Below are 234,306 nucleotides of genomic sequence, written 5' to 3'. Positions count from 1 at the left end.
GGCATGACTGTTTCTTGGTCTTATACTGCCTTGCCTATAAAATAGAAGTGTATCTGCCACACAGATAATATTGGTGAACATGTTTGAACAATGCCTCTTACTAAACAATAAGGTATATTTAAGGCTTTTTTTTTTAAAGATAGTTTCAATTTGTAGCCCAGGTTTGCCTTGAACTTGAAGTCCTTTTGGTAGGCCACCATGCCCAACTCTTACATTTTGAATAGGTTTGGAGCACTTTGCCTTAAATTCTCCATAAGCCACTGGCAGCCACTTGGCACTAGAATAGAGCTATTTTAGGTGGGAACAACAAGCTGAGAGGAACCTAAGGTAGCGTTTGTGTGCAGGTTTTCCATTTCCTTAAAAACAAAGTAAATGGAGCTGGAGAGATGGCTCAGTGGTTAAGAGCACTGCTCTTCTTCCAGGGAAACCGGGTTCAATTCCTAGCACCCACATGGCAGTTCATGACTGTCAGTAACTCCAGTTCTACAGGATCTGACACCTTCACACAGATGTGTAGGCAAAACACCAATGCACGTAAAATAATTTTTAAAAAGTAAGCAATTCTTTAGCAGGGGTCAGAACAGTACTTGCCAGGTGATGATAATAGCATTAGTCTGGCCAGAACCTACTGGAGTAAGCATGTCAAACCATGGGGTCAGTGGAAATCATAAGGCTCATAACTCTTTGATTCAGAATTTTCAGTCAGGCAGCATTTTGGAGAGTATTCAGGAACCTCTGGAGTCTGCTTTGCTGTGCCTGTCCCAGGTTGGCCTTAGCCTCCAACATAGTACTGCAAATATGTCCTCTACATGCAGGCTAGATTAAAGCAAAGACAGGCATCCTTGGAACACATCCTGGCAGGGAGCAGGGGCATCAAGGTCATCCTCAGCTACACAGTGAGACTGGGGCCAGCCTGTACTATGGGAGACTCTGTCTCACAATATAAAACATGATTTGGATATCTTTTCTTTTCAGCACAGACTTTCCCTACAGTTCCCTATCCTCCTACCTCATTCTCTGTATTTACTGTGATCAGCTTCCTGACCAAAGCAGTAAACACTTTTTAGCTTATTGGATACCGCTCCCCTTTTTTTAAAGATAGGGTCTCACTGTGTAGCAGGTGGCTTAGAACTCATTTTGTAGACCAGACCGGACTTAAACTCAGAGATACAGCTGCTTCTGCTTCCTGAGAGCTAGGACTAAAGGTGTGAGCCACCGTGCCCTACAAGCCCATGCTTTTGTACAAAAAGCCCTCCAATGTATTTAAAGGAAAAAAAAAATGTCCAAAATCACCAACATGAAACCTATTCCCACTCCTAGAGTGCTGAATACCATAAAAACCTTGAGAATTGCTTCTCCTAGTAGTATCTCCCATGGACCCAGATCATAACCACTTCAGGGTGGCTAAAAGGAAGTAAGCCCAAGTGTGGTCATTCCCCACAGGTATGTCCTAGGATTTGGTAAAGGGATGGGAGAACGTCTTTAGAACAGGGGAATACCAGATGATCCTGAGCACATTCTTCAAAACTGTAAATTTTCCCCCTTCTGGTGCTGAAAATTTAACCCAGTGGTTTGCATATGTTAGGTGTCCTAGTTAACTTTGTCAACTTGACTTAGCCTAGAGTCACCTGAGAGGAAAGCCTCAGCTGAGAAATTGTTTAGATCAGTCTGTGGGCATTTGTGTGGGTAGTTATTAGTGGAGGATGGCCTAGCCCACTGTAGGCAGCACATACCTAAGTAGCCGGTCCAGGGCTGCATAAGAAAACTAGCATAATTTCTGCTCTGATCTTCTGAAGTGATGGACTGTGCCGGGCGGTGGTGGCGCACGCCTTTAATCCCAGCACTCGGGAGGCAGAGGCAGGCGGATCTCTGAGTTCGAGGCCAGCCTGGTCTACAAGAGCTAGCTCCAGGACAGGCTCTAGAAACTACAGGGAAACCCAGTCTCGAAAAACCAAAAAAAAAAAAAAAAATGAAGTGATGGACTGTGTCCCGGAAGTGTAAGCCATTTCCTCCCCTAAGCTGCTTTTGGTCCAGGTGTTTTATCACAGCAACAGAATGAAACAGAACACTAAGCAAGTGGCCCCTGCTGCTGAACCATATCCACAACCAATATAAAGACTTTGAACTAATATATTGACTAATATACAAACGAATATAGATTGACTGATACAACACATAAGCAATTGAATGTGTTCTAAGATAGTACTGGGTGTTACCTTTTTTCCCAAATGGCATTTTTTTTCTACACATCCAGGCCAGAGTTTTGACTCAAATGGAACCTGACTAAGGCTTGGAAAAACAAAAGGTCATTCCCCCGTGGAGTCCACAGTTGAACTGGAATTGAGTGGGAGGCTGCTTACTTACCCACCCACTTAACTCCTTTCCTACCTCTTTACCTAATCCTTTATCCCAAGTAAGGATTGTCTCTCGTCAACAGGAAGGCCACTGCTGAGAGTGTGTTGGGTGACCCCCCAGTGCAGAGATTATGCAGCCATGTTTCTTATGCATATATAGGGGATTCCGACTTGGGTCCTCATGCCTGCAGAGAAGCACTTTTACTCACTTAGCCATGCCCTCTGTCCCAGCTCATACCTGCCACATATAAAGTAATCTGAGGGCCTGAAGATCTCTGAAGTGCGGTCTGGAATATTTTCTCACTGATTCCCTTGATAGGGCTTCCACATAATTCCACTGTAGGCCTCTATCATCTTGGGCATTCAAGGGTATCAGACAGAGGATTGCTGTCATACCATGTTCAGGGTCAAAGCCTTGGCCCACAAGTCAGGAAGAAAGACTGCATGGAAGTTCCTAACAGGTCACTCAGCAGAGGCTGCATTTCTCAGCCCCAAGGTACACTGGTCAGCTGGGAAGCTCCCAGAGGCCTGTGTTTGTCTTGAGTGAAGCAGTGAGCTCTTTCCCTTGGTGCCATCACCAAGGACACAAGCTCCAGACCCTGAGGACTTGACCGGGGAGTAATGTTTCCTCTTCCCTGCTCAGGCCTGCTGCTGTGATCCCTGTTCCTGTCCAGGGTAACCTGGGCGCCTTCACCTGTGTGTGTCTGTAGTCACACACTGACAAAGGGAGGAGGCAAGTCAGAGAAGCCGCAGCACTTACCATGTGTGTACTTGGCTGGAAAAGGTCAGATGCTCCTGGGCACAGGGGCCCAGTTCTGCCTCTCCCTCTCATAGGTCACTAACTACACCTGATCCTCTTCTGGTTGCCAAGCTAGAAGGACGGGTTGAGAGAATTTAGACTTCTTGGGAGCTGTAAGAAGTATTCTCAGACCAAGCTCATCTCAGGATGCCCACTGAAGAGGAAAGAGGCTGACAGGCAGAGCCTGAATTACTATTTTGATTTCCTACTCAAGGCTCAAGTGGCTTTTAGTTTTTATGTTTTGTTTGAGATAGGTTTCTTTTAGTCCAGACTGACTTTGAACTAGATATGTAGCTGAGAGTGGCACTGAACTGATCTTCCTGTCATCACCACTCAGCTGCTGGGATTACAGGCCTGTCCTGCCACACCTAGCTCCAATAGTAGCTATTCTTTTTCCTTTTGGTGCTGTTGGAGTTGGAAGAGTTTCCTGAATGCTAGGCAAGTATAGTACCACTGAACTACACTCCCAGTCCTCCTCATCCTGTGTGTGTGTGTGTGTGTGTGTGTGTGTGTGTGTGTGAGAGAGAGAGAGAGAGAGAGAGAGAGAGAGAGAGTCACTAGGGACCAAATCCCAGGTGTCATGCTTGCTAGGGAAACACTAGGACAAGGATTTAGCCACAAACTATACATAATGAAGATGTCCCTTTCAGACAGAAAATTAAGTACTATTCCAAACACAGTTTCAAATCCAAACTAGAAAGTAATTTTATCGCTGGAGAGATGGCTCAGTAGTTAAGAAAGTAATTTTATCTTGATTTTTACATGTGGTAGCAAATTAAAATCTAAAGTATTCTGTGGAAACAAGCAAGGGTGTCCTTTGGAGGATGTTCATCCTAGCAGGCAGGCAACTGTGTGTTCTCTGGGTTTGGTCCCAGCTTGCAGCAGAGCGAGTGGCTGGAGCTCTGAGCGCACGTGGTTTAGCAGCTTCCTTAGAACAGACTAGAGTCGCTGGTCTTCAAGCTATTGATGAGACTATTTTCTGTGTGACTGTTGGAGGCCCACCATGGTTTTCATATAATTGTGCTGGAAGAAAAGGGAACTTGATCAGGAGATCTGGTCTTAGCAAGGACTCACAAGCTATGTCACTCACATTTACTTCATCATTCTTCCTACAGACACTCTCTGCATAGCACAAATTCTATAAGAAGTAACATTCCATTAGAACACTGTCATTCTTTGAATCTTAGGAAAATGTGTAAAACTGTTTTTGAAATAGCCTGGCAGTTATGTTTAAAAGGAGATATACTCTGGGCATAGTAATGCACGCCTTTAATCCCAGCACTCAGGAGGCAGAGGTAGGTGTATCTCTGAGCTCTGGTCTACATAGTGAGTTCCAGGACAGCAGAGCTACATAGTAAGACCCTGTTGAAAGAAAGGAAGAAAGAGAGAGGGGAGGGAGGGAGGGAGGGAAGGAAGGAAGGAAGAAAGGAAAGAAAGGAGGGAGGGGGGGGGGGGGGGGGGGGGGGGGGGGGGGGGGGGGAGGGAGACAGGAGGCATGCATGTTTTGGATATTAAAGTATCCCTCAACAGGCTCTTGTATTTGAAAGCTTAGTCTGCAGTGGTAGATCTGAGCATTGAGAGGTAATTGGAAAGTGAGGGCTCTGAACTAATAAATGGATTTATCCACCAATGAATCATAACCTGATGATATTATTGGAAGGTGGTAGAGCACAAGAGGTAGGACCTGGTAGGAGGATGTAGGCCAATGGGGGTGTGACCTGAACGGTATATCATGTCCCAGGTCCAGCCCTATTTTCCTCTGCTTAAGCACCTTGAGGCAGGCAGCTCTCCCTGTGCTCTTCCATTGCTACCCTGTTCTGATCTGCAAGCTTGTAAAAATGGAACTGAGCACGATCTGAAATTGAGGCAAAATAAACCTTTCTTCTTCACTTTTCCTTTGTTTCTGTTGTTTCTAGACAGGGACTCATAAAACCCAGGCTTGCCTTGACCCTCCTGTGCAAATAAGGATGACTTGGAACTCCTGATCCTCGTGCCTCCACCACTCAGGAGGCACACGTTGCAGCTTTGCTTAATCCTTTTCAGCTCTTTCTCTCAAGTATTTGTCACAGCAACAGGATTCTACCTCCAAGGTTGGGCTACACTGTTGCAAGCCCTCCCTCTATAGCTGCAGTACTCACAAATTCTTACCTTTCTTTTTAAATTTAAATTCTGTCCTTTTAATATGCTGCTAGGCTCCTTGAGGCAGGTAGAAAAGGCTGTCATTAAAGCAGCGGGCAGGAAAGGAGCAAATGTTAAAGCTAGTTTGGACTATGGAAAGGAATTTAGCATCCCCCAGGTAAGAGGCTGAACCTGCGGTGCCAACACTAAGCTGGAATTCTCTTTTCTTTCTTGACATAGGGTCTGAATATAGTCCAATATGGCCTTGAACTCACAGGATTTGACATAATACCTGACTCAAGATGGATTTTTTCCTCTCTGTGATTCTTGGTATTGAACCCAGGGTCTACACAGGCTAGGCAAATGCTCTGTTTCTAAGCTGCATCTCTAGCATTCAAGCTGGAATTCTTGAAGGATATAAATGGGCCTGGGTTGATGATATGCTATGGTAACTACAAAAAGCAAATGCAGACAGTGTAGTGGTGAAAGCCTAAAATCCCAGCACTTAGGAGACAGGAGCAGGTGTTCAAGGCCACCCTCTGCTACCTAGAAAGTTCAAGGCAGGCCTGAAACTTTGTTGCAAAGAACAAAAAAAAAAAAAAAAAAAAAAAAAAAAAAAAAAAAAAAAAAAACCTCCAAGATGGCTCAGGCCTTTAATCCCAGCACTGAGGAGGCAGAGGCAAGTGGACCTCTAAATTCAAGGCCAGCCTGATTCTAAAGATTGAGTATCCCAGGACAGCCAGGGATACAAAGAAACCCTGTCTCAAAAACAAAAAGAGTTCAAGGTCAAGGTCATCCTGAGCTTGTGAATTTGAAGCCAGCTGAAGCTAAATGATATGGTGTCTCTTAAAGATTCACTATGTAGCTCTTGCCAGGAACTCATTGTGTAGACCAGACGGCTGGCCTCAAAGATATTCTCCTGACTCTGTCTCCTAAGGAGAGGAGACCCTGTTTTAAGAAATCAAAACAAAGCCTGGCGGTGGTAGCACACGCCTTTAATCCCAGCACTCGGGAGGCAGAGGTAGGTGGATATCTGTGAGTTCAAGGCCAGCCTAGTCTACAAGAGCTAGTTGCAGAACAGGATCCAAAGCTACAGAGAAACCCTGTCTCGAAAAACAAAAAAACAACAAAAAAAAAGAAGAAAGGAAAAAAGAAAAAAAAATCAAAACAAAAATACAACCCCTACCAGGCCACCCTCACAAACCAAAATAAGTGTGCACTCTTCCAGGAAGAAAATAAGTTCAATTTTTCTGTTTCGCAGTCCTGAAGTCAAATTAAATATGAGCTTGTAACTTTTTTTTAAGATTTATTTATTTATTATATATACAACATTCTGCCTCCATTTATGCCCGCACCACCAGAAGAAGGCACCAGATCTCATTACAGATGGTTGTGAGCCACCATGTGGTTGCTGGGAATTGAACTCAGGACCTCAGGAAGAGCAGCCTGTGCTCTTAACCACTGAGCCATCTCTCCAGGCCCCATGATGAGCTTGTAACTTAAATATCTATCTATCTATCTATCTATCTATCTATCTATCTATCTATCTATCTATCTATCTGTGTTGGACTAGAGAGATAGCTTAGTGGTTAAGAGCACTGGCTCTTCTTCTAAAGGACCCAGGTTTAATTCTTTTTTTTTTTTTTTTTTTGGTTTTTCGAGACAGGGTTTCCCTGTAGTTTCTAGAGCCTGTCCTGGAACTAGCTCTTGTAGACCAGGCTGGCCTTGAACTCAGAGATCCGCCTGCCTCTGCCTCCCGAGTGCTGGGATTAAAGGCGTGCGCCACCACCGCCCGGCCCCAGGTTTAATTCTTATCACCCATATGGTAACTCATAATCATTTCTGGGGAATCCTACACCCTCTTTTGGCCTCCACGTGTACCAGACATGCAAATGGTGCACAGACATACATGCCAACAATACACCCATATGCAAATTAATCTTTTTTAAAAAAATCCAGGTATGCAAACACACATATATACATACTAGATACACATATACACACAATGAAAGAGACTAAGAAAAATAGCAAACAGTGCTGAGTATGGTGGTACACACCTGTAGTCTCATCTCTTGGAAAGTAGACGCAAGAGGATCAGGAGTTCAAGGTTATCCTTGGCTACCTAGCAAGTTTGAGACCAGCCTGGGAAACATGATTCCCTGTCTCAAACAAACCAAATAACAAGAATACCCACCAGAGCACAGAGGGTTGCACAGTATTCAGGACCTTGGTAGACTGGAGACTCAGGAGAACCACAGGCTCCACTTGTGGCTCACCAAGTCTAGTTCCACCTTGGCTACATGTGGTCCTCTGTCCTCTGCCATTTGTGCAGGATGGCTCCCTTGGACAGGCCCTTCCCCATAGGCAGTGATCTCAGATGATTTCTTTCCTAGACTGTCAATGGTCTGTGAACCACCATACATGGCTGAATTAGCATTTATTTACCAGCCATGTCCAGACCTGACCATGATCTATGTGATCCCCCTTTCCCAGATTCCACAGTCAAGCCTTGTTTCAGTCTAGAGCCAGCAGATAGGCACCTATCGACTAAGGGTGGCACTCAATCTCCCTGGGCTGGTACCATCACCTCCAAAGTCTTTGGGGCCCCCACCCTCACAGACATGAGTGTCCCAAGTTACCTTCTGTTCTGTCTTGACTTTGGCATTGTAGAAGGAGATGGAATCAGGACCCTCAGGCAGTACAGTCCGTTGCAGCTGGCTGAACCTATCCTGGTCATCTTCTCCCTGGGAAAGACCCAACCCAGCATAGTATCTCAACCTGGCATCATCAAAATGAACCCTGGCAGGGCCTGTACTGAGCACTGGCACAGTCCCTCGCTGGGTTTGCAAATCCACACAGAGCATCTCCTTCTCTAGCACCATGTCTGCCTACATGCCACCATGTCCTGCCATGATGATAATGGACTAAACCTCTGAAACTCTAAGCAAGCCGCAATTAAACATTTTCCTTTATAAGAGTTGCCATGGTGATGTGGAAAGCCATTCTGTATGCTGCAAATATGTGTTGCTTTTATTGGTTGATAAATAAAGCTGTGTTGGCCTATGGGAGGGCAGAATATAGCTAGGTGGGAAAGCCAAACTAAATACAGGAAAAAAGAATATGGAGTCTGGGAGATGCAGCAGCTGCCAGAGAAGCAAGATATGAGGTAACAAGCCACAAGCCTTGTGGCAAAATACAGAATAGAAATGGGTTAATTTAAGATACAAGAGCTAGTTAATAATAGCCTGAGTTAATAGGCCAAAAAAGTTTATAATTAATATTAAGTCTCAAAATAGTTATTGGGGAACTGACAGGTGGGAGAGAAACCTCCAGTTACACTGGCCTTGGTGTCTTTTCACAGCGGCAGACATGCTAAGACTCTCTCCCTCTCAAAATTTATGTATGTATATACGTAATATACATACACAAAAGCAGGCGCTTTTGTCTGCGTGTACATCTGCACAACAGAAGAAAGAATTGGAATTCATGGGACTATAATTGTAGATTTTTGACAGTCACCATGTCGATGTGGGAATTGAATTGAAAGCCCCTGGAAGAACAGCCAGTGCCCTGAACCTCTGAGCCATCTCTCCAGCCCCTATATATCTCTCGTTAAGGTTTGTTCTGGCTGTTTTTTGTCTTCTTGACACAAGCCTAGATATGTCTGGGAAGAAAGACTCCAACTTAAGGAATTCCCTGCACACGCTGGCCTTTAGGCCAGTCTCTGAACATTTTCTTCACTAATAAAGGGAAAGTGATCCTGGGTTATAAAGAAAGCAGACTAGGGGCTGGAGAGATGGCTCAGAGGTTAAGAGCACTGGCTGCTCTTCTAGAGATCCTGAGTTCAATTCCCAGCAACCACATGGTGGCTCACAACCATCTGTAATTTGATCTGGTTCCCTCTTCTGGCATGCAGACAGAACACTGTATACGTAATAAATTAATTTTTTAAAAAGCAGACTGAGGAGCTAGGGAGATGTCTCAGTGGTTAGGAGCACTGGCTGCTCTTCCAGAGACGTGGGTTCCACTCTCATCACTCACATAGCAGCTTACAACTGCAGGAACTCCAGTTCCATGGGAACCAGCACTTTCTTCTGAACTCTGAGCACCAGCCTCACAGGTAGTGCATACACTCATAGACATACAGTGTTTTTAAAAAAGACAAAGGGGTGGGGAGAAAAGCTGAGCAAGCCATGGGGAGCAAGCAATTATGCAAGCTATTATCATTCTTCCATGGTCTCTGCTTTAGTTCCTATCTCTGGATTCCTGCCCTAACTTCCTTTCATGATCTAGCTTACAGCTACAACCATAAGCTGAAATAAACCCTCTCTTTCCCCACAGTTGCTTTGAAAACCTAACTAAGATAGAATTTTTTTAAATATATATGTTTATGTCTGTGCTGTTATATGCCACATGTGTGCTGTTGCCTGCAAAGGCCAGAAGAGGGTATTGGAACTGGAGCTGGAGTTACAGATAGTTGTGAGCTGCCTGACATGGGTGCAGAGAACCAAAGTCAGGTCCTCTGGAAGATTAGCAAGTACTCGTAACTGCTGGGCCATCTCTCTAGCTCTGTTTTTTGCCTTTCAATAACTGAGGAACATACACTTGCCTCCCAACCTGGGCACTGGCAGCATTAGACATCAATTCATGGAAGAGGTAGAATTACCCATATTACTGCTACTTCCCTGTATTTAACTCTTCACCACCTTCATACCCTTGTGCTGCTCACCAGAGATACAATCCTGTTGACAGGTACCATGCCTGGCCGGATACTGCTGCCCTGCTTCAGTGCTACCTGAACATCCTCTGGGATGACAAAGGACTCATTGTACCAGATGTCAAATTCTGCAAGAGTCAGAGAGAGAGCACTGTGGGTATGAGGGAGCCTGTGAGGAAGGAGGCAAAAGCTATCGTAGGCTCACCTTTATTTACTTCCTGCTCCAGCAGCTCCCACTTCTCATCCCCATCCCAGCCTTCATAGCCCTGGAAACCACACTCCTGAAGCCCCTGACTAAGCCCTGGCTCTTCAGTGAGCAGGTCAGAGAGCTCTTCCAGAACTGATACTTGGCCTTGCCCTGAGGCCTCTCTTAACCTCAAGGAGCCCGCAAACCTTCCCAGTTGGAATACCCAGGAGCAGGCGGTGGCGACACTGATCCACCAGGCGCTGGCAGTACTGGATCTCAGCTCTGAGGTCTCGCAGTTCTTGGTACTCATTTCGATACTGCTTCTTCAGGTCTTTGAGCTTCAGGATCAGCAGAAATTCCTCCTCGTCGATGATCATCAGGCCTTTGTTCTCGTACTCACCTGCGGGTGATGGGAGAGGTCAGGAATGAGGCAGTCGCCATTCAGGGTAGGAGGAGGAAGTTGTTCCAAAAAGAAGACAATGTTGGAGAGATGGCTCAGTCGATGGCTCAGTCATTAAGAGCACTGACTGCTCTTCCAGAGGTCCTGAGTTCAATTCCCAGAAACCACGTGATGGCTCACAACCATCTGTAATGAGATCTGGTGCCCTCTTCTGGCATGTGGGCAGAGAAAAGGACAGAGAGGGGTCATTTATCAAGCTTATTTTGATCTTATCCCATCAACCAAAGATATTCATTCTTTAAAGACGTTTTTTCTTTAGAGTCAAATAAATAAATAGGGGCTGGAGAGATGGCTCAGTGGTTAAGAACACTGGATACTCCTCCAGAGGACCTGGGTTCTATTACCAGCACCCACATTGCAGCTTACAACTGTATCTAACTCCAGGCCCTGGGGATCTGGCACCCTCACACAGATATACACAAAACACAAAATAAAAATAAATAAAGATAGATAAGATAGACAGATAGGAAGATAGGTATGTAGATCAATTAATCCTCAGGGATGAATTAGTAGAAGGCCAATATAGAAAGTAGACATTAATTTCCTAGGGTTCAAGGACAGCCTGAAGCTGGCAGCAGCTGCCAAATCTTGGTGTATGTGTGTGTGTGTGTGTGTGTGTGTGTGTATGTAACATGCTCAACCCAAGTCTTAAATCATGAACACTTGCATTCCTAAAAGGCCCAAACATCTAATATAACCCATTCGCCTTGTCCTGACCTTTCTTTCCTGGCAGGGCTCATGATGCTGAAGGTCACCTAGTAGGTGAGCCTGATGGACAAAGCTTTGGACTTGGGGTTGCTCCTTTTTCTATCAAACCTGGGAAGATTAGAACTCTGGAGCATGTTGGCTGGCTTTCCTCCACTCTGGCTTCAGGGAGTCTGGCTTTCCTCCACTCTGGCTTCAGTGAGTAATTGTGCTATTAGCCATGGCTTCGTCAGTTTGGTGAGAGTTGCTAGGTTAAGATAAAATAATATTGTCTGAAAAATTACTCCCTTGGCTGGCCACTGCCCATAGCACCTGGAATCTTAACAAAGGAGTCATATCAAACTGTACCGTCCCAGATGTGTGGTTTGCATATGGCCTGGGATGTGTGTCTCGGGTGCAAGAGCAGTCCCCAGATCCTACAGAGCAGTCTTCTGACTTCTACACACGTGTATAAGGAGGTAGGGGAAAGACTCAGACATGAAAATGACCCTGCATCATTAATGGAGATGCAAGGCTCCCAACTGGAGGATCTGGGATCTGGGGTAGGAGTCAGGTCCCTCATCTTCACTGCAGAGATCTGCTGTGAGCTCTGTGCTATGGGACATCTCTGACATGATATGCACAGTACTCCTTTGAAATGGAGGAATGACTGGACATATTTTTTTAAGATTTATTTATTTATTATGTATACAGTATCCTAGCATATGTACCTACAAGCCAAAAGAGGGCACCAAACCTCATTATAGATGAATGTGAGCCACCATGTGGTTGCTGGGAATTGAACTCAGGACCTCTGGAAGAGCAGCTAGTGCTCTTATCCTCTGAGCCATCTTTCCATCCCAAGAACTTTAGGCTGCTATTTTATTTTATTTTGTATTTATTATTATTATTTATTATTTATTTATTTTGGTTTTTCAAGACAGGGTTTCTCAGTAGCTTTGGAGCCTGTCCTGGAACTAGCTCTTGTAGACCAGGCTGGCCTCGAATTCAGAGATCCGCCTGCCTCTGCTTCCCCAGTGCTGGGATTAAAGGTGTACACCACCACTGCCCTGACTGGACATCTTTAGTACTACCCAGGGGTTCTCTGGTTGCCTCCTCAGGGGGAAGACAAACTGATAGATGATTTCCTTTTTTTCTTTTAAAAAATATTTATTTTTATTCTATGTGCATTGGTGTTTCACCTGTGTGTATGTCTGTGTGGGGGTGTCAGGGCCTCTGGAACTGGAGTTATAGACAGTTGTGAGTTGCCATGTGGGTGGTGGGAATTGAGCCTGGGTCCTCTGGAAGAGCAGCCAGTGAGTGCTCTTAACCACTGAACCTTCTCTCTAGGCCCCTTTTCTCTAAAAAAACAAACAACTAATATTCAGCAGAAAAATGTTTTGACAGTGATAAAATCAAATATATATGCATGTATGTGCTGTGGAATATTTGTACACTATAGCAAGAGGTATTGCTGTGATTGGTTTACTAAAGCACTGACTGGCAAATCGCTAGGCAAGATAGGATTTCCAGGAAGAGAGAAAGGAAGAGGAGGAGAAATCTGTATGTGTGGATTACGTGAGACATGCCAGGAGACAGGGAACAAATTGGTTATACAGAAGTGGAAAAGAAGTTAAAAAAAATTGATTAACAGAAGCAGATTGATTTAAGTTATAAGAACTAGTTGGGGAGCAAGCCTAAGCTAAAAGGCCAAGTTTTCATAATTAATATAAAGTCTACATGTAGCTGGCTAGCAGAACAGAGAAAGACATGACATGTATGTGTGTTTCCTCCCCCCCCCCCCCCCCCCCCCCCTCTCTCTCGACTCTGCAGCCCATGCTGACTTGGAAATCACTAAGTAACGCAGGCTGGACTCAAACATTCAGTCATTCAGTGATTCTTCTTCTTCTGCCTACCAAGTGCTGGGATTATAGGCATAAGCCACCATCCTGGCAAATTTTAAAGTATTTTAGAAATACTCTTTATTCCACAGATGAGCACGTGCCTATAATTTTAGCTGAGGCAGACAAGCATTCGTCATCCGAGGCTACATATCGAGTCAGCCTGGCTCACTTGGGAGCCTGTCTCAGCAAATCCTTACTTCACTGCCACTTCACTGAGTCAGGTGGAAGGCAGAGGTGGGGACCTGAAGTTCAAGACGGTGTCACAAAGGACCCAGTTACGTTTCCCAGCACCCACACCAGATGGCTCACAACTGCCTATAATTCCAATTCCAGGGAAAGTGACACCTCTTGGCTCTACAGGCACCTGCACTCATGTGTACATACCTATACACAGACATATACATACTTTTAAAAAAATTAAAAGAGAGCCGGGCGGTGGTGGCGCACGCCTTTAATCCCAGCACTCGGGAGGCAGAGGCAGGCGGATCTCTGTGAGTTCGAGACCAGCCTGGTCTACAAGAGCTAGTTCCAGGACAGGCTCCAAAGCCACAGAGAAACCCTGTCTCGAAAAACCGAAAAAAAAAAAAAAAATTAAAAGATAAATTACGTCACAGTGCATGCATCCCTTTAAATAAGTAAATTTATCATCAGGGTCTGTGTTACCACTTTGTTGTTGTTGTTGGGTTTTGTTTTGTTTTTCGAGGCAGGGTTTCTCTGTGTAATAGCTCTAGCTGTCCTGGAACTAGCTCTTGTAGACCAGGCTGGCCTCGAACTCACAGAGATCGCCTGCCTCTGCCTCCTGCGCCAACACCACCCGGCTTTTTTTTTTCTCAAGACAGGGTTTCACTGTGCAGCCCTGGCCATCCTGGAACTCACTCTGTAGACCAGGCTGGCCTGGAATTCACAGAGGTCTGCTTGCCTCTGCTTCCTGAGGGCTGAGATTAAAGGTGTACACCTTCACTGATGGAGGAGTGTCTATGTGTTACTTTCATTATTAATAAAGAAACTGCCTTGGCCCTTTAAGAGACAGAAAATTAGGTAGGCGGAGTAGACAGAACAGAATTCTGGGGAAGAGAGGAGAGATGCTTCAGGCAGTCACCATAAGCAGTCACCATGCTCCCTTCTCTCTGAGATGGACGCAGGTTAAGATCTCTCCTGGTAAGCGATCCACCTCGTGGTGCTATATAAATTACTAAATATGGGTTAAAGCAAAATATGAAAATCAACCAATAAGAAGCTACAGATAATGGGCCAGGGGCCAGGCAGTATTTAAAGGAATACAGTTTCCGTGTAATTATTTTGGGTGTAAAGCTAGCTGGCGGCCGGGTGGCGGGACGCAGCCCCGCCGCTCCTTCTACACTTCACCGCCTGGCAGGTATCTGTATTTTTAAAGTGCTTGTGGGTCCTGTGAGACCTTCTGCTGTGTCCTCACCCTGGGGGTTCTGGGCAGGAGTGTGTCTGGAGCTGCCACCTCTGGCCTTCTCAAGTTTCCCAGGCTCTTTTCCCTGTGGAATAGCAGATCATAGCTGGTCTGAAGGGCATGAGCAGAGACTATGTCTAGGAATCTGGAAAAACTGTTACCTCTGAAAGTGAAATGACCCAGCTGACCCGCAGGGAAAAACCAAGTGACATGTGGAAGTCACCCCATGAAAACTGGCCTGGAACAGGACTGTGGTTTATCAAGGAGCGGCCCTGTAATGTGCCCTGACTGCCAGGAAAATGAATAACAATGTGGTTGCTGAACTCCCTTTATTTTATTTTATTTTATTAAAACTAACTTTTGAGGGGCTGCAGAGATGGTTAAGAGCACTGGCTGCTTTTCCAGAGGACCCAAGTTCAATTCCTAGCAACCACATGGCAGCTTACAACTGTCTGTAACTCCAGTTCCACGGGATCTGACGTCTTCACAACCAATACAAATTTAAATTATTTTTTAAAAAAAACAACCTTGAGTCAGGCGGTGGTGGCGCACGCCTTTAATCCCAGCACTTGGGAGGCAGAGGCAGGAAGATCTCTGTGAGTTCGAGGCCAGCCTGGTCTATAAGAGTTAGTTCCAGGACAGGCTCCAAAGCTACAGAGAAACCCTGTCTTTTAAGTTAAAAAATTCTCTCTCTCTCTCTCTCTCTCTCTCTCTCTCTCTCTCTCTCTCTCTCTCTGTGTATGTGTGTGTGTGTGTGTGTGTGTCTATGTGTGTACAGAGTGCACAGGTTGGGGTCAGAGGACAATTTGTAGGGTCAGTTCTGTCCTTTTGTCCTTTACTATATGAGTTCCAAGGCTCACACGCATATTGTCACCATTGATGGTTACTAACCTTACCCAATGAGCCATTTCTTTCTTTTTTTCTTTTTATTTATGTATATGTCTGTATGTGAATGTCACATGTCTGATCCCCGAGCTGGAATTGCAGGCAATTGTGAGCTTCCTGGTATGTATGCTGGGAGTAAATTTGTGTCCTCTGGGAGGACAGAAAGAACTCCTAACTCTGAGCCATCTTCCCGCCCCCAGTGATCAACAGCTTTTAAAATTTAATTTAATTTAGTTTTTTATCCAGGGTCTCATACAGCTCTGGTTGGCCTCAGCGTGTGTCAATCCTCTGACTTCTTCCTCTTCAATGCTTGGATTATAACAATGCATCCCATGCTTAACTGAATCCCCTTTCCAGATCAGGTTATCACTCAGTAACATGCAGGCTCAAGCTGGAAGTGGGGGTGCACTCTGGAGGTGTAGGCAGGTTGACCTCTCTGAGTTCAAGGCCAGCCTGGTCTACAAAGAGAATTCCAGGACAGGCTCCAAAGCTACACAGAGAAACCCTGTCTCAAAAATCAAACAAAGAAAGAAAAATGCAGGCTTGGACTCTGCCCTTGATTAGCTGTCACAGATCAGTCCTCAGCACATTCAACTTGACTGTTCCTGGCCCACAGTACAGGTGTAGACTATGTGCAACACTGAGGGTCATGTTCAGGCCACCCATGTTAGCGCTGTCTCCATGGAGGATTCTTGCTCACTCTCTCTACCTGGTAAAAATACTTCCTGCTCTAGGGGACAAGCCTGCCAGGCTAGCACAAGTGTCAGGAGTTTCACTGATGTCAGGTCAATTGGCCTTCTGGCACCCTCATTCTCATTTCTTGAGGTCCCCAGCAGTATGCCTACCACAACTGAACTACCGTCAGCAAAAAGAGAGCAGACCAGAACTATGCGACTTGAAGGGGTCACTAACTGCTCATCTCCCAAGGAGACTGCTTCCAGGTCATAAAAATATAAAAACAGGCCGGGCGGTGGTGGCGCACGTCTTTAATCCCAGCACTCGGGAGGCAGAGGCAGGCGGATCTCTGAGTTTTGAGTCCAGCCTGGTCTACAAGAGCTAGTTCCAGGACAGGCTCTAGAAACTACAGGGTAACCCTGTCTCAAAAAACAAAAAACAAACAAAAAAAAAAACCCAAAAATATAAAAGCATAATGGTCCATTTTCAAAGGTGCCTTCAATCAGCTTAGATCCAACTGTAGGTGAAAAGATGACTCTGGGTCCCTGCCCACATTGACTAAAGTGTTAACTGCCAAAATTGCTTCATGACCTGCAGACATGATGGCTTTATGCTCCTGAAAAGCTTTACAATAAACAGAATGTAAAATATAGACATAAACCCATGCATGTCTTTGTGAAGAAATTAAGAAACATAAGTGTCTGATGATTTGTCATACTGTACCCTCCAGGGCAGAGTTCAGACGAGCACTGTGGATTCAAGGTCAGAGAGTTCCAGGACGCCCAGAGCTACACAGAAAGACCCTGTCTCAAAACAAACAAAAACCTACCCTTCTGATTATTCAGCCAGGAAGGAAAGTGAGGAGAGACCTGCATTGAGGGTTATTAAAAACTTTCTTTGTGTGATATAGGCAGAGGCAGGTGGAAACCTGGTCTACCGTGCAAATTCCAGGACAGCCAGGGCCACACAGAGAAATCCTGTCTAAAAACAAAAACAAAAGCCGGGCAGTGGTGGTGCACGCCTTTCTTTAATCCCAGCACTCAGGAGGCAGAAGCAGGTGGATCTCTGTGAGTTCGAGGCCAGCCTGGTCTACAAGAGCTAGTTCCAGGACAGACCTGCAAAGCTACAGAGAAACCCTGTCTCGAAAAACCAAAACCAAAACCAAAAACAAAAAAACCAACAAAAAAACCCCCCAACTTTCTTTGCCATTTTATCTCTGTCAGTGTCCTCTTTGCAGGTTATAAAATGAACTGCCTTGCTTTCTCTATTGAGCCTCCAGCATTCATTAGGAAGGAGTATGTGGAACTTTGTTCCTGCAGGGCCAAGGGCCAGTTTCTCCAAGAATAACAGCACATTTCAGGAGGAAGACTCAGCAGTTAGTTCTGAAATGATGCAGTAAGCAGGAATATTGGCAAAGGCTAGCTGTCAGGAGGGGCTGCTAGAGCCTAGTAGATGACATAGGTCTGTACCCTACAGCCCTCTATTGGCCCCTTCCCATCTTGGTCCTTTAGTGCTTAAGGCTGCCACACACTTACCCTATGATGATTCTGAGTCCCCACATCGCCCTGGCCGTCTTCCCCTCACATCTACCTTGCTTCTCCCGTAGTGACTTCTGGAAATTCAGTGCATCTTTGGTCACATCAATCTCCCGCTTGATGACATTGATGCGCTGGGTGGTCTCGCTGGCCCTTTTCCTCCGTTCATTCAAGATGGATTTGTTTTCTTTGAAGATGCGGTTGATCTCACTACCTCGTTCATTCTTAAAATCTTCAAAGGCCACAGGTTTAGAGGGTGGGGTGCTGGGTCTGGGGACAGAGGGAGAGGTCAAAGAGGAACAAGAAGTGGAACAGCTGCCTTGGAAGCAAAGGTACTTCCTCTTTCTTCCCTATGACTTCTGAGGTCCTAGGCATTATTTGTGTCAGATGGAAGTTAGTCTGTAGAAATCAGTCCCTCATCTCTGTTCTATGGACCATGCCCACTGCAGAAATTGAGGAAAGGAAAGAAACGGAAAACAAAATCACCATCACCTATCTGGATCCAGAATCTGTTGAATCTCTTAAGATTTCTTTAATACAATTTTTAAAAAAATATTTATTTATTATGTATACAATATTCTGTCTGTGTGTATGACCGCAGGCCAGAAGAGGGCACCAGACCCCATTACAGATGGTTGTGAGCCACCATGTGGTTGACTGGGAATTGAACTCAAGACCTTTGAAAGAGCAGGCAATGCTCTTAACCTCTGAGCTATCTCTCCAGCCCCTCTTTAATACATTTTTAAATGGGTGAAGCCACACAGACTATATGATCTTTTCTTTTTCTCACAGAGGCATTATTTAATGGTATTAAAATTTCTTTGAGTCGGGCGGTGGTGGCATACACCTTTAATCTCAGCATTTAGGAGGCAGAGGCAGGCGGATCTCTGAGTTCAAGGCCAGCCTGGTCTACAAAGTTCAGGACAGCCAGGGCTACACAGAAAAACCCTGTCTTAAAAACCTACCTCCAAAAAATATTTGAGAGGCCCTCAGGGCCTGGCTGTGGGAGTAAGAGCATTGCTTTGTAAGTATGAAGACCTGAGCTCCTATCTTCAGGTCACACAGCAACAGGAGGAAGGAAGCAAGCTGTCTGTCACTGTTCTGCTGCTGTGAAGAGACACCATGACCACAGCAACTCAGGGCTTCTCTGTGTGGCTTTGAGCCTGTCCTGGCACTCACTCTGTAGAACAGGATGGTCTTGAACTCACAGAGATCTGCCTGTCTCTGCCTCCCAAGAGCTGGTCTACAAAGCAAGTTCCAGGACAGCCAGAGCTACACAGAAAAACCCTGTCTCAAAAAATAAAAAAATAAAGAAACCTCAAAGTTTCCTAGTGACAAACTTCTTCCGGCAAAGGTCTTCTAATCCTTCTAAGCCTATCAAAGAGTTTCACTCCCTGGTACTAAGCATTCAGATACATGGGAGCCATTCTTAGTCAAACTAGCACAAAAGTCCATGAGACTTAGAAAGTAAATAACTCATAACTCTCAGGAAGTTCCTGAGACTAAAAGATTTACCAGTCCCTCTTCTCCAAGGTTATAGAAACAGTAACTGCTGGACTTGTCCAGCTGCCTATATATCACACAGTTCCAGGGACGTAGCTTTTATGAGTCATCACCAAGGCTGGGGTAGGCGTTTTGGTGATGCAGGTGCCTTTAAGTCAGTCACCCACGCTCCTGTAAGAAACCCCAACAGAGTCATTGGTTTGCTACCTTGAACTTGGTGGCACTGTTAGTTTGTCCTCTCATTTGTTCCCTATTTAGATAGAGTAAGCAATTATCGGTTCATGTCTCCTCAAGAAAAGTCTCATACAACACCCCAGAACCCATATAAGAAGACAAGCATCATGTCTATACCTCCAGCACTAGGCTACAAAAACAGATTTGAAAGGGTACCTGTCAGCTAGGTTAGCTTCCAATTTAGTGAGAGGTTATGTCTCAAGGTTTACAGCAGAGAGTGCAAGGGGAAGACACTAGGTGTGCTGTGCTGCTCAGGCCTTAGCATGCATACACACGGGTGTGCACCCATACACTGCACCATACACAATCCCATGTACAAAACTCTCTGAGAACCACAGTTAATGTGATACAACTCTTGGCACAGAGGGATGTGGACTAATGTTGGCAACTTATTTGAAATGCATTTTTAAAAAGACAACACAAGACTGAACAAATGTAATAGCCTGCCAACAGAAACTAATGGGCTCTCAGTGTATTGACTTTCACTGTGCAACTGTTTAATGTTCTGAAATATACATAGGTTCAGAGAAGTTATTCATGCATGTGCTTGTACAAACCAGGGGCAGGGATAATAATTCATTCAATGTCCTTTATCTAATACTAACTTTTGTTTTGTTTTTCAAGACAGAGTTTCTCTGCAGCTTTGGAGCCTGTCCTGGAACTCATTCTGCAGACCAGGCTGGCTTTGAACTCAGAGAGATCCACCTGTCTCTGCCTCCCCAGTGCTGGGATTAAAGGTGTGTGCCACTACCACCTGGCCCAGTTGCTCATTTTAAAAGCCAAGGTCTTATGTATATCAGGCTGGTCTCTAACTCTCTTAAATTCCTAATCCTCCTGCCTCAACCTCCCAAGTGCTAGGATTACAGGTATATACTCCCAAACCAGGGTTCCAGAATGCATTACTTATGCAAAAGACACATCACTTTAAAACAATTGATGTGTTGAAGTTCTAACATGATTTATTTATTTGTGTGTGCACACACATGCACACCATAGTAGTACATGTATGGAGGTTAGAAGACAACTTGTAGGAGTTGGTTCTCTCCTTCCACCATGTGTGTCCTGGGTATTGAACTCAGATCATCAGAATTGGTAGCAAGTGCCTTTACTGGCTCACCTATTTCCCCAGCCCCTAAAACGATTCTTTGTGCACCTTGGAAGACTGAGGCTGGACCATTTTGCATGCATATATGTTACCACATTTCTTCCTTTTGGCCTCTCTCTGTCCCCCTGTTTATTTCTCTTCTGCTGAAGGCACCTTTTACCTCCCATGTAAGGATCACACTCTGGTTTGGTGTGATCTGAGCTGATGGAAGACCTACCCGTCTTTAGATGGTTACCTGGGTGGGCGCAACTCTTCCTTGGGAGAGTCCGAGGGAAGGGGCTCAATGCTGGACGTCTCCCTGTCTCGTGGAAACATGTCTTTGATATCCCCATCTTTGGAAGATGGGATCAGCTGGGTCTTGGAGATGGAAATCACATCTAAGTCCTTGCCACTCACAGGGCTGCTGGCACCTTCCTTTCTTGCTGAGGAGCTGAAAAACAGTCAGGGAAACACCAGGGCCCAGGCATGGGCAGTGAGAACTAAGACCTAGGATGAGAGCTCGTTCACATCTACTAAACCAAGCAACCTACCACATTCAGTTTGTTTATTTATGTATTGTTTATTATCTATCTATCTATCTATCTATCTATATATCTATCTATCTATATCTAAGATAAAGTCTTATATGTAGCCCTGGCTGGCCTAGAACTCACAGGGATCTGCCTGCTTCTACCTTCTAAGTGCTCAAATTAAAGGAGTACACTATTATACCTTGCATCTGGCCACTCCTATCTTTTAAAAAAATATGTATATGTATGTGGGTATGTACCTGAGGGTGGTACCCTAGGAGGTCAGATGTCAGATGTCCCTAGAGATAGACAGTTGTGAACCACCTGATGGGTACTGGGTACTGAGCTTAGATCCTCTCCATGAGCAATATGCAATTTTTTCCTTCCTTCATTTAGAGTAAGAGGATCACATGTATCTCAGGTTGGCTTAGAACTCCCTAGGTAACAAAGGAGATTTTGTCCTTTTCCTCTTCCTGATGGGAATACAGGGGTATGATCCCATGTCCAGTTTATGTGGTGCTTACAGGAATACACAGGTATGATCCCATGTCCAGTTTATGTGGTGTTGATGGGAAAACACAGGTATGATCCCATGTCAGTTTATGTGGTGCTGACTACCAAAGCCAGGCCTTTGTCAGAGCTGCATCCCCACACCTCCATCTCATTCTTCCGTTAGTCTGTTCCCCCTTCTTCCTGTGTCCCCCTTCCTTTCCTTCTTTTTTTTGGGGGGGGTGGTTGTGCCATGCACCCCAAGTGACCTCAAACTCATAATCTTTTTTTCTTTCTTTTTTTTTTTTTTTTGGTTTTTCGAGACAGGGTTTCTCTGTGGCTTTGGAGCCTGTCCTGGAACTAGCTCTTGTAGAACAGGCTGGCCTCGAACTCACAGAGATCCACCTGCCTCTGCCTCTGCCTCCCGAGTGCTAGGATTAAAGGCGTGCGCCACCACCGCCCGGCCATAATCTTCTTTCTTAAACTTTATTATTACTGTGTGTGAGAGAGTCCATGATTTGGGGAAGATGTCAGAGAATAACTTTGTATAATTTGTTTTCTTCTCCTTCTATGTTAATTCCACAGATGCAACTCGGGTCCTTTAGACTTGTATAGCAAGCACCTTTATACGTGGAGCCATCTCACCAGCCCTGAATGCACAATCTTATGCCTTCTGCCTCCTACGTGCTGAGATTGCAGGCATGGGTAATACTCAGCAACAGGTTGAGAGGACTAACCTATTCTCTGCAGCAGAAGAGAGGGGCTTGGGACACAGCAGACAGGAGGTTACCAGTGTCAGTGCATCCTCTCTCCATGACTTCTGGCCTGCATGTGGCACTGCCCTACAGTCCAGTTAGCTCATGTGCAAGGACTGCATTCCTAGCTTATCCTCCCCACGAGGCCAGTAGCTCTGATGATATCATTATTAATATCAATATTCCCATTTTAGGGCTACAGACACAAGTATATATCAGTTCTCATACCTCACTCAAGGAAGTCTCTTAGGGGTAAGAAGCACAGAGAAGGGAAATGAGCCCAGGTCTCAACTCTGAAACCTATACTCAGTCAGCTACTGCTACCCAGTGTGGCCTGGGCAGCAGACTGGGGAAAATGCTTTCTCCTACTTTACTTAAAAATGAGTCTTAGCTGGGAGTGGGACGGCACCTATCTATAATGTAAGCTCTGAGCCCAGCCATCCTTAGCTACACTGTGAGACCCTTTCTCAACACCCCCCCCCCCCACACACACACCAAAAGCACAACAACAAACTGAGTCTCACCTAAAAGGTAGTTAAGGATTTAGATGGCTTGGGGGAATCTCAATGGGGGTACTTGTGGGGGGTGTATCACAGAAGTACCAGCAAGCAAAATGGTTAGTGTGCCCCTAGTGTGGGCACTGCTTGTCTCTGCAACCCTGCTACTTACTCAACAGCAACAGAACATCAGGAAGTAACTCAGTGAAGCAGAAACATTGGTTCCACTGGGGATGCCATGAGGATGAGTGGTAACATTCAGGGTATCACCCTGAGCTGAACCTCACAGACTTCCTGGTATTGGCAGTAGTGAGCACTGGTAACTGGGGCACAATGGGAGAGCAGGAGGTCATGTTGTGCCCTCCTCCACCAGGGAGCCCAGGTGCGAGGCTAGGCTCTTTGCTAGGAGGCAAAGAGAAGATCTCTCACCTGAGCTGATCTTTCAGTATCTTCTTGGACCTGGGTTTCTTCCCAGGTTTGATAGAAAAAGGAGCAACCCCAAGTCCAAAGCTTTGTCCATCAGGCTCACCTACTAGGTGACCTTCAGCATCCATGAGCCCTGCCTGGAAAGAAAGGTCAGGACAAGGCGCATGGGTTATATTAGAGGTTTGGGCCTTTTAGGAATGCAAGTGTTCATGATCTAAGACTTGGGGTGAGCATGTCACACACACACACACAAACACGCCCCCCCAAGATTTGGCAGCTGCTGCCAGCTTCAGGCTGTCCTTGAACCCTAGGAAATTAATGTCTACTTTCCTTTTTTTTTTTTTTTTTTGAGACATAGTTTTTCCGTGTTGCAGCTCTGGCTGTCTTGGAACTTGCTATGTAGACCAGGCTATAGACCGGATCTGTAGATCAGATCTTGAACTTACAGGAATCTGCCTGCCTTTACCTCCTGAGTAAAGGTGTGTACCACCACCTCCCAATATTCTCTAAGGATCTTAAAGCCTAGTTACAACCTGGTTCCAAGCATTGGTGTTAAATATATATATATATTAGCCATATGTCCAATTTATGATTTATGGACATAATTCTCAATGCAAAAGTAGTATACTATTTTTTCCTGTGTATGTGTATATGTGGGTGTGGAGACCAGAGGTCAGCCTTGAGTGTTATTCCTCGGGAAGTTTACTCTGGGTCTCTCATTGGCCTGGAACTCACAAACTATGCCAGGCTGGCAGGCCAGTGGACCCCAGTGTCTATCTGTCTACACCTTCCCAGAGCTTGCACTACAAGGATGCACCACACCCAGCTTTACATGGGTTCTGGGAATTGAACTGAAGACTTCATGTTTGTGCAACAATCACTCTACTGATTGAGCTTTTTCTCCAGCCCCTAAGGTGTACTTGCATAGGTCATTCATGCTCAGCTTGGTGTTATTTTTGGTCTGGGAATTCTTAGCTCTGGTTTGATGCATAACACTTGAAGTTTCTGCAAAAGTCTGGCCAAAGATGGAAAGTCTGAGGCAGTGCTGTTAGCCAGAGGCAACTGTGCTTACCTTCTGGACAGCAGAAATGGCTGCAAAGTCATTCTTGTCTATGAGGGTATACTTTCTGCGCAAGGCAGACTCCACTTCCTGTTCTTGTTGGCTTGGGAGAGAGAGTAATAACAGTTTGTAATGGGGGCCATGCTGAGGCCACTGGGCTAAGACCCAAGTATTAGATTAAGAGTTCGTTAGGTAAAGCCCTGGTGATGGAGTCACAGCCTCATCATAAGCCAAAAGACAATGCAGACCAAAGGGCCCACCCCTTTCACAGTGTACACGTTCCCCATCATCCAGTCCCGGAACCTATAGAGTCATATCACATGCCTATGATATCAGCTCTAAGATGATAACGCCTGTAAACCCGCATGTTTAAAAGTGTGTGTAAACCTGCATGAGGACTGTGCTGTCAGCCAGGTTCTAACAGGACACTAGGAGTCTGATACCAACTAGCACAGTTGCTCAGGCAATGGACAAATCTGCACCCAGATAAACTGTAAGTGCTCCTTGAGGTAGGGACATGGAAGATGCACAAGGCCCGGCTCTGGGCACAGCCATAGCTGGCACTCCAGAGAGTTCCTGTCCAATTAAAGGGACCTGGGCACACCCTAAACACTCAGATCTGGTTCCTCGCATAGCGCAGAATGCTCTTCACACACACACACACACACACACACACACACACACACACCACACTTTCTACATCCAAGGGTTTTCTTGAAGGCAAGTGCCCAGACCATAGCAAATGAAGATGGAACTGCGAGAAAGAATGACAGGAGTAGTAGAGTGAGACTTACCTCAGCACCACCCTGAACTGGTTGAATACCTCCTGGATCTGCCTTAAATTGATTATCTGGCAGGAAGAGAGCAAAACTGAGTTTAGACAATGGAACCTAGGAACAAGGCTGGGTCTAAGCAGAGAAGTCAGAAGCCCTTGACTGACTCTGGACCATCTCATTCTGAGAATGATTTATGTGCAAAAGCCTCCCAGTAGCACTGGAGAGATGGCTCAGCAGTTCAGAGATATACTTCTCTTATGGAGGACATCAGTCCCAGCATCAGTGACAACTTTGTAGCTCTTGTTCCAGGGGACAGGACGCCCTCTTTCAGCCTCCATAGGTACTGCATGCACGTATACAAACCCACGCTCAGATACCCATCCATACACAGAATAATGAAAAGTAAAATACTATCTTTTTTTTTTTTTTAAAAAAAAAAAAGCCTCTCAGAGCTGGGCAGTGGTGGCGCACGCCTTTAATCCCAGCACTTGGAAGGCAGAGGCAGGCGGATCTCTGTGAGGCCAGCCTGGTCTACAAGAGCTAGTTCCAGGACAGGCTCCAAAGCTACAGAGAAACCCTGTCTCAAAAAAAGCAAAAATAAAATAAAATAAAATAAAATAAAAAGCATCTCAGCAAAGTATTATCACTATGCAGAGACAGATACACTTGGTAAATAGTTTGTTGTTGGGGAGGCCTTACCCTCACTGAGGAGCTGACGGGGTGAGGAGAAGATGGGAGGAAAAGAAGAGGGAACTAGGATTGGTATGTAAAAAATAAGAAAAAAGAAAAAATGTTGTTGTTATCTGTCTGTTTTGAAACAGGGTCGTATATATTCAAGGCTATCCTGGAACTTGCTGTATACCTGAGAATGTCCCTGAAGTTCTGATCCTCCTGCCTCCACCTCCCAAGTGCTGGAAGTACAGGCATGTGCCAATAGGCCCTGTGTATGCTGGGGATGCAAACCCAGGACTTCTTGCACAATAGGCAAGCACTCCACCAACTGAGCTATATCCCTAGTCCCTGATTTATAGCTTTAAGTACTTGTTGAGCCTTTATTAAAAACTATTTTTTAAGTTTTTTCAAGTTTTTTTTTTTTTTTTTATTTTTATGTGTGTGAGTGCTTTGCCTGCCTGGCTTTCAAAGACCAGAAGAGGACACCAGATCTCCCGGAACTGCCATGAGAGGGACAGCAGCCCATGCAGTTCCCTGGTGACAGGTTTATGGCTGCACTGTAAAAAACAAGACTCATTCCCCTCTAGCGCTCTTCCTGTGTGCCCACTGTTCTCTCCTTTTATACTCCAGCAGTGGGCCCCGAGAGGCAGGTTTCCTTCAATGGCAATCAACCTGACCACCACCCTTTATCAGCTTCATGTCACCAGGCACAGCCAACCCTGTGTTCTCTCTACTACACAGAGGAGGCATCGGCTAGCGCACCTGACATTCCATCAGACAGCTTTGCTTCAAGGCCTGCGCCTGTGTCCATGTCCCTGAGGTCGACCACATTTGATATAAGAGTGAGTTTCAGCCCACTGAACATTGTTTGTAGCCTAAACATGGAAGCTAAGCCCATGGTGGGCTGAAGGCCCTTGACTGGGGTCTATACCACTTCCCATCTACTGCACCCATTCCATATATGGCAGTACTCAGGACAGGAAGTCCGAGCTAGTTGAGCATGGTGGTCCCACAGCAGGGCTTCTTACATCAATCTCATCCAGTGTCCCCTCCAGGTACCTCCGCACTTGCGAGTTGATTTCAGCAATCTGGATTTCATCCATGGGGTCGTAATTCACGAGGGTGCGGTTGGACTTGAAGGATGAAGAACATGTGCTACATAAGAACCTGAGCCCAAGCAAGAGCAGCAAGGGCCATTCTGAGAGCCAAAGTATGGACCTGGGGTACAGTATTGATGCCTATGCTGGCCATTTGCTTTACTGTCTGGTCCTGGCAGGGAAGGCCTGAAAACAGGCCAGGTGCATGGGTCAGAGAGCAATGGGGAAGGGAGAGAATAAATGGCACTGTACATGAAGCCTGCTCTTTTTTTTTTTTTTTTTTTTTTTTTTTTTGGTTTTTTCGAGTCAGGGTTTCCCTGTAGTTTCTAGAGCCTGTCCTGGAACTAGCTCTTGTAGACCAGGCTGGCCTCGAACTCAGAGATCCGCCTGCCTCTGCCTCCCGAGTTGCTCTTTCAAACCAGAAGTCTCAGCAAACCACAAGGTAGGAGATGCTGGCTCTGCCTTGAGGACCACCAGAACCAGGACCATAAGCCCAGGTAGGCCACTGGGGGACTCCACCTGCCCTACCATGCCTACCACTGATCTTTCCTACTACCTAACCCATCCTACAGCCCCTGGCCTTAACCCACCATGTTGTTTGCCCCTAGTCTCTGTCCCCAGCAGCTTCCCCTCCTCCCCCATATCCAGTCCCTTACCAGGCTATCATGGATGGCCAGTTCCTGCTTGAGCAATGCCAGCTCCTTCTCCAAGTTCTTGACCATTCTCTGCCAGGGAAATATACATAGTAAGGAAGAGGGTCATCAGAAAAAATACCTGACTTCTTCACACCAAATGTGCTGTGGGACAATGGTCTGTACCATGTCAATTGTATTTTAATAAAATGCTGATTGGCTAGTAGCCAGGCAGGAAGTATAGGCAGGGCAATGAGAACAGGAGAATTCTGGGAGGAGGAAAGATTCAGTCTGCAGAAGGAAGCCAGACACAGAGCAAGCAAGATGTGACTGCCTTGCCGAAAAATGGTACCAAGCCACATGGCTAACACAGACAAGAATAATAGGTTAATGAATTAATTAATAAGAAGCCTGAGCTACTAGGCCAACCAGTTTATGATTAATGTAGACTTCTGTGTGTTTATTTGGGACTAAACGGCTGTGGGTAGTGTGGCTAACAGAGGGGCCGGGTAGGACAGAAATTTCTGTCAACACAAATGTTCAATTTCTTTTCCTTCTTTTTTCTTTTTTACTTGTTTGTTTTTTGAGACAGGGTAGCTCTGGCTGTCCTGGATTCACTGTGTATGACGACCTGGCCTCAAACTAACAGAGATCCACCTGCCTCTGTCTCCAGAGTGCTGGGACTAAAGACATGTACCACCACACCCAGCCAAATGTTCAATTTCTTAATTTGGACCCAGATATCCTGGTTATTCCAGGTAATCCATAGAGTGTTCTCAGTTTCTAGGACATTCCATCCTTGTTGGTGAGCCTTCTCCAGCTTGAATAAGCTTGGTCTAAGATGGCTTCTTTCAGCAAAGAGACTTCTACCATATGGATCCTAGGCAGCAAACCAAGGTGCCACCAGTGGTGATGGCTAGCAGCTTAATTCACCAAACCTTCGTGTATCTCAGGCTGGCCTCAGACTTCACTATGGAACTGGCAATGATGATGATAAAAATCTCTGATCCTCCTACTTCCCAAATGCTGGCGTTACAGTCTGCACCAACACACCTGGTTTACACTCTACCAGCTGAGCCACCTCCCCAGGTCTTTACCTCCTTGTTTTGCAATGATAAACCGTGTCAGGTCGGCCTTGGCTACATAGCAAAGAGGCCAGCCTGGGCTCTATTGTAACTGTCACAATTTTTTTTTAAAATGGAGGAAAAAGAGGGAATGGGGAGGGAGGAAGGAGAAAGTTCTCTGTATGCCTAGCATATAGTGAACACCTCACAGACTTAAGTAAGTATAAAAATTTAGCCGGGCGGTGGTGGCGCACGCCTTTAATCCCAGCACTCGGGAGGCAGAGGCAGGCGGATCTCTGTGAGTTCGAGACCAGCCTGGTCTACAAGAGCTAGTTCCAGGACAGGCTCCAAAGCCACAGAGAAACCCTGTCTCGAAAAACCAAAAAAAAAAAAAAAAAAAAAAAAAAAAAGATAAATTTTGGCCAACATAATTTGCCAAATTACATTTGATATTTGAGTATATTTTGTAAAAGATGCTCAAGGAATTTTTCTCTGAGACTTCTCACCCTGGACAGGCTTGTCTTTGTCACAAAATGGCCACTGGAGGAAGCTACTTCCAAAACTAGTGACCACACAGATCCAAAGGTCTTCTCAGGCCACAGGCCTGCTATAGTCTAGCCTCATCCAGTCACATCGCCTGGGTACTAAGGCTTACCTGTTACTGTGCATGCTTTATGACAGACCCTGGTATCATGGTGGCTCTGTGGCAATTTAGACACAAAGCCTGAGACTTAAGGCATGTTATCAGAATCCAAATCCTGCCTGGCTCAGCCTTTTAGGAAGCCCCACGCAGGTCTCTTTCTAGTATGGACTGTCTCTGATGGCTGTTCTCAGCCATCTCGTCCTCCCCATTCGTGAGAATCCACTACACCCCAGATACGGAAAGTCTGCCTGAGATGATTGACAGGTGTAGCAGCCTCTCTTATTGCCTGGTGAGCAGTTGCCGGGAGACAGGACTGGAGCAGCAGACCCCACAGTTCAGGATCCTGAAAGCACTTCCTGTATCCACCCACATACATACTGCACGTAAGAAAAATCTGTGAGAGACAGTTTTGCCGAGGCTTCGCAGGTAATGAGGGACGGAACAAGTCAGTCAACCAGAAACAACACATGCAGCTCTTGGAAACTCAAAGCACAGATCCTTATTGGTGGTAGTGGCACAAGTCTGTAATGCCAGCACACAGGGAGCTGAGGCAGGAGGATCAGGAACTGGAGGTCAAATTTGGCTATATAATGAGACCATGTCACAAAATGGAGGGGGGGGCGGGGACTAGAAGGGAAAGGGAGGAAGGGAGCAAACACGCAGGCTCCATCACCTGCAGAATCAGGAGCTCAGAATAGATGGGGTTTAGCCAGCCAGGGATTTGTAACCCTCACTGAGCTTAGGAACCAGAACTCATCTCTTTCTTGCTAAAGCATGGTTAGTTCCATGATGGCATCATCCTTCAGGGTTGATCCTAGACAGCCGAGCCCTTCTGCATGCACATGCCCACTCCAGTCACCATGATTTCATGAGCATCTTTGGTTGATTTTTAAAAAATGATTTATTTTTACCTTACGCATATGAGTGTTTTGCCTGCATGTATGTATGTGTGTGCGTGCACGCGCATGTGTGTGCCTACCATGTTTGTGCCTATTTTCCAGGGAGGACAGAAGAGGGCATCAGATTCCTTAGAGCTGGAGTTATAGACAACACCATGTGGGTGTTGGGAATGGAATCCAGATCTTTTTTAAGGGCAGTTAATGCTTTTATCGCTGAATCATTTCTCTAGCCTGTGGGTTGGGTTTGGAGACTGTGTCTCATGTGAACTCATGATCTTCCTGAAATCAGACTCCTGCAAGTTGTCCTTTGACCTCCATTCATGTGCCCGCACATATACAAGCACACATATATACACTCAAAATAAATGAATGTGGAGGAGGTGGGTTCTGTTGTGATAGGCAGGCAAGGCTGAGAAGACAGTGCGTGCTGATTTAGCTCTGAAGAAATCACAAGGAGATCCAATCCCTGGAGCCCTACATGTGATCATCTAGCCCTTTCTCTTTTGTGGCAGTCTAGCAGGGTCTCCAGGGATTCTTAAAGACATTGGCTTATCCCTGAAAGGAAAAGGACTGACCCAGGGCCCATGTGTAACATTAGATTAGTAGAGGCAGGAAGGAAACCAGACAAGCCTGGCTTCCCGTATGACCTCCACCAGATACTCAGATGGCAGCGAACACACAGACATCATTCCCAGAGCTGGGAAGCTTCTCACCAGCCCCTTCGTACCTCAGCATCATACTTTTCATTGATGGCAGGCTCAGTAGTGACCAATTTCATCCTGCTGGCGAACCTCAGGGAAGACAGCTGAAAAACAGATCAGACAGATGTCAGGCAGCTCACCATGCACGAGACCCCAAAGATCAGCCTTCTTAGATAGCATGTCCTCTTCAGACTCTTCAGGGGGCTTTCCTGAAGGGCCTTCAAGGGGAGGCTGATCAAAAGAACATTTCGGTACTCTGTGGGTGTGGATGAGTGATATCAAACCTGACTAGCACGTGGAAGGCCCTAGGGTTCAATCCTTAGCAACAAAATATAAAATTTAAAGGGCAAACCAGGTATCGTGACACGTGCACTTACGAAGTGGAGGCCCAGACCTCGAGAGGCAGAAGCAGGTGGAACTCTGTGAGCTCAAGGCCAGCCTGATCTACAAGAGCTAGTTTCAGGACAGGCTCCAAAACTACAGAGAAACCCTGTCTTGAAAAACCAGAAAAAAAAAAGACAAAAAATGAAGTGGAGGCAAAAGGATCAAGAGTTTATCATCCTCACTATCAAAAAATAGGTCTGGAGAGAAGGCTTGGAGAGAGGGCTCAGCAGTTAAGAGAGCTTGATATGCTTTCAAAGTACCCAAATTCAGTTCCCAGCACCCATGTCAGAAGGCTCACAACTGCCTGTTACTCGACCTTTGGGAGGATCTGATGCCCTCTTCTGTCCTCTGGTTACCTGTACTCACATGCACACACACATATTCACAGGCACACATACTGTCTTACTAAACAAACAAGACCTTGGCAGTGAGGTCTTCAGTAGGGTGGAGAGTGGAGCTGTAGGAGTAGGAAGTTGACAGAGGCATATGCTGTAGCCAGGACCTCATCCCATACGTAGTCCAGGTTGGTCTCAAACTCACAGAGATCTACATGCCTTGCCCTGCCTCCCCAATGCTAGGATTAAAGCCGTGTGTCACCACACAGCTGCACGCCGATCTATTTCTTATTCTTTTCTTCTTTCTGCAGCGCTGGTGACCACATCCAGGGTCTTGTGCCTACGAGCTCAGCTTTCTACACTGATGAGCATCGTCAACCCCTCACTGTTCTAATCCACACCTACCCATCTTCCACCCAGATGCCTATGCTCGAGCCACCGCCTGCCTAAGGAACGCTTTCCTCTCCTACCCTGCTTGTCTTTCTGCTCTCTGCTCTTTTTTTTTTTTTTTTTGATTTTTCGAGACAGGGTTTCTCTGCAGCTTTAGAGCCTGTCCTGGAGCTAGCTCTTGTAGACCAGGCTGGTCTCGAACTCACAGAGATCCGCCTGCCTCTGCCTCCCGAGTGCTGGGATTAAAGGTATGCGCCACCACCGCCCGGTTTGCTCTCTGCTCTTTAAGGTCAGACCAGAAACCAGCTTCCAGCATGAAGCCTTTCTGGTTCTTCTTCACATGGAAGGCACAGGCATGGTGTTCCTCCTTCAGGAGGGTGCCCCCGCCCTTCTTTATCCTCTTCTCTGGCTCTATATGAAGGAGGTCTAAAAGAAATAATACACAAACCCTATTTATAATTATTTTTTTTTTGTTTCCTTTTTTGTATGTTTTCACGAGACAGGGACTTTATCTGTAGCCCTGGCTATCCTGGAACCCTCTATGTAGACTAGGCTGTCCTCAGATTCATAGAGCTGCACCTGTCACTGCTGCAGAGTGCTGGGATTAAAGGTGTGTGCCACCATGTATGGCAAATATAAATGTTTAAACCCATGTGTGGGTCTGGGGAGAAGAGCTCAGTGGGTAGAATAGTTGACTGTACAAACCTGAGTTTGATTCCGAATGCATGTAAAGAAGCCTGTGTGGCAGAAACAACCGACCCGAGCTAGTGGAGATCACCAACTCTGAACTGACAGCTGGGGAAACTGCACAGGACCGAACTGAGCCCTCTGAATGTGGGTGGCAGTTGTGTGGCTTGGGCAGTTGGTGGGGCCACTGGCCATGGAACCAGTATTTATCCCTAGTGCATGAAATGGCTCTTTGGAGCCCATTCCCTATGAAGGGATACCTTGCTCAGTCTAGATACAGGGAGGAGGGTCTTGGTCCTGCCTCAAGTGATGTGACAGACTTTGTTGACTCCTCATGGGAGGCCTCACCCTCTCTGAGAAATGGATGGGTGGTGGGATGGGGGAATGATGGTGAGGGGAAGGGGAGGGAACTGGGATTGCTATGTAAAATAAAAAAATGTTTTTTTAAAAGAAGATAAAGTTAAAAAAAGAAGAAGCCTGTGTGACCTCAGAGCTAGTGAGGAACGGACAGGTAGATTCTCTGATTCACAGGCAGCCATCTTAGACTTAATGGGATACTTCCAGGTTAATGAAGCATCCTGTCCTAAAGGACAAGGTGGGGACTGGAGAGATGGCCCAGTGGCTGAGAGCACTTGTAAATGCAAAGGACCTCAGTTCACATCCCCTGCATCCACATAAAAGCCAGGCATTGGCTCTGTGTGCCTGTAACCCCAGTATTTGGGGCACAGAGACAGGAATCAAGGAGCTCTCTGGCCAGCCAGCCTAGCCAAAACAGTGAGATTTAAGTTCATTGAAAGAATCTGCCTCGAGAAATAAGGTTGATAGCAATAGAGGAAGCCATTTAACATCCTCCTTTGGCCGCCACATGCCCAATCTTTTATCACTGCAATAGAAAGAAACGTAGGGCACCACACAATCCTGTTGACCTGAGTTCAATCCCTGAAACACTCAGTGGAGAAAGAGAACTAGCTCCTGAAAGTTGTCCCCGACCATGTGCACCCTCCCCAACGGTAATAAGGATACATTTTAAAAGTGAAAAACACGCTAGACACATAGCCCAGTGCTAAGGCACCTGCCTAGCACGTGTGACGCCCTGGGATCAACCCCTGCAGTGCCAAAAACAAAAACAGGTCAGGCATGGAGACACATGCCTGTGATTCAAAAATCTGGGAGGTGGAGGCAGGAGGATCATGATTATTTACGGCTATATACAACGCTCAAAAACAGCTATTATACATTAGTATATGAGACTCTCTCAAGAAATACCTCCCAAGAAAAAGAAGGAGAAGAGGAAGAGGAGGAAGAAAGGAGGAAGAAGAAGAGAAGCAGAAATTTCCAAAGCAAACTTGCTGTCTCTTAGTGACATCTGGGGACCCTTCTGGGGCAATTACGGCCAGAGGCCATGAGCAGCCACATGAGTAGGCACCCTGGAAATAGCATCAATGCACAGGTGTTAGATGAGGAATGGAGCACAAGGCAGGCCCTGAGAATGGAGCCTCACATCATGCTGGTTGAGTGTCAATGAAGAGGCCCTGCTATGAGGAACAACAGGCTTGGAAGGGGGATGGGTCACCCTGCAGTGGCCTCAAGGAAGGACTGGTAAGGTTCTTCCTCAGTGGTGGTGTAGTTTGGTGGTTAAGGGCTCTGCCGTGGTCATTTGAGTGACCTCCCATAATTCTCACCACATCCTCGTAATAGGATGGGTGACTCCCCCCCCCCCCCCCCCCCCGTGAGTCCCTGGGAGACGCAGTGGTGTGGTTCCTGATGTGCTCTTAGAGAGAGCTCTCAGAAGGAAGCCTAATTGTTGTCAAAGGCACTAGTTTTGTGGAGATCCAATTCAGACTCCTGCTCCAAGCAATTGTTGCTTTTGCTTCGGGGCACTGGTGCCCCCAACACACTACTGTTAGTACATAAAGTAACACAATTCATGATAGAAACATGTTTTGAGTTTTTAAATTATTGTTGTTGTTGTTGTTGTTTGGTTGGTTTTTCGAGACAGGGTTTCTCTGTAGCTTTTGGAGCCTGTCCTGGAACTAGCTCTTGTAGGCCAGGCTGGCCACAAACTCACAGAGATCCGCCTGCCTCTGCCTCCCAGGTGCTGGGATTAAAGGCGTGCGCCACCACTGCCCAGAGAGTTGTTTTTGTTTTTTAAGATTTAGAGAACTCGGGGAGGGCTGCAGAGATGGCTCAGTGGTTAAGAGCATTGACTGTTCTTCCAGAGGACCTGAGTTCCAGAGGACCTGAGTTCAATTCCCAGCAAGCACATGGTGGCTCACAACCATCTGTAATGAGATCTGGCGCCCTCTTCTGCCCTGCAGCCATACATGGAGACAGAATGTTGTATACATAATAGATAAAATTTCTTAAAAAAAAAAAAAAGAAGATTTAGAGAATTGGAGACTCATTAGCATCCACACCCCTCATATATCTTTGTTCTAAACCCGTAAGATCTTTCTCCCCATCTGTGAGTTCAGGCCTGGGGCAGAGCTGCTGAGCAGTGAGGGAACAAGACCCTGGAGGTCTCAGGGGCCAGGAGAGTTGCTTCCTGTGCTCTGACTACTTCAAGGATGGAGACAAGAGAGGGAGGCCTTGCTGGAAGGTATCTTTCTTCTTTCCTTTTTTTTTCCTTGTTAGGAAGTGGAGTTGGAGTTTACTAAAGATTTTGTTAAATAGATTTTTAAGCACAAAGATTAAGAGAAAGAAAGGTATTCAGAAATGAAGACTTATTCAAAATATAGTCATTGGCTCGCAGTACTAACAACTCAGGAGAAAACAGTGATGGTCGCTGAATCTCCAGAATATTAGAGTAATCAGGGCCTAGTTAGTAGCAAGAACTGCCTTTCACGTTATTAAAGACACTTCTCCCTTTCCTTCGCGTGCCTTTTAGTTTCATTTGAATTATGTCCAGAGGAACAGTCAACTGACTAACCCCAAGGCTCATCTGTTTTGTTTTGTTTGAGACAGGGTCTTACTATGTAGTCTTGGCCAGCCTGGAAATCACTCTGTGTACCAGGTTGCCCTCAAACTCAAGTGATCCTCCTGCCTCTGCCTCCACCCAGCCCTGTGGCTCATTCTTTTTGTTGTTGTTGTTTGTTTTGTTTTTTTCAAGACAGGGTTTCTCTGTGTAGCTCTGGCTGTCCTGGAACTCTCTCTGTAGACAAGGCTGGTCTTGAACTCACTGAGATCTGCCTGCCTCTGCCTCCCTAATCCTAATTCTGGGATTAAAGGCACGCACCTCTACCACTCGACCCCAAGGCACATTCTTTGTTTTTGTTGTTGGAGGGTTTTTTTTTCAAGATGGGGTTTCTTTGTATAGCCTTAGCTATCCTAGAACTAGCTCTGTAGACCAGGCTGGCCTCAAAATCAGAGATCTGACTGCCTTTGCCTCCCAAGTGCTGGGATTAAAAGTGTGTGCCACCACTGCCCAGCTCCCAAGGCACATTCTTAAAGCAACACTACAATAGGAATGGTTACTACAAAGTCACCTGTCTTGACACCTGTATCTGATATCATATCTTCCTATCACAGAAAGGCATAGGGTGACCCCAAAATGGGTCCATGACTAAAAAGTCCTAGCATGTGTGATGACCTCCCTAAAGCTGCATGGGTAGATTTCTCAAGGGTGTCCATCTTAATAGGCATCCAGGAGATCAAAGCTGTTACAGCTCCTCTGGGGCTCCGTTGTGCTTTGGTGCGAGATGAGACCAAGAGGCTCCTAAAGCCTTTCCCTGGGGATGCTACTTCACGTCAGCGAGAGCTCTTTGGCTTGGCTTCCCAAGTCCCAGGGCACTGGATGTGCAGCAAGAACACTCTCCCTGTGCTGGGACAATCCCCAAAGCATACAGACAGCAGGCCCTACAGGCATGTCTTGCCTCACAGCATCCCTGGAAATGACCCATTTCAGCTAAGTGAATCCTCCAGGTAGCTGAAGCTTGCCTCAACATTCACAACAGTAAAATGGCTAGGGACCATTTTCCAAACCTGTCTTGTGACAAGGGTACTTTACAGGAGAGAGGGAAGCCCAGCCTGGAGTGGATTCAGCTATGTTACTATATCGGACACTTACTCTTGTCTGGTATTTTCATGAATGTCCCTCCTCAGATCACCTGTGTCCTGTTCCTGGATCTCTCTCTGAATCACGTGTGTCCACAACTCTCCCCTCTTCAAACTGTCGTGGCTCCAGCCATGTGCAGAAGAGCCAAGGGCTCAGCCTGGCAGACCCATCAGGCCCTGCAGCTTTTCTTTCTTTCCTTCTTTCGCCCTCCTGCTGGGTGGCACGGCGTTCCCAGCATGAGTCTCATCTCAAGTCCTGTCAGCACCTCTACCAGGAACTTGTGCAGCCTGCTGCCAATCTTCTACTGCCACCCACCTCAGTGCCCACCTTAGCCTCAGGGAAAAAAATCCTCTGCCCTCCCTGGCCTTTTCTGAAGGTTTCTCCCACCCAGGATCCCACCATGACCTAGAGCTGGGGCTTCCCTTTGTGCATGCGGCTCTGACAGGTGTCTACTGTTTACCTTGTGAGAGCGGCACCCCTGGAAACATGTTCTTTATCCTACAAAACTCGCTATGCTTTCCTTGTATGAGCTCCGCAGTTAAGGCCTGACTCACACCTTAGCTGCTGCTGCTGCTTCCTCCTCCTCCTCCTCCTCCTCCTCCTCCTTCTCTTCCTCTTCCTCTTCTTTTTTGTTTTTTTTTTTTATTTTATTTATTTGGTTTTTTGAGACAGGGTTTCTCTGTAGCTTTGGAGTCTGTCCTGGAACTAGCTCTATAGACCAGGCTGGCCTCGAACTCACAGAGATCTGCCTGCTTCTGCCTCCCAAGTGCTGGGACTAAAGGCAAGCACCACCACCACCTGGCTAGCTTTTTCCTTAATATGGATTTTTGCTTGGTATTTGGATCCTGGCCTCTGTCACCCTCAGCAACTGTGGCTCGGGATTTATCCCTGGGGTCCCTGACAAAGCCATGGATAGTGCACCCCACACGCCTAGCACCTGTGAGAGGAAACTGCAACCTGGTTGCATTGGCTGTCTCTACATACCGTTTCTTCTAACTGGGCAGCTTCTCCATAGATGTTTGTCACAAGGACCATATTGCAGTTTCCCCCTGCAGAAAGCAAAACACAGGAAAGTCTACAATCATGTATGCCTTCTGACACAAGACCCACTTAGGGTTCTGTTATAGACTCAATGTTTGTATCCCTACAATACTCATAACCTCTGAAATTCCAACTGCAAACACCCAGTCTGATATATCTGGAGGGGCCATTGAGAGGTAATTACATTTAGATGAAGTGAGGGCTTTCGTGTGCAGCTCCTATGATGGGGCTACTGTCTTTGTAAGATTAAAAAAAAAAAAAACAACCAGGGCTGGAGAGATGGCTCAGAGGTTAAGAGCACTGGCTGCTCTTCCAAAGATCATGAGTTCAATTCCCAGCAACCACATGGTGGCTCACAACCACCTAAAATGAGATCTAGTGCCCTCTTCTGGCGTATAGGCACACATGCAGGCAGAACACTATGCATGCTAAATAAATAAATCATTAAAAAAAACAAAACAAAACAAAAAAACCAACCATCATTCTTTCTACAAGAAGTGGCCAGCTGTAAGCCAAGGATGGAATCTATTGGCACCTTGATCTTGGCCTGGCCAGTCTACATAACTATAAGAAAAAGTCTGTCATCTAAGCCTTCCAATCTATGATACTTTGTTTTTTTTTTAAATATTTATTTTAGTATGTATACAATATTCTGTATGTGTGTATGCCTGCAGGCCAGAAGAGGGCACCAGACCCCCATTACAGATGGTTGTGAGCCACCATGTGGTTGCTGGGACTTGAACTCAGGACCTTTGGAAGAGCAGGCAATGCTCTTAACCTCTGAGCCATCTCTCCAGCCCTACAGTACTTTGTTTTAACAGTCCATGCTGACTCAGAGGCAGAGGAGACAACCCTAGTCTGCCTGAGGCTAGGAGGCAAGAGACAGAGGTAGGAATGGAGAGAGACCGTAAGATGTACACAGAAGGAAACAGGAGAGAACAACTCAGGAAACTGGAGAGAGCTCAGGAGGGAAGGTACAGGTTAGGGCCTTTCTCCTGACATCACAGGAGTCATAACCAGAATCCAGGGACTGTTTCATTAGGGCCAAGCAAAGCCCTGGACAAGTGGGGGTGAAAAGATGGCTCCCAATGTTGTGTCTAGGAAGAAATAAAGGAAAAGAGGGAAATGATGGGAGAGGCTCTTTTCCTGAGTCTCCAAGACCACACAAGTCGCTGCCAAACAGTTCAGGGACAAGGGGGAACACAGAGGTGAAGGGGAACCTCAGCCAATAACCTTGTTTGTGGGGTGTGTTCCCCTTAGGCTAAGATTTACTTATAAAACTTGCGGGTGTGCTTCCCGCTTCCTCTTTGTTTTTCCTGCGCCCCTTGCTGGAACCCAGGCTTTGTAAGTCCCCCTTTCTTTCCTTTATTAAAGCTGAATATTTTATTTTAGAGCTAGTCTGGTTAATTCTATCGACCGCTCGCCAACACAGAGGCAAAAGTTTGAGTAGAGATTCTAAGGCGCGAGCAGCAAGAGTGCAAGAAGGCTCGCCTGTGTGTCTGATTGGCATCATTCCTCAAGAGCGGCAACTAACTTCAAATGGGGCAAAGTGATTCTCTGATCCCTAAGGGCAGATAAGGCCAGTCTAGTCTTCCCCAGGACAAGACCCTCCTTTCTGACCATACCCTTACCTAATGAGTCTTTCAGGGCATGGGTGAGCTTGCACTGCCGGAAAGGAATGTGGTCCCGCTTCTGGTCCCCAAGGGCAATGATGGCCTGCTCCAGGAACGACAGCGACTTGTTGATGTAGGTGGCTTCCTTTAGGACTCTACCTTCTGACTGCAAACAAAATGTCTGGGTCACTCTAGACAGAGGAGGGAGGCTACCCTATTAAAATTATCTACCCTTCCTAGTTTACAGTGATACAAAAGTCTACAGTCAGGCTGAAGCCTCCTTCCCAGAGCCAGGACCTTTTCCTCCAAGTTGGGAGTGTTTTCCATCTTGGGCTACTGATAACTGTAATAGTAAAACTCGCCGGGAGCCGTGCAGTAGTGACGCACGCCTTTAATCCCAGCACTCGGGAGGTAGAGACAGGATAATCCCTGTGAGTTTGAGGTCAGCCTGGTCTACAGAGTTAGTTCCAGGACAGCCAGGACTACACAGAGAAACCCTGTCTTAAAAAAATCAATCAAACAACCAAACAAGAAACTCACAGGAACATTCACATGAAGGTTGATGCAAACAAGAAAACGCACACTCAAGTCGGGCAGTGATAGTGCGCGCCTTTAATCCCATCACTGAAGAGGAAGAGGCAGACAGATCTCTGAGTTCGAGGCCAGCCTAGTCTACATAGGGAGTTCTAGGACAGCCAGGGCTACACAGAGAAACCCTGTCTTGAAAAACAAGAAAACAGACCAAAAGAATATATATGTGACTATTCATATGATACTCATTCCAAGGTGCACCCTGATGCAAATTCAAAAGTACACAGAATACCTGAGCAAGTATAATATTTATAGAAATATAGTAATACACACACATGCAATTGCTCCTCAAAATACTCATGAAATTTTGTTATAATACTTTTGTAAAAATATGCTTAAAATTAAACATGCTTGTGAATATTCCTCTCTAAACACAGAGAAACATCATACCAGTGTGGAGCATTTGCTGAGCAATACTGAAAGTAGGGGAAGGATAATTACAAGGAATCCAAATCGTTCCCATCCAAAGAATGTTCACAGGAACGAAACCTTTGTGGTGCTCCTGCATCTCCCTACTGTGTAAAAACTGTTTGTTTATGCAAAACCCCGCTGTATTTCCAAAATCTGATGACCCAGAGAGGTCACACTTTTCCCCAATTCCTTTGCACCACTTTTCAAAACTAGCCAGTCACCGAAGTCTGTGAGGTCAGACCCCAGCCAATGGAGAAATGACACAGCACTCTGTGTTAGGAAAAAGACCTATCATATTTTTTGCTGGGTATACTTGTTACCTGAAGGAAGCAGTGTACTCTTTGGTGAAAGTAAAAGCTTACTTGCCAGATTACTTCCATTTTGTGTGATGATGGTGAGGTCCTGAACCCGGGTTTATTTCCAACACAGGCACTAGATTAAGGGGAGTCGTGTCATAACCGTTTATAAAAGCCCTGTAGAGTACGAACTGTGCCCGGTAGCTGCTACTCTCCCTCCAGTGACCCTTACTGCACTCCACTTCACCTGACTGTTCCCAAGCATTCAGTGTGGGAGATGCATACATGGGCTCTATGCCACAGGCCTGAGAGGTGCATACACAGGCTTTATACCACAAGGTCCATGGCTTGCTGACAGGCTACCCCACAACCCTCACTTACCCCTGTCTTCCCCAGCCTCTCTGAGCCAGCCAGATCTACCAAGTTGATTTTGGAAGTGATATACTTTTCATCTGACAAGGTCCGAGAGTGGGCCTACAGAAACATCCAAACAGAATTCAGAATGCAGTGGGAGGAGTTTCTGACTGGGCAGCATCCAGTCAGCAGTCCCAGGAGTCATCAGTCCCCATGCTGAACAAGGAGCGTGCAACCTACCTCCATGTAGATGGTGAAAATGCAGTGTGACCTGGATGAATTTTTGTTCATTGTGTGGGAAGCGATGATCCTGTTGGTCTCTCCCTGAAGAGGAAATTATATGCAGCGAGTTGAAAACCGAGATGTCTGGGTAAATTTCTAACACTCATATCACTATGATCAGCTGGGCCTTCTGGGAAAATGTCTTGAAAGCTAATAAAAGGGAAACAAACTGGAATTTGGTCCTGTACTTTCACAAACTGGTGTTTTCTAAAAAGTGAGACACAGTGAGAAGCAAGATAGGAGCTGGAGAGATGGCTCAGTAGTTAAGAGCACTGGCTGCTCTTCCAGAGGTCACAGGTTCGATCCCCAGACCCATATAGCAGACTGTCTCTAACTACAGTTCCAGGGATCCAGTGCCCTCTTCTGACTTCAGTGGGTCTTGCAAGAAAGTGGGATGCCCTTCTGTATGCTGTGAATATGTTTTATTACCATTGGTTAATAAAAAAACTGCTTTGGCCTATGGCAGGGCAGAATAAAGCTAGGCAGGAAATCCAAACAGATACAGGGAGAAAGACGGCAGAGTCAGGGAGATGCCAGCAGCTACTGGAGAAGCAAGATGTGAAGTAATAAGCCACGAGCCTCATGGTAAAATATAGACTAATAGAAATGGGTTAATTTAAGTTATGAAAGCTAGTTAATAATAAGCCTGAGCTGCTAAGCCAAATAGTTTGTCTCGGAGTGGTTATTCAGGAACTGGCAGGTGAGAGATGAACCTCCAGTTACAGTACACATGCATTCATGCAGGCAAAATACTCACAGGTATAAAGGAAGTGCCCTGTTCAAGAAGGTGTTGTGCAAGTTGCTGGGGGGTGGGCGTCATCAATGGTCTTAACCAGGCTGAACCCTGAATGCTACAATACTAACCTGCCAGGCCTCCTGGTACAATAGAGGCATGATGGTTATGTGGAACATGAATAATAAAAGCCCAGAGACAGATATTGCGGTTCAAGCTAAAGATAGAAAAGCAAAACAGCCAAGCCCAAGCCACTAGAAAAGTCTTACCCCTACCAAGACTGGGCAATTGCAGACTGAGCCTTGAACCTCTGTCTCCTCCCATTTTATATTCCCCTTTAGTGCTGGGATTTTTTTTTTTTCTGAGACAGGGTTTCTCTGTAGCTTTGGGGCCTGTCATTGAACTAACTCTTGTAGACCAGGCTGGCCTCAAACTCATAGAGATCCGCCTTCCTCTGTCTTAAGTACTGGGATTAAAGGTGTGAGCCACCACCACCTGGATCTGTTTCTATATTGATCTTGTGTAGCCCAGGATAGCTTTGAATTCATGAAGATACATCTGCCTCTGTTTCCCAAATCCATATGACCCTCAGACCATATGTAAAGTTATTACAGAAATCTTTCAATCCTTGCTCCTGAGAAGTCTTCTGAGTTACCCTGGATAGTGGCTTGGGAGCTGGACTTCCAGACCACTAAACTTGCCTAACAAGTTTGGTCCTCAGCACTGCTAAGAGGGCGAGAGAAAAAGAACACAATTAGTTCATCTATGTAAGGCCAGGCATAATGGTGCAGATCTATAACACCAGCTACTCAAGAGGTGAAAGTAGGAGGGTCACAAGTTCAAAGCCTACCTGGGTTGCAAAGTGACATCATAGCCAGCCTTAACATCTTTGGGTTTTTGTTTGTTTTTTGGGGGGTTGTTTTTTTTTTTTTTTCAAGACAGGGTTTATCTGTAGCTTTGGAGCCTGTCCTGGAACTAGCTCTTGTAGGCCAGGCTGGTCTCGAACTCACAGAGATCCACCTGCCTCTGCCTCTGCCTCCCGAGTGCTGGGATTAAAGGCGTGCGCCACCACTGCCTGGCGGCATCTTTGTTTTTCATTGTTTTGTTTGTTTTTGTTTTGTTTTGTTTTAGATGAAGTCTTACTATGTAGCCCAGGCTGGCCTTAAATTCAGCCATCTTCCTGCCTTAGCCTCCCAAGTGCTGGCATTACAGGAATGTAACATTACAATTGGCTCAGCCTGGGCAATTTAAGAATCTGTCTTAAAATAAAGAAGTACACAGGAGAAGCTGGAGAGATGGCTCAGCAGTTAAGAGTGAGCATTATTCTTGTAGGAGGGCCCAAATTCAGTTCTCAGCATTCACATGAGGAAGCTCATAACCACCTGTAAGTCAGCTTCAGAGAACCCGATGCAGTTTCCTGGTCTTTGCGCGCGCACGCGCGCGCACGCGCGCGCACACACACACACACACACACACACACACACACACGCATACATATAATTAAAAATTAAAATGTTTTCAAAAGTAAAAGGGGGTTAGAAATATAGTGCAGTAACAGAGGACTTTTCTAGCATGTATGAAACCTTTAGCTTAGCCTCCAGCACCACAAACAACCTCAAAGAAAGAAAGAACCAGAAGGACATAATCTAAAATATATGTTTTTGTTGCTTTAAATGAAAAACATTTTATGAATTTGGTTCTTACTCAACACTAAGATTTCTTAATAAACACATATGAATTTTCATTCTGATTATCAAAGTAAATAAAAATATGAAGGAAGTAGGGAAGTGTAATATAAGGAAGGGAGAAGGGAGAGGAGGGAGCAAAAGAGAGAAGGGACTCTCTGATTACCTCACCTCAAAGAGAAGGCTGAATGCATCCTCCTCTTGACTTGTGAGATGGACCGACAAGCCCTTAATGAAGACCCCTTGAGGGTTTTCCACAATGGTCATTGGTGTGACTGAGGGTCCAACATAGGGTAACGTCGACAGGAGGTCAAACAGATTCTCGTTATAGATTTCCAGGTAGGAAACACGCACAGTGATGGCATGTGTGGGGCGCTCTTCGATCATCTTAAAAACCTAGATGGAAATTTGACCACAGTCACTAAGAGTAGAACTCCAAAAGCCAGCTAGTTAATGTCAGCCCACATCTTTCCTAGGAGAGAGCATTAGGACTGTAGCACCATTCTTGTCCTGAAGAGGTTCACAGTCTGGCTGATGTCAAGATGACAGTCGCCATCAGCACCCAGTGTTGTCATCCTACCGTATAAGACTATCAACTTCCAGTTTTATTGTTTCGGTTGCTTTTTGAGGCGGGCTTCCACACTATGTCCCAGGCCGACTGGAATTCAAAATGTAGCCCAGTTAATTATCCAACTCACCAGCTCCCTGCTTCAGTCTTCCCAAGTACTGGAATTACAAGTATGAGCCATCGTGCCCAGCTAGAGATGTTCAAGAGTGCTGTTTGTTTTGAGATAGGGTCTCATGGAACCCAAATTGCTCAGGAATTCTCAGTGTAACTAAAGATGACCTCGGACTTCTGATCCTCTTGCCTCCATTTCCTGATTACAAACACATGCCACTGTGCCTTTTTGGTCCTTCAGTGTTGGGGCTCAAATCTAGGGCTTTGTGCATGTTAGGCAAGTGAGCTACATGTACATCAGCCTTTAGATATTGAGACTTCGACAGTGGGATAGTAAGAATATTATTTCAGAAAAATGAGCATGTGGGGTTTATAAGAAAGGCTCCCCCACCCCAGAGACAGGGTTTCTCTGTGTAGCCCTGGATATCCTGGAACTTACTCTGTAGATCTGTCTGGCTTTGAACTCAGAGATCCAACTGCTTCTGCCTCCTCCCGAGTGCTGAGATTAAAGGCATGGACAACCCAGCAGGAGGAAGGGCTTTGCATCCTTACAACACCTGGGCTAGCAGGTCCCATGGGAAGGCCCTTCTGCCCAAGCTTCTGCTTTAATCCCAGAACCATGGCTGCCACAGTCCTAAAGGCTGAGGCATGCCCTGCTTCTTGTCCTTCTTTCAGGAGCTACTGAATGGAAGAAGCCACAGCAAGATAATACATAAGCTCGAAAAGAGCTGCTCCCCTTCATTAAAACCAGCAACAAGCATGATTAGGCCCTCCAAATCCTTAATTACAGGGTCACAGACATGGGAGCAGCGGGAGCCTGATTAGTGTGCCTGCTCTCTCCTTCACAAATAAGGAAGCAGGCTTAATAAGTCAGTGAGAGTCTGTCTGAAATCAAAGCCCTGGTTTTCTCGGGACTCTGCCTGTACCAAAGCGCAGTCATAGCATTCTGTCTCCAGAGACAGTGCTAGTTATAGTTCACTTGAAGGCTGAGCCCACTGTCTCTAGTAGCCAACCTGGAGAGAAGAGGGTAGCTGTGTGGCATCCCAACCAGAGGCCCATTCTCTACCTGCTGCAGGGCACGAGGGAGAATACCCCGGTGCTTGTAATTCTCAGTTGCCCCCGTCATGGTGTATGTCTTGCCGGCTCCTGTCTGCCCATAACACATGATGGTACCTGCAAACATTTCAAGATATGTCTGAGTAACATTCAGAAAAAGTCACTTCAGGGACAACTCTTGTATTCTCAACATGCTTGGTGCCATCCGGGACACTTGAAGCGAAGGTAGCTAGTAGAAACATCCAAAGACATCAGAGGGCAAGTATACAGAGAACAGGGACATAAACAGTCAGAACATGAACATGTGCCCTCAACCTGTGATCTCCATAGAGCTCTACACTCTTCTCTTCCCAGATGACCTGGTCCTAGGGTTAGGGGTCACTGTGGCTGCAGCTTTTCTTGAAGAGAATAGGAGGGAGCCAGAACATTAGACTCTATTCCTTCTCAAGGCCATGAACGAGAGCTAGCAGGAGACACCCCACAGGGACAAGTTTGCAGAAAGAGACAGAGTAAGAGGGGTGAGCTTTTTTGTTGATCTGTTTGAGACATGGTCTCACGTAGCCCACGTTGGCATCAAGCTATGTAGCCAAGAATGACTTGAACTCCTAATCTGCCTGCTTCTACTGCCCAAGTACTGGGATAGCCAGCCTGTGATCCTACTCCTTGCTAAAAAAAATTTTAATAGACTACAAGGCTACTAGTTAGTACCATGTCACTTCCAGAAATGGGTCACCATGACTGGGCCATGACCTGTGTCCAACTGCCTACCCTGGCAAGACTTCCATTTGCACCTTTTACATTATCATTATACTAGGCTGTGGGACGCAAACCATTGTCACCTTGGGTGCTGGGATTGGAGGTTTTAAATGAGGGGCCCCAATTCAGCATCTGAGTTGGAGCCAGAAACAGCAGTGAGCCCACTGCTAATGAACCAGAAGTCATTCAGCTGGCAGTCAGAGCCCATCTGTAGTTCTGTAGCACCAAGTACCTGACTATTAAGCTTCTTAGTTCTTACTCCCCCTATCTTTACCTCCAGGCCTCTCGGGGAATCATGAAAATATCATTGGTCAGAGAGGACCACGCATATTTTTCACATGAATAACATATTGCAATACTGGCACCTCAAGATTCACTGGATTTTCATCACAAAACTGAGTCTGGCTATATAATTCAAACTGTTCTCAAATTCCTAATCACCCTGCCTCTACCTCCCAAGTGCTAGAATTAATAAGCATGCACAACCATTCCTGGCTCTCTTCATGGACATTCCTATAGAAAATATAAAACTTTTGGAGCTGTGTATAGCAATGGAACATGTGCTTACTATTTGGTTTTTATGCTTCCTACCAAGAAACCAATCAGCAATAAACCCTTGCAAAATGGAGAACACTCTATAATCAGTGGCCACCAGATGGCAAAGTCTGTAAACTGCAACTTCATTTTTATTAAGTTTTTTTTTAAATTTTTAGATAGGGCCACATGTAGCTGAGGCTGGCATCTCACTGGTAGTAGCTGAGGATGACTTTGAAGTCCTGATCCTACTGCCTCTACTTCCAAGTGCTGGAATTACATAAATTTGCTATTACATCATGCTCTCAAGGTGCTGGATTTTTTGGTTTGTTCTGATTTATTTTTAAATGTATGGGGTGTTTTGCCTGCATGTCTGTCTGTAGATCATGTGAGTTCCTGGTCCCAAAGAGGCCAGAAGAAGGTGTTGGACCCCCTTGGAACTGGAGTTATAGAAGGTTGTGAGCTGCCTTGTGGGAGCTGGGTCAAGAGCAAACAGTCAGTGCTCCTAACTGAGGAGCCATTTCTCTAGCCCCATTAACTTTTATAAAGATTAAAAAAACAAACAAAACAAGGCATATGTAATGGCAGAGGCTTGTACTGTAATCATAGGACTGGGGAAGCAGAAGCAGGAAAACTGGTACAAGGTCAAGGCCAGACTGGGATAGAGAGCAAAACCCTGTTTAAAAACCTACTTTATTCCAGCACTCAGGAGGCTGAGCATTCAGATATGTGAGTATGAGGTCAGCCTGGTGTAGACAGCGAGTTCTAGGATAGCCTAAGGCTACACAATGAGATCTTGTCTCAAAAAACAAAAACCAAACAACAACAACAAAACCCAAACTAGGTGGTGATGTCACACACCTTTAGTCCCAGCATATGGGAGGCAGAAGCAGGCAGATATCTGAGTTTGAAAATAAAAACTTTAAAATAGTCTTTGACCAAAAAAGTTCATAAAAAACTAGAGATGACTGGAAAGGAAGGGACATTTCAGGGTCAGGTAGAAACCTGGTGCAAGGGAAACTCCCAGGAATCTACAAGGATGGCCCCAGCTAGGACTCCTAGCAGTAGTGGATATGTAGACTGAACTGGCCGTCTCCTGTGACCAGGGGAGACTGCCAGTGGAGGGACTTGGACACCAACCCAGCCACACAACCTATGACCTGTCTATGGGATATACGGGGCAAGGAAGGGTGTGAGGGTTGCAGAGAGATGTGGCAGTGGCCAACCAATGACTGGTTCAGCCTTAGACCCATGCCATGAAAGTGACCCGACCCCTGTCACTGCATGGAGTGCCAGGACCCAGAGGCTGGATGGCCCAGAAACTTGGAACAGAACCAAACGTGACTGGAGGGGGAAAAATGTCAATCTAATGATGCCGAACAATATTCTGCTATACTCATAGATTTATGAGTATACCCCCAATTGTTATCAGTGAGCCTTCACCCAGTAACTGATGGAAGCAGATGCACAGATCCACAAACATTAGGCTAAGCTTGGGGAATCCTGCTGAAAAGACGGAGGATGGACTGTAGGAGCCGGAGGGGTCATGGACACCACAATAAAACCCATAATAACAACTAATCTGGGCTCACAGGAGTTCACAGAGTCTGAACCAACAATCAGGGAGCCTGCACGGGACTGACCTACATATATGTAACAATTGTGTAGATTGGTCTACTCGTGGGACTCCTAACAGTGGGAGTAGGGGTCCCTAACTATTTGACTGGCTCTGGGGAACCTGTTCCTCATACTGGACTGTCTTGCTCAGCCTGAATACAAGGGGAGGCGCTTAGTCCTAACAAAACTTGATATGCCATGTTTGGTTCAGCCCATGGAAAGCCTGCCCCTTTCTGAACAGAAACAGAGGAGTGGATGGGGGGAGGGAGGCAGGGAGGGAGGCACAGAGGAGAGGAGAGGAGGGAGGGGAAACTGGTTGAGATGTAAAATAAATAAATGTAATTTAAAAAATTCCCAATAAAGTTATTTTTAGGCTAGGCATGGTTGCCCATACCTTTAATCCCAGCACTTAGGAGGCAGAGGTAAGTAGTTCTCTGTGAGTTTGAGGCCAGCCTGGTCTACACAGTGAGTTCTAGGCCAGACAGGGCTACATAGTGAGATTGAGACTGAGATTAGGTCCGCCTCCCAAAACCCCAATGTTTGAGAGATTTGAAACAAGACTATATATAGTTGGTAACCTAAGAACCATGAAAAGTCAGGGTCTTCTAACAATCCAACAAAGGTAAGAGATGCCTACAGTAGATGTTATACCACTTGAGCACAGACTGACAAGCTTATAATGTTAGTAGGCAAAGGTCTTAGGTCTTATTTTATTCAGAATAAAGTATCTCTTGTACCTTTTCCTCCAGGAGGGTCTCCGCAGAGTCCTAGATAAAATGACAACTATTGAATTACCATTGTATCCATCAAGGGCTTGAGAAACTGCATCTCTGGCGACTGTCTCATAAACCAAGTCCTGGGAGGCATCATGAAGAACTCCATCCAGCTTGAATGACCAGTCTGTCTGCTGGTTATTGACAACTCCCCTCCGACTATCCTTTTTCAAGTGAATATCAATGCTCTAGGGAAAGAGAGATAGAGAGAGAGAAGTTGGGTGTGGATGACACACACCTGAAACCCCAGCTGCTGGAAGGCTGAGTCAGGAAGGGCTGGAGTTTCAGTTCTACATAGGAAGGAATGTCAAAGAAGAGGGAGTTGGAGTTATTTTTAGGAAATCTTTGTAAAAAGATCTCTGATAGCACTCAGGAAACAGGCAGGCAGATCTCTGCGAGTTCAAAGTTGGCCTGGTCTACAGAGAGTTCCAGGACAGCCAGGGCTACATAGGGAGATTGTATCAAATAAATAAATACATAATCACTGATAACTGAGGAATAACAGAGAAAACAAAGGATATGAAATTTTAAAAAAGTTTTTAAGACTTATTTTACATGTGTGACTATTTCATGTAAATGTATGTGTGTGTACCACGTGTGCCTGGTACCTGCAGAGTTTAGGAAAAGGTGTCAGATCCACTGAACCAGAGTTACATACAGCTGTGAACTCTCATGTGGGTACTGAGAATGAAGTCCAGGTCCTCTGTGAGAGCAGCCAGTGCTCTTAACTACAGAGCCATCTCTCCAGTCCCAGTTTATCAGGTTCTAATTAAATCAATTTAGCTACATCCCATAAGTATAGAAGCTTTGAATTAGGCAAGAGTAGCGGCGAAATTGGAGACAATGGTCCTGGCTCAGGCTCTGTCTGTGTGGCCACAGGTGGTGACGCCCTCTATCCTCTGTCTGTGTGGCCACAGGTGGTGACGCCCCTCTATCCTCCTCTCTATCCTCCATCTGTGTGGCCACAGGTGGTGACGCCCCTCTATCCTCTGTTCTGTGTTCAGGGTTTACTTCACAAACAGTTGTGAGTCACTGGGAGTATGATGGAATGGGCACATAAGAATCTGAACTTTTCCAACATAGTCACTTGTGTTAAAGTAAATCGCATGTTGGGGGATATTTGATCACACTGTGAACCCCAAAGTTTGCATTTGTGTTAATTAAATAAAATTAACCTTGGGTCAGGAGGCTGTATTTGCAACCTATTGACAGAAAGTAATCATAGAGCACCTGAGGGCACCCGGGAGCAAGCAAGAGGCACTGGAAGTAGCAGGGAGGGGTTCAGAGTGGCGAGGCCTTTTCTGGTTTGGAGACACCAGCAAAGAGGGAAGGTTAGCTAATTGTGACCCAGCCTCTCTGCTGCAGCAGGTTTTTACCCCAGTCTTTGAATTTTGAGTCTTATTTATAAATAGAATGACAGAGATTTAGCTACCTTTAGCAGCTGAGACAGAGCAGGTGCAGCCAGGCCGCTACTAGAGAAGCAGACTGGCAACTGAGGGGTTGCAATGTTGGCTGAAATAGCAGCATGTTAAGGTGTAGCCAACATGCAGAAGTTAAAACAACTAATCAGCAGATCTTCAGATGTACCTTCAACCAATTCCCAGTAAGTTCCCAAGCATTTTTAAAGACATTTTTTGCGATACAAAGACTCGCTTTGAATTTAGGCATTTGGACTTTTCCTTTCAGCTCTCTCAGTTGTTCACAGTATAGCACCATGCCAGCTAATTCCAAGCTCTTGATGGGGACTCTCATTGCAATCTTCTACTGGTTGCTAGAACCCAAGCTCCAAGACCTAACCATCTAGAGAAGAAAACCACGGCCAAGGCAGAAGGGGTCACCAGGTGTGGTGATGTGCACCTATCATCCCAGAACCTGGGGAGGAGAAGCAAAAGGATCAAGAGTTCCAAGTCATTCTCTGTTAAACAGCCAGCTGGGTTACATGAGACCCTGTCTCCAGAAAAAAATCAAAACAAACAAACAACACCACATATTAAACGTTGCCTCCCAAGTGCCCTGCTCTGTGCTTCTCTGTGTGTTGAAATCATGCCCATGGAGCATGCTATCCAGGGTCTTTGAGGTCTTTTCTGACTACCAGCACTTTCAAGACCTGAGCAATTCGTTCTTGAACTATTCGTTTAAAAAGGGTCTACTTGTAGGCTGGCAAGATGACTCAGTGAGGAAAGATGCCTGCCACCAAGTCTGACAACCCAAGTTTGGTTCCCCAGGACCCATGTGGTGGAAGGAAAGAATCTACTCTACAAGCCTGCAAGCTGCTCTTTGACATCCACATTTGTGCTGCAGCACACGTGTGTGTGTGTGTGTGAATGTGCATACAACAGCATCCGTATGGAATCTGGAGGACAACTTTGAGTTGATTCTCTTTCCACTTGTGGGTCCAGGGAGGAGAACTCAGGTCCTCATACTTGGTGGCAGGCATGTAGGCATTTCTCCCCACAAAGCCATCTCTCCAGTCACTCTGTTTGATCCTGAAATGGCTGCTGGGAAACAGGTCACACTGAGCTGGGGAAGGAAGGACCAGACAGGTGAAAGCAAACACATCACACTTACTTTGTTGTCATCTCCGTATTTGATCATTTCGTGAGCAAAGTCATCAGTAGGCTTGACACGGACAAACGCTTGAACCTTTTTCCTAGTACCCATTCTAGCTAGAGAGAAGAGAACAACAACGGATTTAGCAGCCATCATCAAATACCAACTAGAAGGGAGAAGTCATTTGTCAAGATTGTAATGAACGCCCGGCATGGTGGTGCACACATGTAACCCTAATACTTGGGAAGTGAAGGCTGGTGGATCTGAGTTCAAGGCCAGCCTCAGCTCCATTGTGAGCTGGTGGACAGCTTGGGCTACAAGAGACCAGCTGCAATCCACCATCGCCATCCACCATGGAAGTACATGCCCCCCCCACTCCCGTCTTATAGGCTGCTTCGCTACTTTCCACCTCGACTCCAAAGAGACTGAAATCCAACAAAAAGAATGCTTCCTTAGTGGCCTGGTTGTAGCCGCTTTTTCTAGAAATGCCCTATATCTAAGATGAACCCACTCATGCTTTGCTTCATTTACTCTATTTTCTCCTGACATACTTGCTTGGAACACATTAAAGTCAGTTGCCTTCTCTTTATTAAGAGGTTTTCTTTCATGTCTCTGTCTCCATCAGACTAACTTTTAAATAAAGTATCTTTATATGTATGTATACACACACACACACACACACACACACACACACAATATTAGGGATGAGACATGCGGCAGTGGTCCAAGGACAATGCAGTCAGTTCTCCCTTCCACCATGTGGGGTTCCAGATCAGACCTGTGTCCTCAGGATTCCAAGGCAAGCACTTTACTTGCTGAGCCATCTTGCTAGCCCTAGAATAAATATTCTTTTTGTTTTTATTCATGTGTGTCTATGTGAGTATATGTCACATGTGTGCAAGGACCCTTGGAGGCCAGAGAGTGTGTCTAATGATCTGGAGCTGGAGTTACAGGCAGAAATGAGCTGCCTGACATGGGTGCTGGGAAGAGCAATAAGCACCTTAACCGCTGAATCATCTCTCAAGCCCCGCATTAAGTGTTCTTGATCTAGTCCATAATCAAATAGTCTTTTTCCTCTCACGTTGATGAAAAAAAGTCTTTTGTCCCCCCTCTTGCTCTCCTAACACCTTAAAGAAGGTTTATTTGTTTTTATTTTATGTCTGTGGGTATTATTTCTGTATAAATGTCTGCATGCAACATATGCGCCGTGCCTGTGGTGGCCAGAAGAGGGTATTAAATTCCTCTGGAACCAGAGTTACAGACAGTTGGGAGCCACCATGTGGTTGCTGGGAACTGAACACAGGTCCTCTGGAAGAGCAGCCAGTGCTTTTAACTGTGGAGCCATTTCTCCAGCCCCCTCAAAACAAGGAGTCACACATATATTTCTCTTTATTCATTATAGCATAACTCTCTCTCTCTCTCTCTCTCTCTCTCTCTCTCTATATATATATATATATATATATATATATATATATATATATATATAAATGTTTGCTGCAGCTTTGTGGATGGACACTGTAAAAGATTGGGATAGCAGTGATAGGAGGCAAGCTTAGTTAAAAGACTTCTCTAACTATGAAGAGTTGTCTCAAAACAGACAAGACCTTCTGGTCACAGAAACTAAAGGTCAAATGAAATCCAAATGCCAGTTAGAAGAGATGTCACCAATGGGACTGCTGCACTGAAGTCCCACAGTGAAGAAGCAAAGAAGTGACTGAATGGAATTGATATTCAACTAATTTTGTTTTGTCTTGAGACCAAGACTCATGTATCCCAGTCTGGCGCTATTGATCTACACCTTATATTCTGAAGCAGGGTGTCGCTGTACCTAGAGCTCACCATTTTGGCTATGCTTGTTGGCCAGGAAGCCCAAAAGATGCACATGTTTCTCAGCTCCAGTGAGCAGCTTTTATGTGTGAGTTATGGATGCAATCTCAGGTCTTCATGCTTGAAGCGGCAAGGACTTTATCCAGTGAGACATCTCAGAGCTCTAAGACAGACCCTTCGTAAGTCAGGGGTGGGGGCAGACCACTAAGGTGGTCTGTGGTGTCTGCCTAAAATCGCAGCACTTGGGAAGTGGGGGCCTGAAGATCAGAAGTTCAAGGTCATTCTCAGTTACATAGAAAGTTCGGGGCTAGTCTGGGGTAAACAACACCCTGTCTCAAACAAACAAAAAACCCCAACACCATTTGTAACTATTATTGTACAATGTACAAAACGAAATTTAAATACAGAAAAGGTCCACACAGCAGGATGTAAGCTGCACTGTACACTTCCCCTCTAATTGCCCCATCAGGGTTGGACCCGGTTCAAGAAGGAATAAAACATTTTCCCCGAAGTAACCTGCACTTTTACTGAGGGAGGAGACAGGGAAGAAGATGATAGGGGAAAAGGTAAAACAAGCATTTATCAGCAAAAGAATTGGCTGAATTTATGAAAAGCTAGGGAAATGTCAGACAAAGGAAGTTGATTCAGTCTCCTAACAAACTGGATGGATGTGTAATGATTTTTAAAAAAAACCTTTACAGAAAAACATTCTCATGTGAAACAGAATCTTTTCTAATACTCATAGAAATCATATAAGGCACCAAATGTTGTGGCTCACGCCTTTAATCCCAGCACTCTGAAGGCAGAGGCAGGAGGTTCTATGAGTTTGAGACCAGCTTCTACATACCGAGTTTCAAGCCAGCCAAAGCTACATAGTAAGACTCTGGGTCAAACAAATAAACACATGAAAAAGAAATAAAAGAGCCAACAAAATGGCATGGGTAAAGGCACCTGCTACCAAGCTTGACGATCTGAGTTTGACCCCCAGGGCTTTCATGGTAGAAGAAGAGACCCAGGGGGCTGGAGAGATGGCTCAGTGGTTAAGAGCACTGCCTGCTCTTCCAAAGGTCCTGAGTTCAATTCCCAGCAACCACATGGTGGCTCACAACCATCTGTAATGGGGTCTGGTGCCCTCTTCTGGCCTGCAGGCATATACACAGACAGAATATTGTATACATAATAAATAAATAAATATTTAAAAAAAAAAAAAAGAGACCCAATTACTCCAAGCTATCCTCTGACTTTCACACATGTTCTTTGGCACAAATGGGCACTCGTGCAGGCACACACATGCATGCACACACACATTTAGTAAACTATAAAAATATTAAAAGCATATTAAATAATTAATAGTAATATTTTACATGTACTTTTCTAATAGATGTGCAAAGGTGCTACCTAACAAAAATTATTCTAGATTTTATATTAGTGGCGTTCACATTTCTAAACACAGCTCGGGATCATTTCCTCTTACAATTACATCATCCCATGGTGTTATGTATCCTATAGAAACAAATTAACTCGAAGGTGCTGCTCTGCCAGCTGCCAGTTTTGACAATGTGGATACAATGAAAGCAGGTAAACCAGGTAAGCGAGCACAGCACTCCCAGATTTGCCTATTCCGATGTGAGCATTTTCTACATCCTTCAATTACTACTTCATGGGAGCCTTTTCCTAGCACTCTTGGAACTTTTAGAATCTTTTGGTTGCTAGAAAATTATTCCAAAAAATATTGGGGTAAGAAAAAAACATGCACCTCGGCCCTGTGGGGTAATCCAGCAAAGACTTCTGAGCATGGCAAACATTCAAAGAAAGACAGGAGGTAAGGGAGGTTCAGATGCTTGCAGAGCTCACCCTCTAGAGGAGAAGAGCAAACATACCTACACACCTACAGTTAAGAGAACAGGAGCAAGCTGGACGGTGGTGGGGCACGCCTTTAACCCCAGCACTCGGGAGGCAGAGGCAGGTGGATCTCTGTGAGTTCAAGGCCAGCCTGGTCTACAGAGCAAGTTCCAGGACAGTTAGAGCTGTTACACAGAGAAACCCTGTCTCAAAATACAAACAAACAAACAATAAAAAAGAAAGAAAAAGAAAAGAACAGGATGTGGCTTGGTTGAACATTTTTGTCTGCAAAACTGAGCTCTACGGAAAAAAGAAAAATTACCACATAGCTCTAATGTGAGGCCCAGACTAAGGAAACAGAAGGGAAGGTTTCATTTCCAGCTCCCCTTTGACTTATATTACCGAGAAACTGAAGAGTAGAGAGAAGTGGTTTGTTGGTCACAGTTTTATAAACTGCTTTCCTTGAGATAGTGTGTCACAGTGTAGCCCAGGCTGGCCTTGAAACACAGTCCTCTTGCTTTAGCTTCCCAAGGGTTGGGACAGCACCTCCAGGTGAGGGGTGCACTTTCTACTCAATTATCTACAGTTCTGGGAAACCCTCCCCAGCACAAACCACAAGAGCCCATCTTCCTGCCCAGGAAGATTCCAGTGCCATGGAGTATAACCTCTGGAAGGGATCGTAAAGAATCCAGGGAGCTCTGGAAGCAAGTTCCAGGTCAGCTCAAGGACTTTCCCCCAGCTTTCCTCCTTTTCTGCCCTGAAATGTCCCGCATGCACATGCAGTAATCAACCATCTGTTGTCCCTAAGGCTCTCTTGATGCTCATGCCACCAAACATTCCTGGAGTCACACGCAACCTGCAACGGGTCTTTCTGATGATCTATGCTCCTCCTGTGAGACTACTACTCAACAGCACATCAAAGCCACATGCCATTTTGCACTTACTGAAATACTGCTTGTTACCGTTCTTATGTCGCTTCATTTATGTGGGCTTCAGCTCCCAAAGCAAATTACAAGCTGCTTGAGGACAAGGACTGTGCCTTGTATCTCTTGTGATTCCCCCCACAGGGTCCAGAACAGTGCTCAGCACACAGCAGCTGCTCAGGAAATGGTGGTTGGTGGTGATACTCATGGCTGGAAACCAGAGGGTGACTGAAGCTCCTTAGGTGGGTCCATCTTCAGTCACTACTGAGAAAGTTCCAAGGCACACAGTGTCACTCGTCTCCCACGCGACCTCTAACCCCTGGATCTGCAGGCTTCTTGAGGGAACACTGATTTCCAGGTACAAGAAGCCATGTTTAGTCTCGACACACCCTCCCCATTAGGTCGTGTACCTTTCCCTCAGGACTTTGCACAGAATAACCCCAGTCATTGGACGCAATCCTTAGATACTTCTGGTATGATAAAGTGAATTTGAGTAGCCACTAGGAGACCTATGCGCTGAGTTCTTCTTTTGTTTTGGGCCTGGGAATGAGCAGAATATCCATAACCCATGAAGGATTGGAGGTGAAAGACCATTTGACGGGATGACTGATAGGCACTAGAGGTCCCCATCTGCCAGGTTCTTACTTAGATCAGGGACAAAGACTGCCCAAGAAACAAGAGCATCTAAACCCACAACACCTATTATCACCCAAAATTGGCATCCAGGCAAAACCGGCCTTTCTCTTATTTCTCACCCAGTGAGCGGAATCCTTTTCTGAAGTGTGTGTAGCAGGGACCATCGGCCCCATTCCCGTGCCCCTCTGGATTGTTTTCCTCCTCTGCGGCCCGAGTGGCTCGAAGTGATGATGCCGAAGGTCTCTCCAGTTCGAAAACTGAGGAGTGAAGTATCTGAACGACCTCTACCACTCAACCTCACGCCCTCTTTGTCTAGGGCGAATCGCGAGACCCCGATGGAGACTCGTGGGACTAGAGAACATTAGTTCTGAAACTCCACGCTCCCCTAAGCCGCGATCAGGCTGAAAGGGGCACAACGATAACACGATCTTTAGAGGTTCCTCGGTTTTTACAAATAAAGGCGCCAAGAGGGGTTCGGAACCCAGCTCCTGCCAGCAGCCAGGATATCCTCACCAGGTTTCCCTTTTACCTAGCCCCACCGGCGCGTGACCACTGCTCACCTCGCGAGGCAGCGGCACTCGAGTAGAGCGACCGCTATAACTGCAGCGACTTGAGGGAATTCTGTTCACAATCTGGACAGCCAGCCGACCGGCTGCGTACACAGTCGCCATGGCAACGGGACGCTTCCAGAGACTCCGGAAGTACTGTAAGGTGGTGGCGAATCGAAGTCCACATTCCTCCGTTGAAGACACAGGCAAAGTCAGGGCTGAACAAAGAATATGGAGATGGATTCAATTAACTTGAAAGGCTCAGAGCAGCTGTATACGCGAAACTGGGATTTAGGTTGTTGGGGGGAAAAGAAGGCTACGAAGGTATGAACCAGGAAGCGGGGTAGCGAGACTTCCGGTGCAGAGGAGTTTGCCATACGGTGGCCGCGCAGGCTCGTGAGCTTTCTCCTTCGCTCTCCGAGCTGCCGTCGGCGTGCTCCCTTGCCCCGCCCTGGTTAATGTGAAGCCTACCGGCCAGGCCTGCGCAGTTGCGGCGGCCGGGGAAGATGGTGGAGGACGGCGCGGAGGAGCTGGAGGACTTGGTGCATTTCTCCGTTTCGGAGTTGCCTAGTCGTGGCTACGGCGTCATGGAGGAGATCAGGCGGCAGGGCAAGCTGTGCGATGTGACTCTCAAGGTACCGTGGTCTAGGCGGTGTCTGGCTGAGGGGAAAGCGACCGAGCTGGAAGAAAAAAGGGGTGGTGGACAGGGGAAGAGAGGTCCAGCGGATTGAGGGTGGAGAGAGGTTAGGGGGGAATAGAGAGGAGAGACAGCGGTGCCAAGCGCAGAGCAGGGGATTGAGGCCAAGTTGGGAGAGGAAAAGGAGCAGCCGTTCAGCCATTGGAAGGAAAGACTGAGAGTTGTGCCGCTGACGCCCTAAGAAAAGGAGACATTGGGGTATCCGCCTCCTTTTCTGTCACACAGACAAGAGAAAATGTTCTTATGGCTGGTCTATGAAGGAAGGGGCGGTGGCTGACTCCACATTCCGATGGACACCACTAAAACGTCTTGTCTTGTCATAAAGTCATTTGTGTGTGTGTGTGTGTGTGTGTGTGTGTGTGTGTGCTCCTTGAAGTTGGCTGTGCTATTGTAGAGGCTAAGCCTTCTCTTCGGGAATCATTGCCTGCCCTTGGCGCTTTTACAATCGGATCTAGAGATCTTTTGATGTGGACTGCTCTGCTCCACACTAGAAAACAACCTACATTCACCACCAAAAGGTCCTGGAGGGCAGGCTAGTGGACTGCTTGGGGAGAGGATCTATCCGCCACCTGTTCCCTACCAGCATTCTGGTCTGGTGTTCTGTGTTTTGAACCATGCTGGGCTGCTCCTTGATTACATTGCTGAGCCAGGTGGATCCCCTCCAGGTGGGGAGCTGCTGCTTGCCTGTGGGTTTTCCTGCCTGACTTGGCCTGCAAGGCTCTGAGTGTCCGTGCCTGGCGCTCCCTCTTCCTATTTCAAAACAGCAGAAAAACACAGACACCTTTTAGCTTTTATTTTCTACTTAGTTAAGGAAACTTTGCTTCTCCACATATTCGAGTCAGACTGCTAAGTAGGATAGGATGGCTAACAGTTTGGCACTTTAAAAAACAAAAGAGTCTAAAAGTCTGGCTTTGGAGACAAGAGAATTTGCATTAAAATACTGGCTGTAAGCTTGGGCAAGTTACTTAATCTCTCTAAGCTTACCTTTTATGTTAAGATAAAGATGATTCTTAAATCTCACTATTAGTGAGTATTAAATGGGATATTTGGTATTCTTTGTATGACACCTGTCATAACCTTTTCATCAATCCTGAAAGAAATGGTTTTCTATTAGAGTACTGAAATGGTCTACAGGATCTTCCCAGGTAAAAGTCGGAAACCTAGAAGGTTAAGAAAATTAAGCTGGACTAAAGGGTGCAGAAGATGGCAAGGCCACTAGGGATTTAGACACTGAAGAATGACTTAATTGTGGCAGTAATATTTGAGATGAGTAGGGACCAGTGAAAAACAGTAATAAGAAAGAAGTTTTGGGGTAAGATTTAGGCTGTGGACTGTCAGTAGGTTGATTGGGTAAAGGTCTTGCTGCCAAGCCTGACGACCTGAGTTCAATCCCTGGGACCCACATAGTGGAAGGAAAGAACTGACTCCTGGAAATGGTCCTCTGCCCGCCACAGGTATGCTGTGACACACACACACACACACACACACACGATGAATAAAAATGTTTAAAAGATGTAGGCTGTGCCTGGTAGTGGTAGTACATGCCTTTAGTCCCAGTACTCAGGAGGCAGAGCCAGGCAGATGGGTTTGAGACCAGCCTGGTCTACAGCATGAGTTCCAGGACAGCCAGGTATACACAGAGAAACCCTATCTCGAAACAAACAAACAAAAAGCCTAGGTTAGAACTAGACATGGCTGTAGACTCTTCTATAAACAAAAAGCCTAGGTTAGAACTAGACATGGCTGTAGATTCTTCTATAAACAAAAAGCCTAGGTTAGAACTAGACATGGCTGTAGACTTCTATACAGCCTCAGAGAGCTCAGTGGTGCTGAGAGCCACAGAAAGGCAAAGCCTACATCTTACTGCTCACAACAAGAGCAGTTCTCATAGTCAAGTCTTTCCTCAAACTTTTGATGAGTCCTGGCTGTTTTTCCAGGTAAGCTGGCACTGAAGAACTGGTGAGAGGCTTTTTGGCATGTGATGATTTAGTAACTAGTTGCCCCCATTAGGTTATGGTTCTCAAATTTAAGCAGGTATTAGAGTCACCTGGTGGCCTTGTTCTTTAGAGCTCACCTGAGACTTTCTGACTCATAGGTATTGCATGGGCCCTGTCAAGTTGACCAGCGATGCTGTCATCTAGAACTACATTCCGAGAACCAAGCTATAGAATAGAAGACCTGTCCTTTCAGAGTATATTCATTGAATCTTCTTTGTATTCAGGGATGCCCCAGTTACCCAAGTCTGGAGTCATGAGTTCATCCTAATCAGAGTGTAATCCATCTGTTTTTTATTAGGGCAATGACAGAGCAGCTGCCTGCCTGGTCGAGGGACCAGTACTGCCAGTTTTGGGCCTCTCCTCATGACATGCCTTCAGAGGAGACTGGTGTTCCTAGTGCTTGGAGTTGGAGGCTTGACCTCCGCATTGCTCAGAATTCTCCATCAAGTCAGGCACTGGCTTGTCTGGTTCTCATCTTATAATCATTTGTTGATGTTTCTAATCTCTTGCTGTGCTGTATTTGGGAACTTTGCTGTTCTGATGACCTGAGAGGCAGTTGTGGCACAGACTCTGCACGGATCTGCATCCTGGCTCTGCCACTCCATAGCTGACAGGACTTAAATTCTTTAAGTGCTAGTGAGTCAGTTTATTTCTCTGTAAATGGATGTCATCACCTACCTGAGTACTACTAGATTCAATTACTTAATGAGCTTCAAACTTCATGTAATAAATGCTTAGTGAATAGTAGGTATTTGTGTTTTATTGTTTGTTTGTTTATTGTATGTGTGTATGTGTGTGCCTGGTGCCCTTAGTGGCCAGAGAGGACATTGGATCCCCACGGAACTACAATAACAGATGGTTGTGAATTGCTATGTGGGTGTTGGGAATCAAACCTGAGTCCTTTAGAAGAGCAGCCAGTGCTCTTACCACAGAGCCGTCTCTCCAGCCATTAACAATGATATTTCAAGAGATTAGATCTTAATGTGTTGAGCAGGCTGGCCCAAAACTCTTGTGCTCAAGTTGTCTTCTTGCCTTGTTTTCCTAGTAACTGGAACTATAGGCACATGCCATTGAAGGGGCGTGGTCGGTCAGCAATTGGAATTAACCAAACTAGCTTTATTATAAAATACTCAGCTTTAATAAAAGGAGGAAAAGGGAAAAAACTTACAAAGCCAGAGTTCCAGCGAAGCACAGGAAACAAAGAGAGAGAAAACAAACACACACGGATGTTTTAAAGGTATTTGCTCCCCCCCAGGGGACACGCCCCTCGGATTGGTTAGCTCCCCCTCATGCCATTGCATCTGACTCATTAATAATAATTTAATGATGTTTCCAGAGAAAGTATAAATAAATGTATGTGTTCCATTTGCAGGGTTTTCTTTTGTTTTCTTTGTATTTTGTTGTTTGTTTTGTTTGTTTGTTTGTTTGTTTTCAAGATAGGGTCTCACTGTGTAGCTCTGGCTGTCTTGGAACTCACTATGTAGACCTGACTGACTTCGAACTCACAGAGATCTGCCTACCTCTGCATCCCAAGTGTTGGGATTAAAGGCATGCACCAGTACCCTGGCTATTTGTGTTTGTTTTTTGAGACACGGTCTCAAGTGTCCTGAGCCAGAATTCGCTAAGTAACTGAGAATGACCTTGAATCTGTGATCCTCTTGTTTCTCTCAGGTATTCAGATTAAAGAATGCCTCACCACACTTGGTCTCAGGGTGCAGTTTCGAATTTATCTGAGTTTATTTATGTTCCTTGCCTGCAAAGAATTTGCAATCAATCCACTGCTCTAGTTGAATAGCTTGCTTTTAACAGTTGAGACCAAGTCCAGAAAGGGCTTGTGCAAGAAGGTCACAGGCTGGATTAGGTGAAAGTAGGGTTAGATGTAATCTCCATGCTCTTGTGTTGTCTTCGGTGACAGACACAGGCTGCACTGATTTCAGTCACACGTTTGTGACTTTGAATTAAGCCACATCAGTTCATGTGCAGCCACTCTTAACCTACAGTCCTCTCCTTCCCTCTCTCCCCAAGGCAGAGTGAGAGTGAGCATCCAAGGCTCTTAACACCCTCAAAGCTCACTGCTGGTGCTCGGACATAGATTCACTTTGCCTTTGGAAATATTTAAATTTAAATTCCTTGGTAACCATTTGGATAGTTAGGTAGGAGTATGGCAGAAAAGAGTAATATATTAAATATGTGGAGGTAACACACCTTTAATCCCAGCACTGTGAGGGCAGAAGCAGGCAGATCTCTGTGAGTTCCAGGCTAGAGCTACACAGTGAGACCCTGTCTCTAAACTAATTAATTAATGATTTAAAAATAGAGTAAAGCCCTCTTTCTATTTGTAATAATTTGAACTTCTTATTAGAAAAAAAATCCATGTTTCTTCTCTTTGGCATGTCCTCTCCCCTTAATGGTTAGAAGTTAGTACGGGGCTTCTTGACATCCTATAGGATGTGACTGAGGTCTGGATAGCCGTTTGTATCCATGGAGGTTCTCCTCGTCCCATTTCCTCTCTGTTCCTCCAGCAGAAACCCAAGGTTCTGGCAGTGTGCATCAGGTTCATCTGGGTCCAGCCAGCTAGGCAGAAGCCCCAACTCCCAGATTCAGGGAGTATTCTCCCTCACGAGATCTCAAGTCAGAAAGTGGTTTGTTTCTGTTTCCCCTCAACTCACATACCCCTTCTTCTGTGTTTGTGAAAACAGAAGGGGAAGAATATCACCAACCCTGCTTATTTAGTATTCAGACCTATAAGCTTAAAGGAGAGAGAGGAAGACTGTGTGTTGTGTGTGTGTGTGTGGTGTGGGTGGGTGTGGGATATGTGTGAGTGTGGTGTGGGTGTGGTGTGGGTGTAGTGTGTGTGGTGTGGGTGGGTGTGGGATATGTGTGAGTGGTGTGTGTGTGGTGTGTGTGTGTATGTGTGAGTGGGTGTGGGGTATGTGGGGAGGTCAGAATACAACTTTGTAGAACTGATTCTCCCATCTTTATATAAATTCTGAGGGTTGGGGCTGGAGAGATAGCTCAGAGGTTAAGAGCATTGACTACTCTTCCAGAGGTCCTGAGTTCAATTCCCAGCAACCACATGGTGGCTCACAACCATCTGTAACGATATCTGGTGCCCTCTTCTGGCTCGTGGGCATGTATGGAGGCAGAACACTGTGTACATAATAAATAAATATTTAAAAAAAAATTCTGAGGGTTGAACTCAAATCAGAGGGTCTTATATGGCAGACATTTGACCTGACAGCCATCTCTCCTGTTCCTGCTAAAGTTTTGAACTAGGGTCTGAGAATGTAGCCTCCAGAAAGAAATGCGAAGGACACAGTATTAGAATATTTTTTTTTTGATCCACTAAATCCAGGTACAGAACCTTGGCTAAAACTGGCTTTAAGTGTCGCACATGCAAGCCTGGAATCGTGCCCTGTTTGTAATAGGAGAGTAGGTGGGGAAGGAAATGAAGTCAGAACTTGTTGGTGCATGCCATTTCTGTTATGTATACTATAGTGTATTACACAGGGATAATTACAGAGCTAGAGTAACCATGTTAGAAAGAATCCATAGATGTCTCTATTAAAGCCATTTGTTTTGTAGATTGAAAAACCCTGAAGCTTAGAGCCATTAAGGGATTTGTCTGAGGCACAAAACTATTAGCTGAGATCCAGCATAGCTATTTTTGTATGGGTGGAAGCAATGCTTTTACGTCCTCTGTTGGCTTACTCACCTGCGCTTCAGATGGCATGAAGCAGAGCAGGATACATCCGACCAACCCATTGTTAGTGTCGCCTGTGAGTGCAGATGGCAGTGATGTGTGTCTGAATTCATACCCCAGAGTGGTGTGAGTGTGTCTGAATTCACACCCCAGAGTGGTGTGTCTGAATTCACACCCCAGAGTGCTGTGAGTGTGTCTGAATTCACACCCTAGAGTGGTGTGTGTCTGAATCCATACCCCAGAGTGGTGTGAGTGTGTCTGAATTCCACACCCCAGAGTGGTGTGAGTGTGTCTGAATTCACACCCCAGAGTGGTGTGAGTGTGTCTGAATTCACACCCCAGAGTGGTGTGAGTGTGTCTGAATTCACACCCCAGAGTGGTGTGTGTGTGTGTCTGAATTCCACACCCCAGAGTGGTGTGAGTGTGTTTGAATTCACACCCCAGAGTGATGTGTGTCTGAATTAACACCCCAGAGTAATGTGTTCTGAACTCCACACCCCAGAGTGGTGTGAATGTGTCTGAATTCTACACCCCACATCTGTTGCAGTACAAAGGAAAATGAAGACCTTTTCTGTTTTATAAATATAAATTCTTTTTTGGGGATAGGGGTGGGGAGGCGTTGAGACAGTCCCACTCTGTATTCGGGCTGCCCTGGAACTCACTGTGTCGCCGGGACAACCTCAGACTTGATCTTCCAGCCTCAGCCTCCAAGTACTGAAATTGTGGATGAGAGCTGTCGTGACCAGTTATAGACATATGTGTTGGATTCCTTATCGTGTACAGAAATTTAAACTTCTGAATACTCACCGAATAGTTGTTTCGCGAGACTCTCTCCGACCTCTCCGTCGTTTTAAAGTAGGTAGAGGAGCAGGGCACTTGTGGTAAGAATTTGATACGCATCACAGGTTTACTTTGCCTGGATGTCATGGCTCTTGCCTGCAACCCCAGCACTAGGGGATGGACACAAATTCAAGGCCAGCCTGGACTACTTAGTAAATTCCAGGCTACTCTGGACTGCAACATGATAACTGTTTCAAAGCAATAGGGAAAGAGAGAGGAAGGGGAGAAGGGTTTTGGTCTCTTTCTCATTTGAATTGCATTGTGGATACTGCTGTTAATTTGGACACTGACTAAGCAGATGAGATAGAGATGGAGACAGATAGACAGAGAGCATACACATAATGCAGCCTGAGATCCAGGATTGTGGAACGTTGGAGGAGCTGCAGTCTGGAAAACCTGTTACCTGCAGAGTGAATTCCATGGTGCTCATCCTGGCGCTTCTGGACCATGTCTGGGTGAATGTCAGAAGCCCATGTTTGGGGATACTTTTAATTGTAGATAGTTCCTTTAATATTTTGTGCATGAGACTTCTTTGTTTGCTCCTTAGCCACACCTGGTTTAGCTTGATGAAGAGAGAATGAAACCATATTGTTTTTTTAACGATGTATTCCCAGACTTTCTTAATTTACAAGCATGGCCCCCACCTTCCCTACTTTGAACCTGCCGACTCTTAGCATTCTCGTTGTCTCTTTGGCATGAAACTATCCAGCTTCTCTGCGGTTAGTTTATGTGCCAGCAGAACCATAGGGCGAATACCCAAACAGCTGGCTGCATCATCACCTATTCCAGTTGGGAACAAAATGAATGAACCAAAATGTGTGTGAGCCGCATGTTAGCAATCTAGTCAGTACTAGGATGTGCAGGTGATAGTTTCATTGTGACTACTCAAGCAGCTATGCACAGTACACGTAAGAACTGGCGTGGCTGTGTTTGGATAAAACTGTTGACAAAGGCAAGTGTGAAACAAACACAATTAGCTCAAGCTTATCGGCCTGGGTATGTCTAATGTAGAGCTGAAGTTTCTGGAGTAGGTTATGGTCACAGTTGCTTTGTGACTCCACGTACAGTGTCTAGGGATGAAAAATTTCTCTTACTAAAGTGTGTGGCTGAGGACTAGGGATGGTGTTCAGCTCTGGAACACTCTCTTAGCTTAAGGGGGGGCTGGTTTCCATCTCTAGTGCCAGAGAAGGAAAAACAGTAAAGATGACTTCATGAACTTCTCCATTTCCAGGCTGCTGCAGGTGAACCCGAATCTGTTGTTCTGGTTGGTGAATGAATAACCCATCTAGGAGAAGTTACTATTAAAACTTGAATTTTGCTAGTAAAGTCTTATATCTCTACTGGAGCATGCGGCTGAGTATTTTTAAATTGTTAATGAAAGGCTCCAAACTCCTTTTCTGTCTTACTTGAAGCTGGGGAGGCCAAGCTACTTGCAGAATAATAGGTCATTATTGGCAAAGTGGTTAAAGTGGGGCTAGGGAGATAGCTTAGTTGGTTAAGTGCTTGGCTTGTAAGTCTGAGGACAAGTTTGGTTTCCAGAACCAAAGGCTTGTTACATGCTGTAACATGATATACATGTTACATGCTGTACATGGTTACATGCTGTAACATGCTATATGTGTTACATGCTGTAACATGTTATATGTGTTACATGCTGTACATGGTTACATGCTGTAACATGTTATATGTGTTACATGCTGTACATGGTTACATGTTGTGCATGGTTACATGCTGTACATGGTGGTGCATGCTGTAATCCAAACACTGAGGAAGCAGAGACAAATGGATATCTGGGGCTCACTGGCTATTATCCTACCCTAATTGGCAAGTTCCAGGCCAGTAAAAGACGGTCTCCAAAAAAGAGGTGGGCAGTACCTGAGGAGTGACCCCAAAGGTTGTCCTCTTATATGCCTGTGCACACACATGCACACCCCATTCATACACATGCACATACCTCCACACCCGTGTACACACATTCATACACATGCACATACACACCAAATGAAGTGCTTTTAGTTTTTGTTTTTGTTTGTTTTAAGATAGGGTCTGATTCTGTAGTTCAGGCTGATCTAGAACTCACTATGTAGCCCAGGTTGGCCTTGACAGTTCTTTTCTTCAGTTTCATGAGTTCTGAGGTTATCAGCATTAGCCACATCCTCAGCTCAAAAAGTTTTTTGAGACATATATATTTTGAGACATACTCTCTCTTTCTTTCTTTCTTTTTTCTTTCTTTCTTTCCTTTTTTCTTTCTGTTCTGAGGTTATCAGCATTAACCACATCCTCAGCTCAAAAAGTTTTTTGAGACATATGTATTTTGAGACATACTCTTTCTTTCTTTCTTTCTTTTTTTCTTTCTTTCTTCCTTTCTTTCCTTTCCTTTCCTTTTTTTTTTTTTTTTTTTTTTTTTTTGAGACAGAATTTCTCTGTGTGGCCCTAGCTGTCTTGGAACTCGCTCTGTAGACCAGGCTGGCCTCGAACTCACTAAGATCCACCTACCTCTGCCTCTCAAGTGCTGGGATTAAACCCTCCTGAGTGCTGGAATTAAAGATACTTTTCATTTAAGAATTTAAAATACATTCATTTATTATTGTAGAAGGGACAAGAACATGTCTCAGAGTACACGGTCAGAGGATGACGTGGCAATCATTTCTCCAGTCTATCTTATTGAGTACCGGAAACAGAATTCAAGATTTCAGATTTGACAGCAGATGCCTTTACTCACTATTTCATGAGTCTTTTTCTTTTCTCTCTCAATATAACCTCACTATGGAGACTGAGCTGAGTTCAAACTCAGGATCAATATTTATAGTGCTTTGTGACACCAAAGCAAAATTTGCCTTGGATCCAAATACAACGATCAAAAACATTTCATACTGAGAAGTAATCTTGCCCGCTCTTTGTGAACTTGTGATGGGCTTGTTATCCTTCATTGTCAACTTGACTAGATTTGGAATCACCCAAGACATACACCTCTTGGGTGTGCTTCTCAGGGAATTTCCAGCGAGGTTTACCTGAGGAAGGAAGCCCCATTCTCACTGTGAGTGGTGCTGTGTCCTAGGCTGGGATTTGGACTGAATGAAAAGGGGGAAAGGAGGAAGCCAGCATTAACTCTTTGCTTTTTGATTGTAGACATAGTATGGTGTTTTGAGAGAGAAACATCCCCATAGTCTCCAGCATTTAAATACTTGCTTCTTAGTGGTAGTGCTTGGGAGATTTAGGAGGTGTGGTCGTGCTGGAGGCAGTGTGTCACTGGGATGGGCTTTGATGCTTCTTAGTGGTAGTGCTTGGGAGATTTAGGAGGTGTGGTCGTGCTGGAGGCAGTGTGTCACTGGGATGGGCTTTGAGAGTCACTCTGAATTCACTCTCTGTGCTTGCTGCTTGTGATTCAAGATGTGAGCTCTCAGCCTCCTGCTGCCATGCCTTCATGCTGTCATCATTGACTGTAAGCCCAAATAAATATCCTTCTATAAGTAGTCTTGGTTATGGTGTTTTATCAGAGCAATAGAAAATCAACTACAGAAAACAAAACCGAAAGGGGTTGTTGAGTAACTAATACACAGTGTGGTCAGCGGCTCTGGGCTTCCGCTGACATGCCCCCACCACGAGGGACTGTATCTCCTCAGACCATGAGCCACAATAACTTTCCCTTACTTGTTTCTGGCAGATATTTTGCCACAGCAATGCAAAAGTAATTAACTTAGGTAGTCTGCTAACTCAGCTGTTAAGAGCTGAGTTATAAACCAGAAATGGTGGCGCACACCTGTAATTCTAGCACTTGGGTGATAGAGGCAGGAGGATAAGAAATTCATACTCCATAGCCAATTTGAGAGGCTACCCTGGACTATGTGAGACCCTTTCTCAAAAAACAAACCAAAAATTGAAACACAAATTATATTAGCTCAGCTCTAAAGGTCACTTTAAAAGAATTGCTTTCTGGGATGTGGAGACGGCTCAGCGGATAAAATACTTGCTGCGCAAGCGTGAGGACCTGAGTCTGGAGCCACAGAACCCACGTAAAACCTGGGCACATTGTACCCTGTGACTCCAGAGATAGAGATGGCGCTAGAGGGACCTGGCCATCTGTTGTCACTGAAGTAACAGCTTCATTTTCACCAAGACCTTGTCTTGGGGGCTGGAGAGACAACTCAGGAGTTAAGAACACTTGTTGCATTTATAGAAGGCTTGGATTCGGTTCCCAGCACCCACATAGTGACTCACAATCATCTGTAATTCTAGTTCCATGGGATCCGACATTCTCTTCTGACATCTTTGGGCACCAAGCATGCACACAATACACAGGCATGCATGCAGACAAAATACTCATAAACACATAAAATAAAAATAAAGAGTTCCAGGCCAGCTACATAGTGAGACTCTGTCTCAATGATGATGATGATGATATAATACTAATAATTTTTTTAAAAGACCCTGTCTTTAAAAAACAGTGCAAAAGCAATCAAGGAAAGACATCCTGGCATTAACCTTTGGCCTCCACTCATACCAGCACGGGCAAATGCACCTGGATACACACCTCTACACACATGCATATACTGTACACACAGATTAATTAATTTAACATGGTCTCACTCTGTAGTCCTAACCTAGCCTTGAACTCACAGTGATCCATCTGCCTCTGCTTCCTACTACTCCTAGTTAAAGATTAAAGGGCCTTCCCCACCTCACCCACCTAGTAAAACATTAACTTCAAAGAGATGGCATATTTAAATGATGCATGCTGTGAGCTTATTCTTTGTGACCGATTTATACAATCTAAGTGTCCTGTTACCATGGTAGAGCTATCTAGTGATCACCAAAGTGTGCCGTGGTAGCAAGTCTTCCATGTAACAGTGCATTGGAATAAGTTATCCATTGAACATTCATCTCCGGATTTGTATCTCTTTCTTTCCGTTTGTCCTGTGCCACCTCCTACTCATTATGTCTGAATGAACCCTGTCGCCCTTCTCCACAAATGCTGTACCACTGAGCTACCTCCCCAGTGCTAGCCTCTCGCCCTTCTCCCCTCCTGTAGTTTCCTTTGTTCAGGGGTGACAAATCATCCATCTAATTGTGCCCAGTTAAAACTCTGGCATTGGCTTTAGCTTATATTCATTCATTATTCCTTGCCGCCTTTGTTTGGTTTGGTTTTTCAAGACAGGGTTTCTCTGTGTAGCTTTGGCCATCCTGGAACTCACTCTGGCCTTGAACTCAAGAGATTCTCCTGCCTCTGTCTCTGTAGTGCTGAGATTTAAGTAAGGTATGCGCCACCACTGCTTGGCATGTTTTAAGATTCATTTTTTATTTGTGCGTCTGTGTATACACATGTGTATGTAGGTACTTGTGGGAGCCAGTAAGATCCCTGGAGCTGGGATTACAGGCATTTGTGAGCCACTGGATGTGGGTTCTAGGAACTGAACTCCTGTCTTCTCTAAGAACAGCAAACACTCTTTAACAACTGAGCGGTTTTTCCCGTCCCCTCTTTTTTGTTTCTTCAGACGGGATTTCACTGTGTCTCAGGTTACCACTATTAGAGGCAGACACCACCAACCACAGCTTTAGCCTCTCTCTTTTATATGTATTTGTGGTACTTTTTTCTTTACAATAGTAGTTATGTGATTATTTATAGTTTTGTGAATATTTATAGTCCATGGAAGCAGGGTTTGAAACTGAATTGTTTTTACCAACATATCTATATAATAGATGTTCATAGTTTGTAGAGCGCTGGTGTATTTTTTACTAACATATCTATATAATAAGTGTTCATAGTTTGTAGAGGTCTGTAGTCTATTTTTTACCAATATATCTATATAATAGGTGTTCAGAGTGTATAGAGGTCTGAAGTCTATTTTCTGGGAGTTGGTTCTCTCCTTCCAACTTGTTTTGAAGCAAGTTTCTCTTGTGTCTGCTATAGCACTGTGTGTTCCATGCTCACTGACCACTAACTTCTAGGGGATTCTCCTGTCCAGGCCACCCATCTCCCTGTGGCAGTGCTAGGATTACAGATGCTCATGTTATACCTCTGGCTTTTTTTAAAAATATTTATTTATTTATTATGTATACAATATTCTGTCTCTATGTATGCCTGCAGGCCAGAAGAGGGCATCAAACCCCATTACAGATGGTTGTGAGCCACCATGTGGTTGCTGGGAATTGAACTCAGGACCTTTGGAAGAGCAGGCAATGCTCTTAACCTCTGAGCCATCTCTCCAGCCCCTATACCTCTGGCTTTTACATGGGTTCTAGGTGTTGAACTTAGGCTGTCAGTCTTATACAGCATGCGCTTGATAAATATTTGCTATGTTGTCTTGCTGGCCTTCCCAGAGAATTCTTGTAGAATTTAAGAAATGATCGTGTATCCAACAGATTGACATGTATGCATACACACTCCCGTGTGAGGGCGCACACACACACATGTTCAGCTCTCTGATCATGTTCTGCTTTCTGGGTGGCTTTCCATTTTACTCAGCAGATTGGTCTCTGTCTTCCTTGTTCACGGAAGGTCTTTGTGAATGTGAGCTTGTGCTCACAGTAGGACAGCGAACACTACAGCAAGAGACTGCTTTGAGTGTCCCATAGTGTTGAGTACCTGAAGAAGTTAAAACAGAGTGCGGAGCCTGAGAATGCTGCTTTTGTCCGAGAGGCCAGAGCAGCCTCTCTGGATAGAGATCTACAAGCTGGAGGTAATTCATCACAGAGCAGAGGGGTGTATGTAGTAGAAGGATGAATAAACACAGGCAGAGGCAGGCACGTGTTCATGATTTTGTGGACCCTACAGGGAACCGGCATGATAAAAATAGAATAACCAAAAAGAAAGAGGAAGTACATGAAGTCAGCCAAGGTTCCTCTCTTTCCCACTTGGCCTAATTCTTTGCTTAAAACTATGACTCTTTAAATACCTTTTGCATGGCTAGAGACGTGGCTTAGGGTAGAGCATGTATCCAGCATGCCTCAGGTCCTAGCTTCAATCCCAGCATGTTTATGAATAAATGAATGAAGCCAAGCAGTAATTATTCACTAATCTGGAAGCCAGGGCAGAGTGTTAGGGGGTAAACCTGTAACATAAAAGATAGAATTTGTCTTCCCCAGTTCCTGAAGAGAAAACAGAATTTTTTTTATTATTTATTTATTTATTCATTTGTTTTTTTGAGATAAAGTTTCTCTGTAGCTTTGGAGCCTGTCCTGGAACTCACTCTGTAGACTAGGCTGGCCTTAAACTCACAGAGATCCGCCTGTCTCTGCCTCCCAAGTGCTGGTGTGTGCCACCACCTTTCCGGCATGAACAAGAATTGTAACAGCACTTTCCTTCCTTTTGTTCAGGGAGATGGCGGTAATAACCAGAGAAAGAACAGCTAATTCTTGAAGGCAATCTTTTATGTTTTTAATTGTGTGTGCGTGTGTGTGTATGGTTGTATTTGTGTGTGTCCCTGCGTGTGTGCATACATACGGAGGTCAGAAATCAACAGTAAGCATCTTTTGCAGTTGTTCTGCGCTCACCCTCACTGAACTGGAGCTGGCAGCTGAGTGGGCTCCAGGGTTCCTCCGGTCCTGCCTCCCCAGGGTTGAGATTCCAGACATGTGCCACTTCACCCTGAGTTTTCTGTGGTTCTGGGGATCTGAACTCAGGTCCTTGTGCTGTGCCACAAGCTCTTCACCCCTGAGTTATCCCCATACCCCCAGGGAAGTCTTCTCTCCTGCATGCTTGTCTGGGGAGCAGGGGTGGAGCAGAACTCTGGGGCACGGCACTTAGCACTTCCAAGGCACCGCTGCCTCATTTGGGTGAATCCTGCCTGGCTGCAGTGTTGTTTTGTTTACTCTCTAGACGAACTTGTAAGTTTCCACACTGGGAAGAGGTAGTGGGAAATGCAGAAGGAGCAGGTGGTGGCTAGTGTTCAGGAGGGTTTAGGAGAGGGCTGCTGGTAGAAATGACTGACTACTCTAAGCAGCTCACAGAAATCCTCCTCTGCCCCTGCTGACTCCAGCAGGCAGAAGGCGCTTATGGACTTGTGGTACTGGCAGGCAGCCCCAGCCAAGGCTTCTAGAGCTGCCAGCTGTGTTTTCAGTCCTCAGAGGCTCTCCACTCGCCCCTCTGCTCCTCTTCCCTAGTGGCCCACAGTCTCCTGCAGTAATTGGCTGTCTGTGGTCTGTGCTTCCTGCTCTGAATTTTCCAGACACATCTGTTGGGCAGGGTCATGTCCACGCCTCAGGGCCCCTTTCGTCTTTTCTCCAGCAGAAAAAAAAAAAAGCACCAAGCCTTCCTCACTCTGCTGAGCAAGGTCTCAAACTGTCTGTGTCACAGACGACCTTGAACTCAGGATCCTGCCACCATCTCTCAGGTGTTGTGTGTGTGCAGCCATGGGGTCCTAGAGCACTCTGCATTTGTGTTTAATGTTCTCTTGTGGTCACAGGTTCACACGCCCCTCTCCCTGCCAACCGTGTGTTTCAGTTTGAAAATGACCCATGTTTTCTTTTTCCTTTTGCCCTGTCCTAACATACTGGGTGGTTAGTAAAGCTGGTGTAGCTAATCACTTCCTCTTCTAGTGTCCCTTCAATAGAAAGCAACTTTCGACTGTTGTCATTAGACCAGTAACATCAGCATTGCTTAGAAGCCTGTTTGAAATGCAGAATTTTCAGGCCAGCTCAAGCCTCCTGAACTGGATCTAGTGATGCTCTCATGCTGTGCACAGGGAGCCCTGGCACTCTGCTCCTGCTGTCCTTTTTGTTGTTGTTGTTGTTGTTATTTGGTTTTTTGTTTTTCAAGACAGGGTTTCTCTGTAGCTTCAGAGCCTGTCCTGGAACTTGCTCTTGTAGACCAGGCTGGCCTTGAACTCACAGAGATCCACCTGCCTCTGCCTCCTGAGTGCTGGGGTTAAAGGCGTGCCCCACCACCGTCTGGCTTGCTCCTGTTCTCTTAACTGTAGGTGTGTAGGTGTGTTTGCTCTTTTCCTCTAGAGGGTGAGCTCTGCAAGCATCTGAACCTCCCTTACCTCCTGTCTTTCTTTGAATGTTTGCTATGCTCAGAAGTCTTTGCTGGATTACCCCACAGGGCCAAGGTGTTCTGTTTGTGATGTGCTTTCAGTCAGCATACTGTCTAAGTATACTCGCTTGTGCGTGATGCTTGGCTAGCTGTGCAAGGGGCAGCGTGCACCGAATGAGGCCACCTTACAGTGATGAATACATGACTGGGGAGGTGTAACCAGCAGCCGAGAGAAAGCACAAGGGTGGCACTTAGAATATGGACATTTGTGCCTGTTTCATGGAAAAGAATGGTATGTGATTGGTACATTGAAGGATCAGTAGACCTTAGGTAAGATGGGAAGAGGTGTTCTGGGCTGAGGGAGAGAGAGGCTGTGCAAAGGCCTAGACATGGTAGTAACATCAGGTTTTAGTGGATCAAGGTACAAGGTGAGAGGGACATAGAATGGGAACTTGAATTCTCATGATGGGACTCTGAGGTGGTAAGAAATTAGCTTCTGATCACATGATCTTGGTCTGGTCAGATGTAGTGATTTCTAAGGATTCTGCCCTCCTCTCCCTCCCTCTCCTCTCATTCTATCCTGTTCAATATGGGTGGTGAGATCTTATGGGAGGCTTCAGAAGGGCTGGAGCTATGCTTAAATGTTTTAACCAATTCTTTATGTGGGAGTATAGTCCCACATGTCATGGTCAACTGGCCAGCCTCTCTCCCTGCCTTCCCGAGTTTCTACACAGTGGGGTCCATAAAGAGAAAGACTAAAGCCGGGCGGTGGTGGCGCACGCCTTTAATCCCAGCACTCGGGAGGCAGAGGCAGGCGGATCTCTGAGTTCGAGGCCAGCCTGGTCTACAAGAGCTAGTTCCAGGACAGGCTCTAGAAACTACAGGGAAACCCTGTCTCGAAAAAAAAAAAAAAAAAAAAAAAAAAAAAAAAAAAAAGAGAGAGAAAGACTAAAGCTTCATCAATAGTCCAGAATGTTCCTGCTTTCTTTTATTTTTTATTTTTCAAAACAGAGTTTCTTTTCTTTGTGTTGCTCTGGCTATCTTGGACCTCAGTCTGTAGTCCAGACTGGCCTCAAACTCAGAGGTCCACCTGCTGGGATTAAAGGTGTGTGCCTCCATGACCCTCCCCACTTTGGTGGAATGTACTTTGAAACACTGCTAAAACCTCAGGCTGAACCTAGTGTATTTGAAAACACTTGCCATTAGTTTCCCAACCCTGTGGGTTTCTGAGGACTGGTCTCATTTTTCTTTATGGTGAGCTGGGCATTGTTCCTCTGTCAGTGTTCTGGGCTGGTGAGCAGGTCACCAGCATTGAAGAGAAAGGACCGTCCCTTCTTCCTTGATAGTTTCTTACATACTAGCCTGTAAGAAGCCCCTCTGAACAAAGTAGCTAGTGTAGCTCATTTATTTCCTCGGGACTGAGTGCATGCATTGTAGCCTTGAAGTCAAGCTGCCCCAGCCTGACCCTTGCCATGCCAGCTGGTTTCAGATGACAATGGAGAGTGGCATTCTCTAAACTGTGCCACCTTTACCTCCCACTTCAGTGAGATCCCACCATTCTGGAGTCAGAGTGGGGCAGTTAAAAAGATGATTTATTGACAGTTCTATTACCTGTCTCAGATGTAGGGCTTTTTGTGAAACAAGCTTTAGGATTTATTAGGTACACTTATATATGAACCGCACATTGTGGGCTAGATACAACCCTTCCTATGTGGGAAGAACATTGAGCCGGGTGGAGGTGGAGGGATATTCATGAGGGATAATACAGCATGTGCCGGAGGCTCGTACCACTGCCATGCAAAGAAGAGCACTGACTGCCTAGAGATCATGGGTGGCCTCAGGGCATTTTAGCTGAGTCTAAAGCTGCAGAGTAATTCACTAGGGAGAAAACTGTGAGGTAAAGATCCAGGCCTAGGAGACAGAGACATTTTGGGGAATTTCCAGCAGCTTAAAGGAGAGTTATGGAAGTGGGTAGAATTGAGTAAAGCAGATAGGGTAGGTTAGGTTTATGCTCCAAATGATGGGAATTGATATGAGCAGACACAATTATACATTGAGTGTACTCATCCAGAAACTTCTAGATTGCCTCGTTGGCTCAGAGGGTGAGAAGCCTGGCCGCCCGAGTCTGATGGCTGGGATCCCCTTAGTGGAGATGATCCCTGGGAGCTAGTTACAGGTGGCTGTGAGCCACCTAACATGGGTGCTGGCAACCAAGCTTGGGTCCTCCAGAGAGCAGCAAGTGCCCTTAGCCACTTGGCTGTCTCTCCAGATGCCCTTCTTTTTGTTTTGTTGTTGCTAAGGTTGGTCTTTACCTGTTGGGCCCAGGTAATTCTCCTGCCTCATCCTCGCGTGTGTCTGGAACTACAGGTGGTGCCCACCATAGCGAGCTCCATTTATGTAGATGGAACAGCGGAGGGCCGCTTCCCGTCACCCGGCTCACTTTACCCAAAATAATTACATGGAAACTGTATTCATTTAAACGCTGCCTGGCCCATTAGTTTCAGCCTCTTATTGGCTAATTCTCATATCTTGCTTTAACCCATATTTAGTAATCTGTGTAGCACCACGAGGTGGTGTCTTACCGGGAAGGATCTTAGCCTTTCCATCTCGGAGAGGAGAGTTATGGCGTCTGCCTGACTCTTGCTTTCTCTCTCCCACAATTCTGTTCTGTCTACTCCGCCTACCTAATTTTCTGTCCTATTAAAGGGGCAAGGCAGTTTCTTTATTAACCAATGAAAGTAACACATGGACAGATGACCCTCCTCCATCACGTTTACTCTTCATCTTTCACTGAACTGCATTGCGAGTGGAGTCACAGCAGGTGTGGCACTTTAAGATCACACGGCACAACGCCTTAGAAGTCCACCCAAGGTGATTGTGCTGACTTTCTTTCTTCATATTTCTGAGTAGCATACGATAATTTGTTTTATCATTTACTTACTTAAGGATGTTTTCATTTTTGACTATTCCAAATAAAGCCGTGGACCTTATATAAAAGAGTATGCATGAGTTTAGTTTGCTCTCTTTCTCTCTTCTCTTTCTGTACATGTCCAAGAGTACAATAGCTGTGTTATATGGTAACTGTGTAGAAGAAATTGCCAACTTCTTTTCCAAAGTGGCTGTACTTAGATGAGCATTGACATGTGTGTTGATGAGTACTTTGATGTATCAGTTTATGTGTCAGTAGACTATAGTGCCCAGTTGTTTGGCCGTACACCACTGCTGTGAAAATCCTTTTAGTGTAATTACCGTTTTAACCAATAGACTACATACAATGGCTGACCTTTCAATAGTGTAGGTGGCCTCATCAGATCAGTTTAAAGTTTTGTTTTTTAGATTTTTTTTTAAGTCATCAGTGCAGGACTCAGAGAGGCTGGAAGAGATCCTCAGATCCCTAGAAACTGGAATACAGATAGTTGTGAATTCACCTGATGTGCATATCGGGAACCAAAATCAGGTCCTTTGTAAGAGCAGTATGTGCTCTTAACCACTAAACCACCTCTCCAACTTCCATTTTGAAGTTTTAAGAGCAAAACTTTAGGCTTCCCCAAGAAACTGTGCTGCTTCAAGATTGCAAGAGGGCCGGAGAGGTAGCTCAGTTATAGAGAGTGTCTTCTTAGTGTGTGCAAGTCCATAGGTTCAATTCCCAGTACAACACAAGAAGAAGAAGAAAAAGAGTAGATTTCATTTTCCTGGGTTCAGTCCTCAGCACTGCAGGGATAGGGGCAGAAATTACAAGATAGAATGGGTCTGAATGTCTTACCTGCTTGCCCGCCCCACATATTCAGACTCAAGAAAAAGAAGCACTGTTGCCGGGCGGTGGTGGCGCACGCCTTTAATCCCAGCACTCGGGAGGCAGAGGCAGGCGGATCTCTGAGTTCGAGGCCAGCCTGGTCTACAAGAGCTAGTTCCAGGACAGGCTCTAGAAACTACAGGGAAACCCTGTCTCGAAAAACCAAAAAAAAAAAAAAAAAAAAAGCACTGTAATAGCACTAGAGAGGTGGCTCAGAGGTTGAATGGGTACTATTCTTGCAGAGTGCCCAGTTCAGTTCCCACATCCTCATGAGGTGGCTTACATACACCCGTAACTCCAGCTCCAAGGAAACACGATACCTCTAGCCTTTGTGGGCATCTGTATTTATGTGCATGCGCGCGCGCGCGCACACACACACACACACACACACACACACACACATATCTAAAAAAACTGTAGGGGCCTGGAGATATGACTTGGCACTTAAGAACACTGGCTGCTCTTCCAGAGGTCCTGAGTTCGATTCCCATCTATAATGAAATCTGGTGCCCTCTTCTGGCATGCAGGTGTACATGCAGAACACTCATACATAAAGTATAATTAGAGTTGTTTTTTTCAAAAAAAGGATGTAATATTGAACTGAGTATGGTGACGTATACCTATAATCCTAGCACTTGGGAGACTGAGTCAGGAGAATTACTGTGAGCTGAAGGCAGCCTGAGCTACTTGGTGAATTGTAGGATCAGCTAGGGCTATAGCAAGACCCTGTCTCAAAAGGCAAAGGCATGGTGGTAAAACATATAATCCTAGCACTTGGGAGACGGAAACAGGAAACTCAGAAGTCTGTGGTTGGCCTTAGTTACACAGCGAGTTCAAGGTCAACTGGGACCACCCGAGACTGTTTAACAAAAGGGCGCAGGCCCCAGTATAAAAGCTTTTATTTCAGGCTCGGCTTATTTGCATCTACAAAGAAGCAGGCATTTTGCATAGAATCGGTGTTGAATTCTACAGGCTACAGATCATTTTTGCTGATTTAGCTAAGAGAGCCCATGAACACCAGCAGGAAATCAGGAGTGATGAGGTTAGGGATATTTGTTTTTAGTGGAGCACCTACAGATTTACTAAGGGAAAGTGAGGAAAACAGCAGCTTGGAGAGGTCCTAGGGGAGGAATTCCCAGGGTGTGTGTGGGATCTTAAATAAGAATCACCACTTCCTCCTTTCTGGAGGATGTGTTCACTTCCTTCTCGGGACTCTAGAGCAAATGCTTTCTGTAGAAGGGCGGATAGTAACTATTTTTGGCTTTGTAGGCCATTGGTCACTCACAGCTACTGAACTTTGCCCGTGCGCAGGGTGCCAGCTTAGTGCATGCGAGACCACAGCGCACAGTACACAGCACACACAGCACACACAGGACACACAGTACACAGGACACACAGCACACAGGCCACAGCACACTCAAGACATACAGGACACAGCACACAGGACACCGCACACATAGGACACAGCACACAGGACACAGGACACAACACACAGGACACAGTACACAGCACACAGCCCCACAGGACACAGCACACACAGCCCCACACGGAAAAGAACAAAGTATGAGCATAGTATGGCAATGTATGATGCTGAAATCTGAGTGACTTTCCACTTCAGCGTCCAGTGTTTGAGGAAACAACTGGCAGAGCAGAGCTGCTCACCTCAGGGTACACAGGAAGCAGAAAATGGAGGAGGAAGGGGCAGCTAAGACATCCCTAGGAACAAACTCCTGCACACACTTCCTCCAGTTAGGCCTCACTCAACTTCCAGAACCTCCTCAGAGAGCACCATCAGCTTGAGACCAAGCCTTCAGCACGTGAGCCGTGGGCGATGCGTCCTGACCAGACCTTAGCATCTGGAAATGTTAGTCTTCTTTTAGCTTTGATACCTTGCCATGTAAAAGTGTAAAATCTGTTCTTTGCTCATAGGCCATACTGGAGCAGGAGGTGGGGCAGATCTGACCCTCAGCACACCGTTTGGCAGCTTCTCCATGAAAGTCATAAAATAGTGCCCATAAAACATCCTTTTAACTTAGCTATCAAGTATTGTTGTGCGTTGCTTTAACTGTTTTGCAGATGTTAATTAATTGAATTGAATCCTCACAACCCCTGAGAAAGGTACTGTTTTCCCTATTTTACAAATGGATAATTAAGGCAGGCAGATGTAGTTAGATGGGACCTTGATTTGAACCTGATACTTTGTCTCCAGAGAGTGTATTTATTTGTTTGTTCTTTTTCCAGATAGGGCCTTACTATGTAGCCCTGGCTGGGCTGGAACTTGGTATATAGACCAAGCCAGCCTTAAACCTGGCAATCCACCTGTCTCTACCTCAAGTGGTAGGATTAAAGGTTGTGTCATCATGCCCACCTATTCTTATCTACCACAATAAGCTGTTTTACTTAAAACATCTTATATTTACCCTCTTTCTAGCTTAGTTTTGAAGTTTAATCTGCCTGTATGGCTTCTCATTTATGTGTTTGTTCATTCATGTATGTGTGTATTTGGTAATGGGATTGAGCCTAGAACCGCCAGCCAGTTCCCAAATAGCCACATGGAGACTTATTAATTATGAAAGCTTGGCCAATAGCTTAGGCTTGCTTCTAACTAGCTCTTATAGCTTAAATTAACCCATTTCTGTTAATTTTCTTTCTACCTCATGACTTTATCACCTTTGCTCTGTACTGCCCATGCTGCTTCCTCTCAATTCTGGCATCTTCCTGTGTCTCTGCCCTTCTTCTCCTTCACAATATTCTTTCTGTTCTAAAAGTTGTGCCTAGCTATTGATCATTTAGCATTTTATTAAACCAAACAGTGAAATATGTATACACAACATTTCTCCCTTTTGTCTAAATAAAAAGGAAAGGTTTTAACTCTAACACAATAAAACTATAAACAATAAGAACAATTATCAGGTAAGAATTACATTTACAATGTCTAGTCCATTTGTATTTGGCATATTTGGAAAAATACTCCATTATTTATTCTATCTTGATGAGTCCAAAGCTCTGTACCTAATTTACCTTCCATCATAACTAAGGAAAACTACAACTGTTACTCCCTGTTCTTCAACCCCATTAAAGATCCAAGAAGGAGGGGCTAGAGAGATGGCTCAGAGGTTAAGAGCATTGCCTGCTCTTCCAAAGGTCCTGAGTTCAATTCCCAGCACCACATGGTGGCTCACAACCATCTGTAATGAGGTCTGGTGCTCTCTTCTGGCCTGCAGGCATACACACAGAATGTTGCATACAAAATAAATAAATAAATAAATAAATGAACGAATGAATAAATAAATAAATAAATAAGATCCAAGAAGGATAAAATAGTACTTGAATAAGCAGAAAATGCAGAGCAAGCAACTTTCAAGACTAAGAAATGACAGAGACATCTAACTGCCTGGATAGTCATCCCAAGGTTCCTCTGCAACATTGGAGCATCCTTTTTCAGCCTACAGGCTAGAATAGCTGACAGACTTTTCTGTGAAGCAGGAATTTTGAAGGACTGTCCTACCCTGTCTGAACAAATTTTGGCAGTCACTTTTCTTTGTGTTCTGCTGGTCCAGTTTGGACAGCATACTGTCAGCAGTCAAGACAAAAGCAGTTTCTTGTCCAAATAGCTAGCTTTGCCACAAAGAAAGTAAACTCCATATGGAGGTGCCCATCATCCTTTTTTGAAGTAAATTAGTGCTACCAGGAGCAGAAATGTCTGTCACGAAAAGCCTTATGTTATTAAACATCTTAAATGCCATATTCTGTAGGTTTCTGAACCATTTGAAGACCACCTATCATTCATATGTTTGACCTTTAAAACATACCTAATATGACTACAAGTTTGATTGCTATAGAAGACTAACTACTAACCTGCATTTTTTAAATTATCTTAAACAGTTTGTAATAATAGCTTTCAAGAACTAGAACTTTATGTTATATTTTTAAATGAGCTGCACAGGTACAATACCTTAAACAAGAATATAAACATATATACAAAATAACAAAATAACATAAATTTGTATCAATATACAAAAAATCCATAACGGTGTAAAATATTTGAGATGAAGAGTTGTCTTTTTATCCTATTTTCTTACATCCCCACTAACAATCATCCTTGATCCATGGAATGACTAAAAACCACCCACCCCACCTCTTGGGAATGTGGGCATTGTGTTCTCTAGACTGCTTCCCATTGTCTGGGGATGATGGAATCCCCAGGGGACCCTGAGAAAATTGAGATAATGGTCAAGTCCGAAGAATACTAGCTATAACATTTGTTGTTCAGTCTCTATGTACTGGGAAATTATCTGAAGTCCTGGCTGGAGTAGTCTGTGAGGCTGGACCACCTCAGCTCGCAGCCTTGAAGCTGTTCTGGATGCAGAACTCTGAGGAAACTGCAACAGAGGCGTCTGAGAGCCTGGATCACTTGATTTTTATTCGTGTCTGGTTCTCTTGCTCTGAAAACACAAGCTTTCAAAGATAATACACATATGTGCGTTAACACAAGTTATTTATACACAAGTGCATTATACACAAGCCTACCAAAGATGACTTTTTGTTTTATATTTGGGCAGGTAAAAGACATCTGTTAACTTTATAAGTTTGTTTGGACTCTATAACCAAACCTCTATCCATGTTATATGAAAGAATGACGTGTGATAATAAGTCATGAGGATTCTGTAACCAACAAGATTTACCATGTGTCATCCATTCTCAGAGCTGTTCCCATGTCAAGGGATCAACATATATTTCACCTGTCTTGTAGTTTTTCTAGGTTTATTTCTTTATGTCTGTAGCCAAGATTTTCAGGGGGTCTCTGCCAATCAAATCTGGTCTCTATTAATTTTGAAGGAATCCAGAGCCTTTCACTTCCTGTGGAGACAAAAGCATAACCTCTCTCCCAAAGCAATACATTTTATGAATTCCATTTTAAAGTTAAGACATCCTTAAAGTGTCTAGGCTGGTTTGATTCAGCAGTCCTTTTACAATCCCGTGCCTGTCCGCAGCTGCCATTCACTCATCAGCATTCAAAAACTCCAGAGTCAGGCCAGGCGGTGGTGGTGCACGCCTTTAATCCCAGCACTCGGGAGGCAGAGGCAGGCGGATCTCTGTGAGTTCGAGGCCAGCCTGGTCTACAAGAGCTAGTTCCAGGACAGGCTCCAAAGCCACAGAGAAACCCTGTCTCGAAAAAACCAAAAAAAAAAAAAACCTCCAGAGTCTACAAAGCACCATAGAGGATCCAGATTCCCTATGTATTTTCCATCCTAATGCGACTTATTCTTTTCATATTAGTTTACTCTTTCTTTAAAGACTTTACTTATTTTTAAACTATTTATTTTTCCCTATGACTGTCTGTACCCATTTTCTTCTCTTTCTTAAACTTGTATACTACAACCTGTTTAAAGGTTTTTTTTTTTCTTAAATTTGGACCTGTTTTATTGTGCATCTCTAGTGTTCTCTGACCATGTAAGCCAAACCTTACACTGCTAAGCAGCAACTACGCCCTCCGCTGTGCAGTTCTGGCATTTGGCTCATCCCCTTCTCAGGTCTATGAGAGCTAAGCATTAAGCCTGTGGGCCTGGCCTAGGGGCTGTGTTTAGCTGGGAGCTGCATTTAACTGCCCCAGCTCTAGGAAGTTGGTGCCTGCACTGTGGCGGGTATTTTTACTTAGCTCTTTGTTTCTCCTTAGTGTGCAGCTGTTCAGGTGCTCTGCTATACAACGCCTCTTAAAGGAGATACATCCATTTTTGTTGTTGTTGTTTGTTTTTAGCTTTTTCAGGCCCCACACTGGACACCATATGTAGTTGGGATTTTCTTTGGGCTGCCAACCAGCTCCCAGATAAAGACATGGAAATGTATTATTATTTAGGGGTGCTCAGCCATAGCTTAGGCTTGTCCTGCTAGGTCTTTTAACTTAGTTTAACCTATTTCTATTCATCCACATTTTCTCTTGGGGTTTTATGCCTTTCTTTCATTCTATAAGTCCTACTTAAACTGCTTCCTTTTTGTCTGGCTAGCTGGCCAGACCCTAGCATCTCCCTGGCATCTTCCTCTCTCCTTCTGTCTCCCTTGGACTCTGTCAAGCCTAGATTCTTCCTCTTACTCATTCTCCCGGACTGGAAATCCTACCAATACCTCCTCCTTTGCTATTGGCCTTCAACTTAGATGTCTTAGGCAGGCAAGGTAAGCAAGTCCAACATATCTTTACATGGCTAAACTAATATTCCACAACATAAACAAATATATCTTTAATTTTTTTATTTTATGTGCATTGGTGTTTTGCCTGTGTGTATGCCTGTGTGAGGGTGCTGGATCCCCTGGAACTGGAGCTATAGACAGTTGTGAGTTGCCAGGTGGGTGCTGAGAATTGAACACAGATCCTCTGGAAGAGCAGCCAGTGCTCTGAACTTCTGAAAATAGCCCCCTTAAAATATTTTTGTGTGTGTGCGTGTGGTATATGTGAGGATGCAGGTGTCCATGGAGGTCATTAGAGGGCACTGAATCCTCCTGACACTGGAGTTACAGATAGTCGTGGAGCCATCTGATGTGGAGATGTCTGAGCAAGAGCAATAGCAAGAGCAGTAAGCATTCTTAACCACTGAGCCATCTCTCCAGCCCCTGTAACACATCTTTACATAGTTAAATAAACTAATATTCCACAACACCTCATTGAAATGTGGTGGTTGCATTCTTCCACCATAACTGAATATATTGCTTTAACTATTCGAAGATCTCTATGATAAGCCTGTCTGTCATGCCTGGGACGCCGACATTGTCACTGCCATAAACAGAGGAGTAAAGTGTGGAAGGGGCAGATTGGGCTCTATTATTTGTGTTCTCAATAATTACCTTTGTATTTTCTTTGACCCACAGATCGGGGACCACAAGTTCAGTGCTCACCGGATTGTCTTAGCAGCCTCCATCCCGTACTTCCATGCTATGTTTACTAATGATATGATGGAGTGCAAGCAGGATGAGATTGTAATGCAAGGAATGGACCCAAGGTACTAAACCCCTGCCATTGTGCTTCCCGGGGCCAGCTTCCGCCTGAGCTCTGGACCACATGAAGGTCTGCAGTAAAGTCCAGTATAGATGGATGGGCGCCTCAGCCAGTGACCTGAGGGAGGGTTAAATGAAAGGAGGTTTGCTTGCTTGCCAGGGCAAAAGGTGAGAGTGTGTTAGAGTGTTGGGACACAGTGAGATAAGGCAGGGTTGAAGGTTAAGAGATCAGAGAGATGGAGAGGCCAGCACTCTCTGACTGGAATTTGGATTTCATTCTCCATGAGAAAGGGTAGTCAAAAATACAAAGTTAGAAATTTCTTTCTAAAATTTACCCACAAACAACAATAATTTTTAAAAATTATAATGGCAGTAGAATAATAGTTGTGGTGCCTGCTAATAAAGGCATAAATTAGAGCGTGTTTTAGTGTTACCATGTAGCAGTCACCCAAAACAGTAAGCATTAAACCTCCGTAGCAGAATGAGAAAGGGCTCAATAAATCACTTTATGATCTGTCCAATCTTATGTGAATTGATAGTTATTTAGTTCTTGGTGTTTGTTTGTTTGTTTGTTTGTTTGTTTGTTTGTTTTGATATGGGGTGTCACTATGTAAAGCAGACTGGCCTGCCTCAGACTCCTAAGTGCTGGGGTTAAAGATGTGTACACCACCCCTGGCTGGATGAATCTCTGAAATAGTTATTCCATTTAAATATATTCTCAGAATAGATTTTGCTTGTTTTCCGATGTAGTCTCACTGTAGACTAGGCTGGACTTTGAACTTGGGATCCTCCTGCCGTAAACTCACAAGTGCTAGAATATAGGCATGTGCTTCACACTCAAATCAGCTACATGGATTTTTTAAAATATTTTTTTATTTGTATCTGTGTGTGACTGTTTAAGTATATGCACTTGTATGTGAGTGCAGGAGAGTGTGCCTGGAACAGGCACCTGTGGAGGCCGGAGGAGGGAAGCAGGTTCCTAGGAGCCAGCATTGCAGGCGTCTGTGGGACACTGACTTGCTCTGTAGGTGCCATGATTGCACAGTGAGCACTCAGCCTCTAAAGGAATCTTTGCACAGGGCGCATCTGTTCTTCAGGTAGTGTCTTAGTCACCATGACCATGGCAACTCTTATAAGGAAAACATTTAACTGGGGCTTATTAGTTTCAGAGGTTTAGTCCATTATCACCATAACCAGAAGCAGGGCAGCACACAGGCAGACATGGTCCTGGAGAAGGAGCTGAGAGTTCTATATCCAGCTCCGCAGACAGCAGGAAGAGAGAGACACTGGTGGTATTGGCTTGGTCTTTTAAAACCTCAAAGCCCACCACCAATGACACAGTTCCTCCAACAAGGACACACCTCCTAAACCCTCTCAAATAGTACTATTCCCTGAAGACCAAGCATCAAATATATGAGCATATGAGGCCATTTTAACCACCACAGGTAGTCATATGAGTCCAGTTAGGACCAAGTGACCCGTGGTCAAGCCTCATCTCTGAAGAACTTCTCGTGCTTTTTGTCTTCCTTCCAGTGCCCTGGAGGCTCTCATCAACTTTGCTTACAATGGCAACCTTGCTATAGACCAGCAAAATGTGCAGTCACTGCTGATGGGGGCAAGCTTCCTGCAGCTGCAGAGCATCAAAGACGCTTGCTGCACGTTCCTCCGAGAAAGGTGAGCAAAGCCGATGATGGGGATCATGCTCAGTCGGGCACCCTCTGCCGCGCTGCTGAGTCAGTGGTGAGCTGGGTGTGTTACTCTGTAGAGGTGGCATTTCTTGGGGTCAGTGTTGTGCAGGGACCATCTCTTTGGGCATGGCATAGACCCTTTTTGACCATCCTTCTCCAAGCTGACTGACCAGCTGTTAATTTAGTTCATTTCTTCCTCTTTTGTTTTCCTTAAATTTATTTTTTTTTAATTTTTTTTTATATGAGGTCTGTATTTACATCTTTTTGTTTGTTTTGTTTTTTGTTTTCCTAGACAGGGTTTCTTTGCGTAGACTTGGCTGTCCTGGATTTGCTCTGTAGGTCAAGCTGGCCTCAAATTTACAGAACTTTGCCTGCTTTTGCTTCCCAAGTGCTGGGTAAAGACATGTGCCACCTCTGCCCAGCTTGTTTACATCGTTCCCATCCCCACTGCAACTCCTCCCATGCCCCCCAACTCCCTCTTTTTTATTATTTGTGTGTGTGTTTAAATACAGTCTTCTGAGTTCACTTAGGGTTGCTCACAATCTAGCTAATCTCTCACCAAACTAATTTATTAATTTATTTGGCACTCCCGAACCGTTTCATAGCCATCTCCAGTTTGTTTAGATCTTAACCCTCTGTGAGTTTCTTGACAGTTTATACTGCAGCTCATTGAGAGCCACCTATATTTTTGTCCCCTTCTGTCCACTGGCAACAGTTGTGCATTCTTTTAGAGTGATGCCCGTGGACTATGCTCCCACTATTTCTGCCCCTTGGCAAAGAATTTCCTGGGTTTTTCTATGACCTTTAACTGATCAGATAAGGCTCTTCCTTCCCCTTAGGGGACAGCACTGTCATAAACTAAAGGTCATTTAATCTCCAGAGATTTGGAGCTGAGAATTAGCGCTGGACCATACACAGGCAGAGAAAAACCAGAAGAATGCCTGTGTATATGTTGTTCTTGCTAGCCAGTGTCCACGTTCATCCCTTCCACCTCAGCTCTGGCGTCAAGGACATCATCCTCTCCAAGCTGACCTCCCCTCCCCTATCTCCACTCTACCATCCTACTGCGAGGCTGTGGCCCCTGCAGGCTGACCTCATCCTACTTTTGTGGTGCCCGTAGACATCACTGAGCACTATCATGGGCATGCCCACACATCATCATGGTAGGACGCCTCAGATGTTGAGGCGCAGTCAGTCAGTGACTGTGTTCGGTGTTGCAGATGGAAACCTTGTAGTTAGTGCAGTGCAGCTCCAGAGCCAGGCTTGTCCCTGCCCTGGCAGAGGTACACACCAGGATGGACAGACGGAGACACACACGCATGCGCGCACACACACACGCACACCAGGATGGACAGACGGAGACACACACATGCACGCACACGCGCACACACACGCACACCAGGACGGACAGACGGAGACACGCATGCACACACACGCACACACACACACACACACACACCAGGACGGACAGAGACACACGCGCACACACGCACGCACACCAGGACGGACAGACAGGGAGACACGCACACCAGGATGGACAGACGGAGACACACACGCACACACACACGCACACCAAGACGGACAGACGGAGACATACACACGCATGCACGCACACCAGGACGGACGGACGGACGGAGACACACACACATGCGTGCATACACACACCGCAGGACGGACAGACGGAGACACACGCATGCACGCGCACACACACACACACACACGCACGCACGCACATGCACGCCAGGATGGATAGACAGAGACACGCACACGCACACACACAAACACACGCACACGCACACCAGGACGGACAGACGGAGATACGCACGCACGCACGCATGCCAGGACGGACAGATGGGGAGACACACACACACACACAAACGCACGCACGCACGCCAGGACGGACAGACAGAGACACACATGCGCGCGCACGCACACACGCACGCCAGGACGGACAGAGACACACACACACACACACACACACATACACACACACGAGGAGGGAGGACAACGCTTGATTGATCTCTTTGTTCTCACAGAATCTGGAAAATGGCTTTCAGGTGGAGTGGGTTCTTCCAGTCACCGTTCTTAGGCTTCATCATGGGAGGACAGCTCCACCTAGGGGCTCTTGAGGTCATCACTCAAATTCACAGTATCATAAGGCACTAACCACCACAGAGCAGCTGGACTTGGTGGCACACACCTTTAATCCCAGCACTCAGGAGGCAAAGGCAGGCACAGCCTACTCTACATATCGAGTTCAGGCCAGGTCAGCACAGTGAGACCCTATCTCAAACAAGCAACAACAAAGATGCCAAACAATTATTTTCTTTTCTTCTTGAGTTAGGTCTCACCATGTGACCCAGGCTGGCCTTAAACTCATGGCAGTCCCCCTTGCCTCCACCTCCCACGTGCTGGGATTATAGGTGTGTTCCACCTCACCTGGGCCAAAGCAGATCAGTGCAGTTTGTATTTGTTGTAGTCACATCTGAGGAACAAGTTCCTAAGCTTAAAACCTGATGGTTGGTTCGAGTCTGTTTTGAGTTTTTCATTCATTCCTGCAGGACCCGTTCTGAGACTCAGGCCCCTTCATCATTACTGCCTTCCTCCCCGGCCATAAGCCCCAGAGGCTTGACCTACTTTCTGTTTTCTCCCCAGTAATTACTGTTTCTGTTTCTTTGGCCTGGCCATAGAATGTGTGAGGTTTTCAGTTCCCTTCTTCCATGTACTTTTGAGAAGAAACATGTGGGCTTCATTGTTTGAAGGTTTGGTTGCCAGGCTGTAGGGAAAACCATTTGGGCATGAGGGCACAGAGAAGCTGCAATGGTAGTGTAGTTTTGAGCTTGCCTGGCCTATTGGCTCTTCTACCTGCTGCCTCCCCCAACCCAGAGGCTGCAGTTGATTTTCTTTTCTGGTCTTATGGCCCTTTTCCCAGCCTGCGAATACATGAGCCTCCTGATTTTGTTTTGTTTTGGTTTTTGTTTGGTTTGATGTTTTGTTTTTTATTGTTTGTTTGTTTGGGTTTTTTTGATTGTTCAAGACATGATTTCTTTTTGTAGCCCTGGTCATCTTTGACCAGGCTGGCCTCGAACTCAGAGATTTGCCTACCTCTGCCTCCAGAGTGCTGGGATTAAAAGCGTGCACCAAGCTGCCTGGCGGGCCTCCTGGTTTTTAGATGAACACAGGAGTGCGTTCTGCTGCCCTTCTCTCAGAACTAGACCAGTTTAGTGTGGGTTTTTCCCCTTGAGGTACTGGGATGTCAAACCCAAGGCCTTTTATGTGGTATGTGCTCTACTACTATGTTGTTTTTATAAGTTGTTTTATATAAAGACTGGGGAGTCAGATGTTGGGGCGAAAACCTGCTAGTTCAGAGAGACCGAGAAGCAGCCAGCTTACCTTCCTTTTTGGTTAGAGGCCTAGCAAGAGAGCATCTCTCCATCTGTCCCAAATCAAAAGACCTGAGACTCTAAAGTCCCTCCCTCCTCCTTCCTGTGTGTCTCTCCATATGTCTTCCATGGTGTCCCATATTCTCCATGGCTAATTCTTCTCAACTATCTCTGGCTCCACCCTCTGGATCCAAGGTTAATTTTATTAACACCATCTTGGGGTTTCACAGTGTGATGAGATCTCCCCCAATACCACTGAGCCTCATTGTCAGTCTTCAGCTAGACTGAAGACATATCAGGGGAAGAGCTCAGTGACTGTCCTTCCTGTCCCTGGCCTCTGTCTTCAGTGGTGTGCTATACCGACGCAGTGTCCTTACTGACAAAATTGAGCGGTCAGTGAAGAAGATGGCTGTGGGTAGAGCATCTCTGTTCTGCTTTGGCTTTCCTTCCCTTCCCGTCTTCACCCTCCCCAATGAGCCTCTTTCCTGTGTGGCCACCGCCTCTTCCATTTCTGCCTGCAGCCTCCCAGGTTACCTTTCCATATTCTGTCATGTCAGGTGTAGTAGCACAGTTCACGTAGGAAGGCATGATTGTGTCCATATTAAATCCAGCTGAGGAGAGAGTGGAAAGGAATGCCAGCAGGTGCGCCGCTCATCCTTGCCTGTCTGTGGCTCTGTTTAGCTCCCAGTGTGTGGTGTTGGGATTTTGAGGCCTGAATAAAGCACTGCTGCAGGAGGCCAGGTTTATGCTCATCACCTTACACTATGAAGCTCTTAAACATCTCACTTAACCACCCACGTGCTCTAGAAAGAGCAGTGAGCAACGACACCTCCCAGGGCCTGACGACACATCCCGGGCCCCGGGGACACCTCCTGGGCCCTAAGGACACACCCTGGGCCCCGACAACACATCCCGGGCCCCGACGACACATCCCGGGCCCCAAGGACACACCCTGGGCCCCGACAACACATCCCGGGCCCCGATGACACCTCCTGGGCCCCAAGGACACCTCCCGGGCCCCGAGGACACACCCTGGGCCCCGAGGACACCTCCCGGGCCCCCGACGACACCTCCCGGGCCCCGAGGACACACCCTGGGCCCCGACAACACATCCCGGGCCCCGAGGACACACCCTGGGCCCCGAGGACACCTCCCGGGCCCCGACGACACCTCCCGGGCCCCGAGGACACCTCCCGGGCCCCCGACGACACCTCCCGGGCCCCGAGGACACCTCCCAGGCCCTGACGACACCTCCTGGCCCCGGGGACACTCCAGCCCTGTCTTCACTGTTCTCATCTTTTCTGTGCTGCTCCACATAGTGATTTTGTTTCCTTGGCCTTGGAAACTCACTGAGGAGCCAGATATGATCACTTCTGCTTGTCATCAGAGTTCCCAAAAGGCTGAAACAAGGGAGTGGCCTCAAGTTGGAGGCCACTTGGACTACATAGTGAATTCCACGGCAGCCAAGACTCTAGAGAGAGATAGGAAAGTAAAGTTTGAAAAATTTGGTCCCCCAGTGTCTACTGCTGACACTGAGACTTCAGGCCCACCTGAGTTTGTTCGAGGGTAAGAAAAACAACTAGGAACTAAAGCAGTGGCAGCTCCAGACCAGGCCCTGGGCAGTACATTTGCCTACATTTGATTTGTTTGGGGTGTGTGTGTGTGTGTGTGTGTGTGTGTGCAAGCGCAGATGTAAGCCATGTATGTGGGTACCCTCAGAGACCAGCATGTAAGCCATGTATGTGGGCACCCTCAGAGGTCAGCATGTGAGCCGTGTACGCGGGTATCCTCGAAGGTCAGAGAAAAGCATTGGATCCCCTGAAACTGGAGTTACATGGTTGTAAGGTGCCTGTTAGGGTACTGCGAACCAAACATGACTCTAAAAGAGCAGCAAATCCTCTTAACTACTCACCCTTCTCTCTAGCCCCCATTCTTTTTCTTCATTTACTTTTTTTCATTGTTTAGGATTTTATTTCTTCTTGATAGGTAACAGCTTGTTATAGAGATGGTCATAATTCTGATTTATATAATTACCTAAAATGATTACAAATTAACTGTAGAACAGTGTAGTAATGATAACAGTGAATTAAGTATCTACTTTTGTTTACCAATAAAACTGTGGAAGGAAAGCCCCAGCATTTGTACTAGGTTGCTCCCATAAACCTTAGTGCTGCCAATATGTGTGTGTGTGTGTGTGCGCGCGCGCGTGCGCATGTGTATGGATACTTTTGGAAAGGACACCAGGAATTTACATGTTATCTTTGCACAAGGACTGTGTAAATCTCTGTGCGCTCCAGTTTCATTTATATAGGCTGCTGAAGCAAACACTGTTTTTACATTTTTATTGTGTGTGTATGTCTATGTGTTTACATAGGTATATACATGCTATGGTGTACATGTGGAGATCAGAATACAGCTTATGGGAGTTGGTGCTCTCCTCCCATCATATGGGTCCTAGGGATTGAATTGAGGTTGTTGTCAGACTTGGAAACAGGCTCCTTTATCTGCTGAGCTATCTCACTGGCCTGAAAACACTGTTTTTTAAAGTTTTATCTTTTTTGTGTGTTTGCTGTTGTTACTTACCTATTTTGAGTGGGACGTACATACCTCAGCAAGTGAACAGAGGTCAGAGAACAGCTTTCAGAATGGGATGAACCTCATGTCACCCTGTTAAGGCAGGGTCCCTCTTGTTTCTGCTACTGTGGTGAGAACTCCAGGCTAGCTGGCCCATGATGGTCAGATTTCTTGTCTCCCCCTCCAATCTCACTGTGATATCCAATGGATACGTACAACTTTTTTGTGGGCCCTGGGGGTCAACCTCAGGTCACCAGGCTTGAACAGCTGGTGCTCTTATCCACTGAGCTAGCGCCCTGGACATGGTTTGTTTCTTTGAGACAGGGTCTCATATAGTCCAGGTTGACCTGAAATTCCTGATCCTCCTGCCTCCGCTTATAGAGTGCTGGGATTATAGGTGTGTACCACTATACCTGGCTTTGTTTATTTGTTCGTTCATTTGTTTTTAGAGATTATGTGGCCTAGGGTGCCCTCAAACTTTTGAGCCCAAGTGATTCTCCTGCCTTACTATCCCAATTACTGGGACAACAAGGCACATGCCACCACATCCGGCTCCTACATCCTTTTGCAATCATAGCTCTAGCCCTAATAGGTACATAGTGGTCATCCTCCCTTCCTCCCTCTCTCACTCTTTGTCTCTTTCTTTCTCTCTCTCTGAGACAAGGTTTCTCTGTGTAACAGAACTGCTCTGGCTGTGCTGGAATCTTATTATCTTCTCCGTGTGAAAACATTAATGACACGTCTGAGATCTTAAGGAACATGCCCGGGTTCCGCAGAAAGGGACAGCAGCAGGACCATCCAGGTTCTAAGAGTACAGGCCTGCCATGGCCTTATAGCCATAGAATCCAGAGGCCTGACTTCAACCTCAGTGCCTCTACTTATTGTCAAAGTACTGGGAACACATTTCTTGGTTTCCCTGGGCCTCTGTCTTCAACTGTAAAAAGAGAGCAATCTGCAGGGTTGATTTTTTTTAAAGATTTATTTATTTTTATGTATATGGTGCTCTATCTTCATAGAGCGTGCCAAAGGAGGACATCAGAACCCATGATAGATGGTTGTGAGCCACCATGTGGTTGCTGGGAATTGAACTCAGGACCTCTGGACCTTAACCACTGTGCTTTTAACCACTGAGTCATCTCTCCAGCCTCAGGGTTGATTTTTTAAAAAGATTCTTTGTATATGACTCTTTCCGTGTGTGTGTGTGTGTGTGTGTGTGTGTGTGTGTGTGTGTGTGTGTGAGACCTCATAAGTGTGTATGTTCATACTTACACTTATACATACACGTGTGTATGCGTGTGTTCACCTGTGCCATGTGTGTGTGCTATGTGTGTGCCCTCCAAGACCAGAAGAGTACCTTAGATCTCTTGGAACCGGAGTTAGAAGAGATTGTGAGACACCGAATGTGGGTGCTGAGGACTGAACTCAAATTCTCTAGAAGAGCAGTGAATGCTCTTAACCTCTGAGCCGTCTTTCCAGCGCTTAAAAAAGATTGTTGAATAACTGAAGATGGAATTCATGGGTAGAGTGTTTGCCTACATGTACAAGGTCTGTATTTAATCCCTGGCACCTCAAAAAAGTATAAACAGGGACTGGAGAGATGGTTCGGCAGTTAGAGCACCTGCTGCTCTTCCAAAGGCCCAGAGTTGAATTTCCAGCACCCACACAGAGCAGCTGTCAATTGCCTGTAACCCAGCTCCAGGGATCCTGCTCCTGTGGCCTCTGCAGGCATCTGCATAAGTGTACACACACTCACACACATATACATAGTTACAGGTGATAAAATTAAATCCTTCCAGGGTATAATGATCTGTCATGGGTATAAAAAGTCTAGCAAAGTGTCTTAGTCACTAAAAGGATAAACTATTAATAGCTGCTGTTGTTGTTTCTAGGGGGTCTGAGCTCGTAGGTTCATTGAGCCTACATAGAAAAGGAAAAATGTATACTGTTCCCTGTGTTGAAGAAGGTGTCTCTTCTATGCCTTTGTGCCTTCCTGGGACCTAGAGGTGGACTAGTGCCCTGGGTGCCCTCCAGACCACAGCAGCTGGATGTGGTGACAGTTCATGCTTTCCTGTCTTCTCATCTGACAGCTGCTTCCCAGGACTCCCGAGAGTCCCTCCACTTCAACATGCAGAGGGCCATGCCCCAAGAAGCAAAGACTTGAGGCTAACCCATCTTAATGTAATACCGTTAGAAGTGAGCTGTGGAGAGGGGTGTCTGATATCATAGGGGTTCCTAGAAAGCTGGGAACAAAGTAGAGCTTTTCTTCTGTGGCTGTACTCAAAACCGTTTTGAGAATGATTGAAGATAGCATTACTTCCTCTTAACTTTCTTTTTTTCATCTTATAACAAAAGACTTCACCCCAAAAATTGCCTGGGTGTGCGCCAGTTTGCCGAGACGATGATGTGCGCTGTGCTGTATGATGCAGCCAACAGCTTCATCCACCAGCACTTTGTGGAGGTGTCTCTGTCTGAAGAGTTCCTGGCCCTGCCCTTGGAAGACGTGCTTGAGCTGGTGTCTCGGGATGAGCTGAACGTGAAGTCAGAGGAGCAGGTGGGTGAGCACAGCAGCCGTCTGTCCGGACTTACTTCCCTCCCTCCCTCCTCCCTCCTTCTCTCCTTCCTTTTTTTTTAAAACAAATGATGAATATACAATTTTTATGTATTGTGGGGTTTGCTTTGTTACATATATTTTTCCTAAAGACTTTATTTTAGTATCTAAATAACAGTATATTTGTCAGCTACATTTCCCTTATTGTTAGAGCTTAGAAATCATATTGCCAGAAACTGGAAATCAAGCACTTAGAGTTGGAGGGAGTGTCATTGTTACTGTTGTTATTGTTAACATGAGAAAAATTCTATGTCCTTGAGTGTTGATGGGACTCTCCACAGGAGGGGGACTTGGTGATGCAAGAGAAATGAGAAAATGGTGGCTGGATGGTGTTTGAAGTGAGAAGAATCAGAATCTAAGCAACAGGGGCTGAGCCTTAGATCGGAGCAAAAGTCATGTGCCCCATAGCAGTCCCCGCGAGAGCTGGTGTGCATGCAGCCTATGGGGGAGGTGTCTCTTTTGACATTCTGCCCTGATTGGTTTCTCAGCTGAGAACGAGCGTGACATCTGAGCGGAATGAAGTGTATGGGACGGACAGTGGTGGGAGATGGGGAGGGCTTGCTAGGGAGCAGCCCTGATGACTGGGCGTAAGCTTCAAGTGCTCAGCCTTGTGGTGTGTCCCTGGGGATGTCATTTGTTGATGCAGGTACAGAATAAGAGGCACGTTGAATTTGAAGAGGTGGGATTTTGTGGGTTGGAGAGATGGTTCAGTGGTTAAGAGCCCGTTTTCTTGTCTCTTTCTCAATAAATCTCTTGTGTGACTTGGCTCCCTACTACCAGGACACTTTCTCCTCTGAGCTATAACACTTATACCCACCTGCCTCTGCCTCCCAAGTGCTGGGGTTAAAGGTGAGCACCACCACACATACCTTCATTTTTATTCTGAAAGACAGGGTCCTACTGTGTAGCTCTGGCTGGCCTGAACCTTACTTTGGAGACCAGTCTGGCCTTGGACTCACAGAGATCTACTTGGCTCGGTCTCCTAAGTACTAGGATTAAAGATGTGTGCCACCACACCCAGCCCATGAACAGTTTTAAAGACAAAGAACTGATGCTGTTCAGAGTTTTACAGCTGATGTGTTTTTAAGATGTGTGTGACACTGTGGGTATCCCCCTGAGTGTGGCCTCCAAATGGTCATCTCTGTGAACCTGGATGAAGAGCTCAGGGTGGAGTCCGTGGGCTCTGGGCAGCTGTTTTGGGGATCAAAACAGAAGAGGCAGGAAAAGAGAGACTTGTGATTGGGCAGGTCTCCCAGAGGACCCAAGTTTGGTTTCCTCATGTTGGGCGACTTACAACTGCTTATAGCTATAACTCCAGGGAATCCATGCCCTCTTCTGTCATGGGCTGAGAATATAAAGAAGATAAAAAGCTGGGACTCAGATGACTTATGCAAAGCAAGTTTATTAACAAGTATAACACCTGCCTGCCGGTGGTGGCACACGCCTGTACTCAACACTCAGGAAGCAGAGGCAGGCAGATTCCTGAGACCTTCCTGGAAAGTGCAGTAAGCAGCGTCCTGAAGACAGTAGAGGGAGGTGGATAGTGGGGAAGAGGAGTGCATAGTGGCAGGTAGAGCCTCCCCTCCCTTCTCCAGCCCTAGAAATTACGAAGGATGTTGTTGATGATGTCAAACTTGGGCGTTTTCGTAAATGTTCCTGATCTCAGAAGGAAGATCTTCCACAGGGTAATCGGGATAATTGTACAATAGGGCAGCCTGCAGGGAGATGCCAGACAGTCAGCTCCATCACAACAGAGATGCTTTCCCAACCTGCCTGTGGTCTCCCCTCAAGGAGAGGGACAGGCGACCAGGGAATGGTGGGACATGGAGGCCTAGCCTCCATCCACCAGAACCCAGAGGGCCTGGGCAGACCTGAACTTGGAGGAGGTGGGCTCCCACTGGCTGTCTCAAGGCCAGAGAATTGGTGCTGCAGAGCACCAGGCCCCTCTAGACCTCTTCCAGGGCCCTCCTTTCCTGCCAGTGGGAAGATCTAAGCCATGCTGACAACACACGCCACACCTTCCCACACACTTGCTGCCAAGGCCTTGTTGGCTCTGTATCCAGATGAAGACCATGTGTGTGCTGCACATACACAGTCAGTCAGTGTCTTCCAGGGCCCAAGAGGAAGCCCAGCGGGAGAGGATGGGGAACCTTGGAATTGGGCCACGCAGTGGGAAGCCTGGAGTGACATGGGAGGGCAGCAGGCTGCTCACCTCTCTACTGCAGTCCCTGTCGCAGATCGAGGTCAAGGAGGTTGACCACCACCTTCTGAGGAATTGACCTGTGCAGTTTCGCTCCTCCTATAGGTGGGGTGGGGGAGACACAGGAGCTAGAGGGGTCATGTCACATTTCTGGAGAGAGGCCAGCTCTGTCCTCAAATCGGAGATGCAAGCCAGAGCCAGGAAAGAGAGAGATAGTGGACAGGAGGGACAGATGCACGCCCATGAATGTAAATATTCGTATAAATTATTAGAAGTTATCATGTCTAGAGAGAACCATGTTTGTTGAAGGTCCTGGGTGAAGAAGACAAGAACAGCTTTTTCCTGCCCCTGGGAAATGAGGTTGTGAGTCAGTAAATGTAGCCAGTGCTTTAAATCTGACTGGTAAAAGAACATTTGAAACACCTTACTCTCTGGTTCTATTTTTAATAAACAACATCTCTAAGTGAGTTGCAGACACACTTTGTCATTTTGCTGTTTTTTTATGTTTAGTAGATTTTAGCATGTAATGCCTCCTCCCACACCGTTTGTGTGGCATTGGGATTTACACCCAGGGTCCTGACATGCTAAGCAAGACTACCACTGAGCCACATATTGCTGTTTCAGTAAGTAATTACATTAATTTGTAGGAAGCAAATGCATTAAAGAAGTCTACTTTTGCTTTGTTTTCTAACTGTTGTGTGGGCGTGTGTGAGAGTGCAGGCCTATAGAGGTCAGAGGGCAAGTGTGGAGTCAGCTGGCATCACCATGTCAGCTCCAGGCTCCTTTATGCACTGAGCACTCAGGAGCTTCCGGTTAAAACTGCTGCTGGTGATGTGGAGGGAGCCAAAGGAGGAGAGAGCTTCTGCTCCCCCCGCAAGGCAGTCTGGGAGCTGGGAGAACACCCCATCCTCCAGGAAGCTGCAGTTTTGATGCTGAGTATCCAGGAAGGAGAGGCACTCTGTCTCTTTAATCCTGAACTCCAATAAGATGATGCTGGTGGAAGTCTAAGGGAGCAACAGAGAACTCGTGACCGTCTGTCTCTCCTACAGGCTCGGGAGCAAAGCACAGAGGGCTTAGGTGACACTGCTGTGTCAGCCTGGTCCAGGTCTGCACACTCACCAGAAGAGGTAGCACGGTGTAATCTACCAGGCGGAAGAGGGGCTTTCCTGGACGCCCATTATTGTATCCCTCTATGGCCTGGTTAACAATATCCTCATATCTTGATCGGCGAATGGCCTCACAGGCTACCGCAGCCAAGGCCACCACCAGCACAAATGCCTTCCACAGCCTGGTCATTGTCTCTGACACATCGCCTTGACTCCTTTTATTTAGGTGATGCTTAGGCTGCCTTACTCAAGGACTGCTGGTGACATAAATGGCTGATGGCTCCAGAAAGGGGCCCCTTCTTCATTTGGCTAGAGTATTGATCAATCAAGTATTGGTCCACATTACAAAACACTGTTGGCCAAGAGAGGCAAGGAGGTTGGGCAATAGACCAGGACCTTGAAGTGAGTCCTGAGCTAGAAGCAAGAGACTTGTTGGCAGACTGGGCATGCTGTTAACTCTGGGCCTCGGTGCCCCTGCTGGGCCCCTCCAGACCTGCCAATCACAGGTCTTCTCTCTCTTCCTGCCTCTTCTGCTTTGATCCCCAGAATAGCTGCCCAGAACCCATGGACTCCACCCTGAGCTCTTCTTCCAGGTTCAGGGGGATACCCACAGTGTCACACACATCTTAAAAACACAACTGTGAGCTCCCATTAGCTCAGACACACTGTCTCAGTGGGTGGACCAACCCCTCGTGATCCTGACTTCCTTGCTCATATTCTCCCTCCTTCCGCTCTTCAGCTGGACCTTGGGAGCTCAGTCCAGTGCTCTGATTTGGGTCTCTGTCTTTATCTCCATCCGTTGCTGGAGGAAGGTTCTATGGTGATATTCAAGATAGTCATCAGTCTGATTATGGGACAAGGCCAGTTCAGCTACCCTCTCTTCCACTGCCCAGGGTCCTAGCTGGGGACATCCTCGTGGACACCTGGGAACCCCTTTAGAGCCAAGCCTCTTGCCAACCCCAAAATGGCTCCCTTAGTTAAGATAGCTCCTTCCCTGCTCCCATATCTGTCTTTCCTCCGTCTCAACCATCCCACTCCGCCAAGCTCTCCCCAGCTTACCAAATCCCAGCTGGACTGGGACTAAACCAGCATGGGATCAAACTGGACGCTCTGAATGTGGCTGACAATTGGGGCAGACTGAGAAGCCAATGATAATGGTACTGGGGTTTGTCTCTACTGCATGTACTGGCTTTTTGGGATCCTATTCTATTTAGATGCTTACCTTCCTAAGCCTGGATGGAGGAGGGAGGGCCTTAGACTTCCTACAGGGAAGGGTACCTTGCCCTCTCTTAGGTCTGTAGGGGGAGGGGGAGGGTCAGTGGGGGAGTGGGAGGGAAGTGGGAGGAGGGAAAGAAGTAGAAATTTTGATTGGTATTATTCATAAAGTAATATAAAATAATCTGCTGAAAAAAATACATCAACTGTAAAACTCTGAATGTTATCACCTCTTGGGTTTTTGTTGGTTTGGTTTGGGTTTTTTTTTTTTTTTTTGTGTGTGTGTGTGTCTCTCCCCCCCCCCCCCCCAGAGAGGGTTTCTCTGTGTGGCTTTGGAGCCAGTCCTGCAACTAGCTCTTGTAGATCAGGCTGGCCTCAAACTCACATGTAGAGGGAATGTCAGGCTGCATCCCGCCACCCGGTTAGCTTTACCCAAAATAATTACACGGAAACTGTATTTATTTAACGTTGTCTGGCCCATTAGTTTTAGCCTCTTATTGGCTAATTCTCACATCTTGACTAACCCATATTTAGTAATCTGTGTAGCACCACGAAGTGGTCACTTACCAGGAGAGATCTTTACCTGCGTCCGACTCAGAGAGGAGAGGCATGGCGACTGCCTGAAGCATCTGCCTGACTCTGCTTCCTTTTTCCCACAATTCTGTTCTGTCTATTCCGCCTACCTAATTTTCTGTCCTATTAAAGGGCCAAGGCAGTTTCTTTATTAACCAATAAAAGTAACCTCCTCCATCACTCACAGAGATTCCCCTGCCTCTGCCTCCCAAGTGCTGGGATTAAAGGCATGTCCTGCCACCACCTGGCCACTTCTTGGTTTTTAAAATTGTTTATGGACTGGGCATTGTAGCACACATCTTTAATCCCAGAATTTGGGAGACAGAGCCAAGTAGATCTCTGTGAGTTCAAGGCCAGACTGGCCTCCAAAATGAGGTTCAGGCCAGCCAGAGCTACACAGTAAGACCCTGTCTTTCAGAATAAAATGAAGGTATGTGTGGTGGTGCTCACCTTTAAGCTCAGCACTTGGGAGGCAGAGACAGGAGGGTATAAGCTCTGAGGAGAAAAGTATTCTGGTAGTAGGAAGCCAAGTCACACAAGAGATTTATTGGGGAAAGAACCAAGAAAATGGCTGCCTCTCCTTGGGAAAGAAGCAGCAAAGATCTGAGGAGGAGGCAAGCTTTATATAGAGGTTGTGGAGGGAGCAGGACTTCCCAGGGCGACTGGGATTTTGTGGCCTGATCTTGGGGCAATCCCAGCAATTAGCTGGAAGTCTGAGGAAATGGCCTGGCCACTGGAGCATCAAAGGACTTACAGATGATCTCTGTGAGTTCAAGGCCAGCCTGGTCTACATAGTGAGTCTAGGATGGCCAAGACTGCACAGTGAGGCCATGTCTCAATAAAAAATAAACTTACTAAATATTATTTTTTAGTGTGTGCACATGCACACACATAGCCATGGCAGGAGTGTGGAAGTCAGGGAACAACTTTGTGGAATTGGTTCTCTTTTTCTACCATGTGGGTCCCAGGATAAAAGTCAGATACAGGCTTGCACAGCAAGGCCCTTTTCCCACTGAGCCATTCTTGGTCTTTTGTTCAGATCAGTATAAAACTTGAAAAATTAAGAGGTGCTAATCCGTGCCCCCCCCCCGTCCCTCCCAGCTTTAACATCAGCATCACTGTGTTTTGCCTCTAGCAGCTCACAGCCCAAAGGTACACAAATCCCTGTTTGGGGGATAGGCCATTCTAGGAAGCAGCTTGAAAGTGGACCAAACCAGGCCTCCTCGCCTTTCTTCTGGAGACTCCCTTGCTAGTGGGAATGGCCTTCAGTCTTCCTACCAGCCCTTGGCTAAGGAGCTATTGTTCTCCTAAAAGGGATCAGAAAGCAGATGAAGCAACCTGCCTCCATCTTAAGCTAAAAGCCATCTTCTAGTAAAGACAAACTAGATTGGTTGTTGTTTATGATTAAACCCCTGCTTCTCAAGGATTAGGACATGCCCCACATGTAACCTTATGTGCAGATGATTCTATACTGCCTGTTTCAGGAAAGAGCAACCATGTCTTGGTTTGGCGTAGCTTATGTCAATGAATTTATTAAGACGTGTAGCATCCTACCAGGCAGTGGTAGTACATGCTTTTAATCCCAGCACTTGGATTTAGATAAGACTAACTTGGTTTACAGAGTGAGTTCTAGTGCAGGCTGGGCCACACAGAGAAACCCTGTCTCAAACCAATAAAGAAAAAAGAAAAGAAGAACAAGAATGGTTTCCTGGGAGTGGGGGCTCTGGTTTGAGGTCCACGGCACTGTTGACAAGATAACACAGGCTACCTCAGACACAGCTACCTCAGGACTGATAGATAACCAGTCTTTTAGGGTGGAAAGTCAGTTTCCTAGGGACAAAAAACTGAATACCTTGGCCTGGCCCCAGCCTCATACTGGACCTTTGCAAGTCTTCCCCGGGCAAGGAATAAAACCAGTGTTTACCTTATCCTTTTGTCTCTGCCTCTGAGAGAGTCTTGGCTTGGCTAGGACTTTCTAGGATGCAACCACTGTGATGTTAGCACAAACTCACCTAAATTTCTTGAATATCTGAAGATTCCCTAACTTGAATATTGGTGACCAGCAGAGAAATGGGTCCTGGCTTTTCAGCATGGACATAGAGTGGAGTGTTTGCCTCCTCTATTCTTCTCCTAATTAGTGTGTCTTGGGTGGCTCACATTCATTTGAATGGCAATCTGTAAGGTCTGAGGGGCTTCAGAAAGTAATATTTTTGTGGTTAGAGGTATTAAGGAAGGCTCCTAGGAGAACATACGTCTTCAGCTAGACTTTAGAGGGTAGAGGCTTAAACAGAGAGAAGGAGGAAAATGGCCACCGGCTTTGATTGTGGGGCAGAGGAACTGGCCTGGCCTGCCTGGTGTAGAGAGTTTAGAGCTGGGGGTGTGAGTGCAGCAGGAAGGAAGAGAAATAGACGTTTGCTGTGATGCAGAAAGGAAATAATAACAAAAGCCAGGAAGCTTTCACAGTAACCTAGGCCCACATTACAAAAGACTCGACCTCAGCTTGCCATGGTCTCCCACATCTGTCATGCCAGCACTTGGGAGGCTCTTGAATTCTTCTAGTCCAGCCTGGGCTGCACAGGCAACCCTGTCTCAAAACAAGGCTGGACCTAAGAGCAGAGCTGGAGAAGTGGAAAGAAAGCTACAGACACAGACATGACTAGGAGGAAAGATGGGTCGCCTGAGGACCTGTTTCGGTACAGGCAGTGGAAAACTGAGACTAAGCCGGAGTGTGATCTCTGTTGCTGCCAGAGCATCTGATCTTTGTCTCATAGGTTTTTGAAGCTGCATTGGCCTGGGTCAGATACGACCGGGAGCAGAGGGGACCATGCCTGCCAGAGCTGCTATCCAATATCCGCCTGCCTCTCTGCCGGCCCCAGTTCCTATCAGACCGAGTGCAGCAAGATGACCTGGTTCGTTGCTGTCACAAGTGCAGGTAAGTGTGGGTGGCCTTGTCCAGGACACTGCCCAGGGTCCTAGGCATAACGAGGAGTTGGCCACCTGTCGTAGCTCAAGGAAGGAAGGATTTGAAGCAGTCAGTCTTAATTCATCATGCATGAATTGCACAGGACTCACATGGTGGTGAGAGAGACGCCACACGGGAGCAGAAGGGACCTTTTCTTCCCTGAGTCATCTATGTGTTCTTCATCTTCTGAGTCCATGAGTGTGCTGTCTGCACTGCCTGGTTGGACCTTTCTCACAGCAGCAGCTGACTTGATAGTACAAATAGGACTTCCTGGAACTCCTCACTTTCTTCAATAAGTAGTAGCCAATGCAGTAACCTCTGATGAGTGGGTGATTGAAAAGGAGGGTCTTGTGTGCCAGTGTGTGCAGTTTCCACCCAGAGCCACCAGCACAGCTCAGAAGATGGGTTGTTACTCAGTTAAGACGGAGAAAAGGCCTGTCTTTCCAGGTGCTTGTTAGATTTACAGTGCAGTGCTCGGTTTGGTTTTTTTCCTCTGCTGACAGGATGTTTCACATATTGAGTTCTGCATGATTTCGCCCATAGTTGGGATCAGCAGGTTCGGGGGAAGTCCGTGGCATGGCGCAGGCTTTGTGTGACAGGAAGTGGGGGTGTGTGGCTGGAGGGAGCTAGGATGGCCCAGTGATGAGCATTGTGAAGGGTGATATCGAGGCATATGAACCATCTTGTCAGTAGTACGTAGCTATCAAAGAAGGCTCTTAGAAAAAGCCATGTGGCCTGTGGTCTGGAGGGGCTGGAGAGACAGACTGGAGGTGGGGAAGTCCGTCTGGAGCACCTGGCAACAGTTGCCACAGTGTAGGTGATGGGTGATTGATTGGAGGATGTAAGCCATGGGATGGTCCTGGGGTTAGGAAGGGAGAGCTCAGTGCTGATAGGAAGTAGGCTGTGGAGCTTCCCCCAGCACCTCCATTTTAGCCCCCATACTGGTTTTCAAATCACACCTGATTGGTGCCTGTTAGAAGGAGTTGCTCTGGTTACGGTAGCTGTGGTCTCTGATTGGTGCCTGTTAGAAGGAGTTGCTCTGGTTACGGTAGCTGTGGTCTCTGATTGGTGCCTGTTAGAAGGAGTTGCTCTGGTTACGGTAGCTGGGGTGGTCTCTGATTGGTGCCTGTTAGAAGGCAGTTGCTCTGGTTACGGTAGCTGGGGTGTTCTCTGATTGGTGCCTGTTAGAAGGCAGTTGTTCTGGTTACAGTAGCTGGGTTGGCCTCTGCTCTTTTGGAGTCTTCACTTTTGCGCATATCTCAATAGCCTTGCATGGCTTCCCCTCTTATCACCTGAATTCTTGGACACTAAACCTCACATAAGGGTTGGGGATATAGCTTAGAGGTAGAGCATTCTGACTTATGTGTGGTCCAAGATTCAATCCCCAGCATAAGAGAGAGAGACAGACAGATACTGTAGGTTTTATTTTCAGGAAGACTTTTCCCAGATATTCCTACATTTAGGTATGGAGGAGCCAGTGTAAATGTGACCAAGGTGGGGGGGATCTCCTCTCTTAGCTTCTTACTCCTTATTTCTTATTTCAGGGACCTGGTAGATGAAGCAAAGGACTATCACCTCATGCCAGAGCGCCGGCCCCACCTGCCAGCTTTCAGGACTCGGCCCCGATGCTGCACATCCATCGCTGGGCTCATCTATGCCGTGGGGGGCCTCAACTCAGCAGGTATCTTGCAACTCCCCTTTGCAGAGTCCTTCCTAAGAGTCTGGATGAGCAAGCAGTCAGGCTAGCCGGGTTTTTCTAATTCTTCTTCTTTATGCTGTTCTGTCTCCTTCTTCTTCTAATATAGTTGCCCTAGAGTAGAGCTTATTATGTATTCATAATATTGAGTTGATGTCAGTGCTAAAGGTGCCTTAAAGAATTAGGGTTGAGCCGGGTGGTGGTGGCACACGCCTTTAATCCCAGCACTCGGGAGGCAGAGGCAGGTGGATCTCTGTGAGTTCGAGACCAGCCTGGTCTACAAGAGCTAGCTCCAGGACAGGCTCTAAAGCTGTAGAGAAACCCTGTCTCGAAAAATCAAAAAAAAAAAAAAAAAAAAAAAAAAAAAAAAAAAAAAAAAAAAAAAAAAAAAAAAAATTAGGGTTGATAGTCCCGGAGTGCTGACAGATGCCTATAATTCCAGCACTTAGGTCTTGGAAATAAGAGGATTGTGATTTTGAGGCCACTCTGAGTTGCACAGTAAGACTGTCTCAAGAAAGAAAGAAAAAAGCTTGGCAATGCTTATAGTCTTAGTACTTGAGAATAAGAGGCAGCAGAATTACTGCAAGTAAGGCCAGTCTACGTAGTGACTTCCAAGCCACCCAGGGCCACATAGCTAGACCCTGTCTCAGCAGCAACAGAAAGGGGGTAGAGCTGGGCACTGTGGCACACACACCTGTAATCCCAGCACTGGGAAGGCTCCCAAGGTCCAGGGCAACCTAGGCTACACGGTGGGATTCTGTCTCAGAGTCATGGGAATAACAACAGCTGAAATCTACAGATGAGGAAGTTGAGACCCAGAGAACTTGGGCAGTGTACACGCTCTGCTGTGGTCAGAGCCAGGACTGGGGTTCATCCTGGTGCTTAAACCAGCTCTTAGCCCTAGTACTTATTATCTGCAGCATGTACTCAGCTCTAGAGAGAGCACAGTAAAGAATCTGCCAGTTCTATAGTCAGACGTTCACATTTGCCCTGTGACTCTCTGGATCAGACTGAGATAATCCAAGACCCCAGATCTGCTAATACCCAGGTCCGTAACGCGTTCTGATTCTTCACACTGCCTCCTGTGGCGCCCCTGCGTGTTTACATCCGCCTGCTATCAGTTGCTTGATTACACGCTGTAATCCCAGTGCTTCAGAGGCTGAGGCGGGAGGGTCTTGAGTTTGAGGTCAGCTCAGGTTATAGGTATTGAGACTCAGCTTCCAGAACAAAACAATACAAGCTGCCATTTTCAGTAGTTCTTGTATTAGATGCAGTCACATTTCTGGGAAAACCTCTTGAGGGTCGGGGTGGGGGAGTTCACAGCTTTGCCTTCAGTTAAGGTTTCTGAAAGGCAGCCGGCAGCCTTCTGCTTGTTAACAGCTTGGCCTAGAAAAGGGAAGTCTTTAGTAATAAATATGAGAGGGGAGTGTGTGCTTAGGCTCCCAGGCCACCAGGAAGGAGGATCCTGTGAGTTGCTAATCATCATCTGAGAAGAACAGGAGGGTGCAAATCACCATTCCTGGTCTCCATGACTACCTTACTGAGTTGTAAGAATGTTCTAGAGCCGCGGTGGGTGCCACATCCACTATGTCACTTAATCCTCATGGCGGCTCTGTTAGCTTTAAAGTTCACATTCAAAACATGACGAGGACACAGAGCAGCTTGTCTGGTCGTTAGAGCAAGTGGCAGTTAGCATTAGGACCCATGCATGCCCTTCGCTCTAGCATGCTTCCTGCATCAGGCAAATATCCCATGCATTTGCATTTGTTGCCAATTTCAAGCAAAAGGCTTACCTGATTATAATGAAAACTACTGAAGAGCAAATGTTTCCCATTTGATTCTAAAATCTTTATCATAGCCAGAGTCTGTAGTGGGCCCAGTTGCTCTGAGTAATTCATGGGAAGATTTAATAGAACCCAGTCAGATACCCATATAATCAATACCCAGTAGCTGTGATCTAAACAAGTGGTCTCATTTGTTTTAATTTGAGTAGCAAATTTTTATGCAGGTGACTCCCTGAATGTGGTGGAAGTGTTCGACCCCATCGCCAATCGCTGGGAAAAGTGCCATCCCATGACCACAGCCCGCAGCCGTGTGGGTGTGGCTGTGGTGAACGGGCTTCTCTATGCTATCGGGGGATATGACGGTCAGCTGCGGCTGAGCACTGTGGAGGCCTACAATCCTGAGACGGACACATGGACCAGAGTGGGGAGCATGAATAGCAAGCGAAGGTATTCTGGAAGCCACGTGCAGGCTGAACACGCACACTGAGCATCTGGGGAGCCCTATGTAGGGGCACATAATAAAGTAAATGCAAGTTTTGGCCTGGGGAAATCCTGCTGCCAGGCCAGCCACTGCCAGCACCTCCTGGGAGCAAGCCCCCACCTGCTTAAACTTAAAATACCTGCCTTGTCCTTTGAGGAACTTGGGGAGCCAAGACACGGACATGTGGAAGTTGTATTGTTATATAAGTGCCAGCTAAGGACTGAAAATGTGTGTTCTGGAAGATTCCAGGAGGGCGAGAAACTGGACTGGACCATCTGGAAGATCTCAGGGAAGAGGTGGGATTACAGTTGAAACCTGAAGGATAAGGAGATTTAACCTCATTAGCAGTAGAAGCCCCAAAGCGTTTTCTCTGTGCTCTCTTTCTGTACTTACGCTCGCGCTGCCCGGGAAGTGTACGAACTAGGCAGTGTCACACACGTTCTCCAGATGTGAGCACATGTGTATCTGCAAGGTAGAGTGAACTTGCACATCATCGAACATGGTCTAGCTCTTTGAATCCTCCACCCCTTGCCCGCTCACATTTCCAGAATGAGAAGTGTGATTGGAGGACATCATGGTAGTGCCTGTGTTTAATCTTCTCAGGGCAGAGATGACAGACAGCGTCATTCCTTACGTCAGGCGTGTGCCGCACTTGTAGGGGCCCGTGCTACAAGGGCGTCCTTAGAAAGCTTCCTCCACACTGTGCCCTGTCAGTTGCAAATGTTACTCTTCCAGCTCTCCTCATAGGGACTGAGAGGGAAAGAAGCTCAAGGCCCTTGCACGTTTCACCAGAACAGATTGGCCTGCATTTTGAGTGTCTATGACATGGCCCAATTTTAGGAAGGAGAATTGTGTGTAGTTTTAAAAGGATAGTTTGAAACCTACTAGCCAGGTTGCTCTTCAGTGGTCTTTCTGTATAATTCTGTGACCTAACTTTTGCCTCACAAACCCATTCTCTTTTCCATACTTCTGTGTCGCTACTTGGAAGATCACGTGACTGGAAAAGGGGGGGAAAGAGGCCCAGTGACGATGGTATGTGTGGCGAGGAAGTAGTTAGTGTGGAGGGCTTTGCTGGATAGAGGGAAGCACATTCCTCATTCAGCAGTGTTAGCATGAGGCCGGGAGCCAGAGGAATGTGCTCTGCAGCAAGCAGACCAGAGTCACGGAGTCTCTGCACATTCCTTCTAGAAGAAACAATGTGTGCACGAGATGTACTTCCTTCAAGGATGCTCTCTGAGTTCTCTCTTCCTTCCCTCCTCACCTTACTGTGTCCCCTCCCCCTCACCTCTTGAACATTTTGCAGCTTGTTGTGATCAAGGGACTCATTTCCTATATCCCCAACCACAAGCGGCTCTTTTACCTTGGCTGAGGCCAGTTGGCTTTCCTTGTGTGTATGCTCTGAGAGACTTTCTTACTTTGATGTCAGAGGGTTTGAGAAGGAAAATCCTTTGGGTATTCCTCTTCTTCGCTGTGGTTAATGCCCTGGTATTAGCAGCATGGGCCCAGTTCCATTTGTCCCTTTGAAATTGCAGGTTACCCTAAAATGGTCTTAGTCAGGCCTCTTCTAACATCCCATGTAGCTCTCCATCCTGCCAGTGAATGGCAGCTTCCTTTCCATCCTCTTTCCATCTTGTTGTCTTGTGGGCCAGGAGCCTTCTTCCGGGTTCTTGTACCGTATTGCCCCAGCCCACTCTGGTCGGCACTTCCCCTTCTCTCAATGTTTGTCTTTACTTCTCACTTGATTGTTGCTTATAGTTTGGGACCTCTTGATTCATCCCCATATCATTCCTCAACTCCTGACTTAACTACCTTGTGTTTGGGACTAAGGCTGTAGCTCAGTGGTCAGATGCTTGTCCTAGCAAGAGCGAGGCCCTAGGTTCAATCCCCAGTACTACCAAGGAAAAGGAAATGTAATTACTTTATGTGTGTTTTGTGTCCATTCTAGAAAGGGATTGATGCCTAGTAAATTTGTCATCTTCTGACCTTGCCTAAAACAAGGCCCTCTCCTCTTCGGGCAGGTTCAGGGGGTCTGTTAGTGTAGTTTGATTTGCTGTGTGTACTTGGAAAGTGGCAGTTGTCTGGTATATTTTTCTTTCCTGTTCAACCCCAGCTTCATTTTTCGTCTTCTATAGTGTCAGATGTGAAACCGTTGAGTCTGGCAGCTTGGCATTTTTGCTTAATTTTGCATAAGGCTTTATTTACGTAGAATGGAAGGTTAAATTATGATCTAGAGCCTTGGATAATCAGGATTTTAGGAAAACTTATGTGTAGAACAGGGAACTCTGGACTTGGATTGTTTAGCTCTCGGGCATGTCTTCTCCAGGCAGTCCAGCCAGCCGGTCATCACAGTGGTGCTCCCTCGAAGGCTATGGTAAGGGTAGTGCATGCAGTAAGTACACACCAAACAGAAGCTAGCGGCTCACTCACCAAGACGAAGGAGGGTCTGTGTGGGCCGTGTGTGGTAGGAACACGTGTAAACACTAAGGAGTGTCTTGCGGGGCCGTGTGTGGTATGAACACGTGTAAACACTAAGGAGGGACTTGCGGGGCCGTGTGTGGTATGAACACGTGTAAACACTAAGGAGGGACTCTGGGCCGTGTGTGGTAGGAACACGTGTAAACACTAAGGAGATCAGAGGGAACAGACAAGCACATGGGGCTCAGACCTGTTGTGTAGAAGACACTGCATATCACTACTGAAGTCACAATGAAGACCTTTTCCTGTGTTCCAAAGGCTCCCTGTGCATTAAGAGTTGACGGAGAGGGTCCTAGCACCTCGTGGTGACACATAAGTGCCTGTGATCAGGATCTTTTCCTGTTCACTTACTCTTTTTTTTTTTGTTCGATTTTTTTAAAAACAGATTCTTGTTTTTGTAGCCCAGGCTGGCCTCCAACTTGAGCTCTCCCTGCCTCAGCCTCCTCAGACTGGGACCGCACGTGTGCACCACCATGCCCATTCCCTATCTCTGCTCATATCTCAAGCAGCAGGCCTTGCACATGGCTGATGAAAATCTGGTGAATGAATGCATGTGACATATGTCCTAATAAAGAAGCCACTCCTGGGGCATGGGGCTGGTTAGGAGATAGTAATTCTGAAGCATGTGGGCCCTTCCTTGAGTATGATTAGGCCAAATTAGATTAGGCTGAGGCCCTGAGTTTGTTCAGTGAGTAAAAGTTCTTACTGTGTAGTCCTGATGGTTTGAGTTCAGTCCTAAGAACCCACAATGAAAGGAGAGAGCCAGTTCTCAAATGTTTTCTTCTGACCTCTACACGCATGCCATGGTATGCATGTGTGCTGGCACACAAACACACATGCACGTGCACACAGACACTAATAATGGCAATACAGTTTTTAATTTTTTATTGTTTATTTTTATGTGCATGGGTGTTTTGCCTGGAACTAGAGTTCTAAATGGTTGTAAGCCATCTTGTGGATGCTGAGAATTGAACCCAGTCCTCTGAAAGAGCAGCCAGTGCTCTTAACTCTGAGCCACCTCTCCAGCCCTAGAAAGGTTTTTGAGTAAGTCAGGCTGGTTGCGATGGTACACCTGTAATCTCAGCAGTTAGGAAGTAGAGGCAAAAGGAATTCAGAGCCATACTCTGCCACATAAACAACAAAAAAAAGTAAATTAAACCATCCTCCAGTGAGATGAGAGTTTCAGGCAGATCAGGGACTGAAGGTCTGAAGGGGAGGTAACCTGCCACTGAGCCGAAGACCGGCTGGGAGCCAGCACAGGCAGGGGAACCACTGAAAGACTTCCTGGTGTTCTGCCCTAGCTGGTTGTGTCCCTGGGGTTGGGTCTATTTTAGAAAGAGGCAGCTGGCTGGTTAACTTCTCGGTGGGTATGACAGACTTCTGGGATGACCCTTCTGTCTGTTTCAGTGCCATGGGGACAGTCGTGCTGGATGGACAGATTTACGTCTGTGGAGGCTACGATGGCAATTCTTCCCTCAACTCTGTGGAGACCTACTCCCCTGAGACGGACAAGTAAGGGCGACTTCACAGCATGAAAATTAGAACTGCGGTGTAATCTTTAAGCTGAGTGTGTGTGTGTGTGTGTGTGTGTGTGTGTGTGTGTGTGTGTGTGTTGGGTTTTCTGAGATGGAGCTTCATAATGTAGCCTAAGCTGGCCTTAAACTCTCAGCAATCCTCCTGAGTACTAGGATTACAGACATAAACCATTATACTCAGCACTCAGCTAAACCGTTTCCCACAACCTGGCTTTATGCTTTATGCTTGCTAGATTTCACCTTTTGTTTAGTTTTGCTTTGTTTTGTGGGATAAGAGGTCTTAGACTCAAAGACTCTAATATCTCACCTCAGTCATAGAGTCATGCTGTGGCACTTAGCTTAAAGCTTCTTTTTTTTTTTTTTTTTTGGTTTTTCGAGACAGGGTTTCTCTGTAGCTTTTTTAGAGCCTGTCCTGGAACTAGCTCTTGTAGACCAGGCTGGCCTCGAACTCACAGAGATCCGCCTGCCTCTGCCTCCCGAGTGCTGGGATTAAAGGCATGCGCCACCACCGCCCGGCAGCTTAAAGCTTCTTCTGAGTAGGAAGTGACTTAACAATACTGGCATATAATAGATTTAAACTCTTTGGTTAAAGGCCAGTCATGGTAGCACATGCCTTTAATCCTTTCACTTGGAAGCAGAGGCAAGGACATCTCTGTGAGTTCAAAATCAACCTGATCTACATAGTGTATTCTAAGCCAGCCAGAGCTACAAAGTGAGACCTCGTCTCAAAAACAAAAAAATAAAATCCTTGGTTAAATGAATCTTTTGGTTAAATTTCAAAAGAACTACATCCAGGCATGGTGGTTCAAGCCTATAATTCCAGCATTCAGGAGCTCAAGGCTATGTGACCCCATTTCAAACAGACAGAAGGCACGGATACTTAGAAACATTTATTTATTGGTCTTTGTCTCTTCACTAAGTCAGTCCGTTGTAGTGTAAGTGCAAGCAGCGTGGGTAAGAAGAGCTGGACAGCGCATCCAAGGCAGGGAGATCTGTTTGAAAGAAATAAAATGCATGGCCAGAAAGCTTGGGGAACGTTGATATCTGTTCCTCATCGTCCTTGTCTTCCCATCATGTGTGTGACATTGTAGAGTTCTAGAAAAGCTGTCAGTGAGGGATCCTGTCTAAACTTAGATTTTCTGTAAGACCCCTGCAATCTTTGTGGGACACTAGGACGCACTGGCACTGCTAGGCCAGGTTCCTCATCCTAAGGTTCGATTCCTCCCATCTTAGGTGACTGAATGTCAACAAATGGGCTGAAAGGACCCATGATGTTCTAAAGATGACGTTCTGTTATCTAACCCTTGACTGCCTGGTTATTAACAGGTAGGAAAGAGGCTGGTCCTCCCTAGTGTTCAGTTGGCAGGCCGTAAGTGTGTTATGCTCAGCTTGCCCTGGAGGCCTGTGTCTGGAGCCTTTGGCCCAGAGTGGTGAGCACTAGGGCAGGGGTGCAGGGTGAGATGGATATATGTGATATGAACGGATAGACTGTGAGGCTGGAGATGACTGAGTTTATAAAGTATTTGCCTAGCAAGCATGAGTTCAATCTCCAGAACCCACATAACAATGCCAGGCATGGTGGCTTACACTTAGAATCCTAGCAGAGAAGGTGGAGACAGGAGGATTCCTCAGGGCTTCTGGCCAGTCAGTCTAGCCTAATAGATGATAGATTTTTTTGCAGAGGTTAAACAGTGGTAAATGCTTATCCCAGACAAGGAGACAGCAGGCAGGGAGGGTTCAAATAAGAAAGTCCTCCTCAGTGTGTGCTGTGGGCAAAGCTAGAAGACAGAGAAACCACATGGGAAAGAAGCGCACCAAGAGCCAGGCCTAGAAGTTCATCCTGAAATCTCAGCACTCAAGAGCTAAGGCAGGAGGATTGCCCCAGAGACTACACTTTTGTTTTCTGGTCACCCAAACGCAAATAATCACACAAAAACTATATTAATTACAACACTGTTTGGCTAGCAGCTCAGACATAATCCTAGCTAGCTCTTATATCTTAAATTAACCGACTTCAATTAATCTGTGTTTCACCACAAGGCTATAGCTTACCGGTAAGGTTCTGGCATCTTTCTCGTTAAGCAGCTACATGGCGTCTCTGACTCCACCTTTTTTCTCCCTTCATTCAGTTTAGTTTTCCCTCCTACCTATATTCTACCCTGCCATAGGCCAAAGCAGGTTCTTCATTAACCTATGGTAATAAGACATATTCACAACTAATACAGAGAGGAATCCCACATCACCAGCCTCAGCTACAGAGTGAGACCTTGTCTCAAAAAACAAACAAACAAACAAACAAACCACACCGAGGTACTTGTACGTTGCCTCAGGAAAGGCAGTGAGGAGTCACTTCAGGGACATGGTACAGCTGCCGGAAGAGCAATCCAGTTCCCCTGACAGTGCGGGATTGGGGTAAAGATGGCCTGAAAGCAAGGCCACATCTAAGGAGGCCCATGCACTGCTCCAGGTGGGAGGCAGAGCTGGGCAAGTGATAGTAGGAGCTGGAACAAGTAAGTACTAGGAAGTAAACCAGTCAGTACTTGTGTACCACAAGAATGCCAAGAGAGGTGTGGCACATGCCTTTAGTTGCAGCGCTCAGGAGGCAAGTGGATCTCTGAGTTCAAGACCAGCCTGGTCCAAATAGAGAGTCCTAGACTAGCAGCGGTGAAGTAGTGGGACTCTGCCAACGAATACATAAATACATAACATACATACATACATGCCGGTGATGGTGGCGCACGCCTTTAATCCCAGCACTTGGGAGGCAGAGGCAGGCGGATCTCTGAGTTCGAGGCAGGCCTGGTCTACAGAGTGAGTTTCAGGACAGCCAGGGCTGCACAGAGAAACCATGTCTTAGAAATTAAATAAATAAATAGATCATCTGTGGGGCTGGAAAGATGGCTCAGCGGTTAAGAGCAATGGCTGCTATTCCGTTCAATTCCCAGCATCCACATGGCAGCTCACAGCTTCTGTAACTCCAGTTCCAGGGCTCTGACACCCTCACACAGACATACATGTAGGTAAAACATGTAAATTAAAAAAAATGCTGAGAGAGGGAGGAGAAACCAAGCGAGCACTTGGGTTTTATAAGCAGAGTAACTAGGTGGCTGGACGTCCTATTAACAAGACCCAGAGATGCAGAGCCATTGCAGATGTGTGTGTGGGTCTTGTTTGAAATGTGCTGGTTTTGCCCGCCTGTGGTGACTGGCTTGGGTGAGAGGCGCAGCAGCAGCAGCGCAGCCTGCATAGATGGTGGGAGATGTGATGAGGCGTTAGATGATCAGGACATGGTCGGCATAGAGACAGCCGCCTGGGCCTGGCTAAGCTGTCTGGGAAGGCCATGAACACTGACTGTCATCCCCCATCCTGTTTCTGCTGTCTTCTGCAGGTGGACGGTGGTGACTCCAATGAGCTCAAACCGTAGCGCGGCTGGGGTTACAATCTTCGAGGGCAGGATATACGTGTCAGGTGGCCACGATGGTTTGCAGATCTTCAGCACTGTGAGTCTGGCTGCTCGTGGGAGACTTCTTCCAGCCTTGGGTTTTGTTTTTTTGTTTTTTTTTTTTTTTTTTCTCAAAATCTGCTCTGGGCTGGGGGCATAGCCCAGTTATATACTGCTTGTCTAGCATGCACAAGACCCTGGGCTCAATTCCCAGCACCACCCAAACAAAAGAGCTTGGATCCTGCCATTGCTCACACAGGTTATCTCCTGAAGGTCCAGGGTGTCGCCTGCATCATCTAGAACTCACTTCTAGAGAGCCCATGCACACAAGGAAGCATTGCATGTAGTCATCCTGGAATTGCCCCATTTGGTTGTCCATGAAATGTTGTAAAGCCTTTTGAAAGGTCTACCAAAGTGAGCTCAGTCATACGCCAGAAGTTAATGCCATCAATCGCGTTCTTCTGGACACTCGGCTGGAAGCTGCATTTATTCTTTTAAAAGGCTTGGCAGCCATGCAGTAGTGGTTCCGACTCAGTCTGTACTGAGGTAGGATGTGCTTGGGGCAGTCCCAGGAGACAGGAGTACCCTCCGTCCAGCTCTGCCATCGCCGAGAAGAGGCCCAATACTTCCTTCATTTCCTTGCATACGCCCAGAAGGCTTCAGCTCAGTATCAGGTGTCAGCAGGCAGGTACAGAGCTCTGAAGAGGTGGCATCAGAGCTAGGGCACATGTCAACTCTTCCTGGTCTCCCGCAGTCTAGCACCATGTGGGTTTCTGAGTCCTGCAGGGCCACCCCATGGACCAGGCCTTTCCTCTGACCATCTCTCTCCCTGCACGTCTCTCCTGCAGGTGGAGCACTACAACCACCACACGGCCACCTGGCATCCAGCAGCCAGCATGCTCAACAAGCGCTGCCGACATGGCGCTGCCTCCCTGGGAAGCAAGATGTTTGTGTGCGGGGGCTATGATGGCTCTGGCTTCCTCAGTATTGCCGAGATGTACAGCTCTGTGGCAGACCAGTGGTGCCTCATAGTACCTATGCACACACGCCGGAGTCGGGTCTCCCTCGTGGCCAGCTGCGGGCGCCTCTATGCAGTGGGCGGTTATGATGGACAGTCAAACCTAAGCTCGGTGGAGATGTATGACCCAGAGACGGACCGCTGGACATTTATGGCCCCCATGGCGTGCCATGAGGGAGGGGTTGGTGTGGGCTGCATCCCTCTTCTCACCATATAGGAGAGGGTGGGATGTGGAGGGTTAGGGATCTGGTACAAGCATAGGCGCTTCCTTCCAGGGGAAAGTCCTCTCAGAAGAGGCAGTGGCGGACCAGAAGATGGGGTAAAATGCGAGCCTGCCAGAGGGACAGTGTCTCTAGGTGCTTACGTCCTCCCTCACTGTGCTGCCTTGTGACCTTAGGTCATCAAGATGCACGGCACAGGACAGAAGCCTCTCTGAGTCCCACAGCCAGTGACACGGAAGTGCTTTGCTGGTCTGTGTGTACACAGGCTCCATCCAAGGCCAGTGTGCACAGCTACAGTGCTGGCCCAGCTCCCACTTGCCACAGTGCTGCGAGTGCCCCCATGCAGGTGGCCTTCCAGCCGACTCCTCCTCACCTGCTTGTCTGCAGCCATGTTGTGGCCAACTTGCCATCGGAAGCAGCAGTGTTCAAGCCCATTGGAAACTGGGGTAAGGCTGGGAGAGAAAGGACGCCCTGGTGTTCTGACTGCCGGTGACGGGGCAGCTACAGCAGCATGCTGTGTGCGCACAAGCTCTTCCTTCCATCGTGGGGCTCAGGGGATGTCATCCCTGTCTCAGCAAGCAGGGAGGCAGAAGTCTTCCCAGTGCCTGATGTTTTGGGAACTCAGTGAGGTCTTTCTTTGCCTGTCCCAGAGAACCAGGAGGGGAATAGAGATGCTTGAAAGAAACCAGAGGAAATGGAAACCAAAAATACTCGAGAGAAGCTGGAAGGAAAAAGACTTTTGTAAGAGAACATTTTTCACAAAAAGAAAACAAAAAGATACTAAAAGCAATTATACATTAAAATGGAAAACCATCAAAGATGACAGCAGTGGGATCCACTCCCACATTCGGGTCCCAGGGTCCCGAGCCCTCCTAAAGCAGTTGGGGTTCCCTCTGAGCCCCCACTGTGTCTAAAGTCAGGACATTCCTGACTGGACCTTGACAAGGTGCTCACCCAGTGTCAGAGGCTTAGGGATCTGGCTGCATTACTGCCACCCATCTCTACAGGAGCTCCAGGGTTCGCTGGAGACTCCAGGCGCCCCTGTGATTATTTCCACTGCCACCCAGCGCTCCTTCAGATCCCTACTCCCACATCCATTCCTTCCCTCTTTGGCCAGCAGGAAATAGCATGTCTGGCCAGATCCGCACTCCCCATCAACTGTCTTTGAATAACTCGTCTGATGTTTCTGAGGCACATTGGCCATTTGTACCTCTCAGACCTAACCAGGGGCTTTCTCCTACCAGCCATGGACTACCTTGGTCAGGTGACTGTGTGCCCTGCCATTGCCCTGCTTTTCCAGCCACTCGCCAGCCCCGGGGTGGGTGGGGGCCACCTTCCCTCCATCCCTTAGCAGACTGACCAGCAAGGTGGGCCTCTACACTCAAGCAATGCTGGCTTCATGATATAAAGACCTAAAGACTAAAAAAGTCTTTTGCTGCTGCAAAGAAGATATTTTATATTTCTTCCTCTGATCTTGGCAGACGACCTCGTGAAGAGACTCCATGCTCCTTCCTCCTCTGGATGGGACCTTACCGTAGCACAGAAGGGCCCAGAGAGGAGGTTTTTCTATTACCAGTGCACTGGGCAGTGGGGCTGGCCTTCAACTGCTGCTGCCAAAATCCGCTTTTCTAAAGTTCTTCCAATAGAGACTAGAAGGGTACAATTACTTTTAGCCCCAAACTGGGCCTAAGGGTCCCACTCTCCACCTTTCTTGCCCATTGCTGCCTGCCTGGGGCAGCCTAGAAGCCAGTCCCGAAGGCACAATGTGAAACCTGGGGCATCCCTTACCCCAGACGGTCCGGTTTACCAGTGTGTGCAATTGCCATGGATTCAGGAGGAAGGACTTTTGTTCCCTGCAACTTAAGAGCTGGGCCTCTGCTATAAGCACTTGAAAATCATGTTTTTATGTTTAAAGACTGAACAATCTGATAACTGATACACGTTTAACTAGGCTCCCAACGGAATGCCAGCATTTCTTCCCGCCCCTTAGTTTGCCTGCTGAAATAGAGTCTGAGGAGGCTACGGGTCTCGGTCTTCTGTTGGTCCTGTCAGCAAGGGTGTATCTGTGCTCATCTTACTAAGTCCGCTCTTCTGTGAATGGACCGCACAGCCTTGGCTGTGAAGGTGCTGAGAACTGGTCAGTGAGCTCACATTGGGGGGGGAGGGGCTCTCCTTGTGATGCTAGCAGACAGCATCCCTGGAGACGACATATCATGTTCCCCCGTCTGCTGCTGTTGGATTAACCTTCCTGAGTCCACCCCCACCTCCTAACACAGCACTTACACTGTGCACGTAGAGGAAAGATCAAGTCAGTGTTTAACGTGGACTCCGAGCACACTTGAGCAAACAGGAGCATTTTCATACATCCCAGTCTAAGGGCAGGTGGCTGGGCCGGCTCTTTAGCACTAGAACAGTAGGATCATGGGAAAACAGACATCACCAAAGGACATTGTGGAAAGGATGTAACAAGGAGATAGGTCAAACACACCTGGTGGACACAGGGTTGGCCACTGTCCTTTCTCATTTCCCACGCATGCTTCTTCTGAGTTTCATTAAAGATCACAGGCAGAAGAGAGCTGAAGACCAGCTTCCTGGTGGAGCATAAAGATGGAAATAAATAGGAATTCTGTCCCTCTTTACCCACAGTTGTTTCACAGGAAACTTTTTATTTATAGAACGCATGTCTTTTGTGTTAAGAAACCAAAGAAAAATAAAAAGAACACTCCTAATACTCTCGCCTTTTCCTGATTGTGTGTGTCCATTCCTGTGTGGGTGTGGTTGTATGTCCATTCCTCTGTGTGTACGTCTATTCCTGTGTATAGAGGCCAGGGGTTGACACTGTGTAGGTGAACCTGTGTTTACTGAGCATTGTTCTCTGAGTGCGCGAGACAAATCTTAAGCTGCTCTCGGCTGCTGGCACTGCTCAGCTTAGTGTACGGCAGTAGTGCATGGCGGTTGGCAGTGGCTCCATCCCACAGGCAACTGCCAGGAGATACCTCTCTGTACTGCAGCTGGCATGAGACACAAGACCAGGAAGCCTTGTTTGGCTCTGTTTTTGTGTGTTTAGAAACTTTTTAAAGCTTTCTCAAGTCTTATGTGGATGTAGGTGCCCCTCGTTGGGTCCCATTTGTAGGTGGCCTTTTCTGTCTAGACCAACTGATCTGTTCTGTCCCGCCAGCCACTCCCCAAATAACCACACAGAGACTTAAAATTAATTATAAATGCTTGGCTGATAGCTTAGGCTCTTTTATTTGCTAGCTCTTACAACTTAAATTAACCCATTTCTGTTCATCTGTGTGCTGCCCCAAGGTTCATTTGCCTCATGTACATACTTCCTATCCTGCTCACTCTGTGTCTCACCCTTCTTCTCCCAACATTCTCTCTGCCCCGAAAAATCCTGCTTAGCCATCAGCCAATCAGCTTTCTATTAACTATGAGAGCAACACATCTTCACAGTAAACAGAAGTATTATTCCACAGCAACACCGGGCATCTTTCTCAATTGCTTCCCCACCTTGGATTTTGAGGCACGGTCTCTTCCTGAGCTTGGAGCTCCCCAGCTCAGCTTGGCTAGCTGGCCAGTAAGCCCTAGGGATCTGCCAACTGTGGCTCCAAGGACTGGGAATGTAACTTGTCCGTTGCCACATCCAGTTTTGTTGTGTTTTTAACCTTGCTGCTAGGGTTCAAATTCAGGTCCTCAGGTTTAAACAGCAAGTACTTAACCAGTTGAATCAGACCTCTCCTGGCTTAATTTTAAATGTTAGAAGTAAATTTTTTTTGTTTTGGTTTAAAAGAAGAGTATATTGGACAATTTACAAATATTTTCATGAATATAAGGGAAAAGTCAAATGAACCTATAGCAAAAACAATCTTTGAGAGATGTGATTTGAATGAGATGTCCCATGTAAATGTCAGGCATTTGAATCCTTGGTCCCCAGTTAGTAGCTGTTTGGAGAGCATTGGGCAATGTAGCATTGCTGGAGGGAGTGTATCACTGCGGGAAGGCTTTGAGGTTTCAGAAGTTTTGCATTAGATCTCTGCCTCTTGTTTCTGAATCAGATCAAGATGTGAGCTCTTTGCCTGGTAGTGATGACACTCGCCTTTAATCCCAGCACTCAGGAGGCAAAAGCCGGCGGATCTCTGTAAATTCGAGGCCAGTCTGGACTACAGAGCAAGTTCCAGCACAAGCTCCAAAGCTACATAGAGAAACTCTGTCTTGGAAAATTTAAGCCCCAAATAAATCCTTTCCTTCTATAAGTTGCCTTGGTCATAGTGTTTTATCATAGCAATATAAAAGTGGCTAATACAAGAGGCCAGTGTATTTTATTTCATGCAAATGAAAACTGATGAGAAATATGCAGAGATTGTATTTACTTGCTGATGCATATTTGATCCTGTCCAGATGGCCACAGCCCTCAAGTTTTTCCCTTTTCTCAACTCTCACAAAAGTACATTTAGTTCCCCATGTCAACTTCCTAAAGTCAACATTGCCACTCTAGCTCCTTGTTAATGTCCAGCCAGAGAGTCTGTAACTTTGGTGCACAAAAAAAAGTCACTGGAAAAAGAGTGTTAAAAGAAAAAAGAGAATAAATAAATAAGTAAGTAAATAAATAAATAAATAAGAGTGTTGAGATTTACATGTGAGGCCGGTTGAGGTGGCACACACCTTTAATCCCAGTACTTGGGAGGCAGAACCAGGTAGGTCTCTGTGAGTTCAATGCCAGCCTGGTCTACATAGTGAGTTTGAGGTTCAGAACAGCCAGAGCTATATAGTGAGTCACTGTTAGAAGGAAGGAAAAAAGGGAGGAAGAAAGGAAGGAAAAGGAGGGAGAAGGGAGGAAGGGAGGGAGGAAGGAAGGGAGGGAGGGAGGGAGGGAGGGAGGGAGGAAGGAAGGAAGGAAGGAAGGAAGGAAGGAAGGAAGCTGGAAAAATGACTCAGCAGTTTGGTTCACAAAAACCACATTAGGTAGCTCAAAACTACCTTTAACTCCAGCTCCAGAGGACCCAGCACCCTCTTCTGGCCTCCCAGGGCATCACACGTGGCATACACTATCACCAACAAACACATACAAAACTTTGGTTTTTAAATTTTCAAACATGTTTTAAGGGTTCATGGGCTGAGGAAATGGCTGAGTAGTTAAAGCACTTGCTTTACAAACATGGCAAGAGTGAGCTGGCAGGGGTCTTAGAGTTTGACTGAAACCAATTTTCTTAAGATTCGTTTGTCATCCAAACCAAAAGTGAACACTTTTTTTTTAAAAAAAAATGAAGAGGATAGAGCACGTGAAATAAAGGTGTGGTGTGGGTTGGAAAACATTGAAATTCAAAGGTTTAAACGGACTGGGGGATGTGTTGAGAGGCAAGGAGGTGGTAAGGATGGATTCACCAATATGAAAAATTTATGAAAAACCTCTCTGGAAACTCACTGCTCTGTTAGCTAATCTAAAGTTACAATTAAAAAAAATTGAAGTAGTATGAACACAGATGCTCTTGAATGGATGGATAATGATCCCCACAAGAGACATGGGTTATTTTTATTTATTTTTTTTTTTTTACAGAACTTGCCTCAAGTTTATTTGTAAAAACAGCACAAGGTCCTGACCATCTGCAGACACTGTGTAGATATCCACACCAGTCCATCTCTTCACACTGGCAGACTGAGACCTTTCTTATGGGGCCTTCACAGGGGCCTGGGCACCTTTGGGAGCCTGAGCTGCAGCTGAGGCCTCTGCCTTGGCTTGAACCTTGGGCTTTGTTTTTTGGAGCCTGCGACCCCTGGCCATGTAGCTTCTAATCCGCTTCCCAAGCTTGGGGTGAGCGATGAAAGCGAGACGGGTGAGTTTGCGGCTGGGGCCCTTTGGCACCTTGGGCTTCACCACCTGGGGCTTCACCAGGGCCTTGATGGCCTCCGCACGTGCACTCGCGGCCTTTGCGTTATTTGCCTGCATCTTCTTCAGGCCTTTCTTGTTGTGCTTCTTGGCAAAACGCATGTTCCTCAGGAACTTGGGGTCGACCCCCTTGAGAGATTCGTATCTTTGTGACCGGGGTTTCTTGATGCCATTTCTGTGCCATTTCCGGGACTGGTTGTGTGTGGTGTGGTTCTTGGACGTGGCCATGGCTGGACAGTAACCGGCGGCTCCCGAAGCGCCTGCGACCGGAAGAGAAAGAGAGAGAGACATGGGTTATTAAATGAAAATCAAAGACCAACTCCCTACAAGTTACTGGTCAGGAAGGCCCCAAACTCCCATTGCTGAAGAGATAGTACACTTTGGTTGCAAGACACAGAGAAATAAAGTTGGAACTGACCTTAAAACTTCCTCCCATAGTGCCAGAAGGTGCTGGGAAGCACGATTAATAAAAACTCAGAGAAATTGGGGTTCAGCCTGAAGATCTGAAAAGCAACACAGCCACTGGCTTTTACCTCAACCTCAGTCTGAAATGGTGATCCTGCCTACCAGAATCTTAGAATGAGACTGTGTCCGAGAGCTGTCTTCCCCATCATATATTCCTCTCTAGGGCTGGGATTAAAGGCAAGCACAACCCAGTTTCTATGGCAACTAGGGTTGCTACTGGAATTAAAGATGTGTGTTACCATAACCTGGTCTGTGAGGCTGACCAGTGGGGCTGTTTTACTCTCAGATCTTCAGACAGCCTTTATTTATTAAAATACAATTGAAATGCCAGTGTAGTACCATGAAGGACACTGAGAAAGAAAAGACATCAATGGCATCTTTGCATCCAACCCTGCATGCTGCAGTACTGGCCCACCAGGCAAGATCTGCCCTCTGGTGCAATAGTGACAGAAAGGATATGGGTAGAACCAGCTAGCTGCTTTTGGATTGGGTCTGAGACCTGATCCAAAGCCTATGTGGCTCAGTACTTCACAGGCCCTATAGAGCCTACTGTTGTTTTTCTAAATGACGTTTTTATCAAACTGCCTTCTAAATATAAATATATTTATGCTTATACTCATAGATCAGTGCTGCTGTTAACCTTGGCCAGAGGGTCTTCTCTCTGCAATGGTCAGCAGATAATACAGATATTCATAATTGGTCAAAGTGCTGAGAATAAGTGTCTATTGAGTGCTTAGCCACAAATAGCTAATCTATATCATTACAACCGCACCCAAGTCTCAGGGAATTCTTGGCCCATAGGGAGTGGCACTGTTAGGAGGTGTGGCCTTGTTGGAGTAGATGTGGCCATGTTGGAGGAAATGTGTCACTGTGGAGGTGGACTTTGAGGTCTCCTGTATGCTAAAGCCATGCCCAGTGAGACCATTCACTTCCTGTTGCCTGTAGATCAAGATGTAGAATTCTCGGCTCCCTCACCAACACTGTCTGCCTGCATGCAGCCTTACTTCCTCCCATGATGATAATGGACTGAACCTCTGAAATGGTAAGCAAGTCAGCCCCAATTAAATGTTTTCCATTATAAGAGTTGCCATGGTCATGGTGTCTCTTCACAGCAATAGAAATCCTAAATGAGACAGAAGTTGGTCCCAGGGACTGGAGTATTGCTGCGATAGGCTAGACCATGATTTTGTTTGGAGGAAATTAGACTTTGTTTTTTGGGGGGTTTAAAAAGCAATGAGATGCTTTAAGCACTGTTTAATGGGCCATATTAGTAGGAGCATGGAAGACAGTAGTTCTGAGGGTGATTTGAACTCTGGGAGCCCAACTTGAGAGGTTTTAAGAGAAGACTATGGCCTAGAGACTGTTCTTGTGATATTTTGGTGAAAAATGTGGCTTCTTTTTGCCCTTGTCTAAAAAGTCTGCCCGAGACTAAAGTGAAGAGTTTTGGATTATTCCCATTGGTAGAGGAAATCTCAAAACGGCCTAGTGTAGACTCTGTTGTGTGGTTATTCTCATGAAGATCTATGATGAAAAGGAACAAACTGAGCAAGGAAAAATACAAAACTTACAATTCTAAGAGAAAAGGGGCACTGGTAAGTGAAATGGAACTAAATCCTGTGTTCAAAGAGATAAACAGACTAAAGAAAGCCTGATGTTGGGGGCTGGAGAGATGGCTCAGAGGTTAAGAGCACTGCCTGCTCTTCCAGAGGTCCTGAGTTCAATTCCCAGCAACCACATGGTGGCTCAGAACCATCTGTAATGGGGTCTGATGCCCTCTTCTGGACTACAGGCATACACACGGACAGAATATTGTATACATGATAAATAAATAAAAAAAAACATTTTAAAAAAAGAAAGCCTGATGTTAAATGGAATGAAGGAGTGGAGACCTCAGAGCAAGATACCACACAGTTAAGCTTCCAACATGTGCAAAGGAATTAAAGAGCTTCGGTCCAGGCCTGGTGGTGCATGCCTTTATTCCCAGCACTCAGGAGACAGAGGCATGCAGATCTGAGTTAAAGGCCAGTCTGGTCTACAGATCCAGTTCCCCAAAGCCAAGCTTAGGCAGTGAAAGAAACCATGGGAAACAGACAACTAGTGAAGCTGTGATTGAACAAGGGGCCACGTTCAAACCCCAGCAAGTTGCAGATCTTGGTACCTTCAGCCCTGTGGTTCTGGCTTTAGAGTCAAGGGTAGAAGAAAAGCATTGTGGAATCTCTTTCTGTTACTGAGAAAAGCTGCTGAGGCCAGATATGTGGCAGGGTTATCCCTGCACAGAAGCCTAGAGAGGCCATTGTGTGAAGCTGTGAAGGTGAAGCCTGGATTGTCTTGGAGACCCCAAAATGTTAGAGATGCCAGAGCTGTGGGATACCTACCGAGGAGAGCTGCTAGCAGGGAGTAGATCCTGCCCAAGAGAGAGAAATAAGTGTGTTGCAGTCAACAAACTTGAAAGGAGCTAGAGACCTGAAGAGGAATTTGACTTCAGCATGGAGATACAGAATTTGGAGTTTCCCCAGCTGGTTTTCAGTCTTGCTTTGGTCCAGTATTTCCTCACTATTCTCCCTTTCCTCCATTTTGGAATAGTAATGTATATCCTGTACCATTATATGTGGGAAGTGTGCAATCTAGGTTTGATTTTTTGTTTTGTTTTGTTTTTTTGAGACAGGGTTTCTGGGTATAGCCCTGGTTGTCTTTTTGTCCTGGAATTTGCTCTGTTGACCAGGCTGACCTCAAACTCACAGAGAGCCCCCCCTGCCTCTGCCTCTTGAGTACTGGGATTAAAGGCATGCACCACCACCACCACCCAACTGTATTCTGTTTTTTTTATTTTGATTTTATAGGAGCTCATAGTTAAGAGATTGCATGAATCTCACAAGAGACTTTGAAGTTTGAACTTTTGTTGAGACTGTGATAGACTATGAGGACTTTCAAAGTTGCATTTTGCTTTCTATTATGGCTACAAGTCTATGGGAGCCAGGGAATGGAATGTGGTGGTTTCAATAGATATGGCCCCTATAGACTCATGTGTTTGAATGCTTGACCCATAGGGAGTGACACTATTAGGAGGTGTGGCCCTATTAGGTGAAGTGTCAGTGTGGAGGCGGGCTTGTAGGTCTCATATATGCCCAAGCCACACCCAGTGAGACAGTTCACTTCCTGTTGCCTGCAGATCCAGATGCAGAATTCTTCGCTACCTCTCTAGCACCGTGTCTGCCTACAGGCTACCTTGACAATAATGGACTGAACCTCTGAAACTGTAAGCCAGCCCCAATTAATTATAATGTTTTTTTTAAATAATAATTGCTGTGGTCATGGTGTCTTGACAGGGAACATCACTGACGAGCAGTGGAATGAATGTCAGAGCTGCGGGATGGGGTGGAGTGATGTGAAATCCTGTCATTGGACATGACAGGGCACGTCACCCACAAACTCACTGCAGCAATGACTACCGGCACAAGGTCAAGTCTACAAGGTCAGTCAGCATTCCAGCAGGGCTAACTGAGCTCAGTGAGTTACTGACACACAGAGAGAGGACATGAAGTGGGGATGGGAGCATGTTTCCCTGGCTAGGGTGGCCAACACTCACCAGAAAAGCTGGCACGGTGTAATCTACCAGGCGGAAGAGGGGCTTTCCTGGACACCCATTGTTGTATCCCTCTATGGCCTGGTTAACAATATCCTCATATCTTGATCGGCGAATGGCCTCACAGGCTACCGCAGCCAAGGCCACCACCAACACAAATGCCTTCCACAGCCTGGTCATTGTCTCTGACACATCACCTTGACTCCTTTTATTTAGGTGATGCTTAGGCTGCCTTGCTCAAGGACTGCTGGTGACATAAATGGCTGATGGCTCCAGAAAGGGGCCCCTTCTTCATTTGGCTAGAGTATTGATCAAACAAGTATTGGTCCACATTACAAAACACTGTTGGCCAGGAGAGGCAAGGAGGTTGGGCAATAGACCAGGACCTTGAAGTGAGTCCTGAGCTAGAAGCAAGAGACTTGTTGGCAGACTGGGCATGCTGTTCACTCTAGGCCTCGGTGCCCCTGCTGGGCCCCTCCAGACCTGCCAATCACAGGTCTTCTCTCTCTTCCTGCCTCTTCTGCTTTGATCCCCAGAATAGCTGCCCAGAACCCATGGACTCCACCCTGAGCTCTTCTTCCAGGTTCAGGGGGATACCCACAGTGTCACACACATCTAAAAAACACATCAACTATAAAACTCTGAATGTCATCACTTCTTGGTCTTTAAATTTGTTTATGGACTGGGCATGGTAGCACACATCTTTAATCCCAGGACTTGGGAGACAGAGCCAGGTAGATCTCTGTGAGTTCAAGGCTCGGCTGGTCTACAAAGTGAGTTTCAGGCCAGCCAGAGCTACACAGTAGGACCCTGTCTTTCAGAATAAAATAAAAGTATGGTGTGGTGGTGCTCACCTTTAAGCCCAGCACTTGGGAGGCAGAGGCAGGCGGGTATAAGTGTTAGCGCTGAGGAGAAAGGTGTCCTGGTAGTAGGGAGCCAAGTCACACAAGAGATTTATTGGGAAAGAGACAAGGAAATGGTTGCCTCTGCTTGGGGGAGAAGTAGCAAAGGTCTGAGGAGGAGGTAAGCTTTATATAATTTCTTGTAGAGAGCAGAACTTTCCAGGTGGCCTGGAGTTAGTGGGATTCTTTGGCCTGATCTTAAGCTTTTTTCCCCCTGTATGTCAGAGCTTGGCTGCCAACATCTGGAGGGGCCAGAAGTAAGGGTCACTTGTGCCTCCAGGGGTTATGCCTGGCTCTTGATATGGTACCTGACCACTTGCAATTAAGGGACTTACAGGGGGTCTTCCTAGTGAGTCCAGGAAGGCCAAAAATACACAGTGAGGCTATGTCTCAATAAAAAATAAACTTACTAAATATTATTATTTAGTGTGTGCACATGCACACACATAGCCATGGCAGGAGTGTGGAAGTCAGGGAACAACTTTGTGGAATTGGTTCTCTTTTTCTACCACGTGGGTCTCAGGATAAAAGTCAGATACAGGCTTGCACAGCAAGGCCCTTTTCCCACTGAGCCATTCTTGGTCTTTTGTTCAGATCAGTATCAAACTTGAAAAATTAAGAGGTGCTAATCCGTGTCCCCCCCGTCCCTCCCAGCTTTAACATCAGCATCACTGTGTTTTGCCTCTAGCAGCTCACAGCCCAAAGGTACACAAATCCCTGTTTGGGGGATAGGCCATTCTAGGAAGCAGCTTGAAAGTGGACCAAACCAGGCCTCCTCGCCTTTCTTCTGGAGACTCCCTTGCTAGTGGGAATGGCCTTCAGTCTTCCTACCAGCCCTTGGCTAAGGAGTTCTTTCTACATCTTGAGCAGACAACAGGAAGTGGTCTGTCTCACTGGGTGTAGCTTGAACATAAGGACCTCAAAGTCCACCCCCACAGTGACACACTTCCTCCAACAAGACCACACCCCCACTAGTGCCACTCCCTTTCAGGGTTATTTTCTTTCAAACAACCACACAGGGTTTCCCTGTGTAGCCCTGGCTGTTCTGGAACTTGCTTTGTAGAGCAGATTGGCCTTGAAATCACTGAGGTCTGCATGTCTCTGCCTCCTGAGTGCTGGTATTAAAGGCGAGTGCCACCACTGCCTGACTATAGATCTTCTGTAGTGAGATGCTTATCCAAATCCTTGTAAAGTTTCTTTCCTAGTTTCTTTTATTAATTAATCAATTAATTTTTCACAGCTGGTGTTTGAGAGAAAAACAGCATGGCACGCAAGTTGTTAATCCTAGCAACTGTCAGGAGAGGGGAGTCTGAGGCAAGAAACTGTCTTTTGAGTTAGGGTCTGCAAGCAGCTGTAGAAAATGTGTGTTGGAAAGAACCTTCAGAAAACCCTGAGAAAGCCTAAGATTTTGCTAGTATCCAAAGAAGAGATGGAAAGGGGAAAATTCTACTTTAATGTTAGAATTTAGAAAAGCGAACAGTTGGAGGCTGGAGAAATGGTTCAGTAGTTTTAAAAGCCTGGCTGCTCTTGTAGGTAGGAGGCTTGGATTCTGTTTCTAATTCCAGGGAAACCAGCACCCTCTTCTGACCTCCTTGGGCACCAGGAATGCATGCAGTACCAACATACATGTAGGCAAAACACTCATACATATAAGACAAAATAATAGTCTAAGAAAAGGGAAGCAAATGGGTGATGATGGCACATATGTTTAATCCCAGCACTCGGGAAGCAGAGGCAGGCAGATCTCTGAGACCAGCCTAGTCTACATGAAAGTTCCAGGACATCAGGGCTATTATGCAGGAAAAACCCTATCTCAAAAATAAATAAATAAAGCCGGGCGGTGGTGGCGCACGCCTTTAATCCCAGCACTCGGGAGGCAGAGGCAGGCGGATCTCTGTGAGTTCGAGACCAGCCTGGTCTACAAGAGCTAGTTCCAGGACAGGCTCCAAAGCCGCAGAGAAACCCTGTCTCGAAAAACCAAAATAAATAAATAAATAAATAAATAAGAAAAGCAAAGAAGGCTTAACATATCTGTAAGCAATTGCCTACACCATCTCTCTTTCTTCCTTTTTTTCCTTTTTCTTTTTTTTAAAAAAAAAGGATTCAAGACATGGAGTCTTGCTGTGTGACCCAAGCAGGCCTTTAATTTTGCGGTTTGGGTAATTTTCCTGTTTCTGCCTCCTGACTAGCTGGGCTAGCAAAGAGCTCCTCCACACTCAGTTTGAGCATTTAAAATCCATTATGTGAATGAACATAATTGTTTTAACACTAACATGTTTCATATTTCCAGCTTGGAGTGGTGGCAGCTACCTGTAACACCAGCTCTGGTGAGGTGGAGGGAGGGTCAGTAGTCTAAGGACATCCACGGCTCTGGGGCTAACAAGGGACCCCAGTGTTTTGTTTTGTTTTGTTTTTTAAAGAAAGAGAAAAAGAACATAAAGTTGAATGGGTAGGGAGGTGTAGTGATGGGAGCGGAGGGCCGCTTCCTGCCACCCGGCTAGCTTTACCCGAAATAATTACATGGAAACTATTTTTTTTAAACACTGCTTGGCCCATTAGTTTCAGCCTCTGATTGGTTAATTCTCATATCTTGCTTTAACCCATATTTAGTAATCTGTGTAGCACCACGAGGTGGTGACTTACCAGGAAGGATCTTAGCCTGCATCCATATCGGAGAGGAGAGCTATGGAATCTGCCTGAGGCGTCTGCCTGACTCTGCTTTCTTTCTCCCACAATTCTGTTCTGTTTACTCCGCCTACCTAATTTTCTGTCCTATTAAAAGGCCAAGGCAGTTTCTTTATTAACCAATGAAAGTAACACATAGACAGATGACCCTCCTCCATCAGAGAGGCATGGAGGATCTGGGAGCAGGGGAAATATGAGCAGAATATATTTTATTAAAACATTTAATAAATTGGCTGGTGAGATGGATCAGTGGTTAACACTGTCTGCTCTTGCAGAGGACCCAAGTTCATGCTCAGCATTCACATGGCAGTCAATAATGCACCTGACACCCTCTTCTGTCTTCCAAGGGCATCAACATACATAGATATTCATAAATACATACATATTCAGGCATACACATAAAATACATCACATCTTTTTAAAAAAATTAATTGAAAAGTGTAATATTGCCATCAGGGGCAAAGAATTCAGTACAATCAAAGCTTTTGGGGGGCAGAGATGCAGCTCAGTGGGAAAGCACTTGCCTACTGTGCAGATGCTGGGTGTCCATCCCCAGCACCCACAGAGAAAGTCAAAGCTTTAGACTTCTTGCTGTCTGCAGATTCCTAAGACATGGCTCTCCACAAGTTTGAGGCACTTATATGGTCCTCAAACCTGAAAAAGAAAATAAGGCCTCTCTGGCTGAAGAGAGCCTCAGTGGTTATGAGCACTTGCAAGAAGTGCATCCCTCACCTCCCAGAAGAAAGTCAGCCACCTATGCACTTTGGAAGATCAAGTTCACGGAGGCGGGTCCACTCCAGAATTCTGTATGCCCATCTATTCCACACAGCACACAATGGCAGGCCTAGCCGAAGATTTCCTAAGGGCTGGTGAACTGTGAAGAAAGGCCCATCTCAGCTCCTGTGGGCCCTTGGGAAAGCCCTTGTCCTTCTTAGGCCTCCCCTTCCTGTTGCTGTAATGGGGGATCAGGAGGTACAGATTCCAGAACCCTTGCCCAAGTGATCTGAGCAAGGCATGTGGGGTGGAGAAAGTGGCATGGCCACAGTGCTCCCATGAAGACATACACCTGATGTTCCTCTTTTTCCTCTTTGAAAAGTTTTTTGCACCCTGATAAGCCTCTCCACCAACACAATAATCCGAATCAGACCAAACCAAACTGAATTAGATAAAGCCCAGGTTTAACAGATGCCAGCGCTCCCGGGTGGTGTTCCAGCTCCCCAGCCAGGAGACGGGAAGGAAGACAGGAAACCATGTGTTTGTTCTCTGAGTTACTGTTTAAATACTCTGTGGGAGTGGTCTTGAGCATCTCTGATGAGGAGTCACCATTTGATTGGCTTTCTCGGAGATGGAGTCTGGAGGCAACTCCCAGGGGAGGGGGGTTTAGGATGGAACTTTCCACCCAAACATTCTGGACTCTTTGGATATCTGGATGCCAGGGGCTGAAGTGAAGCCTTAACCCAAACATCCCAGACTCTTTGGGTGTATGGAAGCCAGGGGCTAGGGTAACACTTCCACCCAAACATCCCAGAAATTTGGGGTATATGGATGCCAGGGGCTGGGATGATGCTTCTACCCCAAACACTCTCCTCATTTTACTCTGTGTGTGTGTGTGTGTGTGTGTGTGTGTGTGTGTGTGTGCTGCATGTACTGTGTGTTGGGTGTACAGTTGCACATCTGTAGAGATCACAGAACTCCGAGTGGGAGTTGGTTCTCTCCTTCCACCATACACACCCGGTGTTCTAAACCAGTGTATGGGCATAAGTTGTGCCACTATTAACAGGCATAGGCCTTGGTTAGATCTTAGAGGTCCCCAGGCTAAACCCAGCCCTGACGCAATAGCTCTGGCACCCCCATGGGGTACTATGCAACTCGAAGGTCCTCTCTGTTAATGGTTTAAATTTGTGAATGTGTTCTAGGCAGGAGAAGGATAAATCCAGTTGTTGTTGTTGTTTTTTTTTTCCATACCGAGATTAGTACAAAAGCACCCCTTATACCCAAATAAAGCTGGGATGGGGTGAATCTTAAGTTGGTGGAATGACTAAGTGGGTAAGGACACTTCATGCCAAACCTGGCAACCCGAGTTTGATCCCCAGGATCCACATGGTAAAAGGAAAGAAAAAACTGAGTCCTACAAGCTGACCTCTGACCTGCACACACAGGCTATGGTGTGTGTGCCCCCCTGAAAGAAAGAAATAGAGAGAGAGAGAGGGAGAGAGAGAGAGAGAGAGAAAACAATGCCTATAATCCCAGCTCTCGGGAGGTGGAGGCAAGGAGGAGGATCAGAGTCTCCAAACGGAAAACAAAAGAGGCACTTGCTTGCCAAGTTGGCTGCTCTGGGTTCTGGGTTCTTTCTGTCTCTGGGATGCACATGGTGAGAATCAACTTCCCCAAGTTGTGCTCCACACCCAGGCTGTGATACATGTAAACACACACAGACACATTTTGGAATCTGTTGGGCTTTTCATACAGTGTTTGAGCCCAGTTATGACAATACAGTGGCCTTCGCGCCATCTGCTGGCCAAGTGGCCAAGGCACCAGGACCATGTTATGATTCCCCTGGATGGGCCTCAAAGGTCCTTGAAAATCTATGTTGGAGTCTTTTCCAGGGGAAAGTGCTCAACATTCTGTAGTTTTTGAAAGGTGCAGGACTGTCTGGAAAGAAGAAGAGCGGGGAGCAGCCCGTCTTTTCCTTCCTGCTAGGGTATAGCTCCCTCTTTTTAAATGTAAGAAAGAAGTCTTTCTCCTAAGTGTGAAGAACCTGGTACCTGGTGTACAGCTCAAGTTCCAGGACAACCAGAGCTACACAGAGAAATCCTGTCTTGAAGAAACAAACAGCTGCCAGGTTGACTATATAAGAGATGTTTTATAAAGCGGTGGCATCCACTCACAGCCCCATCTGCCACACACTCCTGTCCCCAACAGCCCCACCAACTCTTATTTTCTTATCACTTCTCTGTGAGTTCGAGGCCAGCCTGGTCTACAAAGCAAGTTCAGGACAGCCAGAGCTGTTACACAGAGAAACTCTCTCTCAAAAACACAAAGGAACAAAAACAGTTTAGTTCATCTGTACTATGAAAGTAACTCATGCCTGTCAAGGACTGTATGTGTTTGTTATTAACTGGCTCATAGCCACCAATTTTTAATTTGGTTACTGGTGAGATGGGCATCTTTCCACATGGTTTGAATGTCCATGTAAGTTTCTATCCACACTGTATATACACTTTTATTCTTCCTTTCTCTCTCTCATGTGTGTATGTGTGTTACATATGTGTGTGTGTCTTCCTTTCTTTTCCTCCACTTCCTTCTTTTTCTCTTCTACTTTTTTCACCTTTCTTTCTTTCCTTCCTCCATTGCTTCTTTTGAGATAGGGTTCTCCTAAGTAGCCCAGGCTGGCCACAAATTCACAAGCCACCTACCTCAGCCTTCCAATGCTGAGTTACCACCTTCCTTGTACCACTACGTCACCTTCGGCCTAGTCATCTTTCTTTTTTAACTTTCTTTTTTTTTCCAGTTAATTTTGAGACAGAGTTTCTCTGTGTAACTCTGACTGTCCTGAAACTAGCTCTTGTAGATCAGGCTGGTCTTTCACTCACAGAGGTCCTCCTGCCTCTGCCTCCTGAGTGCTGAGATTAAAGGCATACGCCACCACTGCCTGACACAGGCTGTCTTCCTTCCTTCCTTCCTTCCTTCCTTCCTTCCTTCCTTCCTTCCTTCCTTCCTTTCTTTCTTTCTTTCTTTCTTTCTTTCTTTCTTTCTTTCTTTCTTTCTTGTTTTTATTGAGCTATATATTTTCCTCTGCTGCCCTCCTTCCCTCCCCCCACATGCTGTCTTACTCAATGGCAGAGACGTTCACCTGTTTTGTCCAGTAGCACCTAGAACAATTTGTGGGACCCTGAGGGGGTCAAGTAAAATCGGCCGAGTAAGTGAACTGCAAGGCCCAAGACCCACCTCCAGCCCAGGCTCTTGCTGGGGAAATTTGGCTGGTTAGTTCCCCAAGGCAAGACTCAAGTTTGCACATTGATAACACAAGGAAGGGTATCTATGTGTCTTTGAGAGGCCTGGACTTGAGGCTCAGGGAGGGCAGATTGACCTGGCTTATGAGTAGGCATACTACCCCCTTGTGATGGGGCCGACTCTTCCCTTGTACCACTGATATTTACGCTACCTCTAACTTCCTGCTTTCCTGGGGAAATGGGTACATGGGAGGGGAGGATGGGAGGACATTCTCTGCACTGGGGGCATCTCTTCTGCTGCTTCACATTCCCTAGCCCATCCTACCCCCAGTCTCAGAATTTGGTATCTATGAAAGATCTCTTGCTCTCTGATATTTTCATACCAATTACTGTAACCATTGTAAGTGAATTATTTGCAATTCCTCCAAATCCTTGCCAAGGATATGACTATATATTGAGATAAAAGTAATCATTTGGCTGGGCGGTGGTAGCACACACCTTTAATCCCAGCACTCGGGAAGCAGAAGCAGGAGGATCTCTGTGAGTTCGAGGCCAGCCTGGTCTACAAGAACTAGTTCCAGGACAGGCAACAAAGTGAAACAGAGAAACCCTATCTCGAAAAAAACCAAAAAAAGTAATCATTTTGCCAGGCACTGGTGGTGCATGCCTTTAATCCCAGCACTTGGGAGGCAGAAGCAGGAGGATCTCTCTGAGTTTGAGGCCAGCCAGGTCTACAGAGTGAGCTCCAAGACAGCCAGGGCTACACAGAGAAACCCTGTCTGGAATAAACAAAACAAAACAAACAAAAAAACAAACAAAGTGACCATTTGAAGACAGAAAAGATGACCATTGAGAAGTCAGGGAAGGCTAAGAAGAAACCATTCCTACCACACCTTGGCTTTGGGCTTTTACAGAAATGTGACACAAAGTATCAACCTCCAACCTCACCTGGTCTTGAGCCCAGGCTTGAACTCAGGGCTTCACGCTTGCTAGGAAAGTATGCTCCAGTTGCCCCTTATCTCCAGTCCTAATTTCCTACAATTTGACTCATTCAGTCTATGGTACTCTGTTTGTGATAGCAACCATAGAAAGTCAATATACCCTAGAATTACACCTGTGTGTGTAGTAGTTTAACCTGCGAAGTGCGATGTGGGGCCAGAGGTAGCCATTGTACAGAGAGGAGGGGGCAAGAGATGGAGCTCAGTGATAAGACTGCTTGTCTAGCTCGTTACAGGCTATTCCTTTACACTGTGGGAAGATGTGTCACTGTGGTTGGTTTAATAAAGCGCTGAATGGCCAATAGCTAGGCAGGAAGAGGTTAGGTGGGATTTTTGGGGACAGAAAACTCAGGAAGAAAAGCAGAGTCACTAGCCAGACACAGGAAACAGGACATGCAGGAAGAGAGGTAAAAGTCATGAGCCATGTGACAGCACATAGATTAATAGAAATGGGTTAATTTAAGTTATAAGTGCTAGTTAGAAACAAACTTAAGCTAAGGTCAAGCTTTCAAAATTAATAAGAAGTCTCTGTGTCATGATTTGGGGGCTGGTGGTCTAAGAAAGCCTGCTACATATGGTGTTCACTATGGGAGGTCAAATATCCAAAGATAGGGCCTGAGAAAGCTAAGAAAAGTTCTAGAGAAGGAGTTAGGTGTGGCTTTCTAGCCCTGCAGTCTCTTAGGTGTGCTGGTGCTCAGTGGCGCTGCTATTGGTCACTGCCTGAGGCCTGGAGTCAGCTGCCAGAGCCATGCACCAACGACATGTGCTGAGGAGAGCCACACAGTGGCAGAATATCTGAAAAATTTTAAAGGGAGATTTATTTTGCTTCCTGGCTTCGAAGGTTTCAGCACATTATAGTAGGGAGGACCATGACGCAGAGGAGCAGTCTATGTCATAGCATCCAGGAAGCAGAGAAAGAGAATGAATACCTGCACCAGTAGGCTTCCTATTTTCAAAAGATTATTTTTATTATGTGTGTGCATAATGTATGGGGGTGTGCAGTCCATGGTGCATGTCGAAGCCAGAGGACAACTTTGTTTCACCCATTCTCAATCTTAGCTGAAATCCCAGGATTAAACTCAGGTTCTCAATCGTTCTATCTTAGCTGGAATCCCAGGAACAAACTCAGGTTCTCGTGCTTGTGTGGCAAACACCTTACACACTAAATCATCTCCCCAACCTAACAAACTCTTCAAATTTTATTATTATTGTATGTGTATGGGTGTTTTACCTGTATGTGTATGCCTGTGCACCACATGTGTTCAGTGACACAGAGGCCAGAAGACGGCATCAGATCTGGAACTGGAGATACAGACTGTTGTGAGCTGCCACATGGATGCTGAAAATCAAATCCAGGTCCTCTGGAAGAGCAGTCAATGTTCTTAACCATGGAACCATCTGCCTAGTCCCAAATGTACACTTGTTAAATTCTTTTTGTTATTGTTATCTCCACTTAGCATGAAAGTAAGCCATTTACTGAGTATGGAAAGGTTTGGGTATTTCTAGGCTAAGAGGATATAAGCCCTGCCTGGGTTGGGGAAACCTGTCTTATGAATCCAGATTCCATATTCTTGGTTTCTGCATTGTCTCTCTATATATTTATCTCCACTTTCACATGGACTAAAGTGGAATCTTTGCTTTCCTTTTTAAACTGCTCCTCCCAATTTCCCCACATCAGTTAACAGCCTGGCAGCCATCCACCTACACCAGGTAGAAACTTAGAAATCAACTTCGACTCTCACCCCAATTTTGGATACTTTGGTTCTCAAAATATTTCTCAGATGTTACACAAAGTGAGTCACCTGCCCACTTTAAAATTTTTTTTTTGAAATTTCCTTTTACCCAAAGCCACTGTCATCAGTTTCCTAGAAGACTACAAAAGGCTAGTCACTAGTTTCTCCATTTCCCCTTTTTTGGGGGTGTGGGGGAAACAGTGTTATGGTAAAATAAAATGCTGCAGGTCCCTGAGTGACTGCAGCAGACAATGGGCACAAGACCACAGCAAGGCACAAAGGCAGCCAGTCCCAGGCAGGGAGCAGCGTGGCAGGTGAGAGACTGAGATGGATAGGCATGCCATGCAGAGTGAGGTTGGATATTTATTTAGTGGGTTATGGAAGGGAAGGGGAGGGGGGAGAGAAACAGAAAGAGGGGGGGAGGAGGAGAAGCGGGGAGAAGGAAGTGAGGCAGAAGCTGCCTCTTCAGGAGAGAGACAGAAAGGAAGAAACTCAGCCAGAAGCAGAAGGAAGATCTGCCTGCCTCAGCAGTGGACAGGGGAAGGAGTGGATGGGGCTTGTCTCTTAAAGGAACTGGACAGACCATTACATTCCCATCTCTTTTTTTATAATAAAAAGGTGGGAGATTGGGCACAACAGGTTAAAGGAATTGGAGTGGCCGATTTTCAAGACTGCTTCCTGCTTATTTGTGGGCATTGTCTTGGAGGGGAACCTGAGAAAGCTGGGTGCTGGTCACATCCTGGGGTAGCTGGTCTCTTTGTTCCTGTTCAGTGTTTGTGGTATGGAAATGTCTTGTGTCACTTATACTTGCTTAAGGTATTGTGGATGGATTTTTTTCTGTGCTCATTTGTCTTGTTTTCTTTTTTTTTTTTTTTTGAGACAGAGTTTCTCTGTGGCTTTGGAGCCTGTCCTGGAACTAGCTCTTGTAGACCAGGCTGGCCTCGAACTCACAGAGATCCATCTGCCTCTGCCTCCCGAGTGCTGGGATTAAAGGCGTGCGCCACCACCACCCGGCTTCATTTGTCTTGTCTTCTTTAGAGGAAGTAGAATGCTGCTGCTAGGAGCCAACCTGTCTCTTTTTGTTATGAAAAGTTTTTTTTAATAATTAAGCATTTAAATGCCATATGCCCCAGATCTCAGAGCAGTTGAGGGCTGTTTATCAGGTATAGATGAATTATAACTACAGTATAGAATCTGCTGGGTCTGAGCTTGACTGTACTGGCTCTTAACAGATAAGATTTACACTCATAAAAAGTCAGAAAAAAGAAAAAGACTGCTTGCAATAGAAGGTTAATGGCAGAACTGACACTAATAGAGAACAGCTTCATATATTTTAAAGCAGGGTTGGATTAAACATAAAGTATTTTTGTAAGAGACTTAAGAGTACATACTAGTTTAAAACGTGAGACTTATTGTTTTTGAAGTCTGAAATGAGATGCAATGAACAGACAATTATAACATTTAACAGCAAACATAGGTGTATTTAAGTTACATGTTTGCACACACACACACACACAGAGGAATTGGGCAATGTGGATGCTCTTAGTGGGACCTACCACATGCCACTGAGCAAAAAACACACAGGTAACAGAGTCAACACCAGGGAAAAAGGCAGGGAATACCTCAGTAAAGATGGCGGGACTTGGTCACCTGACCTGGCTCTCAGTTAAGATGGCAGTAAGGTCACCTGACCTCAGTCAAAATGGCAACAGTTACATGTTGTATGGAAGAGAGACCTAGAGGTGTGATCCACCCTGTTGCCTAGCTGCCGTGCCACAAGCCGAGGCAGGGAGCAAAAGGCTGGAACTGAAAAGAGCCACTTCATGGATCCGACCAATCTTGTTGGCAGCGGTGGCAAGGACAGTTTGAGGAAAAATGGAGCCAGAGGGACATTGGCAGAGCATAGTTTCAGAATTTATACCATAGTTGAAGACGTGAAAACAGTGAATGAACACTGCGGGGCCTGTAGAAGGACATCTCCTCTCCACAGAAGGGGGTTAAAGCCTGACTGGCTTTGGTCCGGGTGACTCAGAAACCAGAGAGGCTTGAGGCCCCTCTGAGCCTCTCATGGCAGGGACCACTGACGAGTGGTCCAAAAGAAAAAGAAAAGGAAAAGGAAAAAAAGAAAAATCCAAAGGATCCTGGGTCCCCAGTCGAATGCACTGCACAGCTAGTGCAGTGCTAGCATGGGAGGACTGACCCCAGGTCATACGAGTCACAACACCAATGTTATGGTAAAGTAAAATGCCACAGGACCCTAAGTGGCTGCAGTGGGCACGAAACTATGGCGGGCCACGAAGGTAGCTAGTCCCAGGCAGGGAGCTGCATGGCGGGTGAGAGACTGAGATGGATAGGCATGCTATGCAGAATGAGGTTGGATATTTATTTAGTGGGGGTTATGGGAGGGAAGGCGAGAAGGGAATGAGCAGAGAGGCGGGGAGGGGGAGAGAAACAGACGTGAGTAGGGGAAAAGGGGGGAAGGGAGAGAGGGAGAAGATGCCTCTTTGGGGGAGAGATAGAAAAAGGAAAGACTCAGGTTGGAAGCTGAAGATCAGCTTGCCTGAGGGGGAGTGGGCATGGCTTGTCTCTTAAAGGGACAGGACAGACCATTACAGACAGGGTTTCTCTGTGTAGCCCTGGCTGTTCTGGAACTCACTCTGTAGACCAGCCTGGCTTCCAACTTAGAGATTTGCCCCTTTCCTCTGCTTCCTGAGTGCTGTGATTAAAAGCGTGCTCCACCACCGTTCAGCCATTTCCTTATTTTTTTTAAAATTTACTTTGTTTTAGATAACGTATTTCTATGTAGTCCAGTTCAACCTTGAAATGACGTAACTTCCTCCCTGAGCCTCCAGGATGTTGTTGGGATTATAGGAGCCACCACAAACGCTCCACTATTTACATCTAAAATTTGGCAATACACACAAATAACTTTAAAATTTCTGTTTTATAGGTGTCTCCAGAGACAAATGTTTGTCATTGTAATAGTTCTTTCTAGAGTTGCAGCGTTCTTAGGTGCTAACTTGGCTGTTATATGTCCACCACATCATCTAGCCTACTAAAAATCAACGGGAACTCCTCAGGCAGCAGAGGGTTGTGTCACTGTTGACAAAATGAATCCTTACGCTCTTTTACAGCTTCCATCCCGCCGTGCAATTTGCATTCTTCACTCAAGGTTGAATTCATGTCCTCCTCCCCAGCATCCCTGTCCCCATATTTTCTCTACTACAGCACCTGTCACCGTCCTTCATCAGTCTCAAAATGATTTCGGATTACAAATTCACGGGTGAGATCTGAAAGGCCCTGCCAGGAGGGAGAAGAGCATTAACGCAAGTCAAAAAAATCCCAAAGAAGTCTCGAGTTTAACGGAGAAGACCACTATTCCCAGAAGCCCCTTCACTGCGGACTGGCTCTTTCCCAACCCAAGACTCTCCACGAGAAGAAGACTGAGCATGTGCGAAGAGGACTGCGCCTGTGCAAAAGACTGCACGGCCGAGGACTGCATTTCCCAGCAGGCTGTGGGGTCGTGCGTCAGCTCCGCGTGACGAGGAACTTCCGGCGTGGAGGGGCGGGGTTGCGCGCGCGGCTTAGGCAGCAGCTGGAGCTAGGAGGGGAGCGGCCCAGTGGCCGCTAGGCGCTCTCCGCCATGGAGGCCGTGCCCCGGATGCCCATGATCTGGCTGGACCTGAAGGAGGCCGGTGACTTCCATTTCCAGTCAGCGGTGAAGAAGGTGAGCTCATCTCTGCCCCGCATCTCCGTCGTCTGTCCGCGCGTGACGCCCCCTGCGTGCCTCTTCCTCCCGGGGTTCCGTCGCAAGTCGGGCCAGGCGTTTTCCCTTAGGATGGCGCTCCCTTCCCGTGTCCTCACAGCATCCTTCTCTCCGACTGGCCCTGTACCCTTGTGGGAATCTGCTCTCCGACTTCTGTCCTGGACCACTTGCATTCCTCCCGAGATTCGTGCTTCCTTGCTGTGACGTTCTGGACCCAGCTCTGCCCTGTTTCTCCAAGGCCAGGAAGCCCCCGTGGGGGAGCGATGGCGGTCCAGGTTGTGCAGAGTCCACGCTAGGCCCGACATTGGTGGGCTCCCAGTTCGCGACCGGACAGGAAAGAATGTGTGTTTTAAGATAGGAACCCCAGGGGCCTGCCTGTAGGAATGCCGTGTTCCGAGACAGTGAGTGAGTGAGTGAGTGTGTGTGTAGTCTGACCTTCCAATTCTGTATGGTCTCCTTAGAAATGTCTATCCCAAAGTTCCTCTGGACCAGAAGACCCAGTTTCTTGTTGATAAGAGGGCTTGAGTCACTGTGAGCTCTCGGAGTCATCCTATTAGTCATTGCGCTGGGTAAAGGGTAGTCGTTAGTTCACTGAGGCAAGGCTTTCTGTAGCGGGTTCAGGTGTGGTGATGGGGAATTGGGTGCCCTCCAAAATAGCGACTGCGTTAGGAAGGGTCCCCAAATAGCATTGAGGGTCGGAGCCGAAATGGGCAAATGGGAAGCCGTTACAGGTGCGGAGCCTTGGGGTTTTGGCCCCGCAGCTGTTGTCTGAAATCTCTCAGCACTCCGTGTTGCTTGGGGAAAGAAGCGGGAGAAAGAAAATGGGTTGGAAGAGGTTTCCGACGGCCTTGCCTTTCACATTCTCTTCACACCTCCAATTCCTCGGTTCAGGCACTAATTCTTACATGTGCGTGGGGGGTGGGGTGGGGTGAGTTCAGGTGTTGGGTGTGTATGTGTGGAGGTGGTCCAGGTGCTGGGTACCAAACCAGAGCCTGGCGTGAGAGGCTAGGCAAGTGTTCTACGGAGAGAGATACACCACCCACAAGCCCAGACCCTTTGCTCATCTGTAAGATCAGCATGTTAAAGCACCTGATCTAAATTTACAGAGTTGGCTTGATTCTTACCCATCTTGTTTTTAATACAAATATAAGGTGAATTTTTCTAAAATGCATCGAAACCGAGGGAGTCCAGCTAGTATTTTTAGTTTCCCATTCAGGATTCTTCCTTACAGCCTAACTCTGAGCATTTGTCACAGTCCTGTTATACATGTATGATCTGTGTTTGTCTAATACAGGTGTTCCACATTCTGTTCACAGTTACTACTTCCTGTTTCTTTAGCAGGCTTTTCTCCATGCTGTGCCTTGATTGTGGAATTCCTTCCACCCGAATGCATCACAGTGTAAATATATAATATTCAGGATATCTGAGATGCAGCTCCCAGAGGATTCCTAACCCACATGTTGAGAACCCCTGTTGAGAACCCTAAAGAGCTCTCAGTTTTGCCCCGTAGAGCCGTTCTAGAGCTGTTCTTTAATTTCTGTGACTTAGTCCCATCCGGCTCGCAAGGTCCAGTTGTAGCTCTGTCTTCCACAAAGCTGTCGTGCCATTTATCTGGGTTTAGTCTTTCCCTTTTCTGAATTTTTTTCCCTTTGTTCTTTCTTTGGCAGTAGTTACATGTTCCCTCTTTCCCCCACTCAAGACAGGGTTTCTCTTTGTAAAAGCCGTGGCTGTCCTTGAACTCATTCTGTAGACCAGGCTGTCCTTGAACTCATAGAAATCCTCCTGCCTTTGCCTCCCGAATGCTGGGATTAAAGACATGCACCACCACTGCTCTGTGCTATTTTCAATCTCTCTCTTTCTCTGTCTCTGTCTCTCTGTCTCTGTCTCTCTCTCTCTGTGTATGTGTGTATAGATGTTTGGAGTATAGCAGTTTTTTTTTTTTTTTTTTTTTTTTTTTTTTTGTGGAGATCAGAGGACAGCTTGCAGGAGTTAGTGTTTTCTTTTGACTAGGCAGGTCCAGGGAATAAAACTCTTTAACCAGACTTGGCAGCAAGTGCCTTTGCCCCTGACCCTGCTGAGCCACTCTCTAGCCCTGTTTGTGCTGTTTGTTTGCTTGTTTCGAGACAGGGTCCCACTATGTAGCTCTGGTCATCCAGGAACTCATTATGTAGACCAGGTTAGATTCGAACTCACAGAGATCAGCCTGCCTCTGCCTCCCAAGTGCTGGGATTAAAGGTGTGCACCACAATACTCTGCTCCTATATGTGCTATGTTTTAATGCCAAATTTAGCTGGGATACCAGAAGGGGCATCTCCTTGTTCCTTTAGCCTAATACTCACTACATAGGAAATGTTTCTCAAATGACTGAAAGACAGTCTGGAGGGAATTTCAATTAGATTTATATTATGTTACCCTACATGGAAAAGTGTAGAAAAATCTCAGTCCAGGGGCTAGACAGATGGCCAGTAGAAAATAGAGCATCATGCTACTGCTGAAGCCTGGAGTGTGGTCCCAGGACCCACACTGTAACTCCAGTTCCGGGGATCAGACTCCCTCTTCCGGCCTCTGAGGGCACCTGCATTTACATGCACATACCCACACCTTATTGATAACAAAAAAGAAAATAGCCTAGTCAGATGTGGTGGTTACATGTCTATAATCCAGCATTCGGGAGACTGAGACAGAAAAACTGAATTCAGGGCCTACCTGTGAACACTGATTCAAAAACATAACCTTGGTTCCACAACTAGATTTTTGGGGTGGGGCAGTGAGGGCATTGGTTAAGATGGTTTTATGGCAGTGCGGGCAACTGTGGCCTCAAGCTTGCTATATAGCAGAGTCTAGGCTTGAATTCCTGATCCTCTTGCCTCTACCTTCCCAGTGGTAGTATTACAGGCAAGTGCCACCATAGCCAGGCCTAGGGGATTGTTGTTTGTTTGTTTGTTTGTTTATTATTTTTAATGGTGTGCATGCTAAGCAAGTGCTTTTTCACTGAACTGTATTCCTGTAATATAGTCCCACCACCACCACCACTAACACACAGGAATCCATAGTCTAGTAGAGGAAATTTAGAACTTCAAGCAATTTAGTGTAAGAGTACAAATATCTCTAGGGTACCAGAGCGCCAACACAAGGAGGTTTGTGTTAGGCCTTTGGATTGGATCTAAAAGGCCCCAGAAGTACAGGCTTTGGGTGGATGTTTGGTGGTGCTGGAGGGTGAACCCTGAGCCTTCTGTACTCTACCATCTCCAGCCTCCAGTGTAGGGGTAATCACAGTGACATTGGCTTTGGTTGTTTTCAGGAAGGCCTGTAGCCAATTGACTAAACTGTAAACATTTAACGAGTTAAGGTATAAGTGTTGACTGGCTGACTACATTGTAACCAAGTTGTTTCCTGTGCTTCAGTGTCTTCTCAGAGTGTCAGATCATAGTGGGTTGCAGTTCTCTGAAGCAGCTGTTTGGAGGAATGCCCTGCTCACAGATCTTTGTGTCTTTGCCTTTGCTCAAATAAAGTCCATTAAATTTTAAATTTAGTTTTTCTTTTAACAGCATTTTATTGATTGTCACTCTCACTGTACGTGACTTCCCTTCCATTACATGGAATGGGAGTCAGGAGAAGCGTAAGATGGTTTTGAACTGCAGTGCCAAACTAGGGTTGGCACACTTGGGCTCACATAAGCATTCAGTGGACAAGCACTGGCCTTGAGCTGCCCCACCCACCCCCCATCTTTCAGTACTAGATTGAACCCAGGGGTTCAAATGAGGTAAATACTTTATCAGTGAGCTACATCACCAACCTATGTGCACCATATTGCCCTTTTGGGGGCCCAGAGGGCTGATGCACTGAAAATGGATTAAAGATGACTCCTGTGCTCTTTACTAGGGAATGGTTTGGCCACATGTGTTAATATTGAAAGTCATTTCTTTCCCAAACACCTACCCTGAAGCAGCTACATTGAGCAAAAGTCAGGCTCACTTGGACTGAGATGCTGCATCCTTCATTGTATTTTAATTAAGTGCCTATTACATAACCAAAACCTTGGAGTACAGTGGTTTTGAAAATTCCTGCTTTCATGGCACTTACCTTCTAATGATCATCTGGGTAGCCACGATGCTGTCTCTTGGTTTCTCCTTTTACTCTGCTCGTTCTCCTTCCAGAGTCCTCAGGAAGACTGCTGTTGAGGCTGTCACAGCTCACTGCAGCTGCCTCTGTAATGTCACTCCCTCAGTCCCCTCTGTGGGACCTTCCACGTGCCCATATCTGATTATTGCCTTGCTTAGGTCATTCTTGAGTTCTTTCTTCCTGCTTCTTAACCCAGTAAGCCATGCTTCCTCAGAGTCTCTTCATCTGCCTGGCAGTTGTGCCACCCTGATTGAGACCGTCTTTTGTCCAGAGTTAACTTGTCCACTGGAAAGCACATGTCCGTTGCTTGTTCCCACTGCTCATCTTGTTCACATCTGGTCTTTCGGCTTTGTGAAATGTTTCTCTCTCCTAGATTTCCCACAGAACAGGTAAATGCGAAGAACAGAAGCCTAAAAACTCCATTGCCCATCAATGGAGGACGTGAAATATTGTCAGTTTTCTGTGGTGTTTATCTGTTTTTATCTCCTACCATAAATGGAAAGACTCAGTTGGTTTGCCTGAAACTGTCTTTCTTCTTGTGTTACACAGAAGAGGCCCCCATTACAGATGAACTGGATGGTCCATGGTCTTTCCTGACTTAATGTCTGTCTGTCTGTTTTTCTTTTTTTCTTTTTTCTTTTTGGTTTTTTGTTTGTTTTTTTTTGAGACAGGGTTTCTCTGTAGCTTTGGAGCCTGTCCTGGAACTCACTCTGAAGACCAGGCTGGCCACAAACTCAAAGAGATCCACCTGCTTCTGCCTCCTGAATGCTAGTAATAATGGCATGAGCTGCCACCACCACCCCGGTGTAGATTAGATTCTTTTCTCAGAAAGTAAAATTCTTTGGAGTGTTCGTGTTTGTGTATTTGCAGGTGCACATGTGTGCATGCATGGCCAGAGACCAACCTCAGGTATAGGTCTTAGGCTAGTTGTCTGCCTTAGTTCTTGAGATGGGGTCTTTCACTGGTAACGTGGGGCTTGTGAATTAGGTTAGTTGACTAACAAACCCCAGGGATCTGTATCACCTCCCCAGCGCTGCGATTACAGACTTGTTGCACAATTATTTATGTGGGTGCTGGGAATTAAATGCAAGCCCTCATGCTTGCTTGTGTGACAAGCACTTTACCAAATGAACTGTCTCCACCTACCTCCCCTCTCAGCCCTCCTGGTTTTTTTGTTGTTGTTGTTTTTGTTTTTGTTTTTTGTTTTTTTTGTTTTTCGAGACAGGGTTTCCCTGTAGTTTCTAGAGCCTGTCCTGGAGCTAGCTCTTGTAGACCAGGCTGGCCTCGAACTCAGAGATCCGCCTGTCTCTGCCTCCCGAGTGCTGGGATTAAAGGCGTGCGGCACCACCGCCCGGCTCAGCCCTCCTGTTTTTTTGAGACAGGGTCTTATAGTATAGGTGGGCCTCAGATTGCTCTACAGCCAAGGAATGACTTTGACACCTGATCTTGTCACCATTTGCCTCATGCTAGGGCTCGATAGGAGTAAGCCAGCACACCCAGTTTAAGAAGTAATAAATTACTGTGTGCAAAGAGTACCTGGTGAGTGTTGGCTGAATAACCAGTTTAGTTCTAGCACCCTTGGGAATTGTAACCTGAATCTTCTCCCTGGTGCTGTTCAGACAGACCAATGGGCCATTCAGAAGCGACATGGAGGGAGGCTTTGAGTATTGTGTGTGGTCAAACTAGGAGAGGACTTAAAGAGTGCCCTCGTGCTCTGTGCTTTTGGCCGGCTGGCGTGGACGGGGGCTGACAGTTTTCCGTGGCAGCACTCTTTTGTTGGAACAAAGTGCTGTTTCATTTGAAATTCAGCAGCTGAATACATATTGAATAAGTAGCAATATTGTTTATAGGACTTAATTTTATGTGTATTTTTGTAGTACAGTTCAAGGAATGACCTAGATTTGATTCAACTCTGGAAATGGAAGGGAGTTTGTTTTAAAAAAAAAGAACAAGCCGGGCGGTGGTGGCGCACGCCTTTAATCCCAGCACTCGGGAGGCAGAGGCAGGCGGATCTCTATGAGTTCGAGACCAGCCTGGTCTACAAGAGCTAGTTCCAGGACAGGCTCCAAAGCCACAGAGAAACCCTGTCTCGAAAAAACAAAAAAAAAAAAAAAAAAAAAAAGAACAGTGTATGTGATGAACCAGACACCCATGATGTGGTTTGGGTGCACACCTGCAGCCCAGCCACAAGTCATGTGAGTTGGGTGGTGGTGGCACATGCCTTTAATTCCAGCCCCTGGGAGGCCCAGATAGGCGAATCTCTGTGAATTCTGTGAGTTTGAGGCCAGCCTGGTCTACAGAATTAGTTCCAGGACAGCCAAGGCTACACAAAGAAACCCTGTCTCAAAAACCAAACCAAACAAACAAACAAACAAATCCATGTGATGTCTTTTAAAGCCTTATTTGAGCATTGCTTTAATTAGTGTAGTGAAATTTGAAGGCATTATATCAAATTAAGAGTAACGCAGAGTGAGAACATGCTCATAGAAGAGGCTGAGGTAGAAGGGCTGTTCCTAAAGTAAGGAGTCGGGAATTAGTGCTCATAGGGAGTGGCGCTATTAGAGGTCGTCTTGTTGGAATAGGTGTGGCCTTGTTGGAGGAAGTGTTCATTGGGCTTTGAGTTTTCAGAAGCTCAAGCTAAACCTCTGAACAGTAAGTCACCCTAGCTGAACGTTTTCTTTTATAAGAGTTGCCATGGTCATGGTTTCTCTTCACAGTCCTACTGTCCCATTCTCTAATCTGCAAACAGTGGTATGATTCAGAATTCTTGTTTCCAGTGATCATTAGTGGCACGGTTTTGTGTCATTTATTACTATAATAGCAGCACAGAACAAGTGTAGCCACTAGAAACTGACCTCCTCCCTTGTCCCCTCAGAGTTGAGTGACCTTCAGCATATACTAATCACACGTCTCTCGTCTGTGGCTTAGATGGTTTTTGAGAAAGGGTGTAACTCTGACTGCCCTGAAACTTGTTATGGAGGCCAAATTGGCCTCAAATTCAGATCCACCTGCCTGCACATCACCAGTCCTAGGACTAAAGGCTTGTGCTACCACAACCAGCTATGATATGGAATCTTATAATATTGAGAAGATTAACACATGAGAAGAGTTTCTGATTATGAATCTTAGTACAGTACAGGTCTTGCCATACCATAAAGGATATTTTCAGCTAAGCGTAGTCTTTCTTTTTAGGAACTAGCTCAAGTCTTCATGATAGCTCTGTGAAGCAGGCATAGCAGGTAATATTAACCCCTGTTACATGTAGAAACAACAGAAAACCAAGCCCAGATCCACAAGTCTATGGGCCATGCCATCCTGGACACAACCAGTTTACCCAAACTTTGTTAAATCCATAGTACCTCAGGTGCACTCCTAGGGTTTTCTGAATGTGAAGTGGCCTTGAAATGAAAATTGTCTCTGTTGTTTTATTTCTCTTTTAACCTCTGTCTTAGTTCAGATTTCTATTGCTGAAGCAAAACACCATGACAAAAGAGTAAGCTGGGGAGAAAAGGGTTTAATGAGCTTACACTTCCACATTGCTGTTCATCTTTGAAGGAAGTCAGGACAGGAACTCAAACAGGAATCTAAGGGCAGGAGCAGATGCAAAGGCTGTGAAGGGATTCTGCTTACTGGCTTACTCGGCCTGCTTTCTTATAGAGCCCAGGACCACTAGACCAGGGATGGCACCACCTACAATGTGCTGGGCCTTTTCCCTGTAGATCACTAAGAAAATGCCTTATGGCTGGATCTCATGGAGGGATTCTCAACTGAGGCTCCTTCCTCTCTGGTGACTAGCTTGTGTCAAGTTGACACACACAAACAGCCAGTACACTCTTCTTCTTCTGTGTATGTGTTTCAGAGTCTCATACAGCTGGTGGCCTCAGATTTGAGGATGACCTTGGACTCCTGATCCTCTTGCTGGAAATGGAAAGACAATTTTTAAAAAAAGGATACAAAGAGTTTGTCTCCTATAATGTCTTTTCTTATATTTTTGGTTGTGAGCCTAGCCTTTAATGGCTGAGCCATCTCTCCAATCCACAATGCCTTTTCTTTTTCCTTCCTCAGTAGGTTTGATCTCTTATCATACTTTCACTTGAGATCTGTTTCTTTTTTATTTACTTTTTTACTCTGTGTGCATGTGTATATGTGTACCATGTGTATGCCTTCCTGTGGATCCTCTAGAACTGGAGTTGGTTACGAGCCACCATGTGGATGCTGGGAATAAAACCCAGGTTCTATGAAAGATCAGCAAGTACTCTAAACTTCTGAGCTGTTTGTCCAGCCCCAAGCCTGCTGCTTATTTTGACAAAAAGGATCTTCAACTGCTTCAGAGCCTACCTAGTGTTGTTTTGGTTTGGTTTGGGTTTTCCTCTCTCTCCCAAACCACCTTCATTGGGAGTGTAATTTAATCACAGTAAACAGCTCCCATCTCAGGCTTGAGTTCAAGAGATGCCTGACACTCTTTGAGGTTCTTTCAGTGTTGGTTTGTGTCGCTACACCAGTGTCTGTTTTCTTACTCTTGGGTCTGCTACTGGCTTGTTTTCCCAAGTTACATTAGGTCAGACCAGTCCCATAGACTGTAGTCAGATAGTTGGGTTGCTGTTCCATACACTTGAATTTCAGCAAGTCTCTTTACTCTTATTTAAAAACAAAAAATGTTAGCTGGGCAGTGGTGGTGCAGGCCTTTAATCTCAACTTGGGTAGCAGAGGCAGGTGGATCTCTGTGACTTCAAGGCCAGCCTGGTCTACAAAGTAAGTTCCAGGACAATCAGGCTATACAGAGAAATCTTGTCTTGAAAAACCAAATAAGGGGGCTGGAGAGAACTGGCTGCTCTTCCAGAGGACCTGGGTTCAATTCCCAGCACCCATATGGCAGCTCACAACTGTCTGTAACTCCATTTCCAGGGGCTCTGACGCCAATACACATAACATAAATAAAAAAGAAAAAGAAAACTTGTATAAAGTTTTAAAATATTATGTCTTATTTAGTGTGATATGTGTTTATACTGTGTGGTTGCTTGCACCACAGTGCATGTGGAGGTCAGAAGATAGGCCACATGAGTTGGGTTTCTCCTTCCACCATGTGGGTTGCACTGAGCTTTACCAGCCTCCTGTCTTCTTTTTCAGTGGGGCCAAATGTTTGGGTTCTGATTGTTGCTGCATCAGTCGCTAAGTCAGGGTTAGTTCTGTCAACTTCACCTCCTGGGAAAGTTATCGTTTGAGGGAATGGCCTGAGAGCACATCTGTGGGACATTTTCCTGGTTGGTGTTGATGTAGGCAGTGCCATCCTTGGGCTGGTGGACCTGGACTGCATGAGAAAGCAAGCAAACGAGGGGCATTTATCCAGTAAGCAGTGTTTCTCCGTAATCTTTGCTTCAGTTCTGCTTCCACGGTCCTTCCTTGAGTTCTTGCCCTAACTTCCCTCAGTGATGGACTGTGATGGGGGAATGTGAGCCAGGTAAACCCTTTTCTCCCAAGTTGCCTTTTGTCAGCTTTTTTCACAGCAACAGAAATGGAAACTAGGATGTTAATGCTGTGATCTTGGCAAGTGCTCTGGCCTCTTTGCCCCTGGCCTATCATCTCCCCCTTCTTATGCTGATGAGACTGGAGCCCGCCCGCCTTTGTGCATCCAGAAGGGCTGGGCGACTGCAGCTGAAGACTGCAGGCCTGTGGTGGGGACCTGCTGAGTGGGTGCCGCTTCTCATTCGTGGAGGGGAAGTGGCTCTTTCCCTTCACTATCGTGTGAGCAGCTGGAACAGTACTCTTGTTTTTAGGGCTCTGTGGTATCAGATCCTGTCAGCTGTATCCCACAGAACCTTGAGGCTGCATTTTCTCCTTTCTCTAACCCAAGGGTGGGCAAGCCTGAAACTTCTCACGATGAAGGAGTTGACTTAGGCCGCATTCTCTATTTGTAGATTAGGTAGGAGTTGAATAGGTCAGAGTGAAGTTTGCTGGGAATCAGTAAATCAGCTTTTGGTTGTTACCCTCTAAATACTGGTTTTGTGTTCACAGAGTTTGGGCAGAGTTGAATATTTGTTCAATAGATTTCTTTCATAGCTTTTATCGTTTAAAGAGGCTAAGACCACTTACAGAGTGAGATTTTTTTCAGATACCATAGTTCTTCAACAACTCTGAGTCATTTGTTTCCCAAATTTCAAATATTGAAAAAATTGGAAGTCATCCAAATCCTCATTACCCACTTTTTAAAAATTAGTTATGTGGGGTGTGAGGGTATACTGTGGGGTACACATGCCATGGAAGTCATGGAAGTCAGACAACGGCTTGTAGTGTCCATTCTCTCCCGACACCTTTCTGTTGGGGGGGGGGGCTGACCTGATTACTTGGGTCCGTAGACCTGATTTCATCAGCTAAACCAACTTGCTAATCCTATTTTTAGTTGTCTTATTTGTTTGTTTGGTTGGTTGGTTGGTTGTTTTGGCTTGGTTTTTCAAGATAGGGTTTCTTTGTGTATCTCTGACTGTCCTGGAACTCACTCTGTAGATCAGGCTGGCCTCGAATTCACAGAGATCCGCCTGCCTCTACCTCCCTGAGTGCTGGGATTAAAGGCGTGTGCCACCATCACCTGGATAGTTGTTTTATTTTTTAAGATTTATTTGTTGTTTGTTTGGCTTGGTTTTCTTGAGACAGGGTTTCTCTGTGCAGCCCTGGCTATCCGGGACCTCGCTTTGTAGACCTCACAGAGATCCACCTGCCTCTGCCTACTGAGTGCTGGGATTATAGGCATGCGCCACCACCGCCCAGTTTAAGATTTATTTTCATTTCATGTCTGTGAATGTTTTGTCTGGATGTATATATGTGCACACATGTGAATCTGTTACCTGTGTAGGTGAGAAGACATTGGGTCCCCTAGAATTAGAGTAATAGCCATGCAGTTATTACATAGCAATAACCATGTAGTTGCTGGAGGATAAACCGAGTTCGTCAGCAAGAGCAACAGGCGCCGAGTCGTAGGGAAGCACTGTACCAGCCGAGCTGCCCTTAGCCCTATTGGCTCTGATTATTTATCTTTTGAAGATTTACTATTTTTTTTATTTATGTGTATGAGAATTTGCCTGCTTGTGTGTCTGTGTACCACATTGTAAAGAGAGACCCAAAGAGGGCACCGGACCCCTTGGTACTGAAGTTAGAGATGGTTGTTAGTCTCCCTGTGGGTGCTGGGAAATCAACCTGCATCCTCTGGAAGGGCAGCTGAACCACCTCCCCAGCCCTGTTGGTTTTATTTGAATGACACCCCAGTCCATGATCCTCATTTCTCATCACACTCCCTCAGGCCTTTCCTGAGAGGAAGAAACTGGAGCACCTTGATCCTTGGTGCTCTTCCCTGTGAGGGGTGGGGCTGGCCGGGAAGGCTTTGCACTCCTGCTCGCTATGTGTACGTTTAGGGTTATCCTGACTTTAGAGCAAAGGATGCTTGAAGGAGCTCTAAGAGTGACCCTTTGAGATCTTCGCAGGACTCTGTTTCAGCTGGGTCAGACCCTCCTCCCTGAGCTGGTGGAACCCCGGTGTCTCTTGAGAAGGCAGTAGCATATGAGGGCCTGCTGGGCTGTTTGCATAGGGTGTTGGGTCTCCATCTTCATTGGCTGGGAGGAAGAGGCCGCCTAGTCAGCACCTGGGCACTGCTTGTAGCTGAGGTGGAGGTCTGGCAGCTGCCTCAGACTCAGGGCGGCTCTGCAGGTCATTCTGCTTACGCTTTATTTTTTCCTCCCTCTAGTTTGTCCTGAAGAATTATGGAGAGAACCCAGAAGCCTACAATGAGGAACTGAAGAAGCTGGAGTTACTCAGACAGGTAGGAGAACGTATTTTTGTTGTTTTTTATTTGTTTTGTTTTTTTGAGACAGGGTTTCCTCTGTCTATCTTTGGCTGTCCGGGAATTCACTTTGTAGACCAGGCTGGCCTCAAACAGAGATCCACTTGCCTCTGCCTTCCAAGTGCTGGGATTAAAGGCATGCACTATCACGCCCAGCAGGAGAAGGTATTTTTCTGTAGGTATGAATTGGAATTGGTTTGTTAAAGAGATTTAAAACCCCCCCCCCCAATAACTCTACCATCTGCTGTGGTCATATTTTAATTTATTTATTTATTTATTTATTTATTTATTTATTTATTTATTTGTGGTTTTTCAAGGCAGGGTTTCTCTGTAGCTTTGGAGCCTGTCCTGGAACTAGCTCTGTAGACCAGGCTGGCCTCAAACTCACAGAGATCCACCTGCCTCTGCCTCCCGAGTGCTGGGATTAAAGGCGTGCGCCACTACCGCCTGGCCTTTATTTTATTTTTTTATCTACAAAAGCATCAAAATTGCTAGCAGAAAAAAATTTGTGTTAAGTCCTACAGCCTGATAGGTGAAAAAGGATTTTTTTTCCCCATAGGGTCTCGGTGTTGTTCAGGCTGGCCTCCAGTCCTGAAAGTTCTGGAACTAATGGCGTTGCCCCTTTATGTTTAAAGCTTAGTTATTTTGCTGTACTGGGGATTGAACTCATGTCTTCAGGCTTGATAGCAAGTATTTTTACTTGCTATGCTGTCTAACTATTTTTGAGACATGGTCTCGTGTTACCCACATGGGCCTACAACTTTATGTAGCTGAGGATGATCTTGAAGTTTTGATCCTCCCACCTCCTCGTCTTAAACACTGAGGTTACAGATGTATGCTATCATCTCCAGTATGTTTTTCTGGACCAAACCTAGAGCTTCCTTCATGCCAGGCAGTACTCTACCAGCTGGCCATCCACAGACTCTATTGTCTTTTTGATGTTTGTTTGTTTGTTTGTTTGTTTGTTTGAGACAAAGTCTCTCTATGTAACTTTGGTTATCCTAGAACTCACTCTGTAGACCAGGCTGGCCTCAGACTCACAGAGATCCGCTGCCTCTGTGTCCCAGGTACTGGGATTAAGGTTGTGGCCCATCACTGGGCCGTGGCTAGTCCTTTGTTGTTTTTTTGTGAGTTTTTGTTTTTGTTTTGTTGTCTTTTTGGTTTTGTTTTTTTTTTTTTTTTTTTTTTGAGACAGGGTCTCATTACGTATCCTAGCTGCCCTAGAGCTTGCAATGTTGCCCAGCCTAGTCATGGACTGAATTCTCCTGCCTTCTGTCCTCCAACTTCTGGGATTATAGGTATATGCCTCAATGTCTGGCTTTAAGGATTTTTTGCTTGGTTTTAAATTTTTTAAAATACATTTATTTACAGTGTGCATGTTTGGAGGTCAGATAACTTGCAGGAGTTGGTTCCCTTCCACCATGTGCAACTTCAGCCTCTCAGGCCTGTGGGAAGAACCCTTACATAAGGGCTCAGTCATCTTGCCAAACCCCTGATGGTTGTTTTGTTTTGTTTTTTTAACTTAAATCTTTTATCTTTATTGTTGTCATTTAAGTATAATGTATGTAACGAACAGCTTGAATTTCCCTTTTCCCCTATATTTTCAGCCATTTTGAAATATTCATATATAAGAATTCAACATATTTTGAGTCTGTTGGATTTTTTTGTTCCTTTTCTACATTGTCTTTTGTTAGGCTCATAAAAGCTCAAATATGGCAGCTCCTCCATTAATCTGTTGTTTGACATTCTGAAATTTCACTGTCTTTCAGTCACTTGTATTCCAGAATACTAAGTGGAAAATTCCAGAATAAGCAATTTAGAAGTTGAAGTTGCTTGAAGTTCTGTGTAGTGTGAGTCTCATGCCTTCCTACTCTCTTATCCCACCTGGAATGCTCATTGTGGCTTTGTTTAGTGATTCCACGCTGTGGGTGCTACCTGGTCATTATTCACTGAGTAGTAATCTTTGTTTTATTAGCTTGAATGAAATACCATGATACCATGTTTAAATTTGTGTATGTTGTGTTTGCGAACACACAAGGGGGAGGACACACGTGTGGCAATCACAGGACAACTTGCAGAAGTCCGCTCTCCCCTTGTGCGATGGGTTGCAGGGACTGAACTCAGATGGACAGGCTGCACAGCAAAGGCTTTACCCACAGAGCCATCCCGGCAGTTCAGTGCTGTGTTTAAGGAACTCTTAATTGTTGTTGGTTTTTGTTCTTTTGAGATGGGTCTCTATGTAGTTCTGGCTGTCCTGGAGATGGCTATGTAGACCATGCTGGCTAGCTTCTGCCTCCTGAGTGCTGGGATTAAAGATGTGTGCATGCCTTTAATCCCAGCACTTGGGAGGCAGAGGTTGGTGGGCCTCTGTGAGTTCGAGGCCAGTTTGGTCTACAAGAGCTAGTTCCAGGACAGGCTCCAAAACTACAGAGAAGCCCTGTCTAGGGTTGTGGGGGAGGCCCCAGGCAATGGTGGTGTATACCTTTAATCCTAGAGGCAGGTAGATCTCTGTAAAGTCCAGCCAGGACAGCCAGAGCTGTTACACAGAGAAACCCTATCTCAAAAAAAAAAAAAAAAAAAAAAAGCCAAAATAAAACTGCTGTCAACAGGGGTATGAATTACCATTACATCAGCCTGCTTTTGGGAGGTACATACTCAGAAGTGGAATTACTGAGTTATGTAATAGGTGGAATTTTGAAGTCGCCACACTGTAATTTTGCAGTGATGAGCCATTTTACAACTCTACCAGTGGTGCACAAGAGCCCCAGTCTCTCCATTCTCCCAGTGTGCGCCATTTCCTCTATTGTTTTTAAGAGTCTTAAGAGGCTGCCATGTAGCCCAGACTGGCCTGGGACTTGTGGTCCTCCAGCCTCTTTGGTTTACAAGTATGTAAGTCAAGGCCTTGCTGGCCGTTTTGTGGGGAAAGGTTGCCTTATCCCCCACCCCCCCACAGCAGGGTCTTAGTAGTATTCTCTAGTGAAATATGACTTGATCCTGATCCTGAAGCCTCTGCTTTCCAAGTGTTAGGACTACAGTTATGTATTGTCATGCCTGGCTTCTTTTATTTTTTAATTACTAATAGGCACCCTAATCAGTGTCAGGTAAAGGATGAGGTGTCGGGCGTATGGGGATGTGTGCGTGCTGAGAGCACCTTGTTAAGGGATCTATCAGCTGGTGTTGTCCGCCCGGCCTTGCTTCTGGGCTCTATAGCTGTTAGCATCCCTTCTGCAGGGTGTACAGGGAGACTTCATGGTGTTTCAAGCTCACTTCCTCACTGGGCACCTGCTTCTTGGTAATTGTATGGTCTGCTTTAAAACCTGAACAGAGGATTCCTTTGTTTTGTTTCATTTTCCTGCCGAATAAGAAGGTTTGTTACTATAAAAATTGAAACAGTAAATATCTAGAATATATGAGCAAACAAAAATTTATGTTTCTATCAGACACATACCCCCCCTCCCCCCCGTGTGTGTGTGTGTGTAAAAGAAGACAAACTGGAGCTGGGGAGAAGGCTCATTTGGTAAAGTAGGTATGCAAGTATGAGGACTTGGGTTTGAATCCCCAGACCCCATATGAAATACCTGCGTGGTCATGCATGTCTGAAACCCTAGTGCTTGGCAGGGGTGGAGATAGAGAGGTCATTTTCAGAGGTGTGGTGGCGAGTGATAGTGAAGACACCTGTGTCGACCTCTGGTGTGTGCACCTGCACACGTGCACATTTGTACACTACACACACACACAGAGAAAAGACTTCAGTAGGATTACTTGTAGATAATCGCTGTCAGCATTTGGAGGTAGAGTCATCTGGTTTTCCCCCCCTTTTTGGTCTGTATATTTATTTGCATATCCTATGCTTGCACAGAAATGCGATCATATATTCTATTACATTCTTCTTTTGCCTGTATGTCATAGTTTGTCATAGAAGTCATAGTATATTCATAACGACGTTTGGCTGAGGAATATTTTCTTGTGAGTGGATTTGACATAACTCATGTAAACAGCCCCCTTTACTAGAAAGTCTAAACTGCTAATGCTGTGAGAAGCGCTGCTGTGTGCACATTCGAGGATTCCCCGTTCTTGGATATCTGCCCTTCATGAATCATTTTTTTGAGACAGGGTTTCGTGTAACTCAGGCTGACTTCAAACTTGCTTTGTAGTCAAGAATAACCTCGAATGACTGACCCTCCTGGGTTCTGGGGTCACAGCTGTGCATCACCATGCCTGGCCTTCCTGGGTGTCTCTTACTGTTCATTTTTAGATACAGAATTGTGGGTCAAAAGTTAAACATAGGCGGGCGGGGGCATTAAACATAGGAGCTATAGAAATGGCTCAAGAGCTAAGAGCACTGGCTGCTCTTCTAGAAGACTCAGGTTCAGTTCCCAGCACTCACATGGCAGCTCACAACCATATGTAACTCAAGTTCCAGGGGATCCTGTTCCCTCTGACTTCCATAGACATCAGACACACAAGTGATGTAGTGATGAGACGAGCAGGCCTGCTTTTCATCTCACCTGGATCCCACACAGCTAGCTTTACACCCGAAATAACAACACACAAACTGTATTCATTTAAACACTGCCTGCCCCATTATATCTAGCCTCTTCTTGGCTAACATCTTGACTAACCTATATTTAATAATCTGTGTAACACCACGAGTGGTGTCTTACCAGGAAAGATTCAGCATGTCTGACCTGGCGGCTGGCTCCATCGCATCTGACCCAGAGAGGAGAGGCATGATGATTGACTAACTTCCCTTCTTCCCAGCATTCTGTTCTGTCTACTCCATCCACCTAAGGGCTGGCCTATCAAATGGGCCAAAGCAGTTTCTTTGTTAACCAATGAAATCAACTCAAACAGAAGACCCTCCCACATCAAAGTGATGCACATACATGCAGGCAGAACACCTATATGCATAAAATAATATTTTTAAAAGTTGAATATAGTCCAAATTTTAAAGCATATTATATAGTATCTTCTACAAATGTGGATGACTTAGTCCACCAGCCCTGGCAGTATAGTATGTTCAGCAGCTGTAGGTGTAGATAGGGCTTTTTTAGAAATCCCTAATGATGGTAAGCCTGTTTCTTCCATCCTACTTCCCAGAATGCTATTCGTGTTGCACGGGACTTTGAGGGCTGCAGTGTCCTTCGAAAGTACCTTGGCCAGCTACACTATCTGCAGAGTCGGGTGCCCATGGGCTCCGGCCAGGAGGCCGCTGTAGCTGTCACCTGGTGAGAGCTGGTAGCTGGGCTGGGAAGTTGAGAACTTAGGTGCTTGGACAACTGGGATGCTTGGGTGGTAGGCGTGATCCTTTCCCTTGTCCTCTCTCCTTGCACAGAATGGGGAGTGTTAGTGTGATTCCCCTATAGACCCCTGTCTCATGCGGGAGTGGTTGGTCCCCTTCTCTGACCCCCTTGGGCCCAGGCCAGGTCCTCCTCTCGTGGTGACTGAAAGGCTTGTCTGTAGGACTGAGATCTTCTCGGGAAAATCTGTGGCCCATGAAGACATCAAGTACGAGCAGGCCTGTATTCTCTACAACCTTGGTAAGCTGCTTGATCCTTCCATCGGCTCTGCTTCAAACCCTGTCAGTCCTGGGCCTCAGCTCATCAGGTCAGACGGCCTGGGTTCTGACTCCTCCCCTGCTTCTACCACAGCTTCACTGGCACTTCTGCTGTTTCTGGGGCCCTGGGAAGTCACTGTTTAAAGAGCTCTGCTGGGCTGACCACAGAGTTGTCTCTGTGCACTACAGTAGGGACTCATGGCCTTTCTTTGCCTGGATAGTATCACTTCCTCCCTACTCCCCTGTTAACGGCTTTGGATTGAGAGGTTAAGACTGGCCTTAGATTGCCCGTCAGTGTGGCTGTTGGCTGAGGGGAAAGCATGGGGGGCTCCCCCCTCCTCTACTCCTGAGCCAGGCGCATACAGGATTAAGGATTGGCTGGGTTGTTGGATTCTGCCCAGTTCTAGGACCTGTTTTTCTCACTGGATGAAGACAGGTGCCCCTCTACTTTAGTCTCAGCACGGGTGTGGGCAGCCTGGGAAACACTGCCAGGCTCTCCTAACCTAACAGCCTTTGCCTCTCTAGGTGCATTGCACTCCATGCTGGGGGCTATGGACAAGCGCGTGTCTGAGGAGGTAGGACCCAGGGATGCAGGTGGACATGTGGGTGTGCTATGGAGGACAGGGTGTCGTCAGCTACCAAAGTTTGAATGATTCTTGCCTTATGGAAGTGGTCATCTTTCACGTCCAGGGCATGAAAGTCTCCTGCACCCACTTCCAGTGCGCAGCAGGTGCCTTTGCCTACCTGCGTGAACACTTCCCACAGGCCTTCAGTGTTGACATGAGTCGCCAGGTCCTCTCTCTCAATGTCAACCTCATGCTGGTGAGCGGGACTGGCCCTGGTGGAGCCAAAGGGGTTTTGTTTCTGTTTTGAGATGAAGTCACATTTTGTAACTCAGACTGGTCTGGAACTGACTGTGTAGCCCAGGCTTGCTCCAGAATCATGACCAGTCCTCCCTCAGTATTTTTGGGGTTAAGTTATGAGCTATCACCCTAACTTTAAGTTGAATTGGAGAAGAAATGGCTAAGGGAGGAGGCAGTTGTATCTAGACCCTGGGCCAGCCACGTTGCAGGTAGTAAGGGACAGGCAGGAAGGAGGCCTTGGCATGGGGTCTTTTGCGTTCCAAGTAGATCAGGCGCAGGGTAATTCTGGGAGCTGGGGAGACTCGAGCAGAGAGCAGCCAAGAGGGAGAGAAGGACTTCAGGTGCACAGGGTAGTGACCTGTGCTTGTTGCTCTAGGGCCAGGCTCAGGAGTGCCTGTTGGAGAAGTCCATGTTGGACAACCGGAAGAGCTTTCTAGTGGCCCGCATCAGTGCACAGGTAGGAAGAGGGCTGAGGGTGGGCATTTGCTTTGCTCTTGCTCCTTGATGACTGAATTAACTCATCCCTATTCCCAGGTGGTAGATTACTACAAGGAGGCATGTCGGGCCTTGGAAAACCCAGAAACTGCTTCTCTGCTGGGCCGTATCCAGAAAGACTGGAAGAAGCTGGTCCAGATGAAGATCTACTACTTCGCAGCTGTGGCTCATGTAAGGCAGGGTTACTGGTTGTGAACTGGGCCAGGCGGCTGGAGCTCAGGAGCAACAAGTCATGATGCCTCCTCTTCTTTCCCAGCTGCACATGGGGAAGCAAGCTGAGGAGCAACAGAAATTTGGGGAACGGGTGAGTGGGCTGTGGGCAAGGGGGGCTCTCAGGACGTGTTCCAGGCTTTTATCACACTGGCAGTGGTCCTCTTTGCCATACCCTGTCCCCCTTGTCTTCCTCACCATGTGCCAGGCTGTCAGAACCTTGCTGTAGACTTTGCTTTTTCTCACCTTGTAGCCCTCATTCCTGGGGGTCTCAGGAGGCAGGATGGGCTCCCCACAGGGGGGATGGCTCTTTGGAGATGTAGGCTACAGGGTGGAGCTGTTTTGGGGCTATTGGCTCGGCAGGCATCTGCTACCTGTACTGCTGGTCTTCTGAACAGGTAGGATGAAGTGGGGAGATGGAACATTAGGGTCCAAGCAGGACAGGACAGACCAGGTTTTGCCTCCACAGGTGGCCTACTTCCAGAGCGCCCTAGACAAGCTGAACGAAGCCATCAAGCTGGCCAAGGTAAAGCTGAGCGAGTGTAGCTGCTTTCAGAGCCATGAAGGCAAATGGCAAGGCTAGCCGAACTGACAGATCTTGACCTTGGTTATCTCTTCTGTCTCCACAGGGCCAACCTGACACTGTGCAAGATGCACTTCGATTCGCTATGGATGTCATTGGGGGAAAGTAAGTGTGTGAGACTAGGGTGGTGTGGTTCCCTCTTATTAAATATCTTGTTCCTCTGCACCGTTGGGAGGAAGCGAATAGTGCCAGAGAGCAGTGCCTACATGGAAATCTAACTTGTGTATCCTTGGTGATCTGTGATTTCTCCTGACTCTCCCGACTCCCAGGTATAATTCTGCCAAGAAGGATAATGACTTTATCTACCATGAGGCAGTGCCAGCACTGGATACCCTTCAGCCTGTAAAAGGTCTGGCAGCTGAGGGGAAACTGAGGAGTGGGCTTGGCAGAGGAAGATGGGATAGGGAGGAGGCTGCCTTGAGTCTTCCTGTGGGCCTGATCTCTGTGGTACTCCCTGCTCTTAGGAGCCCCGTTGGTGAAGCCCTTGCCAGTAAACCCCACAGACCCAGCTGTTACAGGTCCTGATATCTTTGCCAAATTGGTACCTATGGCTGCCCATGAGGCCTCATCACTGTACAGGTGTGTAGGAGGGACTGGCTCTTTCCTTGGCACAGAGGTTCTTGAGGTCCTCAAGTATACAGGTCTCCAGCAACTGGTCTGTTTATTCCTTAGCGAGGAGAAGGCCAAGCTGCTTCGGGAAATGATGGCCAAGATTGAAGACAAGAATGAGGTCCTAGAGTAAGTGGGATGAGCAGTGGGAGATCGGGTGCACAATAGATGTCTTCCTCCTTGCTCAGAGTCTAGATCTGGATTTAGAGTGCTGGTGTGCCGTGGAGGGTGTCCTGCCCCGCCATTGCTATCAGTGTCTGGGCATAGCCACCAGCCCATGCTTCGTTCTAATTTCAGTGGAGGGGATCAACCTAGCAGGCTCTTATGTAGACGGAATTGGGTCAGAGCCCAGCATTCATCTGATCCTGTTGTCATCCCCTCTCCCTTCCCTAGTCAGTTCATGGACTCAATGCAGCTGGACCCTGAAACAGTGGACAACCTAGATGCTTACAACCATATCCCACCCCAGCTCATGGAGAAGTGTGCGGCGCTTAGTGTCCGGCCTGACACTGTCAAGAACCTTGTCCAGTCTATGCAGGGTAAGGAAAGCACAGAACAGACAGATGCCAGGGTAGCAGGCAAGCAAGCTGCCATGGCCTCCTTCACCGAGGATGCTGGTGAAGCCCTGGCCCAAGCATGCACCATCCAAACACTTCTGTGGATCAGTGAACCATGGGCTTCCTGTATCTGTGGAGTTAGCAAGTGCTGGGAAACAAACTCTGATCCTAGCGGGCATTTGTGTCTTGTGGGCAGAGGGCAGAGTGGTATCTGCTCTGCCTACCTCAGTGGCCACCCCACCCCCCACGTACCTCAGTGCTGTCGGGTGTGTTCACGGATGTGGAAGCCTCCCTCAAGGACATCAGAGATCTGCTGGAGGAAGATGAGCTGCAAGAGCAGAAATTGCAGGAGACCCTGGGCCAGACTGGGGCTGCCCCTGGCCCCTCCGTGGCCAAGGCTGAGCTCGTAGAGGTGAGGCGAGAGTGGACCAAGTACATGGAAGTTCATGAAAAGGCGTCCTTCACCAACAGCGAGCTGCACCGTGCTATGAATCTGCATGTTGGTAACTTGCGCCTGCTCAGTGGACCACTGGACCAGGTGCGGGCTGCCCTACCCACACCAGCCCTCACCCCAGGTAAGCCCCACCCATGGCTAGCAGGAGAGGGGCTTGGAGCTAGGGTTTCTTTGGCCTCACTGATTGCTGCTACCTTCAGAGGACAAGGCTGTGCTGCAAAACCTGAAGCGCATCCTAGCCAAGGTGCAGGAGATGCGGGACCAGCGTGTGTCCCTGGAGCAGCAACTCCGAGAGCTGATCCAGAAGGATGACATCACTGCCTCCCTGGTCACCACTGACCACTCAGAGATGAAGGTGGGTTGGATGAGCACTGAGAAAGGGCTCTGTTTCTGGGCTCCTTATTTAGCTCCTTATTTTTTTGGTTCCCATCTTTCCACAGAAACTGTTTGAGGAGCAGCTGAAGAAGTATGATCAGCTGAAGGTGTACTTGGAGCAGAACCTGGCTGCCCAGGACAATGTCCTCCGGGCACTGACTGAGGCCAATGTGCAGTATGCGGCTGTGCGGCGGATGCTTAGTGAACTGGACCAGAAGTCAGTGCCTGCCTTCCTTCTTACCCCATGCCCCGTCTGGAGCTCTGTCCCTACAGTGTGCCTTATCATGGCTTTCTCTTGTGCCCACCAAGGTGGAATTCCACACTACAGACCCTGGTGGCTTCATATGAAGCCTATGAGGACCTGATGAAGAAGTCCCAGGAAGGCAAGGACTTTTATGCAGACCTGGAAAGCAAGGTAGCCACCCTGCTGGAACGGGCACAGTCTATCTGTCGTGCCCAAGAGGCTGCCCGCCAGCAGCTCCTGGACAGGTGAGTGTGGTCTTCAGCTTCATTGTGGACCCGGCCCAGGCCAACCTGGTGTATGGAAGCTGACTTTGCTTCCCTGCCTATCCTTTAGGGAGCTAAAGAAAAAGGCACCACCACCTCGGCCCACAGCCCCCAAACCATTGCTCTCTCGCCGTGATGAGGGTGAGGCAGTAGAGACTGGCGACCCACCTGAGGAGCTGCGCAGCTTGCCCCCGGATATGGTGGTTGGCTCACGGCTGCCTGACCCATTTCTAGGAACTACTGCCCCACTCCACTTTTCTCCTGGCCCCTTCCCTAGCTCCACAGGCCCAGCAGCCCACTATCTCCCAGCACCCTTACCCCCTGGAACCTATTCAGGCCCCACACAACTGATGCAGCCTAGGGCTGCAGTGCCCATGGCACCTGGGACAATCCTCTACCCAGCCCCCACCTACACATCAGAGTTGGGCCTTGTACCCAGATCCTCTCCCCAGCATGGAGTTGTAAGCAAGTCCCTATGTGGGGGTAGGGCCACCTCCACCAGTTGTAGGTCTTCCCTCTGCTCCACCCCCCCAGTTCTCAGGACCTGAGTTAGCCATGGCAGTTCGGCCAGCTACCACTACAGTAGATAGTGTCCAGGCCCCTATCTCTAGCCATGTAGCACCACGGCCAAACCCTACCCCAGCTCTCCCCCAGCCCTGCTTTCCTGTGCCTCAGCCTGTGTCCCAGCCTATTCCCCAACCGCAGCCTCTGCCCGCACCCTATGCTTTTCCTGTAGGGACCAAGCAGCACCTCACAGGCCCTCCGCCACAGCACCACTTTCCTCCTGGGGTCCCCACAGGCTTTCCAGCCCCTAGGATTGGGCCTCAAGCTCAGCCTCAGCCCCAACCCCAACCCCCACAACCAGTATTTGGTCCACAGTCCTCACATCAGCCCCTTCCATTCCAGCATCCACATCTCTTCCCAACTCAGGCCCCAGGGATTCTTCCTCCACCTCCACCTCCCTACCCTTTTACCCCTCAGCCTGCTGCTGTCTTGGGGCAGCCAACACCCACCCTGCACAGCCAGATCTATCCTGTCCCATCTCAAGAGCCTCTTCCCCCACACTCGGGGGCTCTGCCCTTCCCTAGCCCTGGGCCTCCTCATCCCACCCTGGCATATGGCCCTGCCCCTTCCCCTAGGCCCCTGGGTCCTCAGGCAACCCCAGTTTCTATTCGAGGTCCCCCACCAGCCAGTCAGCCCACCCCTAGTCCCCACTTGGTGCCTTCACCTGCCCCATCGCCAGGGCCTGGTACAGTACCTTCAAGGCCTCCAACAGCAGAGCCACCACCATGTTTGCGCCGAGGTGCTGCAGCTGCAGACCTCCTGTCTTCTAGCCCTGAGAGCCAACATGGAGGAACTCAGCCTCCTGGGGGTGGGCAACCCCTGCTGCAGCCTACCAAGGTAGATGCAGCTGAGGGCCGTAGGCCACAGGCCCTGCGGCTGATTGAGCAGGACCCCTATGAACATCCTGAGAGGCTGCGGCAGTTGCAGCAGGAGCTGGAGACTTTTCGGGGACAGCTAGGGGATGCAGGAGCACTGGATGCAATCTGGAGAGAGTTGCAAGAGGCACAGGAACATGATGCCCGAGGTCGATCCATTGCTATTGCCCGCTGCTACTCGCTGAAGAACCGGCACCAGGATGTTATGCCCTATGACAGTAACCGTGTGGTGTTGCGCTCGGGCAAAGATGACTACATTAATGCTAGCTGTGTGGAGGGGCTCTCGCCGTACTGTCCACCTTTAGTGGCCACCCAGGCCCCACTGCCTGGCACAGCTGCTGATTTCTGGCTCATGGTGCATGAACAGAAAGTATCAGTCATTGTCATGTTGGTATCTGAGGCCGAAATGGAAAAGGTAAGAGCTTAGATTAGGAAGGGATTGTGGCGTGGGGAGGCAGGGAGTCTGGGAAAGGTAGCCTTAACTGTCCTGTTTACTCTTCAGCAAAAGGTGGCACGCTACTTCCCCACTGAGAGGGGCCAGCCTATGGTGCATGGAGCCCTGAGTGTGGCACTGAGCAGTGTTCGCACTACCGAAACCCATGTGGAGCGAGTGCTGAGTCTGCAGTTCCGTGATCAGAGCCTCAAGCGCTCTCTTGTGCACCTCCACTTCCCTACTTGGCCTGAGCTGTGCGTTCACTGTTCTGGATGGTGGGGGTCAGGGCAAACTCCTTGGGTGCTTAGGGGTGAAGACCTCACATCAGGTCTGGCTCATACCTGCCCTTTCCCTGCAGAGGCCTGCCAGACAGCCCTGGCAACCTGCTGCGCTTCATCCAGGAGGTACATGCACATTATTTGCATCAGCGACCTCTGCACACACCTATTGTCGTACACTGCAGGTAGGAGCTGGCAGCCCTTGAGTGAGGATGTCTACCCTGTCTTAGCCTGGCCTTATGCTTCCTTCTTGCCGCAGTTCTGGAGTGGGCCGCACAGGAGCCTTTGCACTGCTGTATGCAGCAGTGCAGGAGGTGGAGGCTGGGAATGGGATTCCTGAGCTGCCTCAGCTGGTGAGGCGGATGAGGCAGCAGAGAAAACACATGCTGCAGGAAAAAGTGAGTGGGTGGATTGGGTTGAGCTGGGTCTTGCCCTTTGAGGATGGCCCCTGCCCAGCTGACCACACCAAATGTATCTTTCTAGCTGCACCTCAGGTTCTGCCACGAGGCGCTGGTGAGACATGTGGAGCAGGTTCTCCAGCGCCATGGTATGCCCCCTCCAGGCAAGCCTGCGGCCAGTGTGAACATCAGTCAGAAGGTGAGGGCAGATCCTTGAGGGCTCTGCTGGGACGGTCACAACCTGGTGACACTGCCTTCTTACCAGCTCTACCCTTCTCAGAATCACCTGCCTCAGGACTCACAGGATCTGGTCCTCGGTGGAGATGTGCCCATCAGTTCCATCCAGGCTACCATTGCCAAGCTCAGCATCCGGCCCCTAGGTGGCGTGGATTCCCCAGCTGCCAGCCTTCCAGGTCTTGTAGAACCCCCGGGTCTTCCACCAGCCAGCCTTCCAGAGCCTACTCCTGTCCCATCCTCCTCTCCTCCCCCTCTCTCTTCGCCTCTGCCTGAAGCCCCACAGCCAGAGGAGGAGCCACCAGTGCCTGAAGCCCCCAGCTTAGGGCCCCCCTCCTCATCCCTGGAGCTGTTGGCCTCTCTGACTCCAGAGGCGTTTTCACTGGACAGCTCTTTGCGGGGAAAGCAACGGATGAGCAAGCAGAACTTTCTACAGGCCCACAATGGACAGGGTCTAAGGGCTGCCCAGCCTACAGATGATCCCCTAAGCCTCCTGGATCCACTTTGGACACTTAACAAGACCTGAACAGGCTTTGCCTGCCTGGTCCTTACACTACATCTCCCATCCCTGCTGCCTTCGGCTCTGCCAGATGGAGTTGCACTGCAGGCCTCAGGTCAGGTTCTGCTCCTTTGTGGAACCTGACATTTTTCAGCTCTGGGCTACTGAAAGAATAAACATACTCTGTGACCAATGTCTGAGCTCACCCACTGCTGCCTCAGGAGTGCCAAAGACACTTCTCTCTCCCTTACCACATTTTTTTTTGTTTTGTTTCTTGAGACAGTTATCTGTGTGTAGCCTTGACTATCTTGGAACTCAAAGATCTGCTTCCCGAGTGCTAGGATTAAAGGTGTGCGCTACCGCCCAGAAATCCTATTTCTTGAACATCTGTGAGAAGGCTAAGGGTCTAGGGGTACAGTGGATTGACAGACACAAGCAGCTCAGGCCCCTGGTAAATGTAGTTTTTAAAAAAGTTTAATATTACAATCCGGAGACAATACTTCAGAGTCAGCTGCAAAGAAGATGCCTAGCTCTTGCCTCCAGTCTAGGTCCAAAGTTTCTGCCCCCAGTGACCCCCACTTTGGGTGGGGACAAGGGGGTTGTGTAGTCGGCCTGCCCTCAGTCCAGTTTCTCCAGCACAGAGGGCACGTACACTAGGCTGAGCTCACTGCCAAAGTTGCAGACAATGGCAGCATTATCCAGCACCAGAATCTGCCGGGCAGGCTGGGCCTCACTGTTCTTGCCCAAGTAGACTGTCTGTAACAGGTCCCCGTAGTTTAGGTCCCAAAACGAGACACAGCCTTGGCCACCAGTCACCAGAAGGTTGTCTGAGATGACCCCTAAGCTTGCACCACAGCCCAGGTCCTGGAGGCAAAGCCAGGGGAGATCTTCAGTGTGAGGTCATCCCCAGACACCAACAGCCCTGTACCCTGCCTGCTTACCTGCTGAATGGAGTAAAGCTTGATGCCCGTGCTGCGGTCCCAGATGTTGATGAGGTCATCCAAGCCACTACTAATGACACAGGAAGTGGTACAGGTCAGGGAAGTGACATCTCCACGGTGAGCAAATGTATGGCTGACCCTGCTACCTGTTAGTACATCCCACAGGCAGATGGCTCCATCTTGTCCTCCACTGGCCAGAACCATGGTCTGGGGAAAGAAGCCCAAGGAAACTAGATCATGGGTAGAGTTTCTTTGCCAACAAAGGTGTCCCCATCCCATTACTGCTTCTAAGGGCCAATAGCCCCACCAGATGACAGCCTCACCTGGTCAATGTATACAGTTGTGATTGCCCCCGAGTGGCCCTGCAGGGTAAAAAGGCAACACGAATCCTCCAGTCGGAAGACCTAGGACAGGGATGAGTAGGCTCTGGTTTCTGGAACCTTCCAAGTTACGTGTTTCAGCTAGAAAATGCCTTCCATCATTTTTCTAGGACTCCTCCAGCTTAACGCCCACTTCTGCTCCCTACCCCTTTCCAGCTCACCAGTACCCAGAAATAAACAATACACACTCTTAGAGTATGGTCCTGGCTCCCTGTCACCAGGCGCCCGGCAGCAGCTCTGAGGGCTGTGATGGGTTTTTGGTGTGCACACGGCACTGTGTGGGTCAGATGACAGGCCACTGCGTTGCTGCTGCTGTACACAGATGAGGAAGGAGAACCACCTCGCCCTGGGGTCCCTACAGAGGACAGGCTCAGTGAACAGGTTCTGAAAAGGCATCTTGCAGACTCCCCCACCATGTGCAATGGCTGCTGCCCCCAGGCCCACTGACCTCTGAACTGAAGGGGGCTGAGGGATGTGTGGGTCTCCAAGGAAAAGAAATCAAGGGAACCATTAAGCCGAGCAGCTACAATCCTAGAAGAGAAAGACAAGAGACTAAGGCCACGAGGAATACACAAAGTGCAACAAAAAAGATGCTAGAGCCGGATGGTAGTGCACACCTTTAATCCCAGCACTTGGGAAGCAGAGACAGGTGGATCTGAGTTCAACGGCCAGCCTGGTCTACAGAGGGAGTTCCAGGACTACATATGTAACAAATTATGAGTTCCCCCATAACCTGGAGCTTAAGGTCAGGAAAACTGGGTCAATTCTGAGGAAGGGGAAAAGGAGCCAGGGTGAGCATGTCATGGAGCCCCATAGGGGGCTGCAATATCCATGACATAAATCAACTTTGACCTAAGTATATAGTCTGCTTCTTTCCTTTAACTACAGAAAGATTTCTTTTGCTCTCAACAATTCTTAGACACAGCCTGCAGGCACAGGCAGGCATATATGTGCCAGTGGCTCCTACAATCAAATCAGGTGAGGCTCTGAAATCTTGTCCCAGCAGAAGGCAGTGAACATTACAGCTTCTGCCCATGATCATCAAAATAGGGTTATCTGGGGATCCATGATGCACAGGAAGGGCAGAGAGGAACTTTAAAGGTCAGGCATGAGCTCTTCCAGAGCTAATTCAGAGAACAAGCAGTGAGGAAGGATTCCCAACAAGCACGAGGAATAAGGTCAGCCAGGCTGCCAATAAAATGCAGTAAATGTCCGTGCAAGTCCCAGTGGTGGCAGCCGTCAAAATGGAGACAGCCGGAGTTCCTGACACCAACCCCCCACTCCCACCCTCCACTCCAGCTCGGATAGTGGAATCACTAACAGCCAGGAACCCTTGGAAGAGCCACCTTCCTGGAGCAGGCAGGTGAACTGAGTTCGTAAACTCAGCTGAGGGTCAAAGCTCAGGAACTAGAACCCTCCCCCCCCCCCCCCCGAGTTCTATGCATAAGTCCAGGATGGTATGGGGGGCAGCATGGAGAGGAGGGGAGGAAGCATTTAGCAAATGCAGACAACAAAGATGATCTGAGCCCAGAAGCAGTACACACGTATAATCCCAACCCCTGAAAGGCTGAGGCGTGAGGATTGCTTTATGGTTGGTTTGGGCTATACAGTGAGTTTGCGCAGCTGAGAAGTACCTAAATGAGGGCTGGAGAGACGCCGCTCTTCTGGAGAACCCAGGTTGATTCCCAGCACCCACGGGGCAGCTCACAACTATCTAACTACAGTTCCAGGGCCTGGCACCCTCTTCTGGACTCTAGGCACCAGACATACATGTGGTGCACAGACACATATGTGCAGGCAAAATAACTTTCAAAACAAAACACCCTGAACATGTTAAAAAAAAATTAAAAAAAAAAAAAGAGTACCCAAATGAGGCCTTATTTCAAATACAAAAACCATTCTGCAGATTTTCTGCAAGTAAAAGTAAGAGTGAAATACTCAGAGGGGTCAGCATTCACAATCCAGTAAGAGATGCTGACTTAGAAGGGCAGAAAGAAAACTCGGGGAGCTTCCCTTGTGCCTGGCCCTGCTGTAAACACTTGGCATCTCTAAAGTGGTTACCACCTGAACCACTCTCGATGGACAGGTATTAGAGACTGAGTGAATAGCTCAAATCCCACAGCAAATGAAGGAAAGAGGCCTCAAGACCGTGACAGGCGGGTTGAGGCAAGCAGCCGGGCACTCTCACCTCCTGTCCAGGAAGACAAGGGCTGTGATGCCTGAGACCACCTCCTCGCTGCTGCAGCAGAGTACCCCTTCAATGGCGTCCCACACCTGCGAGCACAGAGGCTGTGAGCACGCACTCCTCGTGGGAACCCCCCAACTAGATGTGAGCAGCCCCCCCACCCCCCCCCGGCCCCACCTCCAGCCGGCCGCTGCTCCGCCCAACCACGATGAGGTTGCCTTGTAGCTCCAAGCTCCAGATAGAGCCGGCTGTGCTGGGGGCCCAGGCCAGAGGAGGGGAGCCCTTCTCGGGTGCAACCCCATCTTCTTGAGAAGCCTGGGGCAGCGGCGATCCCGGAGAGGGTGGGCGCAGGGCCGACATGCGCACAGCAGCCAGGCCCTCCTCCTGGTACACACGCTGCACCAGACGGCTGAAGTCATAGCCAGAGTCCCTAGAGCGGCCACAGCTTGCCCGGTGCCGAGGCTCGGGCTGAGTGGGCTCCGGGGGCAGCTGCACCGAGAAGTTGGTGTCGATTAAGCAAGTGAGGTCTGGCTGGTCCCCGAAGAGGGAAGGCGGTGGAGGTCCTCGGGGACGGTGTCGCAGCGGAGGGCTGTCCCCAGGCTCCTCCGAGTTAGTTTTGCCGCCATCGGACAACCTTTCCCAGTTCTCCTGAGCTTCAAAAGCTCCGCCTCCGCAGCTGTCCCGGCGTGGCCTGCCAGGTTGAGGGGCCACAAGAATGAGCTGAGGATTCCCTCAAGAGCAGGCAAGGGACAGGGCCAACCTGTGCTTACCCTGGGCGCGGGATGCGCGTGAGGCAGTCCCCGGTCTGTGCGTCCCACACGCAGACTTGGCCTGCCAGGCAGCAGCTCACTAGCAGCATCCCATCGCTAGCCAGACACTCGATGTCCTGCATGAGGGTGCTGTGTTGGCACAGGCCAAGGCCATGACAGCCTGCTGCCCGCGGACCCCACCCCTCACCATGAGGTGCCCTCGCAGCACCAGCGGCACGATCTCCGTCTCAGGCGGCGCGTAGCCATAGTCATCGCAGGGCAGCTCTCCACGCCTCCGCCTGCCCGGACCACCACCCGGCTGCCCGTAGTTCCGTGGGCAGAGCACCCGGTAGAGGCAGAGCAACAGCAGCACGAGGACGATGCCCGCTGCCAGGCCAAGTGCGGCCACCCTGCGCGGAACAGCAAAAGTGTGAACAGGGTGCACCCCAATACTGGCTTCACCCTGACCCACTTCTTGCCTCACCGGGGCCTTACTTGTATAAGGTAACGTCACCATGGGCTTGTGTTCCACCTGGTCCCTTAGGTCCGGCCTCCCAAAGGCCAGCAGGCAAAGGTTCGGGTGGGGCCCAGGCACTGCGACCATCCTGAGGGTGCCGCCCCTCCAGGGCCTCCCGTGGATTCAGGCGCAGGGTGACAGGTATGACAGGGAGCAGGCTGATGTACCTGTGAGTAGACAGTGGTGCCCTGCTGAGGCCCTCCCAACAGTCTTCTCACTGCCTGCAGCCCCTCCCCAAACCAGCTCTGGCACCCCAATATTGCGATTTTCAGACAGTGGCACCCTAGCAACCATCCATGGATCTCATTCTGCCCAGGGAAGAGGGGCAAACAATCTTTAACTCCTGAGAACAGGGACTCAGGGTCACTCTTCCAGGTGTGTCTACTGGCAGCGCCACCAGTTCCTGTATTGCTGCCCCAGAATTGTTATGACTATTTCAAATTCAATGCAGAATCAGACTAGTTTTCTCTCACCGAGTGGAGGAGATGCTCTGGGGACGGTGAGCGGATACTGGGAGAAAGGCTGACAGTTGGCATAGCTCAGCTTACCTTTTGGCCAGTGTGATGTTGTAGTAGTTGAAGAGTGTGGGCCAGTGGCGGAAGGACAATTTCCTCCACAGCTCCTCATCCTCAGGCCCCCAAGTTACCTCTGGGGCTCGGTTGTCATGGACACCCTCTGCTGGAACGGCATGCTCAGGCAGCTCACCTGGCACTGTCTGGTTCTCTGGTAGTTTAGGAGCGTCAGGTGGGAAGATGGAGAAGGCAGGGTCCGGGTGGCTGGCAGGCAGCACTCCACTAGGCACAGGCATGGGGCCCAGGGAACCCTCACCCAGTGGGCTCTGTTCTGTCACCTGGGCAGCGAGGTAGGTGCGCAGCCCTGCTGGGTCTGTGTACACCAGGATGCCAATCCAAACAACGGTACCAGCCTGTAGTGGGGTGTCAGGTGCTCAGTAGGGCCTTGTAGGCACTGGACAGCCCCAGGCCCCAAGCCATCTTGGCTCTTACACTGGAAAGACTTGGATGTGCAGGCAGAACATGACTCCCAATCTATACTTTCTTTTATGTCTCCAAGTCCTCTCACTATCACCTGCTGGCAATCACCACTAGAGGCCTAGCTCCCTTGGCTAGAAATCACTGTAACTGCTTTAGTTCGACAGAAATTGCCCACCATTCCCAGGTCAGCATGGTCAGAGGGACCAGCTGCCCGACCGCCTGATAACCTGCCGGAGGGCAACAGTGTTGCCAGCCTCTCCCTTCAGCTGCCTGAGAGAGATGCTCTCATCCCCGCAGCCAGCACATCCCACTAGTCTCTGCTGTTTGCATGCTACACGAAGGCTGATTAACTATGACCCAGGAAAACATTGACCATGCAAAGTGGCTTCACCCTAGACAATCCCTGTCCTGGGTCCCTTTAGACCCTGGAGGTACTTCCCCAACAGACAGACCAGGAATTATTGGTCAAGTAGGAAAGGCGTATCAAATAGCTCAGGAAACAAGGCTTTGAAGGACCACCCCTGGGATCTGAATGCTGTCCTCTGCAAGGCAGAACAGGGGTGATGGGTACCATGATGAGGCGCTGTGCCAGGCGGGTACGGGCCAGGAAATAGATGACACGCAGTCTTTTGGGGAGCCGCAGGTTTCGGAAGGAAGACGGTTGCAGAGTGATGGTGTGTGGTGTGGTCGGCCGTACAGCTAGCTGTCTCTCATAGCGTGCTGGCCTTCCCACAGGCTTGGCTGAGGGCAGGCAGGATTCAGGGGGCAGGCGCTTGTTCAGGTCCGCTAGCTGTCGAGGGCACAGAGATCAGGCCCCAAGTTGTTCAGAGGCTGCCTGAATGGGAGTGCTGCCTCTGCCTGGGGCCACGCCCTCACTCAGAAGCTGTCAAGCACCAGCCAAGAGAGTGGGTAGGGCAGGCCCTGTGGCTCTTACCTCCATCCGCCGAATGTCGATGGACAGGACAGTGGTGAAAAACAGCATCTGGAGGAAGAAGTCAGACACCAGGCCCACAACAGCGAAGAGGCAGAACTCCTGGAACGAGCACACCAGAGGCATTGTGGCTGCATGGCTGCAAGCCTGGACAGCAGACCTCTCAGAATCAGCACGGCACAGCAAAGACAAAGGAAAAATTCTTCAGCTAAGGGTCCAGAGACTAGGAAGGTCAGGCAAGCAGCTCACTAGGGGGCAGCAAAGAGCCTGCACCCCTTTCTCCAGAGTGGACTGAAAGGGTGCTTTTCCAGAAAATTCCAGTCCCTTGAGAAAGGCCTAAGTGCCCAATCCAACCCAGAAAACTTTAAGCCCACTAACATGCTCCCTGAGAGCCCTTCTCCACACACAAGTTCTGACCTGCTCATGTGCTTTTCACACACACACACACACACACACACACACACACACACACACACACACACACACACGTACACGTTGGCTGCCAAGAGGTAAAGCCTTGGGCTCTTACTTGGATGGCGGGCACAAGGGTGAAGTAGCCAATGAGGATGATGCCTAGTTCAGTTGCCATGTTCTTCATGATGGACCAGCTCTCACTGCTTAAGCCTGCAGGGGGGGAGCCAGAGCATAGGTCGGTGAGAACCTACCTGTTTTACATGGCCACAGCTGACCTTGTAGTCCTCAGAAGGACAGAAGCATGAAGAGGGCCCAGCCTCTGTGCAGCCATTCCACTCATGGCCAGACTCTAGGAGTCACCACCATGACACAGTTGCTGCAAAGGAAGGGTGGGTACAGCAGAATGCTCTGGCCATCAGAGCAAAGGGGAAGCAGGATGATGAGGTTAGAAAACCCAGGAAGAAAGCCTGGTACCATCCACTGTAACCACATCCACTGCTGACCTGCTGTCCTGTGCACTGCACACGCCAGAGCAATAGAGGAATGAACTGGGACTTCCTCATGCTGTCCCCATGCTACATAACTGCTTTATGATCAAGTCTCTGTATTTACAGTGTGTATGAGCTTACCAGAGACTCTGCCTCATCTTTAACAACCCCACAGCCAGCACAGTATGTAGCAGGGCACACAAGTTCATCAGAGGCTGGTAAAATGAGCGCACAGCCAGTTTCTGGCTGTTCCTCACAGAAGTGGGCTCAGGATAAGTGCCTCAAGAGATCAATCCCCTCTTAGCAGGGTATGGTGGCACACACAGGAGGCAGGGGCAGGAGAACCTTTATGAGTCTGGGGCCAGTCTGGAATACACAGCAAGTTCCAGGCCAGCCAAGGCTACAGTGAGACTTCTCTAAGGGGTAGGTGCAGGGCTACTATTGGCTGGCTAGCTCTCTCTCTGACACATGGGACATAACCAAGTACACTCTAAGGACTAGATGGTTCCTTGGGACACAAACTAACAGGCTGGCCAATTACATTGTACTTTTTTGTTGTTGTTGTTGTTGTTAAGGCTGTGTGGGTGCAAGTGTATGCAAGCATATATAGAGGTCAGAGGTCACACCAGGAGCCATCTAGTTTGTATTTTGAGACACAGTCTCTCATTGGCCCAAGGTTGAACAGGTTAAGCTGGCTGGCCAGCAAGCTTTAAGGATCCCCCTGTCTCTGTCTTTCCAGAGTTGGGATTACAGTTGTGTACACTTTGTCCGACTTTGTCCACTTTGTTCAGTCTGGGGACTGAACTTGGGCCCTTACACTTGTGCAGCAAGCACTTTACTGTCTGAGCCATCACCACAGCCATAAAAGGAGTTTTGAGGGCTTCTTATCCCCTTGGGCATAAAGATAAAAGAACAGCCCATCACCCCAGTGTTACCTTGTGCAATCCGAAGCTTCACCTCGAGGTCCACTGGGGTTGATACCACTGACTTGGTGAGCACCAACACATTCTCTAAGCCAATAACCACCACCAGGTACGGGAAAATCTCACTGGGGACAGAGGAAGAGACAGGAAGGTGTTGGTTCTTACCAGGCTTGAGCCCTGGGAGGCTGTGGGGCTTCCAGCCTACAGGAGAGGCTGCAAGTGGCTCCTGCAGTATAGGGCAGAAACCCCTCTAATGCACCTCCATCCAGGAGGCTTATCAACCAGCTTTTCAGCTCTGAGGCAGGCTCCAAAGCTTTGCCAAGGGGCTAGCTACCATGCCTGTCTCTTCTACCCATTGGAGAAAGGGGACTGGAAGAGGCCCCCTTGAGAACATCGTTGCCCCCACAGCTAGGCCACAGCTTTCTTAATCCTTCCCACACTAGACTCCAATGGTTGATGGAACAACCATTTCTAGGACCCTACACTGGTTACTCCAGCCCAAGATATTGACCTAAACAAAAGGGATGACCTAAATCCCTAACCTTTGCTGACACGCTGTATCTGGAGAAGAGCAATTGCTCCCACAGGGCATCCTGATGCTGGCTGAACCTCTCACCCATTGGGAGAAGTTCTGAAAGTGGCTCAGAAAAGGAAGCAGGCAGTCCAGGACACAGAACCAAACAAGAGCGACACAAAGCAACTTTTCTGTACAGCTGCTGACCCCTGTCCTAGGCCTTGGGTCTCATATCTAACACTAGGGAAAGAGTGGTTTTCCCCTCCGATGTGAGAAGCCAAGGTCAGGGCAGGTCAGTCAATCTGTTGTGGCAGGCAGGGCTAGACACACAGACCAAGGACAAATGCAGGGAAGGGCTTGGACTAAGGTTTTCAGAGTAATGGGGAAAGTACTTCAGTGAAGAAGGAGGCAGACAATACCCCATATACTGACAGCACAGACTCCACGCTTACTCTGACTGCACATTTAAATCTTTTTATTTATTTATTTTTATTTATTTAGTATACAATATTCTTTCTGCATGTATGCCTGCATGCCAGAAGAGGGCACCAGACCTCATTACAGATGGTTGTGAGCCACCATGTGGTTGCTGGGAATTGAACTCAGGACCTTTGGAAGAGCAGGCAATGCTCTTAACCACTGAGCCATCTCTCCAGCCCTGCACATTTAAATCTTTAAAAGGAAAATCTTTTGTTATATTCATTTATGCATGTATGTATATAGACATGAATGCACACATATTCTCTCCTTCTATAATGTAGATTCTAGGGCTGTTACCCACAAACCCTGTCCCAAAACCCAGCAAAACCAAAATAAATAAATAACAGAAATGTGCATATGGATGTTTAGAATCTAAAGATCAACATCTATATATACAGATACCATATATATACAAACACAAATATTCTATACATAAAACACACAATGCATATGTATATATAGTACACACATAGACATACATGTAACTACATGTTTTGTGTATACATACATATGCCATATATGTATACACACATGCTTAAAGAGGAAGAATGTGTACCTCTTCAATGTCAAGAATAATAAGGTAAAGACATGGAGTAACAACAAACACCCAGTCCGATGGTCACCAGTGGTCATCATCAGGCCCAGATGTGCAAGGGGCTGATGGCTCACTCCAGCTCTGTAAGACCTACCCGCCATTGAGTGTGGGCGTCAGGCCGAAGAGAGTGCAGAGCCCCACAGACATGAGCAGGGAGCTAAGCACCGTAACCACAGCTGCCAGGGCGAGGCCCCACTTGGACTTGACCATGTCGATCTTGCCTACAGAGCAGAGAGGGTGCATCAGGGCAGTACCTCCCCAGCCCCTGGAACCCTCCTTAACTGAGCTCCTGAGGAGAATATGCTGACAAGCAGGGAAGAGAAGGCTCCTGTAACCAGAAGAAAAGGACAAGTACGGACACTTCTGGTCTCATGAACATAGCATACCTTTCGGGAGTTCTGACTCACAAAGTGTCTTTCCCTCAGAAACCCCTGAGAATCTACTGGGGGAATGAAGTCCTGGTTTTAGTGATCACCAGGTATGTTTTACATATTGGCTCCAAGCCATCTCTAACCGCAGGGAAGTGTGTGTCATGGAAAAGCTCATTTGGAGACCTACGTGTAGAGAAGTAGATGTAGGCAAACAGGATAATATAGGTGGTCACGAGGGGGATGAGCTCTGCAATGCCAATCTCCTCTTTGAAGTGCACATGGACCAGGTTCTCTGCTCGCAGGCTGCAGTTGGGGCTGGGGTGCAGTAGCATGAGTCGGGTGCGTAGGCTGCTCAGAAACCTGTAGACAAAAAGTCCCTAGAGGGGCCCAGCAGGTCTCCTCTTCCCGTTTGTGAAAGGGAGCTACTCTGCGCTCTCTCAGCATCTCTCTAGTCTTCAGACACTGAAAGGGTGGTAAAACTGGCAAATCTCCTTTCCTGACCTATCTCACAACTTCAGAAGAGCGTGTGAGAGGCATCTCAAGTCCCCTTGCCAATCGTGGAGAACTGTGTGATAGCTCAGACAAGACACAGCTGCACAGAGCTCATCAGTCAGCTGAGTGAGGCACCTGCCCAGGACTTAGGAAGAAACCAGGGAAAACATCAGGCCACAGAAATTGTCAGAGCTGCCTCAGTTTCCTTGTTCTTAGTCAGGCCTGAGGGCCATCCTCATTCAAATGATCAGATAGAGTTCTTTGATATAAAGAACATAGGCATTTCTATAGGAGACTTGGAGCCATGTTAATAGGTCAGAGAAGCAACCACTCAAGCTAAGTCCCACAGAACGCCGGAGCCTGAGCACCTTACTTGGCATGGTAGCGCTGGAAGACCAGGGTGATGGTGTATGAGACCATCCTCTTCCTTGTGTAGAGGCTCACCCCACTGTACTTCCCAGGAACACCAAACAGCAAGTCTGTGGGCAGAAACCAGCAAGTGCTTACATAGGAATGACAGTCCTGGGGATGGGTAGGGCCCCTTCCCTACATCACTCTTAGAAGCCGGGGTGGCCCCTAATATACTGGAGCACCTGTTGAAGGACACACAACGACCCCACACAGGCTCTCCTGATCCTGAGCGCTGAGGGTACCTTTGAGTGTCGCTGATGTCTGCAGAGTTTTGGGCTCATGCTGATGAATGGTCCCAATGATGTCAGGGTCAGCATGGAATCGTTCCCAGTCATTCTGCCAGAAGTTCCCAGGGGACAACAGCAGGCAGCCATGTTCGGGAAGTAGGTTCCGGAGTTTCCTGAGGCCTGGCAGCAAGTCTGTCACTTGAAGGCAAACTTCCTCCAGGCTCTTGGTCCCTGAGCTGTACAGAAGATGAAAGGAAGCCTCTGCTGTTTCTGCCAGCACGGGGCCAACCCACTGCACTTACGGGGCACCATCTGCCGTCAGGCTCCTATGCCCTGTTCCCCTGGATCACAGAAGAGCCTGACGCCTAGGGTACTGGGAAAGGCTTCCAAGTGCTCAACCAGACCATCTGTCTGTCCCGCCCTCAAGGGCCCTGGCGTCCTGGAGTCTGTCTCCTTCCGGAGTGGCAAGTTAGCGGAAGAGCAAGCAAACTCGCCACTACACACCTCTGCCAATTTCAGTGGGGTTTTAGTTCACCAAGATTCTTATCAAAGCCATTAGTTAACTAAAACCTGATGGTGACATGTTCCAGACCCCCAGGTAGGACTTGCTAATCTTAGCAGAGCCCAAAAGCAGGAGCCATGGGTAAGCTGGTTCTGTTACCTCCCTACAATTAGGTCCATTCATGTTTATTTTGTGAGTTGTGAGGATACAGCCACAAAGCGCCCACAAGGACCCTGAGCACTGCAAAGCTGACTGGCTTGCAGTAGTTAAGATTGAGGCATATACCTCCCTTTGGTACTCAGAAGTTTAGAGTCCCTGGGAGGAATACCTGTCTCTCAGCACGTGGTTCCGGATTTCCTCCACCAGTTGGAATGCCCGGGACAGTGGTGATCGGAACACATCTACAGCCAGAAGATTTTTGTGCCAGGGAGACACCGATGACTTCACAAATATCTGTTGGATGTATGCCACTGGGGCACCCACATACTGTAGAAGAAATAGACAGGACAGAAAATAAGCACGGAACCATGCTCAATAGGAATTCACTGAGCATGAGCTAATGGGAAGCATACTAATGGACTAGGTATCAGGAAAATATGGTGGCCCCCACAAGCCAAAGCAAAGCCCAGGTTCATTTTCTGTTACATGCTGGAATAACAACAGCTATGCCCCAAACACCCCAATGGTCCTCGGCTATCTCCACCCTATTATAACAGAGCTATCTGGACTACCACACTACCAAGCCTAAATCATTTACTGTCTAGCCCTTTATAGAGAACAGATGTTGGCTGCACCAGACTACAAGCTCCCAGAGGCATGCAGCAATCTCTCTCTCATACACAGGTGCTGCTCCACAGTGCCTGTTCTGTAGTGTACTTAAAAGATCAAGCCCTATTGCAGGCAAATGGATGGATCTAGAAAACATCATATTGAGTGAGGTAACCCAGACCCAGAAAGCCAAATATAGTATGTATTCACTCATAAGTGGCTTTTAGACATAAAGCAAAGAAAAACCAGCCTACAATTCACAATCCCAGAGAACCTAGACAACAAAAAGGACCCTAAGAGGGCTGGAGAGATGGCTCAGAGGTTAAGAGCACTGGCTGCTCTTCCAGAGGTCCTGAGTTCAATTCCCAGCAACCATATGGTGGCTCACAACCATCTGTACTGAGATCTGGCGCCCTCCTCTGGCGTGCAGGCATACACCGAGGCAGAATGTTGTATACATAATAAATAAATAAATCTTTAAAAAAAAAAAAAAAAAAAAAGGACCCTAAGAGAGACATACATGGATCTAATCTACATGAGTAGAAAAAGACAAGATCTGAGTAAATTGGGAGCATGGGGACCATGGGAGAGGGCAGAAAGGGAGGGGGGAAAGGAGGAGAGTGGAGAAAAATATATAGCTCAATAAAAACATGAAAAAATAAAAAGTAGCCTGGCGGTGGTGTCACATGCCTTTAATCCCAGCACTTGGGAGGCAGAGGGAGGCAGATCTCTGTGAGTTCGAGGCCAGACTGGTCTATAAGAGCTAGATCTAGGACAGGTTCCAAACCTACAGAGAAGCCCTGTCTTGAAAATCCAAAAAAATAAAATAAAATAAAATAAAATAAATAAAAGATCAAGGCCTAGCTGAGCGATGGTGCATGTCTTTAATCCCAGCATTCAGGAGGCAGAGGCAGGAAGATCTGAGTTCCAGGCCAGTCTAGTCTACAGAACAAGTTCCAGCACAGCCAGGGTCACACAGTGAAACCTTGTCTTGAAAAACAAAACAAAACAAAAAGCAAGACCAAGTTTCTAGCTGGGTATGGTGATGCCTGACACAATCTAACACTGAAAGGCAGAGACAGGATTGCCCCAAGTTTGAGGATTAGCCTGGTTTACACAGCAAGTTCTTTGCCAGACTACTTAACAAACTTTTTTTGTGTGTGTGAATTTATTGAGCTCTACATTTTTCTCTGCTCCCCTCCCTGCCTCTACCCTCCCCTCTTCAACCCTCCCCCAAGGTCCCCGAGCAAACTGTCTTAAAAACAGCAAACAAACACAAGTTTTCAATCCCAGCTCTCCAATTCTATGGTGTTAGAAGCACTTCTGACCTCCCTGAGTTCCAGGCTCCTCACTGTGAAAGAAAATAACACCCACCCTGCAGCACCCAGATGTGTGCTTACCTCATTCACACGAGAAATGTGTGTAAGTACACACACATCTGCCCATCTGCAGAGATGGGGTTTTAACAGAAATACTAGCACTAAACAGCAGGGAGTATTATTCTGACCCTACGACAGTCTAAGGATTACTCAGGCAGTCTCTTAACGAAACAGGGTAGCACAGTGTCTCAGACTCGACTCTCACTAAATGTACTTTTCTCATTGGAACCTGGCGCATGGCTCCTAGTGCAGGCCTGTCTCACTCCCAGAGCATGCTGGCTAGCAGTTCCATAAACTCCTGGCAGAATGACAATGAGTGCTTGCAGCCTGATGCTGACATCACTGGGACCAAGCCCCAAACTGCAGATGAGAGAGCAATCACATGTGCAATTCCTGGTGACAGAAGTGGCATGGAACATTCCTAAAGTGTGCACTGTGTCAGCACAGCTGAGCAGCTATGAGAATGGGAAGGTGGGCAGGAGAGGGGCAGGGAGCGTGTCTGAGGAATAAGGGACACTGAGAAAAGGAATGCCTGGACAGCACAAAAGAATCCTGGAAGGCAGTCAGGACAAGTGAAAGGCCAACCTGGAAAGCTGGTTGAACCTTCTGAACTTTAAATTAATGACAGAGAAAAGGCCAAATGTCCCTGAGATGCAGGGGATGAAAGCAAGGTTCTGAAGAGACTTTCCTGGAGGTTCAATGGTAACTAGAGGCAAAGGCAGAGGCAGAGGCAGAGGCAGAGGCAGAGGCAGAGAGAGATGGGCAGGTTAGAAGGAGCTGTTTTAAAGCCAAAGCCTGCCTTATTCAGGGACTGCACAGGCAGACAAGTGGACAGAGGGAAGGCCACTGAGCCATCTCCTGGGCTCAAAGGAACAATGTAGGAGCAAAGTTCATGAAGCTCAGTTTACTTCTGGTTGAGGCAGGGTCTGAGACTTAGTCCTAGCTGGCCTAGAACTTGTAGCAATCCTCCTGCCTCTGTTTTCCAAGTGTTACAATTACACATATGTGCTACTGAGCTGGCTGTAAAGCCATTTATGATGCTAGTTTAGGGAGGACTCTGACCCACAGAGCTTCCTTGAAGCTGCCACCAAGCACCTGGTTGGAACTGGCTGCCACAGGCTCTGACATGAAAGCACTTCACTGACTCAACACACTTGCCTGAGAGAAGGAAGCCTCTTCCCAGGGACCAAGAGCTCTAAGGAGACTTATTCTGAGATCATCCTCAAACTTGTGAAGGGCACAGCACCCTCATGGCACCAATATAATGATATTTTGTTTGTATTTTAATAAATAAAGCTTGCCTGAAGATCAGAGAGTGAAACAGCCACTCTGGTCAGCCTTACAGACCAGACCTTTAACCCCAGTAGCCACACTAGTATGCCATAGAAACCAGGCAGTAGTGGTGCACACCTTCAATCCCAGCACTAGATAAAATGGGAAGAATGCTGGATGGTGGTGGCGCACACCTTTAATCCCAGCACTTGGGAGGCAGAGGCAGGCAGATCTCTGTGAGTTCGAGGCCAGCCTGGTCTACAAGAGCTAGTGGTAGGACAGTTATGGCTGTCACACAGAGAAACCCTGCCTAGAACCTGTCCTTTCCCACCACCCTCCCCCCCAAAAAAAGACAGGAGAAGACAGCTCTCAGACATAGTCTCTTTCTGAAGATTCCTGAAGGTAGGATTGCCATTTTGGATTGAGGTGAAGTATATTGTTCTAACACCATCATTCTTTTCATGGGAAGGTAGTAGTATAGCTTTTTATGTAGTTCAATTTATCTGTTTTGTGAGAGAGGGTCTTACTATGTAGCTTTGGCTGGCCTCGGATTTGTAATTCTCCTGCCTTAGACTCCTGAGTACAGGTATTACAAGGGTGCAGCACTGTGTTCCCCCTTCCACCATATTTCTTTAGGAATGTGTTGTTATCCTATTTGCCCTAGACAATTGTCTCCTTTAACATCCCAATTCTGGGTCACCCACAGCTCCTGTGCTTTCATTCACTGACTGGAAGCCTTTGCAGACAAACCATGTTGACAGGCCTCCTGCACAGACTCATTCTTCAGCTTACCTGGGTCCCCTCAGCTGGCTGGTTCTTGACTCATATCCACTAACTTCTATCTGAACCTTCTAAGAAGGTGCTCCACGTTCTTCTAGTTTTTACAAGATCTTGGCTCAGTCATTAACTATATCATCTAACGTGACCTCAAGTTCCCTATCTGGACATCAATATTCTGTCACAGTGATAGCTGTCTACAATCCCTAGACTGGTTTGGAAGCATCCAGAAGCAGACACCAGTTCATCTGGAAGATACAGGAAACAGGGAGGGGAGGCAGCCAGCAAAGGGCATATTGAGCAAGGGACCTCACAGATCCTGAGCAGGTAGAGCTGAGAGACTCCACTCTCCTGCTACAGACACTAAGTAAGTGCTGCTCTAAGGACAGGTGTTCTCAGACCAGAGGTCATCCAAGCAAGAAGAGGCAATGCTGGTGAGAAGGCAGGCAGTAACATGTTACTGAAGATGAGGTGTGGCCCATCTACTGTACAGTGAGCCTATTCAGTGGAAACAGGTTCTCTTAACAACCCTACCTGATGTTCAAGTGAGAACAGGTAGGAAGCAGATGAAGAATAGTACCCTACATGTGTGACAGTGGATGCAAAAGTGTTCATGGAACAAATAGAGACCCCAATAGGGGTAGATAGCCTCTAACATGGCCTGGCACCCCAATAAGCCACACCTTCTGGAGCTCATGACCTTGTGCTCCTGCCCACTTAAGAGAATGCTAGATCTACTGATTTACTTCAGAGGGAATACAGGCAAAGTGATGCATCTTGAATTTAGGTTATTGAACACTGAAGCAAGACATCACGTTAGCCATTCTAGAAAGGGCATTTGGCCAACACTCAGAAAGCAACTAAGAGGCCTGCAGGAAACGTGCAGCCAGTCAGCCATGTGAGTGAGTGTGGAAGCAGATTGCAGAGCTGAATTCTGAGGTGCCTGACCCTGGGCTGATGGCTGGACAGCTGTGTTGTGAAAGATACCTAGATAAGAGAACCAAGGCCAGAACAGCTGAGGGAAAGTGTAAGGTCACACAGCCGATAGGGAGCAGATCCAGATTAAACCCCCAAGTTTATTTCTTCCTCTACAGCCAACCTGCTCAGATAATGGCATGCAATCTTGACATGGGAGAAAAAGCCCACAGCAGTATGGGACAAGAGTTGGGGTCCTGGGAACCAATGGCATCTCTGGCCACCATTGTTTATAGCAGGAGGTCTCTGCCTAGATCTTCTCTATGCCCAGGCTTAGGCAGACACCACAATCTCTACAGTGCCAGCCTTGGAAGCCCAGCATGGAACAAGGCTGTACACCTCTGGGAACCTGCTAGATTGGTCTGTACAAGGCCTGCTGAGGACTGGGGCAAAAGCATTCCCATTTCCTTACGCAGTAAAGCTCAGAGCACCAAGAAAGCTGCTCGATGTAGGGTAGGCATTCAAATGCTGGAGTCCTCAGGTTTCTACTTCTTTTAAAACCCATTTTCTATTTTAAACTTAGTTTTTCCTTCATAAGTAAATAGAACTACCTAGATTCAAATTCTAGCACCACCACCCCTGGCTGTGTGCTAAGGACGAGGGTCCATGGGCTCTCCAAGACTCCAGGTCTTACTGTTTAGGGAAACAGGAATAAACCACCCCGTCCGAATCAGGTCCCTCTGTATGCCAATCAAAATAACAGATGTGAGTCAAATCTAGTAGAGCACCAGAATGAAAACATTATTCCCTGGAATTATGAAAACTGGATTTGGCATCCCAGGCAGTATCAACTCAGCCTACTAGCCCCTACAAGTTCATTAAGGCTGATTTCTTTACCACCATTTTCAATGTCATTCTTTTAAAAAAGCAAACAGTGTTTAAGTATATGAATGTTTTGTCTGCATGTAGGTGTGTGCACCACATATGTGCCTAATGCCCCTGGAGGTCAGAAGAGGGCACCTGATCCCCTGGAACTGGAGTTCTAGGATTCAAACCTGGGCCTTCCATAAAAGTAATAAGTGATCTTAATTGCTGAGCCATCTCTCTAGCCCATATCATTCCTTTTGTTTTGTTTTGTTGTTTTGAGACAGGGTTTCTCTGAAGCTTTGGAGCCTGTCCTGGAACCAGCTCTTGTAGACCAGGCTGGCCTTGAACTCACAGAGATCCATCTGTCTCCTCCTGAGTGCCTGGATTAAAGACGTGGGCCATTACTGCCCCCATGAAACCCTTTCTTAAGCATCTATGATATGTAAAACATTGGCATTTATGTAAATCTCACTGAAGGCAACTTCCAAAGCATGGCAGGGTAAGCACAGAGAAGAGCAGGATCCACGTGTACAAGACAGTTTGGACAGGCTTCCTGAAGAAAGAACCACTAAGCTGAGGGTGGGCCTAAGGCATATACACCTAGTTTACCTTACAAGCAATCCAAGCATACAAATTTTCCTTTTCTCCTCTCTGCTCACACTAGTCAGACCTGATCTATTGTGACAGCCACAAACATTTTCTGAATGTTAATGGTGGGCCAGGCATTGCACTAAGTTTGCTTTCTCTCATTTATTCCTTATGACAATGTGCAACACAGGTATAATTATCACCCTTGCTTTATGAACATGGGAACGAAGGCACAGAAGTCATTTGCCTAAGGCTATGCACTGGGAAATGAAAGTCTCTACTGTTTCGGCTTTGTTTTTCTTTCTCTGTAACCAAAACCCTCTACCCAGAGGGAACTGCCCCTTGCCAATCCTACAAAGTCATAGGTCACTCAAAGTCTAATACAGAGTGGGCTGAACTCAGATCAAGGACCTGGTGAGGAAGATTAGACTCTATGTAGGGGCTGGAGCAACGGCTTAGTGGTTATGAGCACTTGCTGCTCTTTTAGAAAACTAGAGTTCAGTTCCCATGCTGGGAAGCTCACAAGCGCTCTGGGAAATCTGACACCTTCTTCTGGGGGTCTCTCTCTCTCTCTCTCTCTCTCTCTCTCTCTCTCTCTCTCCCTCTCTCTCCTCCCCCTCCCTCCCTTCTTCCTTCCCTCCCTCCCTCCCTCTCTCTCTCTCTGCCCCTTCCTCTGCTTCCTGTCATGACATGAACAAGCTCCTCCACCACTCCGCTTCCACCTTGATGTCCTTCCTCATCTCAAACCCAAAGCAATAGTCACATAAACTTGGACTGAAACATCTGAAAACATGGACCATGCCAGGCCACCAAGGGCTTCTCTTAGCTTGTGACTGTTTCTCAGACTTTTCTTGTTTGTGGTGGCCTTGAAAACTTTGTGGAGTGCTGATCAAGTATTTCATAGGGAGTCCCTCAACTAGGATCACTTGATTTTCTTTTTTTTTTACTCAGTAGACTAGAGCTATACATCTGGGAGGAAGACTCCAGAGGTAACCAGTTCTCTTCAACCTCCATCACTTTCTTGAGGACTTGCCTGCCAAGTTCTCTACTGCACATATTCTTCCCTGCCTGTGCTCTGTGGAAGGAAGTCTCTAGACACTTAAGAAGCAGACAAGTTGGATATGGTGAAACATGCCTGTATTCCAGTACTTGAGAGGTGGATGCAAGAATCAGGAGTTCAAGACCAGCCTCAGCTACACAGCAGGTTTAGGCCATCCTAAGCAATATCAAACCTTATTTAAAAAAAAAAAAAATGTGTGCCTGCAGAGGCCAGAGGGTGTGGATTTCCTGGAACAGGAGTTAGACATGGCTGTGCACTGCCTGATGTGGGTGTTGAAATAGAACTCAGGTACTCTTTAAGAACAATAAGCACCCTTAACCACTGACCCTTCCTCCAGAGTCCTACCTCCACCGTGTCATTTCAACATATACTTCAAATTTTAAAAATCTTTGTCTTATCTCCACAACCAGGGTGAGATCTCAAGGATTACACCTTGTGTAATGTTGGCATTCAGGCATGCCTGGCCCACCCCTTGGAGACCTGGCAGAGTGCACCACTCTTGAGTGCATGCCCAATTACCATAGCCTGCTGTGTGATCTCTGTGCATATGCACTGCCCTCCTCCCTTTAAAAGGCAGAACCTTGCCTACTTCCTCTCTCTCTCCCTCCCACCACGAGGCCGCTCTGCTCTCCCTTTCTCTCTCCCCCTCCTCCCTCCTTCCCCCCAATAAAACTCTCCATGTGAGCGCTGTCTGCATGGCTTGTCCCTCTCTCACCAGTCATAGGGCTGCCACCCGCCATTTTTAAATTATAACACCTTGAGCTGTCTCCATAGCATCCTGGTTTATGCCATGTGGTGGTTTGCCAGAAAATGGCCTACACAGGGAGTGGCACTATTAGGAGATGTGGCCTTGGATAGTGTGTCACTGTGGGGGTGGGCATTGAGGTCTCTTTTTCTCAAGCTTCCCTTAATGTGATAGTCAGTTGCTCTTGTTACCTGCAAGATGTAGCACTCTTGCCCGGTGGTGGTAGTACACATCTTTAATCCTGGCACTCAGGAGGCAGAGGCAGGCAGATCTCTGTGAGTTCGAGCCAGCCTGGTCTACAAGAGCTAGTTTCAGGACAAAGCTACAGAGAAACCCTGTCTCGAAAAACCAAAAAAGAAAAAAAAAAGATGTAGCACTCTCAGGTCCAGCACCACATCTGCCTGCACACTGCCAAGCTCCCTTTCATGATCATAATGAGCTAAACCTCTGAAACTGTAAATGAACCACCCTCTATTAAATGTTTTCTAAGAGTTGTCATGGTCATGGTGTCTCCTCACAGCAATAGAAACTCTAAGACAGCACAAAGGCAAGAGCAGAGCAGCAGCAGGAGGACAAGGCTGCAGCTCTCTGGTGTGGATGGGTGGTGGCTGCTGTGTATGTCCCAGTGCCCAGGCCTTCAACTTTTTCCCCAGTGGCCATAATTTTTTCTGCTTGGCTGGGTGATGACATCAGCAACAAAGGTAGGTGCCCTGGGGACAGGGTCTGGAATGTATTTATCATCCTCTAGATTTGCTGCTGCACAAACACTGTGCTGAAGCTCCTCCTGCCAGTTAGGAAGATGGAGATGAGACTGGTCCCAAGGGGACAGATCTGAGCCACGGATTCCTGAGGCCTGGCCAGGTGTGAGTGCATAGGCCTCTGCCTAGGGGTCACGCAAAGGGAGGTCTTTCTGTTTCACTCACTCTGCTTGGAGTGGGGTTTCTGTGTGGGGTTGTTTGTTTGTTTGTTTGTTTGTTTGACTGGTTGGTTGGTTTTGTTGGTTTTTCGAGACAAGTTTCCCAGTAGCTAATGAAGCCAGTCCTGGAACTCTCTCACTCCAAGACCAGGCTGGCTTCAGTAGGTTTTCTGTTCTTTATAACTGAAATGGTTCTTACACTCTATTGTGGGCTTCTGTTTTTACCATCCATAGCCAAACCTTGTGTGTAACTTGAGTCACCTTGTGTGGTAACTCATCACTGAGTTATATAATGTTGGGCCACAGCACCAAGCCCCAAGTCTCTTCATCACTCAGGGACAGAGCTTGTAAGAGAAAAACTAAATAATTATCTGACTGTTTAGACCTTAAAGTGCTCTGCACATCTGTTCATTGCCACAACCCAAGGCCAGTGAAAGGTACTAAGGGAAGTCCACAAATACCTCGATCATGTACAAGCAGGCCCACTGAATTCTACTAGTCAAGAAACAACCATAAACTAAGACTACTTTGCTGGGACCTAGGTGTGTGTGTGTGAATATATTCAGTTCACTATATAGTAGAACCATATATTAAGCAGTTAATGATGGTAACTTTACATCAAGAAGATCCCATTGTAAACTAATGGCCAACCTGGGACATAGAACACAAAATGCTTTCTTTACTTAAAAAACAAAACAAAACAGCAACAAAAAACTTTTCTTTCTTTTTTTGAGACAGGATTTCTCTGTGTTGTCCTGGTATCCTGGCTCTCTCTCTGTAGACATACTTGCCTCGAACTCATAGAGATCCTCCTGCCTCTGCTCCTGGGTACTGGGATTAAAGGAGTGCACCACCACCTGGATTCAAATATATGCATGTGTGTGCCTGCATGAGTTTACGTGCACCACGTGTGAAGGTTCCCTCAGAGGCCAGAGAGCATCCGATCTCCCAGAACTAGAGTTACAGATGAGTGTAAGCCACCTGATGTGTGTCTAGGAACCAAACCTGCTAGGAAATCTTTGACCGCTGAGCTATCTCTCTAACCCAGAACTAGATGGTCTCATACCATGTGTCCTCTGAACATCACAGCAGAGTCTCAGTGACCACCACAGGCACAGTACTGGTGAGCACAGAAAATTTCTCATCGACGAAATGTATAACTATAACACACCTCTCTTAACAGGGCGTCCTAGTTCAGTAACAGGGGAGTCAAACTCCTAACTAGTTAGCTGGCATTAACCAGAAAGAAAATGGAAAGAAGACGCTGTACTGTCAAGAGGTGGAGAAGAAGAGCTCTGTTCCAAGCTTTCCTTTTCCTCAAAAAACCAGCGAGCCCAACACCAATCTATGCACAACACAGGAAGGGCAGGCTCATAAGGACTGCCATGTCCTTACACGGTAGGTAAGATGTCCAGATGAGCTGGTCAGGCTTATGAGCTTTGCATAGTGAGTGTAGAGATCACACTGAGTGGGGGCCAAATACGAGCTCTTCAACTGGAGAGACTATTTTTTTCTCATTCAAAACTCATCAAGTAGGGCTGGAGAGATGGCTCAGTGGTTAAGAGCACTGACTGTTCTTCCAGAGGACCCAGGTTCAATTCCCAGCACCCACATGGCAGCTCACAACTGTCTGTAACTCCTGTTCCAGGGGATCTGACAACCTCACACCAATGCACATAAAATAAAAATTAAATTTAAAAAATTAACATTTAAAAAAAAAACCTCATCAAGTGACAACAGTACAGTCCAACTGGCTAGGACTGGGAGAACAAAGAATTCTAACCCCACGTTAACCCTTGGAAATTAAGTAACTGAGGCACTTAATTATTTTCTGGGTCCCAACCTTCCTTACTGTTTAAAAAATAAGTAGAACCTGTACTTTTTAAACCACCTGATCGGATTATGAAGATAAAAAAACACCTAACCGATCAGAAAATAAGGCAGACTTTGCAATAACCAGGCAGTGTTGGGGTTCTGACGCTAGAATACTCTGGAGATGCTCCGCTGTTCTGCTGACTACATAGGATCAGGAGATGGCATGTTATCTGGTCCCTGCACACGCTCTGTGAGTAAGCCAGGTATGACCGAGGTCAGCTGGCCACTGATAGGACAACTAAAAATCCTACTTCTTCTAGGACACTCACACTTGGCATCATTAAATGTGTTCCTTCAATAAAGGTTACTCATTACATGCACAACTAAATACTTCTGGTGCCTTCGTAAAGCAGGCGAGTACATGAATTCACTAATCTGAAGCTGACCACTCTCAATGTCATTTGCAGAGTCTGGCTCCACCAATCAGCTCTCTGCTAGGGCTCTCCTCAGTGACAAGCTGAGCACCTACCCACTCTGGCTGCTCACTGGGCTCTCCTTGTTTGTGGTCAGAGTCCACAGGCGGGGGTGAGTAATCCTTCACAGGAGTAGAGAATTCCACAGGTCCCGTTCCAGGCAAGGGGAGCTTCAGCAGAGGGTAGCTGGGGAGAAGGGAAAGGAGGGAAAAATGAGGACATCTGAGAGGCAGAGTCTGCTGTGAGGTGGTGGCGACACAGGAGCCGCCGCAGTTCCAGCTGCAGTCCCTTTCCTAGAAGTATATAAGAACAACATTTACTGAAATTCAGAAGTCACCTAGATCGGAATTTTTAAAATTTATTTTAGCCACAAAGCCTACAAGGAAACCCAACTAATATAACAGGCTAGCTAAATGTTTTCTGATATTTTAGACAAGATGTTAAAAACAAATTAAAACCTTGTCAATCAGATACAGGATAATTAAAAAAACTAGGGGGGAGAATACAAATCCAGGGGAATTCTGATTCAGATAACTGAGCAACTGCTCTGTTTTATTAAAGGGATAGATCACAAAAACTATGAAGGACATAGATTTTATACCAGTCCATGTTGACAGAAGTTAATGGATCCATCACATGGTCTCATGTCAGCAAGTTAATTTCAAGTCTCATTTAAAATTTTTATCTATCTATCATCTATCTATCTATCTATCTATCTATCTATCTATCTATCTATCTATCTATCTATCTATCTATCTATCTATCTATCTATTCAGGGTTTCTCTGTGTAACAGCTCTGGATGTCCTGGAATTCACTTTGTAGACCAGACTGGCCCCAAACTCACAGAGATTTCCCAAGTGCTGGAATTAAAATTCCAGCACTACACCCAGCCTAAAATCTTTTTAATATTCAGAAGTAATTTGTATAACAGGGCTGAGGCAAGAGGGTGGCAATTCTGAGGCCTTCCTATGCTAAGATACTGAGATGACATCCTGAAAATAAGCAAACAAAAAAGGAAGAAACTTAGAGTATAATGCACACACTTCGTGTACAGAGCACTGAGTTCTCATTTATGCATCTGTTGTGACTAATCACTTTCTAGATCAGGACACAGAACATTTCCAGAGCCTCAGAAGACAGCCCTGAGTCAACACACACACCCCATGACCTCCAAAATCAGTAACTGCAGTCTCTCCCACTAGAAACTCAAGTTACTGTTTCCATTTGTTTTTGGTGCTGGGATGTAAGTCAGTGGTAGAGTGTTTACCTAGCATGTGTAAGGCCTTATGTCAACCCCTAGCACACACACAAAAAAGCCTGACATCACAGGTATGTACTATTCCATTGAATAGATAGATTACAGGACACGAGCCTATTTCACTGTCAAGATACACTTGGCTGTTTCTAGTTGAAGCTACTGAGAATGAGGCTATGGAGGCCGGAGAGCTGACTCAAGAGTAAGAGTTCAGCTCTTCCAGAGGAACTGAGTTCAGTCCCCAGCACTATTTTCGGTGGCTCACATTCATCTGTAACTTCAACTCCAGGGGACTTTCTGACTTAGACCGGCACCCAAACAAGTGGCATACACTCATGCAGACATACACATAAAAATGAAAATTTTATAAATAAAAAACCTAGAGGTAACCTTGCTAACCACAGCTTTAGAAAAAAGCAAAACAAGGTCATTACAATCACTGATATTTGTTTTGAAATAAAATCTTCCTACGTACCCCACACTGGCCTTGAACTCACTTAGCATCCTAGATGGTGGGATTTATAGGTGTGTACTACCATGCCTGGCTGGCTGGGTTTTTCTGTTGGGTGTGTTGTGTATGTGTGTTTGGTGTTGATGTTTACTGTTCTTGAGTTTTGGTTTACACATAATCTATTTTGCAATCTGCTTTTAATTTTAGGCCATGAAAGCAGAAGCTTGGGCTAAACAGCACAACCTTCTGGCAAAGACTAAAGAGGAGGAAGCATCTCTGAGAAAATGAGGTCTGCTTTCCCTCTATAGCTGTCATCCTGCAATAAGACATTTCTAACCTAGGGGAATGCAGCGGGCTAGAGGGAAGTCTCCTTGGCAGAGATCTGTGCGTAGTTCACTTCTGCCTCCTTTCTGGATGTGGCTTCCTGACCATCCAGTCCTGGCAGTTCTGTCACCAATAAAAGGCAGCCAGCTGCCTGGGAAATTTTCTCAGTAGTCATTCTTTTTTTGTTTGTTTTGTTTTGTTTTGTTTTTTGAGACAGTGTTTCTCTGTAGCTTTGGAGCCTATCCTGGAAATAGCTCTTGTGGACCAGGCTGGCCTCGAACTCAGAGATCTGTCTGCCTCTGCCTCCCGAGTGCTGGGATTAAAAGCATGCGCCACCACCGTCTGGCTTTAGTAGTCATTTTTTTTCAGCAAATATTTGAGCATTAACTCAGAGCCAGGCATGTGCAAGACCCAGAGGTGCACAAGACATACAAGAGCTCTCTCTCAAGAGTTACATTCCAGTGGGGAGCAAAAACAGGCCAGATAAGCTTTAAAGCGTATTAAACAAGGGAGAGAGACTTACCTGGGTAGTAGGGAAGACCCCAAACCACACCAGAGGATTTATATGCAGCAATATAGGGCTGAGAATTAGGGCCAGGTCACTCCATGCTATAGATTACCCAGACAACTTCCTGTTAATTAAACTTCTATACTCTTCATTTATGCCTGTCTGTCACCTAACCACCACAGTCCTTGGGGCTAGGCCACCCAGTCACCAATCTAATGATCATGCTAGACCCAGAGGTCATCCTGTCCATCTATCTGTTGGTTTCCCTTGGTGCCAGGACTCTTAGGCACCCCAGCAGTCAGGATGCTTCAATGCTGTGTCCCTCCAGCCTGAATGTTGTTATACATTGTAAACACATGCTCTGACACTGCCTGTAGGTCCCCAGAAACAGGTTTTCTAAATACTGCTTTCTCTCAGTTCTAGGTGTTTTCCTACCATTATAAGGTCACTGGGGTCAGAGAGCCCAAGGCAAGGACCTCTGACAGTATATCGTATTGCTATGATTTTTATTTTTATCATCTCAAGGTTTTTTCTAACTCCTCATTTCTTTGACTCATTGGTTTTAGTTTCTGTAAATTTGTGAATTCTCCTGTTTTCTTTCTGTTACTGATCTTATTTTGGTTTTATTCTACTGTGACCAAAAAAGAGACATTTTGGAAGTTTTAAAATTAACATCTCTTTGCACCCTAGCACTTGGTCTGTCCTGTGGTACGTGCATTCATTGATAAGTGTACTCTCTGGCTGCTGGGTGACGTGGTCTGTTTATAGTTCTAACTGTTTACAGTAGTGTTGAGCCTGTTTCCTTACTGACCTTGTTACTTTTTGTGTTTTGGAAAGTTTTTGTTTATTTTGAGTTAAGTCCACGTAGCTTAGACTGGCCTTGAATTTACTAGGTAGCTGAGGCTGCCTTAAATTCTTGATCCTCCTAACTTCATCCTGTAAGTGCTGGGATTACAGGCATGTACTACCAAGTCTGGCTTCTGTCTGGATGTCATTTCCATTATTCAAGTAGAAGACTGAGTCACCTCTCCAGCCATTTGTTTTTGTTTATGAGTCAAGGTCTCACTGCACAGCCCTGGGATGGCCTGGAACTTGTTATGCAGAACAGGCTGACCTTGAACTCACAGAGAACTACCTACCTCTGCCTCCCAAGTGCTGGGAAATATAAGTCAGCCCCCCAAACCCAGCCCCCCAACCCCTACACTCATCTTCACTTCCCAGGAGTGAACAATACAAGATTAGGAGAATAGGACAGTAAAAGACTAAAGGGTGGGCTGGAGAGATGGCTTAGAGGTTAAGAGCACTGGTGGCTTTTCCAGAGTTCAATTCCCAGCAATGACATGGTGGCTCACAGCCATCTATAATGAGATCTGGTGACCTGGCATGCATTCAGGTAGAACACTGTATACATAATAAAATCTTTAAAAAAAGAAAAAAAAGACTAAAGGGTTTAAATCTGCATCCTGAATTTTTTTTTTTTTTTTTTTTTTTTTTTGGTTTTTCGAGACAGGGTTTCTCTGTGGCTTTGGAGCCTGTCCTGGAACTAGCTCTTGTAGACCAGGCTGGTCTCGAACTCACAGAGATCCGCCTGCCTCTGCCTCCCAAGTGCTGGGATTAAAGGCGTGCACCACCACCGCCAGGCTGCATCCTGAAATTTTGAGAAATAGCAGATATAAAGATTAGAGGGTGGTCATGGCTGCCATTCCCTTCTCTTTTACCGTCTACTTGAGTAAATCTTGGGTGATGAAGCAGTTTTTGATTTCTATAAGCTTTGTGAGTTTTTACAGGGTCTGTATGTGAGACCAGAAGAGGCTCTGGTTTTGAATGTTCAACCAGCCAGTGTCATGGAGCAGGTGCAGAGTTGGCCACTGGGCCTCTCCAGAGTCTAAGCTTTAGAGCGGAAGATCGGAAGTACTTTGAAACTTCGATTTCAGCCAGTCTGGGCCACCTAACTTTAATCCCAGACAGGCTTAAGCTACTCTGATGTTTTTATTTGTAAGAAGAACGTATAGATGTGTCTAAGCAGACAGAGATGTGTGACCCCTAAGGCAATCACAGGACAACCTGAGCTGCAGGGAGAAAAACGGAAAGGGGTTGAGAAACAGCCTCAGCTGAAGGTGCCAGTCACTCACAAAAAGAAAAGCAAGAGGGGCTGGGTAGTAGTGACGCACACTTTTAATCCCAGCACTCAAGAGGCAGAGGCAGGAGGATCCTCTGTGAGTTCGAGGCCAGCCAAGACTACACAGAGAAACTGTCTCAAAATAAAATTAAAAAAAAAAAAAAAAAAAAAAAAAGCAAGAGAGACGAGGGAAAGGAACCAAGTCTGTTCTCAAACTCCTGCAGGACCATCATCCTCAGGAGGCTTAGTATGACCTCACTGTGATACTAACTTCCTCTTTGAGCCAAAGTCTACCTTCCTATACCTTTTTCCTTCACCTCAAAGTGCGCCCCCACATACATACCTTACCAGGGAAGATCTACGGCAAAGTCTCCTTCCTTGCTGGGCCACCCCCTTGGGTCCCAGTAGCCTAACCTCTAGGAAATATAAACACACTCTTTGCTACAATGCCTATTTGCTATAGGTTTCATCAGATTTTCCCAGAGGAGGTAAGAAATAGTTACTGCACTTAGGAATCAGGCAGGAGAGAGTTTACCGAAACCCACATACAAGGTTTGGTGTTCAAACTACTGGAAGGAGTAACTTCGGGTCTCAGTCACTTACTCCAGAGCCTCAGTGCCAGCTTAGAGAACACCAGAGCCCTGGTGCTGTCTGGGGGAGTCTGACTCCTACATACACAGCCTCCCAAACCCCAATTCTTCAGCCTGATGGAGAAAGGCACATCCCTAAGCAATCCTTAGTCACCAAGGCTCTGCTCCTTTTGAGGGGACTTGGGGATGAACTGGTTAATGCACAACTATATTGCTATAGCTCAGGCAGCTACTGGATCTGTAGGGATATTAAATGCAAAGGTCCTTTGGGTCTAGACTTAACAAATCTTATCTACGGAATAAAAAACAGCAATGAAATGGAACCTGAACATCTAACACAATTACTAAAAGCTGGCTCTACCTATGCTTTGTTTTCTCTGGGCAACTCAAGGCTCTGACAGAAAGGGAGCTGTTTCAACTGAAAAACTCCACAGAATAGAAAATGAGATTGAGGTTTGTATGCCTAGGTCCAAGATCTTAATGAGCCCCTGTCTGAGAAGGAAAATAAGGAAGGGCGTCTGCACACCATGGCTCAGACAAAGCAACCTGTCTCCAAATCCCTACGTGGGAAAGCACCCCAGAAACAATGGCCATAGAAGCCATCCCTAAGAGTACAACCTGAAGTATGAGGGTGAAGAAACCACACTCTGACAGGCCCAACAGCATGTCACGCTGTAAATCAGCTTTTGAGTCTCAAGCTCCCCTTGTGGTATCAAGTGTGAGAAACTGCTCAGGCCTTCAGAACAGGTCTCTGCTTCCAGAGTCATCTGGTTAGCCTTTTAATGGTACCAGCCTGTGTGCTATCCATGCCAAATGCACTAACAAATATGCTAAACGACATTCAGTGAAGGCTGCTGAAATGGCTCAGTGGGTAAAGGCACCTGCAGACAAGATGGACTTAAACACCATCTATCAGACCCACGCAATGGACAGAAAGCTTTCTTCTGACTTCCACATAAGCACACAAAATGAATAAATAAAATGCAGGGAACAATTTTTAAAGATACCCAGTTAGTTTGTCATATAAACAGGGAAGCTGCTCAAGAAACTGCTATAAGGAAGAAGGAAGGAAGAGGAAGGAGGAGGAAGAGGAAGAAGAAGAGGAGGAGGAGGAAAAACATTTTGGTAGGGGCTGGAGAGATGGCTCAGCGGTTAAGAGCATTGCCTGCTCTTCCAAAGGTCCTGAGTTCAATTCCCAGCAACCACATGGTGGCTCACAACCATCTGTAATGAGGTCTGGTGCTCTCTTCTGGCCTTCAGGCATACACACAGACAGAATATTGTATACATAATAAATTTTTTTTTTTTTTTGGTTTTTCGAGACAGGGTTTCTCTGCAGCTTTTTTAGAGCCTGTCCTGGAACTAGCTCTTGTAGACCAGGCTGGCCTCGAACTTACAGAGATCCGCCTGCCTCTGCCTCCCGAGTGCTGGGATTAAAGGCATGCGCCACCACCGCCCGGCAAATATTTTTAAAAATAATAATAATAATAAAAACAAAACACTTGGGTAGAGTTGGGGAGCTGGGGGGGGGCTAGAGGGATGGTTCAACAGTTGAGAGCACTGGCTACTCTTCCAGAGGACCCAGGTTCAATTCCTAGCACCCACATGGCAGCTCACAACTGTCTGTAACTCCAGTTCCAGGGAATCTGGAACCCTCACACCAATGTACATAAAGTAAAATTAATTCTTAAAAAAAACATGGAGGGGCTTAGTGTGGTGCACACATTTACTCTCAGCACTCAGGAGGCAGAGGCAGGTGGATCACAGTGAGTTCCAGGCACAAATGGAAATAGCTCCGCGCTTCCCAGTGTGTGATCCCCAGGCTTCAGAACTTGTCATAGCAGCAAATTTTTAGGTTCAAAAAAACCTGGCAAATGAAAGCCCACCCATCTGTGTTTAACCTGCCTTCCATATGGTTCTGGTGCTACTTCATGTTTGAGAACCCCTGCCATACTTGATAAACCAGGTCTAGGAAAGTAGACCGCTAAAGAGAAAGAGACAGACTCATTAACAGAGATTTTTTTTTAAATATAGTTAGGTTTTCACCATACTCCTAATTCATCATGTAGAGTGTGTCACTGTTAGTATTTTATCATAAGCCATACAGTTCGGTAGATTTTAAACACCAATATACACTGAGCTAGGATGAAAAGTCGGATAAGAGGCCACAGGAGTGGGCACCACCATTCTCACGGCCCAGTTTCCCTCTTTGGCAGTGGTAGGAACCAGCATCACTACACTCCTACCCACCTTGTGGGATGAAAGTGCAACAGGACCATTTCCTAAGCACTGTGAAGACAGATGAGAAGTTTAACTATATTTCTGAATCACTAACATGGCACTAGGCAGGAAACGCTCAATGAATGATACTCATCCTTCTTATTGTGGATTGGGGAGAGTCTGGGATCATTTACAGTAGATCTGAACAGGAGGTTCAGCCCTGAGCCAGACTAGTTCTAGCACAGCATTGTACACAGTGAATCAAGAAAACTTTTTTTTTTTTCCTTTTGGAGCTAGCAGTTGAACTTAGAGCTTTAAGCATGCCAAGCAAAAAGCTACGCCCCAGCCTGGACAACAGAATTCTCTCTAGACAAAACGGTAGTAAGATGGGCTCTTTACATGGCTGACAGTGTCAAGCTGACATCAAGACCCTCATTTACAAAGTCATAGCCTTCAGGCTTCTATGAGGCCTGTGAAAAACAGGCAAGAAACACAGCATCCATGGCTTTAAGAACAGACCCTGACAACACAGCAGGCCCCAAGGGATCAGAAGAAGGCTCCCCACAGCATGAGGAAGTGACAAGTGTACAGAAGTCAGCTTGTAGATGGTACCCAGTGAGCTCTTCACCATGCAGTGCGGAAGGCTCCTGCTACCAACTAACACTAAAGGAAGCTGCTACTGCTAGGAAAGAAAAATGAAAGATTATGCCCTTCAACTACCCTGATGCTTCTTAGAAAGAGAAAATCATCACTGGTGTTGTGAACAAATCTGGGCTATCACTCTGTCAGACCAACATGGACTAGTTTCTTTAAAAAAAAAAGTTGTCTTATTAGCCATTACAAATTTCCCCCAGAACTCTCAAATATGCAGCCTCAATGAGTATCCTTATTAATTCCCACTATGTAAGAATATACAGGGTCCAAGAGCTCCATCAGTTAGGTTTAGTGAAGTCTATTGTCACATGACACTGCTCTACCACACAGAGGGCAAATCAGGAACATACCAGCAGGCTAAGATGCAGAGGCCTGTGAAGAGGATGATGGGGATGGGATAGGAGGCACAGAGCAGCCCATGGTGGTAGAAGGCCTGAGATATCTTCTCACGCAGCCTTTCAGTCAGGGTCATCCTCAGCTAAGTCACCTTGTTGCCATCCCGGAGAGTGACCATGGATCAGCCCGGAAGATGTTGCGTACCAATGACAATGAACATCATCTGCAGGTACCTAACCAAAAGGGAGAAAAGCAAATTAACATTAAGTATTTGGGGGCTGGAGAGACCGTTTAGTGGTTAAGAGCACTGACTGCTCTCCTAGAGGACCTGGGTTCAATTTCCAACATGATATAGCAGTTCACACCTGTCTGTAACTCCAGTTAAGTGGGATACGGCATACATGCACTCATGCACCCATATATGATACTCATGCAGACATACATGCACATACAATAAAATAAAATAAAATAAGACATTAAATACTTGGTCCTGCACACCAGACTGCCAATGGGAGGTGGCAGTTATGTGGCTAGGGACTAGTTTCAGGATATGTAGGGTCTGGAGAATGAGTCTCCATATAATCACATGCACACACAACAACCTTGGTACCTTTTTAAGTGACTATAAGCTGCTCTTTTGATACAAGAGCTAGCTCTCCATGGTAAAAACTCTAAGCTGCTCATGTATATTGCAGTAAGAATAGAGGTTAGGGTTTAAAAGATTAGGGGTTAGAAGGTAGATGGCTGTGGCGCAAACCCTTAATCCCAGCACTCAGGAGGTAGAGGCAGGTGGATGGATCTCTGTGAGTTTGAGGTCAGTCTGGTCTACAAGAGCTAGTCCCAGGACAAGCTCCAAAACTACAGAAAAACCCTGCCTGTCTAGGGTGGAAAAGGGGAGGGGATTATTAGCATAGCAAGGCCTGGAACACTAAGGAAGGTGAGTAAGTGGGTTTTATAGCTGGGAATGAGAAAACCAAGCTAGTCAGATAAGAGGAGGGATGGGGCTTGTAGCCAGCTCTCTACCCACGCCTGGCAGAAGCAATTGAGAAACATACGTGAGACACCATTATACTTTCTCTTAGCCTTCCCTCTAACGCGGCAAATCCTAACAGACTGAACTGTAAGGATGGGTTCTAACGAGAAGTTCCTGCCTGGAAGAGCACCTCAGAGCACCCCATAGACACGGAGCTAACATGAGGCAACGAAGAAAGACTGCAGCTACAAATGGTGGCTGGAGAGAGGGAACACTCTGCTGTGGTCATGCTACAGGCTGATTGTCTAAATGTGAAAACACAGCCTAGTATAATTAACAGCACTTGGACATCTGCAAGGTTGCAGGGCTATAACAGCAGCCAAGAGACTAATGTCAAGGTCAATGACTAACAAACCTGGAGATGGGTAGAGGGGGGCTTCAACCACTCGTAACTCAGAGAACTGCACATCAACAGTGCATGACAGTTCATCTCCCTGGTTGGGCCAGGGGGACATGCATAGATCCTGTGGACCCCTCCACTGGCTCCAAGCACAGTAACACAGAGAACTAACCAATCTCACAGCAGTTACCTTGGTCTTCATCTAGTCTTTGCCATTACCCGATAAAACCTCTAAACTACAAAATTCAGTGGCTTCTTCTCTTGAAAACCCTTCTCTCTTTCAGGAGTTTCTATTGCTTTTGCTTAATTTCTCACATTTCCCCAACTTTGTACTTTTCTGTAATAATTGTTAAAGCCTGTTTCTGCTTTGCAAACTCCCTCAACAGTCTACCTCCTTTATTTCACTGGTATGAGACAATGAGCTTGGAGCAACTGTTTCAGGTGGCTTTTTTGGTTGATGAATGTCAGGTATCACAGGTCACTGGGTCATAAACAACAGAGCTGTGGAAGGTCCTGCAGCTCTAAACACTCAGCCATGCTCGCCTGCTAGCCAGGCAAGCCTTTGTTCATATTAGGGGTTTTGTTTTGGTTTTGCAGATGCTAAGGATCAAACCCAGCAAACAAAGACTCAGCAAATGCTCTACTACTGAGCCGCACACATCCCAGCTCCCCAGAGGCAGATGCTTTGTCAAACGGGTGCTCTGAACATTCTCTTCTGTGTACAGGCCAGACTGAGAGAATCCTTAGGGAAACCTTGGCAAAGAAATGTACAACCCCCAAACACATTCCTGAGCACACAATGACTACTAATAAAGACTGTTCAGTATTGTCTGTCCTCAACAACAACAACAACAACAACACAAAGCTTCAGACCTTGAATAGCAGTCACCACACAACACTTACTCAAAGGCAGCAGTGTTAGGTTGCAGCCTCTGTTCTTGGTCCCACAGTTGTTCCTTAGGAGCCGAGGGCAGATGAATCCTACTGTTACCGCCTGCTGCCAGCTGTCTCCTTTTTAAAGTAACAGCAGCCCATTGGGACTCACTGGCTCCTACAAGGTCCACAGGCTTGGTTATCAGTCAAAGTGCACCGGCTTGAGTCAGGTCATACCAGCTGGGCCTCACTGCCTGGACACTGGCCTCTGAACAGAATGGAGGAAGAACTGGCTATTACTGGCGGTGTTTATTCACCCCACAGAGGTTTGTTCCCAAGATCCCCAGGCTGTTTTGGCCCAAGTCCTTTCTGAAGACTGGCTCATCAACTTTTTTTTCCAATCTGTGTCATCCCATATCCTTCCCATAAATCCTTTTTCTTGTACTAACTTAGTTTAAGTTAATTTCTGTTATTTGCTGCCAATCTTAAACCAATCAAATAAAATAGGAAGCTATTATAGAAGCTAAAGGATCTAGGATTCTCTTCTTGGTATAGTTCTCTAGTGGAATTCAAGTTTCAATTCACTTCTGTTCATGTTGCTGTGTCCTTGGTCTGTGCTACTGGAAACTTGCTCAGACATGTGTCCTGGCTTGAATAAGCTCACTGACGACAACCCAGGCTGTAAAGAGGACTCCTCAAGTGTCAAGACCAGAAATCAGAAAGGAGACATATATTAACAAATTCACAAAAATCAAAGGAATGGTCACCACTCCTTTTACCTTCCTAGAAGTACTAGACTTAAGGTGCCCAGCACTTCTCCAGTCTAGGAACCTCTGAGGGTACAAGGCAGTCTCTGCAGGTCTGTTTACTGGGGAGTGAACAGAGGCAGCTGCTGAATGCTGTTGATACAGGTGCAAAAGGGCTCACAACAGCTCCACTAGTCAAGTGTTCACCCTCAGAAGACAGATCAATGAAGCCTCCAACAGTGGGGTACATACAGAGACCCATGACCGGCATCCCCCTACATTCCCTCCTGCCCCCAAGACAGAGCAACACAAAGAAGTACACCTGCCAGAGACACACTAGCAAGAGGGTCCCTGGAGACAGACCATCTTAACTAGCTGCCCAAATCTCTTCCCTTAAAAGTTTTTCAAGGCCAAATCCTCCAGGAAACTCTATTTTTAATCCTTATCTCCTTCCCTGGCCTCTCTGTACACAGATCTTGTACACAGGACAGGGATCCTCTCTGCAGTCCAGCTTTTTTACAGTTAGAGTAACATGAGGTGAACATTAAAGCTAATACTCATTTCCATTCTGCAGCAATACAACACTCTCAACTTTCACTGATCACCTACACTAATTGTTCATCTGCAGAGTATCTGGAAAACAAGTCCAAATTATAATTATACCTGAACCTAGAGGAAGAGGAGACACTGCACATCTCTGCTACACAGTGAACATTCTAACGCAGAGCTATTCAAAAGCAAAATTTACCCAACCTGAACCAATAACCTGTTTTTCCTACATTGCCCCAGAGTTACAGGTTGCTTCAGATCAAAATCTACAGCCCTTCTCCCTGTATTTAAAGAGACAGTCTTGTCCTGGAGGCCCAAGTAGACTTATTACATAAAAAATATAGGCAAAAAAAATCTGAGCATGGAGACACAAACCTTTAATCCCAGCACTCAGGAGGCAGTGGCAGATAGATCTCTTGAGTTCGAGGCCAGCCTGGTCTACAGAGTGAGTTCCAGGACAGCCAGAGTTACACAGAGAAACCATTTTTTGAAAAACAAAACAAAACAACAAAAAAACCATAAGCAATTCTGCCCCTGCTTTTTGGGAAGACCATCTACATAGCAAAAAAAAAAAAAAAAAAAACCCGAAAGAGCCTGTTATCAGAAGCCCAAATTAGAGTTTTACATGTAAAGAAAAACATTGCTAGCCCAGGAGAACCTCCCAGGAGGCCTAGGAGAGGATGAGCCCAGACCAAGTTGCCCTAAGGAGCTCATAGGATAAAAAGCATCAAGGAAAGGAACAAGTGTGTGAGCAGAGGAGACCGAATAGCAGTATAGTTTAAGTGCCCATGACCTAACTCATCTCAAATGAGACTGCAAACACAGAAGGCTGGGGGGAAAGCATCTGCACAGTCTAACTTATTAAGCAGTTCATTTGCTATCCTCTTCTAGAATGTCTCATTTCTTTTGACCATTTTCTGAAATAAATGACTAGAAGTAAGAATGCTAATGATGTGGGATTGCCCTCTGTATGCTAGGAATATGTTTTATTACCATCAGTTATAAAGAAGCTGTTTCAGCCTGTGGCTTAGCAGAGTAAAAGCCAGGTAGGAAACTCAACAGAGATATAGAGAGAAAGTAGGCAGAGTCAGAGAGACACCAGCAGCTGCCAAAGGAGAAAGATGCCGCCGGAACCTTACTGGTAAACCACTAACCTCACGGTAAAATACAAAATAGGAATGAGTTAATTTGAGATACAAGAGTTAGTTAATAAAAAGCCTGAGCTAATAGGCCAAGCAATATTTTGGGGTTTTTTTATTTTATTGATTTTTATTGCACTCTACATTTTTCTCGGCTCTCCTATCTGCTCCCCTCCCCTTCAACCCTCTCCCATGGTCTCCATTCTCCCAACTGACTTAGGAGATCTTGTCTTTTTCTACTTCCCATGTAGATTAGATCTATGTATGTCTCTCTTAGGGTCCTCATTGTTGTCTAGGTTCTCTGGGATTGTGATTTGTAGGCTGGTTTTCTTTGCTTTATGTTTTTGAGCAATGTTTTAATTAATACCGTTGCTGTGTGATTATTTCAGGTCTGGACAGCCAGAAAACAAACAAGCAGCCTCCGCCTGCATGCTGGGATGTATAGCATAAGATTTCTGAGAAACTGCTAAACGGGGATTAGGGCTATAGCTCTGTGGTAGAGCACTTGCCTCCTACACATGATGCTATAGGCTCTATTACCAGTACTGCCAAAAGGGGAAACGTAAACCCGATATGGAGGCATACACCTGTAACTCAAAGCACTTGAGAAGTGGAGGCAGCAGGATCAGGAATCCAAGACTAGCCTTGGCTACATAACAAGATCAAGACCAAGACCGAGACCTCGTCTTAACCCTCAGGCCAAAAAAATAAAAAAAATTGGCAAAATATTGCCATATTACAATAACAGATTCACAGATCATTTTAGGTAACACTGACCAATTTTTCATGCATTTAATTCACCTCCAGTATGCATTCTGTCTTCTAGGAGATGTCTCATTTCCTTTACCTTTTTCTTTTTTTCTGATTTTTTTTTCGAGACAGGGTTTCTCTATAGCTTTGGAGCCTGTACTGGAACTTGCTCTGTAGACCAGACTGGCCTCGAACTCACAGAGATCCACCTGTCTCTGCGTCCCAAGTGCTAGGATTAAAGGCATGTGCCACCACCACCTGGCTCCCTTTCTATTTTTGGGGGGTGGGAGGTAAAGACTTATTTTTAATCATGCGTTTATGTGTGTCTGAGGATATGTGCACATGAGGTCAGAGGCTTCGGATCCCCTGGATCTGGAGTTACCAGCACTTTTGAGGTGTCATGTGGGTTCTGGGGACTGAAGCTGGGTCCTCTGCAAGAGCAGTGTGTACTATAATCACTGGCTGTCTCTCCAGCCTAATGTCTCATTTTCTAATCATTTTATTTTTAAATTGTTGAATTTTTAAAAAAAAAAATATTAAGGCAGGCACAATGGCTTATGCCTGTAATCCCAGAATTTGGAAAGATGCAAGAGGATTGCTAAAATTTAAAGATTAGCCTCGTCCATACAACAAATTCCAGGTAACTGGGGCTATACATTGAGAACCTGCCTGAAAAAAAAAAATCATATACTATAAAAAACAAAATCACCCACCATTTAAAGTGCTCACAGAAATGAACTTTGCTGGTCTACCTGCCAACCATTACCACTACCTACGTCTAGAACATTCCATCATTCTTAAGAAAAACCGTATGTTGCCACTTCCGTCCTGACATCCACCAACCCACTCTGGCCTCTGTGAATGGCTTCTTCCATGATATATTTTTGAGGCTGCAGAAGTTATCAGTCCAGTTTTACAGTTGAATCACTAAATGCATATGTCACACTGCTTATCCATTCATTAGTTGAGAAATATCGGGTAGTTCCCGCCCCTCCACCCCAGCTGTGACTAGTACTACTAATAAACATTCTTGTAGGCTTTTTTTTTTCCTGTTTTTTGGTTTTTCAAGACAACAGAGATCCACCTGCCTCTGCCTCCTAAGTGCTAGGCTTAAAGATGTGCACCACCACTGCCCAGATCGTGTATGCAGAAATGTCCAAATCCTATTGCCATACTCATGAATATCTTGCATATCACCATAGAACCTTCACCTGGCATTGGATGGAGAAAATGACAGAGCCCCACATAGGAGCACCGGATTGAGCTCCCAAGGTCCTGATGAGGAGCAAAAGGAGGGAGATCATGAGCAAGGAAGTCAGGACCGTGAGGAGTGCGTTTACCCATTGAGACGGTGGGACAGATCTAACGGGAGACCACCAAGTCCAGTTGGAATGGGACAGATGGAACAGGGAACCAAACTGGACTCTCTGAATGTGGCTGACGGTGGAGGAGGACTGAGAAACCAAGGACAACGGCGATGAGCATGAACTCTACAGCATGGATGGGCTCACTGTGAGCCTTGTCAGTTTGGTTGCTCACCTTCCTGGACTTAGGAGGAGCTGGGAGGACCTTGGACTTAACATAGTGAAGGGAACCCTGATGGCTCTTTGGCTTGGAGAGGGGCCGAGTGGGGGTATGGGTAGAAGGGAGGGGAGGGAAAGGGGAGGAGGAGGGGAGGAGATGGAAATTTTTAATAAAAAGATGTTTAAAAAAAATAAAAATAAAAGGCAAAAATTAAAAAAACTGAATTTAATTCTTTGGGTACATTAATTTTTAAAAGTGGTACTACTTGATTATAATGTGATTTTCTCCTAAAATTTGTATTGTTTTACATTAAATCTGTGGTCCATCTGAGTTCATTTTGTAAAATGTAAGCTTAGGTTCATTCACTCTTTCTCTCTCTCTCCCCTACCTCCTTAACCCACTCTCGCACCAAGGATAGCATTTGCTTTACCACCATCTGAAGAAGACTTCCTCTTCTTCCACTGAATTGACTTGGCACCTCTGATTTAAAAAAAAAAAAAAAAAAAAAAAAGCAATTGGTCTTCATCCAGCAGCTGATGGAGGCAGACAGAGAATCTACAGCAAAGCACTGGGCCAAGCTACCAGAGACTAGCCCAATAGAGGGAGGAGCAATAATATGAGCAAAGGGGTCAAGACCATGATGGTGATACCCACAGAAACGCTGACCTGAGCTAGTGAGAGCTCACTGACTCTGGACTTATAGGAGGGGAACCTGCACAGGACCAAACTAGGCCCACTAAATGTGGGGGACAGTTGTGAGGCTTGGGCAGTCTGTGGGGCCACTGTCAGTGGACCAGGATTTATTCCTAGTGCTTGAACTGATATCTAGGAGCACATTCTCTTTGGAAGGATACCTTGTTCAGCCTAGATATAGGGGAAAATGCCTTGGTCTTGCCTCAAAGTGAAGTGTCAGACTTTATTGACTCCCCATGGGAAGCCTTACCCTCTCTGAGGAGTGAATGGGGGGAGGAGAGGGGAGGAGGAAAAGAGGGAGTGGGAACGGGGATAGCTATGTAAAATAAGAAAATATTATAATAAAAAAAGATTCTTAATAAAAAAGGAAAAAAATCTAGAGAAATAAATACTTGACCATGCACACACAAAGCAATTGGTTAGTTGGGTGTATGGGCACATATCTGAAATCTCAGTTTTTATGAAGGAGAAGCAAGATTTCTTGAGTTTCTAAGTTCCAGAACAGCCTGAGTAATATAGCTGTATGTCATTCCCACCCCTCCCCCTACACACACACAAATTGGCTATTCATGCATCTACTTATGAATTCCCTACTCTTTTCAGTGATTTATTGTTGGTTACCATAACTATCAAATTTTTTTGTTTGTTCATTTTTTGAGACAGGATCTCAGTGTATTGCCTTGGCTGGGCTGGTAGACCATGTTGGCCTGCAATTCATGAGAAACCAGCCTCTGTCTCCCAAGTGCAGGGATTAAAGGTATGTGCAATTTTCAAATCTTCATGTCATACTCTTGTCTACTTTGGCAGAGCTGGACTTGAATCTAGGGCCTTGGTCATACCAGGCAAAGGACTCTACCACGCCGTAGTTTTATCTGAGGCAGTATCTTGCTCTATAACTTAAACAGGCCTTGAACTCTTGATCTTCCTTGCCTTTGTTTACCTCTTTTTGCTTAAAAAAAAAATCTTTTCGCTATTCTAGCTTGTTTGCCTCCAAACATTAATATGTTCTGGAATAATCTTGTCTACAGTCTACATCCATGAAAACATTTCCATCATTTTTTTCCAAGACAGGGCCTCCCTAGGAATCCCAGACTGACCTTGGATTCTCCACCTTCCTGCCTCCGCCTTCTGAGTGCTGTGACTACAGACCTCATGCCACTGTGCTTGGCTCACAGGATTTTTAAAAACTTTACTTTTTTTTTCATTTTTCAACACAGGGTTTCTCTGTGTAGCCCTAGCTGTCCTAGACCAGGCTGTCCTCAAACTTAGATCCGCCTGCCTCTGCCTCCCGTACTGAGTGCTGGGATTAAAGGCGCACACCACCATGCCTGGCCCGTTTTAGTGTTTTGAGACAGGGTCTCTCTACAAAGCCCTGGTTGTGCTCAAACTCAGAGTTCTGATGGCCTCTGCCCTCCCACCCCCACTGGGATTAAAGGCTTGTGTCCCACACCCAGTTTTCAAGTTTAAATTTCTGATTTTCTGTGTATTCCAAGAGTATTCACTAGTGGCTGAAGCAACGTCTCAGTGGTTAAAAGCAATGGCTGCTCTTCCAGAGGACCTGGGTTCAATTCCCAGCACCCACATGGCAGCTCACAACTGTCTGTAACTCCAAGATCTGACAACCTCACACAGACATACATGCAGGCAAAACAACAAAGAAATAAAAATAAAATAAAGTATTAAAAAAAATCTTTGATCCTGCTGAGGTCCAAAAGTTGTGTGTGTGTGTGTGTGTGTGTGTGTGTGTGTGTGTGTGTGTGTGTGTGTGAGAGAGAGAGAGAGAGAGAGAGAGAGAGAGAGAGAGAGAGAGAGAGAACAAAAAAAAGAAACCAGGGGAGATGCCTGCCTCTGTAGTTGCAATGTCTTAACACCTACTTAAGAAAAGCATGTCTTCCGGATGCAGAAGCAGGAAGATTGAGAGTTCAAGTTCCAGCCCGGCTACATAGCAGAATTCCAGCCTAGCCTGGGCTATATAGTGAAACCCTTTTTCCAAAAGATTAAAACAAAACAATAAAGTATAACAAGCCAAGTACAAGTGGATCATGCCTGTAATCCCAGCACTCAGAGGTAGAGGCAGGAGGATTTCAAGTTCAAGGCCTAACTAATCATGGAGTTCCAAGCCAGGCAGAGCTATACAGGGGACAAGGGCAACAGTATCAATAGTATAGCACTCTATGGGCCCTTGATTTGAACCCTAGCACAAGAGGGGGGAAGGGAGAGGGAGAGGGAGAGAGAGAGGGACGGAGAGAGAGAGAGAGGGAGAGGGAGAGGGAGAGGGAGAGAGAGAGGGAGGGAGGGAAAGAGAGAGAACATACATGTCAAGCCAGGTGGACCAGTCCATGACTTTACTCCTAGTGCTCTGGTGGCCAAGGAAGGGAGAGTTCCCTGAGTCCACGGCTATCTTTGGCTACAGAGACTGTCTCAAAAAGAACTATTTCTAATAATTTAGACCAAGACAAAAAAGAGACGTACAGGTTTAGTTATGAGAATATTCTCTACAATGTTGAAAGGATATACAGTTTAATCATTAAAAATAAGGTTGATTGGCCTGACATGGTGGCTCAACCTTTAATTGAGCACTTGAGAGGCAGATATAGGTGAATCTTTCTGAGTTCAAGACCAGTGTGGTCTACATAGCAAGTACCAGATCAGCCAGGAATAAGTGAGTGAGTTTAAAGACAAGATATAACCAGTCTGTCAAAATCATATTTTTTTAAAGATTTTATTTATTTATTATGTATACAACATTCTGCCTCCATGTATGCCCGCATGCCAGAAGAGGGTGCCAGATCTCATTACAGAAGGTTGTGAGCCACCACGTGGTTGCTGGGAATTGAACTCAGGACCTCTGGAAGAGCAGTCAGTGCTTTTAACCACTGAGCCGTCCAATCTAAATGAAAAGTTACCATACTTTTCAACAAAGTGCCAGTTAGAAAAAAGGCTTTTTTTTTTTTTTTGCCTTAGAGTACAAATAAATTCAAAACGTTGCTTAGCTTGTGCAAGGAAGGCCCTGAACTTAGTTCACAGCACAAAAATAAATAACTTTGTGGGGCTGGAGAGATGGCTCAGCAGTTAAGAGCACTGGCTGCTCTTGCAGAAGTTTTGAGTTCAATTCCCAGCACCCACAACCATCTATAACTGTAGTCCCATGGGAGCTCATGCCCTCTTCTGGCATGCAGATGTACATGAAGACAAAACACTCATGTACATAAAATACATGAGTAAATAAATCTTTGAAAAATGTTTTTAAGTTTAAAAAATTAGACTTTATGAGATGTACACTCTATGTTACAACTATTCAATTCTTACAGTGTCCCAGGAAAACAGGCGATATGTAACCAAATGAACATGACTCCACTCTAACAGAACCTTAAGATAAAAAGCTAAATCTATCTCACAGGCTGCACTGCCAGTCCTTAAACCAGATGACAGACATCTGAAGATTCGTCAGATGACAGACTCACTCTCTTTTCTTTCTTTGTTTGTTTTTTGGCTTTTTGAGACAGTGTTTCTCTCTGTGAAGCCCTGGTTGTCCTAGAACTCACTCTATAGACCAGGCTGGCCTTAAACTCTGCTTGCCTCTGCCTCCTGAGTGTTGGCATCAGTGAGTGCCACCATTGCCTGGCTTAAGCCTCTTTCTCTCCTTTTTTTTCCAAACTTTTATTCTTCTCTTATACATTACATCCATACTTCAGTTTCCCCTCCCTCAACTCCTCTCACTCCTCCTACTTCCCCTTTCCAGATCAACTCCACCTGTTTCCCTTATTTAAATTTTTTTTTTAAAAAGCTGGGTGTTGGTGGTGCATGCCTTTAATCCCAGCACTCGGGAGGTGGATCTCTGTGAGTTTGAGGCACACCTGGTCTACAAGAGTAGTTCCAGGACAGCCAGAACTGTTACACAGAGAAATTCTGTCTTGAAAAACCAAAAAAGAGGTCTCCCAGGGATAGCCACAGAACACGGCCTAACAGGACACAATAAGACTGGGCACAAAAGCCAGGCGGTGGTGGCGCACGCCTTTAATCCCAGTACTCGGGAGGCAGAGGCAGGCAGATCTCTGTGAGTTTGAGTCCAGCCTGGTCTACAGCATGAGTTCCAGGACAGGCTCCAAAACTACAGAGAAACCCTGTCTCGAAAAACAAAAACAAACAAAAAAGACTGGGCACAAATGCTCATATCACGGCTACACATGGCAACACAGGAGGAAAGGGGTCCCAACAGCAGGCAAAAGGGTCAGAGACACTCCCACTCCCATTGTTGGGAGTCCCACAAGAACACCAAGCTACACAACCATAAGGTATGTGCAGAGGAGCTAGTTTAGACCCATGTGGGGGCCATGTCTATCACATCAGTTCTGTGAGTCCCTATGATTCCTGCTTAGTTGATTCTGTGGTCTGTGTTCTCAAGGTATCAACCCCTCTGGCTCCTATAATCCTTCCTCCCCTTCTGTGGGATTCCCTGGCTCTGCCTACTGTTTAGCTGTGAGTCTCTGCATCTGTTCCCACTGGTTACTTGATGATGATGCCCCTGTCGATAATCAGGCTAGCGACCTGATTAGGAGAATATTATTAGGGATCATTTCATTGACTTTCATGTTTGGTTCTATCCTGGGTCTCTGGGCTGTCCTGCTCTGGTTCCTGGCCATTCAGGTAGTGTCAGGTATGGGCTCCCTCTCATGGTGTGGGCCATAAGTAAGGCAGTCATGGGTTGGCCACTCTCACAGTTTTGCCCCACCCATTGCCCCAGAGTCTTGTAGGCACGACAAACTGTAGGCCAAAGATTTTGTAGTCAGACTCTCTCTTTATACATTTTTTTAAAAGATTTATTTATTTATTATGTATACAGTGTTCTGTCTGTCTGTATGATTTCTGGCCAGAAGGGGCACCAGATCTCATTACAGATGGCTGTGAGCCACCATGTGGTTGCTGGGAATTGAACTCAGGACCTCTGGAAGAGCAGGCAATGCTCTTAACCTCTGAGCCATCTCACCAGCCCCTCTTTTTTTTTTTTTTTTTTTTTTGAGACAGGGTTTCTCTGTAGCTTTGGAGCCTGTCCTGGAACTAGCTCTTGTAGACCAGGCTGGTCTCGAACTCACAGAGATCCGCCTGCCTCTGCCTCCCGAGTGCTGGGATTAAAGGCGTGCGCCACCACCGCCCAGCTCACCAGCCCCTCTTTATACATTTTTTAATTAAAGTTCTCTCTCTCTCTCTCTCTCTCTCTCTCTCTCTCTCTCTCTCTCTCTCTGTGTGTGTGTGTGTGTGTGTACACATACGCCTTTTTTTTTTCAAGACAGTCTTTCTCTGTAGCTTCGGTGCCTGTCCTGGAACTTGCTCTGTAGACCAGGTTGGCCTTGAACTCACAGAAATCCATGTATCTCTGCCTTCCAAGTGCTGGGATTAAAGGCATGCACCACCACCACCCAGCTTTTAAATATATTTTTAAATTAACAAAAAAAATAAAATTATATTGCTCCTTTCCCTCTCCTCCCTTCAAGCAAAGAGGCTCAATAGGTAAAATTCCTTATCACCAAGCCTGAAAACCTAGGTTCAATCCCCAGAACCCACAGCATAGGAGAGAATTTATTTCCATAAGTTATCTTCTGACTTACACACACATACAAATACATACACACCATATATATAATTTGTTTAAAAAAACTTTCTCTTTAAAGTTAAAAAGCTGTTAGGCATGGTGGCTCACTCCTAAAATCCCAGCCCTCAAGAGACTGATACAGGGAATGAAATGCTAGGAGTTATGGTCAGCCTGAAATACACAATGAGTTTAAACACACAGAGAAACATAAATTGCCAAATTAAAAGCTCAGTCCTACCTGGTGGTGGCGGCATACACCTTTAATACCAGCACTTGGAAACATGGGTGGGCAGACCTCTGAGTTTGAGGCCAGCCAACAGAGCTAGTTCCAAGACAGTCAGATCTACACAGAGAAACCCTGTCTCAAAACAAAACCAAAAAACTACTAAAAATTTTTAAAAAGCTCAGTCCCAGATATAGAATACTTCCCCCTTGTTGTTCAGAGGAAGGGTGGGTGCCAGGCTATTGTATTGCTCTTGGCTGCTTATCAGAACTTGATGTAAACCCTTCTCTGGAAGTCACCACATACTGTGGTCACCGGACATGGAGAAATCAAGCTGGTACTGACCTAGGCATTTCCTCCCTGGTAGGCTGCTGGGGAGTGGGGGTCATCAACAACAGCTATGAGCCCTGTGAGCTGCAGTAACAGTGACCTAGCAAGACACGCCTTGGGTGCAAACTGAAGGAGAATTGTGGCAGTAGTCAACCACCTTCTGGTTGAATTTAAGGCCTCAGGGAAGAAACTGATGCCTGATATTATAAATCCAGCCAAGAACCTGTAGCCGGGAACTGCCCTAGGGGAGAACCTACTAGTGTTACTTTGCTAAACGGATACAGTGTCAAATTACCTTTAAGGATCTGCATCCCGCAGGTTAGTACGACTCTCGGTCCTCATCAGAGTAGTACAGTGAGTAGTGGTTAATACAGAGACTCACAACTGGTCAGGTGCTCCGCCATGCACAGGACATCTGCATCACATACCCTTCTCTCCCACACCCCCAAGGCTCAGGGAACATCTTAGAAGTAGGAGCAGAAAAAAGCCAGAAGTCAGGTAGGACTAAGGTGACATGACAGGACCACTGGACTCATGAATTTACAACAGTATGGCTGACTGCACAAGACCTGTATAAGATCAAGCCAACCAACATTCCAAAATGGACGTGGGAGGGGCACATGAGCCCCCACCCATCTGAGGATCTACTAAGCATAGCTGTTGACTGTTAAGGGAAGAAGAGTTAGTTTTCTTTGGGGGTCTGAGCCCTGGTAGGTTGACCATGCTCCAATGGATGGCCCCGGTCAATACACATATGAGCAGCACTAGTCAAATTCAGTGAGTTACTAAAAAGAAAGAAAGAAAAAAGATACAAAGTTGAGAGAGGCCATGGGGAGATTACTGGAAGAGTTGAATGAGTAGTAGTGAATATAATCGTGATTTATTGTATACATGTATGAAATTCTTAAAGAATAAATATTAATATGTTTAGAAAAAACAAACAGTGTTACTGTGAAGTGGTGGAACCTTTGAGAGAGCCCAAAGGAGAGTCTTCCAGTCGCCTAGGGGGACCTGGACTCTCTCTTTCATCTGCTTCCTGGTACTACAGCAAACAGATGCCCTCTTCCACTTACTTCCACTATGATGTACTTCCTCTCTGCAGGCCCCAAAGCAACTCAACTGTCGAGTGGGATCTGCAAAATGGGGGGTAGTAGTGGCTGATGACTGTAACCCCAATACTCAAAGACGCTGAACCAGAAGAAAAAGATAGAGGAGAAACCCTTGGTTCTTCATAAAACATGCTACTTAAGGTATTTTGTTATAGTGACAGAGAGCTCACTAGCACATTTATCAGAAGAAAATGTAATTAGGACCCAAGAGATAGCTAAGTGGATGTAAGTGCTTGCTGTACAAGCATGGTGACCTGAGTTTGACCCTGGGACTCCTGGTGGAAGGAGAGTGTCAACTATGGAAGGTTGTCCTCTGACTTCCACATGCACACCTATATATACACAAACACCTCAAATAAAATAAAGTAAAAATTTTAAAAGGAGAGAGCCAGGCAGGGTGACACAGGCCTTTAATCCCAGCATTTGGGAAGCAGATGGAGGAGAATCTCTTGATTTGAGGCCAGCCTGGTCACATAGTGAGTTCTAGGACAACCAGGACTACATAGAGAAAAAAATGTAGCAAAAAAAAATTGGAGACAGATATGAATCTTCACCTACACTGAGCCCAGCTCCCTCAGAGAGCCCTGGTCTGAGCAGTGTCCTCACGCTTACCATGCCTTGTACTACAGAAATTTACTGCTGAAGAATTCTCAGCTAGGGGCTAGAGAGATGGCTCAGCAGTTAAGAGCACTGACTGCTCTTCCAGAGGACCGGGGTTCAATTCCCAGCACTCACATGGCAGCTCACAACTGTCTGAAAATCCAGTTCCAGGGAATCTGACACCTTCACATCAATGCACATAAAATAAAAAAAATTAAAAAATTAAAAAAAATTCTCAGGGGGCTGGAGAGATGGCTCGGAGGTTAAGAGCATTGCCTGCTCTTCCAAAGGTCCCGAGTTCGACTCCCAGCAGCCACATGGTGGCTCACAACCATCTGTGGTGGGGTCTGGTGCCCTCTTCTGGCCTGCAGAAATACACACAGACAGAATATTGTATACATAATAAATAAATAAATAAATAAATTCTCAGCTGTTTTACTCTTTTAAAAAAAAAACTCTATGTATTGGTACAACTTATGAGAAAGCTGGCCACCAATCATGTGACTCAAACTGTTCCTCAGTTTACCACTGTAAATGAGCTAATTCACTTTGGACAAATCATAGGTTTTACCAGCACATTTGATGCATCGTTTGGATCCCTTATCTGAATTTTACTCTCCTCTCTTCCTCACAGACTACATGCACACTGTCTAGTCTCATTCCTCACCGTTTTCACATCTGTACAGCCCACAAGACAGAAATTGAGTAGTTTTTTTTTCAACCTCTCCTTCCCTTCCTCCAAGCCCCAACAACTCAGTTGAGCACTTCGTCTTGCTACTTTTCTTGTCTTCTCTGATCTACTTCTCTCAGTGATCAAAAAGTCTAAGATTGTATCTTAACCTCTGGTCAGATCCCTTCTACTCTTAGAACAAAATCCAGATGTCCGTCCCTGTCTGCGAGAGATCTGCAGAGCCCATCCTGTCCTCCCAACTTCACCTCATATCACCTCCCTAATCCTGTCCTCTTCCAATCCAGGTGCTGGCCTCATTCCCATCAAGGCCCTGGCACACCCTGTTCTATCTGCTCTGTCTTCTGTTCATAGGCCAGCTCTTTTACATCTATCAGGTCACAGGTCATTATACAAAAACAGCTCACCTGACCGTATGTTCTCCAGTGGTTCCTCTACTGTTCTCACAGTTTATTCTCTTTCAGAGCATTTAGAACTCTGTAATCATGAGTAGTCTGTGCCCTAACAAGACTATACACAAATTCTTTGTCCATGGTCGTACACCAGTGCCTAGAACAGTTCTTGGTACAATAAAAACTTAGAGTCCTAAGTGGTGCACATCCATTATACCAGCATTTTGAGGTAGAAGGAAAACCAGAAGTTAAAGGCCCAAATTCAAAGCCAGTCTCAGTTACATGCTGAGTTCAAAGTCAGCCTGGGTGATATGGAAACCTGTCTAAAAACAAACAAACAAACAAACAAAAAACACTAAACTGGACAGTGGAGGCATACACCTTTAATCGCAGAACTTGGTAGGTAGAGGCAGGTGGATCTCTGTGATTACCAAGCCAGCCTGGCCTACAGAGCAAGTTCCAGGACAGTCAAGGCTGCATGGAGAAACCCTGTCTAAAAAAAACAAAACAAAAATCAAAACAAACACCCCCCCAAACAAAACAAAAACGGAGGGACAGGGTGATGAAGACCTATAATCCTAGCTGTTGTGGAATACTGCTCTTATATACAGCAAAGATCTGTCACTCACAATGGTTTTAATAAAACACTGATTGGCCAGAAGCCAGGCAGGAAGAATAGACAGGGCAACCAGACTAGAAGAAATTTGGGAAGAAGAAAGGCAGAGAGTAGGTCACCAACCAGATGCGAGAAAGCAAGATGAGAATGCCTTACTGAGAAAAGGTACCAAGCCATATGGCTAAATATAAATAAGAATTATGGGTTAATTTAAGTTGTAAGAGGTAGTAAGTAGTAAGCCTGAACAACAGGCCAAACAGTTTATATTAACATAAGCCTCTGTGTGTTGAATGGCTGTGGGACTGGGTGGGACAGAAATTTCCCTCTGCACCCAGCACCTGGGAGGTGGAAGCAGGAGGATCAGGAGCTCAAGGTCAATCTCAGTTCTGTAGTCAGTTTCAGGCCAGTATGGAGGTTACAGGAGACAATGTCTCAAACAAAACAAAGCCTCAAAAACTTTCTGGGCAAGTATAAGTAAATGAGCAAATCAACCAAATCAATCGATAGTGAAATTGATTATCAAAAAACTGGTTGCTACAAATCTACCTGTTGTGAGATATTTGATACACTGTAAAAAATGTCACTGTAATTGGTCTAATAAAATAGCTATGCAGGATTTTTGAGGCAGAGAGGACACTGGGAAGAGAAAGGGCATAATCAAGAACAGATGCTGGGGACACAGAACAAGCAGTGTGGGCATTACAAAGTAAAGGTAACCGAGTCACTTAAAAGAATGTGGATTAAAAGATATGGGTTAATTTAAATTGTAAGAGCTAGTTTGAGCCAGGCAGTGGTGGCTCATGCCTTCAATCCCAGCATTTGAAAGGCAGAATTAGGCAGATCTCAGTGAGTTGAGGCCAGCCTATTCTACAAAGTAAATTCCAGGACAGCCAGGGCTACAGAAAGAAACCCTGTCTCAAAAAAAAGAGCTAGTTTGAAACAAGCCTAAGCTATCAGCCTATCAGCTGAGGTTTCATAATAAATAATAAGTCTGTGTTATGATTTGGGAGCTGGCTGAAGGGACAGAAAAATCTGCCTACATATGGTGCCCAATGGTCACATATTTCCACTTAAGACTTGAGAAAACTTTAAAAAAAAAAGGTTCCAAACACACAAAAATGGAGCCAAACCTGGGCTAATTTCAGTCTTCATTGCTGTGAATATTAGTTCAAGATATGTTACATTTGTTTACACTGTGGAATATTTGTTTAATGATGCAAAGATGTATTATATTCTTTTATGTTGCATTTGTTTAACTCAGTAAAGCTGTTACTTTGCCTGTCTAAAATACATGATTGGTCTAATAAAGAATTGAACAACCAATAGCTAGGCAGGAGAGAGAAATAGGTGGAGCTGGCAGGTAGAAAGAATAAATAGAAGCGAGAAATCCACGGAATAGGAAGGAAAGAAAGGTATATAGTACAGAGAAAGGAAAAGCCCAGAGGCAAAAAGTAGACAGGATAATTTAAGAAAAGCTGGTTAGAAACAAGCCAAGCTAGGGCCAGGCAGTCATAAATTAAGATAAATCGCCAATTTATTTGGGAGGTAGGTGGCAAGCCCCCAAAGAGCAAAGAGTAAAACAACAGCACTGGGCTGCAGTTTAAGATTTTCAGCAGAGCCGGGCGGTGGTGGCACACGCCTTTAATCCCAGCACTCGGGAGGCAGAGGCAGGCGGGTCTCTGTGAGTTTGAGGCCAGCCTGGTCTACAAGAGCTAGTTCCAGGACAGGCTCCAAAGCCAAGAGAAACTCTGTCTCGAAAAACAAAACAAAACAAACAAACAAACAAACAAACAAAAAATCTCCTGCAGACAGAAAAGGTTACAGATACTCACAGATAGACTCAGTAATGCAGGTCCAGACAGGGAAAACTCTAGACAGGTTACAGTGTATTCAACAATGTGTGTACACTTAAGAAATAAAAGAAAAAGGACATAGAGAGAGATAAAAATAAATAAATAGTTTAAAAATAACAGAGTAAAGTCTTTAAAGAAAGTAATAAAAAAAGAATATGCCATGTAGAGATGGGAAATACACAGGGAGTCTGGATCCTGTATGTTATTGTGCTGTCTTTGAATTTTTTGTTTGCTGATAAACAAGCAATAACTGCCGAGAGACACTGGATTATGGAAACTGCCAATTAAACCAACCTATAAATTTTAAAAATGTCAACTTCAAAATGAAAGTAAAAAAATACATTGCATGGAGAAGAGGATATGCTTCTGTTTCCACGGAAAACAAAAGGCTGTGGATTCATTCAAGGTTAAAGAGATCAGGTTTGAAAATCCTGAAAATCCTGACGGCAGACATAAAGAAATAAACCTAGAAAAACTACAAGACAGGTGACATATGTTACCTGCTCAAACAGAAAACAAAAAGCCATCTTTGGCTGGCTTGTGTACAACATACAGTCTATACTTGTATTATTGCAGATATGTATGTTACCTTTAAAAGTTTGTATTTTCAGAGCAAGGGGACCAGATACCAACGAAAACTGGTGGCCCAGTGATCCAGCCTCTCAACCACTAGTCTCAAATATTTTATACTGGTATGGATTTTTGTATATTGACATGAATTTAGAGTTATTTTTGTTATACTGTGTATATGTTTCTACTCGTTTGAGGTATTGTGCCTATGCAGCTCATTTAAAAATGCACTGTAAAGTTTCAGCCCTTGAAAGCTATTTAGGATAATGAAGAAATGCAAGTTAGTAGTCATCTATAATAATCAAACTTGTAGTTAGAATAGGGATGTTTTCAAGGTTAAACAGATATATTTAGATAAATGGTCTTCAAACATTTCAAAGACCTACAGGATATGGCATTTAAGATGTTTAATAACATAAAGCTTTTCATAACAATGAGACACATCTGTTCCTGGCAGCATCAATTTACTTCAGAAAGAATGAACCACACTGAAGAACCTCCATATGGAGCTTGTTTTCCATGTGGCAAAGCTAGCCATTTGAGTAAGAAACTGCTCTTGCCTTGACTGATGACAGTGTGCTGTACAAACCATACAAGCAGGATACAAAAAAAAGATTGTCGAACTTTGCCAATATTAGATAAGACAGTCCTTCAAAATTTCTGCTTCATAGAAGTGTCTGCCAGATATTCTAGGCCTGTAGGCCGAAGATTGGATGCTCCAACACTGCAGAGAAATTTGGGGTTATTGTCCAAGTCTGTCATTTCTATATTTTTGGAAGTTGTTTGCAATGTACTTTGTTTATTCAGATAACGTTATGTCCTTCTGAGGTCTTTGATGGAGTTGAAGACTGGATAGTTAGTTTTATTTTTTCTTTGTTTTGATAGAAGGTAAATTAGGTACACAACTTGGACTCACCAAGATAGAATAAATATTGGGGTATTTTCTTTGAAATTGCCAAATACGAAATGGACTAGACATTTAAATATAATTCTTACCTGATAATTGTTCTTATTGTATAGTTTTACTATGTCTGAATTAAAATGCTTTCCTTGTTATTTAGACAAAAAGGAGGAAACATGAGATATTTGGTTACACTTTGTAAAGATATGTCACTATGGATTAGTTTAATAAAAAGCTGTCCAGCAAATAGCTAGGTGGGATTTTCAGGGCAGAGTAGATGTTGGGAAGAAGAGCTGAGTCACCAGGAGATGCAGAGGCAGCATGACATGTAGGAGATGAGGTTAATAAGCCATGAAGTACTCAACTGCTGAGCAATCCCTCCAAGCCCAAAAAATCCATTCTAAAAGGTAAAAACTGGTACAGAAAAGTGCCAAATATAAAATCCTGTATATTCGGGCTGGAGAGCTGGCTCAGCGGTTAAGAGCATTGCCTGCTCTTCCAAAGGTCCTGAGTTCAATTCCCAGCAACCACATGGTGGCTCACAACCATCTGTAACGACGTCTGGTGCCCTCTTCTAGCCTGCAGACATACACACAGACAGAACATTGTATACATAATAAATAAATATTTTTTTTATTTTTTTTTTATTTTTTTCTTTTCTTTTTGGGAGACCCAGGACGCGACCACGTGCGTGGGAGGATTGTTTATTAAGAGAAGGGGGGTGCTCCACAGTGCGGGTCAAGGGAGGGAGGAAAAAGGGGAGAAAGATAGAGAGATAGAGAGAGAAAGAGAGAGAGAGAGCAAGAGCATAAATAAATATTTTTTAAAAAATCCTGTATATTCATGCCTGGCAACCAGGATGTGTGGTAGTGTGATGCGGCTCTAAAGAACAGCCTGCTTTTACCACCTTGTTGGCTCAGCCCATATGACTTCTCTCTCTCAGGCTGGCTCTTTTCCCTGCCCATTACTTTCCTTGGGAGATGATCCAGGTTCTTGGCATCTCCAACTTCCAGAATTTCCACTGCATTTCTAGCTCCACTCACTGCTGTAGCCACTGCACTCCCACGGGCTCCACTCACTGCTGTAGCCACTGCACTCCCACAGGCTCCACTCACTGCTGTATCTACTGTAGCCACTGCACTCCCACGGACTACCCATGGACATCCTGACCCTGATATACATTCCTTGGTCTTTCAAGCTTTCTTGTGTGTGTGTGTGGTTCTTTTGGTTTTCCCTGTGTTTTTTGTTTTGTTTTGTTTTGTTTGGGGGTTTTAAGTTTGCTTGCTTGCTTAAAACAAGGTTTCTCTTGTTAGCCCAGGCTGTCCTGAACTTCTTCTGCAGACTAGGCTTCCACTCAAACTCAGAATCTGCCTGCCTCTGCCTCCTGAACGCTGGGATTAAAAGCCAACAGGCCTGGTCCAGGTTTTTCTTTAAAATTTAGGTTGGCGCTGACACGATGGTTCAGTGGACAAAGCCTCTTGCTGCCAGATGACCTGACTTTAGTCCCTAGGATCCACATGGTGAAAGGAGAGAGCTGACTTCCACAAACTGTCCTTTGACTTCCATGGCACAAAAACACTAAATAAATTAACTGAAGGAAAAATAAATTTTAGGTGAAGTCTCCACAAGCTCCATAATCTTATATTCTGCCTTCCTTCAAAACTGCCTTACCTGGGTAGTCCCATGTGAGGCTGCCAACTCAAACACTAGCTAGAGCCCTTGAACCATGGCTGCAGTGATCTCTGAGTGTCAGCATACTGAGCCCAGGTAAGACTCCTGTAGGCGATCCTGTGCAGTAGGGCATCCGAACGCTCTCTTCTCAAAGCAGTCTCTCAAATGAGCTAAAACATTTACTGGCTTGAGCAGGATGCTAGGGGTAGATCTGGCCAATTTCTGAGATGCTCTCAATGTGCCTTTCCTACTGCTTTGGTGTAAAGTATTATACCAGCTTCTTTAATAGTTCTAATTGCTTCTGCAGCCAAGCTTTCCTGCTCTTTCTCTGGTATGTTGCAAGGTTTTCAAATCCTCGAGCAGTGCTTTATCTCCCCACTTGCCTCTATAAACCATGCCAGCTGAATGCTGTAATGCTTGAAAGTCCCTCACCAGATAAATTAATCTTATCACTTTGAAAAAAATTAATATATTTCTCTGACAATTTCATATATGTATATAATATATTCTGGTTACTATCATCTGTATACTCTCTTCTCCTCCACCATCAATCTCACCTCCCTCTTCTCCTCCACTATCAACCTCACCTCCCCCATTCTCCTCCACCATTAACCTTACCTCCCCCTTCTCCTCCATCATCAACCTCACCTCCCCCCTTCTCCACCATCAACTTAACCTCCCCTTTTCTACCACCTATCAACCTCACCTTCCCTCGCCATTTTTTTTCTGAGACGGGGTTTCATATAGTCCAGTTTCATATAGCCCCAAACTTCCTATGAGGATAACCTTGAATTTCTGATCCTCCTGTCTCCACCTCCTGATTCCTGGAATGACAGGCATTTGTCACCATATTCCACTTATGTAGTATTGGGGATCAAATCTAGGACTTTGTGCATGCTAGGCAAGCATTCTACAAGCTGAGTTACATCTCCCAACACCAATCCATCAACCTTAACTTAGCCTCACACAAAATCTCAGACCCAGACAAAACACAGATAATTTCTTTCTTCTTCTTCTAGTGCTCAGGGTGGAACAGTCCTAGACCACTAAGTCAATTCCCAGTCCTCTATTTACTTTTTAAAGAATCTTAGACAGTCTCAGTACGTTACCTAGGCAGGCAATGAACTTGTCATCCTCCTGCCTCAATCTACTTAGGAGATGGGATTATAAACCTGCACCAGGCCTGACCAAAATGTAGACAATTTTCCTGCTCCCACCCAAAGCCTCTCAGCACAGTCTTTACCACCCACATCTTATCAGCATCCTCGTCTGTGCTCCTACCTGAATCATCTAAATTCTGTAGACAGCACTGCAGGGCTTCCCTAGCCCACAGCTCTAAACTATTTTGTTTTTGAGACAGTCTCTCTACATAGCCCCGGCTGTCCTAGAACTCAATATGTAGACCAGGCTGGCCTCAAACTCAGAGATCTACCTGCCTCTAGGACCAAAGATGTGCGCCACCATTCCCAGCTCTCCAAACTCTGTACAGTTCCTGTATACCAGTTCCCAAGGCTTCAAAACCAGAAGGTGTGGTGGTCACAGCAACAACCTCATTCTCCAGGACCAATTCTCCCCATCAGACACTGTTGCTGTGATAAAATACTGACATCAACAACTTAAAAGGATGATTTATTTTGGCTCAGGTTCGAAGGCTCCAGTCTGGTATGGCAGAGAAGGAATGGTGGGACAATGTAGCTTCATCACGATGACCAGGAAGCAGAGAGAGAGAGAAGATGCCTGCAGTAGCAGGCTTTCTCCTTTGCCTCCTTTTATTCAGTTTGGGCCCTGTCTATTCAATGGAGCTGCATAAACAGGGTGGCCCCAAATTAATCCTCTCTGGAGATAAGGCTCACAGAACAAACAGGTGTTTCACTAATCTAGGTGCCTGTCTCATTCCAATCAAACTGACAAAGAAAATTAACCCACACCTAGTTATGTAACTGAAAAGAAAAGATTAACTTTTGCAGACATTATTATATCTCTAGAAAAGCCATGAAAATCTTTTACAGTTACTAAAAGAACCACATAAATCAGTGATGTATTCCTACAGACATGTACGAAATCCATGCCAGGGTAATGGGGCTTGCCACCAGCCCAATGACCTGAGCTGGTGTCCAGGACTCACCGGGCATAAAGAGATAAATGGTCCTCTGCCCTGCACACAACAATGGTAGCTCATGTGAGTGCACACACACAAGAAAAACCAGAAAAGTTTCAAAAGATAGCAATGGCCTAACACCTATCATGAATAAGCAGAAAACGTAAATAATTCAAAATACTAACACAGCACAACAAAATGATCTGAGAAATACTTAAAGATCCTTCGAAATCCAAGGAACACAAATAACTTGAACAAAGAGAAAAGTCGTCACCAGTTCTCTCCCATTAAGGATGGGTATCACAAGAACATCACATACTAGGTGTGGTGGTGCACACCTTGAGTCCCAGTTCAGCAAATTGATGAGCTGGATGGAGGCCAGCCTGGTGTACGCTGAGTTCCAGGCCAGCCAGCACTGCATAGTGAAACACTATCTTGAAATCATTCTTCGTATATTAATCTAAAAATGCAGCACAGACCCAATAAAAACATACAGGACTTAGCCTGGCAGTGGTGGTGCACATCCACAGGAGTCGGAGGAAGGTGCATCTCTGAGTTCAAGGCCAGTCTAGTAAACAGAGTGAGTTCCAGGCCAGCCAGAGCTACAGAGGGAAACCATGACTCAAAAAACAAAAAACAAAAAAAAAACAAGAAAAGCCATACTTATTTTTTAAACATTTTTTAAGATTCACTCAATTTTATGTGAGTGTTTTGTCTGCATGTAGGTATGCACAACTACAATTACCAAATATCACAACAAATTATAAAGTAGTTAAAAGTGGTACTAACTCATGAATACTCAGCTTACTGTAACAGAACAAGAACTCCATCAACAGACCCACAAGTACATATGGCAAAGTATACCAAATATAGAACATGATAAAAAGGGCAAGAGAGATGGCTCAGCGGTTAAGAGGCTGCTCTTCTAGAGGACCAGGGTTCAATTCCCAGCACCCACATGGCAGCTCACAACTGTCTGTAACTACAGTTTCAGGGGATACAACACCCTCACAAAAATATGAATGGAGACAAAATGCCAATGCACAGAAAATAAATTTTTTAAAGAAAAGGAAAGCCTCCAAATGTTAAAAAAAAGAACATAAGAAATTTTCAACAATCAAGAGAAAAATGACTTATTCAACAACAGATATTGTACAAATAATTACACATCTGGAAAAAAATTAAGTTCAAACTTAATTTTATCCTGCATGCAAAACAGATATAATGGTAAAAATATATAAAATCCCTAAGTTAATTTTAAATATAAATTTAAGGATAAGATTACAAGACAGGGCCAGCAAGGCCAGCAAGATGGTTCAGTGGATAAAGCCATTTGCTGCACATGCCTGAAGACCTGAGTTTGATCCCCAGAACACACCTTTAAGAAGAAAGACAGGCCATGGTGGTGCACACCTGTAATTCCAGCAGTTGGAGGCAGAGGAAAGCCTGGTCTACACAGTGAATTCCAGGCCAGCCAGGACTACATACTGAAACTGTTAAAAAAAAAAAAGTTCTTTGTATCTTTGTATTTGACTGCATATGCACATAATACCTGTGAATGGACACTTGAGAAGGACATTCTGTCACTAGGGAGAAGGTCTGTAACAAGAGCAGGGTAGTAAGGACACTTTCCTGTGTACACTGTTACAACTTTGGAATTTTGTACCTTGTAAATAAATTTCTGCATTTTAAAAGCTAAAATTCAGGGCTGGAGAGATAACTCAGCAGTTAAGAGTAATGTCTGCTCTTCCAGAGGACCAGGGTTCAATTCCCAGCACCCACATGGCAGCTCACAACTGTCTGTAACTCCAGTTCTACAGGATCTGACACCCTTACAGAGGCCAGAAGAGGACATTGGATCCCTTGAAGTTGCAGTTATAGAAGTTTGTAAGGTCCTATAATGTAGAGTTAAATTTCAAATTCCAGTTCTCATGATAGAGGAATAAGAACTTATTTTTTCTGGGTTTTTGTTTGTTTTGTTTTTTGCTTTTTTGAAACAGGGTTTCTCTGTGTAACAGCTCTCACTGTTCTGGAATTAATTCTGTAGACCAGACTGGCCTCAAAATCACAGGGATCTGCCTGCCTCTGTCTCCCGAGCGCTGGGATTAAACGAATGTGTTATCGCCAGTCGACAACGCAATAAGCACTCTTAATTGATATCTCTCCAGCCTGTGAATTTACTTTTTGTTTGTTTGTTTTTAATCTTTTTTTTCAAGACATAGTTTATCTGAGTAGTCCTGACTGACCTGAAACTCTGTAGACCAGATTGGCCTCAAATTTGGAGATCTACCTGCCTTTGCCTACCAAATGCTGGGATTAAAGATGTGTGCCACAATGGGCAATGGTGGCACATGCCTTTAATCCCAGCACTGAGGAGGCAGACAGGCAGATCTCTGTGAGTTAGAAGGCAGCCAGCCTGGTCTACAAAGTGAGTTCCAGGCCAGGCCTCCAAAGCTACAAAGAAACCTTTCTCAAAAAAAAAAAAAAAAGAAAAGAAAGAAAAGAAAAGAGAAAGAAAGAAAGGAGGGAGGGAGGGAGGGAGGAGGTGAGAGAGAGAGAGAGAGAGAGAAAGAAATAGTATGTGTGCCACTATCACCTGGTGAATTTGTTTTTAAGTAATGTTAATGGGACTACAGAAACACATATACTCAGGTACAAACAAAATAATAAATAAATCTTTGGAGTTTTTAAAATTAGATTTATTTATTTTATGTGTATGAGTATTTTGTTTGAATGTATGTCTGTGCATCCATCATAAGCATGCCTGGCACCCTCAGAAATCAGAAAACCCTAGTGGATCCCCTGGAACTGGAGTTAAATGGTTAAGTGCTAGGAATTGAACCTGGGTCCTTTGCAAGAACAAGCGATCTTAACCACTGATCTATTTCTCCAGCCCAATAAATAAATCTTTAAAAAATAGTAAGAAGAATGAGAGAGGAAGATACCTGACATCAACCTAAGGCTGCCACACTCACAGCACAAGAACACATACATATACCACACACAAGCCCACAAGTACACATAAATCAAACACATAATAAAAATAAAAATTTGTCTCAGCCAGGTGGTGCTGGCACACACCTTTAATCCCAGCACTTGAGAGGCAGAAGCAGGTGGATCTCTGAGTTTGAGGCCAGCCTGGTCTGCATAGTAAGTTCCAAGACAGGCAAGGGTGTACAGAGAAACCCTGTCATGAAAAACAAAAACAAAAATATTTGTTTCTGATACCCAACTAGGATTTATTTCCAGAATATAAGGTTGGTTCAACAAACAGAATATAAATAAAAATAAATAGAATATAAACAAACAAACAAAAAATTAAAGACAAGAATATACCTGATATTGACCTGGTTTTCCACACAGAGTTGTACCTATGTACTCATGTGCAGCACCTCAATACACATGCACATATTCATATATTATATACACATATGCAAGGAAATATGATTGTATTTTACAGTCATGTCATGTGGAATAGAACTGATTTTATTTTTGCCTTTTGACTTCAGATACCAAAGGAGAAGAGTGGGTGAGGAGGGGGAGAATTTTCCCATTGTTTTGGTTGGTACCTTCAGTATGATATAACATAAAAGTGGCAAAAATGGTCATCCTTCCATCCTTCTTTTGATTTTGGGAAAAGGTTCAAGTCTTTGTTTCATTCACATGCTGAATATGACTTTTTTTTTGAGACAGGGTCTCACTATGTGTGTCCTGGAACTCCGTGTGTAGACCTTACTGACCTTGAACTCAGAGACCTGCCTGTCTCTGCTTCCTGAGTGCAGAGATTAAAGATGTGTGCGCCACCAGGCTGGGCAGCTTGTGCATTTTTCATATGTAGCTTTTGTGTGTGTGTTGAGGAAGTTTCCTTCTGTTTCTAGTTAGTTTTTAATGAAGAGAGTATTGATTTTGACCCTTTTTTTTTTCCTCTCGAGGCAGCTCTGGCTGTCCTGGAACTAGCTTTGTAGACCAGGCTGACCTCAGACTCACAGAGATCCACCTGCCTCTGCCCCCTGAGTGCTGAGATTAAAGGCATGCACCACCACCGCCCGGTTTACTTTAGTGTACTATTGTTGAACATGCACAAGATGGGGTGAGTGCAAGCAACGGTGCCCATGTGGAGGTCAGAGGACAACTCTGTGGGGTCAGTTATCTCACTTTACTTTTAGGAGGATTTTGGAGTCAAACTCAGGTCACCGGATTCATGGGGCAAATTTTTTTTTTTTTTTTTTTTTTTTTTTAGCCCTCTTTAAGCGCCTTCGTTTCTTTTTCCTTTTTTTTTTTTTTTTTTTTTTTAAGATTTTTGCTTCTTTGGTATGATGGTAGAGGCTTTTAATTCCAGCTCTCAGGAGGTAAAGACAGGCAGATCCCTGAATTCAAGATCAGTCTGGCATACAGAATGAGTTCAAGAACAGCCAGGGATACACAGAGAAACCCCATATCAAAAATCAAAACAAAATGTTGTTTCTTTACACAATTGTCAATACACAGGGGAGAGTACACACGAATTCAGTGCCTGTGGAATCTAGAAGAAGGCACTGGATCCCCTGGAACTGGAGTTACAGGCAGTTAGGAGCAACTAGGTGGGTGCGGTAACCAAACTCAGATGCTCTATAAGAACACAGAACATCAGAAAATGGGACAAAGTATCAGCAAATCATTTATCTGACAAAGAATTAACATCTAGAGTATATTAAGAAGCTTTATAACCCAACAAGAGAACTCAACACAATTTAAAAACACACAAAGGGGGGCTGGAGTGATGGCTCAGTGGTTAAGAGCATTGCTTGCTCTTCCAAAGGTCCTGAGTTCAATTCCCAGCAACCACATGGTGGCTCACAACCATCTGTAATAAGGTCTGGTGCCCTCTTCTGGCCTTCAGGCATACACACAGACAGAATATTGCATGCATAATAAATAAATAAATAAATAAATAAATCAATCAATCACACAAAGCGGGCAGGAGAGCTCTCCAGTCATTACAAGTGTGCACTGCTACTGCCGAGGACCTGAGCTGAGTCCCCAGGACTCACATCAGATGCTTCACAAACACCTGTGACTCCAACTCCAGCTTTTAGATTCCTTGAGCCTCTGCACTCATGAGAACATACCCGCACACAAACATCTACATGTAATTAAAAATAACATAAATAAGTCTAGAAGGTGGAAACATGGCTCAGCAGTTAAGAGCACTGACTACTCTTCTAAAAACCACAGTCTATTTCCAATAACTCACATGGCAACTCACATCCAGCTCCAAAGGTTCTGACACACCTCTGCCTCCTTGGGCACTGCATGTATGTGATGCACAAACAAACGTACAGACAAAATACCCATCCATATACATAAAAATATGTGCAAAGAGCTTAAATGTCATTTATGATAAGTGACACAAATGGCCTGCAGATCATTTAAAGTATAAGAAAGGATTTGGGCAGGTCATATATGAATTTTATGCTATTTTATAGAAAAACTGTCAAAAGCTACAGATTTTAGTGCCTAAAGGGGATCCTGAACTCAATCCTCTATAGATCTGAGGGACAACTGTATATCCAAATGGGCATGCAGAAAATATACAAGAAACTAAAAGCAAGAATTCAAAGATGTATCCGTATACTGGTATTATTATATATTCTCAGTCTTCTGATGATGATTAATTGTGCACCATGTCCCTAACATCATCATTCCCAGTAACCAAAAGGTAGAAATAGCTCCAATGTTCATTAAAAGATGAATAGATTTCTTTTAAAATGTGGGTCTTTAGCATTGCCTTTAATCCCAGCACTTGGGAAAAAGAGGCAGGTTCAAATCCAGGCTGGTCTGTGAGTTCCAGGACAGCCCAGGCTATGCAGAGAAACCCTGTCTTGAAAAAAAAAATGTGAATATACATACAAAGTAATACAATTCAATCTGAAAAAGGAATGAGACATAATAAACAATACATGGATAAACCCTGAAAACAAGGTGAAAGGAAGCAGACAAGAGAGGAATACATGAGGCTGGAGAGATGGCTGGCAGCTAAAGGCCTTGTTCCTGCAGAAGGTCAGGGTTTGCTTTCCAGCACCCACACAGTTGTTCCCAACCATCCCTAACTCCAGTTCCAGGGGAGCTGACACCCTCTTCTGACCTCTGGAGACACCAGGCATAAATATGGTACATATACACACACGCAACTAAAACACTCATATATATAAAATAACAATCTAAATGTATACTTTACACTTCCCTTCAGACGACAGAAATTATCATAAGCAAGCTCACAGAAAGTGGAACACAGTTTGCCAGGACTGGAAGACAGGAAAATGAAGGGACTGTTTAGTGGGGACAGTTTCTCTGTAGAATTATTTAAAAATTCTGGACATGGATAGTAATACAGCTATACAGTACTGTGAGTATATTTAATATCCTCAACTACTACATTAATCACTAAAATTGTAAATTTTGTTATGTATTATTTCCCACAAATTAAAACATTTTTAAAAATGAGAAAAGTATAGCAAGTAGAGTGGAGAAGACGATGAAACGGGAGCCCCGTCTTACTGCAATCTGCCAGCCAGATTTAACTCCGCGACAGGGGCTGCTTCCCGCTACTCACACCACCTCCTGTTACCTCCCATATCCCAACGACCAGGGAGACTGTGAAGTCAGTGGGTACAGCAACAGGAAAACACAACTGTGGTCAGTCACACACGTTTGCACACAAGCTTAACCCTAACTGGCTAGTGACCCACGGCCAGTGAGAAAACTTTGAAATTCACCCAGAAAAGAGCTAACACTATCACCCCATCTGTTCACATGGGACTTGAAAAGCTAACACAGGAGCCCGGAGCACAGTGCCCAAAAGCACAAGCACTCAAAAGACTCAATAGTACCCAGAAGTATCACTTTAGGTGGCAAAAGTCACCTGATCTTGTTTCTTTAGCAAACTTAGGATGGTAGTAAGTTACAGGGGCAGGAACTCATGTGGCCGTCTGGAGACGTGGTTTGAAGTCCTATTCCTCCATGTACAAGCTGGAAACTGGCTCAGTGGGAGAGATAGCAGAAACCACACGTACCAGACATGTCAGAGCCAACAAATGGATAGTGCAGCGTGAGCAAACAGCACATGATCCTAAGTCTGCTAGGCTCCCTGAGACACATTCATCTGAAGTGATCCTGAACTGCGGGCACCCTAAAGTTTACCGCCCACATTAAATACATATGTACAGCAGTCACGGTTTTTTTCCCAACTGGACTGTGAAGCAGCTTACATATGACGTCAGGCAAATCACAATTTTTATGGTTCTGTGTTCTAGCCACAAACTAAGAATAAAGTTTTGGACCCACTTCAGGACAGTAATCTAAATTGGTGGTGGGGATTCCCAAGCCAGTGGCTCTACAGCACATAGAACCCTCTGGAGAGGTAATTTTCTTCCTTTTTTCTTTTGCTACAGTAGCAAAAGAGAGAGTATTCAACAACAAATGAGTTCCAAGGAAGTCCAGTTCTTCCATTTCAACTTAGAGTGATGAGCAGGAGCAGTGGCACACACATCTGCTATCCCACATACTCAGGAAACTGAGGCAGGAGGATGAAACATTGTGGTCAGACTGGGCAACGAAGCCCAACTCAAAATAAAGAGCCACAGGTGTTACTCAGTGGTAGACCAATGTCCTAGTCCCACATCCCCAAACAGCGAAATGACAACTATAGAAATAACGTTTATACCTGCAATAGGCTGTTGGTCGTTTCCTAAAGACTGCGTGCCAAAGCAGAAACGCTGCAAATATATAAGGAGCGCTTTAGATCTGAAATACAACAATACAGACTTAAAAAGATGCACTCTTCAATTAAGCATCACTCAGCATGCACCTAAAATGTATTCAGCACTAACTAGACACACTTGATCCTGACTCTCTAATAAAAGCTTCAATCTGTAGCAAACAACACCCTGAGATGGCAGCACACCGCATAAGCGAACTCTACAAACGCACACGAAGATAACATCATTAAAGACTGTTCCTATGTCGACTTCACAAAAATTATTGCAAGATCACCAGAGAGCGTTTAATCATCAGCTCTGTCACCATAAGAGATAAAGAAAACGAGCAGAACTAGCGAAGATTCCTGCCAGAAGCGCCCCCCCCCCACACCCACCCGGGGGCTCATTGCCTCTTCATCGCTTCCATCTGCACAACTTTCTGTGATGCAGCGTGGACCCAGAGCTCCCTGCAGCTAGCGCTATCGTTATAACCCTGAAGCCACAAACGCACCTGGAAGTAAACACCAGCAACACGAGAGAGCAAAGTTTAGGTTTAAGCAATACAGAAAACCAGAAACCGAGCACGCCCAGCGAAGACTCTACACGTTGCCTCGCTATCGGATCTTCGCAAAGAGGCAGGACCGAGTCACAGGGGCTATCGAGCTCGCACTCTGGAAACCCCAGACAACCCAAAGCAGGTTCCTGAGACCCAGGGCGACCCAGGCAGCTCGGCCCGGGCGGGGGCGCGGTCGGCAAGGGGACGCGCGACGACAGTCCGGCCCCCGCGCCAGCCTGCGGTCTCTGGAGCCGCCCTCGGGCTGCTGGACAGCGCCCACGCCCGCGCGTCCCTGCCCGGGCTCGCCCCCATCCCGGAACTCCCGGGCACGAGCGGCGCGAGGCCACAGCCGGGGCCCTGCCGCGCCGTGGAGCCGCGCGCTGAGGTACCTGTGGCGGCGAGGCAGCTCCCGGGCAGCGGCGGCAGAGCGGCGGAGCGCGGCCTGCGCGCTCCTGGCCCACGGTCCGGTGTTTGGAGCCCGCCCTCTCCCTCCCGGCCGCCCGGCGCCCGCGCAGCTCCCCGCCCCTTCACCTCTCAACTCCTACCTTTCCCCTCCCGCTCCGCCGCCCTCCACACGTGCTCCCAGCGGCGTGCGCATGCGTAATCTGGCTCTGCCAGCGGCTCGGGGTCGCCCCCTGGCGGTCCCCTGCCACACAACCGCGGGAAGAAGACCTGCAGCTTCCCCGGGGCCTGGAAATGGAAAAGGGTCTGCAAGGGTGCCTTAGGAATTTTGACCGCACGCTCCCGGAAAGTTACCAAGAACACGCACGAGAGGCTCATGTTCTATGTTTTATAGAGGATTAGAAGCGGGGCTGGGCGTGTGGTTCAGTGGTAAAGCAATTGACTCGGACCCTGGGGACCTTGGTTTTGATCCCCAGCATCATCAAAAAGGAAAAAAAAAAAAAAAAAAAGGAATTAGAAACAACTGAATTAGGTAGCAAATGCATGTAGTTAGTGAACTGAGTACAGGAGCCTCCCACATCAGGGATGTTTAATGAGCACTTACTGACAATGAAAGGTGACTCAAAAACAAGCTGGATTATGATTCCATTTTTGTTAAAATGACGTGTCGTCAGTGTTTATTAAGTGGAAGGATATGGGTGTTCATCTCTTCCATCTGCTGACTTGCATGTGTAACAGGTAATAAATATAACGGAAACAGTTATGCCAAGTGCTGAGTTAAGCTTGTTCTCTCATTTGACCTTGGAAATAGAGGTGTCTCACAAAAGGAGGAGGTGGGGCAGGTCCCAGGCCCCCAGCAATAGTCCCAACCCTGGTTGCTATGCTTCCGTTTGTTCTCATGTCCACCCATGGAGAGAGATCTTGACCACACTACCAATACCCAGCTCTTGGCTCTCTGAGTGTCAAAGGCCAGAAAGCCCCCACCACCCCGTCTTGCTCCCCTAAACATGTTTCTGTCACCCACTTCACTCTTGCTCCCAAGGCCTACCTAGGTAAAAAGACGCTGTCCCTCACTCAAGAGCACCACAGAAAACACGATTAGAGTCACCATGCAAGACAGGAGCCAGGGATGCCCTTCGGCCTACAGTCCCAGTGATCCTCCTAGACCTTCTTCAAAAGCTTTTGTTGTTTTGTTTTTGTTTCTTCGAAACAGGGTTTTTCCGTGTAACGGCCCTGGCTGTCCTGGAACTCTCTTTGTAGACCAGGCTGGCCTCAAACTCACAGAGATCCACCTGCCTCTGCTTTCCAAGTGCTGAAATTAAAGACATGTGCCACCACCGCCTGGCAAGTTTTTTTGTTTTGTTTTGTTTTGTTTTGTTTTTGTGGTCTCTTAGCCCCTTCACATCAAAATGGATTTTCTTTCCAGTTATCGGATTGGCCTCCCTTTCTAGTCTTTTGTTGTGCCAATAAAATAGTATCAAGAACAAATGTTTTGCCGGGCAGTGGTGATGCACGCCTTTAATCCCAGCACTCGGGAGGCAGAGGCAAACCGATCTCTGTGAGTTCGAGGCCAGCCTGGTCTACACAGCAAGTTCCAGGACAGGCTCCAAAGCTACAGAAAAACCCTGTCTCGAAAGAAAAAAAAAACAAATGTCTTTGGCCCCAAATGTCTTTGGGACTATAGCCTGTATTAGGGTTAGACCATGGAGTAAGGTAAGAGTTATTCTATAAAGCAGTTAGGTTTCCGGTAGGGATGTAGCTCAGTTGGTAGACTGCCTGCCTAGCAAGCACAAAGTCCTAGGTTTGCTCCCCAGCACCAAATATACTGGGTGTGGTAGCTCACGCCTATAATCTCAGCCCTCAGGAGGTGCAGGCAGGAGGAAAGGAAGTCCAAGGCTACTAGTTTGAGGCCAGGCTGGGACACAGGGAACACCGTCATCTCCTACTCCCCCAGCAAGAAAAGGTGGAGACACAGCTCAGTGCACTTGCCTGGTATTGAGGCCTTGAGCTCACACCTCAGAGCTGGAGAAAAGTTACCTGGTGTGCTTGCCTGACGTCCCCGTGCCAGACTGTGCCATGACAACGGAAGCCAAATAAATCCTTTGCTCCCCGAGTTGATGTTTTAAAAGATTTATTTACTGTTTGACGTGTATGAGTGTTTTGCCTGCTGGTGCATATTTGCACCACGTGTGTGCCTGGTGCCCAAAGGAGGGCTTCAGCTCTCCCTGGAACTGGTTAGAGATGATTGTGAGCCACCATGTAGTTGCTGGAAATAGAACCCAGTCCTCTGTGAAAGCAGCAAGGGCTTTAACCACCGACCCATCTCTCTAGCCCCAACCTCCACCCCAAGTTAATTCGGATTAGTGCTTTATTATAGCAACAGATAGCAAACTAAAACACCTGGGCTGGTGGCGAATGCCTGTAATCTTAGCATTTAAGAGTCCAAGCCAAGGGGCTGGAGAGATGATTCAGAGCAGAGGGTAAGTGCACTTCAACTTCAGAGATCCTGAGTTCAATTTCCAGCAACCACATGGTGGCTCACAACCATCCGTGATGAAATCTGATGCCATCTTCAGGCCTGTACGGATACAATGCAGGCAGAATGCTGTATATATAATAAATAAGTCTTTGCCAAAAAAAAGGGGGGGGGGGACAAAAGAGTCTGAGGCAAAACTGATGTGAGCTCCTTCTGAGTTCCAGGGCTATCTATACAGTTCAAGGACTACCTGCAACCTTAGATCACTCCCTGCAAGGCTGTTCCCCTCAGATGCCACATCTGCCTTCTTGGCAGCCCTGGGAGTAAGGACCTCACTTCTCGGTTACTTCTTTCTCCGCTTGCACCACTGTCTCTGTCCTCCTTAGCATGTGCAAAGTCTTTCTAGTTTTATATGTTGAGTGTTTGTTTTGTTTTGAGTGCTGGACTTGAACCCAAGTCATCTGTTATGCTCTATGACTGAGTCCCATTCCGTTTTCCCAGAACTGTTTGTTGTGGTCCAGGGCCTCACTTGTGAAAAATAGGGTTTTTTTGTTTGTTTATTTTCATTTTTAATCAAAGATAGGTGGCCCTCCAAAGGCTAATATTCCATAAACCTCCCCCACTTGGTAAAACATTTTTAAAATTTATTTATTTCATATGCATTGGGGTTTTTGCCTTCATATATGTCTGTGTGAGGAGGGTGTTGGATCCCGTGGAACTGGAGTCACAGACTGCCATGTGGGTGCTGGGAATCGAACCCTGGTCCTCTGGAAGAGCAGTCAGAGCTCTTAACCGCTGATCCATCTCTCCAGCCCCTGTAAAACTTTTATGTAGAAAATTAAAATCTCAGCCAAGCAGTGCTGGTGCATGCCTTCAGTGTCAGCACTGGGAGGCAGAGGAAGGAAGATCTCTGTGAGTTCAAGGCCAGCCTGGTCTACAGAGTGAGTTCCAGGACAGCCAGGGCTACACAAAGAAATCCTGTCTCAAAGAAAGAGAGAGAGAGAGAGAGAGAGAGAGAGAGAGAGAGAGAGAGAGAGAGAGAGAGAGAGAGAGAGAGAGAGAGAGAGAGGAGAGAGAGAGAGTGCATGTGTCTTTGTTCAGCACCAATTACATCTGTTTCCAACAGAACGCTACGCGCCTCCATACTGAGCTCCCTCTCCAGCAGCACCTACAGTGTCTGGACTGAGCCTATCAGGGCCCTACATGGTTGAGCTCTTTCTTTTACCACTAAGTTCCTGAAAAGACTCTGGCTCTAAACTCACATCACAGCATAGTCACCAAGGAAAAGTTAAACCAGAGTTTTGCTGGGCCCTGGGCCCGCAGAACAAGTCTTCTCTGCAGAGAGGAACGGAGGAACGGGAACTGCTGCCACGCCCACACCTCCCTTTCCCACCCAACCTCACTCCACCGCTGCTGCACTCGTCCAAACCAGCCTCCCAGACACAAGCAGCCGTCTGCTTATAGCTAGGATATCACTAGGATATCGTGGCTAGCCTGGGACTCTGCATTTTGATCAGGTAGTCCAGGGCAAGGAACCAAACAGGAGCGACACAAAGCAGCTTTTCTGTACAACTGCTGACCCCTGTCCTAGGCCTTGGGTCTCATATCTAACACTGGGGAGAGAGTGGTTTTCCCCTGTGACGCCTGAGAAGCCAAGGTCAGTGGCAGGCCAGTCAGTCCGTTGGTAACCACCCGCAGGCAGGGCCAGCCGCACAGACCAAGGACAAATGCAAGGAAGGGCTTGGACGAAGATTTTTCAGAGGAATGGGAAAGTACTTCAATGAAGAAGGAGGAGGACAATACCCCATATACTGACAGCACAGACTCCATGCTTACTCTGACTGCTCATGTAAATCTCTCTCTCTCTCTCTCTCTCTCTCTCTCTCTCTCTCTCTCTCTCTCTCTCTCTCTCTCTCTCTCTCTCTCTCTCTCTCTCTCTCTCTC

At 46.3% G+C, this 234,306-nt stretch overlaps 6 protein-coding genes across 17 annotated transcripts; 2 read left to right on the top strand and 4 right to left on the bottom strand.

Moving 5' to 3' along the window:
* Positions 1 to 3,841: 3,841 nt before the first annotated feature.
* On the bottom strand, positions 3,842 to 57,711 carry Kif9 (kinesin family member 9). 4 transcript variants are annotated; one of them, XM_038324249.1, is made up of 22 exons: positions 57,410 to 57,711; positions 56,235 to 56,477; positions 51,640 to 51,737; positions 49,094 to 49,259; positions 45,402 to 45,508; positions 43,828 to 44,052; positions 41,197 to 41,280; positions 40,984 to 41,076; positions 39,323 to 39,470; positions 37,635 to 37,699; positions 30,827 to 30,904; positions 27,518 to 27,586; positions 26,793 to 26,897; positions 25,111 to 25,166; positions 24,329 to 24,419; positions 23,260 to 23,393; positions 20,816 to 21,010; positions 17,794 to 18,008; positions 10,399 to 10,575; positions 10,001 to 10,116; positions 7,911 to 8,015; positions 3,842 to 4,176 (listed from the first exon to the last, which is right to left on the bottom strand). In XM_038324249.1, the coding sequence occupies exons 2-22, from the start codon at positions 56,269 to 56,271 to the stop codon at positions 4,126 to 4,128; spliced, it is 2,415 nt and encodes an 804-aa protein (XP_038180177.1). In that variant the 5' UTR covers positions 56,272 to 56,477; positions 57,410 to 57,711; the 3' UTR covers positions 3,842 to 4,125. The 4 variants fall into 4 exon arrangements, with proteins under 4 accessions (XP_038180177.1, XP_038180178.1, XP_038180179.1 ...); XM_038324250.1 differs by having other exon boundaries at positions 56,235 to 56,474; XM_038324251.1 differs by lacking the exon at positions 56,235 to 56,477.
* A 177-nt stretch (positions 57,712 to 57,888) lies between these two features.
* Positions 57,889 to 118,077, top strand: Klhl18 (kelch like family member 18). 2 transcript variants are annotated; one of them, XM_038321911.1, is made up of 10 exons: positions 57,889 to 58,032; positions 84,260 to 84,390; positions 85,919 to 86,059; positions 94,383 to 94,581; positions 102,504 to 102,664; positions 104,239 to 104,375; positions 106,399 to 106,621; positions 110,538 to 110,642; positions 114,054 to 114,165; positions 114,956 to 118,077. In XM_038321911.1, exons 1-10 carry the CDS (start codon positions 57,904 to 57,906, stop codon positions 115,340 to 115,342), a joined length of 1,725 nt encoding a protein of 574 aa, XP_038177839.1. In that variant the 5' UTR covers positions 57,889 to 57,903; the 3' UTR covers positions 115,343 to 118,077. The 2 variants fall into 2 exon arrangements, with proteins under 2 accessions (XP_038177839.1, XP_038177838.1); XM_038321910.1 differs by having other exon boundaries at positions 106,384 to 106,621.
* On the bottom strand, positions 96,236 to 98,134 carry LOC119808846 (neutrophilic granule protein-like). The gene is given in 5 exon segments (XM_038321322.1): positions 96,236 to 96,274; positions 96,276 to 96,353; positions 96,851 to 96,937; positions 97,741 to 97,842; positions 97,958 to 98,134. Coding segments are annotated over 5 exon segments (483 nt in total).
* A 2,825-nt stretch (positions 118,078 to 120,902) lies between the features above and the next one.
* LOC119810693 (60S ribosomal protein L29-like) lies at positions 120,903 to 121,485 on the bottom strand. The gene has a single exon (XM_038324298.1). It carries the CDS (start codon positions 121,459 to 121,461, stop codon positions 121,015 to 121,017), a length of 447 nt encoding a protein of 148 aa, XP_038180226.1. The 5' UTR covers positions 121,462 to 121,485; the 3' UTR covers positions 120,903 to 121,014.
* Positions 121,486 to 139,123: 17,638 nt separating this feature from the next.
* Ptpn23 (protein tyrosine phosphatase non-receptor type 23) lies at positions 139,124 to 164,952 on the top strand. Its single transcript, XM_038321514.2, is given in 26 exon segments — positions 139,124 to 139,279; positions 151,173 to 151,247; positions 156,369 to 156,496; positions 156,732 to 156,808; positions 157,351 to 157,400; positions 157,516 to 157,647; positions 158,065 to 158,145; positions 158,223 to 158,354; positions 158,440 to 158,487; positions 158,863 to 158,919; positions 159,023 to 159,081; positions 159,246 to 159,325; positions 159,441 to 159,555; positions 159,649 to 159,714; positions 159,979 to 160,124; positions 160,400 to 160,717; positions 160,797 to 160,951; positions 161,037 to 161,188; positions 161,281 to 161,460; positions 161,549 to 161,945; positions 161,947 to 163,332; positions 163,420 to 163,604; positions 163,709 to 163,813; positions 163,888 to 164,026; positions 164,112 to 164,225; positions 164,307 to 164,952. Coding segments are annotated over 26 exon segments (4,941 nt in total). The 5' UTR covers positions 139,124 to 139,195; the 3' UTR covers positions 164,787 to 164,952.
* A 265-nt stretch (positions 164,953 to 165,217) lies between these two features.
* LOC119808942 (SREBF chaperone) lies at positions 165,218 to 229,997 on the bottom strand. Of its 8 annotated transcripts, none has more exons than XM_038321515.2 (25): positions 229,874 to 229,932; positions 228,895 to 228,974; positions 199,181 to 199,418; positions 196,919 to 197,137; positions 188,503 to 188,632; positions 177,200 to 177,357; positions 176,385 to 176,605; positions 176,105 to 176,210; positions 175,427 to 175,599; positions 174,963 to 175,089; positions 173,292 to 173,404; positions 171,984 to 172,078; positions 171,458 to 171,556; positions 171,095 to 171,313; positions 170,080 to 170,456; positions 169,510 to 169,698; positions 169,223 to 169,424; positions 169,036 to 169,151; positions 168,443 to 168,956; positions 168,269 to 168,354; positions 166,529 to 166,611; positions 166,269 to 166,435; positions 166,024 to 166,104; positions 165,701 to 165,907; positions 165,218 to 165,623 (listed from the first exon to the last, which is right to left on the bottom strand). In XM_038321515.2, exons 4-25 carry the CDS (start codon positions 197,038 to 197,040, stop codon positions 165,378 to 165,380), a joined length of 3,831 nt encoding a protein of 1,276 aa, XP_038177443.1. In that variant the 5' UTR covers positions 197,041 to 197,137; positions 199,181 to 199,418; positions 228,895 to 228,974; positions 229,874 to 229,932; the 3' UTR covers positions 165,218 to 165,377. The 8 variants fall into 8 exon arrangements, with proteins under 8 accessions (XP_038177443.1, XP_041910576.1, XP_038177444.1 ...); XM_042054642.1 differs by lacking the exon at positions 229,874 to 229,932 and adding an exon at positions 229,440 to 229,659 and having other exon boundaries at positions 175,427 to 175,554; XM_038321516.2 differs by lacking the exon at positions 229,874 to 229,932 and adding an exon at positions 229,440 to 229,657.
* Positions 229,998 to 234,306: the final 4,309 nt, after the last annotated feature.

This window comes from Arvicola amphibius, chromosome 3 (assembly GCF_903992535.2).
Source record: "Arvicola amphibius chromosome 3, mArvAmp1.2, whole genome shotgun sequence".
In the NCBI taxonomy this organism is placed as follows: Eukaryota; Metazoa; Chordata; class Mammalia; order Rodentia; family Cricetidae; genus Arvicola; species Arvicola amphibius.
Note: the sequence above shows the minus strand (reverse complement) of the source record. Positions and strands in the feature narration are given on the sequence as shown.

Coding starts and splice junctions, on each gene's coding strand:
- Klhl18 (XM_038321910.1), top strand. CDS start 57,904: ATGGTGGAGGACGGCGCGGAGGAGCTGGAGGACTTGGTGCATTTCTCC. Junction 86,060..94,382: donor TGCACGTTCCTCCGAGAAAG/GTGAGCAAAGCC, acceptor TTATAACAAAAG/ACTTCACCCCAAAAATTGCC. Junction 94,582..102,503: donor ACGTGAAGTCAGAGGAGCAG/GTGGGTGAGCAC, acceptor TTTGTCTCATAG/GTTTTTGAAGCTGCATTGGC.
- Kif9 (XM_038324249.1), bottom strand. CDS start 56,271: ATGAAGCGACATAAGAACGGTAACAAGCAGTATTTCA. Junction 27,587..30,826: donor ATGAAAAGTATGATGCTGAG/GTACGAAGGGGC, acceptor TTTCCCTGGCAG/AGAATGGTCAAGAACTTGGA. Junction 8,016..10,000: donor TCAACAGGATTGTATCTCTG/GTGAGCAGCACA, acceptor GGTCTTTCCCAG/GGAGAAGATGACCAGGATAG.
- LOC119808942 (XM_038321518.2), bottom strand. CDS start 197,040: ATGACCCTGACTGAAAGGCTGCGTGAGAAGATATCTCAGGCCTTCTAC. Junction 168,355..168,442: donor GGAGCAGCGGCCGGCTGGAG/GTGGGGCCGGGG, acceptor CTGTGCTCGCAG/GTGTGGGACGCCATTGAAGG. Junction 166,105..166,268: donor GCCAGGACCATACTCTAAGA/GTGTGTATTGTT, acceptor TCCCTGTCCTAG/GTCTTCCGACTGGAGGATTC.
- LOC119810693 (XM_038324298.1), bottom strand. CDS start 121,461: ATGGCCACGTCCAAGAACCACACCACACACAACCAGTCCCGGAAATGG.